The sequence below is a fragment of the Lagopus leucura genome, unplaced genomic scaffold (genome assembly GCF_019238085.1).
Source record: "Lagopus leucura isolate 7727_CA_CO unplaced genomic scaffold, USGS_WTPT01 Super-Scaffold_774, whole genome shotgun sequence".
NCBI lineage: Eukaryota > Metazoa > Chordata > Aves > Galliformes > Phasianidae > Lagopus > Lagopus leucura.
The window spans coordinates 34,319-282,565 of NW_024962258.1; the positions used below are offsets into that span (position 1 = coordinate 34,319).

At 39.8% G+C, this 248,247-nt stretch overlaps 2 protein-coding genes across 3 annotated transcripts; one reads left to right on the forward strand and one right to left on the reverse strand.

Moving 5' to 3' along the window:
* Positions 1–45,209: 45,209 nt before the first annotated feature.
* On the forward strand, positions 45,210–56,297 carry STARD4 (StAR related lipid transfer domain containing 4). Of its 2 annotated transcripts, none has more exons than XM_042864914.1 (6): positions 45,210–45,307; positions 45,499–45,614; positions 46,502–46,551; positions 48,123–48,249; positions 48,802–48,916; positions 51,852–56,297. In XM_042864914.1, exons 2-6 carry the CDS (start codon positions 45,510–45,512, stop codon positions 52,076–52,078), a joined length of 624 nt encoding a protein of 207 aa, XP_042720848.1. In that variant the 5' UTR covers positions 45,210–45,307; positions 45,499–45,509; the 3' UTR covers positions 52,079–56,297. The 2 variants fall into 2 exon arrangements, with proteins under 2 accessions (XP_042720848.1, XP_042720847.1); XM_042864913.1 differs by having other exon boundaries at positions 45,228–45,332.
* An 11,189-nt stretch (positions 56,298–67,486) lies between these two features.
* CAMK4 (calcium/calmodulin dependent protein kinase IV) lies at positions 67,487–225,513 on the reverse strand. Its single transcript, XM_042864925.1, has 11 exons — positions 225,283–225,513; positions 153,167–153,245; positions 137,802–137,864; positions 137,054–137,136; positions 124,348–124,420; positions 87,875–87,965; positions 85,491–85,565; positions 81,999–82,074; positions 76,318–76,444; positions 74,315–74,467; positions 67,487–69,107 (listed from the first exon to the last, which is right to left on the reverse strand). The coding sequence occupies exons 1-11, from the start codon at positions 225,396–225,398 to the stop codon at positions 68,943–68,945; spliced, it is 1,101 nt and encodes a 366-aa protein (XP_042720859.1). The 5' UTR covers positions 225,399–225,513; the 3' UTR covers positions 67,487–68,942.
* Positions 225,514–248,247: the final 22,734 nt, after the last annotated feature.

Below are 248,247 nucleotides of genomic sequence, written 5' to 3' on the forward strand. Positions count from 1 at the left end.
ATAACGGAAACGTGGTGGGATTGCTCCCACGATTGGAGTGCTGCAATGGATGGCTATAAACTCTTCAGGAAAGATAGGCAAGGAGGGCGGGGTGGCGGTGTAGCTCTCTACGTTAGGGAATGCTTCTACGCTACTGAGATTATGACTGGGGACGATAACGTTGAATCCCTATGGGTAAAGATCAGAGGAAGGGCTGACAAGACAGGCACCCTGGTGGACGTCTGTTACAGACCCCCAAATCAAGATGAAGAAACAGATGAGGTATTCTATAAGCAGCTGGCACAAGCTGCACAGTCGCCTGCCCTTGTCCTCATGGGGGACTTTAACTTCCCTGACATATGCTGGGAGTACAGCACAGCACAGAGGAAGCAGTCTAGGAGGTTTCTGGAATGCGTAGAGGACAACTTCCTGATACAGCCGGTCAGAGAGCCCACGAGAGGAACTGCCCCACTAGACCTGCTGTTCACAAACAGGGAAGGTTTGGTGGGAGATGTGGAGGTTGGAGGCTGTCTTGGACAGAGTGATCATGAAATGATAGACTTCGTGATTCATGGTGGAGCCTGGAGGGGGAATAGTAATACTGCTACCTTGGACTTCAGGAGGGCGGACTTTGAATTGTTCAGGGGACTAATAGGGGGAGTCCCCTGGCATTCAGTCTTAGCGAGCAAAGGGGTCCAAGAGAGCTGGTTGCTCTTCAAGAAGGAAGTCTTAAGGGCGCAGGAGCAGGCAGTCCCCCTGAGCTGCAAAATGAGCCGGCGGGGAAGAAGACCGGCGTGGATGAATAGGGAGCTATTCCTGAGGCTCCGGGAGAAAAAGAGAATCTACCGCCTGTGGAAAGAGGGACAGGCCACTCAAAATGAATACAGGGAAGTTGTTAGGATGTGTAGAGGTGAAATCAGAAAGGCAAAAGCCCAGCTTGAATTTAACCTAGCCGCTGGTGTGAAAAGGAATAAGAAACTCTTTTATAAATACATTAACAGTAAGAGAAGGACAAAGGAGAGTATCCACTCTTTGCTGGATGAGGCTGGGAATGTGACCACTGAGGATAAGGAAAAGGCGGAGGTTCTGAATGCCTTCTTTACGTCTGTCTTTAAAAGTCAGACCAGTTATCCTCAGGATACCCCTCTCTCTGACCTGGTAATCTCGGTTGGGGAGCACACCAACCCCCCTGTGATTCTGAAAGAAACAGTCAGAGACCTACTGCTCCAGCTGGACTGTCACAAGTCGATGGGGCCAGATGAGATCCACCCGAGAGTGCTGAGGGAACTGGCGGAGGTAATAGCCGAGCCGCTTTCCATCATCTGTCAGCGCTCCTTGTTGACTGGTGAGGTCCCAGAAGACTGGAGGCTTGCCAATGTGACTCCCATTTATAAGAAAGGTCGTAAGGAGGATCCGGGGAACTACAGGCCTGTCAGCCTGACCTCGGTGCCGGGGAAGGTTATGGAGCAGATCGTCTTGAGGGAGATCATGCGGCATGTGCAGGGTGACCGGGGGATCAGGCCTAGCCAGCATGGGTTCATGAAGGGCAGGTCCTGTTTGACCAACCTGATCTCCTTCTATGATCCAGTGACCCATCTGGTGGATGAAGGAAAGGCTGTTGATGTGGTCTACCTAGACTTCAGCAAAGCCTTTGACACTGTCTCCCACAGCATTCTCCTGCAGAAGCTGGCAGCCAGAGGCTTGGATGGGTACACTCCTGGCTGGGTAAGGAGCTGGCTGGAGGGCCGGGCACAGAGAGTGGTGGTGAATGGAGTCAAATCCAGCTGGCGACCAGTCGTGAGTGGTGTTCCCCAGGGGTCGGTGCTGGGGCCTGTCCTCTTCAATATCTTTATTGATGACCTGGATGAGGGCATCGAGTGCACCCTCAGTAAATTCGCAGATGACACCAAATTGGCTGGAAGTGTGGATCTGCCTGGGGGTAGCGGGGCCCTACAGAGGGATCTGGACAGGCTGGAGAGCTGGGCTGGAGCCAATGGGATGAGTTTCAACAAGGCCAAATGCCGGGTCCTGCACTTCGGCCACAACAACCCCAGGCGACGCTACAGGCTTGGGGCGGTGTGGCTGGAGGACTGCGTAGAGGAAATGGACCTGGGGGTATTGATTGATGCTCGGCTGAACATGAGCCGACAGTGTGCCCAGGTGGCCAAGAAGGCCAATGGCATCCTGGCTTGCATCAGAAACAGTGTTGCAAGCAGGAGCAGAGAAGTGATTGTTCCCCTATATTCAGCACTAGTGAGGCCGCACCTCGAGTACTGTGTCCAGTTTTGGGCCCCTCACTGCAAGAAAGATATTGAGGCCCTGGAACGTGTTCAAAGGAGGACAACAAAGCTGGTGAGGGGTCTGGAACACAGGCCATATGAGGAGAGGCTGAAGGAGCTGGGAATGTTCAGCCTGGAGAGGAGGAGGCTCAGGGGAGACCTCATTGCTCTCTATAACTTCCTGAAGGGAGGCTGTAGTGAGCTGGGGGTCGGCCTCTTCTCTCGTGTCATTAGTGATAGGACCAGGGGGAATGGTTTCAAGCTACGGCAGGGGAGATTCAGGCTGGACATGAGGAAGTATTACTTTTCAGAAAGGGTGGTCAGGCACTGGAATGGACTGCCCAGGGAGGTGGTGGAATCACCGACCCTGGGGGTGTTCAAGGAAAGGCTGGATGTTGTGTTGAGGGACATGGTTTAGTAGGAGCTATTGGGAATAGGTGAACGGTTGGACTGGATGATCTTTTAGGTCTTTTCCAACCTTGGTGATTCTATGATTCTATGATTCTATGATACCTGTCTGGCCTTGGCCCTGTTCTGCCCTTTGCGTCTTCCGTGTGTCCAGTGGGTCCGTTTCCAGAACTCACCCACACATGATAGGGCTGACAGCAGAGAGGCTGAGTGTGGAGAAGGTGCTGCAGTGGGGCTGGGGGCATAGGAGGGGTGAGGATGATCCATGGGCTTTGGACACCTGTTGGATTTGGGGAACAGGAGTGACTAAGTTACCCTCCAGCCCAGCACAGTTCCTGGTGCACTAGTTGTCAGTCTTGGGTCTTGCTCTGGCACAGTGCCCTGGTCAGCCTCACCTTCCTTGCAGCTATAGTAAATGCAGGTCCTAAGGGAGAGTCACTAAATAAATTCAGATGATCTGAGGTTTGGTGGTTCAGTGGAGAATGGAAATCTTCACATGTCTCCCAAACACATGTCCTCGTTGCCTCACACTCCCATGGAACCCCAAAATGTCACTTACCTCCACTGGCTGAGTGCCCCACACAACCACAGCACAGCTGAGTTTTGCTACACTAAGTGCAGTAGCAAAAGAAGCAATATTGTTCTCAATCTTGGGGCAGCAACCTTTAACTATGACACAAAATAGTTTGAGCTGGGTCTGAGAATTAACAGCAAAAAGGCTGATCCAGAAAGGAGGTGACAAGGCAAGTGGGGCAAATAGAACAGCATGATATTCCTTATGCGGTCAAAGAGGCTATCTGGAGCTGGAAAACTGATTAAAACTATTGAAAAATGACAGGAGCAAATATATCTGACAGCTAGTTGATGCAGTACAGCAAGGCAAGCCACTTATTTAACCCCCTGCGTATATAACTATCTGCACAGCAGAAAGGGTAGTAAGTGTTTTTTAAAGCATTATGGCTAAGTAGATCAGGAAACTCTGATTCTAAAGCTCAAGCTGTGTAATAACATGCCATGGGAGATCTAACAAACTGACACCTGTGCCTCAGCAGATCAAGCAGGAAACAACTCAGTGATGAAATCTGGAAAGTAGAAATAACAAAGGGTACTTGTTTTCCACAAAACATTTCAAACTATGTATATAAAAAACTACTGGTTAGGAATAAGCATCACATTTCAAATGAAAAGTAGTGCAGAATTACATGTGTTTTCAGTTAAATTTCAGTAGTAAAAAGTGCATTGTTAATTACCAAATAAAGAAAATACTAGCCCTTACATGTTGGAGCTTATTAGGTTAAAAAAGAAACAATTTATATTCACTATTTTATTCAGTGGAAGACACAAAAGTTCTGCCTGCATGGATACAAAATCTATGCAAAATAGGAGCAGCTCATTTATATCAGTATTACTTCAGTGTCAGACTCCAACTTCCAATACAAAGCTGTTTCACCATACCAAAAAAAAAAATAAAATCAATATGCCAGATAAGAAATTCAAACTCAAGAAGCAAATTTAAAAAGAATTAAAATGAGCCCAGATCTTTCTCAACAGCACTGTGTTCCTGTTGAAGAAATAAATAAATAAATAAAAAATAATTAAAAAAAGAAAGTAAACATGATGCTGGAGTAATCTGGATTGTAGCCAGCAAACCAAGTGAAGTAATAATAGCTTAGTGCTGCTCAGCATTGGCAAGGCTACAGCTGGAGCAAGACATTCTTCTTGGGCATCCCAGTTCAGAGAAGATACGCACCTGGTGGCAAGAGTCCAGGGGTATGCAGTGCATGTGGAGCATATGGCTGCAGGAACCGTGTGGTGAGGAACAAAGGGAAGACACAGGCACGATCAGCACAAAGTGATGCCAACAGAGTGTTCTTTGTGGGGTGCAGAGAGACAGAGTAGACTTCAGTGTCACAAAAAAGGTGTAGGAAATAGCTAGAAACATGTCAGAGGTAGAAGGATAGGAATGTGCTGGACAGGACTGCTGAGAAGGGGCAGTGGGGTATCTCCAGAACTTTCAGACCAGGCCCATAAATGCCTCTGATTATTTGTGTTGCCTCTTATTCCAAGCCAGATGATCCTATAATACAGGAATGGGTAGACAAGAACCAAGAATTTCTGTCTTTTTATGGCTTCCTAGAAACTTTTTTTTTTTTTTTTTTTTTTGCTGTAGACTGAATCTGAGTGGGCTGTGAGAACTGTGTGCTGAAGCACCGGAGTGCTCCTTGCAGTCCTGCATGTCTCTGTTTTCTAAGACTCATCTGCACTCTGGTGAGATATTCTCAGGCATGCTATTTAAACCAGCTTGAACACAATGGTCAACACATAACATTAGTTACTTTTCAAAGCAGCCTATTCTCACTCTGAAGGCAAAAATCTAGTGTTTAAACCTGCGGGTTTAAAGACTTCACCCTGTATGGCACTTGGTGCGTACTGCTTCTTAAAGCACTCAGCTCCTTGTGACTCATCTAATATTTTCCAGCTGCTGAATCCAGAGGAAGAAATGTGACCCCACAGCTGATATTTTATACAAAGAAACAGTATCCTGTTTGCACAGCACTGTTTCAGATTTGTACTGCACGTGTCCAGAGTTAAACACATGAATCTGTCCAGACAGATGATTGTATTGTTGGGAAATTTAATTTAGACCAAATCCTGAATGCCTGAAGAAGTTGCAGCAGTAGGCACTTCTTTCTTTCCAGACACATGCTCAGGATGGAAGTACCATTCGGGATTTTTATGCATTTTTTAATGTGTTTTCTTGAAGATTCAAGTCTTCAGTTCATCTCAATAAATTCCTATCAATTTATATTAACAACCTAAAAAACTCTCCACTCCATGATTTCTCCTCTGAACACTTAATCATCCCCAAATTAGCATTTTTATCTGGAGGTATCAGCTACTAATTAAAATTCGCTCTAACCAGCCACTAAGAACTTACTACTGATTGTCCAATTTTCTACAGCATAGCTACAAAACAAGATTCAGATACTGCTGAGTTAGGGCAAGATTGCCATAGGTTTACTGCTCTATCTAGATTTATTTTCCCACTGCTTATGCAATCAGCCTCATTGCTGACTGTACTGACAGCTGCACAATTGTTGCTCAAGTTGAGCAAGGTTGCAGGCTGCCAAGGCTCACTCATCTCTGGAGGTTTCACTTCCCTGTGAATCACTGTGGCTCGATCACTTTTTCCTCACTGCTGTCTTCTGGGGGGTAGGTTTCTGCCCATTAGTCACTAGTTTGACTGTGGAACCCGTCTGGTGTGGTCTCTGGAGAGGATCCAGAGACATCAAGTTACCAGCACAGACATCAGTTGGCCATTCAAAACCACCTGTAGCCTCTCAGAAATTCACAGTCCATTTGCTTTCTTTTCAAGTCCAGCCAGTTTTCAATGTTTCCTTGGTAGCCCATGTGAGCTGGCAGTGCTGTTCACAGGAAGGTCAAGTGAGGACGGGGCTGTGTGGGGCAAAAACAGCCTCAAAAAAAAAAGAAAGGGGGAGGTATAGGAGGATACCTGAACATTGTGTTTGCAAACAAACAGCAGTAAGTTATCAGTAAGTTAACTGTAGCAGCAGGAAATGTCTCTGTCAGATGCTGGAAAGCTAACTGTTGGCAGGAAACGGTTATGTAAAGTACAGAATTGCTTCTATTTCAGTGTGTACTTTGATCAACATAGTGAGAAGAGATGTATTTCATGCTTTTTTTCTCTGAAATACAGAAGTTCTGTGAATTTCTTTCCAGGAGAGAGCCCCAAGTTTGCAGACTTGCAGTTTGCTACCACTGGTGATGCTCATAGCAGATCAGTTCAAGCACATGAACAGAGGGAAAGCTGATGTACCCCTTCTCTTCTCCCATTGTTGCCTGCTTGCACTTGTTTGGTCAGGAAGGTGAAGCTGTGCTGCGGCTGTGGGTGTGGAGCTGCATCCCTTCATTTCCCCACATCCTTCTGCCCAAAGGTCACAGGCAAGCATGGTTTAGCCACATCATCTCCTGTCTACCAGTTGTGTGAGCTAGCTATTAGATAAAAGTATGTATTAAAGTCATTTCCAGGTGTGTTTGTTCAAATGAAAATGGGACACACAATGTCCTGGATCTGGGGAGAATTGTATTAAAGGAGAGGAGTGTGGTCACCCAGTCTCCCCACAGCAAGAGTGTCACTGATCTGGAACATGAGGAATGACTCCCTGTGGTAGAAAAGAGGAACCTTAATCAAATGCTTTTACATGGCTAGTGTTATCTATCCTAAATTCCAAGAAATTAAGTGGACAGTGAATCCAAGAACACTGTGTCTAAACCACATGGCAAAACACCAGGGATGTTGAAAGAGTAAGCCATCAACTTGATCTCACACAAATGTAAATCCTGAGCTATTCCACTGGAGTTACTAGGCTGAATAAACAAGGTCAGAACTCGATTCATTGGGCTGATCCAAATCTTTCCGTGTACTTGTAATGCAGATAGTTCAGCTGGGCAGGAAATTGGAGCTGTGTAGCTTACTCTCAGTGCCTGGACAGTCACTGAGCATGTTCCAGGGGAGTGCAGGTCTCGAGCAGGGGTAATAGCTGAGCCCAGTCAGTGGTCTCTCCATACATTTCAACCCTTCTTTGGCATCTGAAACCTGAGATTTTCTCTCCTGCACAGGGCAATTGACTTCAATTTTCTCATGCATTTTAAATGTGGTTACCATCCTGGTTGTCAGTGGGTTTCCCTTCTGATCAAGATGGCTGTGCTGCAGTGAGCTCTGCCAGCCTTCCCAGCTCTGCTTTTCATAGACACGAGTCACAGCTGCATTTGTGCTGGGACAGCTTGGGATTTGTTTCTCTTTATAGCCTAGAAAACCAAGTCTAAATCACACTTAATCAGATACCAGGTAATTTTTGGTCAGGAAATAATTTTGTACTGATTTAAGGATCAAGGCCCAGGGAAAGGAGTTATAGCACAAATGCCATGAATATTCACTTTCCCTCAGCTGCTTTAATAGTTCTTGCACTGCTCTAGTTTGCTCAAGAGAGGAAGATGACCCAAGATCAGGGCCAAGAATAGGTCTTTGTTCTGCTGGGCCACCATGAAGGCACAAGAGGGAAGCAACTCCTTGCTCCTGCTGTTCCTGTCTGCACTCTGCTGCCAGGCCAATATCCTTTTATCTGACACTCCCCCAGTCGTGTTTGGAAATGTTAATCCCATGTATGTGAATAGATGAAGTTATACACCAGCATGGAAACAGAGAGCATCTTGTTTGTGCATAGACAGTAACATTTTGTCCAGTGTTAAATCAAGTTTGTTTCTATTTCCAAAAACCCTTTTGTCTTGCTTATTATTATGTACTAACCTATTTAAGAAAGCCCGGATTTCCTTATATCTTTTTGAACTATGCTTGAAGCACTAGGCCTGTTCCTGTGTACACCAGGCCAACATAAATGTTCTCTCTGTGTGATATAACTGTGTTGAATAACTGGATTTTCAATGACTGGTAGAATAGCACTTATTACTGGTGCATTTGCTTTTCTTTGGAAAATAACATACCATTTGCTGGTAGGCTTTTAAGCCTCAATCTCCAGAAATGACTAACAAATGCATCAGGGAAGAAATATCACAGAAAAGCAAGAATACGTTTCCCTAGATTCCTGCAGGAATAGCAAACTCTACAGGCAGATGTGTTCAATTTTGAACATATAATTTCCATATTCCAAATTAACTAAAACAGTTAATAGCAATTTTTAATACTACGATGAACATACCTAGGTATGCTTAAAGTGGTAGCTGCAGTGGAGACAAAATAAGTGTTTAAAGTAGATCAAGACAGTGCATTTCATGCAAATGATCTTTAGCAGTAATATTCTTAAAGCAGAGTACCAGAAGTGGTATGGTGAGCAGCACATTGCCCTGCACATTGGAAAACCCCTTCCGTCACAATGAAGACAGCAAGCCAGAGTGTTCCTGGATTATAAATAACTAGATTTGGCCTGGCTGCTACATCGATTATGCAAGTTCTGTGTGAACAAGCAAAGAAGATTAAGGGCCTCATGCTGCCTATCTGTGAGCCAGCACTTTGCTCTTACGACACCAACACAATGCAAAGGAGTAAGACTGAAGTGTCTGCTGTTCTGGTGATGGTGGCAAGTGGTTTCTGTGGCAGAAACATGAGACCACAGGCAACTACAATGTCCTACATGCTAGGAGCAATTCCTGTGCTACGCAAAAGACACTTCTGGATATTGTGAGATTTTAAAGGATGCTAACTAGAAAGCTATGCCCTCAGTATGTCAGTTCAAAATACCTCAGCACCACAGCAAGTGCCTGTTACACGCACTTGAGAGAGGTGTGACTATTGAAATGATTGTGGGTAGCACAGAGTATTTGTGGCTAATTGGAACTGTGCAGCTCACTTGTGAACGGGCAGATCTCAGCTTGTACACCTCCATTCAAGTATCCCAAAGTATACGATTTCTACCCTATGCATGTGCCAGAAGCTGGTTTCCTGATTTCATTCACATTTCCTGAATGATGTGGAAGTTGCTTAAAAGTAAGAGAAAAAAAAGCAATGGATCAGAGGAACTATTTTACCTAGTGCACTCAAAATTCCTATCTTCTACTGCTTGCTAGAAGAATCTTTCTTCTATGAAACAATATGGCAGCATCTTGGACCAAGGCATTTGCAGGGGTACGCACCTCACATTGCCAATCTGAACAGCCATGTATGTTCACTCTTATGTTATTTTCTTGATTTATTGCTACATAAGGCCTATCCTTGGCCCTCATAAGGAATAGTAGAAAGAAAACAAAATACTGAATGAACAAGACATCCTGGTTTGATATCCTACCAACATGGTACTCCGAGTATTCAGAAAAATTACTGTCTGTAATAAAAGCAAAGAGTTTTAAAAACAGAGGTAAAGTCTCCGAGGGAGGATGTTAATGACTGCAGCACTAATACATCTGCATCATTTGCAGTGGGACAGCCTGGAGGACCCATTGTTGCCGCTACTGATGCCAAAGAGGCCATCTTTCTCCAGATGAAGGATCAGAGCCACTGGCCCCAGCACATCAGGAGGCATGGGCAGGTGGCCATGGGGTTTGGCGAGGCACTAAGGAGCATCCTTGTGTGCCCACTGCACTGCCTCCATTGACTCTGTGGCAAATTTTGCAAGGAAGGATGTGGCAACATTTGGCTCCTGAAGGTGTGAACGTGGACAGTAGAACTGCATTTGAGGTACATTTGCAGAATTTGTTAATTTGTAGCCCCTCTCAGTGGTGTTTGGGGATTGAGCTGTTTTCCTTTCTCACTGAGATCATTTTGCATTTGGTAACAACAAGAGATTCTGTAAGAGGTGAACAGGCTGAAGGCCTTCAAGATTGCAGGTCCTGATACATCAGCTGAAAAGTTCTTTTTGAAAATGTAGCTTTAACTTTGTGGCCCTCTTTTTTTCCAGATGTAAGAAAAGATAATAACATTTACTAGGTTTTGTAACGTGTGAGGTTGTAGTGTTCTTTGAGGGCAAATTAAAAATCTCCATTAAAAACAGCCTATTAACTCCCAAAAGGCCATGATTCTAAAAAATACGAGAAACTGTTTGAGTCCTTTGACTTCCTAAGCAAACTATGGCAAATCTGTCAGCATCTTTTTTTTTTTTTTTTTTTTAAATACAAAAAGTTAACCAGCTGCAGATTCAGTGCTGTAATCTGTTTGCTGATGTTACAGGAACACAATTTCTATCTCATGTTGTCTCCCCCACTCCGCAGCCCCTTTTTGACTGTAACTCCTCTCTAAACATTTGGGACTGTGAAACAGCAAAAGCGTGCTAAACTTCTTCACACAGGTATGAAAGATTTGTACAGCAGATGCCATTATCCTTTTATATATGCTATCACTACAATGATCCATAAAACTGATACTGATTTTTTTTTTTTTGCTCTGTACAATTATGAAATATCTACTATAGCTACCACTACTTGTCTCATCTCAGACGAATTACATTCCTTTATTCAAGGAGTAACAGTTCTAGGATCATCAGTGGTTCTTTCTTCTTCCTGTATATTCATCTCTGGCTTACTTAACAGAAGGATCTACACATACCTTTCCATGCCTTTCATGTTCTCCCCTAGGCAAGCTGCCTGCTAATAGACAGAGGGCCCCAAACTTCCTTTGAAGTTTGACACTTACCCTGTACCTGTTAATCTACTCCTTGAGATCATTCAGATATGTTGATCTTTTGTGCTGAGCAGTGCTTTGCAATATAACATTTTAAATTCTGCTCCATCCTGAAGGATGCAGTTGTGCAAGGTTTGTTAAGCTGATATTACCACAGATAAGATAATTTTGTCTTAGCCAATTAAATGAAGTGACTGAATAAAGTTTTAAGAAAATAAAATGAAAATTCTAATCCAAACAAAATGATCTACTGATATTAAAGCAAACAATTTTTTAATGGTCAGAAAAGATGCATCAAGAAGAAAATCACGTCCAACCAATTTCATTTCTTCCACAATAATGTCAAAGACCTGTGAATAAATAATGGAAGCCATAAATCTTACCTTTCATTATGCTTTTGACATTGGCTAGTGTGATCTTTACACAAGAAAACTAGGCATACCAGGTCAGGATGAAATACAGTCGGGTGAAAGCAGAAGTGGAACCAGAAGTGTTTGGTCATTTGCTACAAAAACACAGCAGTAGATTAAGTCCTGCCTTTTTTTTTTGCTTTTTTTTTTTTGTGTGTGTGGGGGGGTTTTTTGTTGTTGTTTTTGTTTTTTGTTTTTCTATTTTCTTTTTTTTGTTTTTGTTTGTGGTTTTTTTTTTTTCAAATCAACGTTTTCAGAACAAAGGTATCAAAGTAGGGAACAACCCTATTAAATTTTAGGCACCAAGATAGTGACACAGGCAGTGATGCTGGTGTTATTAAAACATAATGTTTGCTTGACAATCTGGAGAAATGACCTTTCTTCCTTCCACGTAGGCACAGCTCAAAAAGAATATGCCACATGCAGCCATTACTCAGTGATTACACAGAAACCAACTTTTTTGGGCAGTACTTCTGCAGATCTGAGAGCCACAGTGGTTCTGAAGCCAGCAGGGGTTAATCTGCTGCTATTGCTAGAAAAGTAAACACAGCATTGGGATATATAAACAGAGGCATTACCTACAGGTTTTGTACAGTATTTGTTCCACTCTAGTCAGCATGTGTAAAATCCCAGCCAAACTGCTGCGCTTCCTGCAAGGTGGGAGTAGCTGGAGGGATTCCAGAAGGGAGCAGTGAGAATTACCCAGAGGTCTAGAAAACACATTTGGTGAGGTGAGACTGGGAGAAATAGGACTTTTCAGTTTGAAGCGAGAAGAACATGGCAACATGCTTGAAAGCAGCTACAGAGGTGAAGGGGAAAGTTTTGTTTCCCAGCCCATGAAAATCAGGTCAGGATAAAAAGGGGCCTATGCTCCTCAGTATGAGGCTTTAAGATGAAAATTGGGAGGTGGGTGCTAATGGACAGGGCAGTGCTAGAGAACATCTTGGAAATTTTCAGATAAACACTAAGGAAATGTTACCAAAAAATGTCTCAGAGATATTGGAGCCATGCAGGTAGTTCATCCTGCTGCTGAAGGCTAAGAAGACCTTTCTGGATTGATAACTGTGATCAACTACATTCATTTCATTTGTATCAAACAAAAGAAAGGGAAACTGTAGGTGGAAGATTGGTGCGGTACTGGTAAATAATTTAGGGGGTAAATGAGGTTCTTCAGGCCTCTATTCTACTTTGCAGTAATTTAAGAAATACTTACAAAATAAACATATAATGGTTGAAGACTGTATGATGGAGATATCCTGGCTCCCCAGAAGTGCCATGTCCCTGATCCAGCTAGTGAGATGCTTTATTCCTGTTAACTCTTGCTCTCTGTCAGCTAAGAGCAGATCTTCCGCAGACCAGCTAGTGGCTACAGCAGCTGCAAGAAGCTGGACCAGAGAGATTGTGTGCTGTGCTGAATTTGTCCACCAGCAACTTCACCAGATCACTGGCAATGAGCACACAGAGAGGCCATGGCACTTCTCATCTTCTCTTACACACGTAGGCCTTAGTGTCAACTCATAGGCTTACACTTAAGATCACTGAAGATAGCCACTGAATAAGTTTAGCTGAATTTTCACACCATGTGGATGATTTAAATTACTTTTAGTAATATATGATAAAAGAAGGCTTGGTAGATTTTCTCCTTCATTGCAGTCTCCCTCTACATAGATGAAAAAGAAATAGGAATCATATCAAAGAATCAAAGGCTTCAATGATTTATGCTTCAGATATTTCCATCCTTTTCTACCTTCTTCACCTTCTTCAAATTTAAAACATTTCCTGTGCTTTTAAGTGCACTGCTGTCTACAGATATGAGCAGAGAAGCATTCAAATAATGGCTGCTTGCTTTTCACACTGTGGTAGGGCTATATTACAGAATGACAAAATCACAGAATTGTAGGGGTTGGAAGGGACCTCCAGAGATCATTGATCAAACCCCCCTGCCAAAGCAGGTTCCCTACAGCAGGTCACACAGGTAGGCGTCCAGGCGGCTCTTGAGCATCTCCAGAGGAGGAGACTCCACCACCTCCCTGGGCAGCCTGTTCCAGTGCTCCGTCGCCCTCACTGTAAAGACGGGTTATATTTATATGCAGCCTACCAAAGTCCGTAGGCAGAGCATCAGAAGAAAGTGGCAGTCTATGGCCACCTTGCTCAACAGTGTCCTGAAGGTGAGGTGCAGAGTGTAACAAGCATGAAAGGGAAGATGAGCAGCATGTGCAGTAAGATCAGCATGATACAGCATGCTACATTCAGTCTCTGCAGTCTACTCTATGTGGTTTCAGCAATGATTTAAATGTTTCCTTTTAGAACACTGTCTTAAGAACATTATGAATTAAATGTAAGGGATGGTTTTAAGACAGCCATCCAGACATTGAGCCGGATTTCCCCTCAGAGCATCCATCCGATGCACTGCCAGGAAGCACAAGAAATTCCTGCAGCAGTATGGTGGGGATCAATATGGACACAGTGCTGTTCACAGTGCCAGGCCCATCCTACTCCTGGGTGTTCAGAAGTGTGTGCAGCAAACCTATGCCTTACATGCTTTTCCTATTGCTTTGGTTACGTAAGGCCATGCAAGAGTTCACAAATTAACCTTACTTTCAAATTAACATTCATATCATCTCCTTCAGAATCTCTTTATTCTACCCATTAATATGCACATCCTTCACTTGAAATCATTATCAGGATGACTAGATCAATTCACATACATTGGAAATACTATAATTTATTATGAATTTCCCTGAGTATAGAGATATAGTTCTGTTTCTGGGCATCATTTTTCTTTAATTCTAAAGACTGGGCTCTTAGTGCTTTCAAGGAGTCAATGCTGAAGTATGGATAGATCTGAAGTTGTACGTTCAAACAAAACAACGTTTAAACATTCTTTATTCTGGTAAAGTGGAAGAAAAGCACCTTTTTTCAGACTTTCCACAGGGAAAACTTGTTAGGAAAGATTATTTGTGTTTCTTGTGTGATATGGAAGCAGACTTATGTCAATTACTTTGCTTTTCCTTGTGTTGTGAATATTAAAACCTTGGATTACTTTGTGTGGTTTTCCTCATTTTAAAGCCAAGGCAACTATTACTGAACTTCATTAAAAAGAGCTTTGTAAGCATTTTTCTTCAGAGGTAAAGTCAAGAATCTGGGAAATTTTGTAGAACTGGCTTTCATGCAGACAGGAGGACCACCATCAAACAGTATCTCTTTAACTTCCATTTATGATTTCTTATTTTTGCTATTGATGATAAAATGAAAGAGCTAATGTGGAGATAAACTTTCCTGCTACCAACCTGGTTTTGCACAGTTATCAAATGTATCTGAACCCTAGTCACCCTAAGAGACATTGCACGCAACTAATCAGGCTGCTGGCCTGACTTAGTACAACAATCCCTGTATATTAACATAAAAGAGATTTACCAGCTTCTACTACAGTATGAATGAGTTGCTAAGAAGTAATTTGTAATGATGAGGAGAATTCTCCAAGTTCTCAGGTAGATCATATCTAGGAATGCTCCTATCTAGTCAGAAATCCTGGAAAATAACGTTTGTAGCAGAACGCGAAGTATTACCTTTGAAATATACGATGATCACTGTATTGCTATATAACACATTTCTCTGAGCTAAATCTGTACTGGCTAGACCTGAATCAGTGACTGACTGGTTTCCTCCTCATGCAGCTCTCAGAGGTTTCTAAAATGATGCAGTCAATAGCAAACACTGCAGACTGCTTAGGATCCCTGAACTCCACATTATCCCTGCATTTATCCCTAAATCACAGGAAGAAGCAAAACAAGCTGTATTTCCACGTCTATAGAAAAGAGCTAATGTGCTCTCCCTTTTTTGCATGCTGTTGTTGGAAGAGAGGACAGTGTAAGCACTAAGAGAGTCTGCCACACAGAAATCTAAGTGTGCAAAGCATGGAGGAAGCAGATTCGTCCTAAATTCTAGCAGGATTTTCTTTAACTTTGGTATGCTGCTCTTTATAGGAATTATTACAGGAATTACAGGAATTATTATAACTAACCCAGTGTTTTCTAGGTATTTCAGATTAAATACACAGTAGTACTGCTAGATGTGAAAGATACAGCACAGTCACAACGAATCTTATCAGCTGCAGCTTGGTGCCTGGTATTGAATCGCATCTGTGGAAATAGCATAAATCATTCTTTCTCTGGAAATCCTTTCTGAAACCGTATTGATTTTGGGGCTGCATGCATGACAGCTGTAACATGAAAACAAGAGATAGAAGTAACTTTTACTCCTGCCTTTTTCCTCTTTGATATCATTCATACAGAATATCTGTACTGAAATCAGTAACCAGTGAACGTGAGCATCCCTGAGCAAGCATTGTGAAAGTGGAAACTAAGCACAGCTTTTAGAAGGGGCTATACTGCTGATCTAGCTTCATGGGAACACTGCTGTGTTTCATGTTTATCTCACACAAAGAAAAACCAGCATCCTGAAGGTCACTATTACACAGAGAGCGTCTCAGTGGCAATCCCTCAGGTTTTGATACAGCATATTTTCAGCATCTGTCTGCTAGAAAGATACCAAGAACAAGATCGGAGCATTCTGAATGAAGAAAAAAAAATCTAAAATCTGGTGATTTCTGGTGATTGCCTCAGAGGTATTTTTTCTCTTTCAAGTTCAGACAGGAAATTGTGTTTCACTGAAAGACTTTCCCCTCTCTATTTTTAGCTACTTGGCCCTTTTTTTCCTAGTAGTTGTGCATTTGTAAGCAAATATATAATTTCTAACTAAAACACCAATGCTGTTTAAAAACACAAAATAAAATTTCTCTTAAAAAGGCCATTAAAACCAAGAAGTATACAAATTAAGAACCTGAGTGTTTATGTTTCCCAGCAATGGTGTGAGGGTTTCTGGTCTTGTTTGCTTATTAATGTAAATACACTGCTAAACCGGGTCCTCCTGAGCGCCCAGGAGGAGTTAGAAAGAGGGAAGCTTGATCAGTTCTATGTGATCTCTGTCTCAAACTTTGCCATGGGGGAGCTGAAAAGGCACTGAGGCATGCTGTGTGTGATAGCTTACAAGATTTTGTCATTTGCAGGGCCTGGCCTACACACTTCACAAAACAGTCACTTTCCCAGAAGACAGTTTGCCCAAAAATCTTTGTTTTTCAGTCAGTATCTGTGTTACGCAGTGCCTTCATATTCATGCTCATTCACCTCTCACCTCCTCTGTCAGCAAAGCCACTGAGGGAAGGGAGGATCATTTCCAGAGAGCGGTGTGAACGTGGTGAAACTTACATGATGGACTGGAAGCAAGTGTTTGTGCTCAGCTAATGACACAATTTGGACTTAATGCAACAACTTGGGCTTTTGTCCATGAATTTTAGGCAATTTATTGCCTGTCTATCCAGGCACTGCTCAGTGAAAGGCTGCTTTGAACTTCCGCAGTGAGTAAATGTTCTGTGAAATTACTGGGACAACTTCAGAGCTGATGTACTACAGCCCTGCAGCACAACCATAGCGAAGGAGAGAGCATTGAGTATGCGATCACAGAATACCTTTCAAAAGCCATAAAATGAACAACATCAAAAAGTTAATTTCTTCCAGAATACTCAAAAGTACAAGTCAGTTCTTTTCTGATCATTATCTTTCAATATTCAATCCAAGTAATAGCATTTCTAGAGAAAAATAATTCCTTTAATTTTGAGATGTTGCCAAAACCCAGGAACACCATAGAATATGTATATGATTGTATGGACTGTTTCTCCTCCACCCACAATTTTCTAGTTCTATGACTTACAGAAACAGCGTTAGACAAACCTTAAAGGAGAAAATAAAACGGAAATACCACACACACCCTCGTACTTTTCTTCCTTGTGTTAACTGTTCCATTTTCTCCACAGCAGACCCATTAATCCCCAAACCAGACTTTTTTTTTTTTTTTTCAATTCTGTTAATTGTGATTTATGGGGTGGAACGCCATTCCTCTGAGCAATGTGCAAACACTGGGGCAGGCAGTAGCAAGCAAGCAAGCCATAAATTGAAAAAACACAAATCAGAAAAGACAAGTGGAAAAGTGCAGAGAGAGATATTTGTCCAGATGTGCCTCTGAGAAAGCAAGCAGCACTTTGACCCTTAGCTTTGCTGGAACTGCTTGTGTGCATAAATGCATACCTGGTCAAATCACTTGATGGGATAAGAAGTAAGAGCAGAACAAAGAAACTGAGAGGAGGTGTTGAAATTCTCAAGTTCATTCAAGGGAGCTGCTATACTCATTTATTTTGACTCAGTACTGTGGCATCAGTCACTGTACTGCATGAACAGCTTGGAGCAGAAAACACAGATTTGCAAAGACTCTCGTGCTCACATGTAGAGCAACACGCACAACCAAACTTCCAGAGCTCTGGTGATTCCATATTTAACCCAGTGGTGTGGTAAAACTACTTTGCACACAGAAAAACATGCTGGGCAGAAAAATAAAAGCAGCACTTGTCATCTACCAAAGCTGAGGATGATCTGCTGTGGCTACCAAGTGGCAGTGTCCTTAGCTGAGGAGGACAATAGTAGAGCCACTCCACTCTTTCTGCTTTTACTTTGTTCTTTTCCTGCTAGGAGTGTGTATTTATGTATTTATTTATTTATGTATGTATTTATTTATTTATTACCATACATGGGATTTTTATATGTGGGACACATGCAATTCTTGTTCTCTTTTTTATGCCCTACACTCAGACTCAGCAGCTTGGGGTGAGGACACACAATTAGTGACAAGTGGATGGCCATATGTGATTGGTGCCGCCATCCGTGGTCTCCTTTACCACCTGTGCCTATATTTTAAGGACTAGCATCTTCCATTTGATGATTTGATATTTGATGATTTCTTCTGCCATCCTTTGGTTATGTTTTTGAGGTCCCATGCTAAAGAGCAGGATAATCTCAAAGCTATATAATTGGAGATCCTATCTCAAGCCCTTGTTAGAATCAAAATTCCTTCAGTTTGAATATAATTGAAGGGTTTTAAAGATTGTTCTTGAGTACATTTTCAGAATATAAATATAGATGTCAAGCATGCACTGGGGTCTGCATATAATGCTGCTTCTGTCTCCAGCAGGGTTCCTTTTGTGTCAGCAAGCGCACGTCCTTCACATCAGTAGTCTTTAGCCAGACCTCAGTGAGAAGTAGGACATAACCTTCTTATGCAATTATAAATACTGTAAAACTCAGAACAAACTCTGCCTGACCTTCAGCCACTTTCCAAGAAATAATATAAGTATTTTCCAAAAAGGCAACAGTTATGTAGGAAGTTTTCCAGGTTGGCAAGTTTATGAGAAAGAAATGCCAAAAATCCAATCTCACTTACTAGCCTCAGGAGTGTAATGTGTACCTGCAAGTCTCCATTTGGTAAATCAGAGTTAAACATTGGGCACTTTTCTTACATTGTGAGAACAATGTATCTGCATAAACACAGAGCAAACTTTCTAGTTCACCACACTTGTTTTGGTTGCTATGTTAAACCATAAGCTTTAAACCATCTTACTCAAGTACAAATGTTTTGATCTAACTTGCAATTCTATTTTAAATGGATAAAATTCCTCCACCAGCACTCATTCACGTAAACTGAGCTATAAACAAAAGTCAGATGTTTTGAGTAATGGATCAGGAAAAATTATTCCAGCTTTTGTCTTGTATCTAACAAGTTTGCTCAGACAAAGTAAGGAATATAAATATTTTGCCCTATGTCACTTTTTAAAACTTTCCTAGAAAAGTAGGTGTCTACAAAACTCTTTATTTTGAGAGCTATCAAACTCACATGATCTCTTCATTCTCCAAAGCAAGTATACACGACTGAATTCTAAGATTTATTTGTTCTCAGGCCTTCTTACCGTCGGAGTCATGCAATCAGATTTAAAGGTGGTTACATTCCAAGCACTCTGCAAGCAGAGAACCCCAATACTTTAAAGTTTCCTGGTTGACAATATTTTTCCAATGCCATAATACCACAAACAGTTATGCAGTCATATATATTTTGTCCAAATATAGGGCAACAAGTTTACTGACAGGAAAAAAGAGAATTTTTTTCCCATCTCTGAAAATAAACAGGTCACAATATGTCTAGTATGACCAAATGCAGTCTGAGGCATGTGGAAATTATTTGTTTTAAATAGTCCTGTGGAAACTAGGCCAGTTTCCACAAGTAGCCCTTAATCAACCCTTGAAAAACTCTCTTGAAAATGTCAGGCAATTACTAGTTATTTTTTATGGAGTAATTCAACCATATTAACTTGATGCACACTGGCACACTTTGAACTTGAAAAATAACAAAGCAAAGAAAGGAAGGGCTGAGCTCTGAAGTGATCCACACATCCTGGCTGTGGTCCAGCAAAGCACTTACTCATGTTCTCCATTTAAAGTAACCAGTTCCCCCGTGGGCTGCTCACATGCAGAACATCAGGTAGCACAGCTGTGCTGCATTTTCAAGAGAAAGTTCCCATATACAAGAAAAGATGCTTGACACAGTTTTTCTGTACAGAGACCGCAGGTCAAAGAGAAAATATTTTTAAAAGAAGATATGAAATTATATTACTTTAAGCTTTGTTACCAACCTAAGTAGCTAGTAAACAGAAAAGTGTATTTAAGTACACTGCAGTTGAATTCCTTTACATGTATGCTTTTTCCTTGGAAATTATGTCTAGATGCAGTAGTGGATTTTGATTTTCTAGTCGGGAAATCAGACAGCCTGGGTGGAGCATAAGATGCAGATGCCCAGAAAACTTGTATAAATATCTTGCATGTACAAACAGATCGAAACAGAACATCAGAATCTGCTGTACTTGTATTGAATGGACATTGCCCAAGCTGCCATTCAAGTAGGCTATGTTGTAGAAAACCTGCCCCATTTGGATGTGCTGAGTTGTTGAACAGCAGATGCAAGCAAACTTCTGCTGGGAAATAATGGACCTAAAGTCACTGTGAATATGTAGAGAGGGTATGTTGCTGGCTGTATTGTAATTATATGGTTTCTACTCTCATATACAGAGCTGAGTATTGTACAGCTGCTAGCACACAAGCTGTAGTGATAAAGTAGTAGATGAGGAAAATCCACTAACACAAGTAATCATGGACATTTTTTTAGAAGATAATTTTCTGTAGAGTACTCATTGTTGCGACTTGCTTTATCTGCTCTGTCATCCTAAATTCAGCTCCTATGTCCAATGTAACAGTTCCAGCAGGATAATATCAATAAACAAACAAACAAAAAAAGAATAAGCAAACAGGTAAACGAACAACAACAACATCATTAAAAAGGTTTCTGTATTTAACAAGGATAGCACACAGAGTATAGAAAGTTGCACCTCACTCTGCTGCACAGCTCATGCACACGCTTCAGGAGGAAAAGCAAAGAAAGTTAATGTGCAATGAATTTTCCAGTCCATGCAGGCAGTCTGGTAAACAAGCCACAAAATAAGAATAAACCTGCGTGCTCCTCATCTTGCTGACTCCCCTTATGTTGCAGGTTTCACTGGTCCAAAGGGCTGCTGCATAAATCTTTCATACTGTCCTGTGTGTTCCGGTGTAAGCAAGACAGAAGCCAGAAATGTTAAGCTAGAGCCATTAACGTATTTGCAGCCCGTATATTAAGATTGCTGGTGTGAAAGTTTACCAGCCAGAAAGCAGCATTATTCAGTGTTATTAAAATATATTTCTATATGCTTGTGGGAAATCAGATGTTTATATAGTACTGCAGATGAGAAGGTGGTGAAATCCACATACCACTTTAGTCACCTATTTTTTTTTAAAAGACTTTTGAAAAGACAGTTTATGTTTGTAGTGGAAATGCTAAGTCACAGCCTGAAACAGTGATTGAGTATCTGATGGGAAGGCAGGGCCAACCCGGGGAAGCTTAGGTGTATGCAATATTTCTGCAGCTGTTGTATTTAGGCTTGTTCTCATTTGCTGTAGCCACTTTGCTACCTCATTATTATTGCAATACTTTCCATTCCATTATAGCATTACAATGTTGGTATTGTAACAATTCTATTGGTAAGCAAACAATACTATCACAGCAAGAAACTGCTGCAATTTGCCAATCTCTTATAAATATCAGATTGATTTCAGAGATAAAGGACATGTCCTTATGTGTGGTACACAGTATGAAGAAGGGTGAAGGAACTGCATGAAAATAGGGCTTCTGGGAGACACAACTCAAAACTCTAACCCAAGAGCCTTCAAGGACAGAAACTAAACTGCTAAAATACAAATAAAATAAACTAAAGTAAGCAAGTAAAACTTCTTTTTTTTTTTTTTTTTTTTTTTTTTTTTTTGTCAGTTCTTTATGATCCAAGTTATACTGATGAAGAATTCAATATTATTCTTAAGTTATTGTAGGAAACATAATGCACTACCAGGTTGTAGTTATGCAAAAAACAAAGAAACAAACAACAACAACAAAAAACCCCAAACCCAAAACAAAAAACCCCATACGCATAGAAAATAACAAAAAAAACAAAGCACAAAAGACAACCAGCAACCCCAAAGTCTGTTTCACATGTCAATGCAGAATTGCACCATGGTAAATGTTATCAGAGCAGTATCTGGTTAGAATGTTAGGACTAGGGGGAATGGCTTCAAGCTGTGTCAGGGGAGATTCAGGCTGGACATTAGGAAATACTACTTTTCTGAAAGAGTGGTCAGGCAGTGGAATGGGCTGCACAGGGAGGTGGTGGAGTCACCGACCCCGGCGGTGTTCAAGGAACGGTTGGATTTTGTGTTGAGGAATATGGTTTAGTGAGAACTACTGGTGATAGGTGGGTGGTTGGACTGGGTGATCTTGTAGGTATTTTCCAACTTTGGTGTTTCTGTGATTCTGTGAATGTGCTAGAAAGTGATGAGAATGTTCCTGTTTACTTACAAGGTAACGTTTGAATTGATTATCCTGTATTTACTGCTGATGACCCTGGATCAAATATAGGCTTATTTATTCCTTATGTAACACTAAGAGATATCCTCTGGATTTAAACATGAAACATTCCATAAATCTAACCAAAATATGGGCAGTCTTACTGTATTTTCTATAAATCCACATTAAAAAAAAAAAAAATTGCTTTTTATGTGAATGATGAGACCTCTAAATGTTAATAAACAATAGAGTTCTGTCAGGCATGTCCCAAAATGGCATAAACAGGGTGATTTAAGGGACTTCGTCATGCTTCCTGCATGTCAGTGGGGAGAGCGTGGAAGGAAATGTAGAAAGCTAAACTTTCTGGCAAGTACAAGAACCGTCTAATTAGAAAAACTAGAGTTCGAGCTGCCTGAATTGATACTGGAGGTGTTTAAAGATCAGACAGCAGCTTCCATTCCTGAAAGCACCTAAAAAATTAATTTGCTCTGGTTCCATAAATACCTAAAATGTGTCTCTTGCACATTGCTCTGACATCCTCTAGCCAGCAGACAAGCACGTAAAGCACCCAGGTCAGGGTCAATTAAAGGGTAAGATGTTGCCCAAAGCTGGAAGGTTTGAGTTCTGTTTGGAGGTCCTCATTCCTTAGCAAGGACACCCATATTTACACGAGACATGTTGGGTAAGACTATTCTCTCGTATCTTGTTAAGCTCTCCTATCTTCCTCCACTGTAGGCTACTACTTATATGGAAAGGGCAAGTTAAAAGATGAGTAGCTTAGTGGTGAATGTGTTTTAACAGCGTAGAGAAGATCTTGGATCCTCCTAGGAGTTTTATACATTTATATTTATACATTTATACATCTTGCATTGTACTGATATGTGGCAGAAGTGGTCTTAAGAGCAGCCTGAACACAGCCTGAGAAAGTGAGCCATCTCCAAGCGCAGTGAAGTTTGTGCAGCATTCACAACACTGTGGCAGAGGGCTGGATTCTCGTTACTGAGTGCCTGAGAAACAGCTTTTTGCCAAGCAGTGTGAGCAGAACAATATTCTATGTTTGATGCTCTCCCTCTTCATTCTGTGAGGCTCACAAAGTACGTTTCTCAGCTGCCTCCTCCTACAAAGGCTGGGCCAGTAGAGGCAGGTGCCTGATTCCTTTCATTAACAGGGCTATGAAGTTCACTTGCCAGGGGAACTGTGGAAAGGTTGTACTGCTTGTGAGCTTTTTCCTGTGAGGGTTTGTGCCAAGAGTCTTTGTGGGATCACTTCTAAAGGCTGTCTGACAAAGCCAGGGAAGTCAGGAGCAGAGCAGCTGCTAGAAGAGCCTGGTGGGATAACTGCAATAGCTGAGGACACTTGTATACAGTATGGATAGATCTGGCCCCTCCTGAATAGCAGCTTTGAGATCTGAGGTGTGCATTTGGATGGGGTGTCTGGATTGACACTCAGGAATGAACAGCTATATAACTGCCATCTTCAGAGCCAAGCAGAAATACAAGTTAAACTGAGCAACAAACAAAATAGACAAATAGAAACAAGGACTCAGAGTGCAATTGCAAATAATAGTTTTTGAATTATTCCTGTATGTGAAAGGTTACTATTTGGAAGCAGTGTAAGTCACTGTAATGGTGAAGATCAAAAGCAGGTACAACCATGTAAGACACTCCTGAATTGCAAATAAAATAGAAGGTTGAATCTGAGAGTGAATGATGCCACACCTAATACCATTATCCTTCAGAGCAGGGCTCCTCAGCTCAGGATCAGAGCAAGCCTGACAGGGTTATGTCCTTACTGGGCAGAATCACTTGGCTGCGGCTAAGGCTCTTCATAATTCTTTCTCATCTGGGCACATCCTAGCTCAAAAATGATGGAGCATGTTGAAACATCCCTACAATGATCAGTGTTAGGAAGCTTGCTAGGCGTCAGCCACTAGGTTGGCAAGACAATGAATGTAGGAACTTCAACTGAAGATAGAGAAATAATCAATTTAAAATCAGAAAAAGGAATTCTATTTTGAACCAAATAATTAGGGAGTGGCCAGTGGGGACAGGGAGGTGATTGTCCCCCTCTACTCTGCTCTTGTGAGGCCCTATCTGGAGTACTGTGTCCAAGTGTGGAGTCCCCAGTACAAAAAAGACAGGGAGCTGTTGGAGAGGGTCCAGAGGAGGGCCACAAAGATGATCAGGGGACTGGAGCACCTCCCCTACGAAGACAGGCTGAGGGAGCTGGGCTTGTTCAGCATGGAGAAGAGAAGGCTGCAGGGTGACCTCATTGCAGCCTATCAATACCCAAAGGGAGCCTACAGACAGGAGGGGAATCAACTCTTTGAAAGGGTAGATAACAGCAGGACAAGGGGAAATGGCTTTAAGTTGAGGGAGGGAAGTTGAGTGGGATGTCAGGGGGAAGTTCTTTACAAAGAGAGTGGTGAGGTGCTGGAACAGGCTGCCCAGAGAGGTTTTGCATGCCCTGTCCCTGGAAGTATTGAAGTCCAGGTTGGATGGGGCCCTGGGCAGCCTGGTCCGGTATTAAATGTGGAGGTTGGTGGCCCTGCCTGTGGCAGGGGAGTTGGAGATTCATGATCCTTGAAGTCACTTCCAACCCTGGCCATTCTGTGATTGGCAGTCAGAGTATTTTCCACCCCACCCTAGCAGAGAAAGAAAGAGTTAAGTCAGGTGAAAAATATTTTTTAAAATCTGACACAGCTGTTATTTGCTGTTACCCTAAAAAGAACTTTAGAATTAACATGGAATAGATCCATGGTTTATGTCAGAATTAGTAACTGTGAGATTTACATTGTGAGCAAACTCTTCTTACTGGCATGTTAAACAGTATAAATGGATTTATGGAGGTCCTACATGTGTTTATGAAGCTCCAAATCTATCAAAGTCAAAGACATCACTGGCATTACAGTGTTTGAGCTTCTTCATAGCCACCAAGTTTAGTGACAGCATTAAAGTTGAGGATAGAAATAAGGAATGCTGCAGATCTGTATAAACTGTTATTTTGTTTTATTGGGTTTTGGAAATCACATCCTTAGAGGTGTTTAAGACCAGACTGGATAGAACCCTAGGCAATCTAATATAGCATTTGATCTAGCAGCTGGCAAGCCTGCCCATGGCAGGGGGTTTGGGACTTTATGATCCTTGAGGTCCCTTCCAGCTCCAGCCATTCTATGCTTCTATGATTCTATTCTGTGAATACAAGAAAATAATCCTTTTCATGATTTGTGAATGGTCAAACACGTTCCTAGAGAACCTCTGCTCTACTTAAACTTTGCCAGACCTTGCTACAGTGCCTGAGTTCTTTATCTGCTCTGTCCCAAGGTTTGGATCTCTCCATCAGAGCACATTCCATATGCATTTTCTCACCACTTAGCAAAGTCCTTAATGACTGAGAATCATGCAGGAACAAATTATAAAATATCAAAAAAGTTACTTTTTTTCAATGCATGCACTTGAAAACTATTTTATACCTTTATGCAGTCAGGAAGGTGTAGGCAAGAACTCTGTTTTCTTATGATCCCTCCATCCACAAATGTTGAGTATTTGCAGTCTGATTTAGAGCACTGACCAGAGTCAGTGTTCTTTGTGGAGAAGGATCCATACCTATCTCAATACAGTCTGAGATTTCATCGCTATCATCCTGTTTTTCAAGATATAATATTATGTTCCAGCTTGAACATTAAAGAAATGACTCTTTCTGATGGAAGTAGACCTTGAGAATAGGATTCAGTAGAAATGGGGCATTTTTCACTCAACCAGATTTGATTTTAGTCTGGGACTACAATATTAGATGTGTTTTCCCATGACAAGAAAGTCTTCTGACAATATGCTTAGTTGGTGTAAATTAGTGTATCACTTCTACCTCCAGAACAATCACAAAGCATCAAAAAATGATTAATATCTGGTACCAAATTTTGGAATGTTTTGTTTTGTAGTGTATTGCATTGCTGTTTTTTGTTTGATGCTTAAAAAAAAAAAAAAATCAGGAGCACATAAAATTGCTGGTAAACTGTCATTTTATTGATAAAACTCAGGACTCTGTAGGAACGCAACTTTCTTTAGAAGTAGGTGAGAATTCCAGCAGTTCTGTGTTCCCTGGCAGGTTCCCTGGCAATTTATGAATATTTTCTAGAAAAATAGTTTCATTCGTATGCCACTAGAGCTGAATTCTTGCTACTACGTAGTAAAGAAGTGATGTATAATGCAAGATTTAAACTTCTGCCGGCGACATCATTTAAGCCTGTGTGTTGACATGCTGTAATTCCTCTGTGTTTCATTTTAATAACCAGTAACGCAGTAGCCCAAAGGACTACTACAAGTATAAATATAACTTTACCTATGTAAATTTTAATCTGAAGAGGATGCACTATAAGCAGCTTACTGAAAAATATAATGGGTTGAGGAGGAAGAGCAGAAAAGCATGCATTTCAAGGAAAGCAAATGTTTCAAGAAATGTTTAGGTACTATACTGAGGGACATGGTTTAGCAGGAAATGGTGGTAGGAAAGCAGTTGGACTGGACGATCTTAGTGGTCTTTTCCAACCATGGCAAGCCTATGATTCAAAAATGACACTGGATAATTCTTTTGCAAAGTGACTATGTTAGAGAGAATAGTGACATGCCCTTTGTCTTTAAATTCAGGAAGACATTTTGACTAATATTCACATTTTTACCACACACTGCCTATTTTTTTTTACCACTTTGATTATCCTGCTATATAATCCTTGTGCTAACTTTAGGCAAATGCAAGTCAAAGGCCACTCAAAGGAAAAATCAGTGCTAAGCTCTGTCCCTGGGAGTAGGTCCTACACCTGTTGTGACCTTTGTGAAGTCATTTAAACACATTAAAGTCATTACAACAATTATACCACCTGCAGTTATACAGGAGCAGGAAAGGCAGCTGTGGTTCTACCATGATTATAGTGTTACTTATGACCTCAGTGTTTGTAGTGTAATTCCATTCTTGCTAATAGTGGCAGAAATGCTTAATTTTCTGTGGCACAACCATTCCAGTACACCTACTGAGGAAATTAAGAAAAATATTTCATGTAGGAAGTAATTAAACCAAATTACAGTGAGCCAGGACAAAGTGTTGTTCACATACAATGTCCCAGAAGAATTATTTCGTTCATTGTCTATATAGTATCCTCATTTAGAAGAGTTAGAATGGCAGAGAGAAAATACGTAGTTAACACTGAGGTTTCTATCTTCTTCAGTGCCATTGCTGGATGTGGTTCCTGAGGGTAAGATGTGTGAACTAATTATAATGGCAGCTAATTTAATATCTGCATTTCATTGTGACTCAAATTCCTTCTACATTCGTCACACTGCAACACTATGTAAAAAAATAAGCCCTCAGTAAAAAATAGGCTGAAAAGACTAAAAATACATCAGTAACAACATCCTGAACTAGTATTCAAAGGTAATTTTCGTCATCTGCTACTAGTCTTTTTATTACACACACACACCAAAAAAAAAAAAAAAAAAAAAAAAAAAAAGGTTCAAAACAAGCAATTTACGTATCTCTTGATCTACTACTGTAGCAGACTACTAGTCTAGCCTGAGAAGAACAAAACGGTACAGTGTCTCCAGGCTCGGAGGACTGGCCACAGTCCACATTTTTTTTTTTTCCTCCCGCCAGTGCATTTTTGAAGTAGAAGCTGTCATAAGTGTGAAGTCCTACACCTGGGAAGGAACTGCGCCAGTCATCAGTCAAGTGCCAGCAAGTGGACGAAACTGATCGTTTTTCTCTAGTCAGCACTGGTAAAGCTACATATGGGGTACTGGGTCTAGTTCAAGACACCCCAGTACAAGAAAGACATGGTCATACTGGAAAGAGTCCAACAAAGAGACACAGCGGTAACTTAGAGACTGAAGCATCTGTTCTTCCCATAAAGGGAGAGAGGGGTGACCAAATTCACACATCTCCCTGGTTAGATTAAGGTGAAACAATACTTACAGTTCAAACATAATCATTAATTTTAATGAGAACCTCTATACTACAATTACATTAAAGGTGTTGGCATTCTTATAATTATATCTATCTAAGATGTGTGGCTAAACTATGCAACTTCATGAGAAATCAAAATAAACATTGCAGTACTTAACAATTTTATGACTGAAAAGGAAAGAAAGGGTGCAGGGAAGGGGAGAGTGGGAGAGAGAGGCAGAGAAGGAGTTCACTACTTGGAGTACCCACATTTGTCCAGTCAAACGCAGAACATGAAGGTGTCCTTGGTCTGTGAGACTGCTCATCAAGGAATTCTGAAGTACCAAAGTCTCAAATGCTTACTAGGTTTACAGGTGTCATCAGCAAGTGAGTTTGCAGCAAACCAGAAATATTGAGGAATGTTTAAGATAGAGCAAGATCATCCTGTTGTTCATGGCAGTCTCTTCTTCACCAGCTCTTCAGCCTTCCATTTGTCACAGTCTTATCTTGCAGTTGTTTGAGACAATTCTAGGCACACCCTGAAGTATTTTTTGTTGGTCTGCTATAGCACCTCTCTTATAAGTCTGAGTGAGATGGGACTATTCTGGCTAGAGAAGAGGAAGCTTAGGGAGGATTTCATAAACATATACAAATACCTTAAGGGATAGTGCAGAAGTGTGAAGCCAGGCACTTTTCAGTGATGACCAGTGCCAGGACAAGAAACAGTGGGCAGACCGGAGCGCAGAAGGGTCCTTCTGAACCTCAGGAAATACTCAGTACTGTGCAAGTGAGGGACCACAGGCACAGGCTGCCCAGGGAGGCTGTGAAACCTCCTTGCTGATAGTTCAAAGTCACTTGGATGTGTTTCTGGGCACCCTTGCTCTGGGTACCTCTGCATGAGGAGTGTCAGCTGATCTCCAGAGACACCTGCTAACCTCAACTATTCTGATGTTCTATGATAGCACTAAGGCCCAAAAGGAGCCAAAGAGGACAGCAAAGCAGTTGACACCATTACTGTCCAAAGGTCATTCCAGAAAAAAGAAAATAATAAAAAAATCCTTCTCTAAACAGGACTGATGAACAATGGTGTCAATTATTGCATAGCTTGTTCTAACCAACAATTTTTGCTGCTTTACTTTTTTGAGTAGGTTCCAAATATTGGTTGGTACAGACAGAAATGACCTTCCAGATTCAGCTCTCAGCAAAGAGAATGAAGGCTTTTATTTTCATTTGTTTATTTATTTATTGACTAGAAAAAGAAAGCAGTCTATGGAACAGACAGAAAAAATACCAGATTTGCTCCTCCTCATATTTATACTCAGTGAAACGTCATAATCAGAAAAGAAGAACAAATTTTTTTATCAGTCTCTCTCTCTTTTTTATTTTTCCTAACTTTTGCATTTTGTTTTCAGAGGAGCCAAACTTGGAAGGCAGAAAATGCTCTTACAAAAGATATGTGTGGCCTGGAAATTTGGTCAGTATTCTGGTGGAGGTACTATGATCACCATCTAAGTTATTTTGGATCCTGAACAGTTTTTTCTGGCTCTCTGAAGCCTCGGTAGAAAGAACACACTGAAGTGGGAGGCATTGCTTTGTTCTGAAGTCCTAGTTCCTAGTTAGTTGGACTTGATGATCTTGAAGGTCTTTTCCAACCTGAGCAAGTCTATGATTCGATGATTCCCTGGCAAAACAAAAAACAAAACCGGAATATAAGGCATGTCCAGCATTAAGTGGATTAGATACTCACTGTCACTGTACTGCAGGGTTCCAGTGCATCTGGTGTTTCTTGTACCTAAGTTGCCCAGAGCAATATTTCCTTGGATATCTTTACTTCAGGAGGAAAAAACATCTAAAAAAAATCATCTGAAGACATACTGCAGAAGACTAGAATCCAAAATGCTCAGAAACCCAGCTAGCATTTTTGATTCTCCAGTTATCACAACATTATTTCTGAAAACAGAAGGTGGAGTTCTCGGAAGTGACACCAGGGGTCACACTGTTTGCACACACACAATGCACTGTGTATGACCACAGTCTAATCAGAAATGTGCTTCCTACCAAGAGTAGGAAAAGCTTTATTAGCACTAATCTACTTGAAGCTGTTATCAGCATTAATGTCAACATCAAAGACTTCTGCATGGGCCACCTAATGTGCTCTATCCAATCCCCATGAATGAAAGCCTATGACTTCAAATGCAAGCCATTCTATGATTGTATGAGTCTTTGACTGCCAAATCTTTTGTCCTGTTGGCATTAACAAATCTATATTGCTGTCATCTTTAGTACAGCTATAAATGCTGCAGAGACACTCAAATGCCATGAAGACCTACTGTAGGCATGTAAAAGCCTATATATACTAGGTTTGGATACTGTCGCCACATCATGTTAGTTCTACTTGCTGCTTTCCAGTAATTTATTATTAATTTTTCAATTATGGTGGAAAATCATGGCCAAATGTAAGTAAATTAGAAAAACAACTAGGCAAGAAATTGTAATAATAACATAATGTAGAAGAAGTAAGTAATTCAGACATCAAAAAATAAGACAAGTTGACAAAAAGTACATAACTGCCCCCACTGACACCCTTCTCCACAAGCTTCCCTGAAGGTCTTCCCATCAAAAATGAAAATTACGTATCAACTAGTGATTAGCATACTGATATTTATTCTTTCAATACAGTAAGACTTATTTATTTATTTATTTATTTATTTATTTATTTAAGATAAGGATACATCCATGAGATTCGCAATTTTAATTTGGAGCAACTTTGTAAAAGTTCAAATATTTGTTAAGACCTACATAACTCACTCTCACTGAGTTCAAGCTGGCAGATATATATGCAGATCACAATACTCTACAAAGAAAGACAAAGAAAAATATAATTTGCCTTTCCTTTAAACGTGAATAAACTTAAACATTTGGAAAGGAGGCTTTTCCAAAGTCTCTTTTCCAAAACACCCAAAGTGTCTGAAAGAGACAAAAATAGCATGGTCTTTTCAAAATATGAAGGTGCATACATGTGCACAGATACACAAACACACAAAACTGACTAAAGATGAAAACTAGAAATTCAACACTGCCCTCCTGAGGAGCATGTTTTAATGGTGCATTTAGAACTCACTCAGTTCAGCAGATCAATCTTTACTAACATTATCTCATATGGAGAAACCTAAATGTTCAAGTCTTATTTCTGGTTGAACCAGTTATGCAAACACTGTAGTGAAGTGGGCTCAGATCATCAGTGCTAGAAAATGAGGAGATGAAAATGCTACCCAATGATTGTAAGTGCTTTTGAAACCCATTAGGCAGAACCAGAATGAGCTAAGTGCTCTCCAGACCTACAATGAGGGCCTCTTCACATTCAAGGAGTTCAATTTATGAAACAGTAAATGCTTAGGTTACAAAGAAACATTAAGTATATAGCAACTTAACAACCAATTCTGCCTATCATACTCACAATAAAATGGAAAAAAATTAAAAGCAATTTAAACACAAATAAATTCAAGGTAGAAGTATATCAGTAAAATTTCTAGTGGCTCTTAACACATTTCTCAGAAAGAAGCAGATTTCATAAAAAATTTCCCATTCTTAGCAAGTGAAATGCTTGACAACCTTATAAGCAAGCAAATTGCTTATTATCTGGAAAACACTGTGGCATACACACACACAAAGGTGTAGAATGAGTGGAAGAGAACTGTTTGAAGATCAAGTATTTACCACCCTTAAATGGATCAGAATATGCATTTCCCGTGCCATTGGGATTCTAAAAGCACTTAACTACTGACATGCTCTTTATGAAAGCCTGTTTAAAAAGAGATGATAGATGTACTGGAATAAAGAACCTTTTCACAAGATAAATACATTATATAAATAAGAAGATTACTTAGTTAATCTCCTCCTCCTGTCATCCTGTGTTCTGTAATTATATTCTTGAAAACACTGGAATCTTAGAGTTAGTGTTAATCACAAACTCTTATTTGTAGTTCTCAGAAAGGAGCCTTGAGGAATTTAATGACTATTGTTGAAAGAAAGCAAAGTTCTGTCTATGGACTCAGAAGTTTTGAACTACCATAAAGCAGTGGCCGCTTAACCACATTTAGACAGAAGCAAGGACTGTCTACACTGACTCTCTATATGTTTGGCTGTACCAGACACAGTAATGGTGATGTTTTTGTAACAGCCATTCATTCAGTGTCAGCCTAAGTAATAATAATTCATGAATCAGAACTTTCTACTGCGATCTACAGGCCGGTGTTACAACATGAAGCAAAAGCATCTCCCAAAACCCAAGACAAGTGAATCTTCGAGTCATACAAAAGTCTTATTGAAGGCATTAATGCCATATATGAAGACCTTATGTTTTGCAATCACAGTAAATTTGCATCTATGGAAGCAAAAAGCAGTTACTTATTGTATTTAAAGCGTATATGGGTATTCTGATTTGTGCAAATTCAGCAACAATTATTTGTAAACCCCAGTGCTTGCAAGGACTAACTTGTTCATATCCTTATCTTCCACCTGAGGTGAAGGGTGATATGTCAGGGTATTTGCAACTCTGGAAAAAGTGCAGTTTTTTGGTAAAACATGGAAAGTCTTCTAGAATTAATTTGAAAGACAGAAAAGAATGTCCTGAATGATCAAAAAGACCTGTTTCAAAGCATCACCTATTATTTAGTGTCAAACCATGTATGAAGTGATAACAAAATGTTCAATAAAAACAAAGGCTGAGTAGTCATTGACGAAAGAAAAATGTTTCAAACTGAAGAATAAATAACGTTTCTAAGATCAGTAATACTGTGCCATTAAACATACTGTGGCGTTAAAACATAAATTCCTTATGAGAACATAGTAAAGTATTAGTAAGTTCAAGAATGATGAGTTAAAACACATGGACTACATAAAATGAAAGGAGTCTCTCTCCTAAATTAGGAATCGCGTTCCCAAAGATTTCAAAGTCTTCTTGAACTCCAGCCTTTTTCTCTCTGTTCTTCTTCAAAACTACGTAAAATCTTTGAGAAGTAAGGAAATACCATTTACTCTATGCCAGTACAAACAACTCCTCCACGCTAGGCAAAGAGAACACCATCTGTCAAGTTTTCAAGTTATAGAACAGAAAACTGAATAAAACATTTAGGGGCATAATTACTAGTGGAGATTCATCATGGTCTATGAGTAATTATGTAGTGAGAAAACATTCGTCAGGAAAGGAAAACAACAACAACATCAAAAACATCCTCAAACCACAGAGAATAATGTAAGGAACAAAGCCATTCAAACAACCTATGTCACAGAGGCAAAATCCCTGTTCCTGGAGATGTCTCAGAGATGATCCTGGCAGAATAGAATTGGCTGACAAGCAAATCCTAACTACTATCAATCAGTAACTGGTCTACCCAGATCCATTACTTTCAAATTCATGTTCATATTAGCTAGGTTTCACCTAAGGTACAAATGCTAAAACATTTGAAACAGCTGGCAAGGAATGTGATGCATTTATCTGGCAGATATTATCTTTAAATAATCTCTGGATACCCTTTCCAAAGGAGATAAACTTTTGTCCATATAGGAGCATATTTTACTGTAGATTAGATTAGACTGAAAGGGCAGAGGAGAACTAAAAAAAGTTAGGAGAAAGGGGAAAGAAAAAAAAAAAAAGAGAAAAAAGTGTAGAATTAGTTCTGAATAAGAAACTAAGTGAAGACTCTTCAGTGAAGATGTCTGAATGAGAACTCTTCAATTTGCAAAAATAAACAATGGAATAAGGTATATGACAAAGGTCATTACTATCCAAATGCCATGGAGGCAGTGAATAGGAATTGGCTGTTAATTGTGTGTTCCACTTCAAGAGCTAAAAAGGGCACCAAAGAAAACTGACAGAAAACAGATGCAAAACCAGTCCAAGGAGGTGGTTTCCACATAACATATGGCCATGTTTTGGACAGTAATATTTTACACGTTTGTAAGTTGACTAGGCAAAATCATAGAATAAAAATACATAACTTTTTTTTAGTTTGTAAAAGGCGTATCTGTCTTCAGACTGGTCAAAGGCTGGGAGAGTATATATGAGAAAATTCATATGTGGTCACCTTGCTGTTATATGTTTCTGCAGGCAGCAGTCTTTAGGCACTGCAAGAAGTATTCTTACGTACTTCACAGTACTTCATATTACGAAAATAATTTTGAATTTTTAAAGATTGTTATAAATGCTTTATAAAAGTATAATGCCTCAGTGTTTTAAGATACACTGTGCCATAAATGGCATACTTTCATGAGGTGTGAATAATCTGCATTATCTCTTTTCTAAAGAGAATTACTCATATGAATTTAAGCAGAAGGTGAGATCACATTTTACGTTTGATGTCTCCTGCTCTCCTCTCTTAGATTCTGTCAAAAAAAGCTGCAAATATTGTTCATAAGCTTATGTTCTTATGATTGTGACTAGCTGTAGGTAAAAGATGTATATAGATACAGAGCTTTACTGAGTTGAACTCAATCCTTCAAATATCCCGGATCCTGTCCTCCAGTAACTCCTATAAGCAGAAATTTGGAAGTATTGCATATGATCACTTGGTAATATAATCTCTTTTTCATCAGGAAGCAGCCAAGAAAAAATAAAACAAGAGAACAGAGCAAAATACAGAAACAAAAAATATGGATGAAAGACATAGCTGAAGATGTGGGTAATGGCAATACAGAAAAAAAAAAAAAAAAAGATTAAAAACCCACTTGCCATATTGACACATACTTTTACTCAATATGAATATAATCTATTAGTCTCTGTGGACTTTCTGTGGCTAGGTAGTGTGGGACAGAGGAACTGGATGGCTCTTAGTTCTACATCCCCTTCCATTTCTCTAAAAGGAACTTAAATTCTCATTGGCCATATTGCCAGCCACTGTCTGCTGGAATCAAGTGTTGCAAATTTCCCCTACTTGGAGACCGCTTGAGCTGTCTTTATGAGATGCAAATACCTAAAGCCATTAAAAACTCAACAGCTAAAACTCAAAGAAAAATACTACAATTTACAAGACCTGCTATGATTGCAGGAACAAACCCAAGAGGATCCATTCCATATGTTTGAAAATCATTTGAGGGATGTTGCAAGCTCAACCTGTTACATGCACTTTCAATAAAACAGAATTAAACACCAGTCAGAGGAAGGCTTCTAGGACAAAGATGACTACTGTATAAATACTATTATCTGAGTAGAATTATTTATAAATGCACTTCACTTACACTTCATAGAGACTGGCAGTAACCCGCAGAGAAAACATTTCTACTGCCTGAAAAAGGTAAATGTGTGTGTTGATGAAGGCATCAGTTTCACAATATAAACAGCTTTTTTTTTCATCAAGACAACCAACAATACTACTTTATTTTTGAGAAATATGTACGTTCACCACAAGAAATACCATCTTCAATCAGATACATTTCACATATCTTGTATCAATGTGGTATTAGTTAGCGAGGCTTGTATCTATACTATCTACTCTTCTATATGCAGGTGTAAAATCCCAGCAACAGAATAAACAGCAGTCAAACTGAAAACACATCATCGGGATTTCCTAATTTTCAAAAAGTCACTTTCATAGAAATGGATGTTAGGATTCTAGAAAATGGACAGGAAAATCCTTTGAGAACATAATTTTAGTTCAGAGATAACAAAAATTACAAAAAGCTTGTAGGATTTTTCTGTATAGTTGAGGAACACTGTTTATAAAAGTAATGTATCGTGTAGTTCTGTTCAAGCCCAAATAGCTAAATGTTTACACGTCATACACCTTACTCTATCCAATTCCATCTCCTAGAAGATTAAGGCAGATGGTTTCTTTCAAGGCATTAACTTTGAAGTTATTTGGGCAGTAGCTGTGTTAAGTATTCCAGACCCAGATTAAAAACACACACACACACAAAATCCCTGTAGTTTACCTGCATTTTTCACTTCTCACATTAACTTACCATTATTATAAATTGTTATCTTGCAGAAATCAAATAAAAGCACTATTGAAACATACTAACATTCCTAGACCTTTCAAGGAACACCCACAAAAATGTAACATTTGTTGGAATGGCTCTTTTGGTGATGTATTTCGAATTTGACTTCACACTGCAATTTCCAGTTAGTTTCTTTTCTTCCACTGTTTAACCACTTGATATTAGCAATGTCTACACCACTTTCAGCCTACTAAATAGATTGGTATGGTTGAGTAACAGGCTTAATCATAAGCAAATCTTTCAATTAAATGTGATGTGGAAGTTTAATCACTTCTGAAGTGAGCTGTTGGATATAGTTGCCTATGAAAGCAGAAGTCTAGAATTATGTGATATTTCTGGCCATTGCTGTAAGGCTGAATTCTTTGAGTACTGACAGCATGAAGCAGCTAGACTGCCTTGGTGAGACTGAATGGATTGCCTGGAGGATGCCTGAGGCCTTCTTGGCAATGTATTTCCAGAATCACATCAGGGAGAAGTGTTCATGTGCGCTAACAAATCCTGCTTCTCTGTTTCATGTCACATCCAGAGGCATTTTGAACCTCCTCAAGAGAGAACAAGGTAGATTAGTGCAGTGCAGCTCTGTGTGATAACTAAGGCAATTAGTGAAGAAGATCAGGCATTGCCAGAATCAGAGAATCACAGTCCAAGAGAGGCAAACCTGCCTGAGTTTTAGGCCAGCAGCAAGACTGAACAAATACTGCTAGCAGGCACTTAGATGCACAACATCTGTACACATACGCAGCCAACCACAGTGATGAACAGAGGCACAGAGCACTCACATCAACAGTCGACCAATACACAACCTCATCCTGCTTCCCCCTCAGTCTGAGCAGGACAGTTATCAACCATTGAGAATGTGGATTTCTGGTTCTCCAGCGAAGACACTCTGGAAGGGGCCTGGACAAGGCGTCCTCTCCTCTGAGTTCTCAGTTTGGGTTCTCACCTGCCTTTGGGTACCTGTGCTTCTCTGGGCATGTGGAGATGGGACCGATGGCTCCTCTTACAAGTCTGGTAGCAGCCAGAGCAGGGTATTACTGAATTCTTCCACCTGTCACTGACTCCTTTTGCTCCTTTGTGAGCGCAAGCAAAGGAGCACTTGTCACAAAGCCTAACAGCAACAGCCAGTGACCTAGGGTCTCTTTGAGTCCATATTATCTGGTTTTCAGAATATGAGCTGAGGTAATGTAAACACAGCTCTCCTATATATGTGGAAGGGCTAGCACTGTGAATGTTTGTCAAAGATACTTGACTGGCTCCCTCCATGACGTGTCAGTATATGTCAGATCCTAAACAGTTTGACAAGAACAAAAATCTGTTATGTGGCCAAAGTAAGGGAGAAGAGAAAAGAAGAGAGTGAAGAAACTGACAGCTATCCAAATCTCAGTGATGAGACTGAAGATATGTGCAAGTTGAGACAGAAGAGTATGAAGTTCTGAATAAAACTCTGATAAAATAAAGAGTGTAAAATCAGACAAAGAGCCATTAGTAGGATTTTCCAGAATTCAAAACCATATCTACAGAAAACAAAACAAGAATGCAGTCACACTTCAGCAGAGGCATTTGCCATGCTGTTGATTATTTTTAACCTGCCTGCTTACAGAAGTTAAAAATGCATGAAAATATCCTATCATTTGAAATGCCTTTCTAGGACTTCTAAAACTTCTAACACTAGTCTTTCAATTTAAGCAGGAAATATTTTTGCTGTTGATTTCTGAGAAAGACATTTTGTTTTCTTGCTTGTTTTACAACTCTGAGCTTTTCTACTACTCATATGTGCTCCTAATGTACTCATAAGATCATGAGGACTATGACAATCTACTTAGCAATCACTTCACAGCTCTAATCATAGATGATTTAAGACATGGATATTATTTTAAACTATTTTACACCACACAGAAGCTGTGTCAGATGTTAGTGAGTGCATAAAATGCCCAGTATTATTTCAAATATAGAAAGCAGAATATTCAAGGAAAGAACACGAGTAAGAGTACAAAGCACTTCAATGTATAAAATGTGTACACACTGAAACTTGAGTAGACCAGTTTTTAAATTCTTCATAAAGAAGAATATAAAGATGAAGCTGGTAAGGTATTTGTTACTGGACCACCTGGCCAATGGAAAGTTTTACTATTAAAATCTATGTACTAACATGTCACATGTGCAGTTTATTGCAAGTCAATGGATTCTCTTACTTCTTCTTGCTATAAGGAAAATCAGATTAGAATAAAACACAAAACACTGGTTCTCTCTGGGCTATAGATCCAACATTTTTCTGTCATAAAAACAGCAGAGGGATTAATTATGGAAAACTCCCATTAACACGGTTAACTTCACAGTTCTCTTTGGGAATTTGGCCTTCTAATGTATCTTGCATTTTACAATACTTTTCCTTTGAAGGGTATTGTTCTCTTGACAAAAATTCAGTCTCTTATTTATGAAGAACTGTATAAAATTATGTGTCATAGCATCCTTCAAATTTATTACAATTCCTTCAACTCTATGTAGAGCCTATTCAATCTATGCCTTGCTATGCACACAGGAAATCAATATGACTGAAGTCACTTAAGGTTTTATGACTACTGGGCTGCACACACACTCTTTCCAACCTCTATCATAATGCTTTTGTTTCTGTGGAATTGGATCTTTTTTAATCAGCTGAATCATACTCCCCAAATCTTGTTGCTTACATACATGGTTTCCTTGAGTAATAGGTTTGGGTTTGCTTCCATGTAAACTTGATTTACTTGCAGACTTTCTTCATTTATACTCTCTTGTATCTTAAAAGAATTCTGTAGTCAGTGAGTGATTTTTTCAGATTGCTTTTCTCCACCCTTGAAGTGATCTTTCACAATCTGAGAACTGAGATAGTCTTCCTCCTTTAAACAAATCATTTTCAAAAAATGTTCTACTAATCATTTTTATCGCAGTTGGGACTGCCTCAAAGACTCTCCTAGTACTTAGAAAAAAATAATTGTCTCCAATACGGTTCAGAATATATTCTGAATATCCTCCCCCGTGCTGTTGTTCTCCTCAAATATTGAGTCCCAAGATATATTTAAATAATAATAATCTGAAAAGAAAAGCCATACCTCCCCTGATTCAGAAGAGTCTACATCATTTGGACTCTTCCACAAGCTTGCTCCAAAGGTAAGAAGGCTTTCAAAATAATCAAGTTTAGTTTCCTGCTGTTATCTTATCTGAAAAACAGTTGGTTGTTTTGCTCTTATCAAGAATTCTAAAACAAAATGTTGCTCTATTAGTTTAGTTAATAGTCCCAATATTACATATGTAAATTAAAACTAGGATGAAGATAAAATCCATTATGTAAACTCCATTTTGAACTGACTGAGGAAACTGAGGCATTTATTATGTCCATATCATTAGCTGATTAAGACAAAACGTGTGTTAACACAATCACAACAAGTTCAATTCAATACCAGAAATGTTTATTTTCAACTGCTAATGACTTTCTCAAAGGAAGTAGCTTAGACATTCACAGATAAATATATCTTACTTAGATAAAGAGTTATCAAATGTGCTTTAAGATCTTAAAGCTGTATATACTTAGCTTGGTTGTACTATATTGCTGTTCCCATTGTTCAAATAAGATAAAATGGTGAGTTTTCAAAGGAAAAATAAGATGTAGGGAGTGTCTGTTTAAAGAAGAAAAATAAAAGACTGCATGAGACAAAGAGAGAAATTATGACTAAAAAGTCAAGGGAAAACATTCCAGCTACTATTCCATTTGTGGGAAGGAAAGGTAAGGCAGTTAAATATTTCAAAGCATTTACTGTACAGAAAGAAATTACTGAAAACAAGTATTTCTCTCTAGCTTGGAAATCACAAGGGTCACAAGAATTCATGTTTTTCTTGACAGAAACCATGACCGTAAATATATGTTTATACAAGCTTCATGATGATGTTAGTCCTGTATATATTTACAATGGTAACACATCTGTAAAATTAGCATATTCAAACTGACTTTTAAAAAATACAAACACTGTAGAAGTAAATGTAGCATGAACAAGGCTTTCAGTTCTGCTAACATCAGAGCAGAGGGTTTTCATGGCACGTCTGCTGGAAAAGAATGTGAAAGCCTGCAGTATTGCCAAGGGATGTAATAAATGAAATAATGAAAAGAGAAACAGAGAAAATGAATATGGTATTTACTTGTTACTGTTGGAAAATGACAGATAGTTGCAAGAAGCTTTCATCGTAACACATTTCCAGAGAAAGTACATCTGGAAACTTTCAGAATAACACATTTCTAGAAGAATTAGCCTTATACACAAGCAAGATTAACTGTTGCTATAAGTTCTGCTAGGCAAAATCTAATATCAAATCATCTTATTATTTCGGTGCAGAATCCTTGCTTTGGTTGAACATCTGCCCTTCAAAAAATGTCATCTCAACTTTCTATTTTTGTTTTCATATTTTTCTGAAATATGAGTTTCGCTCTTCTGAACCTGAATCGTATTTCCTGACTGCAATCTGACTAACATGCCTCTCTTTTCAAGGAAAACTTGCATTAGTGCTGAAGGATTTTCAGATTCACACACAGAATTTACTTCTGTTACTCACTAACAAGCTTCTATCTACACCAAATTAGGAATTCCTCAACATGACTAAGATAACACATTAGAAACAGGCACCCCTGTAGCCGTTATGCCTTGCTGATGGCACTCTCTTCCCAACAATCATGGACAATTCACAGAAAAGGCAATGAAGTGACTGCTTTAAATAAAGAGACTGCGTTAAGAGTATCAGCTGCTTTAGATAAAGCTTTTAACTTTACTGTTTACTTTAAAGCTTTTACATCTACTGTGAAGCAACATTTCAATAACAAAAAATCACAAACCAGTGTGCTGTAGCCCAAAACACGAGCTAAAAAATGTGATGATTATTTTTCCAGTTATGCTTTTTTTCTTTTGTTGACAGGGGAACTAAGTATGCAGAGATTGACCATGATGACTTAACTGGTCTGAAAACCCACAAACTACTATTAATTTCCTGTGTGCAAAAAAGTTCTTCAATATACTATCTGTGCTTTTGGTTCATGGCCAACACAAAGCTGTTGCACCTGCAGAACAGTGCACTTCTTGAAAGGCTCAATACAGAAATCTCTTTGCCACTGCCATATCATCAAAGTCATCTTCCCTAGTTATAAAATGTGTTTCTGATAGAAGGCAAACAGATGGCAGCAACAAATGAAAAGATTAGGAACAGAAAGGAGAGGCAATAAAATATGAGACAAAACTAAAGATAACACTTGACATTGTCACTAATGCCTGGCCAAAATATGTTCCACATGTTTTGGAAATAATAAATACTTCTTATATAGACTTTATAGGTGAAAGATCAGATTCAGAAATCTCGCTGACACTTCAGAGTATTTACAGATTAGAAGACCCACCATTACAACAAATGAGGTGTGAGATGGAGTGGTGAATGTATCAAAGACAAAAGAGATTAAAAACATGGATTTGGGTCTTTTACTCACATCGCTGCACTTGGAAGAATGTTCAAGAATTCCTGAACATTAATAACTCCTGTGCCATGTTCTGTTCTCTGGATTACAGTCAGCACTATGTAGTATTATGGAGGATTTGTGGAATAGGGCATATCCAAGCGATTGACTCCATCTATCCATGAGCTACATATGTGAATGAGAGCCAGCAGTGTGCCCAAGGTGGCTAAGAAGGCTAAGGGCTTTCTGGCTTGCATCAGAAATGCTGCAGTCAGCAGGACTAGAGAAATGACTGTTTGTCTGTGCACAGAATTGGTAAGACCACTCTTCAAGCACTGTATTCAGTTTCGGGCCCCCCTGTACAAGGCTATTGAGTTATTCGAGCGTGTGCAGAGAAAAGCAACAAAACTAGTGGAGGGACTGGAAAACAAGAGAATTGGGTGAAGAAATGGGGCTGTTTAGAGGATGCAGTGGGGAGATCTCATCACTCTCTACAACCACCTACAGGAGATTGCTGTGAGCAGGGTGTCGGTCTCTTTTCTCAGGTGACAAATGACAAAAACAACCTCAAAGAGTACAGGGAGAGCTTAGATTGGATATTAGGAAGAACTTCTTCCCTAAAAGGGTGGTCATATATTGGAAGAGGCTGCCAAGGGATGTGGTGGAGTCCTCATCTCTGGAGATAATCAAGAGATATGTGGACATAGTACTAAGGGACATGGTGATCTTGACAGTCTTTTTTCAGTTTAAATGATTCAAGATTCTATAAAACTATCACTGATGCTAAAGCTATACACTGTCACTGTATATCATTGCTACTAACATCATTCTGATGAGGTTTTGAAAATGAAGATGGGATAAATACCAATCTGTTTACATTGCACAGAAAGAACTAGAAAGGAACATAACCGATTCATTTGAAATCCACTTGTGGAAAAGACTATAGCAGTGTGTTAATATCAAATGATAAAGCAGATAAAGAAAAAAGATGATTTTAAAACACCATAGAATCACAGAATGACTTGGGTTGGAAAGATCTTCAAGATCAGCTACGACCAAACTCCGATGTGGGAAGGATTGCCAACAAGTAAATCCCAGGCACTAGATCAAGTTTCTCAGGGCCCCATCCAACTTCTATATTTTATTTTTCAAAGTGAGATGCCTTCTGAACCTCATCAGCATTTGATTAGTTTTGCAAAATCTAACTGCTTTTGCAGTCAACTTTGTGAATAATGTGAATGTTGATTTTTTTCTAAAAGCACAGATAGTACACACTAATAAAATATATAAACTGAGTATTAATTGTCATTCAGGAGAAATCATGGTTCTTCTTCCAGGTACAAAGAGACTTTATTCTGCATCTCACTTTCATGCACACCATATTCCAGTGGAATCCAAAAGGGAAACCATCAGGCCTAGCTTGTTTACTTGCTGTCTCTAGCAAAAGAACAAACAGCAGGTAAAGGAAAGGTACAATACTATGGTTTAGCAAAAGTCACAGTTAGACCATGCTAATTAAAGTAATGCCTAACATATCTCATAATTTATTAAGCCTTTAGCTACATTTTCATAAGAAAAATCAGTCAATTTCTCCATCGTATCTGTTTTCAGACAGTTTCCAAGTGCAGCTGCCTCAGCAAAAAAATATTTATTTTGCTTTTCTGCCATCTTGTGGTTTAACCACAAACACTCTTTTTTTTTTTTTTTTTTTTTTTTTTTTTTAAAGCTAGAATTTCTATTTTGTGAAGAGATTGGGTTGTTGTTTTGTTTTTTAAATATTATCCAGCCTAGACGAATAATGATCCTGACCAGCACCCACTGTCACTTCTCAAACTCATGGCATTGCAGTTTACAACTGCACGGACTTGAAATCCAATGACTTTTTCTTACAATTTGACCTAACAGAAATGCAACTTGTCTAACAACCATATAAATGATTAGCCATTCTGATTTCCACAAACTCCCCTTTGACTCACATCTAGCTTGACTCAGTGACATTCTTAACCAGTCATATTTCTTATATAACTATATCTGCTTTGAGTATGTGAGAAATGAGATGAATTGCAGACTCTCTACCTCATTAGAATAGAGCCAAATGCTATCAGGACTACATCAGTAAAATATGGAAATCATTTAGCTCTATTTTTGCCTACCTGGAAAGTTGCATCTGTATACGTATGAATGGTAAGAAGCCACTCTAAGCCTTTCGGGTTTTGCATTTACAAGGAATGGTCGAGACAGATAATTTAATACAGATTTTAAGCAAATAAAAATGAAATTTTATTGTTACTTTCATTACATGTGTGCCTGCATAAAAAAAAAAAAAAAAAAAAAAAAAAAAGAACATTTCCTTTCCATCACTGTCTAATAGCAGAGTAGCAGCACAATGTACATTTACCTGAATACACACAAAGAAGAATTCAAATAACTGTCTCAAGGTCAGACGTGAAGAATATTAGAGGTTTTCACAAAAGTATTTTGTTGAGGCTAATTGACAGCATTGCAGGAATTATGAGCTGTCTGGCTATGAGGAACAGCTCCAGTGGTTGACGTGCTTGTCTAACAGCAAAATTAAGTTTTGTTTTCTTCATGCTTCTGAACATTTCTGTGGAAAAAAACTTTTTCTCCGCTCTGGACTAAAAAGAGCCTCCTAATAGAGACTGCTGGTGAATTGGATTTAGTAGTCTGTGTGACATTTAGTGCTTGAATAGAATCTGTGCATGTTTTCAGCAAGAAACAAACTTTAAGGTGTTAAGGTTTCATTGGCTGATGTTCTGTGGTGAAGGGTCTGGATGGGAAGATGTATAAGGAGTGGCTAAGGTCCCTGGGTGCGTTCAGCCCAGAGCAGAGGAGCTGAGGGGAGGCCTGACGGCAGCTGCAGCTCCACACAAGGAGCAGAGGAGCAGCGCTGAGCTCCGCTCTGTGTGACAGCGACAGGGCCCGAGGGAACGGCATGGAGCCAAGGGAGGGCAGCTGGGGGTGCTAGGGAATGGGTTCTGCACCACAGGGTGGGGGGCATGGGATGGGCTGCACAGGGAGGTGGGCAAGACCCCTGTGCTGGAGTTCTAAGTTTGTTCAGACTAAACAGTCAGACATAGTGTCTGAATGTTGCATGGTGCCACATGGACTCACGGGCAGGATTTGATGATCATTGTGATCCCTTCCCACTTGTGATCTGTGATTCTGTGATCTAGCAGTGCCAATGGACCCAGTCCAACCAAACCACACAGCTGTGCCGAGCCCCTACAGGGAATGACTAATCCATGACAAGGTGACACACTTCCACTAATTTGGTTTTATTCAAAAATCGCCGTTTTCCAATAAAAACATGCCATTCCTTCACCCAAAAGTTGACTAAGCCAGGCGGGCACGCTCACACCGGCAATTCAAACCAAGCAGCAGCCCGCAAGGAAGCGGAGCCCTACCTACAATCCCGCGCGCAGCCGGCGGCTCCAAGGCACCACCCTCACAGCGCGCTGACTGGCAGGAGCCGGACGGAATACGTCTCTCCTCCGCCCAATCAAAGCACGTGCCTGCCCCGCGGCAGCCTACGGGGAGCCGCCCTGCAGCCTCCAGCTGGTGATGGCGCCCCGGCGGCACGTCGCGCGTTACGAGCTGATAGGCACGGTGGGCAGGGACTGAGCCGGTCACGCTCCCTCGTTCTCTTCCCTTCCCCACCCCGAACCGCATTCTCTGCCGAGGCGGGCAGCGTCGCCATTGGCCGCGCAGGAAACCTACTGCGTTCTCATTGGCTGCCGGCATCGGCCGATTGGGCCGCGGAACGGAGCCGCCGGGCCGCCCGCCGGAGCTGGGAGGGAGTGAGGTGCGGACCGTGGCGGTATCTGCGGGTGAGCGGAGCAGGGCTGGCGGCGGGACGGGGCGGCAGGGTCGGGGCTGGCACTGCGCTGAGTGCGGGCGACGGCTGGTGGGGGCAGGTAGAAGGCAGGCACAGAGCCTGCGGGTCTGGGCGGTGGGGTGCCCTGTGGCAATGTGTGGGGCCGTGTGTTTGCACAGGAAGAGCGCCGATGGACCTGCTGCCGGACCCCGCGCCCCTGGCTACCAGGCTGAAGAACACTCTGCTCCGCTACCACAGCATCGCCGACAGCGAGTGGCGGTTCGCCAGGAAAACTGTGAGTGGTGCAGCGGCCCCTCCCGTGTCTGCTAGCAGGTGTAGGTCATGTAGATGTGTAACAGTTGTGCTCTGGCATTCGGTTTAGCTGTTTGATAAGCTTATTGTCATCAACTTTTATCTTTTCCCTTTTATAACAAAACTTTTGGTTGTTCTTATATTTTATTTTCCCTTGTTAGCATTGGTAAGAGGTGAAGTGTTCCAAATATGACTTGATTATTTACTAAATTAACAAATTCAGTGTCTTCAAAAGGAGGAACAGAGCACCTAAGCCTCTCACAATCACAGAATGGTTTGGGTTGGAAGGGACCTTAAAAATCACCTAGTTCCCCACTGCCCAGAGCCTCATCCAGCCAGGCCTGAACACCTCCAGAGATAGAGCACCCACAACTTCTCTGGGTAGCCCATGCTAGCACCTCACCACCCTCTGAAGAAGGAATTTCCTCCTGGTATCTAATCTGAATCTCCCAGCTTTTAGTTTAAAGCCTTAATCTCTTGTCCTATTAATATGGTCTCTGACAGAGTCACTCCCCAGCCTTCCTCTCAGTCTCCTGTAAGTACTGGAAGTACTCCTTCCTCCAGGCTGAATAAGCCCACCTCCATCATCCTGTCTTCATAGAAGAGATGCTCAAGCTCTCCGATAGTCTTCAAGGCTCTCCTCTGGATCCGTTTTGGGCCAAGAGCTGGGTGCTGTACTCAACATGAGGCCTCATGAGGGCAGACCAGAGGAGGACAATCACCTTTCACCTTCCTGGTGCTGCTGGCCACCCCCTTTTTGAAGCAGCCCAGAATACAGTTGGCCTTCTGGATAAATTGAGGCATTTTTTGTGGACATCTTGGAAGGGTTTGTAAATTACTATTAACATAATATCTTTAATTTTCTTCCAGAAAGATGCAGTGGTGTGGCGTAAACCATCAGAAGAATTCAGCGGATACCTGTAAGTATGCTTGCCAAGATGTTGAATTTTTAAGATTCCCCAAATATACTTAGTATTTTAGAAATGATGGCTGTGAACAAATTACGCAGATTTTCTGCAGGAGGAGCTAAGTAAATTATCTGCTGTGCCTTGTTGTCTTGTAAAGACCTATGCTGTTTCTTTCTAGTGTGATATTTTGATGTTTCATGCTTGTTTGCTGTCTAGAATAACGAATAATCAAAACTATGGAGCACACCACAAAGCTCCCACTGGCTGATGTGCACATTGGGAAGTACCCAGGCATTTTAAAAAGACAGTCTGCAAACCATGCAATCACATACAGGTTTGGTAGGTCTGCAGCATTGTTGAGTGACAACACGGACAGTGTTTGTACACTCTTACTGGCTATGAAACTGATACAACAAAATATCAAGCTTGTAGCTGTGGGAGAGGTGTATGACACAGAGCCTTCCTGTGGCTTTATCAGTGGTTTTGTGGTTATTTGCAGGTAGAAGTATTTAGTAGAAAACAACAATCTGAAAGAACGGAAAGTGCTGTGAAAAGATAATGTTTGAAAAGAATGTCAAGGACTGATACACTCTAGGTACTCTGTTCTGGTAAATTTGTTAAGGGTTGATGGTACTAGGTACACAGTGTCTACTGACCCTGTGCAGAGCACCAGCACACTGTCAACACCAGGTTGTGTAACTTGAATGCCTGCCAACAGGGGAGTGGCTGCTATATGCCAGTGAGTGCAGGGTTGTGAATAAACCTGATTAAGAAAGAACACTTTGAAGAACTTTCCAAATGCAAAACTGGAAGGCAATGACCTTTTAATATGGTCCTCTGAAGAAAAAACAGCTGAGGTTGGCCTCATCCAGGTAACTGTGAGTGGAAAGGGGTGAACTGCGCATGTAAATAAATCAGTGAGTTGTGACACTAGTTACCTACAATTGAAAAGAGCTGCTCAATGGATAAGAGGTGTTTTGAAAATAATGACTGTGATCAATTCCATCCCCTCGGGAGCTTGAAACCCAGTAACTCTGGTAACCAAAACATCTGTTGTCTACTTAAAATACAACAAATAAACATTCTGCAGTGTCTTACACCAAATTATTTGGTACTGTGGTAGGCTACAAAGCAGAATGTAGTTTATCTTCATCTTGATTCTATTACCATTACTTCTACTTTATGAAAACTATTTTTCCCATTGTATTCTGCTCTCATTTTTGTTGTTGTTGTTAGTTTTACTTTTCCCTGGTGGACTCCCTTGTTCTCCTTCCAAGAGCAGCAGAAAAACATGTTACAGGAAACATGACAGTTCTTCTGATTTGCAATTTAAGAAATACAGATTATAGCGTAAGGGTATTATTCTCATAATAATATTTATTGCAAAAAAAAAAAAAAAAAAAAAAAACATAAAAAAAACCCAGATGCATTCTCAGATCTTTCCTGTACTACCTTTCTAATGCACTTATCCACTGACTATAAAGTTCCAGGTACCAAGGTATTCTAGTAAATATGCTGTTGCAGATTAATGGAATACTTGATAAAAATTGATCTCTTTTAAGTATAAACTTACATTTCTCTAGGTACAAAGCTCAAGGAGTGGTGGAAGATGTTACTAACAGAATAGTGGATCATATTCGTCCTGGACCTTACAGGCTTGACTGGGACAGCTTAATGACTACAATGGACATTGTGGAAATGTTTGAAGAGGTAAAGAGTTGTTTAGATTCTGAAGGGAAGTGCCTGTAGACTCATGTGAATCTAACATTCAGAAGAGCAGTTGTTTCAATAAGTACTGATGTTTTTCTTCCATGCTTATTTATCTGCATGGGTAGTGGATATACATGCTGTGGGTAACCTTGCATGAGGCTTTATGTCTGCTGAGAGTGGTCTCACAATTTGTTCATGGTCCTTTTGGACTTCCTAGGTAGTGGGAAAGCCATATAAAACATACATGGCTTTTAGTTTCCAGGTGTGACTGCAGTTCTGTAACTACGGTCAGTCAGGATTAAAGGTACCATATGTTCTCAGTCTCTGCAGCTGCAGATGGCAAGTCCTGGCGAACTTCAGTGTTTAGACTAAAAGCAGCACCTTCTTTATACCTCACTGAAGTTGTCTGGAGAGCATGTGATTGATAGAAGCTGCCATCTCTGTGGAAAAGGCTAGCTGCTGACAAGTTTGAATACAGTGTCATTTATTAAACTAAGATGCTTTTGTTTTGTTTCTCTCATTCTTTCACTCAACACTCTTTCACTCAACAAGAACTGCTGTGTGATGCGCTACACCACTGCTGGACAGCTCTGGAACATCATAGCACCAAGGGAGTTTGTTGATTTTTCTTACACCACAAGCTATGAAGATGGGCTTCTATCATGTGGTAAGGTACCACTCAACTCTGCTTAATTCTTAACAATGGCTGTTTGGCTTAAGATACAATTTGAATTAATAATGGTTCTGCAGTAAACATTCAAAAGTGCTATAAGATGATCTCCAACAAGTATTTCAGAAGATTTTAGAAGTTCTACAGACTTGAAGAAGTATATCAGTTACTGCATTAACCATCTCTGTGCCAAGAGTCATTTATGTTGACTGTGAGATGGTTCAGGCAAGTTGTGTGGCCTGTCTCAGCTCTACTCAAAATGAGTAGAGTAAGAAGCTTGTTAGTGGAAGGAGTGTCTTTTAATGTTGATTTCTGCTTGTCAAGCTCTGCTTGTCTGTGAATGAGTTTGGATGGACAGCAGACAGCTTTCAGGCATGAAAGTACCCAAAAATGTAGAAGTGTTTCTGGCAGTAGAGTCATGGAATCGTAGAATCACAAGGTTGGAAACGACCTATAAGATCATCTAGTCCAACCATCTCCTCATCACCATTGCCACCACAAGCACTAAACCATATCACGCAGCACGTCGTCCAGATGCTTCTCAAACACTGCCAGGGACGGCAACTCCACCAACTCCCTGGGCAGCCATTCCAGTGCCTGACCACTCTCTGAGAGAAATAGTTTTTCCTTATGTCTAATCTAAACCTCCTCTGGTCCAACTTGCGGCCATTTCCCTGTGTTGCCTGGGAGAAGAGGCCAAATCCGTCTTCACCACAACCTCCCTTCAGGTGCAATGAGGTCTCCCGTGAGCCTCCTCTTCTCCAGACTAAATAATTCCCACTCCCTCAGCCACTCCTCATAAGACTTGTACTCCAGACCCCTTACCAGTTTCGTTGCCCTTCTCTGGACACGCTCCAGGGCCTCAATGTCTTTCTTGTAGTGACAGGGAATACAGGGGATGATCACCTCCCTGCTCCTGCTGGCCACACTATTTCTAATGCAGGCCAGGATGCTGTTGGCCCTCTTGGCCACCTGGGCACACTGTCGGCTCATGTTCAGCCGAGCATCAACCAATACGCCCAGGTCCCTCTCTTCTTCATAGTCATCCAGCCACTCATCCCCAAGCCTACAGCACTGCATGAGGTTGTTGTGGCCAAAGTGCAGGACCTGGCACTTGGCCTTGTTGAATCTCATCCCATCCCCTTCAGCCCAGTGATCCAGCTTATCCAGATCCCTTTGAAGGGCCTCCCTACCCTTAGGCAGATCAGTACCACCTCCCAGCTTGGTGTCATCTGCAAACTTACTGAGGGTGCACTCAATCCCCTCATCTAAGTCATCAATAAAGATATCAATCAAGATGGGCCCCAGTACCCACCCCTGGGGGACACCAATTGAAATGGGTCGCCAGCTGGACTTAACTCCATTCACCATGACCCAATAGGCATGGCCCTCTAGCCAGTTCCTTACCCAAAGAAGTGTATATCTGTTCAGACCACGGGCAGCCAGTTTACCCAGAATCGTGTGAGAGACCGTGTCAAAGGCTTTGCTGAAGTCTAGGTAGAACTACATCAAGGTGTAGGAACCTGCTTTGGCAGGGGGGTTGGACTCGATGATCTCTGGAGGTTCCTTCCAGCCCCTACAATTCTGTGATTCTGTGAACAGCCCTTCCCTTATCTACCAGACTGGTCACCCAGTCATAGAAGGAGATGAGGTTGGTCAAGCACGACCTGCCTTTCATGAACCTGTGCTGCCGGGGCCTGATCCCCTGAACACCACGCACATGCTGTGCGATCTCGTCCAAGATGATTTGCTCCATACTTTCCCTAGTACCGAGGTCAGGCTAACAGGCCTACAGTTCCCCTGATCCTCCTTATGGCTCTTCTTGAAGATGGGAGTCACAGCAAGCCTCCAATCCTCCGGGACCTCTCCAGTTAACCAGGAGCGCTGATAGATGGCTGAGAGGGGCTTGGCAATCACCCCCGCCAGATCCCTCAGCACCCAAGGGTGCAGCCCATCCAGTCCCATGGACTTGTGACCGTCCAGACGGAGGAGAAGCTCTCTTACTGTCTCCACCTGAATTGCAGGAGGCATATTCTGTGCAGCGTCCCAGACTTCCAGATCAGGACATAAAAAGCCCAGAGGATGACTGATCTGGCTATTGAAGGCAGATGTAAAGAAGGCATTGAGGATCTCAGCCCTCTCCTTGTCCTCAGTGGCCACATTCCCTGCTGCATCAAGTATAGGATAAGAATTATCTTTGGTTCTTCTTTTGCCATTGATATGTTTATAAAAGGATTTTTTATTCTCTTTTACTGCAGAGGCCAACCTGAGTTCAGGTTGGGCTTTTGCCTTCCTAACTTTCTTCCTGCATACTTTGTAATCTCCCCAAGTAGTCTGTCCCTTCTGCCAGAGGACATAGACCCTCTTTTTCTCCCTGAGTCTTAACTCAGTTCTGAGTAGTTCCCAGCTCATCCACACCTGTCATCTTCCCCTACGGCTCGCCTTACGGTATTCAGGGACAGCCTGTTCTTGCGCCTTTAAGATTTCCGTTTTGAGAAGCATCCAGCTTCCTGGGCCCCCTTATCCTTGAGAAGTGACTCCCAAGGGACCCGTGCTACGAGCGCCCTGAACAGATCAAAGTCCGCTCTCTGAAAGTTCAAGAAAGTAGTTTTGCTGGCCACTCTTTTGACACCTCAAAGAATGGAGAATTCTACAATTCCATGGTTGCTCTGCCCAAGACGGTCCCCAGCCTTCACTTCTCCCACCAGTTCTTCTCTGTTAGCAAAGACCAGGTCCAGCAGGGCACCACCCCTGGTAGGCTCTCCTACCAGTTGCATAAGGAAGCTGTCTTCCACACAGTCTAGAAACCTCCTGGACTGCTTCCTCTGCAAAGTACTTCTAAATTCTCCAAGTAGAAAAAGGAGTTGCTATGAAATACACTGTATCTGTCTCGAATTCAAATTTTCTCTTTTTTGTTTGTTTTCCATGACAGGTATAAGCCTTAACTACGGAGAGGTGAGACCTAATTTTGTCCGTGGATTCAATCACCCGTGTGGCTGGTTCTGCGTCCCTCTTAAGGACTGTCCTAGCCACAGCCTTTTGACGGGCTATATTCAGACCGAACTGCGAGGGATGCTACCTCAGTCTGCAGTAGACACTGCCATGGCTAGTACCCTGGCCAATTTCTACTCTGACCTCAAAAAGGCACTGAAATCATAAACAAAAACTGACTTAGAAGCCTGTGTATTTCTTGCAATCAAATTATATTGATTAGTTTAACATAGGTTAACTACTGCACGCAAAGGTGAATAACGTTGTTCCTGAATGATTCCTGAACCTGTGTGTAGAGGGACCCAGACAACTTTGATGTCATACTTAGAATACATTCCTATTTCACAGCACAAGATCTTTTTTTCTGCTTAGCACACTGCAGCTGTGTGAGTACTCTGAACCTATACATCCCTTACTTCCTTAGGTGGAAAACAGAAAATGTGAATGTAAATTTGAAAAGTTGATCAGAAACTTGGCTCTCAACAGCAGTACAGAGAGTAGAGTGCTCAGGATTTTGTGTGTGCACATTGCTGTACAGACAGCAGCTCATAGGAGATGCAATATATATATATATATGTTTACAGATGAAGTTTTTAATTTATGTAGTTTGTACCTTTAATGCATCTTTAATTTCTATGTTAATTTGCTTTGCTTTATCATTGAGATGGTCCGAAGCCATACTGTTAAGCAGTACTATTCGTAAGAAAGCTATTTGCTCATGTTAGCAAATGAAGTATTTATTATCGGCATTTCTTTAATGTTGTAACTGCAGATTGTTAACTGTTGTGTATAACAGTCTCAGTGCTTAGATAAAGAAATGCCCTTACAGCTGATCCAAAGCTAGTGTAAGTCATGAGGTGTCTTTCCCTAGTTTTTAGTGGACTTTTAATCACACATGTAGTTGTTAAAATAGCAAAAAATAGCAAACCTGCAATGGTTCCTTTATAGTACTTGGCACTTCTAAATAGTTGTTTTTACTAAGTTTTGCGTGGAATTGTGTTTTCTAGCTTAAGTTTCGTCTTCCTTAGCTGAAAACCCTACAGATACTAAAACTACAGATAGTATCATTAAGTTGCTTAGGCATAGGCTTTGGAGCAGAGCAGCACAGACTACCAACGTCATGGAACAGTACAGTAGAGTTTTCTGTTGAAATTTCTAATAAGTGAACTAAGCATCTTAAAATATGGCTGACTGAATGTCAAAAATACAAGCTATAGGTAAGCTCAGAGCCACAGGGAGGTGGAGAGTCATGTTTTTAAGGATATTTAACCACCAAGCTATGCTGATAGGTGTGGGGACTTTGGAAAGCCTACTGTCTGTGCTGCTAGGTCCTTAGATCTGTTTAAAACCTGACACTGAGCATTCAGTGTTGGTATGCATCCATTTCTCAGCTGAGATTGTAATTTTCCCTGTACTTTACCAGTGCAAGTGTAGCTGTGTTGTAGTTTGGGAAGATACCTTGTAGCCTAGTGTTTTGGGGCCAGTAATACAATTAGTACAATTGGTAGTACAATACAGTTTTGGTAGTGGACTCTAAGGAAAATGCATTCACATGGTAGATGTTCCCCTGGAATATTGGCTCTTTGGGCATTAGCCACTGCAAAAAAAAAGAAAAAAGAAAAAAGACACCAAGTAGTAAGAGTTTTTCAAATCTGCTTTATGTGTTAAGGTATACAGCACTGTTTAAAATGCTTACAGATGATGACATGAAACAGCCTTTGTTGTCTTAACAAAGAATTCACTTCTCTGTAGGGTTTTGTGTGTTCTTCTGTTCCTTTTAAACTCCTTGGTTAGTCTTCCTGTCTTTCCTGTCTTCTTTGTTTCCTTCACAGTCTGGAAGTTCAGAGGGTGCTCTTTTACCACCAATCATACTGAGTAATCACTTTCCCTGGATGCTAGAGTGTGCTGCTTTCTAGTGGTACTGATAATTGAGTAAGAAAGCCCTAGCAATACTGCTCTGTGGCATGAGTGCTGACATGATTACAGAGGAAGCTGTGTGTACGGTGTACTGTATTTGTTTTTCCCAATTACATAGGCTACATAGATAGTCATTAATCTGCATATTCATTGTATTTTTTTAAGGCTTCAGGTACTAATTGAGGGGTTGTGATACAGATATATGTCAGTGTCTTCATAAAGAGCTCAGTTTAAACCTACAGAAGCACTTCACTGCTGGAGAAGCAAGTCAAAAGGAGCATGAGACACTTGTAGACATGAGGATGATGTTTGCAGAGCACTAGATGCTGTAGAAAAGATCACAAGGTCCCTATTCAGATACCCTGTTTAAGGACTTTTGCATCTCTATAGAGTTATCCAGCCTTATTTGTATGAGGTAAAATGGCCTTTTAAGCTTTCAGATGAAGATAGGCTGATGAAGCACAGAGCAGACAAAGAAAGAAGACTTGTAAGAAAATTCTTGGAATATTTTAATATTTGATGATGTCTTTTAATATACATATCTCCATGCATGTTTCTTTTTTTATCAGCAGAGTTGTTTTCAGTATGAGGCCAAGGAATGGAAAGATGTAGTGAAGGAGGACAAATATCTGAAAGCCAAGTGGGCCTTTTATTTTGCATTATGATGCATTATAATTTGTTGTGTAAAAACCAAGTAAACTGGCTTTGTGTGTTTCAATAGATGTAGTCTATTGTTTCTGACAATGAGTCTGAACGTTCAAGTGAATAACAACAGAGACTACAGGAGGCAGAGACCAGAGCCACATCTTTTTATGTCAGCATAATACAGTTCTACAGTTTTCAGATGAGGAAAATATGTGGAAGGTGCCAGCAAACCTTAAGGATTTATTTTGGATATTCTCTTGATTCTAAAAATTTTCTAGTTTAAGAGTGCAATGATGGACAATGTGCTGATGACTTCAGTAGTGATGCATTGCTGTTACCTCTTTGCTGATCATTTAAAGCAGTTGAGCTATAGAGTTACACAGAACTGTAAGAAAGGTGTCTGGTTTCACAGAGTATTGTATTTGAAGTCACGACTTATTTTCTTTTCATATAGCTAGGGATTGAAAGGTGTGAGGTATTGAGGCAGAGCTGTTCTTTAACTAGAGTACATTCAGAACCAGAAAAGCCAGTATCAAGAACCAATCAGATCAGAAGAATTTATTTCCCCTCCCATGGTATTGCTTTCCTCCTAAGTCAGAGAACAGTCTGGATTGAGCAAGACAGTAAAAAATAGGAAGGGATTTGAGGGGATGAAACGCAGGAGCACATACTGTGCTTGTTAGTAGATAGTGTAAGGCAAAGTAAATTACTTTGTATACTTTGCGGTCATCAGTACAGCAACAGAATTTATGCAACTTTGTGAGATTTGCCAGTGTTTCCATTGTTGGGAAGAGGCACATGCTGCCTTCAGTACTAGAACTCAGTGTTTCAGCAAGACTGTGTCACTTGAAATCAGGTTCTGAATGAGGTAACCAAGAATAAATGGCAGATAGGTGTCAGTTTTTGCTAGGGAAAAAGCATGTATATAGACACATCAACAATATTTTTATATAGCTAGTAATTTAAAAAACAAAAGAAAAACAAAAAACTATTCAGGGGTTTAAGCAATATATTTGTTTATTTTAAGTCTGTCATTTTAACTATGTCCTGTATGTGTGGATGGGAAAGATGGCTAAAGATAAGACAATCATTATGTTCAGCTTTTATTTGTCATCTAAAGCCTCCAGCATTGAACTTTCTTTGTAGCTGTGCCACTTATTTTGTTTGTGCAGTAAACAGATGTTGAGCTAAGTGCACTGCTGATGCAGCCCGAGGTGCTCCACCACACTGGTGAGAGGTGGAGCAGTACCTCAGCCAGACACTATGGGAACAGCACAAGCCCTAATCTCAAATTTGATTATCTTGCTATGATTTTAGTGGATCAGAATGTAAAAACAGTGTATTCCTCCAATGATCCAACAGTGTATTCCTCCAAACAACTAGAACTGTTTTGATAGCGTGAGCGAGTTATTCGGCTTACAGGTCCACTGCTGGAAAAGTAGCAACAGTTCTATTGAACCCAATCAAGTTAGGCCTTTATTTAGAAAATGAAAGTCAGTCTGGCTAAACAGTGGTTTGAAAGACTGTGTTAAGTGCTTAAGGTATTTATGTTTCTATTCTGAATGCAATTACAGAATAAATTAAGACATGAATGCTAACAGACTCACGGCATGGCTTTTTCAATACCTGTGCAGGTAGTGTAGTATTCAGCTACTTTGAGGGAGTGATGTCTAATGATGTATGTCATTTTCATCTGTCTCTAATGTATCAATCTCCATATATTTAAAAGCAAAAACATATATCTTTACTTAGAGTCATGATTCAGCCTGGGAAGATGCGCAAATCAGACTTGAATTTCTGCTATATTAAAATCTCTTGGAAAATACCCTGATAGTATTCTCTCACAGCTTATATTCTAAACATTTTTAGTGACTCCATTTGCTGTGGAAGAACTTTTTTTTCTTGATTTTGGTGGTTAATAAAGCTATTTCTTAAACCTTTTAAAAGGTAACTAACATTAAATTCAACCTAAACACAGGTGCATTTAACATCTTGCAGAAGGCATGTAGATGGGCAATATAGAGTTATGTGCTAGAACATTTATTTTGACATGTGTTCAACTAGAACTTAAACAAATGAAGAAATGCCTGTACCTTTTGGCTTGCCTGTGCTGCATTGAGTGAAGACTCATTGTTTAGGACTGCATCTACGAAAGTTCATCTGAAAGTAATGCCTCTTACTTATTAAAGTGGAAACTATGACCAATACAGAGAGCACAATAGCATTAGTAGAGCAAATTTCCATCTACACTCTTTTTCAACACAGTCACTATTAGCTATGCATTTTTGCCAGACATGAACAATAAGAGTCTGCATGCAGCATACATAATAGTCTGCACCAGGGGAGGTGACCCACTGTCATTTCTGCTGCATGCAACAGAACTTAATTTAATGTGGTTTTGTTTTATTAAAACATTAAAAAAGAGGGCAACAAAAACATAAAAACAGTTGAATATGTGACCTTGCTTTTGTAGAACTGATAGATCATTGTAGTTCAGTGGCAGAGGCTGCAATCCTTAGTGAGCTCTCAAGTTGCTCATCAGAGATTTTTGATGAAATTTTACTCTTCCTGTACTTCGTCTTTGATTGTAGTTGCTTACAAATGTGCGAACTGCCAAAAGTGATGACATGAATCAGGTGTGATGGTGGAGTGAGGGGTATTTCTCTGTGGTAAGAAAGGTCTTAGGAAGTCTGATAAAGAGACCTGATCACGTTTTGGATCGCACCTCCATACACTCCATTAAAAAATTTGCAGGTGACGTGTTTATGTTAACTGAAAATAGGGTTGCAAATAAAAAAAAATGATGATTTTTTTGGCTATTTTGAAACTTAGTTTCAAATTCCTTTACCAAAAGAGAAAGCACAGCTGCATATTTTCACTGCTCACAGGACTGTGTTTAGCCCAGATAGCACAATGCATACAAATATTTGCCGCAGATTGAGATGTCACTGCACTGTGCCCTCCTTGTGTGCCAGTTTCAGCCCAGATGGAGCTAATTGTGCACCAGTGTTCAGTTGGTGCTCAGTGTTGGTTGTGCCTGGGACTGGGCCAGGCCATGCAGTGCGAAGAGCCACCACCGTGATGGAGCAAAGCAAGGATGGCTGCATTATGAGCTTCAGATACCCTGGCCTATCAGAAGATCTGTCTGTTGTGGGGTTGCTGTAAGTGGAAGAGCAACAGGTACCAATTGTCACAAAAATGGAGCTCAGACAGCAGTACTGCACCAGCAGGGATTGCTTGCTCCCCACTCATAATTTGATTCATCAGCTAGAAAGTCAGAGTGATCACTGAAACTCACCTTTTAACAGCCCCATATGGCCAGTGTGTAAAGCCAATGGAAAACAGAGGCTGATAGTACACTACCGTGGCCTGAATGAAGTCACACCTCCATTGAGTGCTGCTGTGCCAGACATGTTAGAACTCCAATATGAACTGCAGTCAAAAGCAGCCAAGTGGTATGCCACCATTGACATTGCTCATGCCTTTCCATTCCTTTGGCCACAGAATGTAGGCTACAGTTTATTTTCACCTGGAGGTACCATTTGCCCCACAGGTGGAAACACAACCCAACCATTTGTCACAGGTTGATCCAAACTGCACTGGAACAGGGCTGTGCTCTTGAGCATCTGCAGCACGTTGATGATATTGCTGTGGGGAGTGACAGAGCAGAAGTTTTCAAGAAAAGAGAATGAATAATCCAAATTCTTCTGCATGCTGGTTTTGCTAATAAGTGAAGCAAAGTGAAAGGACCAGCCCACAAAATTCAGTTCCTAGGTATAAAGTGGCAAGATGGATGTGGTCACATTCCAACAGGAATGCGTTTTATGACTTTTGTAATTGATGTTCCACATCATAACATCATGTAGTGCACTGAGAGTTAGTGTTGATACTCCAGTTCCAGGCACCTGATCCAGATTAAAAGAAGTATATGCACCAGAGGTCTTTGTGTTGATAGAGGAGATAAAACACCTGGCAAAGTCATAAGACCTGGCTCTCTCCCCTTCTTCTCACCCTGACTGCACATTTTGCCTCAGCATTAGGGTAAGACCTTCTGTTTTTAGACACTCTCTCTCATTTAAATGGATTTATTAGCTTCAATTGTAGTTATATTGTATTATGTTGTATTAGAGTGTGTTACCTTGCATTCCAATATCATATTTAGTAAATTAGTTTGTTTCTCTTCAGATTGTTTTTGCTGTTTTCTCTTTCCAGGGCATGCGTCTGTGAGTTCCCCCACCGCACTAGTCGCAGAACTGGGCTGAACCACCCCATAAACAGTTGACACACCTTCTACAAAAAGTGGGATGGAAATAGGTACAGAAGCTACTTAAGATCACTGGACAATGGTTAAAGATACTAATTAGAATGATTAAGAAACATTGTAAAATTTAATCCTAATCTAAGCCCATTTTTTAATGGGAGACATAAGGATGGGTGAGATGAATAATGAAATCCAAGGTAAGGATGAAATGTTCTGTAGGAATGACCATATCCTGAAGTCCTAGACCAGCGGTTAAACTTCGAGATACATTCTGCCTCTTCCAGTCCCCACCAAGCTGTGCTGGTGACTCAGTGCTTCTGCACAGGTGGCCTTCCAACCCAGACACAGCATCTGGGCTGGTTGTGGGCCTGCAGAGCGGAATGGCAAAGTACAATCCTGAGTCAGATCTTCTAACTTGCTAAGGGTTACAATCCAAGTACTGCCTTGAATTTGGGTTCCAATCACACTGCATTGAGGCTAGGAAGTTACTTCACAGAACAGAGCAGAGAAACAAAATTTTTCTTCCAGAAGCTCATTCTTGCAAGGCCTACACTCAGGTACCACTTGCAGCTTGGCTTTTGACTATATAGACAGAGAGTAACCAATTAGAGGCAGAAAAATCCAAGAGCAAAGACATGGGACACACAACCTGTGGGGAAAGACTTGCTGAGAGAGCGCTTAACAAAACAGCATTTTAATAGCATTTGGATTCATAAGAAACAGTTGCAGAAAAAAAAGATCTCTGTGATGGGCAGACTGCTAACTGCGACAAAGTGACTCAGAACTTTTAAAAATACTTTCTGGAAATAAGAGTGGAAAAACAGTTCGGTGGACTGCACAAGGAAGCGGCAACACTTCACTGCTAGAGGTCTCTCAGAACAGACGGGTATCCATCTCACAAAGCCCTTCCTAAGGCACAGGAAGAGACCTTCCAAATGTCCTTCCAGTCCTCCTTTTCTGTATTCCACCTCTAATAACGGACTTATTTTTTTATCCAACTGCTAAGCTTTTGAGGAAGTTGAAATGTTACTGCAAGTTGGAATTAATTCACAGCTGTGCTAGGAGCAGACAACACACATAATTTCATCTTACTTTAATGATGGCTACTATCCTCTGCTTAGCTGGTCCCTAGCTGTCAGCAAATAAAAGATGTAGGCATTTCTAGATGAATTGTTTATTTAGCACCAGATCAGTCATGCAAGTCACTTATTAAGAACAGACTTCCCATCACATAAGCACATTCTTGTGTCATATTGGCATTTCCGTACAAGCACGAAAGCAGGTATATTGGTCCCAAATACAACACACTTATACAGTAAAATTGTCCAGGTTCTCTCTGGTTCATTTACAGAGTATCAGAAAGTTACTATACAAACAGGCTTAGTATGAAGTAAATGTGCACCATCAAACAAGCAATCCATGAATTTCTGTTTATTCACTTATGCTTTTGCTAGTACAAGCAGTATTGATAGTACAGGTGTTCTTAGACACAGAGTAGTAAAAGCAGGAGTCAGGTACACAGGACATGGAGGTAATTTGAGAAATTCAATTCCTAGATGACACTTTCCAATATTATTGTTAGGGATGCAGGCACCATTGCTCTGAAACCAATGAACTTCTGCAACAGGTTTATAAGGTACTCAGTGAGACAAGTCAGTAGCATTGCTAGCCTGTTTGTCTTAGCAGCACGTCCCCTACCTGTGCAGCCTGAATTAGCACAAGCTCGAAGCTTCCCACACCCAGCCTCACAAACAGGAGCCACCAGGAGCCAATCAGGCCAAGCCAGGCACTAGGCCTTCACATACTGCATCCCCTCAGGAAAAGAACAGCATAAGCTGATGAGTGACTGGACTCAGAGCTCCTCTGCAGGGGTCTGTAATAGACAACTACATTTGGTTTAGTGCCTCCTAAGCTTGCAAGGACATTCCAGCACAGCTCTGTGTGACTAATGCATTTCTTCCTCCTGGTGAGGAAGTCTCTTTCTTCCTTCTGCTCCTATCCCCACACCGACTCAGCCACACTTGCTATTCATAAAGACTGTCTTATTCATCTTAGTTCTAAGGACCAGAATTCATGACCTCCCCATTCCCACCTTTCTCCTAATCACTTCAGAGTTCACTTTCTCACTGGCATAGGTCTCGTAACACTGTTTCTTCTGCCAAAAGAAAAGAGAGAGGGGGAGAGAGAGAGAAGGAGTGAAAGAGGAAAGTCCGCAAGAGTCCCCTTTGGAACATTAAATGAAATTTCTGCTCTTTAATCAGCAGCACTAGTATGACTTCTTATGAGGGGCGTGTGGTGTGAATAAGGAAATGGTTCCTGTTGTGCGTAATGGCACCAAGCTGGGGTTTGCTTACAGCCACAAGCTCTTGTTAGGAATTACTCTCAGTAAAAGCTCTTATGGTTTGCAGCCACCATCCTCTTGCAGCCAGACTGGTGAAGACCTGAGCACAGTGATCGAGGTGCCCACCTCCGTAGCGAGGGCAGTATGGCGGCAGTGCCCACCTGAGACCTCCTGCAGTGCTCTTCAGCTACACTGGGCCTTGCTGTTCCCCAGGCCCTGTTGTTATCCAGGCCAGTTTCTGGGAGGACAGCACTACAGAGATACGTATTCTCTAAAAATGCATATTCATACTGTCCATTCTGCTTAGTTTCATGAATGTTTCTCAACCAAGTTGCTCACATGAAAAACTACTTGCTGGCTTTTGGAGTAACAACACAGCTCTGAGGACAACGTATCCATAGCAAGCCAAGGGAAGGACTGGGAGATGCATTAATAGTATAAACAGAACAGCTCTGGTTTCTAATAAAAGAACAGTGGGGTTAGTGGTGAGAATTTTCCACCTAAATGATTTATTTGCTCAACTTTCATGAGCATGGCTGATTGCAAGGGCTGAAAAAAGAAAGAGAAACAAGGGAACCTGAGACCCTGGAAAAAGGACTTAGAGACACTTCTCTATCTTTGTTGTTCAGAGAAAGCTGAAGAGGAGCTCTAGAGCTCTATTTGATGTACAATGTAGCAAAATCCTCTGGTGTTCCTGTTGCAGGAGTTTGGCAGGGCTTAGGGAATTGTGGTGGTTATAGTACTGGTGGTTATAGTACTAGTTTCTGTAAAGTTAGCATTTATAAGTAATAAAATAACATTACAAGTTTTGATTTTTATTTTTCCTAGATACTCTCATTCCAGCAGATGTGGGACTTAGAATTTCTTGCATTATTATAAGACTTCTTAAGTAAGATTGGGTGGGGCCCTGGGCAACCCGCTCTAGTATTAAATGTAGAGGTTGGTGGCCTTGCCTGTGATAGAGGGTTGGAGATTCATGATCCTTGAGGTCATGATCCTGGGCCATTATGTGATCCTGTGATTCTTTGAGATGATATTTGGACGGTTGTGTGGTTTATACACTCTGTATTAATCTGCTAAGACATCATCCCATGATTACCTTCACTGCTGTGATGAGGCCAATTGATTTAAATCATTTCAGTTACATCATGCAGAAGAGGGAGACAGACCTTAATAGCAATATCTCAGATAGATAGCACTTCAACAACCACAGACTTTCGCTCTTCATTCTTCATATACCCAGTTTTATTAGCTAAATATGGCTAAAACTGGGAAGTTGATCACTGGACACTTGCGAAATCTAGAGCTTCTCTGTCCTGCCCAGGAGGAAGAAAGAGAATTACTGTGCAGGATTATAACTGCATGGCCTTGTCACAGCTGATGTGCTCAGCACTGTTGCTTTGAAAGGGGATGAGAACAGCATTCCTAGGGGCTGAAGTGTCAAGAGATGTGGCTTGCACAATTAATTTACATTACTTAGATTAACACTGAAGCTTTATTATCAGCAGCATTAGCTCTAACAGGCATGAGAAAGATGATACTAAGGGGCTAGAGTGATAAAGCAGTACTCTATGCATGGTTCTGTGGACAAATGAGTATGACTTAGAGAATATTGTCTCTGGAGATCACATGCCATTTGTAGCTATAAACCACACCTGAGGGCTTGGCTTGCCTTTTGCATTACCAGAATAATTGTCTGAAGCCTAGTAGATGCTAATTTCATTTTGGAGAAGCATCTCAGACCTGCCCAGCAGAGGGATAAGGACTACAGTCATTTTTCTATTTGATCAACTTTCCCTATGTATAGATATGTAGGTGCAATGATTGATTCTGCAGTGTTGTATTGTAAAGCAGATAACTGTTCACAGCTCCAGACAACAGGGACCAAATATTATGAATAGACTTTGCTGCATCTTCTGCCAATGCTCTAAGTGGCAATGCTGCAAAAATAAGAGTCCTGTTATATCAGCTGGTATTAAGAAGATCTTTGATCATATATAGCACACATTACATCTTTTAGGGTTCCTGAGCCCTGTGTTTCTTTGGGGTGACTAGCCTAACATCTTCACAGACAGAAGAAGACACAGTTTGATGTAGCAGCCCCTGGTGCTGAGGAGCAGGACCTGCATGGTACTCTTCTCACCTCTCCACACTCTGAGCCTTTCATGCCCTACTCTGGCACAGCCCAAGCACTTGAGGCAGCCCAGGTGCCTTCCTTTTCTGTTTAAAACTAACAAAAGGCACTGAATTGTCTTCCGGTTCTGGCATTTGTTGCACAGCTTTGTGTTACTTTTGTCACCCAGCTATATGCTCTTCAGAAAGGAAAAGTGCCAGAAAAAGTGCTCATGATTCTAGGAAATGGGGAGGAAAGGAGATACCCCACCCACACCCAACTGGACACTAACTGGAGATAAGAGATCAGCCAACCGCTCTCCTACAGGCAATATGTTTATACTCAAGCACTACCCAGACTTTTGGAGCAAAACCAGTCTAAGAAGGAGGCGTGAGCTCCTCAATACCCCAAGGTGATGCAGGTCTGTCAGAGCACTAGGAGCCTGCCAGGTGTGGTATGTCTCCTCCCATCCAGCAAATAGCAGCCCTTCCTGGGCTGCAGCCAGGACACAGGATGGGGCATAAGGCAGGAGAAAAGCATGCCTCTGGCCTTGAGTGTGTGCTGACAGTTGTTCTTGGAGTTGGAGCTTCACACAGAAATGTACAGCTTCACTTTGTGTACTATCATATAATGCTACAGTGCAAACCAAAAAAAAGCAGCTACTACTTTCCATTATGGGAGTGCATCTACAGTATTTAATAGGAGCAAACACACGGCGTTTAAAGCTCCTTGGCCAACAGACATCTTCCTAGTGTACAGATAAAGGGCTGGACTCATCCCCTGCTCACACACACTGTGACAGCTCTCACCACCTCACAGTGCTGTGCTAGTGTTGTCAGCCTGCTCCAGCCATGTCCGCAGCACACTAAGGGAAGAAGGCACAGCAGTGTTCTTTTCCAGCTGTGTCTTGGTAGGAAGGAGCCAGAGCTGGGGAAAGCTGTTCCACTGTATCCATTAATTTTTCATACCTTGATGCCCTTGACATCCAGATGTGATCCATGTGTACAGGAATGTTAAACACTAAGGTTTCAGTTCCAGCTGAGTAATGCTGGCAAATGGGAGAAGACAGCTCAAAAAGTTATTGCAGCTGTTGTGGCTCTCAGAGACTTTCAGAATCTACCTCTCTCTTTCAATAAATTTAAATGTGTGTGTGTGTACTTTTATGTAATTACACACATATCTATAAAGTTAATTTTATTGATAAGTTCAGAATTGGGGAACTCTATTTTATAGTTCCTGCTTCTGTACTATGCCTACCTCCACAACATGCCTTCCAACAAAGTGTTTTTGTTTTGTGTTCCAACTTGGTGGGGATGAAGAGCATCCAATGTATTTTTTTGCTTCGGTTGCGTTTACTAAATTTATAATCATATATGTGCACATTGTCACATCCTTATGTTAAAGGATTCACAGTGTTTGTACTTACCCTCCAACAAATATTCACCGAATTACTCTGGCCAAAGTTTTAAATCCCAGACATAAGGCAAAATTTTGGTTATGTGAAGAATCATACAAATTTATACATGTCTTGAAATCAACATCCTTAAATTCCAGACTAGGTAATTATTTCATTCCCATCTCTCTCCTCCAAGCTCCTTATCACATTTTTCTTATTTTATTGCGTTCCAACACAGCTGATGATTTCTGTTCTACAAAATGCTGTATTATGCAGGGGCTTATCAGGGAAACCAAATTTCTTCACACAAAAGCAGAATTACCTTTTCCCACCATGGTTGTATGTTCCAACTACATTTATTCTGAAAAGGAGGGAAGGACATTTTCTGAGCTATTACTGTACTGTGAAGTAGCTTTAAGGAAGTTCTGAGCTGCCTCTTGGGTTACCTTTGGTATCTTTAGGACTTTGTTGTATCATTGCCACTGCTCTAGCTGCCACCGTTCACCCTGCCTGGTGTAGATATTTTTGTTACTTGAATACCATACTTACATAAGCTATATGCCATTAGCCTCAGCAGCTACAAGTCAACTACAGAGAACTGAGTTATTCACCAAGAAAAAACACAAAAGGCTGCACAAACCAGGAGCTGGAGCACTATGCTGAGACTTCTGTGTGCCTGCCAGATTGGAAACAGGCAATACGTGTGGCACTAACAAAGATCTGCAGAGCCCTGAACACCATACTTCCATGCACTTCTCTTAGAAAAACAAAACTTCACAGCACGAGTTTTACTAATAGCATGATATGGACATATGTGGAAGCTGAGAAATAGCTGCCACACATTCATAAATTGCTGCTTATTTTCCAGAGCCTTCATGTATTTGCTGCTTAGCAAATACTGCTATCTGCCTGCTGAGCTGTGCAGTGACAACTCTGAGCACCTTCATTTCTCTTCCTTAGGAATCATGGTGGCGTCCTTGTTTCCAAGGATGGATGCTTCACTGCTGCAAAATGGCAGGAGAGAGACCCGCACTGAGCAAGAGATGAGCTGCAGACCCCTCCAGTCTGGGACTGCTTTCTGCAGCCCAACACCCTTCCAGAACCATTTTGATTGCTGTATTCAGCTCATGCTAGTACCATACAGCTTTCTACAGCATTTCACTCTATTTACCCTGTGCTAGAACCACAAGGCTTTCTACAGCATTTCACTCTATCCACCAAGGCATGAATCTTTGCAAAGGAGATGCTCAGCAGTGTTTGTCAATCTCCTTTCACATACACTCACCATCAGGGACTAAAGCATGTTGTATCAAACTTCTGCTCTTAGGGTCTTTTGCATTCAGAAGTTTGACTGTGGTGAGCCTGCATTTTACAGCATGCTTGTAAAAAGCCACGGACAAATGCCAGTTAACAAGCAAGCACTGGGCTGATGCAGTGCAGTCTGTCATCAGCAGCCTCACAAGCAAAGTGTTCCAAATGATACAAAATCTATTACTGTTTCAGAGTGAATTTTTCTGAACTTGTAAAAAAACTGTCTTGTGTAAAGGCAGGAAATCACTGGCTGTTTAACAGAGGCTGGATTCACAGTCTAGCTTTCAAATTTTAGCCTTTAATTGCCTACAGAATTTACATCTAGAGGAAAAGTTTTGCTAAGTTCAAATACTTCAGAGCGATGGCAATGTTCCCTCTTTTGTACCAGAAGAACTCTGATGATATGCCAAATGTTTAAAAAATCTAAAGATTAGAATTTCAACATAGAAGAAATCAGTAATTTTCTGCCTAGTTTATAACTACAAACGTGGAACTGGCCTGCCTCCAGTCTCTTCTGGGTGTGTTCCTGTTATTTATCCAACGTAAGACACAAATGTTGCACTCCACTCTCTAGTCTGAATTATGGGGTGTGATTTTCTAGACAAAAACAACGCACATAATGTTCCTCTTCTCATGTAAGTGCATACACCCTAGTGCTGCTGTTCCTTCTGCACAGTACTGACAAACAAGGCATAATATTTTACTGAGCCACATACTGGTAATTCCTCCAGCACAGACATTGATTGTTTTACACTGAGGATAATGAAAGTCAACCAAGCAAAAACATTTTAAGCCTCAGAGCCTTTATGCAGAACGCTGAGCTGCACCCGACATCATGCTGTCACAGAGCAGTCTCTAGTTGCATGGTGTTGGTTCCTACTTATGATATGCTACGTTATAATTTAACAACAAACGGATTTAAGATTCAGCTAAGACTATACTACTTACAATCTCAGACACGTTTCAGAAGAATATATTTCCACTCAAGCAGTCACATATGTGCTGTGACTGTGCCACCGGTTCCATTTCCTCAGATCAGAAGCAAATATTACCACTGGAGGAGGAAATGTTACCAAAATCTCAACGAACTTGGATGCCTCCATCACTGTGACAGAGGAAACCTTTGGCTGAGAAATGCATTAATTCTAGTGCCCCTTCTTTCTAGTGCCTTCTTCTTTGTAGAAGACAAGACAGATAGTAAAAGGCAAGTCAAGTGAATGTGTCTATTGCCTTCTTCAAAGCGCTTATTCTTCTATGGGAAAACCTGTAAGTGGGTCTTGTTGGCCTGCTAACAGCCAGAACAATAAACTCAGGCAGAACCCTCAGCTCCGCTTTAACAGCCGCCTGCCCCACCAGCTCCTCCAGTTGACAGTGCCAAATCATCTCAAAGTGTATCACCCAGAAGAGGCAGACACACGTGCTTCAAATTTCAATCACACTTAGCACAAAGTCAGGGGGTTTAAGAAATGGGTAAATCATATCTAGAACAGTATGTTCATTAGCATTCATTTTACTGAGCAAGCGAAGTACTCCTTCTTATAGTAATCTAGATTACATTTTATGTAGCACATCTGCCAAGAGTTCTACTACCTTTTATTTTAACTTCTTCAGGAAATGTAGCTACTGAATGTTTTATCAGTGACTTTTGCAGCTGGTAAACCTTTTGAAGGCAAGTTGTGCAAGGCCTACCTTAAAACAAAAACAGAACAAAAGAGGAATCTTGAGTGTATAAGGGATGTAGGTCACTATTAGTACAGAAAGTTTAATAAACACAAATGACAATGTTGTACATCAGGTTCCTTTTGCCACTTCTGTAATATAGCAATAACATGAAATCCCCATGCTATCAAAGTGATATCAAAGAAATGTAAACAGTCATAAATACTTGATGCTTGATAGTTTCTCAATTTCTACTGGTCACATTCAAACAAAGATCAAGACAGCTGAAGAGACTGATACTAATTTTGCAAGCTGCTGCATGCACAGAGCTTGTAGCTTCAGACACAGGAGCTCTAAGTGGATGAACGATCTGTGCTTGTGGAGCATTTTGCATGAGAGGTCCTTTCTCAGGAAAATTTGGACTAGTTGCACTGACTAGTGGAAACTGGTTACTTGTGATGTTAAATTATCTAGGAAGCAGGCAGATAACACTAACTGTCTCCCAGAGTGGTTCCCCAGAGCAAAATCACTACATTGTGGAATAGCTTCCTTCAAGCATTTAAAATTTGTATAATTGCAGATTATTCTCAAAGGCCCTACAAAAATGTTTTCTAGCTGCACAGTTTAGAAAGTCACAAATAAATGCAACAGTATTCCAAAAATTTACTTTAATCCCCCATTTCTCTGTCATTTTGTTTGGCTAATGCTTTACTAGAGAATGAAATAGCAGGAAGCTGAGTAATTTTGGTTGTCATTAAAGTGTTGTATATAAACACGAAAATTCAGAGTAAGGCATTCTCAACAGAAGCTTGAGGAACATACATTTTCATGCCCAGCAGAACTAATATTCTAGTTTCTTCCCAGAAATAGTGGAATGTTTCTTGCATATAAATCCCCAAATACTTTTTAAATTTTACAGGTAAAAAGCATTATTTCATACAACATTTTTTAAAAGCACTGGTTTGGTATTTCCTTCCATTTTGCCTACTATAGGATTATGAATATGGAAGGAAGCAGTTCAAAGAAAATCATGACGTACAGAAGACACTTACTTCCATAAACTGAATTAAATAGTATTTGTTTCAAACAACATCTAGAAACACTGTAGAGATGTATATGAAATATACATATCATGGTAGGTAGTTATTCATCCCCATATTTTTGCCTGCCAGCATTACTGCAAATAACACGGTTTTCTTGACATGCCTTATGGAACAGTTTATTATTTTCATAAGTAGTCACATGCATTGAAGGTAGAATCACCAGCAGTGCATTTAGCACCCCAAATCAGAACCAGAGAGGTCAAGCTTACAAATCTGTCCTGCTGAATGACAAGTTAGCTGGTGTATGAAATGACAGATCTCAGCTGTAATAAGGGAGTGCGTTGACTTAAGACATTTCTTCTGGAGCTGCTTCTGCTTCCTGAGTTGATTTCTCTTCAGGCTTGCTGTCACGGATAGGAGATGCACTACAGCTGGGCTTGTTGCTGTCATGAGCGCTGTGACTGCTGGCGCTGCCAAGACGAGTTGATGCCACAACAGCTTTTACTGCAGCCTGAGAAAGACAGGATCATACAAGCATTCTTTAAAGGATATAATCTGCCAGCATTACAGCTATAGAATCACAGCTGTGGTAGCCACAGCACCACGGTGCTGAGAATACAGCGCTGCTTGTTCTTCAGCAAAACTTCATCTAGATATCTCCAGGACAAATTTAGAAGGCTATCTGATGTATGTGACTGCAGTTTAAAAGAGCTGCTTTTATAATGTTACAAAGTTGGCCTACATGAATATAAATTTTATTTCAGCTGCACACACAGCATTATTTTTGAAACTGTGTCAGACCTCTTGCTCTGAAGTTAGATGGCAAAAACAAAGCTTCTTTCAATCATAGTAATTATTATCATTGATGTATTACTTTATTATCATTGATTACATAAGGAAAACATGTATCTACATATACACATACATATATTCATACAGACATATATACAAGGGCCATTCTGAAAGTAATGCCTCCTATATAAGGGTGAAGGTGACAGCATCCTGGATTGTATCACTACTGGTGATGAGACATAGTGTCACCACTGGGCCAGAGTCAAAGCAGAAGTCTGTGGAACGGTGACATATGAATTCCCCATTAATGAAGAAATTCAAGATGTAGCCTTCAAGAGTAAAGTGATGTGTACTGTCTTTTGGGATAGGAAAGGAGTAATCCATCTGACTTTCCTGGAACATTCCTGGAACCACCAATTTTGACTGCCGCATCACAACACAGACTAAGCCAGGCATGACTAAGCAGTGGTCTGCAGGCTGCATGCATTCCAACACAGCTTGTAATGTGGCCCACCACTGGTGGTGACTTCTCCTTGTCAAGTGGCCAGGTGTGCATCCATTGCTCGCAGTGTGCAAACTGCAGTGTGCAATCTGCTCTGTTAGAGCTGATACAAGGGCACGAGGAGGGTGCAGTGCAGCACTAATTCAAATTATAGCAAACAACTGTATGCACTGTAATACATTGGCTGAACACTGTTTTGTGAATAGAAAAAACCATGCTGCCGTGCTTTCTGTTTTCATACAGCAATTTGAGAACAGGCTTCAAGACTGCAAAAAAATATTCATTTTATGTTTGCAACTCCATTTTCAGTTATGTGAATATATTACCTGCATGTTTAATAATGCAGTGCATGAAGTTGCAATTAGATACTCAACTCAAAAATGTGATGTCTTTTTAGCAGACTTTTGTAAGACATTTCTTACCAGATATAACTGTCCCTTGCTTCACAGTCATGCTTTATTCATATAATCACTTTTGGCAGTTTGGACATTAGTGAGCAACTATTGTCAAGGATGAAGTATAGAAAAAATAAAATTTCATCAATAATCTCTGACAAGCACCTTGAGAGTTCACTAAAAACTGCAGCCACTGCTACTGAGCCAGAGTGATGCACTAGTTCACAAAAACACAGTCACATATCCAACTGGTTTTATGTTTCTGTTGATATCTGTAGTATATATTTTACAAGGGCTAGTTTGAAAGTAATACCTCCTTTCTTTTTTTTATGTTGGACCACATCAGAGGTAGATGTTGTTGGTGTTAGAGGCTAAACCTTCCCACACATATTCTGTTCCATTTTGCTGCTGTGTGACAGATGGCAGCAGAGGGACAACCTGACAAAATGGTGTTTGATGTGGAATTGCAGATGAAAAAAAGGTGTATCATTGAACTTTTCCATTAAAAAAAAAAAATTGCACCCATTGACATTCACTGATGCTTGCTGAACACATACAGAGACCAAACAGTGGATGTCTTTTTACCAGACTTTTATAAGACATTTCTTACCAGAGATAATTGTCCCTTGATGGGACAGTTGTGTTGGCATGTTTCAGCAGTGGTGACACTGACAGTGGGTCACCTCCACTGGTGCAGGTTTTGAAGAGTGTGGCATGAAGACTCTTGTTCACTGCTGGTGAAAATGCTAATGGTGGTGAGTATGCTGAAAAATGTTTTGTTGCTGAGAATTTGCTCTATCAAACAGAATTACTGTATTCATTGTAGCTTTTGTAATTTCCAAGGAAATAAATAGGAGGCATTACTTTTGCAGCGAGCTACATATTTACACACACAGGCACACACACACACATAAAACAGTAAATGTGGGGAACAGGCTCTCATACCACATTAAATGTCAAAACATGAGGACACATATTAAGGCAGTTATCTTAGCCCTTGCTTTTATTGCCTGCAAAAAACCAGACATATGGAAGTAAGGAGAAGAAACACTGATCTATAAACAAACCCTAGCTATTGTTGGCCTGGCCAGCAATTTGCATAGGGACCACAGAAGAAGTAAGTATGCATGAAGGAATAACAAGGAATGTGCTTGTGATGGTTTGTGATGGTTTGGAGATGCAATCATACAAAAAGAAAAAAGAAAAAAAAAAGGAAAAAATCAATGTGCAAATGAAAAAGCAAACCATATAGAAGTTGGCATCAAGTCATCTAGTACAGAACATGAAGTCAAAATGCACCAATAAATGTGGCAGCAGTTGTGTCAATAATAAATGTGTCAATAAGTCAAGACTTCTTAAAGGGAAATCATATGGATCCACATTAGAAAGCATTTCAGAAAACAAGATCATTTTAATGTAATTTACTCTCATTAGGCATGAGGATATTTATGAAACAAATTCGACAGAATCTATAAAAAAGCAAATAATCACTGAAAACTTTAAAATTAAGTAATAATTTAAGTGCTAGATTCTGAATGTGGGATGGGACAATCCCAGCTGTACGTACAGGCTGTAGGACAACAGGTGGGAGTGCAGCCTATGAAAAGGGATCTGATCTGTGTGCTCTGGATAACAGCAAGTTGAACATGAGCCAGCAGTGTGCCCTGGCTGCCCAAAGGGCCAACCGTACCCTGGGGTGCACCAGGCCCAGCACTGCCACCGGGAGAGGGAGGGGTTGTCAGCTGTGCTGTGCTGTGCGGCCTCACCTCCAGCACTGGGTGCAGGCTGGGTGTCACAGTGTAAGAAGGACATAAAACTGTTAGTGTCCAACGGAGAAGATGGCAAAGGGCAGGGTGGACATTACATGTGAAGAGCCACCAAGGTCCCCTGGTTTGTTCAGCACAGAGCAAAGGAGCTGAGAGAGGCCTGATGGTAGCTGCAACTCCTTACATGGAGCAGAGGGCAGCGCTGAGCTCCGCTCTGTGTGACAGCGACAGGGCCCGAGGGAACAGCATGGAGCTGTGCCAGGGGAGGGCAGCTGGGGGTTAAGGACAGGGTCTGCACCAGAGGGTTTTGGGCATGGGATGGGCTGCCCAGGACAGTAAGCACAGCCTCAAGCTCTGGAGTTCTGGGAATGTTTGGATAGCACTCTCAGACATAGTGTTTTGAATGTTAGGTGGTGCTGCATGGAGCCAGCAGCTGGACTCCATGATCCTTGAGGGTCCCTTCCTGCTCAGAATATTCTGTGCTTCTATGATTCTACGAATTATTCTGTAACAATGTTCCTTTATGTAAAGAAAACCTGCTACTGGTCTTGTAATTGGTACAGAGAGGGTAATTTTGTATTATTCTTACATTATTAACACAATTAAACCTTATTAGCTGGTTTACTGCTTTGTTCTTACTTTTATGGGTAGGAATTAATTATCTAAATACTTAATGCTCATTTTATATAAATATGTTAGTATAAAACACCAACTCTGTAATAACTGTTAACTCTAGATAATTCTTATTAATATTAGAGATTTGGTTGTTTAATCTTTGAGCAAAAAGCAATGAAGAAATAACCTTACAAAAAGCAACATCTGCTAAGCACAGAGGTATAAAATTGTTGACTTTATCAGTCTGAATAAACTAGGCAGCTGGTGATCAAAAGTGCAAAACTATGTAGAGAATCAATTCCAAGTGTAGAGAGAGAGGATGTTCTTTTTGACCTTCTGGGCAGAGAATGTAACAGCTCACTCATAAATAATTAATTTTACGACTCTTTTCAGTGCTCTTGAATAATTTCAATATAACAAGATTGCATGACATCTTTGGTGAATACACAGCAATCCTGCTCTTAGACTACAGAAATCTTTTAGAAGGGAACAGTGTTAATACACATGTCACCAGTTCTGCACATGCAAAATATCACTGTGAATTATATCTTCCGTGTCCTAAATGACAAAATTTTTTCTTTGCTCTTTGTCACTGTACTATAATAAAACTTATAAAAAATGAATAAAATGAAAATTAAGGGTCATTTCTCTGTGCATTTAATTTTGCACGGGGTTATAAAATTCACAGACAAGATGCTTTTTACTCTTATTCCACAGGGCTACAAAGGTAGCCTCACTCTAGTCGCTGAGCTTAATGATCCCTGTGCTTAAGCCATCTTGGAAGTCTTCTCTAAGCAGATACAAATCTTGAACAACTGAAGAAAGGACAAGGGGAAAAGAAAGTTTCTTGATGTTTTGTCAGTTAGGTGCTCAATCACCTGTAATTTATTATTTACACATAATAAATCTTATCCTCCCTCCTCTCATGGTAGATAAGTAGATTAGATAGTAAAGGAGCAGTCTGATGACTCAAAATTCTCACTGCAGGTCTTACAAGCATTCTTGCTTTACAGAATCTAATCTTCAGATAAATAATTCCACAATTGCTTTCGCAGATACTTGTAAAGTTTTGGCCTGTTAATCACAGCTCAACACCTTGTATAAGGTGCTCAAAATGCTGGCTCTACTATAATGCCATGAGTTAAATTCCTGCTTTGCACTGACAGATGTAGAAAATGTAGGTGGCTTATATATCAAACGCTTATATGGTAGACTATGTACTTCCCGTATTTATGGATGAATATCTCATGAATACACCACTCAGCATTTTTTTCATTCTTGTCAGCACTCCAAACATACAGACAGCAGTACTAAACAAGACAGACCAACAGATGGAAGAATAGATGGATGGATGGAAAGATGCATGGAGGGAAGGGAGGTAAGAAAGAAGGAAATGATTTGGGGAAAGATGTTAATATTCTTGGCAGCTTTGTTTGTGTAGAGCTTTCAATCAAATCTCATTTTTATTTGCCAGCTGCAGATATTAACTAAATAATTTTTGACTTTTCCACCTACATCAGATATTTTATATAAAAAACTTTAATACGTCTATATGACATTACTCTGGAAAGTCTACAAGACCTCTGTAGTCTACTGATTTTATTGCAAACTTTCAAAGTCAAAATAGAGACTAAGTCCAGAGACTTGCCTTAAGTTTACGCCGGGCATTGAATTCTTGAAGCTTCTTTTGTGCGTTGTCCATGTGTGCAAAATTTGTTGCTTTTCCTGTGACCCATGGATGCTGCAAAGCCTGTAGAGTGGTGAGGCGTTTCTTGGGATCTAAAACAATTAACTTTTTAACCTGCATCACAAAGACAAAATAGAGTAGACTGTTAACCTTACTCCATGTACATACATGCACCCTGTAATCACTACCAGATATGTAAAAAATCAAATGCTTCATTTAGTCACTATATAACCATTTGTAAACATGAACTAGAAAGTACTGTGTAAGTATTTATTTTGTAGCCCTCTCTGAAGCTAATGCTATCTATGCTATTGCTTTTGCTGTCATTACCGGGAGGGCTGCACATCTACAAATGCAAGAGTAGGAAACTTCTGGGAGGGAAGTACTGTAGACATATCTCTAGAATGGAGATGGTGCAGACTGCTGGGTGCAAAGTCCAGACAAGCTGCACTTCATGGCGTTTTCTGCATGTTCTGGAAAGGTTATTTTATTTTATATATTTTTTAAGGATGCAGATGGAGTAAAGTAGCGTAAGGACAGTACTTAGCAGCAGTACATTGACGCAGATTTCCTTCCTATATAAATTCTGAGAATTGCAAGTGACAGCACAGTCCACTGCTGCTTCAAGACCAGGTGTGAAAGGTGGATTTACCTCAGGTTCTCTGAAATTTCCTCACAAAGAGCTTTTAAGCAGTGGCCTGACAGTGCCTGACATAGGAGCAAGGGAGTGGCCTCTGTGGCATGTATGTACTGTGAGTCCATTGAAAAGGTAAAGCTAGGCAAATCACAGAATCACAGAATCACGGAATGCCCAGGGTTGGAAGGGGCCTCAAGGATCATGAATCTCCAACCCTCCTGCCACATGCAGGGCCACCAACCTCCCCACTCAATGCTAAACCAGGCTGCCCAGGGCCCCATTCAATCTGGCCTTGAACACCTCCAGGGACAGGGCATCCACAACCTCTCTGGGCAGCCTGTTCCGGCACCTCACCACTCTCTCTGTAAAGAACTTCCCCCTGACATCCAACCTAAATCTCCCCTCCTTCAACTTAAAACCATTTCCCCTTATCCTACAGTTATCTACCCTTTCAAAGAGTTGATTCCCCTCCCCTCTGTAGGCTCCCTTTAGGTACTGAAAGGCTGCAATGAGGTCACCCCACAGCCTTCTTTTCTCCAGGCTGAACAAGCCCAGCTCCTTCAGCCTATCTTTGTAGGGGAGCTGCTCCAATCCCCTGATCATCTTTGTAGCTCTCCTCTGGATCCTCTCCAACAGCTCTCTGTCTTTTTTGTACTGGGGGCTCCAGACCTCCACACAGTACTCCAGATGGGGCCTCACAAGAGCAGAGTAGAGGGGGACAATTCCCTCCCTGTCCCTGCTGGCCACCCCTCTTCTGATGGAGCCCAGGATACCATTTGCCTTCTGAGCTGCAAGGGCACATTGCTGGCTCATGTTAAGTTTTTCATCTATCAAGACCCCCAGGTCCTTCTCTGCGGGGCTGCTCTCAAGGACTGCTCAAAGCATGAATTTTGAGAGCCATGGCTTCCATCCTTATCTGAAGCTTGTTACACAGTGTTCAAAAGTGAAACTGTGAGCTTTACTATAGCAAAATGGTAGAAACCAGTTTGGACCAAAGCTCTTTGTGTACACAAAACACATTGTTTTGCTGCAGGCTGCTGCTTGTCTGACTTCTGATGACAAAAAGACAGTAGATGGTGCTTTCTTTAGCTTACGAAATCTTCAAATCTAATTAAAAAATACTCTGAATTTCTACAATGGCTTTCACTTGAGACATCCTGAAATACTTAATAAACACACCAATGCAAGCATTTTTATGATACTGTTTGTACAAGTAGAATGGAATTGAGAATTTATATCTTCAGTGTCAGTGAAATAACTGAACTGAGGAAGTAACCAGATAGGTATAATGCAAAAGATTCTGCACTCTCATTTTTGTTTTACTTACTAAATCCTTGGCATTCAGAGACACATCATCCCACCAGGGGGACACAAAGTCATATTCACAGTTCAGGGTTCTCTTATATATGTACTGATCTCCCCTTTCATCATAAAATGGTTCAAAGCCACAAAGTCTGCAAAGACAAAAAAAGAGATAAGTTTATCAAACATTACTTGGTCTCATGTTGCTAGAAATAGCTCCTGATTGATCTTTCCCATCTTCATGACGTATGCCCCACACTGGGAAACCATGCCAGCATGCATACAACAGAGCAAACCAAAGTGATGCTGTAAGCATTCACAAGCACTGGCAAAGGCTGATCAAACTGAGTATCTTCCACCATCAGTTATCTGTGATTGGAACAATTAATATAGTGACTTAACGTAAAAGTAGCTATAAAATGTCATACCAAAACTTCTTTAAGCCTTTCAGCCTCTAACTATCTCAAGTCAGATGTCTAATGAGGAGTACAAAAACTGTGGCTCAGGATTCAACTTCCATGGATCTTTAGTCTCTTGAGATTTTCCAGTCATTTTTTGAGCTAGCTGAACACAAGCCAGAAGTGTGCCCAGGTGGCTAAGAAAGCCAATGCCACCCTGGTTTGTATCAGAAATACAGCAGTAAGAGGGAGGTGATCATCCCCCACTGGTGAGGGTGCATCTCAAATATTGTGTTTAGTTTTGGGCTCCTCACTACAAGACATCAAGGCCCTGAAGCATGTCCAAAGAAAGGCAATGGAGCTGTGAAGGCTCTGGGCACAAGTCTTTTGGGGAGCAGCTACATCAACGGGGATTGTTTAGTCTGCTAAACAATAGAGAAGGCTAAGGTGAGACCTTATTGCTCTACAACTGCCTGAAAGGAGGTTGCATTGAGGTGGGGGTTGGACTTTTTTCCCAGGTAACAGTGATAGGATGAGAGGCAATTGCCTCAAGTTGTGCCACCAGAGGTGCAGGCTGCATATCAGGAAAAATTCTTCTCAGAAAGAGTGCTGAAGTATTGGAATGGGCTGCCCAGGGAGGTGTTGGAGTCACCGTTACTGGAGGTGCTCAAGAAATGTGAAGATAGGGCACTAATGGACATGGTTAGTGGGTATGGCAGTAATGTTCTGATGACTGAACTTGATTATCTTGGAGGTTTTTTCCAAAGTTAATGATTCTGTGATTCTATCCTGTGGTCAAGCACATCAGAGCTATCTTCACTCCTTGGCTGAAATATCCCACTGAGCGTTTTCATTCACTGACCTCCACACTTGCTCCCGAGAAAAACTGCAAAAAGCTGATCTCCATTTACCTTCTATATGCCAGAAAGCACTTTCTTGCACCTATTCTTTCTGCAGATCTCTGGCTGAAAGCACTGAAATTATTTAGTTACCCCTTTGTCTGAAACCTTTGCTCTTTCCTGCCCTTTTTTTTGAGTCTTCTTCAGTGTTTTTTAAAGAATATGCAAATGCTGTTCAAAAAGCACACTCTCTTGAGTTTCATATTAGCATAAATATGCTTCCCATTTTGATTTCAATTTATTTCCTAGCAATTCTTGTCCTTGGGCCGGCTTGTCTGGATTGTTTACAAACAGAAAGCATGTTCAGACAGTAATTAGCAGAACCCCTGTATCTTCTCCCTGAGAGAAAAAAAAAAAAACAGCAGCAGTCCTTCATTTTGTCTGTGAAGTTAGAAGCTTTTATCTATCAAATTTGTATTGTTACCATTGTACATTCTTTCATTCTATCATTCAGGTATTCAGTAATGAAAAATCCTTTGGCAGTTTTTCATTATCAGCTCTCATCTTGTAACTTAAGCACTGTAAAGAAGTTTTGCAATGACACTAATGAGTGCATTTATGAAAATACTGAACAGTATAGATCCTGACAGATCCGCACTGTTAATCCCAGGGAAAGTAAACTGATAGAAACAGTTTCTACTGTATTATGTATATTACAGTCTATTATATAACAACATTTTTGTGCTTTTCAATCACGCCTCCACAAATAATCAGATGCTTCAAAGTGAATTACCTTTTCAACTAATAAGTTTTCTGAGCTAAACAAAAATTCCATCCACTACTCTGTCCCTGGAAAATGCAACAAGCAACAAGATGATTATAGGAAAATAACAGGAAACTGCAAAACAACAGATTGAAATCTAGGTAACTTTACATTTTAACTTGTTTTTATTTTTATTTTTAAAGTCAATCAGTGTGCTTACTGCCCTGAAAAAGGAGACAGATGTTCAAGGAACAAATGTGTTTTTTTGAGAGTGGTATTCAGCCTGAACAGCTGCATCACTGCACTGATGCAGAGGAAAAATTCTCTACCACAAGCACATTCTGGATGTGTTACTCAATTCCATGTTTGACAGAGATGGCTTATAGTATAAGGATTCAGTCTACAAATACAGGAGTTCAGTAGCTGGGAGCCAGTCATGGTCATCCTACCCCTTCCCTTCCATTTGCCTTTCTCAGAACTATATTTGAGCTTGTTTCATGTTAGCTCCTTTCCCTAAAGAGTATCTCCATGATTACAGCTGTTGGACCACTAATAGTTCAGTCAAAATCAGCTTCTGGTTACCAGGTAACTGATTACATATAGTGTAATAGTGTAATTACATATAGTGTAACTGTACTTAAAGCTTGCTCTGACTGTGTTGGAAGTCTTTAAAGTGAGTCTCTGTACATCTAAAAATATTTTCATCATAATTCACTACTATTGCCCACTGTAATCTAACTAAGAATTCCTACAGATACATTTCCACTTCTCAAAAAATCTCCATTTCATTAGGCAGATCATTCGCAATATGCCATATTATGTCAGTAAAACTAAATATTTGGTTTCAAAGTAGATAAATTAAGTCAGTTAAATCCAGCATGGCTGCTCTCGATTTCATTTATACCAGGATTATGCTGATTCATTTTAAATCATTTATCAATACAATAAAGAAAAGTCAGTGTAACAAGGCTCAAAATCAATTAGAATTTACCACAAATTTAACACAAAGCACCACAGAGCTTTGTGCTCTTTTCAGTCTGCTGGTAAAAAAAAAAAAGCACAAAATACCTTTATCCACGCAATCCATGCAATCCTGACTATAAACAAAGCCTACATACTTGTTGACTGCTATGTAGCAAATGCACAATGTTATCCCTCTTTGTTGTTAAAATTATAAATGTGACTTCCCTGGAATTCTGAAATCAGAGTCACTGTTCTATCAAGTATGGGTCAAAAGTTGTTTTAATCACCTGATACATAAAGTCTGTACTGGTGAGAAGACAGAGGTTTATACACACATCTTCTGTAGCAAGGTAGTTAACTCCATTTAGTTAAGGTAGCCTGCTCCATTTTAGGGGAACAGACAACCATATATTTTTGGACTGTGTGTATGCTCATTCCTCCTGCTAAAATATGAAACTGGGACATGCAAAATTGTCCTTTAGGCTGCAGGATTAATAAATTAGGTATTGTGAAGATGCCTTTCTGGTCTTAGCTTTCTAAACATTCAGAAATGTTGATCTACGAAGCTTTACACTAACTGGAAGAATACAACTGTGGAATGTAACAAAGATAAATAGAAGAGCCAATCAAGTGCAACACAATACTACCCTTTTTTGTTTGGCTACTCCTGTAGATCAAGTAGTATTTTGATGGGGAAGTAGGAGGAGAAGACCAGGATGAAAAGCAGGGGATTATCTGCTCTTGTTGTGTTGCACAGCAGGAGCTCATATGCTTGTTTGCACCAGTGCAGATACTTAATGAAGCCTGGAAGCATGTCCTGAACAGCTGGAAGAGGTAGAAAGGCTGTCCATAGCAAATAGCGCTCCACATAGTATAACAGAAATCTGGTATATGATTTCACTTGGAGCCTGACTACACCCAAAAGGAAGCTCTGCTTAAAGAAGGCTCTCAATTTCAAGCACAAAATCTACACTTCAATTATTCAGTAGTCAGGCAAGCCCATGCCTTAATTCATACATCTGTGGAGAGGAAAAACACTTCTCTCATCTCAGAGACAGTCATGCTTACATCTTACATCTCATATCTCTCTGTTAAGTATGGGCCATTAGAACTGATGAGAAATGGTCAATTGGATGAATAACCCACTCTTCCACCAAACTCAACCCTGAGCCTGAAATGTGGCCACTTTGTGGATGACAGCAGGGCCTGTGCCTAACCTCACAGCTCTAAGACACTTCAACTTTTACACAAATAAACGGTATGAGCTGAAATAAAAGTGGGAATTACAACTATGTTAGCACTATTAGGACACTGAGTATAAAGAAGAGGCAGAATTTGAGATGTAAAACAGACCTTGAGACAAAGATTCACATTTAGAAATTGAAGGTAACAAAACTGTAACAAAAAATGACAAGGACGGAAAGCATGGCCTCCAAAACTCATCATTAAGACACGTATGCATTTCCTGACATATTAGAGAAATACTATAGCTGATTTTTTATTGGACAAATGAGAGCCATTAATTATTTGAAGCTCATGGATAGAGGATGTTTTATATTATTTTCATCAGAGTTTTTATATACCCTTAAATGTAATTCTTGTATAAATCCCAGAAAATATAATTATTTCCAGAAGGTAGAAAGAAAATAATTGCATTATTATGCATTGTAATTGTGGGACACAGTTAGTGAGTCCTAGAAGGGGAAAGAAAATGGGCCTAAATATAGAAAACCTTCTGTATTTTTAATGTGTATGTGCAAAATCCCATTTTTCTCCTATAAAAGGCATCCTGCTAGCATCATATACAACTACATAAGCCAGCTTAGCATCTGTGTTGCCAAGGGAATAAATGAAGTTATTCATTCTCCCATGAAGACAAGTGCCAATACAAAAGACATAATTCTCCTTTCTCAAAGATCTTCGTTTGAAAGATTCCACTGATAGAATAACATAACTGCAATACTTAGCAATTGAATTGGGACTAGCTATATTAAAATGCAGCCATAAATGCTTACCTCTAGATGCAACTGTTGGAAAATGTTGGTCTACATTTGCAATTTCAGCTGTTTCTGCATGCTCACAGATAACAGCTGAATCTCTGGATATTTTGTAAGACAAGGAACACTTATTTTCAACACTTATCATTTAACCAATCAGACTGTTGCAAAGACATTGTTCAGGGCTGTCCGCTGCTTTCTGACTAAAATGGGGCTGAATCTATGTTTGCAGAGGCATGGCAGCATCAGTGGCTGACAGAGGAATGTGTCTTTGAGAATGTTCAGGGGTACTGTAAAGCTATTGCATGCACCTTAGCTTTTGTGTGCCCCATCTGTAATCGAAAAGCTACTTAAAATTATGGTACATTTTACAGTCTGTATGAATGAGAAAAAAATGTACACATTCTGACATTTCTATCCTTTTTTTCCTTCTGCTTTCAGCAGCTTGACTGCTTTTCATTCACATTAGTAGTACGATTCTGCACAGACCTTGCTGCTATTCAAGATGAAATGTTATATTCATCAAATATGTAATCTGAATATTTTGCCATGCTCCCTTAGCATCTGACTTCTTTATACTACTATAGAAATATCATAGCTCAAGTTTAGCATCTCTTCGTTTTCCAGCAGCACAGCTCGCATATACTGCTCATACACAGTGCATAGTACGTAGTGCATAAAGTCATACATGATTTTTTTAAAACAAAGGAGGCAGCTGCATACCACCTTATGACATCTGCACTTACAGAATGTAGGTGATGATCCCTAGAGACCACATGTCCACTTCGGGGCCATAGGCACATCCTCGTAGTATCTCTGGTGCTGCAGATGATAAAAGTCTTGTCAATAAGATGAAATTCGAATCCAGAAATTACTGTCACAAAAGTCACCAGTATAAACTCAGTGCATATCTGCAAGCATCTTTGAAACAAGGTCTACTCCTTTAAGTTCTTAGTTAGGCAGACGATTCCCTCCACTCAGCATAAAGAAATAAAAGACATGTGCAAGCAGTGACAGAATAAAGTGCAAAATGAATGGTGAACTTCAGAGACAAAGAGCTTTTTGGATTTAGGTTTGCAAATGTAAAAGGAATAGCTACACAACACTGCAGCTACAATGCGACAAAAGTAGGTAGCATTCTTACTTTGGTATTTTATTTATTTACTTGGTACTTTGAATTTTATTTCTGAAATTTCAATTGCATGAATATTTCTAAAGTTTATGAGAAACACTGTAAGTGTGCTTTATTCCACTTTACCATTTTCACCACATCCCAGTATTACTTAATTCCTTTTACAGCCTACCTCTTCCTTCCCTATTCCTTCATTTTGATTTTTCTCATCTGTGGTTCAGCTTTAGTCTACTCGAGTGCACTACAAGGAAGTTGAGCACTGTGTCCCTCTGTCAGGTGAGGGACAACAAGTATGGCCACCTCAGACATGGATCTTTCCTTATTTTCCTATAAGGGAGTTCAGCCCTAAAGAAAGCAAAGAGCAATTCAGGCAATTGCTCTTGCTGCATGTGTGCAGCAACATCCCTGCAAAGCACCACTTCCCAGAGCATGACCTTTAGTCTTCTGCCTCCCTGATAGCCTCTGGGCAGCTTGCTCAGATTTCTTCAACCAATCTAAAAGAACCAATCAAAAAGATCCACCATGCCAAAACATACCAAGCATTTTTTCAGATGATTAGTATAGAAGGCAAAGTGCATTAATCACCAGGTTTTGCTATATAGCTATACTTGGGAGCTGGGCAAATGCTTCCTACTGTATGCACTAGAAAAAGAGATATTACCTAATGTCCCCTCTGCCATATTTGCTAACTTCATGTGGGGCGCTTTGAGCTGTAATTCTGTGATTCTGAACAAGACAGGACAGTTTTTATGTTTATTGGCTGATACTATTCTTCTAGAGGAAACAATATTTCTAGTAATATCTTCTTGTTTAGGATAAGGAAGAAGACTTCCAGTCCTTTTCGTTTTCTGCTCCTTCCACCAATACTCTGTAAAATGACCACAAAACAGCCCAAAAACCTATATGCTGAGGTCTGCCTTGCTATCTGGACCATGATTACACAGTTAAATGATTCCCCTGTAAAGTTTGCTTGTGGAGAATGGACTGCACTGATTTATTGCTGTTATTTTAGATGTTGGCAGTAACAGACGCCCATGAATCACTGGTCTATGTTGTATGGTTTTCTGTGCTACTGTAAGCAATCCCCTCCTTCTGCAGTTCACTCAAAGGACAACGACTCAGCAAGTTAAATTCTTTGTGTCCATCTTCTTGTTTCCAGTTTTCTGCATTACTTCGCTTGTTGCAGGCACTGTGCGATGGTGAAGTCTTGATTCCAAAATATCCAGGCTCCAAGTGTATGTTTTCCTTGCTGTGCCCTTTCTGGAGAAACAGCTGATGGGAGAGTGGGCAGGATGTGGGAGCTGGCTGCCTGAGACTATCAATTATTCATAGTTTAATTTGGCATTCCAACAGTACTCCTTCTGGTTTTCTTCCACTTCTGGAAAGTAACGCTGGATTATCTTCCAAGCACCAGGAATTCTGCATGGTCAGTTAACTCAGATCATAAGGCAAGAATTGCAGATTCACGTCTGAAGGAACAAAGCTCCTTTCACACCTCAGCACAGACATTCCATCTCACCTCTCTTACCAAACCATCTCTACTCTGAGGGCTCTTTTGTGCATAAAAGCCTCATAATATTTTTAACAATACATAAAGATAGTCATTTAAAGGCCTAAATAATAACAAGAGTTTTATGACATTTGTAGTCTAACAGCAGTGAGAAAACAACAAGACTCAGAGTACAGTCTTATGACACTAAGTAGATAGGAATTCAGAGCTTCTCTAAAGCACACTTAGTATACTTGGCACCTATGTGTGCTTGGCAGACTAAGACATACAAGCCAATAGACATGTTACCTGAATGTCATTATCAGCTGGGCTACAAGCTCATTAATTTCATGGTCTTCTCCACTGTCTTCTATCCTTTGCTTCTACGCTTGAGAAGCCAAATATCAAGTCTTTAGTTTCCACCCAGCCTGGCTTAGCTCCATCCTAAACTACCTGATATGCTTACCTGCCAGTACACTCCTAGGAAGCTGAATTCAGGACTAAGAGTTCATTAAGAATGATGGAAATTAGCTTCTTCATAGGATGACATGGGTGCTAGAGATGAGTATCCACCATGGCAATCATAGCAAGTTTGCTGTAGGCTAACAAGATCACCACTATCCTTGGCTATCAGCTTGTTTCTTGACACAAAAGCAGCTAGCAGTGAAAGGTAAGTAGAAAAGGCAACTGCAATGCTCTTTTTCATGAGAGACTCTTTTTGCATGTTTTGGCTATGGAGGATCCACTTCTGGTGCACTTTCTGGCTGTATGAATTCAGGAGAGCTTCTCCTCCAGGCATCCACAAGGTGGTTATTACTTGCTCTGTCAGCAAATGTGTGCATGTGACAGCTGTACTGGCAGCCTGGCAGCATGCATGGTATGCCCCAGAGAAAGCTGCTGGACAGTCTGTGAGGCTCTTTTCAGCACTGATATTGCATTCATTATTATACTGTATTGCATTATTGCATAACATAACATAACATAACATAACATAACATAACATAACGCTATGCTACGCTACGTTACGTTACATTATGTTACATTAACAATTATATCAATTATATAGGTCCTGCTCTGGCACAATCTAAGCAAAACTGCATTTAAAACCATATATTATTAAATGGCTAAATAGTTTGGGATTAGGGGGTTAAATTATGAGCTGACTGTAAGGGATAATTTGATTTCCTCTGCATTAAAAATAAATTCCTCTGCATTTAAGATAAATTCACCATAATTAATATTCAAATATTTGTAACCTCCTCTATGTTTTTAGTGTTTTCCACTATGCCTTGCATTGTCCAAATTTCTGGAGATGTTTCTAAAGTACTGTATTGGTAGTGTCAGCATTTTTATGATGGTTTGGACTTATTTCCGTTCAAGTAATGAACTTGTACTGTAACAGATTTTGATTAAGCTTCAGTATTGGAGGGTGTATATTTAGAAAAATTGAATATGGTCCCAATTCTGAATTTCAGTTTTCTATTTATTTCTTTTTTAGATTCTTTTTTTAGATTGTTTTTGAATTTTGACTTTAGGAAGAAAAATTTCACCTCGGACAGAAAAAATGTAACATTCTCACATTAAGTACAGTAAACTGTAAATAATAAAACAACATACCGCAGTACCCTGGAGTTCCACAAACTGTCTTCATGGTCACCTGATCCTCCACAATCTTGGAAAGCCCAAAATCAGCTGTTAAGATTTTTTAGAAATATTAGTGTTTTTACTTCCTTATAAAATAATGATTGTTACATTGCACATGTAGTTAAATGAGCAACTATGCATTAAATGTACAGTACTGTCATTTTGAGAAATGATGGTCAGTTTAAGGAACCTGCCCAGACTGCAGTGCAGAAGCAAAAAACTGTCTGTACAAATGAGTATTCTTGGCTGACACAAATGTAACTTGTTTATCCCGAGGATTGCACATAGGCAATATAGTGAGATGCCTGGTTGTAAAACCAGTGATGCAGAAACTTGTGTTAGGCACATATCCAGCTTTCACTTTGTGAGTAATTCAATAAATATAATAATTCAATAAAGTAACAGAAGAGAACAGAATTTTTGTCCGAAAAATCATACTGCAGTGATTTCTTGAACAATTTTGGTAATGACAATCTGTCCTTAAAAATACAAAATAAATATATTTGTGTTTTGTTACAGTGAATATAAAAAATGTACATTTTGATCAGGATAAAAGCAATTCATATTTTATTCTATACATTTATTGTTAGTGTTCCCTTATCCCTAAAACGTTCAACATTATGCATTATAATTGATCTAAGCAGTAATATATTTTACAAATACTGCCATCCACAGATCTATCTTTCCGCAAGGCAATAAGCTTAATCAAAATATAAAGAACTACTCAATTTAAGAACAAAGTACAACATACTGTCTTTCCATCCCTCACTGCTGTAGGAGTTGCAAGATATACAGCACCTATACAATAAAGTGTGTGTAGTGCTGGGTTTGTCACACAGAGGGTGTAATTTTGAAAATAGCCCATCTTATTCCAAAGTAGCCTATTTTCTATTTTTCTTAAATTTTGTAGGTTTTTAATGTCAGTAAAGTATAGGTAGCAGCTATGTCTTCATATTTCACATAGAAATCTTGCTTAGGAGAAATAACTGTAGCATTACACCTAAGCCTAGCTGCTGTCTCAGGATGATGATTCCTGCCATCTCTTGAAACTGACTAAGCTGAGCTAGTTAAGTGGAGCTATCTTTTCAGCAGAGCAGCTGTACTTTCTTCTCACCTCAGTTCTATCTAATTTGTGATTCACTGATATGGCAGCACCTTTGGAACAGGCTGGCATCTGAGACAGAAAAGGGAAGGAGGGGCTGAGAATGGGGGTGAAGATGCTGCTCTTCTGAGGATGAATGCTCCAGAAGCCCATACTACTAGCCATAAAACCATAGCTGCTGGGTACTACATTAAACTATTACATATAACAGTGGTTCAGAGCCACGAGAAAATGTAAATGCAGATACTAGCATCCTGAGATGCAATGCTTTCCTAGAAATGTGTAAAAAAATTCTTAAAAATAGTTTGTGGAAAAACTAGCTTCTGAAACCTGTGATGAACACAAGTATAATGAATATGGAACTTTCACTGCTCACATGCTCACCTGCTCCCTGGCAAAGGAGCACAGAGTGGTACTTGCAAACAGACAGAGCAGTGAATATCTGGAATACAATTGCTGGAAAACAGCACATGACAGAATTCTTTAAGAAGGTGAGAGCAGGAGCCTCCAGGTTTTTGTTCTTTTAGTCTGTACAGATCAGTCCTTTTCCAGCTTGATAAATCTGGAATGCCACAACCCACATCCCACCAGGGGGCCCTGTACTGCTCTTTTTGTATGAACTAGGTCAGCAGCTGTCCATGGCTGAACACAACATGATGCCTGCTGGATTCCTCAGACCTCCACTTTGCTACAGGAAGAGTGGGACATGCTCAGCTTTTGGAAGTCAACTGACGTATAACATCCTCACTAGGGAGAGCCTGACCTCTTCCTCACCCCTCGCTGTTGCTGTTTCAGGGTGCAATTCCTGTGCCCTATAATGATGAGCATTTCTTCTCATCCCACAGGTCTGCCCTGAGGACATACTTGGTTTGTTTACTTTCTTTTTCTGCAAACTTGCACTTATTGTGTCTATGAATCTTCTCCCTTATAATACTATTTTAGCAAAAAAAAAGGACACAGAAGTGGTGCATACAACTCACTCCATGATCCTTCTTGTTATACCTGTGCTCTTATTGTCTACAGTTTTCTGCAGTATTTAAGCTGTAAATTAACCACAACAAGAATTCACTTCTGTGTTTTTAAAACACCATGCACCATCATGTTTCTGAAGTAGTAATTTACTGTTCATTTGAGTATAAGCATTAGCTTAGAACAAAGTGATGGTAAGAATTACATACTTCTAGCACATACTACTGGTAAGAAGTAGTACTACTTCCCTAAGAAATTAGGGAAACATCTATTTAGCGCTGTTTACCTATTTTCAGTGGTGCATCTGGGGCTGGTGTTGCATAGAGCAGATTTTCTGGCTTCAAATCACGATGCACAATCCCATTTGCATGCAGGTACTGTAAAGAGAAAAGTAAAAACATTTACCTGATCATAAGATAGTACAGTCAAGCATGAGTTAACACCTTCCTAGTAATCTATAGCAGCAGTCCACTGACTGCTACTTCTGTGACATGAAGTCACTTAACCAACTTCCAGCATCTTTTTATTGCAGACCTTCTCAGTATGGGATCCTTAGAAGCACACTAAGATCGGAATAGGAAACTACAAATTGGGAAAGCAAAGAAGACATGTTCATTTGAGAATAAAAGCTTCTCAGAAAACATTACTGACTTTTTAATACAGAGAAAACTACTAGGAAGTAATCTAACAAACGCGGAGATACAGAAATCTGGCTGTCATGGTTTTATGATTTTTGATTATCGGTACCTGGTCCAGGTCTATAAATATCTAAGGTGTGGGGGGCAGAATGGCGAGGCCGGACTCTTTTCAGTGGTGAGTGGAGACAGGACAAGGGGAAACGGCTGGAAACTGCAGCACAGGAAGTTCTGCACAAATGTGCGCAAGAACTTCTTTACAGTGAGGTGACGGAGCACTGGAACAGGCTGCCCAGGGAGGTGGTGGAGTCTCCTTCTCTGGAGATGTTCAAGACCTGCCTGGATGCCTACCTGTGCGACCTGGTGTAGGGAACCTGCTTTGGCAGGGGGGTTGGACTCGATGATCTCTGGAGGTCCCTTCCAACCCCTACAATTCTGTGATTCTGTGATTCTGTGGTACTCCAATCATATCATCATGTAGTGCACTGGGAGTTGAAGTGTTAATGCTCCAGTTCCGAGTACATGTCCCAGAAGAGAAGAACCACTATGTTCCCCACAAGACTGCTTGCTGTGTTGTCATCATTTCTGCTCAGGGGGAACAGATATGAGGCCTTGGTAGGTCATCTGACCTCTCTTTCTTCATCAGGCTCTCCTCCCTGCTCAAACAGACTGTGCATCTCACCTCAGTGTTACGGTGAGGCCTTTCCACCTTTCGGGCACTCTCTCATTACATTCAATTGATTATTCAATTGTAATTATATTATGTTATAGTGTGTTATCTTGCATTCCGATAGCATATTTAGTAAATTAGTTTGTTTCTTCTCAGATTGCTGCCACTGCATTTAGTTATTTTGGGTCCCCTGTTTCCCATTTCTGGAGGAGCAGATTTGTGAAATCCCTCCGCCCTGCTAGTCATGGAACCGGGCCGAACCAGCCCGCAGACCACTGGCACTGGCACTGGCACTGGCTCAGAGGAAGGCAGATTCTGTATATTAAAATATTATGAGAGATTAAAAAAAAATTTGTCATTCAATTAAACTGTTAGACTATAAAATAGACAACACAGATAAGAAAAGATGTAGCATGTGTCTTGTATAAACTATTAAAAACTTACAGTCTCTTTTGCAATCCTAGGTTTCAATTCAACACAGCTGTAGACTCTCAGGTTTCCAACTGTCTTGCTGAAACACATGCAGTACATGCACATTCACTCATCACTGGATTCATGTAAAAGCATTCCTGCCTTGCAGTAATGAAAGAAAACACTTCTGGGACATCCAGCCACCTTCCCCGTTGCAAGAGATGGACATTGACAGAAGGGGCAAAAATGGTGAAATAGAGAAGCAAATTCTGCATTTCTTGATAAAATCTTCAGCAGAAATCTCTAAAGAGATGAAGAATGATGTTTAAGGGTAGAATCTGAGCATCTTAATTGAAGATCTCCTTGTCTACCTTTAGTGGAATCTTCTCTCAGCCAAGTTTCCAGTGGTGGAAAAAATCAGAGTGTTCATTACTATGCAGAAAACAAGATTTTGAATATTTGTCTGGAAAGTACATTCATAGCGTTGAGTTAGACTCTGAGGTGAATTCTTGACTGTGTATCTCTTAGTTTGCAAACCATAGTTTGCCAGTTGCCAGTGATTACATAACATAAAGAACAGACAGCTCTTTCCTTGAGCATCATTTTAGTGAGTGCTTTTAAGTGTATGTTTTGTATAGTCTAATTTCTTGTCACAGCTGTGTTTTCTATAAATAGGTGGCTAAGTAGTTATCCAAGGTAAAAACAGACAACAATTTAAGGAGGCTTCATGGACAACATTCTGCTACATCATTTATTGTGGTCACATCTGCATGGCTGAAAAAAAACTGTGTCTAGCCTGGATAAAAGTACATCTTTATCTCACAGTGAAGAGAATCAGCAAGGATGCTCTTAGAGTTTATGCCACTGACATGTCTGACAAACAGAGGTAATCAAAGAGGAAGCACCCAAAAAATGCATCAAAAGCAATCACATCAAAGTGGAGAGGAAGGGGATTCTGAACTGATCTACATTCACATCTTGCAAATCGGTTCAGCTGACTGTTGAAATGAGAAGAGTAGATATTTCACAATCACTGACTGGAAAGCAGCAACTTCCAATTAATTTATATGAATTAGTTTAGACCACATTTGTGCAGAGAAATGTTCCAGTCAACTTTGCAGAAAGCCTTTTAGCAGATCATTTTTCATACACACGTAATCTTAAAAACTATGTGGTGTGAGGCTGAAAACATCAAAAATCTCTTAGTCCATTTTTATTGAAGGGAAATTTGGGAAGCTCTTTGGAAAAACTCTTCAACTTTTCCTCTGCTAAGTCCTGACAGTCTGACTCCCAGGGCTTCATTTCATGATTTGTAATGAATTTGCAGTGTGAGCTCTCTTTTTATTATATGCCTGTAAGAACACTTGTAAGAAAATCTCCTCCTCTGTTCAGCCTGCGATTAGCAAAAAACAGAAGATGCAGGTGGCCGACAGATGTGAATTCCCCAAAAAACGTAGTCCACACCTTTCAGAAACTGCCAATACAGCAACTCCTCCTCTGCGTTCTCTCCTCACAACATTCCAGCTCTTTCTATCCACTCTGCCACATCTCACCTTATTTCCCCAGCATCCAAGACAAGATTTCCTGCCCATCCCTAATAACATCCTTACCTCCTCTGACCTCTCCATGTGACCACATAGGTTCTTTCATGGTTGCTGAAATCTCTCTCAGTTGTCTCTGTTTTGTCTTCTTTCTCCCACAGACTCTTTGCTTAATTTTATACTGGTGGACAAGATCTGGTACTTGTCCAGCAAAGACCCACAGATATGCTGGCATGCCAGCCTGATGCTGTGTCTCCCCTACTGGCAGAAGTAATGTGTGTGGATTGGGCTGCCAAATCAGACATTTAACAGATGTCCTGTGTATCTGTGCAACTAGTATACCTGAAGCCTAGCCTGCTGTCAACTTATGATGAAGTTGACTGATAGGGTTACTAGTTGTGTTGTAAATCAGCAGACAAAAAGGACAAATCAAAAAACTCCTCAGTATTTGCACTAACGCAGACAGCCTGTTCTTCAACAACCAAGAAGAAACAATTAGCTTCATGTAACTGCAGACTTTCAACAGGAAAGATCTCTGACTGGAGTTCTCTATGATGTACCAACATCCAAAATTGAATGTCTCCAATACATGCAGAAACTCTACTTCCTTCTTTTCAGCCTAATTCATCTCTGTGCGAAGAAAAAACAACACAGCTGGGGAAGAGACTGGAATATAAGATTTAAAAGCAGTGGTTGGAGGAACTGGGATACTTTGAAGAAAAGGAGCCAAAGGAGAGAACTGATGACTCTCTTTGACAACCTGAAAGGAGGTTGCAGAGAGGAGGGAGTTCATCTCTTTTTTCAGGTCACAAGTGACAGGAGGCAAAGAAACGGTCTCAAGTTGCAACAGGAGATGTTTAGATTGCATAACAGGAAGGGTTTCTTCACAGAGAAGGGTGATCAAGCACTGTGATGGGCTACCTGGGGTAGCAGTAGAGTCTATATGTCTACAGGTATTTAGGACAGGGCACTAAGAAACATGGTTTAGCAATGGGACTTGATAGGCCAACTGGCTAGTTGAACCTTGGGCCTTGTTAGTTTGCACCAGTCCCAAAAACCAAGTGAAAAGCATCCAGAAGCCATCTACTCATTATGTCAACATAGTGGCTCCTAGAATTGAAGACTACTTGATAATTGTGTTGCATTTTATAAAGTGTGTTCACTTTATAAAATTGAATTTTATTGTGCTTTAGAAATTTTTACTGACTTTTTTAGGGTCCATCTAGAAACAGATTAATTAAATTACCATAACTCACACTCTTACAATTAATAGATATTTCAGTTTACATATGCTTTATTTCTCATATATTGATTTTAATGAATGGATTTTTCCTTTTTAGTGCCTCTGTGGCATAAATTCAAAGATAAAGATCTTGCTGTCTTCTAGTCTACAGTACAGCTTTGGGCATTACATGCTGTAACACTAGCAGAATAGTTAACCTGTGTTCTTCTACTTACATTCTATGTCTCTCAGTGGTTAAACAATACAATTAAATGCAACAATCAGGGACCAAGTGTCAAGTTAGAACAGGTACTGATTCACCTCATAATCTAGGCTTTGGTGAAATACATAATTTTTCCCATCTGTAAGTTACAGATGAGACTTGAAAAACATTTTAATTCTATCAATGATTGAAGAGTTTTTAGATGCACAATGCTGTATGAACATTTAATAGAGAATGCATGTAAAATGTGATTATAACATGAGGAGAGAGTCTTCCAGTAACTAAAAAACCTTGCTTTCACTTTCTTTTGATTTTCAAAAGGCAATATCAAACATTGAAAGAAAGTATGAGTATAGCATTTGTCTGACTGCAGCTTTGCTCATTTGTGTTAGTGAAATAAGGTGGACACAGGAAATTTAATTTTACATTATGATGCTGTATTTCCATGGCAACATTACATGGCTATACTTAGAACTAGTACGCCTTATAACATCTACGTACTAAAAGGTAAGACTTACTTACAGCAGCATTTCATCTGACTGATGAGATGTAGACAAAAGAGAGGACAGAGCATGGCCTATGGAAGAAGTCTTACAGAAGAAGCACTCTCAGTGTGAAATGGCTTCATCAGATAAAGCAGGCCCATGGCACAGGGAAGACCAATTACATCTTCACATGTACCTGTTTTTCTGACTTTTTGAAACAGTGAAGCAGGTGCTATAAAATGGGACAGTACTGATTTTAAAGAACATATGTCTATTCCATTTAGCAAAGATAAATGAATAAGAAGAAATAAAATGGAAACTATATAGGACGCTTTGAAAGTAATTACTCCTATTTGTTTCCATGGAAACTACAACAGATACAAATAGCACAATAACTATCTGACAGAGCAAATTCTCAAACAAAACACTCTTTTTCAACACAGTTACAACCATTAGCTGTGCATTTTCACCAGTGGTCAACAAGAACCTGCATGCCATGCTTGTTATTGTATAGCTTTAGCAAAAGCTTGTCTTTCACTTTGCACTTTTATTTTAGATGCCACTGTGTCAGGCTGCCCTTCTGCTGCCATCTGTCACACCAAAATGAAGCAAAATACTGGCAGGAAGGTTCAGCCTCTACTGTCATTCCACCAACATCTGCCTCCAGTGTCATGGGCCAGCATTACAAATAAATTATTTTTGGAGCAGCCCTCGAAGAAACAACAGAGAACTGCAGCATTTCGTATCAAAAGAATGAATATGAATGCAAAAGAAATAAAATAAACAGTGAAAAAAGATATACTTGCTAAGCACAGGGCCTTGCACATCCTGCAAACACACTTCTTTTTCAGTTGCTTGGGCCAATGAAAAGTATGTAGGCCAGGCAGGTGAATCAGCTATACTTCAGGCACACTGTAGAGTACTGCTTTTTCAGTCCATAGCATATCAGATAATCAGGGGCAAATATATTCTAGCAAAATTGATTACGACAGTCTTATTACTCTTTGATAAACTTTGAGGACAGACTCAGCACGACACTAACTTGGAATAATACACAGGACCTCTTCTGAAAGACAAACCAGCTGAAATACAGTCAGCCTTCATCTTAGCCTTTATTTGCATGGCACACAAAGCAGCTCATAACTCAATCATTGCCATGATTCCAATTGTGAGTGCAGAAGAAACATTTTTTTCTTTCATCTGCTTTTTAAATCTTCTTTCTAATTACTGCATAAGAGTTTCATTTTCTGTTTGTTTTATCCCTTAATAGCAATAGTTCCTACCCAATGATTTAATGATTTTATGACAGAAGGATGAATAAAGACTGCTTAAAACTATGCCTTTTTTTTTTTCTTAATTTTATTTATGGAACCTGCTGCAGAGAAATGTAGAAAAGAAAGGCAGAAATGAACCTGAATTATCTACCCCTGTGCTCCTTGGCAGCATCAATTACATCTACAACGGATGTTTGTCCAATTTATGCATAATGTTCTCCCATACTATAGTCTCTGCAACCGCCCTGTGCCATTTATTTCAAGGCTGTGTTACACTAACCACTCAAATGTTCTTCCCTGTTACTTACCTGGATCTTTACAGGGATAGATAAAACACTTAGTTTCTTATACACCATACATGCAGAAAGCAAAAAGTTCTGCAAACGTTTTTTGTGCACTCATTACCAAACATCAGATCAGACTTCCTCTTTACACTACAATACCATATTTCTAGCATGATTCCTTCTGTTGCCCTTCCACAGGCTGCATTGACTTGCATCAATGTATTCAAAATGCAAATATGCATTTCAGCTGTGGTCTGAGAAAATTTACAGGACATACTGATCAACATATATGTCTTTCTTCAGCCCATTCCACTCCTGTTTGCCTTTTTATTCAGTGTAACCTTCAGGTCCTTTCTGTTTTGTTCCTAATTCTAGATTTGTACTGTTAACTATATAGGTTCATACACAATTTTGTCCTTGACAATAAAGAACACTACATTTTGGCAAAGGTTTTTTGTTTGCTTTTTTTTTAATGCTAGTCTTCAACATTCTTGCAGTCTTTCTCATTTTATGTTGTCCAAAGTTTTCGTAAGTGTACTCTTTGCTCCATTATCCAGGATTACCAACAAAAGCAATGAAATGAGCAGACCCAAGAAGACTTTTGTTGCCCCTCTGCTCCTGCTGATTCTAGCTACACCAACAGCACTCTCTCTACAATCCGCCTGTACTCCATTCAGCTTAGAATCACAGCATTTTGATTAGATTTCTCCAATTTACTGTGAGGCTGTCAAATGAAACAAGTACCAAAGGCTTTATTCGTGTTAAGTATGTATGATATTTTTTGTTCCTCTTCTATAGCAATGCCTCTTACCCTGCTTGAGAAAAAAAACAGACCTATCTGGCACGACTTGATCTTGACAAAAAACTTTGCATTGATGGTAACCTCCATACTTCATCTCCAGGTGCCTAATATACTTTGCTTAATATTTCCTACTTGTTTATTTTCTGGGGAGTCAAACTAACTGGCCTATAATTCCTTCCTCTTGAAGTGTGTACTACATATAGGTGGTTCTCTGTCTTGCTGCTATGAGAAATGACTGTTAACAGTTAACTGATACAAATTCAAGAAGCTTGATCTCTAAAGAACATACTAAAGAGGGCACTCGGTGCAGCCAACCATTCTAAAGGATTTGAATAAGCTCTAGCCTAGCCTTTTCTTATTCTAGGCTTACATCTTACCACTTTGTAACTGTTAATTTTGGTGCTAATAGTAGTTAATTTGGCTAGACACCCAGGAACAGCTGAATTTTTAATAAAAATAAAGCAAAAAATACAAAGATGCTTCTCCTTCCAGAAAATTTCATCAGTGTTTCTTTATGTGAGGATGACTGATTTTGCTACCATTTTTATCTAATGCTAGATGCATCTCAATTTTTCCCCTGGCCTTTTTTGACTTTATTCTTTGCACTTCTGCAATTCTTCTAACTCCAGCTTGAACAACCTGACATATTTTCTACCTTCTGTACACTCAGGCAGTGTTTAACTCCAGGATGTACAGTCCCTGCTTGAGCACTGTCCCTTGTCTGAACGGACTGGTGAGAAATCTGACCTTTGACCACATCACTATGCTTATACCATCCTGCTCTCTCTCAGGCATAGAGCTGCAGCTGGCAGTGCTGCAGGTTCCCTTTTACCACTAAGTAAGGAAAAATTCTTAAGATGCCTTTGTTTCTTCTTGTGAGACTGACTGTTCTCTTCAAGTACCAGGAGAGTTATCCTATGAACTTCTGCCAGGCACACCTATAGCACGACTGCTACACTCATGAACATCAGACTCATTTCTCTTATCAAAGGGCAAACTTCTACTATTTTTATTAACATGTAAGTACATGAAATTGAATTGGTTAGGAAATCAACCTTGCAACTTCACAAAGGGGAAATAAAATCTGTAGGTATGAAGTTAGTATTGGACATCTAGAGCTATAAATACAGACACTAAGCCTATGAAAGGCTGAAAAAACATGTTTTTATTCTCCCTTTGCAGAAATGTCTAGACGTATAATTAAGCTATTTCTGTAGCCCTTAGAAAAGTGTGTCACTGTGTAATGAAAGCTACTGCATAGCAATTTAGTTTGATTACTGTTATATAATGTTTGATATGGCTACGGTTAATTGATAAAGTTTCTGAAGAGAAAGTTTAAATAAACTTTTAATAATCTAACAGAATAGAGAGGGATTACTCATGAAAGAAGAAAATACATAGTCCTGTTTCCTATTTCTAGGAAGGAGAGTGAACTCTCTTTTAATCACTTACATACAGAAGGTCAAAATCAGTCTCCATGTAATTGGTGTCTGTAATAATCACAAAGTACATACTCTACAGCGTACAGAGAGACAAATACTCATCATTCAAAATGTACACTCAGTCATACACTCTACACTGGTGTACTTTGCAAAACAAGCTACGTGTAGCTTTGATAACTAGACTTTGAGGGATCTAGAGAAATCTAAAATTTCAGTTAGTTGAGGGCTATATCCTGTTATTATCTTCTGTGTGAATCCAGAGATTTGCAATTCACACATATCGTAAGCACCCAAAAACTAAAGATTGGTAGAAGATATGTGACCTGGAGATATTACAGTGTTAGCAATGACACAAATCCTTCTGCAACATGGGTTCCATACCCTTAAAACTGTTGAGACACATACGTTGTTTACACTTGCCTAAGTGACAAGTGTAAAAGGGGAATAAGGCTACCTAACAATCTGTCATTGAAATTGTGTTATCTCTGCTGAAGTTGCTATAAAACTCTGCTGTTTCTGTGTTTTAGACTGTGTGTTAAAAAGAATAATACATCTACTGAGTGGCTTCTTTCTGTGCTTCCACTTATCTCTCAGGCAGCAAGTAACCTGGAATGCAAAACTGGATCTGAAGACCTGCATCACTGGACTATGGCATTTGGGTCAGTTGATATCTGCTGATTATGAAAAGTGGATTTAATTATTTGCTTTTTTACAGAATAAACAACCTATTTAAGACTATAATTGTGTATTTTGTTTATTTGTTTGTTTCAAAATGGAAAAAAAAATCAAAATATTTTGGAAATGCAGGAACTGCTTTGAGAAGTGCAGTAGAGTCTAAGAATTCTTGCTTAAAGGGCTTTAAAAAAAAGATATTGTCTTTTTTTTTTTAATGTCAGACCCCAGCTGCCCGGGGATCAATGAGTGTAATTTTTCCTCTTTCGCTTTTGCCTTACTTCTCTGACATTGACTTTGGGACCAAATGAACAGAGGACCATTTTATCATTTCAGAAAATAAAAAGGAATATTGATTTATTTTCAGAAAGTCTACAATTTCTTCATATGGGTAATAATAAAAAGGGATGTTAGAAAGGACTCAAATTCTAAAAGCCTACCGACAAGCTGATTCTTTGCATTCGTCTTGCTTTTACTGGTAAATACGGGAATATGAAAGAGAGCACTTTGTTCCTCAATACACTGATTTCCAAATATTTTCATAAAACTTTGATTACTTTAGCTAAAATAATTTAAAATAATATTATTTTAATGGAACAAAGCATATTTGGCTTTGCACTTTGTACAAACATGTATTAGCACATCTAATTTGATTTATGAATTCAGACTGCAAATCTGTGTCTTATTAAAATATATGCAGAAATGCATATATCCAATGCAGATGCATAGATCCAAATCATGCTTTTTTCTTTGCTAGACTTCATATCTAAAAGTATGACAAAATAACTCAGATAGGAACTTCTTAAATAAGCAGTTAGATTACACAGAACCCTAAATGTAAGCTTCAAATGTTTTACATTTGGAAATGTTTTTATGTATGCTAATGTTTCAGAAGACTAAAGCACCAGTAACGATGACGACATTTCACCGGTGTGATCACAGCAAGTCACATACAGCCATTTCTGTGCAGTCTAACATATGCAGCAGAGGATAATGCACACACCTTCCCACACAAATCCCAAACAAATGAGTTTGTGCGGGGAGCTAGCTGCCTTCAGTGGCATGAAGTTCTCTGAAACTGTAAGTAGGCCACAGCACCAGAGTAGGTAGAACAGCTTTGCTGCAGTCGCTTTGCCTCAGATCCATGCAAAAGAGCCACTCACTTGCAGAATCTCTGAATTCTCTGAAGAATTAACATACATTAATGCTGTTCCTCACGCAGCCGCTCTGTTCAGATGTTCTTTTTCTGTATGCCCAGGGTGAACTGGACAAGGATGCTGTTTCTTTTCCTGCAGCCAGGCAGGGAAGAAGGAAGCTTTCCTGCTGCAGCCTCCTCACCTACTGTGGACATGCACCACAGGCCTGCCTTCAGTCGGGTTGCTTAGCAAAATGGCAAAGAATTTATGTTGTTCTGGGAAAATTCAGTCATTTGTGATGAAATTCAAAAGATCTGCGTATAAGATGCAGCACAGTGTCAGAATTGTAGTGGGCAGAACCCAGTTAAGTTAAGACTTTGCGTGTCAGAGCTGCCAAGCTGCACTATGTTTCATTCTTCCACGAGGAGGAGTTGCAAAAACAGAAGCAAAAATAAAATGAAACACCACCCACCCCCCCAAAAAAACCCCTACACAAACAACAACAAAATCAAAATCAAAAAACAAAAACCAAAAGCACAGGAAAACTGTAAAAAACACCATTAACTCCTCATGCAAAATGCATACCAAAAAGTAACAATCCTGCTCCTAATACTGGCACCCATTCCTTCTGCAGTTTGCCATGACATCACAGCATTTCTCCATATGACCTACTTTACTCACACTACCACATAAAATCCTCCAAAATGTGCTAAGCTTCTACAGTGTTCTGTAAAATGGACTTTGTTCTGTTCATTCCCTGTCTTCAGCATTTTTTACTCTAATTACAATAGAGCTACAAACAAACAAACAAAAAAATAATTTGTAACAAGAATGAAATTTAATTATGAATAGCATTTAAAAGGTATTAGACATGCAATTATTTTAAGACTAAACTGAAAGAAAACTTGAAAGGTTCATAAATCAACTGCATATGCCTTAGTAAATTAATGCCATTATAGCAAAGGTTAAAGACCTCTTACAAAACAAAGTTCATAAGACTCATTTCCACTCTAGGTTATCAAGCCTGAATTTGTTTCCAAATTACGACATTTTTATCATACATGACAGGGTACCAGGAATGTTTGTGAAGGAATTACATACAAAAAAACCTGAAGCCTTAAAAATGACCTAGACATTCAAAAACAAAATGCATGTAATTAAGAAGTTCTCATCTGTTAAAAAAAAAAAAAAAAAAGGAGTAGGTGAGGATGATTAGTCTGCGGATATCTCTATTACGTAGGTGACTGTCTCCTTTGGAAAGCTCTCTCAAATTGTGCATGAATATAATTATGTGTTTTCTGGAAAGAAATATCACCTGACTTGTGCAGGTTCCTGAATGTGAAAGAACAATTCAGATTCTTCTTGGGAAATTCAAAAGTGCGTGTTGCACTTCTATTTTTTCTCACTGTCTAATGCTCAATTGGAATTCTGAAATATCACGTGTAACCTGGAGAAATACTGAACTGTAAACATGAATCTGCCATCAGCTCATACGTCTTCAAAAAGATCAGCAATAGATGAACACGAGATGTTTTGTTTATATGTAATGAAGAAATCTTTCTATGTGCTCAGTGCTCTGCACCAGAACTTTAAGCAACATCACTTTTTAAAGCTTGCCATGTTACTGGTGCCTAAAATGCACAAAGGTTACAAATACGCTCCTCAGTGAGATCCACTGGAAACAGAAAAAAATTAGTAGATTTTATCTAGAACTTGGTTTTGTCAGTCAAAAAGTATCAATTATGTTTTCACGCTTATTTTTCCTAGTTTCTACATATATTCATTCAATCCCAAAATCTTCTGTTATGGCAGAGAAGTAACAAGCCTAAAAAAAGTTTCTCAACTACTGTGCCATATTTTTCTCAGGGTTCAGAAAAATTTGGTAAAAAATATTTTAATGGAACAAAAATATGATGCCAGGTAACAAATTCTTCCAAGATTCACAGCTCTGTTAAATTCTTCCAAGATTCACAGGAACTGAAAAGAAAATCTTGGTATTTTGACTTTACTTTGTGGGCAGATGGTATTTCCAATGCAATATAAAGCAACATTTTCCAATCTGCAGACCCTAAGGCTAGTTTTGTAGAAAAGCAACAATAATTCATAACAAACTCCAATAATATGAGTGTTTTCTGCAGTATGTAGTGACAAAATACAGACATGAATATGTTGCCACCTCCAACCTTGCCTCACATTCTGCACATGGCAGAGGAAACTAGGATGGAAAATCAACTGAGATGTATTATCTTACAAGATCCTCTTGGAAGAGCTCTTAAAGCACATGTGAAGCAAAGTGGTGATGCAAGAAGCTAGCATAGGTTCACCGGCAGATCAGCCTGACCAATTCGGTTGTATTCTATGACTGAGTAATAGCATCAGTATAGAAAGAAAAATCAACTGATGTCACCTACCTGGACTTCTGCATGGCATTTGACAGGGTCCCGCAGCATATCTTTATCTTATTGGAGAAATATGGATTTGAAGAGGATAAAAAGTTGGTTGGACGGACCACAGCCAGAGGTTGTGGTCAATGGTTCTATGTTCAGATGAAGGCCAGTAATGAGTAGTGTCCCCCAGGGGTCTGTTTTGGTATCAGTGCTCTTCAACATCTTCATCAGTGACACAGATGATGGGATTGAGTACACTGTCGGCAAGTTTGTAGATGACATCAAGCTGAGTGGTGCACTTGATACAGCAGAAGGAAGGGACATCATCCAGACGGACCTGAACAGGCTTGAGGAGTGGGTCCACAAAAACTTAACGACATGGGCATGAGCCAGCCATGTTCTTGCAGCCCAAAAGGTCAACTGTATCATGGACTGCATCAAAAGAGGGGTGGCCAACAGGGCAAGAAAAGTGATTGTCCCCCCTCTGCTATGTCCCTGTGAAGCCCCTTCCAGAGTACTGTGTCCAGGTCTAAGCCTTCAGCAGAAGATGCAAAAATGTTGGAGTGGGTCCAGAGGAGGGCCATGAGGATGACCAGAAGGCTGGAGCACCTCTCTTACAAAGAAAGGCTGAAGGAACTGAGCTTGTTCAGCCCAGAGAAGAGAAGGCTCCAGGGAGATCTCATTGTGGCCTTCCAGTACTTAGGAGAGCTTATTAACAGGATGACTTTTCACACAGACAGACAGGAAAGAGGGGAATGGCTTTAAACCAAATGAGGGGAGATTTAGATTAGATGTTTGGGAGAAATTCTTCACTCAGAGGGTGGTGAGCACAGGCTGCCCGGAAAGGTTGTGAATGCCCCATCCCTAGCATTTGTATGGGGTCCTAGACAGCCTGATCTAGTGAGTGGCAACCCTATCCGTAGCAAGGGGTTGGGGACTGGGTGGGCTTTAGGGTCCCTTTCAATCTAAGCCATTCTATGATTCTACGACTACAGCTTACAGCTAGAGAAAACACTACCCACATGTGACAAACTGCAATTAACTCTATGAAATAAATAGAAATGTTTCTGTTATCCTCAATTAATTATGATGAATCACCATCATAATTCAAATATCTTGCTAGCTTTGACCAACCTCATGCCAACACTGCACCTCTCAAAGAGAGCTAAGGCCTTCAAAATGATGAAATTAAATGCAGTGACCATCAGTCAGTCACATTATTACTTTCCTTACTCCAAGGAATGAAAAACAGTTTAAAGTTAAAAACAACTAAATATGGTCACACATTTTTGCTTCTGGATTTCAATTTAGGACTGTTTTTGTAGTGTTTGCAAGAGGCTTGAATTTACCTCATGAGGTAAAATTTACCTCATACTAAAAACCAACTCTGATTCCTACTTATTCTGATACACAGTCTGGTCTTTGATAATTTACTCTGACTTCTATGAGATAAAAAGTGTATCTATTACAAATTGTGAAATTGAGGGAATTAGGATACTAAAATACTGTTCTTAAAAAAAAAAAAATTAGTCAAAATCTCAGTAAATAAAATTAAAATGTAATGAGACAGAAGCATGTCATATAGGGTGAAATTTTTTTATCAGATATCTCTGAACCTAAAATTAAATCAGTGTTAAGTGGAACACGCTACTTAGGCCTCAATCAAGGCATTGGCTACATTGAGTAGGACGAGAAAACAATCTGACTGAGGGACTATAAAGACTATGATAGAAAGTTATGTTCCCTCATTGCATCCTAATAAGTAATGACTCCATTTAAATGTGTTTCTAATCATAGAGACTTCTGGCTTACTAAGACTTCAGTTATGAGGGTGAAAAACAGCAAAGAAAGATTCAGATAAAAATTCAAAGCCCTTCACAGTGCTATGTGGTAAAAATAAGTGAAAGTAGCACAAGCCCTCTTTACTTAGCCTTTTCTGGTTATGGTTGAGCCAATTTGCTAGGCTAAAAAGTGCTAAAGGAAAATGAACCTGTGTTAATTTTAACATGTTTCAGAACATATTGTGCTACTCCTATCTCAGGGGATCATAACTACACTGGGCACAACAGCAGATGCAAATGTAAACTTTGAAGGAGAAAATAGCAGTCTTCCTTTGGATTATTCATGGAGAAAAATGTCATAATCTTTGGAGTTTCTGATCAACCAAACTTCATGCAACAATCACAGTTACCAATGTATCTGGATTTCAGTAAGGTATTTTATATTACTTTAGATCAATTACTGCTTTAGCAAATGTTTGAAGAAAATGGAGATGAGCAAGAGAAATGCAAAACAGATGGGAAAGCAGGCAAAGTGGAAAAGTGAAGCTAATAAAGGATGGGGGAACTATTTCCTCTAGCATTTTCACTTGTTTGGCATTTTATAAGTTCCAAAAACTTAAGAACACTCCTCTTTTATTGAACAAGAGAGCATTACCAGTACCTTTGGAAGGGTAAAAACAACAAAAAACCCAGAAACAATCTTAACAGTATTAATAAATGCAAAACCATCCATTCAGGTATTAATAGCAGGATTTATATTATGTTAGTGTCTTAGTTGGAACAAATGAGTAAAACTTAGCTCTAAGATCTGCTCATAGTTTATGTGCCACCAATCAGACATAGCTCTGAAAAAGTTAAACACAACTCAAGGACAAAGCAGGTAAAGTTAGGCAGTGGCAGAAGGCACTGGAAAGTACTTAACTGATGGCAGAAGGCTGTGGAGAAACCTCTTCTGGAGAACTGGGAATCAGAGGGGGAGCAGGGATGCTGCTGTGTGATGACACTAAACCTTTCTTGTTCATCAATGCAAAGCATAGGTTTGATGAAGGATTTGACCGCTGCCTGTAACTAAAACACCCAGCAGGGTGGAAGGATATGATTTAAGTAAAGGATTCTTGGAGCACACACACAGCCAGAAACTAGCTATGAATATCTTTAGGCTAGAAATAAGAAAAAGCCTCCTAACTGTGAAAGTTGCAAGTATTCAGGGCAACCTTCCAAGAAGTGTGGAGAGGTCAAAATATGAACTGCTGTTCAGTACACTTAAAAAAAGGGTTACAAGATATAAAGTCTGTGTGGACAGAGGCTGCAGTGAAGAGCGAAGGAAATACATAGCACAGCTTTCTATGTGACTGCAAAGGCTGGTTCTGGGCAGATGCCTCTGCTCCCCACCAGGGCTGCATCAATGCAGACAGGCAGCTGCCCTCAGTCCTTCTGGGGAATGGTAGGCAGCAACCTGCTGAGGCCCTCCTTCTCCTCTTCCTCCATCTCCTTCTCCTTGTCATGCTGCCTCTGCTTCCTAGACACCATTAACCACAGTGTATGTTGGACATCTCCTCCTCCTAATCCCCCCTCCTGTAAGGATCTGTTTCTGCTCAGCTTAGGCAGCAATATATGAAGTGCTATATGCAAGGAAGAGGAAACAGCTTTCCCATCTGCTCAGAGCAGTAATGGAGGCATTTCAGTCAAGGAATGTCTTCTGTCAGACAAGAATAGTCTGAGCTGCAAGGTTGCTAACAGCATGTCAGAAGGGAACGACATAAGGGGCTGCTAGCTCCAGTTCAAGGGGCAATGTAGAGCAGAGACATCTTGGAGCTCTGAGGAATTGATGAAAAGGGAAGTTGCTGCTGAAAATTACTTCTTTCAGTCTGTGAAGTTCAGAGAAAACACATGTTTTTCCTCAGATTTCTGTCAAGTACCAAAGATAGCACTGCAAGACTATGAGGCTGAGCTTCTGCACTGTCTCATCTAAGATAAGGTTTACATGCAATCTTTTGCTTGTATTTTTAAATTTGGGGAATTAACATTCTTATACTTATCTCTCATAAGTTTGTTAATCGATCGTTTATGATCCATCTTAGAGGCTAATGTTACATGTTGTAAACAGTTTCCAGGTATTACTTTCCCCCCCCTTCTCTCTTGCTTTTCATACCACAGGGCTAAACAGTCAAGACACTTGTATATTCTCTGTCCGTTGTCTCATCTTTCCTGTCACATTGACCACACTGATTCTCATGTTAGCCCATCTCCTCTCAGGCTTGTGCACTACCTTGCACTGCCTCTATTGCCCACGTGTTCTAACCATGACCTGTGATATTCACCAGCTCATGTTCACCTCTGTGTACCTCCCAGCATCCAGGCAGCACACCCTGTAACACTCACAGCTCCCTTTCCCTTGCACAGCATGGAGAAATGACTTCACACAACTGTCAGAGACGAACAGCACTCAGTAACGTGTACTGTAAAATACCAACACCTTTCAAGGGTAGCGATCATTTCTGTTGCTGGACATCTGTATAATGTTGACAAGTACCTAGATGTGGGGTCATCAGCTAGAAACTGCAAAGAATGAGAAAGACAGAAAGATCTGTATACCACAAGATAGTTATGAACTCCTAGTGTGGCACTTCTTATGAATGAGATAAATTCAGTTCTTGAAGGTATTCCTATGGAGAGAGCTCCAGCTGCACAGGGCAACTCGTTAGGCCAGAAGCCAAAACAAGCTGACGGCTGTGCTACCATGTGCCACAACTTACATTGTGAAACTTCTTTGAACTGGAGAGCATGCAGGTATTTTTGGAGAACACAAAAATGGTCAGGAAAAAGACCACTGGGATGCAGTATTAAATCTATAATGTTGCCTATAATAAATCTGCTATATGTGGAAATAAGATCTAGCAGAATTGTCAGGAATATTTATTTTATTTTAATATTTTTTCCTTGAATATGTATGCCTGCAATGGTATCTTGTAAAGGTCTCCCTCAAAAACCGAAGTCAAGCTCAGATTGCCCGGTAAGAAATACATTAATCAAATGCCAAGGTCATTATGAGCAGAAATTAAACATATAATTTTATTTAGGTCCAGCAAAAAGTGGAGGATTGGTAGGGAAGCAACTGCTGTTTCTAAAGACACCAGGTAAACAGCTGGAACAGAGAAAATGAAAAGAATGGAAATTCACAGATGTTCCCTAATCTCTGGGATGAGAACAGCTTCCCAATAGGAATTTGGGAGCAAAAAACTGACTGGTCTTATGTTTGAGGCTCACTGCATTGTGAGAAAGTACAACTCTGATAGTGGAACAAGGCTTGATGATCCCAGAGGACCTGCACAATCCTGCATTTCTAATGAAAAATAAGTTTGCCATGTAAAACTGCCTAAACTAGAGCCAAGGAGAAGCCTGAAACAAAAGGCTGAATTTCAGATTTGACTATCCACAGTCTTCAGCAGAGCCCTATGAAGTCAGGATGCTGTTATACAACCTGTGACATCCACAAGCCAAACTTTCAGTTGCTATGTTTTCTCCACTGGCTTCAGTGCAGTATTGATGACCCACACGGACGGAGGATCAAATCAGTGTAAAAACTGTTCTTTTACATAATGCATACCTATGTTTCAATATAGGCATGTTTTGTTTCTTTTTTTTCCCTGCTAAATCAGTGCACAGAAAGTCTGGGCTTGAGCTGATAGCTATGAGCAGTCAGCATTCAGTATCTGTAAGCTTGCAGAGATGAGAGTAACTGTATTTAGACACATATGACTAAACAAAGGCAGAACAGTTTCAAATAAACCAATGCTGTTTCCAAACAGGGAAATAGGCATTATCAGTCACACTGTCAAACACAAGATGAGAATTATAAGTGATTAAAAATGCCAGCATGTTTGATCATTAAAATGACATTTACTGCAGTTAATCTCTAGATTAACTTAATTATCTTAAGTACCACTGTGTTTCAGCTATCTTAGCCCAGGCTTTGGAAGCTTTTATCACTGAATTGTAACAGCATGCATACAAACTGTGTGTAAAAGCCAATTTTCCATATGCAAAAAAATACTACTGAGCAGACAGTGTTAGTTTCCAAACTATTAAGTTACACAGTAGAGTGCATGCATATAATTACATACTAGCCAACACTACACAAAGTTAAAAGAGATGCACTGCTCTTAAAGCAAGGCATTCAGGTATGTAAGCTGGTAAATGTTGGTGCAAAATTCAGAGTTGTGCAGCACACTGGCATTGCTCCAGGTGGAGCAGTGCACTTATACCCGGTGCTGCCCCTCAGTCTCTGCTGTAGCCAAGCAAGGCCACTGTCCACAAGTGCTCTGACACCTCTGCCTGACAAGCTGTGCTGACATGCTCTGGGACACCAACTAGCAGCCAGCCCATGTGGCATTATGAAAAAAGGAGAGAGGTCATAAAATGATAGCTACTGGTTCCATCAGGAGAGTACCAAGCAGTTGCTGTAGCTGCTCTCTGCTGGCATACTTTCCCTGCACATTTTCTTTGAAACATTCCTGAAAAATGAATGTAGAAAGATTTCAACTGGGGCATTATTTTTTTTTTGCTGGCTGGCAAGAAGCTGTGTAAGTTTCTATTTCTTTAGTCACTTCACAATATTTTCCTTTACTCTGCATAACCTTCAGGAAATTAAGACAGGTTGATTCTAAAGGTATGATTACCTGGCATGAACTAAATATGCCAAACTGAGTTAATACAATCCCTAGAAACAAGTGCAGTTTTAGGAAAACATTTGCCAAAACCAAATCATTTTGAAAATTAAGATCAGACTTAAAATCAGTAGTCCAAAGGTGTTCAGTTTTTGAGACAGTTCTACTGGTTTCAGTCCATCAGGATGTAACACCTGAGGCCATATATATTACATCTCGAAGACTGAATACTCTTCCCTGCATACTGCACATTAGAGTATGTCACTATGCAGAGTCACAGCCTTCTTCCTCAACATAAACGGTATCTTTTCAGGAAAAAAGCCAGAAGCAAAAAAGTAAAAAAAAAAAAAAAAATCAAATACTAAAAAGAAGCTTTAATTGCAGCAGCTAAGAACTGTTGTTTTGTAAATAGCTGCAGGCCATTTGCATTCATTTTTTCTTGCTGTATCTCAAGACTTTTTTTTCTTTTTCTTTTTTTCTGCTTTAAGAACACAAGCTTTCAAGGCAAATTCCATGAAAAGACTGCCACTGCAAGGGTAGTTGCAAGCAAAAATCCATAATGATTCACACTAAAACTCTCTCTCATTGTGCTGCTATCTATTACACGGACTCTTAAAATATCCTTTCTTCTGGTCCTCACTGTGTGGACAAGAGACAAAAACTCACACATCTTGTAGTCAACAAATGCCTTTAGTTCTAACAGTTAAGGCCAAAACATGAGTTACACCCCCTAACAATGCAGAGGGAGCTACCAATCTTGCAAACCTTTATTGTTGCTGTTATTGTTTTTGTGTCCCTCTTTACTTTAGATCTGGTAAGATGGAAGTCTGAAGGTTTCTTTTCTTCCTTTCCCCCAACCAGCAGGGCTCCAAGGAACTCTCAATGACCTGGGGCATGATGGAGTGCAAGGCTGCTGCCCCCAGCACTTGGACCCTCTTTGTGGAGAGATCAAATCCACCCATCATTGCTGATATGGCTTAAGTGCCACAGCCAGCAGCAGGATGCTGCAGAGTAGCATATACCCTGATCTCACAAGAAGGTGTCCAGCTCACGAACTTTGCAGAGGGCTGGGGCTTTACAGTCCAACAAGGGGTAACTCAGTGTGATTTCAGGTCTCAGCTTTTTTGCCCATTTTTTTGATGCTGGGTTTGTTCCAGTCTCACCCAGGTCACATTTCGGAGCACACCTGCTTTCCACACAGTCTTTTCCTTTTTATGTTGAAATGGGATAAGAAAGTGGATTCAAATGGAAAACAATATGATGTAATATAATGTAACGTAACGTAACGTAACGTAACATAACGTAACGTAATAACATAATACAATACAATATAATATAAGAACAGGATGTGACTTTGACCAAACTGGTCCAGAGGGACCTGTTCCTGCCTATAGCAGAGTGGTTGGAACTTCCAACCCAAACCATTCTATGATTCTACAAATGATGTTCTAAACAAATTGTTTCTAACTTTGGGTTTCAAGAGGCTGTACTTATTTAGCATGCAGAATGCTATACTGAGAAGTTAATTTGTTTGAAATAACAAATTGAGCCATATTACTAAATCACTTTATACAATTTTCTAAGTTGATTAAAATCTAGATTCTGTATACTAGTAGTCAGCAGTCTAAGAAGCACACTAGTGTTATCAATGAAACCTACAATGAAAGTCATCTTTAACACATTACTTACTGGAAGAAACACTGGCATACTGGCTGTCCAAAGAGGTTGTGGATGCCCTGTACCTGAAGGTGTTCAAGGCCAAATTGGATGGGGCCCCGGGCAGCGTGGTCTAGTATTAAATGGGGAGGTTGGTGGCCTTGCCTGTGGCAATGGGGGTTGCAGACTCATGATCCTTAAGTCCCTTCCAACCCTGGCCATTCTCTGATTCTGTGATTTTGTGATTCTGTGAAAATGCTTTTGAGTTGTCCTACAAATGTCTTCACTGCTCAGACCTTTGCTGCAAGGTCAGAGACATTCCTGCATAGAAGGGGAGTAGTGCAAAGAAACCCCTTGCCTAAATACCATATCTTACTTACCACTTTCTAATGGAAACAATTTACTCAAAACCTCAGTTGTTTCAATATGTTACTTAAATGATCATTGATAGTGAGGAGACTCTGCTTGAGGCTGAATAATAGCCAAGGGCAGGGGTGAGTTTCAATGTATGCAACACTTGAATCATTGAAGCTTCTTTTCTGTTCACTGCAACATATACACCAGGCCTCAAGTCACAGCAAATATTACTAGAGCCAGAAGGGAACTATGTACTGGATTTCCCAACAACAGATACAAAATGCACAAAGCAGTAAAGAAAGTCATAATGTCTTCTAGTTTCAAAAACATTACCTTCCCCACAATTTGCAAATGCCATGAGTGGCATTTTACTGGGAAATGTATGAGGAAACACAGAGAAGATTTCAGAGCCATCTCATCATACATTACTCTCTGGACCTTGCACATTAGTAAACTCCCATTTAGTGAAATCACACAGCTAAAAGCAGCCAGTCATTTAAGCAATAATGTCACATATATCCATGTTGTTATAGAAACAGCAGTCTCTGAACCTAATTATCATTAAGTATTAAATATAATTGCTGACATTGTCATGTATCACCGAGTGTAACAACAGCTTTTTATGAGTACTAACATTGCGTAAACACTTTAGTCTCACATACTTGTTACTTCAAAATAAATTTGAGACTTTTATTTATAAAATTAAGAGAAAATAAGAACAGCAACTGAAAAGTACTACAGTATGCAACATGATGCAACTTGCTGTTACATGTTATATGGGCACTACCATTGCATATCTAAGTAGCTTTATGGGCCTATTCCTGGAGCAGAAGAAAGGGACAAAAGCCCAAAAAGCAGAATTGATTTTGCTTCAGTAGAAAAGATAAAATTCTGAGAGAGGTTCAGAGCAGTGTCTCTGACCTCCCAATCCTTGAGATGTATACTTTGTTGCATTTCTCTGCTCAAGTGTTGGACCGCATGACTGAGGGGTCCTGAGTTTTAGGAAATAGCCGGCATTTTTGACTCACCATACTGTGTTTGTATTCACTGATCACCAATAAGCATCAATGCAGCAGTCCATAGCTAAGGATTACAAGAGGAACTACAGAGAAGGCCCTCATAGTATTTGATACCCCAAATACATTGTTAAAGGACTGGCAAATAACCTCCTTCCTTCCCCAAACTAATTTCAGAGCTCAGAATGTTCATAAAATGCAATATTTTTCTACTATCCTCTGAGTGTTGAAAGGCTCACAGAACAGCTATAAGCTAAAACAGAATAATAAGTCAGTCAGGAACATCAGTGACTAAAATGCCTGCAGATGCTTCTGGAAGGCACACTTCTATATATACAGTGCTTCTCAAAGAAGCACAGATTCATAGAATCCTTAAGGTTGGAAAAGGTGTCTAATATCTAGTCCAACTGTCCACCTACCACCAATACTGCCCAGTAAACGAGGTTCCTTAGTACCACATCTACACAGTTCTCAAACATTTCCAGGGATGCTGACTTCACTACCTCCGTGGGCAGCCAATCCAGCGCATGACCACTCTTTTAGAGAAAAAAAATTCCTAATATTCAATCTGAACATCCCCTGTGCAACTGGATTTCCTCTAGTCCTACAGCTAGTCGTGTGGGAGAATAGGTTGACTCTCATCTCACCACAACATCCCTTCAACTAGCAGTAGGGACAATAAGGTCTTCCCTGGGCCTCCTCTTCTTCAGACTGAACAATCCCAGCTCCCTCAGCTGCTCCCGATAAGACTTGTGCTCCAGACCCCTCATCTTCACTGCCCTTCTCTAAATATGCTCCAGGGTCTCGACTGTCTTCCTTGCAGTGAGGAGCCCAGAACTGAAGACTACTCACAGAGTGGTCTCACCAGAACTGAATACAGGGGGATAATCACCTCCCTTGGTCCACTGGCTACACTTTTACTCACACAAACTAGGATGGCACTGGCTCTTTTGGCTGCTTGGGAATGCTGCCGGCTGATGTTCAGCCAAGTATTGACCAACACTCTCAGGTCTTTTCCTCTGCGCAGTCTTCCCACTGCCCCAAGCCTGTAGCATTGTCTGGGGTTGTTGTGGCCAAAGTGCAGGACACAGCACTTAATTCTGTTGAACTTCATCCCATTGGCCTCAGCCCAGCAATCCAGTCTCTCCAGATCTTTTTGAAGGGCCCTTCTACCCCCAGGCAGATCAACACTTCCTCCCAACTTGGTGTCATCTGCAAACTTACTGAGGGTGCACTCAACCCACTTATCCAGATCATCCATAAAGATATGAAACAGGACAGGATCCAATACAGATCTCCGGGAACAATACCTGTGACCAGTTTTCAGCTGGATTAAATCCATTCACCACCGCTCTCTGGGCCTGGCCATCCAGCTAGTTCTTTACTTAGAAAGTCATGGGCCTGTTCAGATCACAGGCTGCCAGCTTCCCCAGGAGAATACTGTGGGAGGCAGTGTGAAAGGCTTTGCTGAAGTTTGGGTAGACTACTTCAAGAGCCTTTCCCTCCTTCACCAAACTGGTCATCTGGTCATAGAAGGAGATGAGTCTGGTCAAGCAGGACCTGTCTTTCACGAACTTGTGCTGGCTGGGCCTGCACATACTGTGTAATCTCACTCAAGACGATCTGTTTCATAATCTTCCTTGGCACCAAGGTCAAGCTGACAGGTCTGTAGTTCCCTGGATCCTTACAACCCTTTTCATACATAGAAGTCACAGCAGCAAGCCCCCAGTCCTCTGGGACCTCTCCAGCTGACCAAGAACATTGATAGATATTGGAAAGCAGCTTGGCAATCATCTTCTTCACCCGGTTTCTCAGCATCCTCAGGTAGATCTCATTTGACCCCATGGACTTGTAACAGTCCAGGTGGAATAGTAGGTCTCTGACTCTTTCCACCTGAATTCTGCTCCCCATCCCAGACTTCCAGAGAGTACCCCAAGGATAACTGGTCTGACCTTTAAAGACAGATCAGATGTAAAGAAGACTTTGAGAACCTTAGACTTTTAATTTTTTATTTTTATTTTTTCTTCTGACCTCTCTCCTAACTTCATCAAGAATTGAGAACTCTACCATTTTTTGGACAATGCCCAAGACAGCTCCCAGCCTCTATATCTCCTACCAGTCCTTCTCTTCTGTGAACAGCAGGTCTAGCGGGGCACTTCCCCTGGTAGGATCTCTTACCAGATGTATCAGAAAGCTAGGAATTCTCATATCATGCCTCTTGAATAGGCTTCTGTGGGCATTTTGGGGCAGAAGGATCTTGCATCTGAAGGACTGTCAGGGTACCTCTGGCTGCAAGACACTTTCGGAAAGGGCTGTGTCAGGATGATTTTAGTTGACTGCTGGGGAAGGGCAATAAAGAAGGCTTTTGTTCCCATGATCTCGTGTGGGTGTGCCAGCAGAGAAGCATAAACAACTACCTTGTTTGCTTGGCTTAGTTTCTTTCTATACTTCCAAAGCTGCATGGAAAGATTTCAGCCAAAGAGCCTTGCCAAGCACACAGCCCACTGGACAGAGCCCTGAAATAAATCTCAACTCTCTAAAGAAGACTGTGTTTGTAAACAACAGTTCAGTGAATTATTCCTTATTTTCCCTCAGCTGTGTTATACCACTTTAAAAAAAAAAATTGGATTTTCCTCGCCTAAATCAAACATATCAACTCTAAGATTTTAAACATATTTCATTAAACTGAAAACCAACAATACATTATGAACCAGCACCCAACTGCTTCCTGATTAGGTACATTAGGTTGTATTTCATTCTGAAAAGTTACTCTAAGAAATAATAAAAACAAAAGGTCGTAACAGAAGAAAAATCCAGGAAGAATAGTAAGAGGTAACACCATAATTTACTTTTACAAAGCCACATGACCATCCTGCATAGCAGTTTAACTACACCATATCAAGTAACTCCAGCTTGAATCTCATGAATCATTTCTCTCACATTTTGAGGTCACTGAATCTATACATTCCATTAACAGACCAAATGATGGAAAACTGGTCCCCTGTGACTGACTTGCCCTACTGCAGATAGGTCACTAGCAGTGGATAGAACAGGAGCCCCTTTTCTTTCTCTTGCAGGAGCGCTGCTGTGATGGATTACTGCATTTGAATGGCATAGACACAACATTCATTACACACATCCTGAAAGTAGCCCACTGTGCTGCATGCTGCAACACATGAGATGATTAATCACGACAGAGGGTATGAACTGCTTGTGTGAGATGCAGCAGCTGGTCCTGCCTATCCCTCCCCTCTGCAAAATGCCAAAGATGGATATAGAGCGTGTGGCATCACTGCACTGCATGGTTGGAAGAGCAGTGTACGGGGACAATGTCTGCACTGGTGAATTTGTGATGCAAAAGAAGTCAGCGAGGGCCTTTCAGAAGCAAGATAAAGGACTGAGAAAAAAGGAAGAGGGGTGGAAAACCTTTTTCCACAGTTCCGCTCCTCAGGACCTTAGCAACACAGTTATATATTCTAACCCTTGTACTTTTTAAGGAAAAATGCCCATTCAATAATTTTAACTACATGTTGCAGGCAGCTTATTCCTTTGAGACTTGAGCATTCATCTCTCTCTTTAGGTTGAAAAAAAAAGAAGAAAGAAAGAAAGAAAGTAGTCAGCAAGAAAAAAGAGATCTTTTTAATCCTGCCACCAAGGGAAAAACTACAATACAAGACAGACCATCAATATACATCTGAATGCTCATGTGGTGCTCTAATTACAAGCACAGCAATGAAGCACACTTAGAGGAAAACAGCATTCTTATTATTGAGAGATGGGGAGTGTTAAGTTTCTAGTTTGTGAGTTAGTTCAATTATTCATCCTTTCAGTGACACTCTTTCAGTAACTCAATGGGAGCTATAAGAAAGAACAGGACAGACTGCCTAGCAGTGTCTGTTGTGACAAGACATACGGAAATGATTTCAATCTAAAAGAGGGGAGACTGAGAGTGGATATATAAGGAAGAAGTTATTTACTATATGGGTGGTGAGGCACCAGGACAGGTTGTCCTGAGATGTGGTGGATGCCCCATCCCTGGAAACAAGTAAGGTCAGGCTGAACGGGGCTCTGAGCAACCTGATCTATTTGTAGGTGTCCCAGTTCATTGCAGGGGAGTTGGACCAGATGATCACTGTGGGTCTCTTTCAACTCAATTCTGTGATTCTATCAGCAAAGGTAATCTATGCTGTTGTATCTGCACAGAAAACTAGAAAAAAACTAACATTTTTTTGTTAGCAACAAACTTCTGCAACATATCTCACTACATTATAACCGTGTTTTAGATTAAATTTTGATTATTCAGTGAAAAACATAATTTTCATGCTCCAACATAGAGAGATTTTTTTATCGCATGCCATTCAAGGTTTGTTATAGCAACATTAAAATTCACATCAACGGGTCACACAAAAGGATACAAGAACACCAGTGATGTAGGCACAGTTAGACAAGAGAAGAAGGACATACTTGCAGCTATGATAGTTCATGGTACCTAGTTCTACAGTCAATGAAATGTGCTCACAGAATCACAGAATCACAGAATGGCCAGGGTTGGAAGGGACCTCAAGGATCATGAATCTCCAACCCCCCTGCCACATGCAGGGCCACCAACCTCCACGTTTAATGCTAAACCAGGCTGCCCAGGGCCCCATCCAACCTGGCCTTGAACACCTCCAGGGACGGGGCATCCACAACTTCACTGGGCAGCCTGTTCCAGTACCTCACCACTCATGAAAATAAAATCTAGTATTACCATATTTTTTACCAGGAAGTACAGTAATACTTCATAGGTACCACAGTAGGACAATGAATTAGTTTTAAAATGGAAGCAAAAAAAAAGATGGATGTGTTTGCTTGATAACTGACAACATATTGGTTTCTTGCAATTAGTGCTTATAATATGGACTCATGTAAGATATTATTCTTTTACATCATTGTCTCAAAGCTTGCTGGGGACACAGATGAACAAGTCCAAGCAAGTCCTGGGCAAGGGTTGTGAAATCCTTTGTCTGAGGGACACTGATGGACAAGGCCAGGGGCAATGAGAGAGAGAGAAGCTGCAGCTTACTGGCCACGAAGCAGTCTTTTGTGCAGACTAATCTCAAGGAAGATGGCCATCTCAGAGGGTGCTGCACATGACTCTTATCCAAGCATCCAGGAATGCCACGTTGGCAGAAGAAGGATAAAAAAGGGGACCTACAACTATGAGGAGAGGTTTTTCTGGCAACAGATTCCTCATGAAGAAGAGGTTTCTGCCATGTGAAGCCTCACGACCTGCCTCTCTCCCTCCTGTACTTGCTCTGCGCTCGACAATGCTGAAGAAGAACAAAGGTGTCTGCCATCAGATTCCTCACTATGGAAACTCACTATGGAATTCCTGCATGCTGATGGACTCTCCTGGTCCTGCTACCTGAGTCCTGCTTCTTCCTCCCAGATTGGCTCTGCAACTTCTTCCTGCTACCTGCTTGCTGCCCAAGGCCGGCCATGCTGCTGCTGTCCCCCCCCTGCTGCTTCTGCCTCGGACCTTTGAAACGCCGTGCAATGAGAACCCTGCTGGATCCTGCTGGTGACCATCCCTGCTTTATGCGATTCTTGCTTCTTTCCTATCTTTTCTATCACCCTCCTTCCCTTCCCCGTCTCCCTGATAAGGATTTATAATAAACTGCTTGGACCAACATTTGGACTGTTGTTTCTTAATCTCATGCCGGGTATACAGATATTAAAAGAACCTCCTCTCTCTCCTATAGATTGGAGCAAGACAATTCAACGGAGCGCAGTAATGAGGGAAACACATTCCAGTAATGAAATATAATGTTTGCTTTCACTCCAGCTTCTGTCCATCATCATTAATGTTTGTGTCAGAAAATCACCGAACTCCCCACATCCTACGCTACTCATCAGAAAATCAAATTTCTTAGTGCCTGGAAAAATAACCATTCCTTGCTTTATTATATAATCATGTACCGTCAGATACATTCAGAAGGCCTACGTACCTGTGGAAGCCCCCAGCTTGAACCTGCAACGTGAATCAAAGAGATACCTAGACCTTATATGTATGGTTCAACGAATGTTGAGCAATTGCTTTCCAAATGTTTCTCATTACACAGGTTCACATGCATTTTTCTTCTAAAAAATCAATGTATTTTTCTCCTAATTGATCATGGAGGCAGGAGCAAGACAGAGAGAGACAAGCCTGTCTCACATTCATCCACAGGCACAGCAACCCTTTGAATAGTGAGAACTGAAAAACAGGGCCTCCATAGGCTTCAAAAGATCTTTTGAGCAATAAAGCACTGACTCCTGCAGAAGTGCTGTTACTCAACACCTGCTCATCGAGGTTGCACAGTTTGTTGAATTACTACTGACACTCCTGAGGTACTTGTTAGCATTTCTCCACTACCTACTTATGCCTAGCTGGGTTGTTTTTCTAGTTTGGTATTTCCCCTAGGGCAACTTCTGAGGCAAGATCTCCACAGTCTGCAGCAGGATCTGGCCTTTTATACTTTGTGCTGTGTTTTGAGTTTAAGGCACTTTCCCTTACTCCAAATATTTTTTTCAGAAATAATGTTGTAATTACTTGCTTTCAAAATGACAGGATACCTTGCTTAAATGAAACTGTAATTTAAGATGTAAACCACCTAGCAAATATGACACTGACTTTTTGCTGCTCTGGACATTAACTGTAATACAGTAGGTCTGCAACGTGACCATTAGTGCTTGTTCCATTTCCTCTATTAGAGATAATAGCAAATACAATACCCTCATTTCCTTATTGCTGATGACAGCACTGCCAGACTCTTTTGACTGTAAATCTTTTCCTTCCTGTATGCTGCCAAAGGAGTTTTGCACACAGCTCAAAACAGGTATCTGAAAATGCTTTTTGACAAAATAACTCTGAGTCAAAGTACTGATAAAGTAGATTGGTGCGACAACAAAACCCATTGTATTCCTTTGCCAACCTTTCAATATTTAAATACATTATTAACATGAAAAAATTAGTTGTAAATCTTACAACAAACGAATGAAACAAACGTAAGCCAGAAAAATGATCAACATGCCTGCACTCTGCAAAAAGATTATGTATGGAGCCATTTGTTGTTTAACCTTGCAGCAGAAACAATATACTGAGGACATAAATGCTTCCTCTCCCAGGAAGCGGCAGTTCTTCAAAAGGTTTTTTACACAGATAGTCAGTTCACCTATTTGCTTATTTGTTCTTGACAGGAATGCATAGAAAGATCTTCACAGGATGCTCATGAGACCCTTGTTAAGATGTCGTCATCACTGAAGGGAAAAAAAGCAGAGACGATCTATCAGCCCCTTGGGGTCATCTCTGTGTAGAATATGTTAAATCAAAGCAAAACAAGCAAATTTTGAAAAAATAAATTTTGCCTGCAATAAATCAAATGGTATTTAAAAAAGAAACAAACACACAAACCAGGATGTTGCTCCGTCTCCACTACAGGTCACCATGCTGTCTGCCACATACGTGGTGACACTCTCACTTTTGACACAAGGGAAGAACTTGTATATTTGTCCCACAGAACAGCTTGATACTAATACAATACCACTGGTTCAGCCTGCCTTTGCTGACTGTGACTGTAAGAGGGTACAGGCAAGGAAACAAAGCTTCTCCTCTCTGTCAGACATCCTGCCTTGACAGGTAGGGTCTATGATGTATCAGAGGCAGGTTCTTTTACAGAACTCTTTTTTAAAAATAGTGTTAGAGCCTCTTTATTCTGCATTCTCCTACAATGATCATTGAAGTGAGTGTTTATGTTATTCCAAGAGGCTGAAAACAGATCAAAACTCATAGCCAGTAATACTTCTTCCTATTTTGTCTTGTGCTGTGATTTGCCTACAATGCTCAACATTTTTCCCTTACCATGACATCAGGTGCACTGCAAGCTATGCATACATCAGAATACCATTTAGTTACTGTCTCATACGTTAGCTCAGGACACACTTGACATGGAATTGAGAATACTTGACAATTACGCAAGCTTTGCTAAATCAGAACAATCATCAGATCTGCTGTGACATTCCTTACATTAATTTGCATAACAAAGAAACGTCCCTTTGAAATCTTTTAAGAGTCTCATCACCGACATATCCACCTTCAGATCAGGTATTTCACTGTAATCAACAACTTAAAGCTGCTGGAAACACAGTCAGCAATTGTTACCACTACCGTCGCTTTAAGGTTATATCTACAATTACACGATCTTGTAGCATCCTCAAAATGAAAGAGACAAAACCATCATTTGGTAGACTTACATATTGGAATATATTCTATGGGACATGTGTTTCATCTATGATCAGTTACATACAAGTTACAGCTGCCCTGAGTATTAGATAATCTGCTTCGAATCTAATACAAACCAAGCACAGAAGAAAACATTAATTAATTAATTAATTAATTAATTAATTTAGACTGAATGGGATAGTTGGACAAGAGTGAAGTTATCTCTCATGTTGTTGATATGTATGGGTGCAGGAGGAAGAAGACAATTTAGCTTGTTGCACATGAGACAGAAAACAGTAAGTAGTCCCTTGGAGAAACCAATTTTGTGTGTGGCCCTCACGGGAAGCAGAGACAATGCATGGGATGCAGCACTGGACAGCAAGACTGATGTTGGACCTGCCTGCTTTCCTTTTCCTCTTCATTCAACAGGCTTTAGAAACAATCAGGACTGCACAAATAGCATGAATGATTTGTGTTTTCATGTATTTTGCCCCCTGAATGTAATTAAGCAACTATGAAGCTATGGCCCTGAATATAGAGAAAACACTTGCACAAAGTGAAGGCAGTTACATATTACTTCCTGGCTCAGACTGATGGGGAAAGATTTGAACTCTACATTTACTTTTATTTTTTGAAAACAACATATCTTTCAATTAAGCAGGAAAAAAAAAAAAAAAAAAAAAATTATTTCAGCGCTTTTATAGATGACAGGTCTCAATTTGTAATTAGGGCTTTACAGTATTTTAGTAAATGTACTTGAATAAAAAGCAAATGTTCTCACTGCAATGTTCAAATTCCTCTTAGATTCATGTACGGTATACTTGTGCATCATGTGCTTAAGCAAATCACTTATCCACTTAGACATAACTCTTAGGCATTTAACTGGGCATGCATCTGATTTGTGCAAGTGCTACTGCCACAAACCATGCAGATATTCTCAATATGAAATTTTCCACATTAGCTATTTGTAAACAAAGCCAAATTTTTTTTACAAATGCTCTTTTAAGCACAATGCAGATCACGACTGAAGAGATTTGCCACAGGAAGTAATGAATTATGATGGATGAGTGCACAGAATTATTGCACAAGTGATAGTTCAGTTATTCACTTAAAAAAATATTTGGTAATTCTCACTATTAAAAATTCAGTAATCTCCTGCTTTCCAGGGTCAATGAGAGTCTCCTCACTATCAACGATCATTTAAGTAACATATTGAAACAACTGAGGTTTTGAGTAAATTGTTTCCATTAGAAAGTGGTAAGTAAGATATGGTATTTAGGCAAGGGGTTTCTTTGCACTACTCCCCTTCTATGCAGGAATGTCTCTGACCTTGCAGCAAGGGTCTGAGCAATGAAGGTGTTTGTAGGACAACTCAACAGCATTTTCACAGAATCACAAAATCACAGAATCAGAGAATGGCCAGGGTTGGAAGGGACTTAAGGATCATGAATCTCCAGCCCCCATTGCCACAGGCAAGGCCACCAACCTCCCCATTTAATACTAGACCAGGCTGCCCGGGGCCCATCCAATCTGGCCTTGAACACCTCCAGGGACAGGGCATCCACAACCTCTTTGGACAGCCTGTTCCAGCACCTCACCACTCTCTTTGTAAAGAACTTCCCCCTGACATCCAACCTAAATCTTCCCTCTGTCAACTTAAAACCATTTCCCCTTGTCCTGCTGTTATCTACCCTTTCAAAGAGTTGATTCCCCTCCTGTTTGTAGGCTCCCTTTAGGTACTGGAAGGCTGCAATGAGGTCACCCTGCAGCCTTCTTTTCTACAGGCTGAACAAGCCCAGCTCCCTCAGCCTGTCTTCATAGGGGAGGTGCTCCAGTCCCCTGATCATCTTTATAGCTCTGGACCTTCTCCAACAGCTCTCTGTCTTTCTTTTGAGGGCTGGGGGCTCCAGACCTGGACACAGTACTCCAGATGGGGCCTCATGAGAGCAGAGTAGAGGGGAATAATCACCTCCCTGTCCCTGCTGGCCACCCCTCTCCCCTCTTCTACCATTTGTTTTCTGAGCTGCAAGGGCACACGGCTGGCTCATGTTAAGCTTTTCATCCATCAGGACTCCCAGGTCCTTCTCTGCAGGGCTGCTCTCAAGGACTGCTCCTTCCAGTCTGTATGGATGCTTGGGATTCTTCCGGCCCAAGTGCAAAACCTTGCACTTTGCTGTGTTGAACTTCGTAAGGTTCACCCAGGCCCACCTATCAAGCCTGCTGAGGTCCCTCTGAATGGCATCCTTCCTTCCACCAAGTCTGTTGCACCACTCAGCTTGGTGTCATCACCAAACTTGCTGAGCGTGCACTCGATTCCGTCATCAATGTCATTGATAAAGATGTTAAAGAGCACGAGCCCCAAGACAGACCACCAGAGGATGCCGCTTGTTATTTTCCCAGTTGAGTAAAATGAATTACATCTAGCTAATAGCAATAAACTTTGTATGTATCAGTCATGTCATTCATTATGGATCACTAAAAATAAATACTTCATTTAGAAATCACCATTAATGTGACAGAAAAATAACATTTTTATAAAAGCATATAAGCAACATTTTAAAAAAACAGCAGTCCTTAAGTACACAGTAATACAAATTCTCTACATGAGTTTGCTAAAGTTTAATAAAGTCATTTACTCCTAAAACTCTGACATAGAACTAATGCCAAAATATTCCATATTCTATATGGGAATTCTTAAATTTAGGATTACATTAAGCCTACTGGATCCTATATAGTTGTGTTGTGTTAACCTCATGACAAGCCCACAACAACAACAACAAAATGCCAAATACTAACAATGCAGAAAGAAATTCAAAGCTTCTCACATACTCACATTACAATGCCTATGTTACAACTACCAAAAGATATCCTTGCAAGCTAGGCTGGGTATGTAGCTGGTCTTGGAGAATATATCCTCTCTGCTATTCTCAACAAGTAAAGAGAAAGTATCAGCCATATGCAGTAAGGGTGTTTTGTCTTACTCTTCAGGATGACAGAACACCAAAGGAGAATGGCTCCACTTGGAAAACATTCTTCTCTTTTTCTTTTGGTCCAAGCCTGTGGACTCAAAGATTTCCATCTGCCAGTACTCTTCCTGAGAATAGCATAATGCAAAATACCAGCAGGTAGTACTAACAACTGCTATGAAGATCAGAAACATGCTTCCTGCACGTAATCTCCTGCTCTTCCTTCATGGGACACAGTTTCAGGAAACCAGAGAAGCTAGTCTGTTCTGTTCTGAGATGTCAGATAGCAACCAGACCTCCTCACCTCTTCCAAACAGCAAAGCAAAAGAACTACAAAAATCAACACTGGTTTGTACTAATTTTGGAAATGTTTGTTATCTTATGAGTGAAGCTATCTTTTGGCTTGAAGAACTAAGGAAGAATAAATGAAAAAGTGAAGTTTGGGCAGAGAGAAAGAAAATTTCTTCCCAAATGCAAGCATGGGCATAGAACCCTTGATTAGATATGTAACCATCAGTAAAAGGAAAAAAGAAAAACGCACTTCTTAGTTTCCAGACACTGCTGAAACACTATTTTTATTATTTCCTCTGTTCTTGAAAGCAGAGAGAACTGATATTTTTTATGCTCGTCTATGACCTGGAAGATTGGGGTTCATCTTCTGTGTGTCATTCTGAGCAACTGCACCTTTCTTGGGAACCCCAGAGATGTGCTATCAGGTTCCCACATAAAACAAGAAACAAATAAACCTAGAAGCTTTTTGTTTAATCTCTGTAATCAACAGTATAATCCCATTTTGGTTTAATTATTTCAAAACAGCTAAGCAAAAATGCTTAGGTGCTTTCCAAGTCCCCTTACATTTGACTGAATACCTACAAACTGTCTATGAAAACCCTTTGATAAATGAAGAGATTGCACTCCCTCATGTAAATAATATACTGTAAGGATGGATCCTGTATTACAGCAGTCCTTAGCAAGGAATTTATAAAAGCAGATTAGTTTGAGAGTTTGGCGAAAGGTGAATAATTCTCTTGCTAAGAGCAATTTTAAAAAAACCGCAGAAGTCAAAATGCTTAACCAGTGTCAGCAGGGTATTAGTTGGCATGGTCTGCTGAGGGGACTGTACAATTCTCAGTTTTTGAGAATGATCCATGGATATGTTTTCTTTCATTCTGGAAATATTACCCTTCTGCAGTAGTTTCTTCCATACAGTTTTTAATAATAACACAAGTTCTGCTCATAAAAGACATTCTGCCAAGTTTGGGAACTTCCACAGCTTTCACAGCTTTAGCATGAATGTTTAGTGTCAGGGCAAAAAGTCAGTGCAACCCTTCTAACTAGACGTTAAATACCATCTTCTGTAAAATCCAAAATTAAGCAACTGCATGCTCATGTGAAAGCCGGGGTTTGTTTTTTTTTTGCCTTTGTACATCTCTGTTCCACTAACCTCGATTAAGCCACAACAAATTATGCAAGCTCAAGATTTTATCTGGTTCCTGGCTTTTAAAACAGAGAGCTGAAACATATTCCAAACCATCTTTTAGCAAAACATAATCATAATTTTTGCAGAAGAATAATAAATTATGGAGAACTATCCTAATGGAAGAAAAAAAGTTATCTTAAAATATTAATTAAACATTTTAAGAACATAAATGCATTATGCTGTGCATTAAACTTACATATAATTTAGACTGTGCATTAATTTTTGCTCATTACTGGGTACTTTTGACAGAGGACAGTCCTTGTCCTGCTCCTGTCCTGTCTCAAGCTCCTTTTACTCAGTACCTACTCTGACAGTCCATATAGAAGCTACCTCACTACTACCATCTGCTCCACTACTAGTCCCTGAGGCTGACCTCTTCTTTGCATGCCACTGACAGCTTGTCATGGTTTTATGATGTTTGGTTATCAGTATTTCGCATCATAACATCATGTAGTGTATTGGGAGTTAAAGAGCTAATGCTCCAGGTCTGTGTACCTGTCCTGGAAGAGAAGAACTGCTACATTCCCCAGAGGACTGCTCGCTCTTCTGTTATCATTTCTGCTCAGGGGGAAAAGATAAAAAGGTCACCTGCCGGCCCTTTCAATCGTCTGGCTCGTCTCTTCACAGCATTAGAGTAAGGCCTTCGGCTTTCAGACACTCATTTTATTTGATTTATTAGTTTCAATTCTAATTATATTGTATTTTATTATAGTGTGCTATCTTGCATTCCAATATCTTATTTAGTAAAATTGTTTCTCCTCAGATTGCTGCTGCTGTTTTGTTTTTGGGCCCATCACTCTATTCTTTTCCCCTTTTTTCCCCTTTTTCCCTTCTGGGGCGTGGGTCTGTGGGTCCCTTTGCACTGCTAGTCACAGAACTGGGCCGAACCAGACCATAAGCCATTGACAAAGCTGTTTTTTTGTTTGTTTGTTTGAAGAGTCCCACACTAGGCAATACACCCGAAGTCACTCTCATCCCATCCCATCTGCTACTCACACAATGCTGAGCACATTTCTGTTCCAAGATCAGTTCTGCTAGTTGATCCCTTCAAGCCAAATACCTAATGTAGGCTACCTCATGGTGCCTGTAATTTCAGACTGCATACAGGGCTAAAATGACCAACACTGAACATTATAGGCTTTTGAGATTGGACAGAACATACACGCCACTGTTAATAGACAACTTAGAACATTAAGAACAGAAACTATATTACTGACTGCTATCTCATGTCACTTCTTGCGCCTCAAAGTGCCCCTACCTTAAAAAAAGTCAATACAAACATAATTACAAGAAGGAGGTTATGTGGATGGTCTCCAGTGAATTCCTGTGTTTCCTTCATGCTCAGGTATTTATTCAGCCATTAGGGGTGAAAGATTTGGTGCTGAGCACATAAGGCTAGATAATACTCACTGCAACCGCTTCCAGGATCTGTTTAACAGCATCAGCAGCATCTCGTTCACTGTAATAACCCTTTTCCACAATCCTATAAAAAAAAAGCAGTGAGAAAAATTGTGTTCAAGATTATGCATTAAGATAAATTAACTCTGCAGACAAAAGCTTCTTTGGAAAAATGAGTGAGAAAATAATCAAATTTAAATACTCTGAGGAGCGTGGAGTCCCCTCTAAAGTATAGGAAATAGTCCTTTGGCAATTCAGGTTATCACTGATTTCAGTTAATGAGAAGACAGAGTTAAGGTGTCAACTCAGTAAGGTGATAGGTAACGTAAGGGCTGCTCCAAAAGTAATGCCTCTTATTTTATTATGATGGCCCACCAATATTCTGTTTCACTTTGTTGCCGTGACACAGATGGCAGCAGAGGTGCAGAGTGACCAAATGTGTTTGACAACGAAGTGCATATGAAGCAAAAGTGTGTCAGTGAATTCCTCCATGCAGAAAAAGATGCAAGCATTGACATTCATTGACACTCATTGACATTTGCTGAATTTTTATGGAGTAGATGTGAACACAGAGAAATGGTAGGTGGTACATTTCAATAGTGGTGACAGTGACAAGTGGGTAATCTATGCTGGTGGAGATTTTTATGAGGGCAGCATACAGCTTTTCTTCATTAATGTTGAAAATGCATAGCTCATGGCAGTGACTATGTTGAAAAATAGAATTTGCTCTACCAAATAGTGTTCTTGTACTCTTTGTAACTCTTATTGTTTCCATGAAAATAAATAGCAGCCATTACTTTTGGAGGGATCTATAAACGTACACATTCAATTGAAAAGTTTTGCAGTTTTCTGAAATTGAAGAAATATGAAATGCTTTCATATAGATATAACCAGAAATCCTTTAGGAATGGCTGTTGGTTTTTTTTGTTGTTTGTTTGTTTGTTTTTCATTTATAGTTATGTTTTTGTACCCCATTTACGTAAATGGAGTAAAATGAGGTTTATGGCAAAAAAGCATTATGCCAATGCCAGTACAGATCTGGATTGCTTAGAAGAAATGTGTGGTGTGAAAACATTAATTTCAAATTATCCCTTCATCTCATGGGCTACAACAATCATTCTTCCCCCTTCAGCATGAAATCAGGGGCTCTGTCATTGAAAAAATATAGCTTCATTAAAAGTGAAACAATATATTTTTCTTTTTTTTAATGTAAACAGCCAATATATTTTTTAGTACAAATGACATACAAAACTAGGCTTGTAAATGTTCTTATTGGGCACAGCATTTGATGAGTTCCATTACACTTATGAGCTCTGAAGATCTAGAAAATCCTTTTTTGCCTCTTGGAAAAGGGACGCTTTTATATCAATTAAACTGTGCTTATATCATACCAACACAAAGGTAAAACAATGCAAAGTTTACTGTGTGACCAACCTGACTCAGATAACTGTATGTCAGTATTTGTAGGACAGTGTTTTCATTATTCACACTAAAATACTCAGTGGAAGAAGGGCACAGATCCTAAAGATGAAGCAGTTGTGAATTTATACTTTATAGTAAATGTGGGCCCATATTTTAGGACAGCAACACAAGACAACTGTAGAACTAGTGCTCAATGCACATGGCTCACCAGCTTAGGCTGCAAGTGAGTAGTATGCACTAGCAAGCCAATTATTCCTCGTGAGATGTGCAGCTAATTTCCTCTTTTTTCAGAATTCTAGAAAACAGACTTAATAAGAATAAAAACACAACTATTAATTAATGACAATATAGCAAGTAGAAAGACTAATCTTCTGTAACAGCAGTAAATGAAAAACTATTCATTCACACTTATTCATTCTATGTATTTTTAGGGGCAGCCTGGCTTAAAACTGAAAACCAGCTCCGAGGCAATAAAGATGAGTACCTAAAGAAGATTCCTGCAATTCAGGTCCTATAATAATGCTGGGGGATCATCTACATATCTATGCATATTTCTGCACCCTACTTGCAGTAGTTAACGTTAAAACGTTAAGTAGTTAAAGACAAATGGTAGGTGTGACACTGCTTTATTATCATAACACCTGAAGCCAATGAAGCTTCTTTACAAGGATTTTTCTATTTCAGCTTGCATTTTAGCAATGAATCATTGCCCTTTCTCTCCATAAAGGAAAAGATATCTGCAGGAATGTCTTATTCTGTTAATATGGAAATTAAAGAAAATATTTATGCTTAGCTTATAGAAGGATCTTTAAGAAACACTTGGATGAAGAAAAAGTAAACCTTCACTGAGAGAACAGAAAGACAAGAACATTAATGGTAAGGAGCTAATTAATTCCTGCCTTTGATATGTAAATGGAAAGTCAAGTAGATCAGAGCTTGAGGAAAAAAAGTGGGAGGAAGACAGAAGGCAACTGAGAAGAAAGTATAGGGGAATGCTATTTCAAGGTCTGAGAAAAAAGAGGTTGGAAGAATTATAAATTTGGTGGCACAAACATTCAGAAAATTTAAGATAGCCCTTCAAATTGATGATGACATTATAGAGAAAGCAAAAATATTATACCAATGATAGAAATAATCCATATTTTCACTGTGCAGAATCACATTTATGTATACACATTTAATGAAATACATTGATAATACACAGCCAGACACACCTAACAGATACACATCATGTTGCAGATCTCCTAAAAGGCCACATGCCTGAATGAATCTAAGACAAATCCTTTTTCTGCTGTAAGGAAAAGCACTTCTCAAAGGCCTCTACTCACTGCTTTTCTATGGGGCATCTGGGTATGCTGGTACCCAATTATAAAAACATAGGACTGAACAAAACCAGCTATAGTGGATACTGCCATGCAAACGCAAAGGCAGCCTGCAGAAAGGGTGCAGCCTTTTTCCTGTGATCTATTCCATGTAGCAGACAGCTGAAATTTCACAGCCTCCACCTGATCATCAAGACTATTCACAGAATCACACAATGGCCTGGGCTGGAAGGCACCTCAAAGATCGTAAGCTCCAACACCCCCCCCCACCCCTTCCCCAAAGAGGGCCACCAACATGTTCAACAACTTGCAGTGATGCTCACTAGCTCCCACCTAGTCTTTGTATCCTTTCTGTTCTGTATATTGTGAGGCTTCTGACTATATAGATACTGCAGTCTTGTGGGCACTCTTCAGTGTAGCTGTGAAGATCTCTAGTGCTGCCCTTCTATGAAAGAGAAGGTTCCTCTGCTGCTTATGCCCTTCATTATGCGCATCTTCACTGCAGCTATGGCATAAACTTCCATAGGTGTTTCCCACTAGTTTGCAGCCTGCAGATTAAGTTGGAAAGAACACAAGCTGTATTCTACTCCTGTTGGAATACTCTCTTTACAATCTGCGATTGAGCTTTAATTCATCACATCCTTATGAAGCCACTGAAATCGAGAGGGGATCACAATAAAGGCATGCAGAGAGTGTCCCCACTTACTCTGCTGAAACTTTGTTACTGATGGAAAAGAAATAAGAGTAGGAGCGTAGTCCACCTAAATGTAATACATTTGAGCTGAAAATCAATGAGGAAGGAGCTGAGGAATCCTGATAATATCATTTTAAAATCAATTTGCAGAGCAGCATTAAAATTACATTGATACACAATTGTGCAGTTGACTGTAGCACAGGTATCTGGAGACAAGCACGCTAGGTGACAAGATGAAGTAATCAACTTCCCACAGAGACAAAAAAATGAACATTTTATCATGAAAGGATAGCACGAGGCTGGCTGCTGGCCCTCCAGTGAGGTCCTGGCCAGACATAAGTTGGGGCTGGGTGTCCTTCCTCAGGCAGCACAGACTCAGGGAGATCACCAGCCTTTCACAGCAGCAGCTGCTGAAACTTGTGATTCTCAGCACTAGCAGGTGGGAGAAGCAAATACTGAGGAGGAACCAAACTGAACAAGGATTGGTTTCTGCACCACATGCCGGACCCCAAAACGGAAAGTCTTTTCCTGATTGTTTTTCTTAGGAAGATAAATCCATTGCAAAGTCTATCTCCACAATTTTGAACAGAAGCTGTTTTAGTGACCCTTTGTGACCATCTTAAAGTAGGTAAATCTTACCTACTTTAGCAAACTGACCTTTTCCTCCTCCACTCTCCATACTGACACATTCTCCTATTCTTAGCTTTAACTCCCCACTTCCTTCCTACACAGGCCAAACTTCCCAACCTCCAGCTCAGACTGAAATCTCAGCACAGAAAGTCTTGCTTCCTTCACCTCAGAACGATAAGTGCAGGTAATTTTTATGTAAATCAATCTTAACAGTTATTATAATATTTGCAAATTCTAGCCAATGCCTGATATTGTTATTAGAAATACCATTTCTCCAAGCTGTGGAGCTGCTTCTATAACAGTATTAAGAAATACATAATTTAGCTTTCAAATGCCTATAAATACATTCAGCTGTCCGGAAGAAAAAAAATAATAAATCACTTCTACCTTGTATTTCTTTACCAGCTTCCAACATTATTTCTCTTCATATGTTGATGCTAAGCTTATATTTGCTTTTTTGATCATTCGTTATAAATATCACAATATCAGAAAAAGGTATCACTCTTGTTAGGGCTATTTTCATTCTTTTTCTGGCTGGCTTTTATGTCACACTCCTGTACCATGTTACTGGTGGTCTGCATCCCATTACATCACATGCAGTACTACTGAGATACTTGCTTATACAAATACAAGATCTATTTGAATAGCACTGTGTGCTGATTTTTTCAATATTTGATTTTATATAATGAATGTTCATTTATCTAAAATTCTCTGGTTACCATGGAGATTTTCTCTGTACATATTCACTTAATTCTTACATAAAGATAATTTAAAAATAAAATTAACGTACTTCTACAAAGTAAAGTAAGCCTGAAAATTAGTCAGAAACAGGGAAATAAAATGATATCACTCTATTCAATAGCAAAAAAGTTTTCTACAAAGAACACCTTTCCAATGAGTGATTCATAAAATGGCCCATGCCTCTACTGAGAAGATTTTGATTCCTTATTGTTTTGATGCATTTGTTTAGTTAAAAAGTAAAGCTTCCTCTTTAACTATGGATGTATTTTTCTTAATAAAGCGTTGAAGAATAGTATACAATTGAAAAATAGTATACAAATACCATAGCTCAGATTCAATTTGCTAATTCCTCCTTATTTTATGACCATTTTCATAATTCGTTTCAGAATAGCTTTTACTGTTACTAACGACCAAAACTGTCTGCCCCTAATATGAAGAAGGATAAGGAGAAATACAGAAATGGCTTTCAATCTGACTCTGGGTCAACCAAGGAAGACATTTCCTGAATTTGAAATTAAATACAGCACTCTAGTTATTTAGAGAAGCTGTTTTCCTTCCTCATTATGATAATGAGAGGTAGTTTATGAAAAAGTGTGGCATACAGGAGAATGTGGGGGAAGATTCCATATTTATTATAACAGGTACTAGTGTTTGTTTTCCCAACTTCCTCATCAGCATTTCCACAGCATACACAGAACTAAAAATCCTCTGAGCTAAATAAAGAACTATACATTGAAAGCTTTGATAAGACTAAATAAATTGCCACATCTTCAAATATAGCCATAATACAGCCATCTGCAGTGAAGTTAGTAGGAGCAGTTCAGCACCCATAATTTTCAGAAGGACAGATTCATCTATCAGAGACTCCATTTCAGTCAGCATATTAATAGTTTTTAACGGCTAAATGTGACGAGCTTGTGTGAACTACCTGCTTGTCACAGCCCTCCCTGCCAAAGCCAGACAGCTGTGGCTGTCCTGACATTTTAAGCACACTGTGTTAGAGCTCACTCTGGCATGTTGCTTACTTCCCCAAAAGTCTGAAGCTTTTCATCACATTTTGAAACTGCATGTGGCATACTTAACATATATTGCGCTTATATCTCTGTCACAGTGCTTAAGAATACTTGTTGTTACACAGTTCCAGATTACTCTAGGTTCACTGCCTCCAGCCCGTCAGCGACTTAGGCACCTCTAACAGTGCCTGGATGTATCATACATTCCTTACTCCAGTTATGCTTCAACACTGACCAGAAAATCACGTTTTCTGAGAAAGATTTGCTTTTCAGGTTTTGATCGTAAGATCAATTTACTTGTAGTTTAGGACAAATACTTTGGTGCCATAAATACTCCAGATAACTTCACTTTCTAAAATGTTTTGGCTTCCCTTCGTACTTCAGTCATAATGTAAATAGAAGAAGCAACAAAAAACAAAATGTGCAAAGCACTCATATCTTGTTTTATAATTTCAGGAAAGGTTTTGAATCAAGGTACAGGAAACACAGTGAGCTCTTGGTCTGTCAGAGACTTTCTGTACATATACAGCTTCAGCTACAGAGGCCGCAGTCAAATATACATACATATCTGGTCACCTGCACGGAACTGTCAAAACCTCTGCATTTCAAATGAACTTAAATGCTAGATTTGGTAGTAATTGAGGGAATGTTCATTTTTAAATTAAGTGGCATCTCTCCTCATTTCCCCAGCATGCAGGTTGTGTCTATATTTCAGTGATGAGGCCGTGGCAGAAAGAGAACATATTTGCCAGTGATGCTGAAATCACAAGGAGTCTATAATGACACTACTTAACAAACTCAAGAGCTTTGCAGACACCAGTCTGCCCTCCCTCCATAAGGACTGTCCCCTTTTCCAAGTGTGTCAGTGAGACAGAAGGAAAATTTATGGCAACAATTCCAGCAAAGTTATCTTGAGTAAGAACAGTAAAAGACAAGAGGATATTTTAAATGAAAATACCTTAGCTGAAGAGGCTTCCACAGTGAAGTTAAGAGCCAGGCGTGCTCTAATATTGTATCAGTTCACATTTACAGAGTGGCATGAAGCCAACCAGTATTATAATTGCACCATCACCCTAGTGTGAATTGTTTATTCATCCCTAAAGCTGTAACTGAATATCCTCTGATGTTTTAGGTGTTTCACCTAATTCTAAGTGCATGCACTGACCACATTCTAAGCTGTATTTTATATTACAACCATTTCAAAAAATTACTTTTTTTTCTTGTCTTGAAGAGAATATTGTAGTCTGCTAGAGTCTGACGGACTTAAAAAGTAATTCTGACAGTGTCAGGTATAAAGGCATTATTGCAACTTTGAATGGGAAGGAAACAGTAAATTAGATTAGAAAGCCTACAAATGAGCAATAACACACACCTCTCTATTCTGTAAACTGTTATTTTAATTACTGCTGCGGCAGAAATCAAGAGACTTTAAATGAGCTATTATTACATCAATAAGCACTTTCACCACAGCCAATTTGTGTATTTTTCATTCTGCTTTTCACTGAATAGGGTGCATTTGGGTACGTCAAGACAGAAAGATTTCTTCTTCATTTTATTTTGCTACCCTTGAGGAGGGAATACTATCTTGTTCATGTGAAATAGCGTTCAGTGCATGGCTCTGATTCATGTTCAAAAGACAAATTAATACCAATTAAAGAGACCAGACATCAGAAACAAATGAAAGATAATACTCTGCCACAGATTTACAAAAGACACACGTTTTTGTGGCAGATGAAGTCTTTGGCAATTCCTATTTCCCTGTGCAGAAACAAGAAGCTTCAAGAAATTTTCTTCACAAGAGGTAATAATTTCAGCACCTATAAAAAAAAGACAAGTTCTTCAGGAAAAAAAACAAAAAATCATATTTTGTTAACTTACACTCCATACAAGACAGTATCAGCTGGAATTGAAATTTCAGAGCAAATAATATTAAATGTGAAATGAAAGCGAGTTGAGAGACCTTCATCCATAAACAGTATTTTTAGACACTGGTTGGTGTACTTAATAAAATGAAGGAAGAAATAAGAGATCCTGTAGTCAAGATGACAAAGTACAGACAAGGAGAACATAAGGACTGTCATAATCATATCAAACTGAAAAAAGAAAGAAGCTAATGAAAGCTATTGTTATCAATCTTCATATATTCTGAGGAAAATGAGATCAGTCTTTGGTTTAAATTTAGAATAGATTTTTTTTCTGAAATTAATATTTGGAAAAGTGATTCTGCTGAAAATCAATAAATATCAGTAAAATTTGAATGGAAAATATCAACTTCAAAAAGAGACAGCTCATAAAAGACAGATAACAGACTTCACTGTACTGCAAGACTGTCACGCTTAAGAGGTTAACTGACAGAAGCAAAACCAGATCAACAGAGGGACTGAGAATCTGATAAAAGGCAGCATGGAATAGAAGAAAAAGTCAATCTTGAAAGTATAAAGCAATTACATTATATTTAACCAAAGAATGCTGAAGGGACAGAGGGTAAAGTAAAGAAGCAAGAGAAAAATGTAACTGAATTAACCTTAGGAATAATTATCATTATTCCAAAAGGAAAGAACTGTAATGAAAATTGAAGAAATAATAATTAAAGGGTTTAACATAATAAAGAGGGAAGAGTGATTACATATGTAATCAAATCTTGAAACAATCTGAAGTTTATTTATTAGTAGTAGAAGTGTTTTAAAAAATTATCCTGATTAACAATTTGCTTATATAAGTAAGTCAAAGCTAATTTTGAACAGAAAATCTACATCAGTTTTTACAGTAAAGTCATTCTACATTCCCTGATGGTTGCTGAATTTAATCTTTGTTCTACTGAGATCCCTGACTCATATTAAAATGTTTTATTTAATTTATTTGAGCTCAAATTCAGTCCCTAAAAGTACTAAAAGTACTCAGAGAGTTGATTCCATCAATTCTTCCTTTAGTCTTCTTCTTTCATATTGAAAAAAGCTTTCTGATTATAAATCTGCCTTCTAAAAGTAACCACATAGAGTTTATTGCTTTATTTTGTATGCATAATATTATGCCATTCAAAAACCTAGTAAAACCAAATTATTTCTTTCCATAACACAAACTCCTCATTGTCCATTGTCTAAACTCTGTGATACTCTTCCTAAGAAGTTGATGTAAGAAGAAAATCGTGAGAAAGAGATGAAAAACAACCTTCTCCTGTCACTGTGCTTCATGTCCTGCAATTTTCTATCCACAAGTAGAGTGCAAACAAGATATTTTTAAGAGGGACCATTCTTGCAGATGGAGAAAGGAGGGGTGAATCTTGGCATGATCACTCTATCATACATTTGAACAGTTATGCTATTTCTGGGTTTCTGTTTCCTTCAGTAACATCCAGTCTTCAGTACAAAAAAGACAGGGATCTCTTGGAAAGAGTCCAGCAGAGGGCCACAAAGATGGTGAAGGACCTGGAGCATCTCTCCTATGAAGAAAGGCTGAGTGAACTGGGTCTGTTCAGCCTTGAGAAAAGGAGACTGAGAGGGGACCTGATCCAGGTCTATAAATATCTAAGGTGTGGGGGGCAGAATGGCGAGGCCGGACTCTTTTCAGTGGTGAGTGGAGACAGGACAAGGGGAAACGGCTGGAAACTGCAGCATAGGAAGTTCTGCACAAATGTGCGCAAGAACTTCTTTACAGTGAGGTGACGGAGCACTGGAACAGGCTGCCCAGGGAGGTGGTGGAGTCTCCTTCTCTGGAGATGTTCAAGACCTGCCTGGATGCCTACCTGTGCGACCTGCTGTAGGGAACCTGCTTTGGCAGGGGGGTTGGACTCGATGATCTCTGGAGGTCCCTTCCAACCCCTACAATTCTGTGATTCTGTGATCCTTTCCTGGCTGCAATGAGGACTACTGTCAGTAACAGGGCAATGTGAGAAACACAGACTTGCTATAGGACATACTGGACTGGAAGACTAAGCAGTATCAGAATACTCTTCCAAGGCTCTGTCACAGTGCCATAGTTTAAAATGTTCTTCAAGCATGCATAGTTGATTCAAACATATAGGGTGAAAGAGGAGGGGCAATTTTAAGAAGCCATATTTGCCAGAACTGGGCTGGAGACTAGAATATCACTTAATTTACACTTACTAGACCCATCCACCTTGACTTCAGCAAGGCTTTTGACATGTTTCCCAGAATAACCCCACTGATGAGCTTAGGAAGTCTGAGCTAGACAAGTAGACAGTGAGGTGGATTGAGAACTGGATGACTGGCAGAGTGCAAAGGGTTGTGATCAGATATGCAGAGTCCAGCTGGAGTACTGTAATTAGTGGTGTTCCCCAGAGCTTAGTACCGGGTCCAATCTTGTTTAACATCTTATGAGGCTCAACAAAGGCAAGTATGGAGATCTACATTTGGGGTTGCATTTGTACAGGTTAGGGGCTGATCTACTGGAAAGGAGTTCTGAAGAGCTCCTGGCGAACAACAGGTTGGCCATGAGGCAGCAGTATGTCCTTGTGGCCAAGAAGGCCAAAGGTATCCTGGGTTGTTTTGGACCTGCTTCAAGGTTGTTTTTTTTCTTCCTTTTCTCAAAAACAACTTCTGCTGTAATTCCTGACATTAACATATTGCAGGTAATAAGGAGCCTTCCTCTGTTCCAGTGTAGTCTGGATCAGCCCACGGCAAATGGCATGACTGAGTTTCCACCCCTGGGGCAGTCAATTCCAGGTGCCATGGACACCTCTCCAAGTAAAAGCAATCTCTGCCCGCATTCTGCTCCCAGAAGGATTGAGAAAAAAGTATTAGTTATGACCGTTGTGGCATACCACTTGGCTAGTTCATACTGACACTAGTTCACATTGAATTTCTAATATGTCTGGCACAGCAGTGCTTAGCAGTGGTGTGACTTCATTCAGGCCATGATAGTTCACTGTTAGCCTTCACTCTCCACTGGACTTTTGCATTGGACCTATAGGACTACTGAAAGGTGAGAGAGTCTTGTTGATTACTCCATGGTTGTCCAGTTGATGAATTAACTGATGAATGGGAACCAGGGAGTCCTGATTGGTGCACCACTGTAGTGGAGATCTGCATCCGCTGTTCATCTTCTCATAGCAGTCCCAAAACAGAAGGGTCCTCTGAGAGACCAGGCAAGATAGATAGCAACTTAATGTCCTCCATCTCAAAGACTGCTATACTGAAAGTTCATCGATACCTTTTTGGATCCTTGAAGTACCCTCTCCTGAGATCTCCTGAGAGTCTCTTGGCCAGTTAAAATGGGGTACATTTGCCGTTCATTTCAGTTACACTTCCTTTGGCCTCCAATACAGTTAACTCTTGGGATCCCCCTGGCACTGAAGAAATACAGATGGGTTTTTCCCCCTTATAACTTGATAGCACTGGAGTACACTGTGCAGCATGTCCACTAGAGCCTCTTATTTCTCTGGTTCTGATGTGCAAGGCCATCAAATCCACACAGATTGGATCATTTAACCTGTCTGAAGAACTACCCTCTGTAAATCAGAACTGCCTTTTTCCTGGAAGAACTCTCTCTTGTGGTAGTTTGCCCTTGCAGCTCATGTACCTATGCCTGTAGGGCTGAGATGGGTTTTTCACCCCATTTCCTCATTTCCTCTCCATCCTCAAAACCACAGGATGGCACTCACTATATCCTCTCTATCAAGAAGAGGAACATTTACTTCTAAACGATAGCATTCTCATTTGAACAGATGTAGGAGCCATTGAACCAGTTTCTTTTTCTTTGAGTGTCTGAACCAGTTTCTTTACAGGCCTGCAGGGAGGAAGAGAGACTATCTTCACATTGTCAAAGTAGGCTAGTCATTTTATCCACTGTTGGTGTTTTTTATCCTTCCAGTTTATTCCTGTCAGGGTGCTGGCACAACAAAATGGTGCACTCTGTACCGCTCTCCACCACACAGGTCACGCACATAACAGTGTCATCTGGATCTTGGGAGTTTGTATTATTGTTCAAGTTAATTCCATATATCATCATTACTGCATCTAGCTCCCTTAAGCACTGGTACTTTTCTCCATGGTGGTTCATTTCCCTGGATTACATGTGAGGTCTTCCTTGAAGGGATGTCTTTCCATCAGGGCGTCTTTCCTCAGACATGAGGCACTGCCACAGGATGAAAGGCTGTGACCCTTTTCGAGTTGTTTTGTCAATGCCACTTTCACAAGAAGGAGATCTGAACCTGCTTGGCTTCACTGCCTGCTAAGTCCAGGCTACTGCTTACACTGACTCAGCAGGGGTGACAGAGTGCATGTCTAGATGACAGCCATAATCTTTTCACAAAACTTGCACCTCACTAAACATTAGGAGTAATATGGTTTCTGTCTCTTTCTCCTTCTCCTGTTTTTGCAATGGCCCCAGACATTCTGAAGAAAAACAATTCTGTCTTAGTTGAAACTAAGACAAGAACTCAACAGATATCTTGCAGAAATGTTTTAACATGATGACTGGTTTTATAAATCCTACAAATTTCAAATAGTATTTCTTTCCTGTTTCTCCACTTATAAACTTATTATCTGACCTAGCACAGCCCTCCTGGCCAACTGGTTACGAACTACCATTTTTCATTATGAGATGCCTTCTGCCTGCCCCAGCACACCTGGGGGCACACACTGACACCACATACATGCTAAACACCTTCCTTGTACCGTATAGGCTCTCCATAATTCACTGTCAACTTCTTCCATTCTCAACTCATGTAATCCTTAAAAAAAAAACACCTTCCCAATACTTACATTTCCAAACACATTTTTAAAACTAGTTCCTGCAGATTAAGTCTCACGTGAAGAAATTGTATTTTGATGAAATAACTCCAGTAATTACTCAGACAAAGATTACGTGTATAGCTAAAAACAGGACCATATCATACCAGGTGGAAATACACAATGTGGTATGTAAAGACAGCTTACCTGTCAAATAGTTCTCCACCTGTGACCAATTCCAGAACAAGGCTGATATCTGTAGGGGTCTCAAATATCTCCTTCAGTTTTATCTGGTAAAAGACAACAAAAATAATAGAATCATAGGATTCATTCTTCATGTTTTTCTTCTTGTAGAGCATATCACAGTGCCAGCAGCAAGACACAGACCACAGCTAGTAATGTAGAGGATACCAGCTAAAGTTGGTGTCTCATTTACCTTGCAGTCAAGCAGATTACTGTAAACATTCTCCCAACCTTGCTGGTTTTTTATTTGCTTTGGATTTTTTTTCCTTTTATTTATTTATTTATTTATTGACTATTTTTATCCCTTTTGCATTCCTTTTCTTTTTACTGCAGTCCTCACACTTCCATAATCTCTGTGGAAAACAGCAGTTTTAGAACCTGCTTTCTTTAGTGTTCCTAACATCCCTCTGTCACTCTACAGTTGCTGAATTTCCACTGAAGATGGACAAAGCCAAATTCCTCTTATCCTTTACAGAATTACAGAACTCCTTTTGCACAGTTTCTCACTCAATTCCATGAGAACAACAATGTGAAGTATAATTCAATGGTCTTTCATAATGAATTGTTAATGAAGACATGAGGAGAAACCAAAGTTCTAACTAAGATTCCTGCAAGTCAACATAAATGAATAACACTAGTTAATGTGGAGCTCAGAAAAATTATTATTATTATTATTTTTTTAAGACATGGAGTGAAATGTGACTGAACTTACAATGTTGGGATGTGAGAGGCGAAGAAGAACTCCAATTTCCGTACGAACAATTTTCTTGTCTATCTAGTTAAAAGCAGGGGGAAAAATAGGTAAATAATTGATTATTTTGTTAAGCACAGGTAAGTTTATCATAGGAAACTAAGTATGAACAGCAATTCTAGTCTCTTGCGAGATAACAATGAGGTGACATATATAATTCAAGTATACTGTGTGGAAGAGTCTTCCTTCATCACAAGACAGATGGTGTAACAGTAAAAAAGATCAGCATCTAGCAAAATGATCAAAAACAAATCACGTAGAAGTAGACAACAGGGAAAGACATCCAAGTAAACTCCTAACATTTCTATTTTTATTAAGTCTCTGTTCTTGTCACCACTACTTAGGATGGCCACTCTGGTCACACACTTTTTGGCACACTCTGGTCACCAGTTGTACTTACAGTTTTCTGCAGGTAAGATGAGCGCACCAAAGCAGAGTAACAAGCTGCTTAGTACAAAAAAGCAACACAAAAGTTAAACAACCCTGAGCCACAGCAGTGCATAAGGTTTGGCTTCAGCTTGCTTCAGACACACCTGACAGACGAGTCTAGTTCTGCACAGACTCTCCCTGATTAAGCTATGAGAGCATTAGCTCTTCCCTTCTCAAATTGCTAGGTTTAACAATCCAGGCATGACCTACGCTCTCTTGGGGTAAATTGATCATTTCTCACAAAAAAGACAGACCTGGGCAGTATTTCATTCAGGAAAGACAACTGCCGCTCTTCCTGAACTTGATCACTTAAGCAAGCAAGAAAAACGCTTGTAAGAAACCATGCATGCTTTTTATGTTGCTAAGATAATCAATCAATACTCTTATAAAGAAACTACCATGGTTGCAGACATACTGACAAACACAAGATAAATTCTACACTGATGAAAACAAACATTTCTCTTCTACTCCACTCTTCATCTTGGGGGTTATGAGACTCAGCAAGTTAAGTCACCGGCATTTTCCAAATTGGTAAAATAAATAAAATGAAATAGAAAATTTTTCTTTCTTTTTAGTGGAGACATTCCATCAAACATTTCTAGGTTTTGTTGTAGGGTTGTTGGGGTTTTGTTTTGTTCTTTTTTTTTTTTGTAACATTAAATTGGAAATTATATGATACTATTTTAATCATTCAAAGTAGTATAAAATTACCTTCAAATTCTTAATGACAAAGTCACTTGCTTACAAAAAGATCTCTTTTTTTAACATCTGAAAAACACCAAAACCAGCTATTAGTGATGCTCTGAAGTACAGGGCAGGCAGCATTTGATTCTCCCTGAACACGTGCAAGTCAGGAATGATGCCAGATGCTGCAGTGGTGTGGCAGTGGTGTAAAAGAGTATAGAGCAAGAGCCTTCAGGATCTATTGAAAGTTGTTGACATTTATCTGCTTTTAGCAGCTCTGATAGGGAGCAAAATAAAAGACGCAAAAATCAACGTTCAATACGTTAAGAGCATCAGATAAGCAGCAGAAAACAAAAATTAAAGAGGAACATAACGCTCCATTCCCCTAATACCTAATGGGAGATAAGAGTGGTGCTTATATCTTTGCTGGGATCTAATAAAATGCTGTGGCTGCATATGCTGAGGAGTTCCTTCTTGGGCCCAGGATGCCTGTGGGTCAGCATGAATCCTCACCCCTGGATTACCCACACAGCACAAAGTCATACTGCCTCGCTCCAATTATAGGAGGGAGAGAAGGTTCATTAATCTATGTGTACCAGATGGCCAGATTAAGACAGAACAGGTCAAATATTAGTCCAATTTTAGTATCAATTCTAGTTGCTTAGGGAGATGGGGAAGGGAAGATGGGTGATAAAAAAGGGAGAGGAAATAAAAGCAAGAAGTCTTTGTAGAAAGCAAGAGAGAGATGATCTAGGTTCCTGCCATTCCCCGCAGTTCAGATGTTTATCTTCAGAAGTGAAGGGTTGTTGGAGGTTGTGTTGTTCAGTTGATCACTACTGACATTGACAGTACAAACTTATTTATAAGTCCGAACCAGTCAAGTCAGCTCTTTTTGGAATGACAGCATGAACTCCTTTGTTCCCATCTTCCAGGCCTTGCAAATTCAAGGAAGCATATAAGAGGGAGCAGGGAGGCACCAGCTTGCTTCTCCGTCTTCCCAGGATACAACAGTATCATGCCTCAGTCTCCCATACCAAGCTGGAGTTACTTGGTCAGAGGACAGGTCTTCAGCCAGTAAACGCCCCTGGTCATTTCCTTTTGAAGGCAAACATCTTCAAAGAAATGCTTTCAAATGTAAAACTGTCCACAAAGTGATGTCGATTGCCGTAAAGCGACACCCACCACTGAACTTCAAGATAAGTCTTGTGGTGAGAAATGCCTCAGAGAGTGAGATTTGAGCCAAGAAAAAAGAAGAGTTCAGACACACGGCCAGCAGCTCCGGTGATTCTGGCAGTAACACACACCTGGGATCTTTTCGTGGACTTCACACCCCAGATCAAATCAGAAAAGTTAACATGCATGACCACAGGCACAGCTGCTGCTTAGAATGAGCAATTCATCCACTCAAAAAGAGCCCATACAAGCTGAACAATCTGCAGTTTATTTTCTCCAGTTCTGAAAATGTTTGCTCATCATGAATGCCTGGCAGGAGGCATGTAAGAGCCTGTCCAAATCAGAAGGATGTTTCCTTTGGCACTAAGTAGGCAGTACTGACAAATGACAAAGGCTCCTTCTGAAGTTGTTGGCAGCAGTAAATTAAGTGAAGCGACTTGAGTCTCAGTTTCAGGTAGGGAAGTCCTCTACAATTCAGATCCCAATCTGACAAACATTTTTTTCTTTAAGCTTCTTCATATAGTAGTATGAGAAAAAGGTACCCCAAAATTTGAGATACTGAGTTGGAATAGTAAATAGGTCACATATAAATGCTTAGGAGTGCTAAACATTGAGAAGCATCCTAGAAAATGCCTAAAGGAATATATTTTACAACAGAAGGACACATGTGTAAATTATATGAATAGTTTCAGAGTAAAAACAGCAGCATATATAGCCACAACATTTTAGTAAGAAGAGACTGTTTTTTGACCGACAGCAGCAAAGATTTACCAACCTGAATTTGGGAGAAAGATGCAGTCCAAGAGCCCTGGGCACTACACTGAAATGCTTGTCTTCTCTATAGTCTGTGTTGTGTCTTTGCTGTGACACCTGAGATTCCCAGAAAAATGGTAGCATGTTGCATGCACTCAAAACTGAACTCTTAAGTCCAGTTTATTGAGAAACAGACAGAGGGCTAACAGTATTAACAGTTACAGTAACAGTATTATTTCACTCAAAGCAAAGATCCAGAGAGTTAGGACAATATCTGCCAGTGTGGGTCAGTGAAATTATCCCTTCAAACCCTTACTTTACACTGAACATTGACATTAAAAATATTCCCGGATTTGCTAGTATTTTCTCTCCATTCTTTCCCCCCACTTTTCTAGAACTAGGTATTTATGTGTTTTTACAATTATGTGTCTAAAAGCACTGGATCTTAAAAACTGGATCCTCATTACTGACTGAATAGAGCTAGGTCTGATTCTTAATGGTCTTACCCTAGTTCTCATCCTTAATCAAAGCTGAGATCCTTCCATGTTTCCATGACATGAGGTAGAGTGACACTACAAATCCCTGAGATACGAAAGTGTTGATTCTATCTGAATTAAATCAGACACAAGATAAAATGAACTGTCACTGTAAAGAGGTTAGTTTAGTTGCTGCCTTGCAGTAGAGTACTTTATCCTGAAAACACAGGTGGCCAGCAGTTGTAAAGGCCCCTTAGACTTAGTAGAGAGCAAGAAGCAGAGCATGTTCCTCATCCTACAAGCCTGTTCTTTGCTGTCCTCCTTCCCTAGGACCCTGAAGATATGGAGGTGTACATCTAGCCAGCTGTGGTCACCAGGGCACAGGGTGCTCATGCAAGTAACAAAACAGCAAATGCATATGGCTTTTCAGAAGCTTCACAGCACAGTCCACCTCATGGATGCTGTTTTCCTCAGCTCTGCACAGCTTCTTATTTAATATCTCTTTCATTGACTCATATTAACACCTCTAACTCATCAGTGGCAAATGACTGCTTTACTGAACCAACAGCTGAAGCTCTGAGCAGGTGTTTCCTTGCATTTACAAGGAGCATGCTGCAAATCGTGATTGGCTTGCCATTACACTCTGCTACATGCGTTTCTAAGAAACAATTTATATGTCCATCTCAGTTAAAAGAATTCCTATACTCAGGCTTTATGGTGTTAATTGATAACTACTCTTCTTAACTACATCATTGTTTTTTGTTTGTTTGTTTTTTTCATTTAAAAATGTACACAAATACAATTACTCACCAGCAGAGATGCACAGCCACTGGTAGTCTGAAAGTGTGTTTCCAACTGTGACAAGTATGCAAAGGGCTGCTAGGTTACTTTTGAAAGTATTTCAAACATAATGCATGAATGTTTCTTTCTCTTCTGGAGAAAAACTTTAAAATACACACTTCCTAGTCAGTTGTAGGCTTTATTTTTTAATTTCACCGTGTTCCAAATAATGGGAATTACAAGATGAACCTTTTGAACAAAAGGATACTAAGGATACTTCTTTGTTCTAATTAGAGTAGTTATTTAACACCTATTTTAAGCGATTTGATTCTTTGTGTAACTTTTTTTTGAATGAAAATAAGAGTTCTTGAAATAAAGAATTTGTCTTATGTTTTAGGGGCTGTTCTTGCCGGGTCATTGATTCTCAGCAGCTTCTTAGCAGCTCTCTCTTTGAAAGGGAGAAATGTTTGTACTTGGACCAATATTACACTTAAAAAAAAAAAAAGGATTGAAAATAATATTTTCTGTATTTTAAGCTTAGCAGTCTATTCTGGCTCTATCCCTACTGAAGCTGAACACAGGGTCCCTGAAGAACACATCAAACAATGCAATAAAGCACAGCAGTAATTGCACAGTGCTGCAGTATCTTCTATAAAGTCAGCAGGGAATTCTTACTTCATAGGTTGCTGACAAAGTTTTTGAACCTCCGTAAGTCCACTCATATTATTAATGCAAGGGAAACAGACTATTCCTTATTAAATCAAGTATTTTCTGCCTTTAGACACAAGTCCACACTTCCAATTTGTATCTACAATGCTTCAATGGATGTACATTCTTCAGACTGTACACACCTGCATGGAACTACTGCAAGTTATGTGCCTGGATTTGTCTTTTCAGGATGTTTTATTAGATGCTTAAAGGTCTGCTTGTATGCAAACATGCTGGTTGCAAATGCAGGTCATATGGGCTTGTACAAGCAAATGGCACAAGGCTTTCAAGAAAGAAGAAAAAATGTTATTTTTTCATATGATAATACTGTTAATGTTAAATGTAAATCTTTACCATCAATGGAGCAACACTTCTGTATGTCAAAGAGCAGAATGCATTTACAGACAAGCTATCAGATGGAAAGAGATAGTTTGTGGGACTGTACAGATTACAAACAATAAGTTACGTGCTGATTTATCTGATTAATAGATCCTCCATATTACAACATAATATTTTAAGGGTAAAGATGGCAAGAGGCAAACCATATTCTTCAAAACCACACAGATCCTGGTCAATGTATCTTCCTGCTTAACTTGATGGTGCCACATAAGGATGAATCACAAGGTTCTAATAGCTCTTATAGCTTACACAACACAGGTGATTTAAAATAATGTGTTTTCTGCATAGGTTCAGAGTAAGTTATATATTCATTAGAACAGTCTTACTGTACGTTATAGTCTAACTATCTGAACAATGTTGTTGTTATTTCCTTTTGTGGTTAATTTATACACAGATTTTTTATATAAATATGTTTGATAAATGTTGAACCACTTACAAAAACGAATTTCAGACTACCGAGCATTCATAAACTGCTTGTTTCAGTTATTCATTATTTATAGCGTCACTGCCATTACTGTTGCTCCCAAAGCTGCACAGAGGAAGACACTTATAAAATAGAACAACATGTACATCTAACCTAAGTGCATTTTTTTCCTGAGTTCAAAATAGTCACATCTAAAGGGTTATTTAGAAAATTGTACTTGCCATTTCCTTGCCCATTCTTCCAATTTCACTTTTACAGCTACAAACACAGTTAAAATTTATTAAGCTAGGTTTCAATCTAAATGATGTAATCAGTATTATGCATCTGGCATTTAGTAAGACTTCATGCTATCACCACATTTCCAAATAAATACACTGTATCACCACGTCATCATAGAATCATAGAATCACAGAATGGCCTGGGTTGAAAAGGACCACAATGACACACACTGTTTCAACCCCCTGTGATGTGCAGGGTCACCAACCACCAGACCAGGCTGCCCAGAGCCACATCCAGCCTGGCCTTGAATGCCTCTAGGGATGGGGCATCCACAGCCTCCTCTGTGTTCCAGCTTCTCACCACCCATTCTGAGTGGAAAACTTCCTCCTAATATCTAATCTAAATCTCCCCTGCCAAAGTTTACAACCATTCTCCTTTGTCCTATCACTATCAACTCATGTAAACTGTCATTCCCCCTTCTGTTATAAGCTCCCTTCAAGTACCGTAAGGCCACAATGAGGTCTCCCCAGAGCCTTCTCTTCTCCACACTAAACAATCCCAGCTCCCTCAACTTTTCCTCATAGGAGAGGTGCTCTAGCCCTCTGATCATCTTAGTAGACCCGCTCCAAGAGCTCTACCTCCTTCCTTTACTGGGGGCCCCAGGCCTGGATGCAGTGCTCCAGATGGGGCCTCACAAGAGCTGAGTAGAGGGGGACAACCACCTCCCTCTCCTTGCTGGCCACCCCTTTTTTAATGCAGCCCAGAACACAGTTGGCCTTCTGGGCTGCAGGCGCACTCTGCTGGCTCGTGTCCAGCTTCTTGTCCACCAGGACCCCCAAGTCCTTCTCCACAAGGCCTCTCTGAAGGGATTCTTCACCCAGTCTATATTAATACCTAGGATCGTCCTTTCCCAAATGCAATACCTTGCATTTGGCCTTGTGGAACCTCATCAGGTTTATGTGGACCCACTTCTCTATCGTGTCCAGGTCCCTCTGGATGGCTTCTCTTCCCTCCAATATATCAACTGTACAGATTGGTGTTGTCAATCATAGTCCTTTAGAAGCTGAAAGCTGTTAGATGATAGAATATCTCCTATCATCTACTATATCATTTTATCTCAAAGCTATTCTCTTTTTTTTACAAGACTTCAGCTGCATGAGAAAAATTGAGAATAAATATACTGTTCTTACTTACATTATTGGCAAAGTTTGATGCCTACAGCAATTCAATAAATTGCACAGAAATATAAAGCTAATGTTCACATAATTCTCTGCATTAACTCACACTCACAGGTCCATCTCAGCTTTCACTGCTACTCAATGAAGGTTTGACACACAAGGGCTACCATTACTATTGTAATACCCAACACAGATACTAGATTATTCCATGTGATGAAATACATACTCAACCACTCAATTTTGTAATGCCTGGCTGGGAGTCTGCTGATCAAATGAGAATATTTTCTTTATCAAACATCAGACAGGAATAAATATTGATAACTTCAGGTATGGATTAAGTCTTGCATGTAATCTCTGAAAAATTACCCAGAATCTTCAGACCTGCACCTGGACTTTAGCATCTCCTGATATTGAAAAGGTCTTCTGGTAGATCAGCCCCGGACACCAACAATGAGGGCTCCTGAAGTCACAAAGTCACTTCAGTGTTTGCTAGCTAATAGAATATGTAACTTTGCAACTACAACAACAAAATAAGAGTCCATGTCCTCAGAACTGCTTATAATTCACAGATTATACTCTTTTTAACCTGGGTAACATAGAAAGCCAGCAGATCCTCACAGAAGAAAAAAAAAAAATCCCACACAGAAACTTTGTAGGGAGAACGGAAAATGTTTGATACAACTGTGAGAGGACCCCAAGGAGCAAGTAGATACAGCAGATGATTGGGCAAGTAGATAGACACGTGAAAGTGTGGCCCTATAGCTAACTTAAAGAGCTCCATTCATAGATCAGAAACTGTGAGCTGAGATTCTTGTTAGTGTTCACTATCAATGAGTATTAGAATGTGCAGGAATGTTTCTGTCTCTAAGTCTCTCCAATCCCTATAGAGGATGTCCCAGCTACATTAATACCTCCTCTACCAGCATCTACTAGCCATGCAGGAAAAAAGAGAAGCAACCAAGCAGGCTGAGAGCATAGAGTGACTGCTCTGTCCAACAGATCAGACAGAAGATCAGTTTAGACTACATCCCAACCTGCGAATTCTGTGCAAAAGAGCCACAGGTTGCCTTCCATATTTAATTCTTAGTTCCCTGATGCTTTATACAATTTAGGACTAAGCAGAGGAGATGCTGAAAGTAGTCTGCTGTACATACTACGTGAGCTTGAACTAGAACCTGTGACCTTCTACCAATGTTATTTAAAGTCCTCATTACAATTACTATAGCCTGCATATGCTCTCATAAGCTCTGGGAAGAAAAAACTGTGTGCAACATTCAGCAGTTTCTCTTTGAACACATTCCATATAAAGAGAGAGAAGACCTGTTTTATAACACCAGTTGCAAGACAAATATGGCATCCATAAACGCTAAGGACATTTCTGCATTAACAACATAACATCAAGAAATAAAATCAAGAACTGGGAAGAACAAGGAACATTTATCAGTCACTTGTAAAGTTGTGCCTTCTTTTGTACTGAGTCAATGAACCTTCAGTGTTGTTTCTGCCTCCAAGCAAAATTTTAACAGGAAAGATAGAATACCAGTAGAAAAGCTCATAGATGATAAAGGCATTCTTCTGACATTGAGTTAGACCTCTCATATAGTGAAGGACACAAAACTAACTCCCACTCCTGTATGTATGGTTCACTAAGGAGCTGCAATTACATAAAAGCACTGGCATCACCATCCCCTAAATCTACATTCCAGCCTTGAAAGAACTGACCAAGAGATCTAAAAGGCTTTGAATGCCAATCTCAACAGAGTGCTCCTTTCACCAACCAGTTTTAGTAGAACTGAAACGTAACACTTTAGCCTCTCTCTTTAGAGCTTTTCATTCTGTTAGCTACTGTAAGGCAAGTAACAGACAAGCAGTTACCTAAAGCCTTGTACATATGTACCTTATCCCCACAGATTTTATCTGTGAAGAAATGTATGCCGCAGGTCATTATTGCTGCTTTATGCACTGTTGTGCTACTTGCCTGGTCACAGATTCATTCCACATCCAGCTGCTAGCCTCAGTGCCTTATGTTAGTTCCATCCACAAAACATGAAAGAACTATTCTTATTACTGTGATGCAGCTAGAGAACAATAATGACCCAACAAGAATATCTAAAATAAACTGTAATGGTAACATGTATCATTTTCCTAAATTTCTGTTGAATATAATTTAACTTCTCATTTGCAGGAATTGGGATTCTGATCTGCAGAAATTAGGACCTTTCCAACAAATACTTGAAAGCCATGCCACAGAGCACTTCTGATTGTGTCTTCTTTTAACTTTCTTTCAAATTCTAATATATTTGTAATATATATATTCAGTAATCTACAACTAATTATCGTGCTATTTCTTCTCATAGCTTTGTGTTCTATTTATTGCAAACAGTTCAAACTAATATAAATTTTATGTACCCCTACAACAAAATCTAAATTGCTGCAAGTTGATATCCCTAAGACTATTGCTTAGAAATCCACAGAAGTTGGATCTTTGCAATTCTAAAATATACTTAAAGACCATAAATCAAAGTGACTATAATATTACTAAATTAATAATTTAAAATATCATTTATGTAAATTCTTATTAATTATGGAAATGCTTCCAGAAGGTTTCAACAATACTACGTAATAGATGAACAGCTGAAGTTTCAAACATTGTCTCATTCAACATAACCAGAGTTGAATGGAATAATTATTAGAAAGAAATGGTAGTATTTGATGGCTACTTAAAAAGAAAGGGAGAGAGGGAGTATTATTGTTATTATTATTTTACAACTATGGGAAAATGTTTTATTACCCATAAATAATATAATCCTGGCAATAAACCCAGGATATGCAGTTTGAAGTCATAAACTGTTCCTGTCCTACTTCAACAACTGAACTACTTGCACTGAAGGCAGCATTATGGTTTCTCATCTTTGGCCTTTCCATACATGAAAGCAGATTTTACTTAATTCTTTGCTCAACAACATAGAACAAGAAAACTGAGTCCATCTCCTCCAAAATAAGTAGCTGCCACACCTGTGGTGATACCACCACTGCATACACCTGCATACACCTACAATGCAAGTAGGGAAAACTTTCAGAGACCCCCAGGGATCATCTATCTATGCCAAAGCCCTCACTTCTCTGAGGTACAGCTTCTCTTACTGGCTGTAAATAATGATGGGTTTCTAGAAAGAAGGGCTACAATCTGAGGGTAAACCAGTATTTACATCTGTCCATCAACTCATTACTTTTCAGCATTATGCCTTTCCTTCAAGCATTAAATATATACTCATGTATTAGCACACTTAACTTCTATTCCCCATCTTGCCTCTCTACACTTACATACAAACATTGCTCTAGAACTGTTTGAAGCCACGGAGAAAACAAATCACTGCAGGTGAAAAGGAAAAAAGATGCGCTTGGATGGGTTGGTGGAAAAAAATATGCAGCTTAGATAAATTCACAAAAGATTCTGTCAATTGTCTCTTTTTCACTGAATTTTTTTCTGAATCATCTAAGGGATATTATTTAGCTTCTTCGATACTAATTTAACAATGCAAAGTGTGCAGCAGGTTGAGCTTCCTCAAACTGTAAAATGAGCTGAGCTTTGTGTTTTCCTTTTTTAACTGATCGATCTCTGTATTTCTAAAAAGAAGAATGTTATAATGTTAGCTAATTGTGTGCAAATTAAATGCAGAAAGGAAGAGATACAATACACATACTCTCTCATTAAAATCTTACCCTGAGGGATGACTTACTCAGGAAGAACACAGCAATACAATCTAAACGGTGACACGCAAAAAAATATTACTCTACGTTAAATGATTTTTTACATGTCATCTGCACTGCAATGAGATATAGTACAATACATTGTAATGCAGATGGCAAGTTAAATAACTTTATGCATGTAGGACAGGTTCTTTCAATTCTAGAGTGATATCTTTTTCCTTCTCTGAAGGAAAGTAAAAAGTAACTCAAAAACTGTCTCTCACTTTTCCTGTGGACTAGCTTACTCAGCTATTCCTCTGCTCTTCCTAGACGCCAATCCAGCAAAAGTACTGATGGTTATTGCATCAAAGGACCGGTATATATGGTCTCATCAGAGATTCTACAGCAGCAGAGAAATACAGAAGCAGCAGGCATTCAAGCTAAAAATCCTGCAAGGCCTCATGGAAGCAGATGAAAATTTCTGTTTTATAGCACAAACACACCTTCTCCAAAAGTCACTGGAAATCCTACTTACTAAATTTGACAATTCCCAAGTATGACACACAGTCCCTACACTCTTTCTCCAGAATACACATCTATAGCACTTGCCTTCTCATTCAATTGGAAAGTTTCAACGAAAACAGCACTACTCCAGGATAACAGACTCAACTTTTGCACGTGTCATGTCTACAACTTATTATCACCAATTCACTGCAACTCAGAATAAAAAAGCCCCAATCTTTATATTCTTTGTACAAATGGGAATGTATGGAGCTTGTTATATATACATATATCACAGTACATTTAAATTTAGCCCTTGCTATCCAACCTCATTTATCCAGGTGGGAAAGCTGTTACCTTCCCATTTATTCATACTTCTCTCTGCTCCACAGACCGAGTATTAATTACTCTCAAATAGTCTGATTTATTAGAATTAATATTAGATTAATTAATTATCTAAAATAATCTAAAACTATTAATTAATTACAGTAAATATATTAGAATTAATCCCAGTACAACTATTGCCAGAAGGTGTAGCCTAAAAACTGTTGCTTTTTTTCTGACCCAAAGTATTAATAATAATGTTGCTTCATAAGAATGATCTTAAGTACCTAAGAAATATTATTTAAATACCACAAACCCTGTGAGAGGACACTCACATACTAAACAAAATGAAATTCTCCAAAACAGTCTTTGCACTTGGATGTCTCAGTATTGGGGCACAGAGGCTCCAACGCTTCATAATACTTAACTGCTCTTATGAGAAAATATGTATCAACTAAAACCTAGCAGTATTGACTAGGCTATCCTACAAAGCACTACTGTGAAGATAAATCAATAAACACTACCTCCTTGCTATGGCTGATGAAGCAGGAACAAAAAGAGCACATAACTTGGCCAGGAGCACAGATTGAACTGGCAGCAGAAGAGTACCAAAATCCAGATGACCTACCTCAAAATCCTACTCTGCCTTTCTCTGAGCATGTGGCTTTACTGCAGTGATAGCTCCCAGGTAGCTCTTCAATTAGAACTTGCCACCTTTAAAAAATAAGCAAGCCCTCAGTGTCTCAACTTGGAAGGCACAGAGGAGTGGTCATTTATTTTCTCCAGTGGTGATATTCTCCAATAGTGATACTCTCCAATATTTTTTAAGCAATTTGTCCAGACTCTGCAGGAAATTTAAGGCTGAGGTGGACCTTACTCCTTGGATGGTATTTACCTGCTCAAACAATGATATGGCTTTCATGCTGGCCTCAGTTCATAGGTTCATCCAGCTAGCCCTAATATACTAAAAAAATACTAATTTCAGAAGATTCTAAGAACTCTCATCTTTCCACAAATCTGTATTCTGAGAATTGGCTGATATGTCCTGTCCAAAGTTATATTTGCTTTTAAATGAAATGAAAAGCAAAATGAAAAATTAATTACTTCAATGAAAATAACATGGTCAGGTGTTTTATGTTTTTTGCAATCTGTTCCCAGCACACAACTTTAATCCAAAAGCATCATTTGTTTCTTATCTGAGCCTCTCCCATGAGAAAAAAAGCATTAATTTCTGAGAAGCTTGTAGCAAGCAACACACCACTGTTACCTCCAGTGCAAGCTGGATCACTTGCTTCCTGATTGCATTCTGTTCTCTTGGACACTCTTTCTCACCAGGTTACTCTTGTTCTGTGCTTTGCAGTGTTTAAAATCAGGCAGTTTGATTGGACATAGTTGAGAATTTGCTCTTTCAATATATTCCTCTGTATTCTAATCCCCTGTGCTCTTCAGAGCTCCCTTAAAGATATTTAAGAAAGAAAATTAAAGAAAGGCGACTATGTATCAAAAGCAGTCACAGGCTCTTCCTCTCTCTCCCTTCATTTCTCAGCTACTGAACTGCCATCTGTTTTGCTAGTTAAGGTTTGTTTGTTTGTTTGTTTTTTATAATTGTTTAAAAAAGCCAACTGAAAACTTAAGCCAATCAACATTTTAGTGTATAACTTGGCCCACACAGTTATTTTTACTGAGATAGGCTCTGAGCAAATATCAGGCCTCCTGCTGTGGAAATGCTACCACACAGTTAGTCCTGTCTCGGTGGTAATAATTATGTGTCCAATTTGGACAGCAACCAGAGGAACTCATGGCACACAGACACAAACCACAACATATTGTTACAGTATCTCCTTTAATGTTTTCAATTATACAATTAAGCCAGTCAAACAGCAATATCACTTGTTCTAATGGCACAATAAAGCATCCCAAAGTATATGACTACACCAGAACAGCTTAGCTAAATGAGTTGCTTAAACACACAGCTGATACTGTGAAAGCTGCATTAAGCTAAGCTATTGCTGTTCTGAAATACATAACCATATGCTTATGTTCCTCTTGCTTGCCATCTTTCCCTAACTATTATCATTTTAAAAACAAAATCTTTGTTACAATCAAAGTCAGTAAAAAATCAGAACCAAATACTGCATGGATCTAGTAGTAACGTGATCATCATCAATGTGAATTTATCTCTAAAACACCAAAAAAGGGGCAAATAAACTATGTAGAGTCATATCTTTCTTCAAAATGCACTGCAGAACATGAATTGTAAGAAAGTATATTCTTAAACTGTTACAGGAATCATAGGCATAGAAAACTGATTAAAATTTACAAATACAGTTCTCTGCATTTTGATTAACAGAGAAGGCTCCAGCAATGCAATGACTGTTTCTGCAATGCACCAGGTGCTAATTCAAATGCAGCAAACAAAACTAAATTTTTATGACAGCTTAAACTTTGGCTTACTTTCAGAGATGACAAATTAATACCAACCTTTTACTCATGTAGAACCTGCTTGTTATATGTTGCACAGAGACCACCAGTTAATTCAGGATTTAGACATGTTTATGCCCACCCATCTCTCATTATGTTGCTGCACACAAACACTACTGGACTAATGAATGTTTTAAAACTAGAATAAATTGAATCAAAACTACTCACAAATAGAAATCATACCCATATCTCACAGTTTGTTTTCTTCCCCTCAAATTTATCTTCCCTTCTTAGAAATATGAACTGCTCTTCCTTATCTCTCATTTGCCCACGATGCTGTGGATGCCCCATCCCTGGAGGCATTCAAGACCAGGCTGGATGTGGCTCTGGGCAGGCTAGTCTGGTGGTTGGCAACCCTGCACGTAGCAGGGGGGTTGAAACTACAGGATTACAGTCCTTTTCAGCCCAGGCCATTCTGTGATTCTATGATTTCTTTTGTGCTGATTGAAGTTTCTCAGTCCATTACTAAGCCTTCCTCTTTAGTCTCTCTTCATGCTTTCCACCATCTATTTTGTAACACATAACAATGGCCCTGGTCAAAGTGATATATATAGAGTTCTAAAAATAAGTGATGTTTCAGCTGGTCCTCCGGTAATTTTGTAGCGGAGAAAAGCCTCCATGAAATATTTAATCTTAAGTGAATGTGAATCCGTGTTTTAATCTGTTTTTGAAAAAAATAAATTATATGATGATATTTATATTTTGAGCAAGTCAATATACTAAAGCAATATGTAATCAAAGAAAATTTGAGTGACATAGAACCCATTTCTTTTACACAGTGGAAGAAATCTTTGTCTAAAATGCTTTCCCCAAATCCAGGTCCATACAGACAACACCAGATGAAGACAGAAGCAAGCTATGGGGACAAGAGATTCACAGCAGAATATTATTACCTCTAAAACTAGGAACAGAAGAATTCCAGTTAGAGAAAATAAAAAGTGAGGTCCTTAGTCTAATCCATTCCCTCCCACTAAGAAACCACATCTAAAAGAAAGAAGAACAGGAAACCCCAAACATATCCCAAAGGAAAAAAGAAAAACAAACAACTAAATGGCAACAACAACAACAAAAAACTGTAAAAACAAAAACAAAACAAAAAACACTTACTGTCTTCTTCAACTTTTTGATGGCGTAATGTTTCTGGGTCCCTTTCTGCCTGCATCTGTAGACAATGGATGTAGCCCCACTAAATCAAAAAAAAAGAAAAAGAAAAAAAAAAAAAAAAAAAAAAAAAAAAAGGAAGAATAGTTGTACATACATCTCTTTGAATACGTCAACAAACAGATTTCCCTAGCTAACATTTTCTACTTTTCCCACACCAGGTAAAAATACCTCATTTTCCCCCCATACATGGAACAAAAACAACAGTGAAATGTGCTCTCTATAAAATCAGTGCAGTTCAGTTATTATTCAGGCAATAGAAGTGCAAGTGCTCAAGGCGCCTCTTTGTTTTTGTTAAGGCCATTTGCAACAATTAAGGCAGATGTTTTGTTTTTTATCGTTGTCATTCTTTATTTATTTTTCACCACTACTGGCAGCAATGGCAGGGGAGACAGAAAAGAGGAAAAGTACTGTGGTACTTCCTGCCCAGTTGTCCAAATAGTGAAGTACAGCAGCAAATGAAGCACGCAGCACTCTGATTAATTCAGACGAAACTGAAGAGGTTTGTTCAAAGCAAAACCAAACAACTTGGGTGTAGAGCTTCAGTTCCTTTTCAAGACCCACCACAAGCTAAATAGGAGCACTCATAATATAAAGTTATGGCACTGGTATGTGGGAGACATTTAGCAGGGCAGGAAGTCAGACTACATTCTCCAGAGATCTAGAACAGGGTGTCTCAGCAGCTTTATTTGTTACTTACAAAGTACTACCTTTGTATTCTATGAACTAGCTAAACAGAGGAAAAACCTCTGGCTAAACCATACTGGTTATAAATGATTCAGATTATACTCTATAACTATATAACATTTGTGTTCAGACACCTCTGAATAACTCAGTGTCAGCCAGTAGTAAAATGGACGCACTGAAGTGCTACATCTCAGCACAGTATTTAAGGCCCTGCGAGACCCAACAATAGCGCTGACCGTATGGGCCAAAGCAATGAAGTCTGTCCTCAAGAGACATATCATGCTTTCTAAGATCCAATAATTAATTCCAAAAAGCTGGAGATTTTTAAGTGAGAGGGGACTGGCTCTTACCATATCAATTTCCTGAGTAACATACACTCATATAATACACACCATACAGCCAACTGTACTGCACATAGAATCACAGAATCACAGAATGGCCAGAGTTGGAAGGGACCTCAAGGATCATGAATCTCCAACCCCCCTGCCACATGCAGGGCCACCAACCTCCACATTTAATACTAAACCAGGCTGCCCAGGGCCCCATCCAACCTGGCCTTGAACACCTCCAGGGACAGGGCACCCACAACCTCTCTGGGCAGCCTGTTCCAGCACCTCACCACTCTCTCTGTAAAGAATTTCCCCCTGACATCCAACCTAAATCTTCCCTCCTTCAACTTAATACCATTTCCCCTTGTCCTGCTATTATCTACTCTTTCAAAGAGTAGAGTCCTCTCCTGTCTGTAGGCTCCCTTCAGGTCCTGGAAGGCTGCAATGAGGTCACTCCTAAGCCTTCTCTTCTCCAGACTGAACAAGCCCAGCTCCCTCAGCCTGTCTTCGTAGGGGAGGTGCTCCAGTCCCCTGATCATCTTTGTGGCTCTTCTCTGGATCTTCTCCAACAGCCTCCTGTGTTTCTTGTACTGGGGGCTCCAGACCTGGAGGCAGTACTCCAGACGGGGCCTCAGGCAGGCAGGGTAGAGAGAGGAAATAACCTCCCTGTCCATGCTGGCTACTCCTCTTCTGATGGAGCCCAGGATACCATTTGCTTTCCAAACTGCAAGCACACACTGCTGACTCATGTTCAGTTTTTCATCTACCAGGACCCCCAGAGGTCCTTCTCTGTAGGGCTACTCTTAAGGACCGCTCCTTCCAGTCTATATTGATGCCTGGGATTCCTCCAGCCCAAGTGCAAAACCTTGCAACTTGCTGTATTGAACTTCATTACACACATCTCTTTCAACAAGAAGAAACCCATGCCAGCACATCTATAAGAGATGGTCACGAGCAGTAGAATGACACAAACAGCTTGTCTCTGTAGCCTCAAGGTCATTACAGGAGGAGGCTAGGAAGCTTCCTGCTGAACCTTGGTAAGCCTTCTTCTGAATCAGCACATACAGCCTTTCAGAGACTGTATGCCTTGGAGGGTCACAGTGATTCAAGACATCATCACCAAAAGCATTAGGAAGCATTGGACCATGACTGCGAACAGTAGCACCCTCAAAAGCTTGAACGTTATTCATATCAATGAAACATTTCATGGACATATTTTGCCAGGAAATAAAAATGTAAAAAGCAAAAACCCTTGTGGCAACATGTGCATTATTCTCTGAAACATTCTCTACTACATCTGAATAATACATTTTAACAGTACTACAGAAGAGAGACCACCTATACTCAATGGCTTGGGCACTTCTATGATAAGCAACAGGTACCACAACTAGGGAATATTTAATCCTATGGCACGAATAGTTTCAGCAGAAGAAACTGAGAGGACGCTAAGCCCGAGCAATTGGTAATCACTTGCAGATCCATATATCAGAATGTGCTACATCCATTTCCAACTCAGAGTAGAAACATGAAATTAAATTCACTATACTCCATATGAGACTGACCATAAGAGTACTCACTATATGGTGTTGACATATTTCAAATTAATCCTACTGATTCTTCCCTCTTCATAGTTAGTAAATATATACATACATATACATGCATATATGTACATATCCAGTTGTGAAACTGAGAGAAAAGGCACAGTCACAATTCAAGTATGCAAAGTCAGAAATAGTGTGTACACAGATGGAATGCCCATGAGGGAGATTATGGAGACAGAACTGGTGAACAGAATTTGCACATAAAGGCAATAAATGATAAAGTATATTTTGCAGAACAAGGCTTGGACTCACGGTGGAGATTGGCAAAAAGAAAAGCCAAAGCAAAAAAACACTCAGAATTTGAACTGGGTGAGAAAACACATCTTTCTTGCCCAACTCAAGAAAAAGCCCTTCTACCTCTGAAACAAGAGCATCAAAATAAAATAGTTGCACATTTATTTGGTCACAGTCAGAAAAGGTAAATTCCTACAGCTGCAATCTTTGTAATGAAAGAAATGGCACTGAGAATATTTCCACTAGACACAGTAAAATGATATATATTTTTTTTTTTTAATAGGTCAGCAATGCCATACTGTGCCACCCTTGGTTATATTCTGCATTTTGAATCAACTCAGTACAAACACACTCCTGCATGTAATCTCCTCTAAATTTAATTTGGATTAAATTCCTTAAGTTCTGAATTGATTTTTTAAGAATAAATTAGTTTGTGCTTCATGCAGTCAAAGAACGATTACACGATCTAGTTTGTCCAATTAAATTATGTGACAGAAAGAACGTTCTATGGCTATGAAGCCACAGAAATCATTGCTTCCAGCACCACAGTAATACTGAAGTCGTGTCGGTTCCCATGGAGAATACTGAATTTTTATGTAGCCTGCAGAGGTATGAAGTCAAAATGCATGCATTTTCTTCTTACATACACACAGTAGGAGGATCAAATGATCAATGAAATTATTGACTTCAAAATTAAACTCCCTGTTCAAATATCAAGATTGCTCAGAATAAAAAAAAAAAAAATGATACAGAAAACTGACAATTTAACAAATGTCTTGGGAGTCTGGCAAGGTCCCTGCTGACTAGAAAGTAGCCACTCTCCTGATAATGTTTAACTGGGAAGTGTTTTAAACTCCCCAGAATGATGAGAGGCCTTCCAGAGACATCCAGACAGGTTGAAGCACAGGGCAATTAGAAACAGCAGGAAGTTCAGCAAAGGCCAATACTGGGTGCTGCATGTGGGACAGAGTAATGTCAGACAAAGGTACACACATGAGACAAGCAGCTGGAGAGCAGCTCAGCACCCAGAAGGGTGGGAGGAAGGGACCTCAAGGTGCTGCTAACAGCAGCTCAGCATAAGCATCAGTGTGCCCTGGAAGCGAGAACAGCAATACCACATTAAACATACCACAGCCAGCAAAGCAAAAGAGGAGATTCTCCCACTTTCTTAGTGATTGTGCCTTATAAGGAGCAGATGAGGGAGCTACAATTGCTTAGTCTGAAGAAGAGGAGGGTTAGGGGAGATCTTACTGCTCTCTCCAACTACCTGAAAGGAGGTGGTAGCAAGTTGGCAGTCATCCTCTTCTCCCAGTTAACAGTGATGAGAGGTAATGGTGTCAAGTTGCACCAGGGGAGATTCAGGTTAGATATTAGTGAAAAAAATTGTCTCTGAAAGGTGGCAATGCGTTGGAACATGCTACCCTCCATTCCTGGAGGTTTTCAAGAAAAGGGTGGATGGCACATTTAGTGACGTGGTCTTGAGCAGACACAGGCATGGGTTGATTGTTAGACTAAATGATCCCATTGGTCTTTGCAACTTCAATGATTCCACGATTCACCTTGAATATTATATGCTGTTCTTGGCTCCACAATATAAAAAGGATGGTGAGGTCCTTGCAAAGGCATATCCTAGTTAAGAGCAACTTCTAGATTTACATGTTCATTGCTAGGAAATACCACTGGTGCTGTGAGAGGTCACAGATTGGTTCATTAGCTACGTAATTTGTGGTTGGAAAAGATTTGAGCAGCTTCTCATTCCAGTGTCTCAACAAATGTGCTTAGTTTCCTGATGAAACTAGTCACTATTTGTTACCATCTACTCAACACAGTTTTTGAAATAATATTTACACTTCCCATATAGTGATTAACACAACTAGCTATTCCAGTTCCCCCATATTTTTTTCACCAAAAGTCTCTAAAATTTTGGTCCTAAAGAAGAAATACAGCTTCAGCACATTTTCTGTTATCAGAAAGGCCTAATGGTATTAATATTAAAAAAAAATCAAGAGTTAACCACTGTTTATATCTATTATTATCCTGAACAGAGTATGAAGATGTTAAATTGTTCCCCTAAGTTTCAAATCTATTCCTATCAATTGTAGTGGCAGAAAGTCAGAACTTCATATTTTGTTCATTAGAATGAATTTAATTTGCAAAGAGTTAACAGTAATTACCCATGAACAAAGATTTACGGGTGATTAGTCTGGATGCTTAGTGTGTTGAGGTATAGTTTGTTTGATAAATGAAAAACACCAGCTGTGATAAATTAAAGCCCATCCTCTCCCCTAAAGTAAAAATCATAGAATCATAGAATTACAAGGTTAGAAACGACCTACAAGACCATGTAGTCCAACTGTCTTCTCATTACCACTGCTACCACAAGCACTAAACCACATCTCGCAGCTCCTCATCCAGACGCCTCTCGAACGCTGCCGGTGATGGCAACTCCACCACCTCCCTGGGCAGCCATTCCAGTGCCTGACCACTCTCTGAGAGAAAAAGTTTGTCCTCATGTCTAACCTACACCTCCTCTGGTACAAAAGAAAGGAGGAAATCATTAATAAGAGAAATCTGTTTCTGAAATTTCAGTACTCCATGGTCAGAAAGAGGCATCCATCAGTCTGCATTCATGAGATGGCTTCCAAGGGGGGCAGATGCCCACAAGAAGCAATTCTTACCTGTACCCAGAAGAAGCAGCATACCAGCCACAGGCCTCAGGACACAGGCACAAGAGGGGATCCAAGGGGAGTACTGGAATTGCAGGGATTGCCTGCTCCACGGAGAGAGCTGCAGCTGCTACCAGCCCCCAGGGAAAGCCTTCTGGTGCTAATGGCATGTTACTGCTGCACAGACTACTCAGTGTGGTCAAGCAGTTCACTTACAGAAGATGCAAGAAAACAATTAGAAGAGCAAGCTTACAGCCTTTTTGTTAGCCACATGTTTTTGGGTTGCTCTGGGCTGCTCCTAAGAATTTGTGAAGTGTTGATTTGTCTGCAAAAACTTTGTAAGAGCTATTATTTACAAAAACAGGAAGTTATTTTTTTAGTCAACAGTACTGCAAATGGACAATACACAATTTGAAATTACTTGCATTTACTCAAATACTCCTGCAGTGCCACACATTACTACAGCCAAGCTGTTGTTTTGATTTCACTTCCGAAATTCATGAATGAGTCAAAAAAAAAAAAAAAAAAAAAAAAAAAAAGGAAAAATACTCCATGCTTATTTTTAGCAATGTTCATATGATTAAGTAAACATCATATTTTTACAGTTATTATAAGAGGAATCACGTTATTTTAGCCAGGACAGTCTCAGATGGCACACTTTGCAGGAAGAAGTAATATCACAGTCCAGTAGCAGTAGGACAAGGGGTAATGGTTTTAAACTAAAAGAGGGGAGATTATCTAAATCTAAATTAGATATTTTAAGGAAATTGTTCACTCTGAAGATAGAGTGAAGCTCTTCTCAGTTTGTAGAAGAAAAGGGTTCAAGGAAACCTCACTGTGGCCTTCCAGTACTTGAAGGAAGCTTAGAAGCAGGAGGTAGACTGACTTTTTATTACACAGGCAGATAGTAATAGGACAAGGGGGAAAGGCTTTAATTTGAAAGAGGGGAAATTTAGGTTAGATCTTAGAAATTCTTTACAGCAGGCCATGATCCTGAGGGCAGCAACCCAGTCCATGGCATGAGGTTAGAACTGGGTGGGCTTTAAGGTCCTTCCACCTAAACCATTCCATGATTCTGTGTTTTTACTAGGTGTACAGACACTGATGGTAAAACTAGGCCAACTTCTAGTTCTTTCTTCAGAGCAGTAAACATGATCTGTGCATGCTATGAAAATGTGTAGCCTTTCTTCATAAAGACTGAAACAGTGTTTCGCTTAGCACTGGAAAGAGCTTAGAATACACAGCCAGGGGCTGGATGGGTGATCCTTATAGGTCCCTTCCAACTAGGCATAGTCTGTGATTCTATACAGGGGCTCTCAAAACTTTATGTCTCATGAATACAAACAATCTTGCCGTATCTTGGCTTTATCTCCCCATTTGTGTAACAGTCTGCAATGCTAAGTGTTGAATACCTTGCCTCAACCACCAAGCTCTTGTCTGACTCAAGACAATTCACTTCTTTCCACCTGAATTTGCAAAAAACAGAAAGCAAAACTCATCTGATCAAATGTTATCATTTACTTCAGAGAAAACTACCTAAATTCCTTCTGTAGTTCAGAGAGAGAAATGGGCAATTCTGAAGCATGATTCACCTTGTTCTAAGGATGTCCAGAATATGTCAGGTAGAACATGTCCTGAAAGTGTTTATTTTTCTTTGTATGACCATGAAGGAAACTTTATATAGGCCACTAATAGCGACTCTTCACGGTTAGGAGAATTACACCCACAAGTGTTGCAAACAATACAGCAAAGCCTTAGTGAAAGACAGTCACAGTAGTCTCTTCTTAAGACTCTACATAGCAGTACAAACTTCACCATGACTACTCTTTCTTATGAACTTCAGGTTATGACATCTACACATCTCTGACGGGGAGCAATACTCCCTTGATGCAGCCAATACTGGGGAAGGGGGGGAAGGGAGGGGGGAAATCACATACCTATCTCCTTTCTCCTCCGTGTCCCATACTGACCATGAAAGCTAACGTGAACAATGAAACCACACTGAAAACGCACGCTGCCTTGTGTGGTGTGGTATGTACCACACAAATGTATCATCGCAATCCTGCATTCAAAGCACCAGAAGAAAGACCACAGGGAGGATCTTTGTAGAGAAATTGTCCCCGTGGTGAAATAGAAAAGAACATGTATGTACGGATCTGTACGTATCTGTCTATATATCCAGAGATGAGATGGGCAGAGATAACAAGATGCTGAGGAAAGAAAGCTGAGGAGAAAAGAATGGAAAAGACGGAACACAAGGTGGTGAGAGAAGCAAGCAGAAGGAGAGCACAGAGTGGGCCAGGAGACTTCCAAGCAAAGAGCCAGCTGCCAAGAAAGCAGAAAAGGACTTCAGAATGGAAAGAGCAGCAAATAGCAAACATATTGATAAGCTTACAGTTTCTGAGACTGAGAAAACAGAACATGCTACGGCAAAGTACAGCAGAGAAAACTGAAGTGTGACGGGTGTAGCTCCATTTCCTTCCAAGTTTTGAAAAGGAAGAAAAGCAAAGGAAAGGATAAATTGAAGCAAAGGTAGGTTTTTTTCTTCCTTTCTTTGTTCTTTTTTTCCATTTAGCTTTCTCCTATGCTGAAAAATATATAAAATATGCGTAACAGAGATAGGCCTTTATTTTTTCAGCTCAGTAAAGCATCAGAAGTGGCAAGTATAAAAGTCAGTGCTACAGACCTATTTCATTTAATGCCATCTCAGACCTTCCACATCCTACAACTGAAAAAAAATTTCCACAAGAAGTATATCCTCAGTGACACCTGCATCACCAAACCCCAGACCTGTACGTGAGTGTATTTTCACTAAAATGAGATTTAAACAGTGGACACAGTGGACACAGTGGACTGTGTCAGTTGTACACACATTTGTTGTGCAACCCAGTCACAGTAACGTGTAGCCTCAGACTGCCAACATAAACAAATTTAATTAAACCAGATATGCCTGAACGTCTTATCCTCACAAACAAGTAAACACTCTGTATAGGCTGAAAAAAATAGAACTTCTGAACAGAAATGTAAGAAGTAACAGTATCAATCTACCTTTGACAGGTTGCCTATACTCTTTCCCCAGAAGTCTATCATCTCTTGTACATGAACAGAAATTTCATTGCGTTCATAAGCATAAATTAAAAATAAAAAAAATTAGCTTCGTCTTCTACTACTACTAACAATAGATTCTGCAAGCAAATCATGCCCCCTTGCACCATCATTACTCACCTATCGGTCTTCCACAAGTGTCAGCTGTTTATGCCAACCATAGCATTTATTTTTGAGTGTGTTTGCAGTCCATCACTTAGCATTTAAATAAAAAGGGAGCTGCTTTTCCTATTGCTGTTGTTATTATTGACCAACTAAGCATTTCTGTCATGGCAACACAAGAGTAAATCTTTCAGTAGCTATCTGTCTCTCTGGCATGATTGGAAGATGAGAATGCAATGGTTCTGGATAAATCCCAGCTGCAAACAACAGAGGCTCTTCAGGCAACAGCTGAAGTAAAGCTGAGCATTCTTCACATCTTTTTGCTTTGAAGAAAAAAACAATCTGCATTCATTTTTACTGTGTAAGACTAAGGATAAAATGTCAAATTTTGAAAAATGACAATGGCATAACAGAATGGGATAAGCAAAGACAGGTCTTGGTTTTTATGGAGTGAATACAAAGAACTGGTTGGTTTACTCTAATTGAGTTCCACTGATATACAAAAAAGATGTTATAAAAGTTATCACTGAGCCAATTAACTGGTAGATACTTCTCAAAGCATTTCCATGCTACCCTATCCAGGCCAGCTGTAAATGTCATGGTTGACACACAAGGACAAGGAAGCCTTATGAGGATTCAGCTATTTGCTGCAGTAAAATGAACACTGCACAAAATAACAAAATTTAATGGTGCTAAGTACAGCTTTTCCAAAACTTGTTGACAGATGAGAACACTATTTTCATTCCTATCACCAGATTTGAAAAGAGATCTCTGAATCAGCTCTTTTACTCCTCATATCTTATTAAGCATAAAAAATGTGCCATGTCCTAACAAACATACTTGCTTCTTTAAAGGTTGTTGGCTCCAGAATTTAATTGCAGAAGGGAACAGTGGTACATCAAGAGCACTGTCGCTAGGTTCTAAACAGCCACTGCCCATACCAATTGGCTAGAGTGACCTAGTACAGGCATAAACCAAATGTACTTTTCAAAAGAAAAGAAAGAAAGAAAAACAAGGGAAAAAAGTTCCATAAAAGCAAGGTGACAAATACTTCAGGAGAAAAAAATAAAAATAAAAATAAAAGAAAGAAAGAAAAAGAAAGTAAAGAAGGAAAGAGAGTAACAGAATAGATGGGAAGTGATTTTGAAATAAAAGGATTTGAAAAACCAATTGAAAAACTACACAGTCAGGTATCACCACTACTATGTGAATACACAAGTACAAATTAACACTACAGTTTTCTTTCTGGTTGTTGTAGTCATGCAGCATGATAACATGTCTAATGTTTATAGTAAAAATTATCTCTATTTATGTTGTTTTCTCCTACCCGAGTGTTTTGAAAAATGAAAAAACAAGTTATAATAACCTTGCTAAAAAGCATCATATCTCTGCCATCAATAGTTATTTCATTAACAGATGATCTCACAGGAATATAATCAGCATCCAGTGCTCATGGTTTAAAAAAAAAGGGAGACCACAAATCCATAAACAGCCTTCATCACAGAACTGCAGCAACACAATTTGGTCCTTAAAACCCATTTGTGTTAATTGCTTTTTGACAGCAGATATTCAAAGATACCTGTGATTACAGCTAACTGGAAATACTGCAACTGCTGTAATATGCTAGATAACATCAAACTTATCAGCAAGTGATTTCAATAGATTCCTGACAATGTTTGCTCATTGCAGGTTAATCCAAAATACTAACAGGTTGATAAAAAGCATGCATCTAATTTTGAAAGCAGGACAAAAAAATGTTCCTTCTTAAGCAACAAACACAATAATTAGGTAAGTTTAATTTAGGGGAACAGATCTGCATGCATAAATTCAGTCTGCAGAGATAGCAACTTGTTGCACAGAAACCTTAAAATCCAGTCCAGTCTTTACTCACCATGTGCTATAATTCACAACATAAGGAAGAAGAGAATTTAAAGTGAATTTACAATATAAATTACAATGCATTTTCTTGTTATACTGTTTAAACTGCATAACCACTTCCTGGAAAAAGGGAACAATGTGATTTTTCCTGACAAATCATTCATTTTACTTTAACTATTTTGTAAATACTAGAAAACAAAGTTTGCTACCTCAGCAACACACAATTTTCCCCTTGCTCACCAAGGAGAAAAATACCAGAATTTACTTTTACCGATACACACATCATTTCAAAATCAACCTTCTAATAAATACCACCCACTAGTTTAATTTTCAAACTTTGCTAGCAGTTAAGACACAGGACTATTTTACCAATTTAATTATTTTCTGCAACTGAATTCAGACTTGAATCAGTCCCCATACAATACTTCAAGAGATAAACCATTTTATTTCTACCGACTTTCCCTTCTCCAAATCATTTTTTCCTAGCAAATACAAGACAAAACAAAACAACAACAACAACAAAAACTTTATTCTAACAACTTACTATACTAAACTGTTATTGGGAAAAAGCCACAGAAAAGAAATTGGCAGAGTGCATGCTTTTGCTGCTCAGTGAATTCATTATGATAAGCAAGATGCCAGCTTCTAAAGTAATCAATAAGCTAAGGAAAATTTTATTTCAATACCTATATTTTCTTTTCATACAGAAAAGCAGGGTTGTTTTTTTTTTATGTATTTCTTCTTTACATCTGTAATAGGCATCCTCTAAAAATTTCCTGTCTTTCCTAAATTTGACATCTACCAATTTGACTGCGTCTTTCTGTCCTTCAGAGGGTGGTGACAGACTGGAACAGGTTGCCCAAGGAGGTTGTGGATGCCCCATCCCTGGAGGCATTCAAGGCCAGGCTGCATGTGGCTCTGGGCAGCCTGGTCTGATGGGCTGACAAGCCTGCACATAGCAGGGGAGTTGAAACTAGATGATCGTTGTGGTCCTTTTCAATCCAGGCCATTCTATCATTCTATGATCCTATGATTTAATACATCATCAGAATTGAAGAGGTTAGCTTTTGACCTGTTTTTCTTGTTACTTCTGGGGCCATTTTAAAAAGAAAATAGTGTATTACATAGTAATCAACGATAGGTGTTTGTCTTACCCTTTCATTTCTCTTTACAACAGAAGAAGATATTTAATTTGAACTATATTTGCCATGGTTTCAGAGGGTCTCTCCTGCATTCCCATACTTGAGAGAAGTAAAACAAGTCAATAAAAAAAAATTCTGTTCACCATTAATTAAGAGACTGATTAGACACTGCAACCTTTTTTCTACTGAGTTCTATACTCTATGCATGTCTCAGGCAGACAGGGAGGGTTTTTGGTGAGAATTTCTGCAGGGACACAGACGTATGTGAATTGGCAGAACACTACAAATATTTGAAAAAATTAGTTCCTCAATCTCATACCAACTCTCTGCCTTGGAAAAGAATCTGCAAAACAATTGGAAACTTCATCTGACATGCTGAGCAACAAATGAATGAATTTAGGAACTATGGTGTGCGTTTTCCATTTTTCTCTCTACTATGTAGATTGAAAGAACCCAGAACTTGGCTCTACATTTCTAAATTAAATCCAAGCATGTGACTTTGATCATTCAGTCAGAATGATCCTAAGAATACAAGAGAAACACCGTTTATAGTCATGCAGAGTGAATAACAAAAATGACCAGCATTCCTATACATGTTGTTTACGTTCCACTTCAGCACAACTTTTTCCAAAACAATTGAGCTTCTTATCTTTCACTGAATTGAACTTATTGCAATTTCCTGTTGATACTGCCACCAGGCAGCCAAGAAATAAGAGTTAATCTTCTGATTCAGTGACATGTATTAACTACTAACTCTATTTGAAACATAACAAATTCATTAAAAAAGATTCCAGTTTTAACTCCTTGCACTTCTCATGAATGAGGGATAATTTTAACCGAGAGAGAACTCAATAGGTGAAACCTGAGGTCTACTGTGTTATTAGCCGAAGGACAAATGCTTCTGTTATTTATGTGTATGTTTCAATTCTGGAAATTTTTTGCAGTCAATAGTGAAGAAAATGAAATTTCTTGCCATTGGTAGACAGCAGACATTTATTTTCAGGATTTTTTCCTGCAAGCATTGCTACCTAACAAAGAATAAACAGATCAGAGTTGTTGCCTAAGGTACCAGGCTTGTAGTAACTGTTGTTCACCTGAAAGTCACACACTTTCTATCGTATTGGTCATTCAATTACACTGAGTCGTTTCACTGACAGTTTTTCTTTTTGCGCTAATTTTTGTAGTTTCATAGTGACTGTTCAGTATAGAAAACTAAATTTTGACTCTATTTCCTTGAGTATAAATACTACATTAAATGCAGATATGCTACCAAAATGAATTTAAAATTCATCCTTTAAAAAATGATGTTTCAAGAAATTCAGTTCATTGCCTAGATACATCTACTCTGTACATCTTAAAATATTTTTGAAGGTATAAGCATTTCTGCATGTACCTTGCATTTTCCAGCAGCCAAACAGAAGAAACTAAGATATGGCCTCTTCTTAGGCAAGCATATGTTTTCTTTTTTTTTTGCTTCTTGGATAACTTTTCAAAATTATGAACAAACAAAGCCCAACAACCACCATCAAAAAAAACCTTTCATCTTACAGGGTGAAACACTTGCCCAGGAACTATCTGGTAAGATACATTTTTTCAAAAGTAGGAGAAATCAATGCTGAAATACTGCCAAATGCAACTGCAGAAACATAATTGATTGTATCTAAATGTATTGCATAACTGACTGTAGTTTTATGACATTACTGCTACACAGACTACTGCAGGTCTATTTGGCATACAAAACTGTCCAGAAGTCAGTACACAGTACTAGCATATGATCAGTACTAGCAGGTGTGGGTCTGGAGAAGTAAGTTTTACTGAGTGATTACATAGGCTGAAAATAGCAACATGGGAAAAGTATTACACAAACACAGCAATGTATTACATTCTTAGCATAAGCCCTGCATTCTTCCAAACAGAAGAAGACACTGTGAAAAGCAGACTATGGGATAAAGTACAATCTAAATTTGTTAAAGATTAGTGCTTTTCTATTCTGAGATTCATCATTTCACAGATGTAAGACATACAGTAGATCTTTTATCTGTGAACTTCAATGGAGCACTAGAATTCAGAGAAAGCCACCAGTTAGGTGTGAAAGAGTAAGGACTAGCAGAATTACAGTTAGTCTCATCATCCAAAGGAGAACAAAAAATACAGAGCCCTGAGAAGTATCATGCCAGTGGGAAGTCATGAATTATTATTTTTTTCTAAAAACACTGTTATATTCTTTCTTATTTAAGGTGAAGAAACAAATCTGAGATAAAGCAGGAGTCTGGTACAAAACTCCAGGGGACTGAAATGACTATAACTACATCTGGACAGAAATTAAACACATTTAACAATATTAACAATTGTTTTAATGAAGTTTCTGACAGGAATGAGGCCAAATGATACAAACAGCTGACCCTATTTTTAAGACAAAGCACATCTTAGATAGGAAAAGGATTATAAAATGTTACTGCAAAAAATGGTAGTATATTGGACTGTGGCTCAGACTGAAGAATATAAATGGGTGGTTTCTTGTTTTAATACAATGTATTGCCTTACCAGCTTAAAATTGAATCTTGTAAGCAATTTTTAAAGAGTTTTCAAAATTGTCTTTGGCTGACATTGATGGCAGTTTATGTCTAGTAGGTGAAATCAACTTTCTGTTGACGAGAAGACTATGAACTAGAAAATTAACAATAGATGGGATCTGGAGAAATTTAGGGACATGCTGTGCAAAAGATGGCATTAAATGGAATAGACTGCTGGAAGCCAGAACTGGAATAAAAAAAAAATAGCTCAATGCACATTAAAGTTCATTTCCACAGGTTCGGACTATAAAAACAAAAGTCAGGTTATGAACACCCTAAGTAGAACACTAAGTATATCATATTCATACATACTCCTTCCACACCACCACAAACATTCATGAGGACAAGTGTTCTGACAACTACACTCTGACAAAGTTCACATACATGGCATCCTGGCTTGTATCAGGAATGATGTAGTGAGCAGGACTAAGGGAGTCATCCCGGCCCTGTACTCAGCACTGGTGAGGCCTCACCTTGATTACTGCGTTCAGTTTTGGGCACCTCAGTACAGAAAGGACATTGAGGAGCTGGAGCAAGTCCAAAGAAGGGCAACTAGGCTTGTGAAGGGCTTGGACAATATGGCCTACAAAGAGCAACTAGAGGAACTGGGGCTGTTTAGGCTGTGAAAGAGGAGGCTGAGGAAATACCTCATTGCCCTCTTCCAGTGTCTGAAAGGAGCTTACAGAAGAGCAGGGCTGGTCTCTTCTCACTGGTGACAGGTGACAGGACGAGCGGAAATGGCCTCAAGATGTGCTGGGGTAAGTTTAGGTTGGACAGCAGGAAAACTTACTGAAAGGGTTGTTAAGCACTGGAATAGGCTCCCCAGGGAGGTGGTTGAGTCACCATCCTTGGATGTGGTTTAAAAACCATTTGGATGTGGTGCTCAGGGAGGTGATTTAGTGGAGGGTTGTTAGAGTTAGCGTAGTATAGTCAGGTTGCAGTTGATGATCTTTAAGGTCTTTTCCAACTTAAGCAATTCTATAATTCTATGATTCTATAACTCTTGACACAAAAACGGTTCTGCAATATACTTCTAGAGTAATTCATGCACATTTGTTGTTAGCCATATAAGTCTAGTAACATCATCTAATTGGGAGAGCTTCAGTGAAAACATTAGACAAATTTAACCTAGTTTAACACCATGTAATCAGCCAAAATAAGCCTCCATATTACATGAGGACGAAAGTGTATTGAGTCTACTACCTCTGATACTTCACCATCTTCTCCTTCTGCAATCTAATGGTCAATGAAGTCACAGAATCACAGAACGACAAGATGGCATAGTACGGAAGATCATCTACTTCCAGTCCTCTGTCATGGGGAACGGTTGCTAACCATCAGATCAGGCTGCCCAGGGCGTCATCCAACCTGGCCTTGATTACTATGGGGGAACCCATAGCTTCTCTGGGCAGCCTGAGCCAGTGCCTCACCACCCTATAAATAAAGAATTTCTTCATAATATCTCATTTAAATTTCTTCTCATTTAGTTTAAAGCCATTCACTCTTGTCTTTGTGATAGTGATAGTGATATCAGATTGTGTAAAAAAGTCAGCTCTTCTTCTATTTATAAACTCACTTCAACTACCGGAGAGCCACAATGAGGTCACCCCAGAGTATTCTCTTCTTTGAGCTAAACAAACCCAGCTTCCTCTGCCTTTCTTCATAAGAGAGGTGCTTAAGACCTCTTAAGGACCTGTTCCAACAGCTCTGCATCCTTCTTACACTGGGGGCCCCAAGCCTGGATGTGGCACTTCAGATGGGGCCATAGAAGGACAGAGTAGAAGAGAGACAACCACTCCCCTTGCCCTACTGGCCACCTCTCTTTTGATGCAACCCAGGATACAGTTAGCCTATGGGCTGCAAGCACACACTGGCTCATGTCCAGCTTTTCATTCACCAGGATCCCCAAGTCTTTTTCCACAGGGCTGCTCCCAATGAGTTCTTCTTCTACTCTGTACTCATACCTGGGACTGCCCCTACCCAAGTGCAATGCTTTCTACTTTGCCTTATTGAATCTCATTAGGTACATGTGGGCCTATCTAAGTCCCTAAGTTCCTTCCTTCTATTGTATCAACTGCACCACTCAGCAAAATTGTGAACAGTAGTTGAGGGACAGCACTCTTGGAGGTGGTACCCCTAGGGACACCACTTATGATCAGTCTCCAAAGAGACACACAGTTGCTGACCAGAACCCTGTGGCTGTGACCATTCAACCAACTCTTACCCACTGAACAGTCCAGCCTTCAAATCCATTTTTCTCCAATTGGATACAGATGTGGTGCAGGATCATGTCAAAGACCTTGCAAAGTCAGATCCTCATAATATGCTACAACTAAGGGAAAACATAACAAAATTGAGCACAGGGAAGAGCTTTATGCTAAAAATAATTTTTATGCTATTGCACTCTTCCTTTCCTCAAACATATTTCATGAAGTACTTCCCTGCCTGCTGCCTTCCACCTCACAGAAGCAGCAAAACACATTATTTTCCAGTTCCCTGGTCTATTCTGTCCAAATTATGAAACACCAAAACAGAAAAAGAGCACTAACACAACACAGATGTAGGACCTGGATTATTGCTGATTAGTAGAAATGAAGAACCTCTGGAACTGATTACACAGTCCATAACTTACTTTTTTCCCCTGAAATGCATTATGGATATTCCAGCTACTTCATTCTATTCAGAGCTTACAGCCTGAAACATCCCACGCTTTGCTTGCTTGATGTATGTGCTTGTGGGTTCTACTTTTCCAGTAGACAAGGAGTTGCTCTAGGGCAGAGACTTTCTTCCTACGCATTCACTGCTTTTCACATGCACATATTTATTAATGTTCTTGCTTTTCTGTGATAACTAATAAAATTTTATGTCCAGTTTTTTAGGAGGCATTCTGTAGTTCTACTACACTGCATTAAACAATGGAAAGTCTTGGTGAAACGCCATGAACTGCTCTATGTAGGCAGTTAATTTCAGACAGTACATTGACTCTCAAAAGCACAGGGAATCTCTCTTACCAGAAGGAATCAGGGCATATGTTTCCACATGTAGGTAAGCTCTTTATAATCATTTTGGATGCTAACAGAGCTTGCAAACAAAATACAACACAGGCATATTTGGATACAAATTTTGATTTGATATTTATGTAAAACATAAATCTGTTCAGATATGCTGAATCCCACATATTATCATTTGAACTTACTCGCTACATTTCATATGCTGTACTACAATTGGACACCAGGAATAATCCTTCAGAAGTCTTTTCAACCGTTTCAACTCATGTAACTGAGACATGATTTTAAAAAAATTTACATCTTTGGAAAAGAAGCTGAAAGTGTCTGAGAATAGCATTAAATTCACTGTTATGAAATAGTAGTGCTATGTCACATTTCTGAGTCGGCTCTCTTAAAATCACATGTGTTTTCAAAGTAGGAAACATCCATGACAGGATTAAGAACACAGAAATGACACCTCGAAAGCAATGTTACTCTATTTCCTTTGCTAACACCAAGCACTGAATGATAAGACCTAAATTTAATACCTACTTGTCACCGTCTTAGAGTTTGGTCAAGAAGTTTCTCAGTTCTTTAATGTGTTTGCTCACTGTAGCATCAATCATCTATTGCATTCTTAGTTTATTTCAGATTAGTTTTCCACTCTAAAAGATCATTTTTACCAAGAGGTACATGTTTTGACAATACTAGAAAGCTTCTGTTTGGGCAAAACATTTTCTGGAATTTACAAAGGTGGTACATCCAGCTGAAACAAAGCAAGCAATAATGGTCATATGCTTTTGTCATAATCATAGAATCACTGGGGTTGGAAGGGATCTCAAGAATTGAGTTTGGCTCCCTGCTAAAGCAGGTACCCTACAATAGGTCACACAAGAAGGTATGCAGATGGGTCTTGAATAGCTCCACAACCTCTCTAGGTAATCTGTTCCAGTGCTTCACTGCTCTTACAGTAAACAAGTTCTTCTGTATGTTTTTACAGAACTTCTTGTGTTTAAGTTTTAGGCACTACTCCTTGTCCTATTGCTGCGCACCAGCAAGAATAATCCGATCTCAACCATTTGCCTCCCACCTCCAATAATGCACCCCTCAAATAAGTTACAACTTACTCCCTGAATCCGTAACGGTTAACACTTAAGGTTCTTTGACCTCACTCTTCTGTAGTAAAGATGGGTTATTGAGATTTGCTGCTTCAGTGTTTTTGTCCTTTTCCCAACTTCCAAGCTGACAGTACAGAATTCTAAAATTTTCTTAAGGAGCATACTAACAGGAATTGATTGGATCTGACAATCCATCATCTTTGCTCAAGAAAATTACAAACTGTAATACAAAACTAGACAGAGATGTTTTGGTTGAGTCAGGTGTTCAGAAGATGAATTAAACCTTGGAGAACTAAATCACAGAATCATACATCAGCTTAGGTTGGAAAGGATATCAAAAGATTGCCTGATTCAACCTGTTTTGGTAAAGGGGAGCCTTGATGAGATTGTCTAGCACCCTGATGAGTTTTACCTTGAAAACTTCCAGTCATGGTGACTCCATCACATTTCTCTGGAGGCTGTTCCAGTGACTGACTGTTCTCATTGTAAAAAAAAAAAAACAAAAACAAAACAACAAACAAACATGTGTGTACATATATATATATATATGCATATAAAGACAAAATCTCTCCTGGTCCCACTTCTGCATGGTCGTGTCCCCTCCTTTTACCTTCTTATAAGAAGAAAGTCTCCATCCTCTTTGTTGCCTCCATTTAAGTACTGAAATAAGGTCCCTACAAGCCCATTCTTCTCCAGGGCAAGAAGACCTAACTCCCTCAGTCTTTCCTCATAGGTCAGGTTCTCTATCCCTTTGATCATCTGATCATCTTTGTCTTGCTCCTTCAGACTCTCTTTAGTTTGTATCTTTTTTAAATTGCAGAGTACAGATCTGGACACAGTACTCCAGGTGTGGCCTGAGAAGCAATGGGTGAAGTGGGATGATTCCATCTCTATCTCTAGTATGTCCTCACTGATGTAGCAAAGGAGCAGATTGCCCTTGTTGCAGCATTAGAACACTGCTGAGTCTTCTTCAGCCTTCTGTCCTCTAGGACCCCCAGGTCCCTTTGAGCAAGCCTGTTTCTCAGTCACATAGACCTCCTTCAAATATGATCAAGAAATAATCATAATTAAAAAACAAAACAATACCGTCAAGGAAGAACCAAATCTTACTGAGGCTTTGCAAGTGAGTGTCTGTGACATAGGGACCTAGGTAATCTGGGCTTCATTGAAAAAAACATTGCTAGTGTGTCAAGGTAGGTGATCCTTCTCATCTGGATACAGTCCTGGGCTTCCCCCACAAGAAAGACATGGACATCCTGTTACAAGTCCAACAAAAGGCCATGAAGATGATCTAAAGTATCTGGCATACAAAACAAGGCTGGGAATGTTCAGCCTGGAGAAGAATCAGGGAAGATCTCATCTGTGTGTATAAATGCCTGACTGGGGTGAGGTTGGAGTACTAAAGAAAACAGAGCCAGACTCTTGTAAGTTTTATCCAATGTTTAGACAATAAGCAGTGGACAAAGTGTAAAAGATAGGAAGTATCATTTAAGCATAACAAAAACACATTTATCTGTGAAGGTGGTCACAAAGTAGGTGAGGCTGCCCAGAAACACTATGGAGTTTCCATCCTTGGAAATACTCAAACTAAACTGGAACGGATCTAAGCAACCCAATACAGTTGAAGCTACTTTTGAGGCAGTAGGACTAGACTACCTCCAGAAATCCTTGTCAGCTTCCATGCCACTCTGGAACTGCATGATCCAATTGTTAGTATATTCTTAACCTTCACAAAACATCTCATTTGTATAATTTTTCTCAGTATATCCACTAGGCTCTAGCTAGAAGGAGCAGATTATTTTTGGATGGAAGTAAAGACATGTAATTTAATTTTCCTTTCAGTTCCTCAGTATATATATATTTTAATCACTTTCTAGCTTGGAAAAATACTAAGGACTCCATATTGGTAATTCCTCTTAATGAACAACTCCTTAGCTTCTGTGAGATACTGTTACAGATCCTAATCTGGAGGGAGAAACTTATTTGGATTTTTGAAAGAAGGAGTATATTTTAAAACAGATTACAACCAGTTTCCAGTTAAGTCAAATCCATCTCACCATCATTATCAGAAATCATTTCCTGTCATGATTCTAGTCAGAACTTCTCAGCAGACTTGACAAAGTGCAAATCAAGTAGCAACTCAAACTAACATAGAATCCTTCTCCAAGTCAGTTCATAAAATCCAGGTATTTTAGCAATAGCTGTTTCTTTGTTAAATTTCTCATTTACATACACTCATGGTTTTGTGATTTTTGGTTTTTGGTATTCCCCATCACAACATCATGTAGCTCAGGGAAGAAAAAAATACCAGCAACAGCGATCTGTGGAGGAAAACTTATTTTACTAACTATGATATTGGAATGCAAGATAACACAATATAATACAATTTAATTGAGACTAATAAATCAAATAAAATAGGAGAGAAAGAGAGTTCCTGAGACCGAGTCAAACCTGAAAAGCTTGGAACGGCTCCAACACCCACTGCAAGGCAGTAAGAGAAAGCCCAGCTCGGAAGGGCCAGATTCTATGACTTCTGCAATGTACAGGGACAGGTACCCGGAACTGGAGCGTTAACACTTTAACTACCTGTGCACCACATAATGTTATGATGTGGAATACCAAAAACCAAAAATCACAAAACCATGACATTCCATCCTTTATTCTACATCACTACATCATGCTTAATATATATACATATATATACAGACAAACAATTATTAAAATGCATTACACACCCATGTGTATACACACATCTGTGTGTATATATACATAGAATTACTGACTGCACTCCCTCAACACCAAATTTCCTTCAATGTGCAGCACACATTGAACATCCCCATTTTTCTGCATCACCCACCAAGTGGACCCAGGTCCCTGGGCAAAAACTGTACCACGGAGAGCTTTGCCCTTTCCAGAAGCTGGAAGGACCCAAACTGCTTTTCCCAACAAGCTCTTTATATGTACTACACTGACTTTATCTCCCTCTACGGTATGTAGGAAGCTGGATTGGGTAGGACCATCACGATTGATAGATCCTCTGGTGTTGATCAACCAGGTGGCTTCAGCCAAATGCTTCTCCCAGTGCTTAAATGTTCCACCAGCCATTGCTTTCAACATAGTTTTTATCAACCCATCATATCATTCAATTTTACCAGAGACTGGTGCATGGTAAGGAATATAGCAAATCCACTCAATGCCATGACCTTTGGCCCAAGTATTTACAAAAGAATTTTTGAAATGAGTCCCGTTATCTGACTCAATTCTTTCTGGGGTGCCATGTCACCATAGGACTTGTTTCTCGAAATCCAATATGGTGTTTCGGGCGGTAGCATGGGGTACTGCATATGTTTCAAGCCACCCAGTGGTTGCTTCCACCATGGTAAGCACATAACACCACTGCAAAATCATGGCAAGGTGATATAATCAACCTGCCATGCCTCCTCATATTTATACTTTTGCCATCACCTTTCCCTCCAGAAAGTTTTCATCCTCTTGGCTTGTTTGATGATGCCACATGTTTCACAGTCATGAATAACCTGTGCAATGGCATCCATAGTTAACTCCATCCTTGGCCTCTAGTCCACTTATATGCTGCATCTCTTCCTTGATGACCTGAAGTCTCATGGGCCCACTGGGCTAGAAATAATTAATCCTTGTTCTGCCAGTCCAGGTCTATTTCAGCCACTTCAATTTTGGCAGCTTGATCTACCTGATGGTTATTTTGTTGTTTTTCAATAGCCCAATTCTTGGACACATGAGCATCTACATGGCACACCTTTACAACCATATCCTTTATTTGGGCAGCAATGTTTTTCCACAGTTCAGCAGCCCAAATAGGTTTACCCCTCTGCTGCCAGTTATTTTCCTTCCACTGCTGTAACCACCCCCATAACGCATTTGCCACCATCCATGAGTCAGTGTAAAGATAAAGCAATGGTCGCCTCTCTCATTCAGCAACATCTAAGGCCAGTTGGACAGCCCTTGCAACTACCTTGGCTCATTCTCCTTTCCCTTCAGTGGCCTCAGCAACTCATCATGTAGGGTGCCACACAGCTTTTCATCTGTGATGCTTCCCCAGAATATGACACGATCCATCTGTGAACAGGGCAAATTTCTTTTCATTTTCTGGTAGATCATTTTACGGTGGGGCCTCTTCAGCACGTGATACTTCTTCTCCTGGTGATGTTCCAAACTTTTTACCTTCAGGCCAGTCCATGATCACCTCTAGGATTCCTGGATGGCTGAGGTTCCCCATTTGTGCCCATTGTGTAATCAGCAAAGTCCACTTAACTCCAAGTGGCATCAGTAGCATGATGGGTGGAGGGAACCTTTCCCTTGAACATCCAGTTCAATACTGGCAGTCGAGGTGCCAGAAGGAGCTGTGTTTCAGTACCAATTACTTCAGAAGCAGCCCAAACCCCCTCATACGTGGTTAAGATCTCCTTTTCAGTTGGAGTGTAACACTCTTCACACCCCCTATATGTTTTCCTCCAGAATCCAAGGGGTCAGCCTCGGGTCTCTCCTGAGGCTCTTTGCCACAAACTCTAAGTGGGACCTTTCTCTCTAGCAGCAGCATAAAAGATGTTCTTTACATCCTGTCCCATCGGTACCAGTACTAGGGCCATGGCACGGGCTATCTCCTGTTTAATCTGTTCAAAAGCCTGCTGCTGCTCAGGGCCCCATGTAAAGTCATTCTTCTTCTGCATCACCTGACAAAGGGGGCTTACAATGAGGCTGTAGTTTGGAACATGCATTCTCCAAAAGCCCACTATGCCCAGAAAAAACTGTGACTCTCTCTTGCTAGAGGGTGGAGACATGGCAGTGGTTTTGTCAAACATCTGCTGGAATGTGACGACATCCGTCTTGCCACTTAATGCTTAGAAACTGAATCTCCTGGGGAGGTTGTTTCACTTTGCTTCGCTTAATAGCAAAACCAGCTTGCAGAAGAATTTGGATTATTCGCTCTCCTTTCGTGAATACTTCTGCTGTTATCACCCCATAGAACAATATCATCAATGTACTGCAGGTGCTCAGGAGCCCTGCCCTTTTCCAATACAGTTTGGATCAACCCATGGCAAATGGTTAGGCTGTGTTTCCACCCCTGGAGCAAATGGTTCCAGGTATACTGAACACTTCTCAATGTGAAAGCAAACTGTGGCCTGCATTCTGTGGCCAAATGAATAGAAAAGAAAGCATTAGCAATGTCAACGGTGACGTAGCATTTGGCTGCTTTTGACTGCAGTTCATATTGGAGTTCTAACATGTCTGGCACAGCAGCACTCAATGGAGGTGTGACTTCATTCAGATCACAGTTATCCACCATCAACCTCCATTCTCCACTGGCTTTACACACTGGCCATATGGTGCTGTTAAAAGGCGAGTGAGTTTTGCTGATCACTCCCTGGCTCTCTAGTTGAAAAATTAAATTATGAATGGGGAGCAAGGAATTCCTATTTGTGTAGTACTGTCATCTGTGCACTGTTTTTGTGGCAACTGGTGCCTCTGCACTTTTACTTGTAACAATCCCACAACAGACGGATCTTCTGACAGGCCAAGCAAAACAGACAGCTGCTTAATGTTGTCTGTGTCTACAGCAGCTATTCCAAAGGCCCATTGATACCCTTAGGATCCTTGAAATGCCCCTTTCTGAGGTAATCAATACCAAGCACACATGGAGCCCCTGGGCCAGTCACAATAGGATGTTTTTGCCAGTCCCTACCAGTGAGGCTTATCTTGGCCTCCAACAAAGTCAATTCTTGAGAGCTCCCAGTCAGTTCAGAAATATGGATTGATTCTGCCCCTTCATGACCCAAGGGCATCAGAATGCACTGTGCTCCAGTATCCACCAGATAAGCGTTTGCCTTTAATAGCTGAGATTTTTGATGGTGCATGTGAGAAGGAGGGTTCATCATCTTTAATTAGTTGGATGCTCACAAGTTTGATCAATTCCTTCATTAGACTCTTTTGATTATCCTGGTCTTCATCAAGCGTTTCTGATACTACCACAGGTTTGTCACAATTAACCAATAGAGACACGTGCTCTCGTATTTCAATCAGTTGGTCTGTTACTTGTGAGATGGTGGAAATGGAAGTGTGAGTTGGGGGTAACTGTTGTTCATAGTTTTGGAGTGTAAGAATCAATTCAACAACTAAGTCTTCTCTGTAAGTCCTGGTATCTGTCAAACACTGCTAGTGTACCGGCATATCTTTCTGGTGCTGTTGTTGTGAGTTTCTGCCATATATCAGGGGTCATCCTCACCCTTTCAGGGTTGTGGTCTTGGCATAGGTGGTTAGGAACAAAATTAGGATCATACAACATTTCCACCATGGCTATTTCCCTCAAATACTGGATATTCTTTTCAACTGTATCCCACTTTTTCATCAAAGGCATCAAGCTGTCTTTGAAGGGATACCTTTCCTTCATGGCTTCCAACACTCATTCCCAGAGGGTGGCAGCCCCATCCAAACATCTACTAATCCCTCTGTCAATAGCTGGATCTCTGGCAATGCCTCCTAGTTGGTGAGCTTCATTACCATCTAGAGACAAGCTACTGGCCCCGCTGTCCCAAAAGCAAAGCAACCAAGAAACAAGAGTTAGGGCACCATGTAAACTCCTTTCTTGAGCCTTGGATTTCAGTCATCTTCAGAGGTCAATGAGTAATAATAGAGACTTCCTCTTCAACACTCCCTTCTCTACATCTCTCAGTTTTTTCTTTTGCCTTCCCCGATGATGGTGGTTCTGAGGAGGGCCCTTTGCCTGGATCTCCCTCTACCTCCTCCTTCACTTCTTTTTTTCCATTCTAGACATGAGGACACTTGTTTCCATTTCTTGCCTTCCACAGGGGCAACTGACATTGTTACTGTTGTCTCCTGTGATTGATCAAATCTGACATGGAGATTTTCCCCTTTGGCTTGAACCTCAGCTCGGAAACTTTCTCCAGAATACTATTATATAGCATGTGGTAAGCACAAGCCAAGTCCCAAATAAGTTGTACCTCCTTAGATCTATGTAAGCAGCACCGTCCCTGACTCAAATACTGGCTTAGTTTCTCAGGATCCCACAGGTGCTCAAGAGTGAAATCCCATGACACTGCGGGTCCTCATGCTTCTAAGTTTTTTCCTAAACCTCTCCATATTCCCTGCCAGTCAGCATTCTCTGGTTTTGGAGGAGACTCCTTCCACATAACACAAATTGATAGGAATACATTCAGGGAGACTGATAACACGCACAGGAGTATGCCCACAAAAATGAGCATTAATTTGGCATTTGAAAATGTGTGACAAACTAAGAAGAAAGCCTGGAAACCAGTCTGAACATTGTGTTGTTTGTAAAATTAGCTATTCCACTTGGGATATAGTTGTTTGAAAAATTACCTATTCCATCTGTCTGGGATGTGTCAAAATTCAAATCATATCACATTGCATATAAGTACCATGCAGGTGTCTCCATCAGTGCCCTTATTTGATTATATATGAACACAATTCCACAACAAGAAATCATGACATTGATAATTGGTCAGTAAGTCGCGAGGAACATAATGGCTTTTAATCCCTTAGACAGCGCTCCCATGATAAAGAGCAGGTTCATATCTGGTAGCTGCCAAAAAAGGGTTAATGAATGGAGACTGATGAGAGGAGAAAAAGAAAAAAAAGAAAAAAGCACTGTCCAGACTAAATAGTGCTCAAAGTTTACAAATATACCAGAATACTGGCAGCCTGCCTGGGCTTTCAAGGTCAAGTTTTTCAGCACAGAAACCTGAACTGCTGATAACGTTCCCTAATGAAGCTCTCCGAGAGCAGAGAGAGATTTGTTCTAAAAGCTAAAAAGCAGCTATTGCCTGCATTCTTCACCAAAAAACTGTCACGCAGTTAACAAGATCAATCGATGCCCATGACGGGGGGCAGTACTTTTGTGGGCCCCCCCCAGACCCACAAAATGGGAAGGAAAAGGGAAAAAGTATAGAGAGATGTGAACTGGACTCAAGGAAGGAAAAAAAAAAAAAAGTGGCAACGATCTATGGAGGAAAACTTATTTTACTAACTATGATATCAGAATGCAAAATAACAATATAATACACTCTAATTGAAATTGAGACTAATAAATCAAATAAAATAGGACAGAGAAAGAGTTCCTGAGACCGAGTCAAACCTGAAAAGCTTGGCATAACTAGGAAAGCACCCTCCAGCACCAACTGCAAGGCAGTAAGAGAAAGCCCAACCAGGAAGGGCCAGATCCCATTATTTCCACAATGTATAGGGACAGGTACCCAGAATTTAACTCCCAGTGCACCACATGATGTGGAACACCGAAAACCAAAAATCACGAAACCATGACACATACATTGGCACAAGAAACACAAATTAAAAAAGAAAAAAAGCACAGTTAAACTGTATATGCCTTTCAGATTCTTTTTTAATAAGAGTTCATGAGAGTTTCCATCATATTTGAAATTCAGGTTGGATATCAGTAGACGCTTCTTTACGCTTTAGTGCTGTTAAACACTGGAATAGGCTCCCAAGGGAGGTGGTTGAGTCACTATCCCTGAATGTGTTTCAAAACCTTTTGGATGTGGTGCTCAGAGACATGATTTAGCAGAGGGTTGTTAGTTAGGGTTGTAACTACAGGCCAGTGAGCCCTGTCTCACAGAAGGTCATGGAGCAGATCCTCTTAGAAACTACATTAAGGCACATATGAGACAGTGAGACAGATCCAAGACAGACAGCATGGCTTCACCAAGGGCAAATCATGCCTGACCAACATAGTGGCCTTCTAAGATGGAGCGACAGCATGGGTGGACAAGGGAAGGGTGATGGATTTCATCTTCCTGGACTTCTGCAAAGTTTTTGACATGATCCCTCAACACAGTCTTATCTCTAAATTGGAGAGGTATGGATTTGAAAGGTGGACTGTTCATTGGATTAAGAATTGGCTGGCTGGGTGGAGCCAAAGGGTTGTGATCAACTGTTCTGTGTCACGGTGGAGGCTGGTCACAAGTGGTGTCTCTCAGGGGTCGTCTTGGGACAGGTGCTCTTCAGCATCTTCATCAGTGACACAGACGATGGCATCGAGTGTTCTCTTAGCGAGTTTATAGATGACACCAAGCTGAGCTGTGCAGTCAATACACTGGAGGGAAGGGAAGCCATTCAGAGGGACCTGGACAGGCTGGAAAATTGGGCCCATGAAAACCTAATGAGGTTCGATAAGGCCAAGTGCAATGTGCTGCACTTGGGCAAGGACAACCCCAGGTATTAATATAGAATGGGTAAAGAATCCCTTGAAAGCAGCACTGTGGAGAAGTGTATAATCAAGATGTTATAATTACAATATAATTGTATAATCAATAGATATCAAGATGTTATAATTACAATATAATCAAGAGAGTTAGGCAAAGTAAACAACGATCACAAAAGAGAATTAGTGGAAGAGCTTACCCTTCAACTGAGCTCACCAGAAGACACCAAGAGAGGTGATCTCCAGAAGAGATCCTTCCCCTCTGGTAGCCAGCTCTTAAATAGGTCTAGGAGGGGTGCAGCCTGGCTCCACCCCTTCCGGCAGCACAGGTGAATTGCCTTCACCTGTGCTCCTCTGGCTGACTCATGGCTCACCTCAGGTGATCAATCAGAGGTTCAGGCCGTGACTCAGCAGTTCCCATACAAGAAGGACTTGGGGGTACTGGTGGATGAGAAGTCAAATGTGAGCAAGCAGAGTGTGCCTGCGGCCAACAAGGCCAACTATATCGCAAGCTGCATTAAAAGAGGAATGGCCAGCAGGGAGAGGGAGGTGATTGTCCCCTCTACTTGGCTCTTGTGAGGCTCCATCTGGAGTACAGCATCTGGGCCTAGGGCCCCCAGCACAGGAGAGATGCCGAGCTCTTTGAATGGGTCCAGAGCAGGGCCACTAAGATGATCAGAGGGCTGGAGCACCTTTCCTAAGGAAAGGCTGAGGGAACTGGGTTTAGTTTAGCTTGGGAAAGAGAAGGCACTGGGGAGACCTCATTGTGGCCTTCCACTACTTGAAGGGAGCATATAAACAGGAAGGTGAACAGCTGTTTACAAAGGTTGATAGTAATAGGACAAGTGGGAATGGTTTTAAACTAAGACGGGAGGTTTAGGTTAGATAATAGGAAGAAGTTTTCACTCAGAGAGTGGTAAAGTGTTGGAATATGTTGACCAGAGAGGCTGTGGATGTCTTGTTTGTGTAGGCATTCAAGGCCAGCCTGGTCTAGTATTTGGCGACCCTGCCCATGGCAGGGGGGTTCAAACTACTTTCCCAAAAATGTATGTATAGCTTTTTATCATCAGCAGATTTAATTACAGAATTTCTGCTAATATCTTCTAACATACTGGCATGAAAGAAATGTATAGCACAGAACAAATACATACACATATGTTGGCAATAAGGCTGATCCTGCTTAATGATCACACGAGATGTAAGCAATTTGGCCCTGCCCAGAATTAAGACTGAATAATCTAATTGCACATTTAAGTTTGTGAAGTAGCAACCTACACTACATCAGATTATTCGACTCCACTGCAGTATTAAAAAATAAAAATAAAAAGAGGTAGAAAATGTGATAGTTTTATGCAACAGAAAAGCCGACAACACTAGGAACCTACGTTAATTACAATTCTGTAGTAACAAAAGCTTTAGCAAGGGATGTTTTGCAAGGATCTAAACTGCCATAGCAGTTGGCATTTAATTAAAAAAAAAAAAAATAGAGCTAACAGGGTAGAGTCCTTGAAACCAACAAGATGTGGATTAACTTGACTTTCCTTCAAGATTGTATTTATCTAGTGAGATTCTCTGAGGAAGAAGATGACATTTTATTGTTTTATTTCTGACTATTTTCTGATTCATCAATTATAAATATTATGATTATAAATATAATAATATATTATGAATATAAATATTATCATTATAAAATGCACAAATAGAGACAGTAATAAACAAAGACATGTAAAAACACTGAAGAAATAAATAAACTAGATATACTTTGGATTAAAACACAGTTCAATAATATGCCTTAAAATTTCTTCCGAGGTTATGTAAGCACCAATGCACTAGCATCGGAAATAGTCATGCCAACTTAGTAGCTGATTCCAAAGAAATGAAAAGAAACAATACATATTCTAGAATGGAAAGGATGAAAATTATATGAATGCGTGCATAGCTGGTAGCAATTAAGGAGCAGAGCAGTTGATACTGTAAGCAGCTAGTGTGCAAGAATTAAAGAAAAAAGAAAAAAAGCAATATAAGCTTTCCCAAATGCAAAATGTTTTTGAAAACAAGAAAGATCTCCTTAATTTCAGAGTTGCACACTAAATCCCACTAGGCTGTGGAACTGTTTTTCCCTACTTATTAGCAGAATAAACACAAACTGTGTTGCTAACAACAAAACTCATTTCCTCTATAAAGCCCTAGCTTCCCAAAAGTTTATACTCTGATCCCAATACACAGATATTCAGATCACAAAGATTTTGCCACATCATATGCTGTAAGTAACTGCTTTTAGAATGACAGGCAACTATGAAGATTACATTTCTCTGTCAACATTTCTTCACATTATCTTCGCATACATCTGCATATAAAAAAGCAAGGAACTTCAGGTGCATTTAGTGTTTATGCTATGGGTACATGAAGGATTGCACACCTGTGCATTCTCCCATTTTTACTGCTAGGAAAAGGCAAAATGTTTAAACTCATGTATAAAAACAGATTTTTGAAGGTGTTCTTAATTCAGCAGAGCCCAGTATATTGGATCTTAAAGCAGTAATTGAGTTTTATCCTGCCAGACTAAACTGAACATTTGGACATTGGCATGTTTGCAATCAAATAAGTGTTAGAGAAAGAATGCAGATGTTATTCCAGTGAGTGCTCTGAAAATGCTAGCTCTGGGTGAAAATGAGAAGAGGTAAGGAATTCCAGGGGACAAAGAAGAATTCCCCTTGTGTAGGAAAGCTTCACTATACTGTGCTGAAGTGATTAAGAAGAACATTTGAAAAATTTTCTCTGATCTCAAGCCCACTCCAACCAAACTTGGATTAGGATGCAAGATGGTGTGTGAAGTTAGAAGGAAGAATTGCACAGATGGGAAAACAATCTGGAACTTTCAATCAAAGTTGGCATGCTCTCCTTCATATCTCTTTACCCAAGTGCCCAGAAGCTGTAATTTTGCTATGAAGTTCAAGGGGGGAGGGGGGAGTTGTTTTGTCCTCTTTTTATCATCACTGACTACTTAAGAGTAGCATCCTGAGTAGAAAGAAGATAGGCAAAAATGTAAAAGAGACCAACGTTTTAATGTTCTTCTATCATAATTAAATGTTAGCTATAAAAGCAGAAGGAGTAAAAAAATCTGATCTTTGAATTGTCAACACCATAATGGTGACTGTGTTTGTAGATCATATTCGCCAAAAATAAACTCGAGAGAAAGGTAAAATTTATAAGACTTAGACTTATAAGTTCTTAGGGAACTCCTGTATAAAAACAGAGAGTAGATTTGTCTCACTCTGTGATAATCCACTGTGATGGACACAGTGAGATGAGGCAGCATTACCTATTATGCTCTTCATCATAAAAGAGTGAGTTTCTTTCATTACTGCTGGTTGCATGTTTTGGGTGAAATTTATAGGGTTACATTAACAGATTAATATATATCTATAGAATAGGGTACAACTATTACTTCACAAAGAAACTGTGCTATATTTTGCCTTCATTCCATGACAGAATCTAGAAAGACAGTATTCTAAATTAAAAGTAAAAATTCCATATAACTACTTTTACAACCAAAATTAATATTTTGCTTTCATGATAATAAAATAGCTGTTGCACCCAAAGGATACATGGATCTGGAGCTCCAGAGGTCAGTTTTTGTTAACTTTTTCAACACTCTCCCACCAGCCATGTAAACAGTCAGATTTATAAACATTAATCAGTTCTGTTCTTCTGTAATGTTTTTCAGTACAGCAGAGTATGTTGTTACAATCAAACTGTTAAGCTGATTAATTAGTAGGATTCAATATTTCTCAAAGTTTCTTGTGAGCTCACACTTTCCGGAAACTTTGTCTTCAGTTCACAAAAGTCCCTTAAACAGCATTTTCCTCTCTGTGCTTCCAAATGCTTTTTCCTATTCAAGTCTATCCCTTCATCTTCTTACTCTTACGACAACACTCCTGTGCTGATCAGAGCACCTAGGTATTTAACCAGCAAATTTTTCTCTTTGGCTAAAATCTGTTGTTGTAAGCAGAGGAAACCACACAGAAAGTCTTCTCTTTGCCTTCTTTGGACAATCTGTTTATTTTTCTGTAAGGCAAAGAGCAAGTAAACAAATTCTGGCTCACTGACCACCTGCCCATGTACTCAAGCATTGCTTCTTTTCTAAAAGCTCATCTGAACTTCTCCAACTCACAACATCAAAACAAAGACCCAGACACAAAGCCTTGAACCAGACTTGCTTTGTCAAGTTCAGAAACAAACATCAGATTAAGTCGTATTTTGGAAGTTGGAAATTTATTTCAAGGTATCAAAAGCAGAGAATATTATTAGGTCATTTTTGTACACTCAATGAACAAATGCCATTCTGTTACTGTCCATCTGACTGCATACACAAACCTGATAATTTCACTTGAAAGCTGACCATCCAAGGAATTTGATGTGCAAAGATGTATATCTGCTTATTCAGCAAATACTGTACTTTCTTGCTTTTTTTTTTTTTTTTTCACCCCTGCTGGGAGCCACTGGTGATTCACACACAGACCAGAAGTAACATTTTTGCTCCTGCACAAAGAACACTGTAACCAGATGGAAAATACGTTTCTAATCCATGCCAAATTTTTCAAACACTTAGCAATTATTTTCACGAAAAGCAAAACCACTCCATTTGTACATTTGCATGATCTACTGAAATTGCAAATGTGAAACTATTTTTGTCTGAAGTATGTGAGATTTTGAAAGTCTTTGCAATAGAGCACTGAATTGAGCTTTCATAAAAGTAGTACATTTAAATAATATCTTAAAAAGTAATACAGCTTTTCATTAAATTATAATAATTATAATTAAATTTTAAATCTGTAATGCTTTTGCTCATATTCACTAGTGCCCTACTCCACATATATTTAATGCTAGCAAGAATTCTTTTAAACAATGTACTGAAAGCGAGGTTGATAGGACCCGATACTACTAGATGATATTTTCCACTTTCAAATTCCTGTGAAACTGACCAGTTGCTGAGACCACACTCTGAAAAGTTGATTTGATTGACTGGGTTTTGCTAGTCCACTTAAAGCTACAGATAATCATACTGAAAGAAAACAAAACAAAACAAAACCAAAACAAAACAAAAACAAAACAAAACAAAAAAAACCCTAACTCAATAAAGGATTCAAAATCTGTGTACTTCCAAGACACTCAGTCAACTGGATTAGACAAGAAGTAATGTTAGATCACCTAAGGATCAGTTCAGACTAAATTTGATCTAAGAATAATAAAATTAAAGAGGGGCTAACAGAACAATAAGCTTGCGGCAGCTGATTTTGCTTCTGAAAGTATCAAGTTTTTCCGTTTCTACCCACACATTAGCCAAAGAAAATGAATAATTCATTGTTTTACTGAAATCAATTGTCTTCTAATTTCACACAGGAAAGTTTTGTTAATAACTGCATTATCAACAGTAAAAGAAAACAAGCAGAATGCCTTGATCGTCCAGATTTTTTAATACAGACAAAAAAAGCAACTTGTAGAAGCTTTGAAGGGGGAGGATTTCAACCACAGATGGCTGGCTGCAAAAATGGGTATCAAAAAATAATGTTGACTACTAATTAACTCATGCTGAAGAAATTAAGTGCAGGCTCGGCAAGTGCAAACACACTGATAAAGGAAGTTCTCATAAAATGTTCAGACTTCTCCATCTAGTACGTTCAGATGCAATGAGATGGGAATCTGTATGATACACAGCATACAAAAACTTAACTTTTAAAACTGTTTTTGGCAGGCTTATAGGGGGAAAAACACTGACAGAAAGCATTTATAAAATTGCTCATCACTGACATATTTCCTACTCAATGGTGCTTTCAAAGGGATAAAGAAAAGTTCCTGTGATAGGCACGAATATAGGTCAGTGTTCAAAAATTTCAGTATGGGGAAAGGCTCTCAGGTATGCCATTTTACACTTAACTTAGGCAAGCCATAGAAAAATTATTCTCTCATCTACAAGGAAGTACAAAAGTAGAAGTGTGTCACAAAGTGACTGGCTATAATTCACTGTTCTTCTCTCTCTCTTTTTTTTTTCTTGCTACAACCACCAACCTCTAACTTCCACCAAGTTATTCTCCCATAAGTAGACATGCAGCTCGTGGTTGAAATTATTACACCAGGAATTTTGTTACAATCCTCATCAAAAAAGGGCTTAAATTCAACTTAAATTATTTACCCCAAAAGTTTCATTTTTTCACTGTTCTCAAATTAAACATGCAGAAGGAAGATCTGACTGCTGCAAGTGAAGATCAGATTTAAGGTCATCTAAAGAAAAGTGAAGGTGCACGAGTCCATGGTACCTGATGAGATCCATCCACAGGCTCTGGGGGAATGGGCAGATGAAGTTGCCAAGCTGGTATGCATCAGATTTGAAAGATCATGGTAGCTGGAGAAGTTCCCACTGACTGGTGAAGGGGAAACATAACCCCCATTTTCAAGAAAGGAAAAAACCAAGATCCAGGGAGTTACAGGCCAGCCAGCCTCAACTCTATGCCTGGCTAGATCATGGAGCACATCCTCCTGAAGGCCCTACTAAGGCATGTCGAAAACAAAGATAAAGTGGTTAGTGCTAACCAACACGGCTTTACCAAGGGCAAATCATGCCTGACAAAGTTAAAATAAAAGGCATAAAATCATGCCTTTTATGATGGAGTTACAGCATCAGTGGATAAAGTCCAGAAGAGGGCCACAAAAATTATCAGAGGGCTGGAGAACCTCCCCTGTGAGGACTGAGGGAGCTGGGGCTTCATAGCCTAGAGAAGAGAAAGCTCCAGAAGGGACCTTATAGCAGCCTTTCAGTACCTGAAGGGGACCTACAGGAAAGCTAGAGAGGGACTTTTTATGTGGGTAGGTAGAAACAGGACAAAGAGAAATGGTTTTAAACTGGAAGAAGGTAGGTTTACACTAGAAATTTGGAAGAAATTCTTCACTGTGAGAGTAGTGAGACACTGGAATAAGTTGCCTAGCGAAGCTGTGAACACCCCTCCCCCGCCCTGGAAGCATTCAAGACCAGGATAGATGGGGCTTTGAGCAACCTGATCTAGAGGGAGGTGTCCCTGTCTATAGCAGGGGTTGCAACTAGGTGACCTTAAAGGCTCCTTCCAACTCAAATCATTCAATGATTTTACATTGCTCTGTAGAGCACTAGCATGCTTACTTAGAAAAATACAGAAACATTTGAAACCGTATGATAGTCTTTTTTCTTATATTCTCCGCCGGATTCACCTGCCTCTTCCCTCTTCCGCGAGCGACAGTTGTGGCTTTTCTTCTGCTTCGGCAGCAGGGCCGCGCGCTTCCCAGACCCGTCGCTGCCCGCCTCTGCGGCCCGGGGCTCAGTACCCTGGTCAGCGCCACGTCGCCCGCACCCTCGATCCCAGCTGGTAGAACAGCAATGTCGACACGGGTCCCCCACCAGATGTGTTATTTCAAAGAAGTTCTTGTTCCTGAATTACACTGCAGCACGCAGGAAGGAAAAAAAAAAAAAACAAAAAAAAACAAAAAAAAAACAAAAAAAAACCCACACAAAGTACAGTTTTTAAGCAGAAAGTACCTGGAAAAATGATGTTCTGGACAAGCAACTACTGACACGGGGCTGCTGAGCAGTAGTTACTCACAATCTCTGTTCCTCCATGTGATGCCCAAATTTCATTATGCTTAAAGCAATTCCCTTGATAAAACCATCTTGGAATTCCGAAACACATATTTTCCATTTCTGCTTCATAATGTAAATAAATTGCTATGTAAATGCATTATGTTGCAGAAATAACATATGTAACATATGCATACGTAACATATGCACTACCTAATAGTGATCACACCCTTTGGTTCTACTAAAACTCAGTTACATTGCTTCTAATTTCTAAAAATGCTAAATGCGATCTTGCATAACTTCAGTTAGAAAGCTTACTAACACATCTTACCCACGCTCCTTTTATTAAAAGAAAAACATAGGCAACCACAACAATTTATAACAAATTTGGTTAAGTTACAAGGTTTATGAATGACAGGTATTTAAATATATTTAAATGCTGATGTGTTTGAGCTCACACATTTTCTGGATCTTGAATGCTATTCAGCCTCCACTCCTCCTTCATGTAGCTTTCTAAAATAACTGCAAAACTGCAACTGTCATTTGCTGACAGACACATCTGCAGTTACTCTGACTTTTTAATTTTCTTGCCTATTTAAATATGTTGGATTTGAGTTCATAATTCACTGAAATTCTCTTTTCCTTTGGGAAAAAAAAAAAAAATGTACAGAAGCAAACAGTTAAATATCAAGTCAGCAAATCACAAGTTGTGGTGAAAAGTTCCAAGTGACATGTATTTAAAAAGTATCTATGCAAAGCTGCAGAGAAATTAAAAATAACTCTCAATCAAAATAAAGCATGCTTTTCATTATAAGAGAGCTTTTTTTCTATATAGCAGAGAACTTTAAACTACCAACTAGTCTGATCAGGAGACTATACTAGTGGCTACTTAAGTGGCACCATACTCTGAAAAGCATATTTGAATCATGAGATGCATCTACCCTCAACAAAATCCAAGCACCTATGCCAGATTATGCTGTTATAGAAAGACAAAAGTAATTAATTTCTTTTTATAATCATTATAACACCTTACAGGTTTAAATGAAATGTACAGCAGGTCTCTGTGGCATTTGAGAATCATTATACTTAGTGGGCCTGTTAAGTAAACGTGCTAACACTGGAAACTGTATTAGTTTTATGAACTCAAGAAAGCCTGGTTACAGTTTTACACATTGTCTCTGCAACACAAGAGAGACCAGTAGAGAAGAGAGCTCATTATTTCATCAAAACATCCTGTCTTGAACTGTGATAAGTGGTGATGCCCTTTTACAGATCTTATACCTAATATTAATTTTAAACATAACAACAATGCCACTGACTTCAGTTCACAAGTGCCTTCATTACTTGAGACTTCAGTTCAGACTGAAAAACATTATCATTGGTCAAGCCCTGTGATATGGAAGAGTAAAAATCCTTTAAAAAAAATTAGGAGATTTTATCTGGAAGTCAACAAAATACAAGAATGTTTATTTTCTCTGTAAAACCTCTGCAATGCTATTCACAGTATTACTTTTCAGGGTATACATGTTTTTGTTCTCTTTCTTTTCTAGTAGGTTTCTATTTTTATATTACCCTCCTTTCTGGAAAGCCTACCACTCTTCAAAAGAAGCTTGTTTTGTCATTTTAATACCCCAAATCTCCATAATTTCCTAAAGTAAATAGTACTGGTTCACAGCAAACCTATGATCAATCTGAAGGCTTATCCTTTTGCTGCAAATTTAGAACAGATAAGTGCATTTACATAAACTTCTAATAACTGAAATGGGATTTAGATGAAGGGTGAAAAAAAACATCAATTTTGAAGAAAAATACTTGAGTTTGCTCCAAAACTTAATGTAGGAAAAATTCCCTACAAGCTACACAATTAATGAGATAAAAGAAAAGAGGAGCATCCTCAGAGACTTAGAAAGATTTCTATCTTTCCTATCACACATCCTTCTTCAGGTTAAAAATCTGTTTGAAAGTAAACCGACAAATTTTTCTTTATGAGCATGAACAGGCTCTAACCATACCTGTAATCAGTCCCTTGAAATCTGGTTCCTACTCTGCTTTCAGGATTTTTAGGATTTCAATCAGCATTTCAAGACATTAGAAGGAAAATACAAGCTGAGAATCATAATATCATGGAAGGGCTTGGATTGCAAGGGACCCAAGGATCATCAAGTTCCAATCCCCATGCCACAGGCAGTGCCACCAACCTCCAGATCTGGTACTAGACCAGGCTGCCCACGGCCCCATCCAATCTTGTCTTGAATACCTTCAGAGCATCCACAGTCTTGCTGGGCAGCCTGCTCCAGCATTCCAGCACCTCACCACTCTCTCTGTAAAGAACTTCCCCCTGACATCCAATCTAAACCTTCCTTCCTTGAGCTTAAAGCCGTTCTTCCCTGTCCTATGACTGTCTACCCTTGTAAAAAGTTGATTCCACTCCTTTTTATAATCCCCTGAGGACACTGATGACCTTATTAAACTATATTCAGTACAACAGGTCAAAGAAAGAAATTTATTTTGAGAGCAGCCATTTGACATTCACTAACTCATTAACCTATTTGCTGTCTGTACTTTCTGAACTGTCTCTTTTTGCATTTTTCTGTATTCTTCTATTAAAAGACCGTGTCTTTCACACAGTAAAAACGTGACTCTTATTAAGTGGACAGTTAAAATTGCAGAGAATTTTGCAATTTTAAATAAATCCTATAAATCAAAACACTACTCAGTAGAAGCACTTATGCACTTAATAATATGTGTTCCTGATAACACTATTAAAGTAATCTTCGTGGTGCAACTGCCTGCTCTCCACATCAGCAGCTGAACGGACACACCCAGTGAATACTCTCAAGTTTCATCTATAATTTCAATGAGCTCTTTCATTTCCTTATGTCTTAATGAAATCTTGCTACATACAGAACAAATTACAGAACAGTAACAGAAAGTAAACAATAAAGTTGTTCTATGTGAACCAAAACATAAGAAAACTTAAGGTCATTGCTTGAGAGCAAATGCAGACAGACAGCCTCAGTTTCAACAACAAATCTAAAATTGAACACTGGTATTATAGACCATTTGAAGTTGTTTTTTATATCACCAACAGCCATATATTTCTCGAAGTAAAAGTTGACATAATTGAGGGTTTAGTAGTGCAGTGCAGGAAAAAAAAAAAAGTTACCTTACAATATGCATGCATATTGCAGTCACATTCACAGGACACAGGTTCATATTCTAAAAGTGATTACAAGCATTTCACTATGCTGGATTCATTTTTGTATGAATCTGAATGCCTAATACATGCCAAGTAATAAATTTAAACTGAATTTGTCAGTCAACATGTTAACCACACTTCCTCAGTATAGCAAGTTCAGTGAAAAATTGTACAGGTTATTAAAATTGTAAAACTTTATCCTTACTGTTTAGATGTTAATGACACTGTAGTATTTTAGTTCTAATATGTTCTAATGCAAGCACTGCATTAACAACAACTATTATGTTCTTCTGAACATAATAAACTTTGAAGCTTTGCATTCATACCTCCATTGCTGTAGCGTTATGGCACCATTGTAGGATCACCTGCCTATCTATTTTTCATGGCTTCCAGAAACATCTTTTCCCTTAAAAAACAACACATCTCTCGTCTTCTGGTTTCTTTGTTAATATTTTTTCCTCTCATTTTGTCTTTATTAAAAATAATAATAATAATAATAAAATACAGTCGTTTCCCTTTCTAATATTTAGAATAGTAAAAGTCTAGAACAGCCCATTTTTTTCTGAATTACAGATGGAAAAAAAAAAATGTTTCCATATTCAGAGAATCAGAATGACTCGGGAAAGATCGCAATTTCAAGAAATTGAAATCTCATATTCAGAGTGGGGAAATACAACCATAAATACAACTAAAACCTCCCACTATGATATCTCTTAAAAAATTAATTATATTTTGAAGAATTCAGCTTTTAAGGAGAGCAAGCTTTTCGATATCTCAATATCAATATTTTTCTTACTTCTAGAAATGCAAACAAAGTAAGAAAATTCTTGCCAAGAAGAATAGCATTTTTGTCAGCTTCTTAATATAATTTATATAATCTATGTTTGTTTGTTTGTTTGTTTGTTTTTCATGGAATCTAGTTCCCTGAGTTTATCTGGGAATGTTATCCAATGTAGGCATATGTCCAGTGCAAATGCTAGAAGACCATTCAGGAACAGAAGAAAATCTTTACATTTATGATCAATATATCCTTCCACTTCTGAACAATGTCCACAAATTGTCCACTTTTTAGTCTAAAAGCATTTGTAACAAGTGTATACTATTGTTCACCTAGACATTAAAATCAAAAGTATTTCCACTGACTAACTTAATTCAATATTGTATTTGTAGTTGACAGGTCTACACTACAAAGGATCACATTTGGAACTAAATCATCTTAAAGGTCTCCTCCAACTCCCCCAAACCATTCTATGATTCGATGACTTATGAAGCAATCAGTGTCTATTCAGTTTCAAACATAAGGTAGAGATTGGCACCTTACTAAATAAAAGTCTTTTCAACATTACATTTCCAGCAACAGCCAGATTTAAAACCTACTTCAGCTGCGCAATCTTCCACACTACTACTGAATCTATTGCTTAATGAGTAAATAATATTTTAATTAAAATAATTTAATTAAGTGAACTTTAATAAAATACATACAGTCCTCACAGCATGAATTTGTCACTTTTAATAGTCCTGAGCGTACAGAGGTGGAGCAGCAGGATCATATCAGGAATAAACAGAACAAGTGAGGAAGCCAAGGAACCATTCATGCCTGTATCACTGACCTTAACTGTCACATGATAATTATTTTATTTCTTATAGTCTTTAGCCAAAAAAAAAAAGAAAAAAAAAATCTTAGATCACCAACCATAAAAACTTTGAATAAGGCAGTGAAGAAGAAACTGAGCAGTTTGTCCATAACCTACGTTGAGCAGGATAAACAATGTACACACTTACTGAACATGAAGTGTTTTCACAAAATCAGCAGAAAATGGTTGCATACATGTGCAAGGTATAATAAATCACAAAGCGAACACTGGGTTCATTGTTTTTAAATCAACCTCTAAAAGTGAGAACTCAAGCAGGCAAATGTGCGGAAAAAGAGTGGAGACCTGTCAGAAAACACAGCTATACACAGCAATACAAACTATCCCAAGGCAGCATAGGAACAGGGAAGTATAACAAAACATCGACTGAATTGGACTCTTCCTTGACTACTGTGAATAAAATAAATAAATAAATAAATAAATAAATAAATAAATAAATAAATAAATTCAAAACATCAAGCATACCAGAAATTAAGCAAATCATATTAAAAAAAAAAAAAAAAAAAAAAAAAAGGCTTGTAAAGCAACAAATTGTAATGGCAAATTGTAACAGTCATATCAAAGGCAAAGAGAACTTACAAGATGAAGAGCAGACTTGGCATCTTACCTGGTACAGAAGGAAAGCGACCACGATAAAACCTCCACAAGACACAAGTTTAATGTCTAATGTTTAATGTCCTACACTCACAGTTTCACTGTCCGAATGAATAGAAGAGTTGCTATTTTAACAGCTTAACAAAAAGAGAAGAATATACCAGACAGTACCTGAATAAATTAGATGCTATCAAATTAATTAGTCTTTGTGAATTTTACCCTTACATATATTAATAGAAAGATCTCAAGAAATTTCAAAGCTATCACTGGCAGTATTTGATAACTCTGGAGAAAGCAGTGAGGGACTAGAAGACTAGGTGAAAGTTGTACTACTGTTGCCTTGAAAAGGAAAAAGAATACAACAGAAACTAGAGTCCAGGCACCATTACAGCCTGGAGAAATTGCAGAAGAAATGTTAGGCAAACTATCCGTCAACACCAGAGAATGAGAAGTAAACGTTGGGCAACCAACTTGCACTTTTGAAGAACAAATCATTATCAAGTTGAAACTTCCTTCTACATTGTAGCAGGCGCCATTCCTGATGGAGGCAGCACCAATAATGCTGCACATTTTCTCACTTGGTATTCTCAGAAATAACAGACAGTGTAGGACAAAATGCTAAAGGAACAGAGCAACACTGCATGAACACCATCACATACTAGTTCCAAACAGTCTGACAGTTAAAAATAGTTATAATTTGCTCCAATGGATAGATATATCATCCATCAGATGTCCTCTTCCATGCCTAATGCTGCTCAGTGTTTTCACTGATTTCCTAAATTAAAAAGATGATTAATAGAAGGCTTAGGATATTAGTGGAGGCTAGGAGTTGGAGGATAAAAACATGGTGGCACGTTTGTTGTTTTTTGTTTTCATTTTTAAACGTGGATACTACAACGCTGGGAACATACAAGAATTAAAAAACTCAGCAGGCTAGACTGATTGGGAAGATCTCTCCCCAAACAACTAGCGCTAAAAGGTACAGATACTTTCCTGAGCCAAAGTTAATCACTATTCTCCAGATGGAGCTAGCTAACACAGTCCCATGACAACCACATGCCCTCTTCAACGCAAAAGCATACCTGGAGACAGCTGAATATATTTCATTTTCAGTTATTTCATATTTAGAGAAGAAGAAAAAAAAAAAAAAGGTCCCAAAGCAACTATATTTATTTTTGTCTCAACAGTTTCTCACAAGGTACTGACAGTAAAAGTAGTTAGCCCAAACTTCTAAGTTTCAGTTACGTTTCATGGTGCTGTTTGGGTGTGCATGTTTAACTGCAGATCTACTACAAGAAAATAGTGGCTGTGAACCCTCTTGTAAAGTCAACCCAGCTAATGCATTAATATCTTCACATTTTGTAATTTCAGCTTCAACAGCTGCTCCTAAGAAACTCTGTCAGAAGTGTAATTGATTATAATATGTTTATATCTGGACACAAGCTCATGCTGAAGTTCTTTATTATAGCAGCTCTCCCACTTCCTCCCTTAGTAGAGAAAAAAGTTTTTTTTTAGCTAAAAAAAAAAAAAGAAAAAAAAAAAAAAGGATTAAACTAAAAATAATTAGGGAACAAAAAGTCACATTAAAAGCGAGTATAATACTCTTCTAGTAAAATTGATATAATGCCATTCTATAACATAATTTCATCTGTTCGGTAGCAAGACAGTCCACACAATCTTCATGCATAAGATTACATTATTCAATGATTTGATGCTACTGTTTTGTTTTCAATTCTGAGCCTTTTATCCTATTCAGCATGATTTAGTACATTACTCAATCTGCAAAGGTAAGACAGATGAATTGATCTGATTTACTTTACTAATATTTTTTGAAATGGATACACAAACTGCACTTATGTATCAACTCTAGTTAGGCAAACAGAACTTATCCAACAGTCAGCAATTTACGGGTTGGTTTGGCCCAGTTCCATGACTTGCGGGGGCAGAGGGATCTGCAAATCTACACCTCCAGAAAGGGGAAAAAGGTGATGCTGAATAATTAAAAACAGCAGCAATGATCTGAGGAGAAGCAAACCAATTTAATAAATATGGAATTGGAATGCAAGATAACACACTGTAATACAATATAATTAGAACTGAAGCAAATAAATCAAATACAATGAGAGGGAGTGTCCAAACAGTGGAAAGGCCTCACCATTGCACTGAGGTGAGATGCACACTCGTTGCAAGTAGCAGGGAGGAGAATTGAAGGAAAAAGGAACATCAGGTGACCTTGCCAGGGGTTATATCTTCTCTCTGAACACCAAGTGCTCTGGGGTATGTAGTTCTTCTCTTCTGGATAGATGCCCAAAACTGGAGCATTAACTCTTTAACTCCCAGTGCATTACATGATGCTATGATGTGGAATACCAATAACTAAAAATCAAAAAACCATGAAAAACAGGAAAGAGTTTACAATACAGCTCTTGGAAAGGTGCTGCACTACTTCTCTGAGCATACTACAGTCTAATTCATTTCTTACTGTGATCTGTGAAAATGCACTTGTTTTATTCCTATTGCCACGGCATCCTCTACTGTTAATGGAGGCACATTCACAAGGTGATGCACTTATTTGCAAGACAAATATTGAACATGAATAGGACAAATTATTTGCTTCTCCTCCCACTGACCACTGAAGTGATAAACATAGCCTGAGATGATATGATCTTTCTTAAGACACTAGATAAGTAGCTAAATAAGAGCTAGCGTTTTTTTTTTTTTTACTTTTATCCTACTGGAGCCTGAAGCCAACAGTAAATTAAGAAGTAAATTGATATGTTTTTTTAGGATCTTCACAAGCCATATTTTCCTTTAATTTGCTTTACTTTCAAAAGTTTCAACGAATGGTAAGTACTAAAGCTAAAGATCTGATATCAGTTAGCTCCACATAAATGACATAATATATTTAATTACTTCAAAATCATCAGTTACCATTAAAAAAACAAAAAGACTTTCCAATCATATTTCATGGACAATTTCTCTGAGCATATTATAGTCTAATTCATTTCTTAAAGTGATTTCTGAAAACGCATTTGTTTTATTCCTACTGCCAAGGCATCCTCTACTGTTAATGGAGGCACATTCAGAAGGTCCTCTCTGACCCTCCCTAAGACTTGGGATTCCTGGTGGAGAAGCTCTACATGAGCCAGCAGTGTGCATTTCTTAGTATTAGCTGGACTCATTCAGATGCATGCCTGCAAATAAAAGGGATCACATTGCCTTGCTGTCTTTTGCAATTTTTGTGACTGTTAAAAGATTTGGTTTTCTGTTTTCTACTGAAGGTAGGAATTCAAATTCCCTACTGCTTTAATTAGCTTAGCATTTCAGAGAATCTTCAGACAGTGTGCACTTGCAGCCCAGAAGGCCAACCATATCCTGGGCTGCATTAAAAAAGGGATGGCCAACAGGGAGAGGGAGGTGATTGTCCCCCTCTCCTCAGCTCTTGTGAGGCCCCTTATGTAGACATCTGTAGATATTAGGAGGCAGTTTTTCACCCAGAGGGTGGTGATGCACTGGAACAGGTTGCCAAGGAGGCTGTGGATGCCCCATCCCTGGAGGCATTCAAGGCCAGGCTGGATGTGGCTCTGGGCAGCCTGGTCTGGTGGTTGGCGACCCTGTACATAGCAGGGGGTTGGAACAAGATGATCATTGTGGTCCTTTTTAACCCAGGCCATTCTAGGATTCTATGATTCACACTATCAAAATAATAATAATAATAATAATAATTAAAAAAAAATCTAGTGTGACCTCACACTTGCATCTTTAATTAAGGATGAGAATGTAGCTATTGTATGGGCAAGTTAACACCAATGAACTTCAGAGAAAGGTAACATTCTTGTGGGCTGTTGAGGAACCTCAAGATAACAGCAACGCTGTGCCTTCTCTTTGGAAAAAGAGAAACAATGAGAGCTTCATTGCTTTTTATATGCATTTTTTCTTCCCTAAAATAATCACTGGCAGACTTGTATTACACACACACTTTCACTTGCAACTACTTTGCACTTCTAAATGCCATGTATGTGAAAAGTCTCACAATAGTGTTAGAATTCTATGTTTGGTCTTCCCAAATAACTTGAAGAGCCCTGTAACAGAAACAGTCGTCATTCCTACAGGAAATTTGGCCAGTAGGAGGAAGGGAACAACGGAACCAACTCATAGGAGGAACAGTCACATTTAAATAGGCAGAGCATGGAATAAAGTCCTTGCTGGCTGAAGAGGTGAGTAATGAATTTACTGCAGAGTATAAAGCAGAAAAGAAAAGTCTATTTTCTGAGAACTTGGAATCCATTTAAGTAACTGACTTTAATTACAGCAACAGTGCCAGCCCAGGCAATCATTTATATGAACTCAAGACAACTTTCAAGATAACATCTTATTTCATTGACTGATGGTGAGAGGGGAGAACATGCTGAAGTCAGTTTTTGAAGTTGAATTTACCACATTTTGAAAAGTTTAAGTTACATGAAAGTACGTTTTATTTTATTTTTGCTGTGAACTGAGCTGTGTATACTACTAGGGTCAATATTTTTTAAAAAACAAAACAAAAGATATTCTACTATAAAAGGTTCCATTTTTTTCCATTAAAATACAGTATTCTTCTTATGTTACATTTATGTTGGAGACAAAAATAAATCAGCTTTCTTCCATGATGTCTATAATAACAGTTACCCTCTCCCTAGGAATTGAAGAGCACTCTCCTTTCTACAACTTTCATGACTAAAGCTTCAGAAAATTACAACAGTTCTGGTGCAGATTCAGCTCGTACTTTGTGCAGAAATTAGAAGATCAATGAAAAGCAATTGTAATAACCATCCCAATGTTGCCAGACTTCAATCCAATGAATCCCAGTCACAAAAGTTTGCGATGTCAATTACGACTTTTCATATTTCATGTAAGTCTTCAAGCTTAGACTAAGCAGTTCTGGAAGACTGTCTGACACACAAGAATCATCTTAAAAAGAGGAGTGTTTAAAACATGTATTTTGCACTGAAGTGTGAATTCCAATCATTGCCATAATGACATACTACTGACTCACTTTAGTTACATGGCAGGGTAAGTCCCAACATGAGTGCTTGCTCAAGGTAAAGTCCTCCATGAACTTCAGCACTACACAATAAATAAAAAGTTTATGAATTACATAATGCTTGTTTTGCTTACCAATCTCCTACTCAGATTTTTAAGAACAGATGATCTTACAACAGTAATTTTCCTTTTGGAGTGAATGAAAATATTAATCTCTAAATGAACATGAAATCAGATTAAAACATATTGATTCCCAGTAGCAAGCAAAATTCAAGGTTGCAGAAAAGGCAACATCAGGGATAAGAGGCTTCTGGAAGGTTCACTGAAATACTTAAAGACGGAAAAAAATATTCCCACAGTGGCTTTTATCTGCACCGCTCACAGAATCATAATAGGGCAGCTAGGATGCAATGAAAGCGCAGTCACATTGTTTACATTCAATAACTCTATAGGCATCTGTGATGTGGAATATATAGTTCACACATAAACAAATATAATTGTCATGGTATTGTGGATTGTCATCAGTATTCCATTATTACATATATTAACATTATACAGGGTACTGGGAGTTAAAGAGTTAATGTTGCAGCTTCAGTCTCAGAAAAGAAGAATAAACGACGATTCCCAGGAGACTTTGCTTTTTTCATTTCTGACCTCCAGGGAGAAGGAAAGACAAAATTGGCTGGAAGTCATGAGACAATCTCTTTGCTCCCTAGCAGATCAGACTAAGAACTTCAGTTTTCAGAAATTCCCTCTCTTGTTTATTTGATTTATTAGTTTCAATCCTAATTAATTTGTATTTTGCAACTAAAATTTATAAATTAAGTTTGTTTTCCTCCTCAGATCATTGCTGCTGGCTTTTTTTTTTTTTTTTTTTTTTTTTTTCCCTTCATTTCTTTTCCTTTCTTTCCCTTTTTGGGCCAAGTGGCATGTGGGCCTGCTGTCCCCTGCCTTGGACACAGATCTAGAAATAAAAACTGTGACAATAATTATCTCTGTTCTGTATACGCACACTTAAAAACTGAAGATCAGAGGATGATACTGTCTGTGGCTAGCAGTCATGTCCACACTTTTGAATTGCATACAACTAATTTACACAAGTAAGTCTTCTTTTGCGTTATCCACCCATATTTCTTGAGAGGAAATGAACTCCTTGCTGTTTTAATATGCTTTGAAATATTTCATAGACAGTAAGAAAACAAGATTTTCTTATAAATTACATTATTCAAATGAAGACCTTAAGAGGACACACAGAAAATGAGAGTTTGACTGAAGTCAAGCTGTAGCTTCTACTAGATTTTACTAGTAATTGCAGACTACAACTATGAAGATAAATTTGACAATCTAAAAGGAGATATGGAATCAGCAAAATGCAGACATGAAAGGAGTCACATAGATCTGAAGCATCTCCTCTGACTCCTTTGTACTGGGTAGGAAAGGAAGTACTGAGGACAGCACCAGCTGGGATGCTGACAGCACCTCAGAAGTTTCCATGCCTGCAGAACCCCTGGAAGGAGGGGAGGAGCACAGACAGTCCCTGATGGAGTTAAACATGCCTTCAGAATCTGATATCTGGCCGGGCACAAGGGAAAGTAATGGAGCTCCTGGGCCCACTGCTTAGGGCGAAAACAGCTTGCACCAGATGAGTCATCTAGGTAAAACTTAAAATGCTCTGTCTACCATATCTAAAAGATCTCAAGAGCAGTTTTGACCTGCAGCTTCGAACACTCTTCAGAGAGAGGTTTTATCTGAAATCAGAATGCTATATCATCCATCACTGATACAAGCTAGTACTAACACTTCCAAAGAAAAATAAATCTTACATTAGGCTTCAAAATGTGTCCATCCATTTCATTTTCACTTCTGCAGTCTCTCTGGAAGTTCCCTTTCATCTACCAATATAAGGCACCATAAAAGTAATTACACTTGAATAATTTTTAAGTTACCTTCTCATCCATATGAGAGGTGTCTGAATGTGTGTGCATGCTCATGCATTCACATGAATTGCAGCAAGTTCACAACAGCAACTCTTGAATTATCATCATAGAATCATTGTGGAATCATAGAATCTTTAGAGTTAAAAGGAATCTTTAAAGGTGATCTAGTCCAACTCCCCTGTAACGAACAAGCTATTGTCACAGGTCAGGGCTTGTTCAGGTTCCCCAGGGCCTGATCCATCCTCACCTTGAATGTCTCCAGCGACAGGGCATCCATCAGATCTCTAGGCAACTTGTTCCAGTGCCTTTTTTCTTACTGCCAACCTAAATCTGCCTTCTTTGAGCTTGAAGTCATTTCTCCTTCATCCACCAACACAGACCGTGCTGAAAAGTCTGTATCCTTCTTTCCTGTAACTTCCCTTTAGATATTGAAAGGCTGTTATCAGATCACCTATTTATGATAATTCTAAGCAATTTTACACCATTAGTTTCAGTCAATACTTACACTTATTTATTTTACTTCCAGGCAGTTAAACAACATTGATTTTTTTTCTACAGCAGAACTGATACTGTAATGTACAGCCACAGGTGAATGTTAACACAAGGAAAGAACGAACTAATAAGTTAAAGAATCAGCAGCCAAAATTACTGACTAGCAAGACTCTCCTAATGAGCAAAGCTAGAAAAAAGAAATTTATACGTGAATTTCACAGGCTAATGATACTATTTTTCCAGCCACTCAGTCACACATGCTTTTCTTAAAAGCAACACAAATTGTTACTTGAATCATTTCCAGCACCACTAGAAAAAGCCTTGCATTGATGTACGACTTCTAATTTTTACTCACAATCTCTATACCAGAAACAATATGTAAGTATTATTAGCTAAGAGTTTAACTCTTTGCTTCCTAAAGTGTTCTATCCCTTCATCAAAAAGACAGATGAACTGATTAGTCACAACATGTGGATACAGAACAATTTCACAAACCCTTGTTCATCTTTCGCCATATAGGTTTCTTCTTGGAAGACCTTACAATCACTAACACCATGTGAATGTATGTGAAAGACAGTAAAACTATGCAAAGACCTTCACAATGCTCAAACTGTATAGAAGACACCAGAAAGAAGGCATATGATAAAAAGTGACAAAGATGAAGGGCAGTTATCTGCTACTGCCTCATTCCTCCCTTAGACCTTCTATTGACAGGCACTTGCCACAGAAGAGAGGCAGGAGGGCAACCTCTTGCCTGTTATTCACTGAATGAAAAATATTGCTTTGAAGACAACCTCTACAGCATTTTACACAATATCAGCATAACACACTGAAAAGCATAACACATTGAAACACATGTAAAAGGAGAACTGCCTTCAACGGACAAAGAGAAGGCTGAGGTTCTGAATGAGTTCTTTACTTCAGTCTTCACTGGCAGCCAGGATTCTAGTATTTGTCATGTCCTTAAACCTCTAGATGGGACCGGGGCAGTAAATCCCCCTGCACCGTAAGGGTGAGCAAGACCCTCCCCAAGAGATCACCTCATGAGACTGAATGTGTACGAGTCTATAGGGCCGGATGGCGTGCATCCCAGGGTTCTGAAGGAGCTGGCTGAGGTGGTTGCCGAGCCACTCTCCATCATCTTTGAAAAGTCGTGGCTGTCAGGTGAGGTCCCAGATGACTGGAGGAAGGGTCACGTCACTTCCATTTACAAGAAAGGGAGCAAGGAGGACTGGGAGAACTACAGGCTGGTGAGTCTCACCTCTGTGCCTGGGAAGATTATGGAGCAGATCTTCCATGGAGCAAGATGACATGCTTGATGACATGAGGAATGAGCATGTGATCTGAGACAGCCAGCACGACTTCACCAGAAGGTCATGCTTAACCAATCTGGTGGTCTTCTATGATGGAGTGACAGCATCAGTGGACAAGGGAAAGGCAACCGATGTCATTTAGCTGGACTTGAGCAAGGCCTTTGACATGGTCATCCACCACATCCTTATCTCCAAATTGAAGGGATGTGGATTTGATGGGTGGACACTCGATGGATAAGAAACTGGTCGAAAGGCCGCAGACAGAGGGTGGTGATCAATGGCTCTATGTCCAGGTGGAGGCTGGTAACGAGCAGCGCCCCCCAGGGGTCTGTCTTGGGACCGGTGCTCTTTAACATCTTTATCAATGACGGAATAGACTGCACCCTCAGCAAGTTTGCTGATGACACCAAGCTGAGTGGTGCAGCTGACACAGTAGAAGGAAGGGATGCCATTCAGAGGGACCTCAAGGCTAGAAAGCTGGGACCGGGTGAACCTGATGAGGCTCAACACGGCAAAGTGCAAGGTTTTACACTTGGGCAGGAGGAATCCCAGGCATCCATACAGACTGGAAGGAGCAGTCCTTGAGAGCAGCCCTGCAGAGAAGGACCTGGGAGTCTTGATAGATGAAAAGCTTAATGTGAGCCAGCAATGTGCTCTTGCAGCTCAGAAAGCAAATGGTATCCTGGGCTCCATCAGAAGAGGGGTGGCCAGCAGGGACAGGGAGGTGATCATCCTCCTCTACTCTGCTCTCGTGAGGCCCCATCTGGAGTACTGTGTCCAGGTCTGAAGCCCCCAGTACAAGAAAGACAGAGAACTGTTGGACAGGATCCAGAGGAGAGCCACAAAGATGATCAGGGGACTGGAGCACCTCCCCTACGAAGACAGGCTGAGGGAGCTGGGCTTGTTCAGTCTGGAGAAAAGGCTGCGGGGTGACCTCAGTGCAGCCTTCCAGTACCTAACGGGAGCCTACAAACAGGAGGGGAATCAACTCTTTGAAAGGGTAGATACCTGCTGGACAGGGGGAAAATGGTTTTAAGTTGAGGGAGGGAAGATTTGAGTCGAATGTAAGGGGAAGTTCTTTACAGAGAGAGTGATGAGGTACTGGAACAGGCTTTCCAGAGAGGTTGTGGATGCCCTGTCCCTGAAGGTGTTCAAGGCCAGGTTGCGTGGGGCCTGGGCAGCCTGGTTTAGTATTAAATGTGGAGGTTGGTGGCCCTGCATGTGGCAAGGAGGCTGGAGATTCATGATCCTTGATGTCTCTTCCAACTCTGGCCATTCTGTGATTCTGTGAAAAGCAGATGCACTGTGATTTTAAAATTTTAATTCTTTAAGAAAGGAACTGTGATAGAGCTGATGGGGACAAAGTGAAGTTTTACCTATAATAGAACAGAAGATAAATGGCAAATATTTTTCAAACCAAAGATTCTTCAAACTGAAGACAGAGAAAAGAAACAGAACAGGTCATGAAATCAACAGATAAAATGAACAACTGTATGTCATCAGCACCAGCTGGGACTCACTCAGCACTTTAACTGAAACTCACGAATGAAGAAGCTCAAAAAGAGTTCTGCAACATCTTATACAACAACTTAGCATCTTAGCCCTCTTACCTATGAAAGAAACAAATGTGACAAACATTCTTAAGAAGGCTTCTGAAAGACACCTGGAGAACTGGAGGACTATGCACTTACTTCATGTTGGCCAAGTCATTCCAAGCTTTAGGCACAGGATCAGAGGATTTATGGGTATATATCAGTATAATACTGGACTAATATTCTTACATGCTTGCCCTTTTTTATATAACTTTATATGTTGTTTCTTGCTACAGCCGCAAGCAGGCTATTGACCTTGACTCACCTCCAATTCAATCCAGTGCAGCTGTTGTTACACTGTTAAAGTTCATCAAATCTAGAACTACCAGATCATTTTACACTTATATGAGAAATATATGAGGTTTGCTCTAAAAGTATTGTCTTCTATTTTAGTATGTTGGCCCACAATGTCAGAACCAGACATTGGTGGTGCGGCAGTAGAGGCTGAGCCTTCTCACCACTGTTCCCTTATATTTTGTGGCTGTGTGACAGATGGCAGCAGAGGGGCATCCTGACAAAACAGTGCCTGACGTGGAAGTGCACATGAAGCAAAGGCACATTACTGAAATGCAGAAAAAAAAAAATGCATTTATTGACATTCTTTGACACCTGCTGAACATTTATGGAGTCCAAACAGTGGATTTAAGCACAGTGAAGAGCAGTTGGTTTGTTTCAACAGTGGCAATGGTAAGACTGGGTCACCTCCACTGGTTCAGATTTTTACAGCATACCACACAGACTCTTCATCACCAGTGAAAATACAGAACTAATAGTAGTAACTATGTTGAAAAAAAATGGTGTAGCTGAGATTTTGCTCTGTCTGACAGTGTTTGTGTGCTATTTGTATCTGTCATAGTTTCCATGGAATCATTACTTTCAGAGTAGCCTACATATATCCACACACTACTCAATCTACAGAAGATGGGATTTCTAGGTGAGACTTCGAGATTTTGAAATTACTCTGAAAATAAAGCTCACTGTTTCTAGATAAGATGTTTCCAGAAATATTAGCATGAAGCGGAAAAAGCTTATCCATCCTATCACTCAAGTTACTTTTTATAGAAAGCCAAATGTAAGCTTTCCTTAAATACCACAAAAGCATATACAGTGTGCTACATACTCATCTCTGAAAGCAACGGCCTCAATTTGTATACATTTTCCATTAGTCAGACATTAACAATGTAGAGGAGCACAACATCAGCTACCAAAGAGATTCTGATTTCAATTTGAGGTAAGAACGTGACCAGGAGAACTTGGCTGATCCCTTATTGATGTCAAGAGATCAATACTGAACTTTCGTATTCATCAACAAAAGGACGCCAAAACATCAAAATGATCCCTGGTATCACGGACAGCTATGTCATAAAGCCTCCTCCAGAGAATGATTATATCATATCTACAAATTTTGCACACACTTCCTGTGTCATCTATCTGTATTGAAAAGGCTGTTACAGAACTGCAGATAGCTAGACATTTTCTCCTAGATTACATTTGTTATTGTAACCACAGTCAAGTTACTTCCCTTCCCCTCTCCCTGCAGGAACAGTCCTTTAATTTAAGTGAAATATTCTACCTCACAGGTGTGATTCTCTGCTGGAGAACTTTCATCACCTTTCCCCAGCACCATCTGCTCCCAGCCCAACTCCTCCACAGTACGTTTACAAATGATAAAGTTTACTGATAAGTTTAAACCAGATTTTTCATAATACATATGAAGGGTAGCATTTTATATCACTGTTGCCATCACACTCAGTTTTTACATCTGTGATTATTATGCTGGATGAAAATCAAGGACAAATCAGGATCTCAAATAAGTAAGTTTCAAGTGCCATTTAAAAACACACTATTTTTCATTTTTGTTTGACAGAGTTACTGAATCTGAGTCCTTCTACATTCAGGAATGATGAATTTGATCTACATTCCTAAAATGGGAAGAGGAAAATGGGAAATCTATCCAAGTAATGAAATTTAATCACTTATTTCTCTGAAACATCACGATTTTATCAAACTTTCTGACTAGCATATGGATTATATCCTACTTGCACTTAGTTCAGGAAGATAGGTGCAGAATGACCAATTTCTCAGCTTCTGAAAGTGCACCAATGAAATACAGTGGACAATATTTCTTCCTCTCTGCATAAAGTAGACTGAGACTGTCTTCTAAATGAAACTGTTAGGTGCTTAGGGAAAGGTGAAAATAGTCCAAGACTCTCCTAACTAAAAGGAACGAGGAGTTACTAAAATAAAGTGAAACAGGTTCAACATTGGTATGGGAAATATAGTAAGAATTCTGATCATTGCACTATTGCAGTTTAGTTGAAATAATGGGGAACATTTTTATAACAGTTTTATGCTGGTTGGGATTTCTCTTCCTTGCAAGAAAATTTGCCTATGCAATCTAGCATTCCACAAAATCTTGTCAGCTCTTCATTACTTCAGTGTCATTTTGTTCCAACATATACATTTGAACAATATTATTTTGGTTTGCTAGATAATCCACTTAGTAATTTCATTAGCAATTTTGGCTGAAACTTAGAAGTACACTAAGCTCAACTTGATGATGAAGGTGGGAGGCACTGACAATGCAAGGGAAGGCTATGTTGTAAGAAAGGAAGAACTATACTACCTGGGGATTGGTAGCAAAAGGAATGGGGAAAAGATTTACAGTGTTAAATGCAAGTTCAGACACTGCAGACAAATAACAGGAATTTTGCTGTAAGACAGAAGTTTTGTCAGCCACAAACAGGAAATGAAAATGGAACACCCAAAGTTTGGGCAGCAAACAACTAGATGACTATAAACAACCACGACAACAGCTGTGAGAAGGGCAAATTTGATGTTATCCAGTTCACCAATGTTTATTGTTCTTATTAAAAAAGTATGAGAATTTTATGACTGTAGTCAGTAGAGAAATGCAGCTTCTGCAACATCCCTCCTGTTCCAACAGGAGGTCATATTGTATGAATGTGTCATGGTTTTGTTGTTCCTTATTGATATTTCACGTCATAAGATTATACAGTGCACTGGGAGTCAAAGAGTTAATGCTGCAGCTACAGTCTCAGAGAAGAATAAACCACAATTCCCAGCAGACTCCACTTTTTCATTTCCATCTTCCAGGGAGAGTGAAAAATAGAACTGACTGGAAGTCACGAGACAATCTCTTTGCTCCCTGGCAGATCAGACTAAGAACTTCAGTTTTTGGAACTTCAATTTTTGGAACTTCAGTTTTTGGAACTTCCTTTCCCTTCCCTTCAATTTCCTTTCCTTTCCATTTCCTTCTCCTTTTACAGCCAGTGGGCTTGTGGGACCACTGTCCCCCAGTCACAGACAGATATAGAGATAAAAGCACGAAGAATGCTGCTGCATTTTTGGTATAACACACACAATCCAGTGCAAAGACCAAATACAAGATGAAAGCAGGAAAAACAAACACCTGTATTAATACTCTCATATGACACTACTGTACAACTGATCCTAAATCTGGAGGATTTGATTGCGTATCATTAATAACCACTGAATGCAAAAATGGGAAAATGTTCATAAATTTCACTCAAAATTGTTGAAAAGTTCTATGCTGTGAAACAGCACATTATTCCTACCCTACTGATGTTTTAAAATAAGATAAAGTAACTGAAAATAAAAACAACTGCTAATATACTGAAATTCATTGTGGTATGGAAAACCTGTAGTTTCTCAGTTCTGCCTGTTCACTCTTATAAGCATTTGAATACTTAGATAAAACAAGCTGTAATAGGTATGACCCTCCAGCATAAAATGTGGTCTTCCAGCAGCTATATGCCATTGTGTATATCACCCTTCTGCTCACTATTGTTCTGTTTGCAAATTCACGTGGGTTGTGAGTAGCAAAGAACACAATAAAATGGTCTCATTATGTATTCAGCACAGTTAGAAGGCATGGTTTATAAGCAGCACTATGTCAAATTATTTTAACAGGCTATATGGTAAACATTAATTGTATTCATTGACAAACATAACCAGTTCACAAAATATAGACTGACAATAGAAAAACTCTATTTTAAAAATAAGTTTCATTGGCTTTAAATTATATGGTCATCTGCAAATTCAATTCTAATATGATTATTTCCATCATAAAATATGTTTCATCTTATTTCAAGTCATGTAGAAATAGACTGTGAGGTGGTCCTGATTTCTTTCCTTTTTAATACACAAATGTTGCAAGAATAATAAAAATAGATGAAGCCAGCTGAAATGACTTTAAGGTAACTTGGGCTATTGCTTTATCTAGATCAGCCAAAGATTCAAATGGTCAAAAAAATCACTGTTCTGCTGAAGAAAAGAAGGCAGAGGAGGAGACTCAGGTTGTTTTGTCATTTGAAGTGGATGATTCTCTAGAAATAGAAGGGTATTCTTTCACTGCTACTGCCAATCAAATAAACTCTATGAGCAAGTTCTTATAATAATAAATATGTTTTTCACTCAGTTTTATTCATGTTCCTCCTTCTTTTTAGCACCTAAGATATGAATTATGCATGGAAATGGATGTGAATTTAAATTAAAAAAATAATTTACCTGCATATTTATTATGATGGAGATGGGTTTAATCTCCATGAGAGTGAGATTGAAAAACATGCCAGTGAATTTCAGGGTACCTCTTTCAACGAAAATTTTCCACTACATATTGACCCAATTTGGCAATTGATCAGTGATCCTACTCATACACAGACTTAATTTTATCGACAAGTTCAAATTCTGTTCTTGTTGTATTTAAGATAACCTTGATTTAAACTTATCAATTTCTCCTCTTCCTGCAGGAAACAAAATCAATACATCACTGGTTTTCTAGCATCAAATGTACTGCTCCAGAAGTAGCAGCTATTTAGTGTTACAAGAATACTTTATCTTTACTTTATTTAAGACTAGCCTCAGCTTTGTCTTCTAATTTAAATCAATTTCCCACTAAGTAAAGAAGACCAAAACATAGTGAGTAAACTCTGCACTCCCTAAACACTTGCAACACCTGCATTTCATGTCTGGTTGCAAAGAACAAATCAGAATGGGGGGAACAAGACTGTTTGTCATCTTTTTTCATCCGGACACCCAAAACCTGAAGTCACTGAAAAAATATATTTTCTAAATGGTCATCACCATAGAAGTGTTTCACCTTGAGTACTGTGTGCAGCATAGGGGATCAAACTATAAGAAGGGCAGGAAATGATTCGAGAACATTCAAAGGAGAGCTATAAAGATGGGGAAGGGTCTGAATGGGAAGACCAGGGGCAGGTCCTCTGGTTTGTTCAGCCCGAGCAGACGCTGAGGAGAGGCCTGATGGCGGCTGCAGATCCTCACAGGGAGCGGAGGGGCAGCGCTGAGCTCCGCTCTGTGTGACAGCGACAGGGCCCGAGGGAACGGCATGGAGCTGCGCCAGGGGAGGGCAGCTGGGGGTCAGGTCTGCAGCACAGGGCGGTGGGCATGGGATGGGCTGCACAGGACAGTGGGCATGGCCCCAAGTGTCCAAGTCCAAGAAAAACTTTGGATAATGCTAACAGATACACGGTTTGAATTTTAAGTGGTCCCATATAGAGCCTGCAGTTAGACTCCATGATCCTCGTGGGCCCCTTCCCACTCACAGTATTCTGTGCTTCTGAAAAGTGTTACAAAAATCAACTTTTCAACCCTTTTCATTTTAATTTTAGTAAGCTGATCAGCCAGAAACGCATGAAGGCTTGAAGGGAATTTAGACAGATAGATTGCTTGCTGTCCACACAGCCAAAAGAACTGGGCGAGACGAATGCAGCAAAGCTAGAAGGTAAAAACATCCATGCACACCTATCTTGCATGTCTCTAAATTAAGATTATGGCAAAGATGGTACGGAAAACTGACAAGCAAACATCTCCCACCAGGAAAACAAAAAACTGTAAGGTACTGTATTCATAAGCCATAGCACAACTCAGATATTTGATCTAGAAAACAAGTGAATAGCATTAAAAAATATATATTAAATCAATATTCATTCATGATAGACTTTAACTTGAGGAATCATAAGACCTATTAAGTGATCCATTTTCCCTGCAAAACTATACTGTAAAACACCTCTATTTAAAAAAACAAACAAACAAACAAACAAATAAACAAAAAAAAAAAAAAAAACCACCATTTTATGTCAAAGGAATTGAAATAAATTTTTGGCCAAAGTATGTTCTTAAAATACTCATTGGTCCAAAATATTAGACTGGTGCAGGACACCTAATAAATCAAATAGCAAACACTATTTTGCACATTTAATAAATCTGAAATTCATGCTTTCTTTTGTTTGAATAAAATTCAAATTTAGTTTCCAAAGAGTATAAGCAGGTAGGAGGACTCATTATCATCTGAAAATTGTGCAATTTATGATTAGTCTTCCACAGAAGGGGCATGAAAAACCACACTTTTCAGGACAGTATTTATTTGTTTTTATTTTTACTGTCAAGCACAAAAGAAAATCCCATAGCATAGCTGTCTTTTGTACTGGCAGCATGCTTCTGTTAACTGGATTATTCAGACAAATAATTAAGAATATTATTTCAAAAGTACATTAAAATAATGCCAGACTTCTTATTCAATGGTATTTATTAACATCTCATATGCTTTTTTATTTCCCTTCAAAGCTACTGAACGCTATTTAGATTAAAATGAAAAATCCTGGATTTTATTCTGAGCTACCATCAACTTAGTTACCTGCATTTGATACCTACTAGTGTCAGTGGTTTTGTTTGCAGGCTTTTTGCTTTTGTTTGCATAGCTGAGGAGATGACATCAGTTCTGAGGTCAAGCTGCATTTCTGGCATCTTATCCACGGCATATGGATACTCACCATGAGCTATGCATCTAAGCAGAGACTATGCATTTGTTCAAAGGTTTAGATTCGGCTGTTGATGTCTTTGAGGAATCTTGCGCTTGTTTTGTCACTGCTTTATCCATCCCAAAAGCCAACGTAAACAGATGGATGATGATAAATAGAGAGTAGCCTTAATAAACGGTAAAGATAATTAGATAGATTGGTTCTTATTACTCATCTTTTGATTTACATGTTATGGTTCTTGAATTCTAACAGGAATAGCTGCATATGTGAAAAAGACAACTAAGTTTTTCAGATGATAACTTCAGTCATGTTGCAATTCATGTGCAATTCTGACCATGGAGTATGGTAGTTCATGCCAAGTAATTTCTCTCTGGTTATCCCCTGCAGATCAAATTCAAGAACACAGGTTTTGCTTGCTACAGACTGAACAGTCTCATCCAAGGTCACTGTTGTACAGTCTCACATCTTTATAATTATTTTACAAGGAAAGCAATCTTTACGAATCTGTTCTCAGATCAACAGGTGCAAATATTGATAGCTTCTGACAGTCACTGTGTTAGTGGCAGTAATCAATGACAGTTAACCACACAATTTTTGCTTTCATTCTTTTTCTACTTATAAGGAAGCAAAATGGCTTCTGATAGGTTCTTGGCAATAACAGGCAAAGTATTTGCAAGTAGGCCAATGGTTATATACAGAAAGAAGAACGGGATTCACCCAACTGGTGAAGGGGATTTCTAGCTGTGCAATGCTCATTTGCAGGTAGCAGCCTCGGTTCAAGAGACACCCTCCCTTTAGTGGCTGGCCCTAAACATGTGCCCAAGATGGCTCCACCCTATGTCTGCCCCTGCTGGTGGCATGGAGAGCACATGTGCAAACATTTGCCTGTGCACCTGGGTCAGCCACACCCATTCGTCAGGTGCTCAATCAGCAGTTTGAGCCATGGCCTAACAGTTCCCCTACAATTGGATAACAAAAAGGTACATTTGCAACATATATTGGTATACAGTCTTATCAACACTACTTCATCTTTCTGTTTTAAACAACGTATAGTCTAATAAATTGAGCACACGCAGTGCATATGTTTCTCAAGCATGCAACACTGAAAAATGTTCCAGGATATTTCATTCCCTGTGATCCTTTCTATGGCACCATGCTGACAGATCCTAAAAAACACACCTTATATACACAGTAACAACAAACTCTCACTGCCCAGTAGCCTCAAGGGAAATGTCATACCGCCCTAAAGACACATAATCCCCAGCAGTTCCAGTACACCTGAGCTGCTGCAAGCTATGCTGCCAAATAGATCATTCTGACCTGAACCTTCCCTGCTAAATCTAATTATAACAAAATGTAAGTTTTATTTTGCAGGTTAGAAACAGCTGGCTAAGAGTAACAGCTAATGATCTAGGGCCTTGGAGAGGAGAAAGGAAGATGTGCAGTTCTTTTGCCTTGTTAGGTAGAATTTTCACGAGTTTAAAAACACAGGTAGGCTGGGAAAACACATTCTGTGCACTTTTCTTTCTGAAGATCTTCTGTAACACTAAGATAGAAAAAGTAAGACAAAAACAAGAAAACAACATGCTTCTAGAACATAAAAATTCCTGAATTCAGTTCTTTATGACTAGCTATCTGACATATCACAGAGCTGCTGGCTCAGACACCAAAAACAAAGATGTAAAGTAACTTAGGAATAAGTTCAGTTTTTGAGAACAGGAAGCAGTAATTTAAAACCTATTTTCTGGTGATTCACCGAAGACAACAGCAATGCAAGTAAGGGCAAATAAAGCATAACTAACAACAAATGGAAAAGTACTTCCAAGGTATCAATGACTGTCATTCCAATCTATTTTTTCAAGTGGAGCAGAAAGGGAAAAAACATAAATAACAAAAGTTGTAAAGACATTATACAAACAAAAGACCAAAAATCAGCATCACTATTTGAAAACACACAGCACGTTCGCCTACTGCTTCTCAAAAAAGCATCATCTCACTGTAAAAAGATTATCCCTTGTGAAATTAATGACTATTCAGACAATCAAGGTCTGCCTATTGTGAAGAAGAGGGGGAGCAGGTAATAGCAAACATGCAAGTTTGTCAATCTAAATTCTGCTTCACTGTGAAAGCACAGAATATTACATTTGTTTTCTTTTTATGCAAAGAGAACTCCTACCCTGGATTCATAGTTACTGTACATATGTACATGAAATAAGTATTCAAATCTTTGTACTTAAATCCTGACAGAACATTTCTCAGAGCTAGGCCAGCCTTTTGGCTAGCATACTACCACAGAAAAGCCATTTGTCACTACTACTATAAAGCCAGCTCAGTTACTTGGACAGTTACTAATAACAAGTGACAAGGCCAGGGACTGTAATGCTTTTTCAAATGACATATTCTTTGTTAACACAAACAATGCCATTTGTACGTGTAAAAAAATGGTTTGGTATTCTTCAGAGCACTTACCTCAAGAGCTACTCATTTTCTCGATTAAAAATGCAATTTTTTTTTTAATTAAAAAGAAGATAACCAAAATCACTGACAAAAACAAACAAACAAACAACAACAACAAAAAACAATGCAGGGACTAAAAGAATAAATAGCTTCAAAATAAAGAAGTAACAGTTCTGTGATATAGTATTTTTCATTATTAATAGCTCTTTAAATACACGAAAGCTGTGAAAGCTATACAGAATGATGATCTACTTGTTCAAACTATTCCACGCTGCTCCAGTAGTCATTTTTTAGAAACACATCAACAGTTCAATTTATTGGAAGAACAATGCACTCGGTGTACAGACTAATAAGCATACAGAGATAATGTAATACTCTCTATGGTCTAACTACTCTTTCACTGCCCACTTTATGCACTAAATTCTCATTTCCATAATATATATTCTCCTTGGCTTATAAGTTAATTAAAATTCGAGCAGAAAGACACTGACATGAGCATTACGTTGAACATGTGGTATCATAAGCACCCTATTATCATGCTGCAGAGTAACTACAGTTAGGCTCAATCACAGTATCACCATGGCACTATTTAGCAGCACACTGCAATGGAGCGTAACAGTGGAGCATGGTGTCAACGCATTAATATAAACAAAGAAACTTCCCACAGCTTCTGCTGCAGACAAGATCCAATCTGGTCCTGTGAACTGAACATTACAAGAGGTCTGAATGGTTTATATGCTCTTGAACTATATCGTCTGGTTCAGTTACATTCAGTTTACTCTGTACTGCCAAGGATGTCCCCTCATGCAGACAGAAGCACAGTGGGAGGGAATAACTCAGGCATTTGTTTCCAGTGCTTCACTCATGATCCAAATTAAAACTTCAATGTAGATGCACCCACAAATTACCCTTTAAAAAAGAACAGTGCTATAAAATATTACAAATAAAATCTCAGCGCGCCTGTGAATGAAAACAATACATGCCCTCATTAATAGTCCATTTTGGTTCATATTTAAAAGATAACTTCAATTATAGTATTTTTAATATAATGCAGTTAGGACTTCAATAAAACATTATAGACAACTTTGTTCACACAGTCAGCCAGGAAGTAATCAATTCCTGAAAGGCAGTGGGCTATGGCAGTATTTAGTCTTTCTGATGTGACTAGCCACAAGCACCTACAGCTAAACATTTCACCCACACAAGGTTTTTTGATTGTCTATCTTCCATCATACGATGATGGAAGCAGTGCCTCAATCACAGTATTAACAGGGTTCAAATATACACATAAGCCATCACAGAAAAAGAATACTTCCTCATTTGTTTTTTAAGCTTCTGTGAAGCAGATGCAGAGTTTGTAGTTCAACACAAAATTCCTAGCTGCAAGAGAATAACAGTTTTGCCACAGATTCCAACTGTAGAAGATTTAAGCAATAGTCTCTATCATTCAGATAGAGTTACTTTTTAGATACGTAAATAAATAACACTAAAGCAGGCATTTTGACAACAGATTAACAGAAAACTTTCATGGAATGGTTCAAAAAGCTAGACTTTTTTCTCCAAAATACCTGTCCATTTTTCTCCTGATTAGAGCCCTCAGGTGAAATGGCATGTCTATTCTCAAATTGCTTTTATTTACAGAATAGTACAGGAAACTCTTCTCTTACCTCCTCAATTCATTTTTTGTTTTTGTTGTTGTTCTGAATTGATCGAACAGTTGAACTGATTAAGATACAATGAAGAAAATATCCTCCCCTGAGCTTATAAAAGTTTCAGTTGTTGAAACCTGGACAATCACATGGTCAAGCTCTGGTTCCTGCTACCCAAGCTAGGCATTTCACCAAGAACACTGAGCTGAGAAGGTACAGAGCTTCTACACAGCACATTCGGTGCTTTGTGTCAACTTATATTTATGACTCTGCAGGTAAACATGTATTTTAAGAGGGACTGACTTCTCCCACCTCTTAGAGACGTATCTTAACAGAAATCTCTCTAATAGAACATTATGGCCAACTTTATATATATATAAATATATATATATGTATATATAAGCTTTATATATACATATATATATATTTATATATTTATATTTATATATATATATCTTTATGGCCAACTTAATACTGAACTGTCTTCTCCACAAGAGAATAACTTCAACAGAAAGAGTAAAGCGCATGTTCACCGTGAAAGAACCTAATCTCATACATTAAAGACATTTTTCAAGGAGGATGATGAGAAAAGCAGAAAAGAACACTGAAGTCTTTAACTAGACCTATGATGCCAGTGCAATGTGTGAAAAAGACAATTCTCAATGACCGCCTACCTTGTGAATGCCTTGGCCACACAAGGATATCATGTCTTCTCTTATTCCTTCTCCTTCAACCAGGGCTCCAGTATAACACAGCATCATTAAGGGAAGCCTCAAAATCCCATCTTCAACAGCCTCCCCTATTTACTGACCAGCTGCCTTCACAGAACCTCTTGCTACTTTTCTGCAGATGAGAGCTGACAGGGTAAGAAGTAAGTTGCAACTAATGGAACAGGGACAAGCAAATCTATACTTGCAGTTTTTGCTCAATTATATTTCTGCAAGAGGAATTCTCACCCCAGTACAACAAAGCAACCTCCACAGATTTGGACAGCTAGCACTACATACTGTCAACAGCACACATCTCCCAGAAAACAATCAAATCCAGTACTGAAAGCTGCAAATCACTTAGCAGAAGTACTGCTGAAGGAGTAAACTACCCCAATGAAAAACAAGTATTTTTCAGAGTAAACCCAGTTAACAGCCTGTATAATAAATGACTATTTCAGTAGTCAGAAAAACATCCCACTTTTTTTTTTTTTTTTTTAAATAAAATCACAGAACACATCAGTTAGTAGGGACCCACAAGAATCACCAAGTACAACTCGATTCCACACGGTATCACCCAAAAATCAAGCCATGTCTGTGAGCATTATCCAAACATTTCTTGGACTCTGGCACGTGGGGCTGTGCCCACCACCGCACTCTAGTGAAGAATCTTTCCCTGACACAGCTCCACATCGTTCCCTCGGGCCCTGTCACTATCACACAGAGCAGAGCTCAGTGCTGCCCCTCCACTCCCCTTGTGAGGGGCTGAAGCCGCCATGAGGCCTTCCCTCAGCTCCTCTGCTCTGGGCTGAAGAAACCCACAGTTCTCAGCTACTCCTTAAAAACCTTGCTTCCCAGACCCTCCCCCATCTTTGCAGTCCTCCTCTGGGCACTCTCCAATGGTTTTTGTCCTTCTTATGTTATGACACCCAGCCTGCACCCAGTGCTGGAGGTGAGGCCGCACAGCACAGCACAGCTGACAACCCCTCCCTCTCCCGGTGGCAGTGCTGGGCCTGGTGCATTCCAGGGTACAGTTGGTTCTTTGGGCAGCCAGGGCACACTGCTGGCTCATGTTCAACTTCCTGCTGACCGAGCCTTTTCAGTAGGGCTGCTCTTTGTTTATTTTAATGGAGGAATGGATGGGAAACTTTCAAAGCAAAAAAACTCCTTGAACCTCAAAGCATCAAACACAAAAGCAACTCATTCCTATAAAATTATAGATACTGAAGGGAGTTGCCTTATTTCACCTACTACTGCTATTACAGAAGCAGATGCTGTTATGTCAGCATTCATGAATATGACAGACAGAGTGAGATATGTAATTCTGCAGAAAGAATTCAACATAAGTAGAAGGCATTACTTTCAGAGCAACCTATTTCCATGAAAGCCACAACAGGTACAAAGAGCAAAATAGCACTATTTGATAGAAAAAATTCTCAGCTATAATTTTCAACAATAGTCACCACTACCAGCTATGATGTCAAGCTCTTGTTGAAAATGCATATCTCGTCACTAGTAATGATGTGATCCAGGAGACCATCACCTTCAGCCTCATATTGGTTCAGTAGGTCCTGACAAATATTGTGTTCATTCTGTTATTTTGTGAGCATCTGTGGGACCCATATGGTGCAGTGGTTTGCAATGTCCAACATTGCCACCATTGTTCCAAATGCCAACATTCTGCTTCGTACAGAGTTTCGTGTTTGTAACCCACTGATTCCCAGGAATGAGCTGATCAAGACTCTTTACATTCTGTAGTATGACAGCTATGCATGGCTGTCTGGAATATGGCTTGTCTTTTCTGTCTGAAATCACCCACTGCCTCACTGTGCTCACATCCACTGTTCAGTCCCCATAAGAATTCAGAAAGTATCAACTGAAGCCATTTTTCCCACATGGAGGAATTCAGTGACACATCTTTAAATCCTACACATTTTCATGTCAGATTCCATTTTGTCAGACTGCTCCTCTGTTGCCATCTGTCACATGGCAACAAAGCATAATGGAATTATGGGGGGGAAGGTTCAACCTGTGCTGCCATATCACCAACACCATCTCTGATGTTGTGGGCCAACACAGTAGAATCATAGAATCACAACGTTGGAAAGAACCTACAAGATCATCTAGTCAAACCATTCTCCTATTACCATTGCTACCACAAGCACTAAACCATATCTTGCAGCTCCTCATCCAGATGCCTCTTGAACGCTGCCGGTGATGGCAACTCCACCACCTCCCTTGGCAGCCATTCCAGTGCCTGACCACTCTCTGAGACAAAAAGATTTTCCTTACGTCTAATCTAAATCTCCCCTGGTGCAACTTGTGGCCATTTCCTCAGGTCCTGTTTGTTGCCTGGGAGAAGAGGCCAAACCCATCCCCACAGCCTCCCTTCAGGAAGTTGTAGAGTGCAATGAGGTCCCCCCTGAGCCTCCTCTTCTCCAGACTGAACAAGCCCAGCTCCCTCAGCCACTCCTCATAAGACCTGTGCTCCAGACCCTTCACCAGTTTCGTTGCCCTTCTCTGGACACACTCTAGGGCCTCAATGTTCAAGGGACAATTCAATTCAAGGGACGTGAAAAACAATAAGAAAACCTTCTACAGGTACATTGCCCAGAAGAGACAGGCCAAAACGGGCGTACCTACTTTGGTAAATTTGAAAGGAGAACTGGCTTCAACAGATGAAGAGAAAGCTGAGGTGCTGAATGAGTTCTTCACCTCGGTCTTCACTGGTGGCCAGGATTCCAGTCTTTTTCACGTCCCTGAACCCTGCATCCCCAAACCTCTATGTGGGGACCAAGGAGGTAAATCCCTCCCCACTGTAAGGGCAGAGCAAGTCCGAGAGTGCCTCCTTAGACTGAATGAATACAAGTCTATGGGGCCGGATGGCGTGCATCCCAGGGTCCTGAAGGAGCTGGCTGAGGTGGTTGCCGAGCCGCTCTCCATCATATTTGAGAAGTCGTGGCTGTCAGGTGAGGTCCCGAACGACTGGAGGAAGGGTCATGTCACTCCCATATACAAGAAGGGGAGCAGGGAGGACCCGGGGAACTACAGGCCGGTGAGTCTCACCTCCGTGCCTGGGAAGATCATGGAACAGATCCTCCTGGACAACATGCTCGGTCACATAAAGAATGAGCATGTGATCCGAGACAGCCAGCACGGCTTCACCAAAGGAAGGTCATGCCTAACTAATCTTGTGGCCTTCTATGATGGAGTGACGGCATTGGTGGACGAAGGGAAGGCGACCGATGTCATTTACCTGGACCTGAGCAAGGCCTTTGACATGGTCCCCCACCACATCCTCATCTCCAAATTGGAGGGAAGTGGATTTGATGGGTGGACGACCCGATGGATAAGCAATTGGTTGAAAGGCCGCAGACAGAGGGTGGTGGTCAATGGCTCTATGTCCAGGTGGAGGCCGGTAACAAGTGGTGTCCCCCAAGGGTCTGTCTTGGGACCGGTGCTCTTTAACATCTTTATTAATGACATCGATGAGGGAATTGAGTGCACCCTCAGCAAGTTTGCTGACGACACCAAGCTGAGTGGTGCGGTTGATACGGTGGAAGGAAGGGATGCCATTCAGAGGGACCTCGACAGGCTGGAGGGCTGGGCTCGGGTGAACCTGATGAGGTTCAACACGGCAAAGTGCAAGGTTTTGCATTTGGGCCGGAGGAACCCCAGGCACCTGTACAGGCTGGGAGGAGTGGGCCTGGAGAGCAGCTCGGCAGAGAAGGACCTGGGGGTCCTGATGGACGAGAGACTGAATATGAGCCAGCAGTGCGCTCTGGCAGCTCGAAAGGCAAATGGGATCCTGGGCTCCATCAGGAGAGGGGTGGCCAGCAGGGACAGGGAGGTGATTGTCCCTCTCTACTCGGCTCTTGTGAGGCCCCATCTGGAGTCCTGTGTCCAGGTGTGGAGCCCTCAGTACAAGAAAGACATTGAGATTTTGGAAAGGGTCCAGAGGAGGGCAACTAAGATGATCAGGGGGCTGGAGCACCTCCCCTATGAGGACAGGCTGAGGGAGTTGGGCTTGTTCAGCCTGGAGAAGAGAAGGCTGCGGGGTGACCTCATTGCAGCCTATCAATACCTGAAGGGAACCTACACCCAGGAGGGGAGTAAACTCTTCAAAAGGGCTGATAACAGCAGAACTAGGGGAAATGGTTTTAAGTTGAAGGAGGGAAGATTTAGGTTGGATGTTAGGGGGAAGTTCTTTACTAGGAGAGTGGTTAGGCCCTGGAACGGGCTGCCCAGGGAGGTTGTGGATGCCCCGTCCTTGGACGTGTTTAAGGCCAGGTTGGACGGGGTCCTGGGCAACCTGATCTGAATGTGTATGTTTGGTGGCCCTGCTAGGCAGGGGGGTTGGAACTACATGATCCTTGGGGTCCCTTCCAACCCGGGTGATTCTGTGATTCTGTGATTCTGTGAATGTCTTTCTTGTAGTGAGGGGCCCAAAACTGAACACAATACTTGAGGTGCAGCCTCACCAGTGCTGAGTACAGGGGATGATCACCTCCCTGCTCCTGCTGGCCACACTATTTCTAATGCAGGCCAGGATGCCGTTGGCCCTCTTGGCCACCTGGGCACACTGTTGGCTCACATTCAGCCGAGCATCAACCAACATCCCCAGGTTCCTTTCCTCTTCACAGTCATCCAGCCACTCAGCCCCAAGCCTGTAGCATTGCATGGGGTTATTGTGGCCAAAGTGCAGGACAGAATCACAGAATTGTAGGGGTTGGAAGGGACCTCCAGAGATCATCGAGTCCAACCCCCCTGCCAAAGCAGGTTCCCTACACCAGGTTGCACAGGTAGGCATCCAGGCAGGTCTTGAACATCTCCAGAGAAGGAGATTCCACCACCTCCCTGGGCAGCCTGTTCCAGTGCTCCGTCACCCTCACAATAAAGAAGTTCCTTCGCACATTTGTGCAGAACTTCCTATGCTGCAGTTTCCGGCCATTTCCCCTTGTCCTGTCTCCACTCACCACTGAAAAGAGTCCATCCTCACCACTATGGCCACTACACTTCAGATATTTATAAACCTGGATTAGATCCCCTCTCAGTCGTCTTTTCTCAAGGCTGAACAGACCCAGTTCACTCAGCCTTTCTTCGTAGGAGAGATGCTCCAGGCCCTTCACCATCTTTGTGGCCCTCCGCTGGACTCTTTCCAAGAGTTTCCTGTTTTTTCTGTACTGGGGAGCCCAGAACTGCACGCAGTACTCCAGATGAGGCCTTACCAGGGCAGAGTAGAGGGGGAGGATCACCTCCCTCGACCTGCTGGACACACTCTTTTTAATGCACCCCAGGATGCCATTGGCCCTCTTAGCCAAGAGGGCACACTGCTGGCTCATGGCCAACCTGTCATCCACCAGGACACTTAGGTCCCTCTCTGCAGAGCTCCTCTCCAGCAGCTCATCCCCCAGCCTGTACTGGTGCATGCAATTCTTCCACCTCAGGTGTAAGACTCTACATTTGCTTGGACCTGGCACTTGGCCTTGCTGAACCTCATCCCATTCACCTCAGCCCAGTGATACAGCTGGATCGTTCTCAAGGGCCTCCCTACCCTCAGGCAGACCAATACCACCTCCCACCTTGGTGTCATCTGCAAACTTTCTGAGGGTTCACTCGATCCCTTCATCTAGGTCATCATTAAACAAGATGGGCCCCAGTACTGAGCCCTGAGGGACACCACTTGTAACGGGTCACCAGCTGGACTACTACCCCTTGGGCATAGCCCTCTAGACAGTTCTTTACCCAGTAAAATGGAAGGCATTACTTCCACAGCAGTCGTCAAGCATTTAATCCACTCTTTGGACTTAAATTCTCTGCTCTCAGAATTCCTCAAGGCCCCATGATTCAGCTACCACTATCAATTCAAGGTAAACTACAAGTACCAAGCATCTTTAGGTTTTCAGCAAGGATCACAAAACTGAAGGTGGTTTTGGATGACTTTATGTATCCTTCTTACACAAAGAAAAATTCCCGTAACATTTCTATTTTTTTTTTAATTTTTTTTTACATTTGTTTGCAAAACTAAAAGCGCTAAGCATTTTGTAGAAAATACTTCCAAACTCTGTTGACCATTTAATACATCTGCAATACACCTGCAGTAATAACATTTGGCAGTTTCAAATCAAACGATAGTGGAGTTTGACACAATTAGGCAAGAAAGTGCATAGTAAGTAAAATATTAATAAAAATTTCAACAAAGAGAAATTCTTTGAAATATTTCTGAGTATTGAAATATTTGTTACTGAATTACTTCTTCCCTCACATAGCACTGTTATACCATTCCTAATTTCAGAAACACTGTACCAAATGATACTGCATGAGATAAATGGCTAACAAAATATTTTAGTCTTTATGGAATGTACAAGCTTAGAACCCAAAATTATTAATAATAAAGTAGCCAAGCATTAAGTAGGATGTAAAAATAGGTGTCCTGGTTCAGAATAATAGTCTCCCTCAGAATACTGTCTCTAACAGTCACCAAACATAGATGCCTCAAGACGAACATGAATAGAGCAAACTCACATTAATGTTGTCAAAGAATATAGTTTTAACACCGAAGAACTTGTAGTTCAATAATTAGCAGTTTTATATTTAATTAGTTTCAATGGGTTTCTCTAAAGTAAACTTGCCATGCTGCCTCTTATAAATTTACAGCATCCACAATAACCAGTGGATACGAGATCCAACGCCTAACTAGACACTGTTCTACATCCAACTTAATGGTTTCTCTCCCATTTCCATCTGCTTTTACTGATTTAAACTAAATTTCATTTGTCATTTAAACATCCTATCAGTCCAGTAATGTCTTCCTGTGATTCTCCACAGGCAGCGTTGTCTTTAAAAACTCTTCATAACTTATGATCAGCAAATATCACTCTTTATCTCCTTTACTTATGAGTCTGTGATGAGCTACAGAACCCTATGAATCTACAGCTGAGATTCCCAATCTCTTTCCATCACTCCTTCATTCACCATATATGAATCACAGAATCATAGAATGCTTTGGGTTGGAAGAGACCTTTAATATCATCAATTTCCAACCTCCCGCTACAGGCAGGGACACCTTCCTCTAGACCAGGGTGCTCAAAGCCCCATCCAGCCTGGCCTTGAATGCTTCCAGGGAGGGGATATCCACAACCTCACGGCTAGCACGGGTTTTTAGGTTCACCCTGGGACCTGAGGATCAAGATCTTTCTGCTAAACCATAGGTGCAATTTCTCCTTGGAATTCTCTGTCCCACCAGTACCCCATGATCTTTGTTTCAGATGGTTATATTTTCCCATTTGCATTCTGCTTTTACTTCAGATCTCATTGCCTACCTCTATCCAACAGTACAGCAGATTTAGTGGCTCACATATCTCACCTAGTTGCGTGTGGATGCTTCTCACTCAAACCTCCTGTTACGGTTTCAGCATCTACTGTGTCACCTTGTATGATGGTGCTCTCTTTGCCCCCCACTTTGCCTGGTCATTATGTCCAAGGCCTAGTGCATACAATGAGGTGCAAAGGGCCTTATCCTTGGGACTAATAACAATCAAAGTTTCACCACTGGCACTCAGACACCTAGTAACAGAAACCTAGCTCAACAGAACCAATTCTAAGTTGCATAACTACAAGTCAGTCATCTTACTCTATAAATAGCAAGCAGGCAAAGAATCCCCTGAAAAGTGTTCTTGCAAGCAGCGGGCTGCACACCAGAATCTCCCCTTGAGCAGGGATGCTCCTCAAGGTGCAGAGATGCATTCAGAACATGGTTACGCCTTGCTAACAGATCCTTGGCAAACAATTTACTGTTTTTAAGTTATACTAGCTTTGCTAAGATTTGATCTTAGATTCATTATGCACCCCCCTACCCTCTATGTAGGAAATAATAAAGGCTATTTAGCTATTTTGAATCTTGTTAAGTTGCTGTTATAATTGCTCAAATTACCACCTTAGTTATATCAATAAATATCTTTCTGCCTTTTGAGAGGAGCGTGCAGTGCTTTGGTCTCCTTCGACAATACCTTGCAAGGTAGAAAACCCCATTATATTGCAGCGTATAAGGAGTTGACTTCCTCGAAGTCAACATTTTTAATCCTCTTCTCAGGATAGAAGACGAACACATGTCATATCACCACTATGGATTCTCCAAAACCTAAGCTCACAATCTCTAGCAGGTATGCTGAAAGGACTCCAGGCAAACCACACAGAGCAGCACTTATTCAGGTGATAGAGTTGCTATCAACTGCTGTTGCTCAGCAATGCACACTACTGTGTCCATTCTGGAAACAAAACCGACTTGACTACTTCCTCCTCCATTTTCACTTTCCTGCACAGATGTGTGATATAGTACAAACTTGTGAAAGGGTATAAAATCCTGTTTAAATCCAAGTCACAATAGTGGCAAAAAGGTAGCAGCAAATGCTTGAGATTTAGCCAGCAAGCCAAGAAAAATGTTTCACTGTGTTCCTACAGCTTCTCCTGCCCTTTTTAGCTACATTAGGCAAATACAGGTGTGTTCATAGCAATACTTTTCATTGTCCTCTCAGAAAAGAAATGTGCCAAGGAATCACAGTATCACCTGCAAATTTCCCATTGTCATCTGCGATTTTAATAATGATTGTTGTTAGAATTCATGATTGCTATTATTCACTGATTTGCTGACTTAAGTCATCCGGTGCAAGATTCTTTCTAATGCTTTAATGCTTTCCTTTTCCACTATTTTTTAAAAAAAGTGTTATTTATCTGTGAATTCAACATAAACCAACAATCGTATTTTGAGGTGGGGAAACCTGAATCTTACATGGGGCTTCGATCTAAAAGAAAATGAAAAAAAAAAAAAAAAAGGGGGGGGGGGGGGGGGAAAAAAAAAAAAAAAAAAAAAAAAAAAAAAGAAGGAAGCCCTCAAACTGAGGGCTTGGGACCCTTAAGCCGCCACGCAGGAGCACCAGGGCAGGATTCACTGCAGTCCGCGGCTGACGGTGGCCTGCTCACGGCCACTTCGTGGGCTGTGAGCTGACACCCAGGTTGAGGGGCTCTGAGGGGTGGGACAGGGACTGCAGGTCTGCACGGAGAGAGGGAGGGACAGGCAGCACCTCGGGGCGCCTTACCCTCCCACGGAGGGGACGCAACAGGGCACTGCAGCCCGCCGCTACACGGCACCTGACTAACAAGAACGCGCACCGCGGCTCACCCCGGGGCTGCCAGGCTGCCACCTCCCAGCGCCCACCCCCGTTCTCGGAGCTCGACCCGCGGCGGCGTTCCTTCGCCCGCAGCCACTCCTCCCCGCGGCTTCGCGCACGCCAAAGTTTCGCCGCTCCCGACCCAGCGATGCGGGGTCCCTCCCAGGACCCGCCGCCCTCCGGGCCTCCCCCCTCACCGTCCCAGCTCGGACTCCAGATCGAAGTAGTGTGTCAGGGTGTCCTTGTTAGAGCCGTCGATCCAGTAGTCGGGCGCGGGGCGGCCGGCCGAGCCCGAGGCAGAGGTGGAGGGCATGGTGACTTTCAGCGGGCCGGGACGGACACCGGGCAGTCCCCCACTCTGCTCCGCACCGGCTGTAAGCTGGAAGCGACGGGGCTGCTAGAACAGCGGCTGCAGCGGCTTCCCAACGGCACCCCCAGCTCGGGGGGCGGGCCCGGGGCGGGGCGCGGGGCCGAGGGCGGGAGCTCGGCTGCTGCCGGTGGTGGGCGTGGGGCCGGGGCTGGGCGGTGGGCGGTGGCGCTGGGACGCGGCCCGGCAGGAGGCGAGCAATGCGGCTTCCCGGCGCAGAGCTGGAAGGCGGGTAAGGAGATGAAATTGCCGTGCTGCAATGGCACTCCGAGCAGGTTATGAAATCTGCAGCTAATGCGATACGTGCAGATGTAACATATTATATCGCTGGGTATAGCGATCCCAGCAAGGAGTGTCGGTGCGAAGGCAGCTTCTGTTGGTATGCTGGTGAGATCCAGCAGCAGCAGCAGCTGTGCGTTCCTCGCATGCACCGCACCAGCCGCTCCACGGCCTTGCCGTGCCACGCACTCACCGCCGCCCCCGTGCACACGGGCCATGTGCAGGCCGCGCCGCAGCTCCGACATCGTGTCCTGTCCTCCCGTCACACGCCTGCTTCTGAACGCTGAATTCCCTACGTAGAGCATAGCGTCCTTTTCAGTGCTGGGTGTATAGCCGTGTTTCTCAACCTGGCTTGTTTTCCCCCTACAAACAAGTCTGACTCCTGCTATTCCTCTTCTTCCTTCCCTAACTCGGGGGCAAATGATCTCCAATTTTAATTTCTTAATTCATCAAAGGGCTACATGTATATAAATAAAGATAATAAAGAAGAAAAGCTCTTCTTTGTTCAGTCAGATAGTAGAAAAACATGTTAGTCTGCCCTTTTCAAATGGAAGGATAAAAAATAGAAATACAAGACAAAAGAGAGGTAATGCCCTTTCCCATCAAGTTAACTTATTGCTGTTTTAAAATTAAAATACAGATCCCCATCGTGATTTGAGATTGCATCATTTCCAAACTAATCTTGGGAAGAGTGAAAAAAAAGTAATCCTGAGCCGTGCTTTGAGATCCAGAATCCCCTCAGACCCACAGTATGCAGAGCCTGACCAGGCTGGGGCTGGCAGTGGGTACACAGCATTTCACTGTTGATCGTGCCTGCACCTAGCTCTCTGCTGACCCTCTCTCTCCTGGCCAGCATGGAACTTTTCTTCATAGAGCTTTGGTTGCTAGGTGATATTTCCTTCTTTCTTCTTATGGCATTTTCTGACACATCTCCTGAGAAAAGGAACGGTCACTGCTTGTGAAAACCCCATACGCTCACAGAATGGCCAATCAGCGCACTATAAGGCAACTGTGTTCTGTACTGTTTTTGTTCAGTCACATATCTAACATATTCCGTAACCCATAGGGTACATATGTGTTGAGGATTTTTTTGAACAGTTTTAGTGGATTTTTTTTTTTATCAGATTCATATCTCAGGTGTTCTAGATATGCTTCTTATGGGACTTTCTTTGTTAATGGCATAGCAGCAGCAGATCTTTTTATGTACTGGGCCACGTAGGTAGAATTAGATCATCTGTAAAGGTCCCTTCCAACCCAAACCATGTGAAAGGCACTGACTTCCCTTAAAATCCTGTCTCAAAGTGAGCTGGGTCACACCATATTGACAACCAAGTACTTTAAGACTGACTGGCCTTGTTCTCCAGAAACTCCATAGAATCACAGAATCATTATGGTTGGAAAAGACCTCTTAAGATCACCAAGTCCAATCATCAGCCCATACCCACCATGTCCAAAACTATGTAACTCAGTACCACGTCTGCATGTTACTCAAATACTTTCAGGGATTTCCTCCACCTCCCTGGGTAGCCCAAACCAGTGCATCACCAATCTGTCTGAGAAGAAATGTTTCTTAATATGCACCTGAACCTTCCTGGAAATGAAGAAAAAGAAGCTTAAGAAGAAAAAAAAAAAGATAATATAGCAATATGTAAATACAATCATATGCACTTAAAGTCTTCAGGTTGCATACTGTGTGTGACCAGCACATGAAAGCCCCTTTCAGCCTCCAGAGAACCAAGGCAGCATTTCAAACATGAGGTGCTCTGGTTGTGTCAGAGATTTGTTCACAATGCACTGATTTGCATTGTCATTGCTGGACAAAAGATTAAACTGCTAAGGAAAACTCATTTATGTATTTATGGCATGCTGTGTGTGAAATTTTATTTTGGAGACACAAATACTATAGTTTTCCTGACAACAAACCTAGGTTACAAATTCAGAGGAAAAATGCAGGTTCAGGAGGCGTGCAATTTTTGCAAAGGAAGCAGTTTTTATAAACACAAAAATAAAGACAGAAACTGTCAAACCTCCTACCCCTATTCTACCACTTACAAATTAATCTTAAAGCAGAATGTTTATCTGGTGTGTTGGTGGATATGGGATCAGTAATCTTTCTGCCCTCCTCTGGCTGTGATTCTGCCTTGTGAAATAATATTACCCTTTTGTACAGTCATTACTATACTGGATATAAGCAGTTCACAGTTCACAGAATTTCCTTCAAAAATAAACACAGGACAAGAACTTTTTAAACTTTGCTTCTAATCTTTCATACAATTCTAGCAGCTAGATCTTGGGAAGAAAACATAAGAACAAGCAAATTCTGTCCAGAGTTTTGAACAGCTTGTTCGTAAGTTGTGTACATGTATTGAAAGAGCAGTATGTTAGCCTTGCCATCTTAGGCCGGTATTCTTCAACAAACTGCCTTCAACCAGCATATATATTCAGGATATTAAAATAAAAAGGATTTGTCCCATAGGCATATACAGAAAGTGTTGCTTATTGAAGGTACAAAGTGTCCGTATGCAAAATAGAAAACATAGTTATATGTAATAAGCACTCTGTCAGAGATTGTGAATTGTGATTGTGTCATAGAATCATAGAATCTTAGAATCTTAGAATCATAAAATGGCTTGGGTTGCAAAGGACCACAATGATCATTTCATTCCAACCCCCTGCTATGTGCAGGGTCGCCAACCAGCAGACCAGGCTGCCCAGAGCCACATCCAGCCTGGCCTTGAATGCATCCTCAGGGATGGGGCATCCACAGCCTCCTTGGGCAACCTGTCACCACCCTCTGGGACAAAAAACTTCCTCCTCATATCCAACCTAAACCTCCCCTGCCTCAGTTTAAAACCATTCCCCCTTGTCCTGTCACTATCCACCCTCGTAAACAGCCGTTCTCCCTCCTGTTTATACACTTCCTTCAAGTACTGTAAAGCCGCAATGAGGTCTCCTTGGAGCCTTCTCTTCTCCAAGCTAAACAAGCCCAGTTCCCTCAACCTTTCCTTAGGAGAGGTGCTCCAGCCCTCTGATCATCTTAGTGGCCTCCTCTGGACCTGTTCCAAGAGCTCCACGTCCTTCCTGTACTGGGGGCCCCAGGCCTGGACACAGTGCTGCAGATGGGGCCTCACAAGAGCCGAGTAGAGGGGGACAATCACCTCCCTCTCCCTGCTGGCCACCCCTTTTTTAATGCAGCCCAGAACACAGTTGGCCTTCTGGGCTGCAGGTGCACACTGCTGGCTCATGTCCAGCTTCTTGTCCACCAGGACCCCAAGTCCTTCTCTTCAGGGCTGCTGTCAAGGAGATCTTCTCCCAGTCTGTGTAAATACCTGGGATTGCCCTGACCAAGTGCAGCACATTGCACTTGGCCTTGTTGAACCTCATTAGGTTTTCTCCACTTCTCCAGCCTGTCCAGGTCCCTCTGGATGGCTTCCCTTCCTTCCAGTGTATTGATTGCACCACTCAGCTTGGTGTCATCTGCAAACTTGCTGAGGGTGCACTCGATGCCATCAACTGTGTCACTGATGAAGATGTTGAAGAACACCGGTCCACTGAGGGACACCACTTGTGACTGGCCTCCACCCTGACACAGAACCACTGATCACAACCCTTTGGCTGCATCCAGCCAGCCAATTCTTAATCCCTCCAACAGTCCATCCTTCAAATCCACACTGCTCCAATTTAGAGAGCAGGATGTGGTGAGGGACCATGTCAAAAGCTTTGCAGAAGTCCAGGTAGATGACATCCACCATCCTTCCCCCATCCACCGAAGCCATCATTCCATCATCGAAGGCCACCAGATTGGTCAGGCACAATCTGCCCTTGGTGAAGCCATGCTGGCAGTCTCAAATCACCTCTTTGTCTCATATGTGCCTTAACATACCTTCTCTCCAAACAGTTTGCAGGCAGTAGGTCTTTCTTCCTGATGCAGATGATCCAGTATTGTAAACAACTTTTACATTCATTTTCTTGATCTAATGCCTGTGGTATTATATGCCATGCATATAATGCAGACTAGGTCTTTTAAAAAAAAAACCTCTGGATCCAAGCCTCTGTAGTATATGCCCATCAGCTAGGAATGCCAAAACCCTCTGTATTGTCTCTGTTGGAAAATAGGCCTTACGACTTCTATTGGACAAGTTTCTCATAGTCTCATATGTCATCATATTTAATGCTGTCTTACATGTAAATCTGAGCCTACTTATTGATTTTTAGAACTGCTGGATAAAGACAGATTCTTTTATCAGCTGTTTATGTGAGTAGATTAAATCTGGTAAGAATGAGCACAGAGTGCAATGGTAGGCCATCAGAAGAGTAATGGTTGGGATTATGTGTTCTTATGCCGTAAGAGGGAGAACAAGCTGTCATGAAATCCTTCACAGAGTGGCAATAGAGTGGAAAGAAGGGGGGTAGCAACAAGCTCAGATGTTTTGAAGTCTAGACCACTCTTTTACCAGTATCTGGTGAAAGGAAATGCGTAAACAAAGATAAAAAGGCGACTGCCTGAGGAAGGACAATTAGAAAGCAGTGTGATTTAGCCATTCCTGAACCACACTCTTTGTGCCCCAGTTATCAGTAGGATCATTTTATAATCATTGTAGGAGGATACATGGAACTGCTACCTTTCCAAGATAGTCATGGCTCTCATCTTTTGTGTCCCTTTTTTAAATGATTCAATCAATCCTTTGATTTCTAGAGTGTAGAAGGGTTCTTGAAGCTCATTTTCAGGATCAAAACATACTTTTACTCGCTAAAGAAAATAATGCTGACCCACATGATTTCGCAAGTCATTAAAAGCAAATAAACCAATCTATTGATGGCAGGCTTCACAAATCAAAATCACTGGTAGGACCATAGAAGTTACACACTGCTCTTCCTGAGTAGAACCCAGGGAGCTGCCTCTGCTTCTCTGCGTGGATGAGCTCCAGCTGAAGGTTCCCTGCCATCATAAGCAGCTCAAGAACTTCTCTAGGACAAAATGGATGCTTGCTTTTTTTTTCTTATGCAAAATACTGTGGTCTTTTGTTATTTATTTTCCCCCCAGTATGCAATTTTGCCGCTTAAACACACCAGATCAATATGATGGAAAACAAACAAACAAACAAAAAAACCGCCATGCCAAACCAGATGAAACTGATGACAACAAAGGAAGAAAAAAAAAAAAGAAAAAGGAAAAATAAGAAAAAAAAATTGTGACACGAGTTTTAATATGCATGTGTAAGAGTACAAAATTTCTATCAGGACTTAAGGTGATACAGAAAATATTATTGAAAGAGACACAAAGGTTTTTGATCACCACTGAACAGTCTTAAAATTTAAAAAAACAGTGTTGACAGTGTTTAATATTGTTTCTTTACAGATGGAAAAATAAACTTCATTGCTATTCTGGTATTTGGAAAAATAAATCTAGATACAAGAAATTACATAAAAACTGGAAGAAAAAAATAAAGTTGGCAGACAGAAACAGTCATTTCAGTGAGGCAAACTCACTTAAGCAGGATAGGGATGAAGTCCCACCTTAGTTCAGTTGTAAACCAGTAATTTTGGAGAAAGGCAAAAAGTAGATTTAGGCATGAGAGCATAAGTACCTTAGGTAGGTATACAGTGAACTGAGAAACTAGGAAAACATTCTTTAAGAATTTTTTTTTTTCTTTTTAATTCCTACGATTTATGTTTTGGCTACCTTCAAAGCAAATAGTATGGAGAAGTACAAAGGTAAACAGCTGCTGCAGACCTCATTTTAAAATGCTCAACACTTATTGCCACCTCCTCTGCTGACCTGTGAATAAAGTCAGCATAAGTTCAGCAAGGTGTTACACTGCCAAGCAAAGAGAGTGAGTCTAAAATCTATTTGTTCAGTTTGACTGGCTAACTCCAGATTCAGCAGTGCAAGTTTACTTACTATGTATGTAAAGGGAACCCAAGACTCATCACTGCCAGATCTCAGAACCCAATCCAGTGTGTTCAATAGCTGGTCCACTAGCAGGGAAGTTAATGGCCATGGCTATAGTCATTGAGCTAGAATTCAAGGATGATTCCTATTGATATTTCATGTAGCTGCCCAAGTAGTTCCAGGTAATCATTTTTGCTTTTCTAGTTGTAGCACTTAACAACAGCCTTTCTTCTCAAAGGAAATAAATAAAACTGCCTGGTGCCATAGAAGAAAAAAAAAGTCAGTTATGACCATTAGTTCTGACTGTTGCTGTGCAGTGTAGAGCAGATCTTCGTTTCACTCATTTCATTCACTCAATCATACAAGATTGAGAGGGCTCTAGTTGCAGTGTACTCGTGCTTGGGTCACTCATCACATCAGTATCGGTGAAAACTGTGAGAAGACTATATTAGCTTTACTCAGGACACGGCACATCACAAGAAGAGTAGCTATCATCATATGTTTCAATGGTTTCTGATTAGGTAGATGAAAGTTCTGCATATTTTAGAAACCTGCAGCTTTTATGAGCAAGGAAATGACTGCTGTTGTTTCGTACACCTTTCTGATTAAGCGTCCAGATATGGCCTTGCTTAGTTGCAATCTAATTTCTTTGAGTGCCCTGTCAGATATTGATGATAACAGATTCGTTATGTGCTAGCATATAAGGTTCCTAGGAAAGATCAAATTCTTGAGAAAACCAAAACATATTAAAAATAAACATACACACACACAAAAAAACAGAAAATAAAACACAATCCAATTTAAAAAATAGGGGCTAGCTAATTAGCTATATATTAGGATCAAGGATTAAATTGTACCTTTGATATTCGTGGAGATAATTATTTCAAGTGACACACCTAATACTTGTATTCATGGCTCTCACAAAGAAGAATGAAATAGCAGTGATGAAAAAAAAAATTGCAGAAAATCTAAAGGAGACAAAATACTTGCAATGGAGTATTTCTGCCTGCACCTACTAGAGAATTCCTCCATTTACTCCTTGTTAGATTGAATGTCAATGTCCTTTCGTTCTTCGCAGGTCCCTTGACTCCTTGTATCAATTGGCACTAGTCAAAGATTCATGGAACAGTTTGGGTTGGAGGGGATCCCTTTCCCATGGTTAAGAATGAATCCTTCCACTGGATCAGGCTGCTAAGGTCCCCATACAGCTTGGCCTTGAACGCCTTCAGTAGGGGGGCATCCACAGCCTCTCTGGGCAACCTGTTCACATCATCACCCTCATAGTAAAGAATTTCTTCCTAATATCTAATCTGAACCTCCCCTCTTTTAGTTTAAATCCATTACCTGTCTCCTGTCACTACAGTTCCTGATAAAAGAGTTTCTCTCTCCTGGTGAGGTACTGGAAGGCTACTATAAGATCTACACTGAGTCTTCTCGTAGCTAAACAAGCACAGCTCCCTCAGCCTCTCTTCACAGAGGTGCTCCAGCCCTCTGATCATAATTTGGCCCTCCTCTGGACCTGCTCTTACATATCCATGTAATGTTGGAGGCCCCAGTGCTGAATACAGTGCTCCAAGTACTTCAGGAAGTGATCACTACTGATTTCTGTCTGACAGTGTTTGACCAGAGATACACAGCAGATAAGCATCCTTATGCCAGGAAGTACTATTTATCAGCAGACAAGTGACAAGGAAAGGATTAGGAAAACACAATCTTGAGCCTGTATTTTCTGACCTGAACATGACACTAGCTTCCAGTTAATAGAAAGGCTTGCTTGAGATTACCTCCACTTTTTCTCCTCAGATACCTAACTCTTACTTAAATCTTTATCTCTTAACAGTTCTCATATAAAGTCTCATATAAAATCTTTTGAGATTAAACTTTCCTTGCTGTGATCATCCTTTTCTATCTCCTCTCTGGATTAATCTCCAACTATTCACTTTTGATTCCTGCAAATTTTCTGTGACTTATTTAACTCTTAGTAACAAGAAAAGGTTGCCATTAGGCAAAAGGAAGACTTACCACCAATTAATCTGTTCTCTGATATCCATATGAAGGCTTTATTTATTACATTTCAAGATTAATTCCTATAATTCAAGTGTGTACATAAGGATGGCTTACACTAAGTTGCTGATGAAATGCAATGTCTTAGCATTATTCAGCAACTCAGCGCTATTAAACCCACTCACATCTCATCATAGATGATGGTATCGTAGAGATGTAGGTCTATACAGCTATAGCATAGATAGACAATTTATTCAGCTTTCATAGAAATTAGCAGACTTTATGACTTCGCAAATTCAGTGTGACGTTTGATCGTAAGAAATAATGCTTTCATAGAAAAAATCTGAATAGCTCCAAGGCAAAAAAGAGCAAAATAATTCCAAGTTTCAGCACTGCAATTTCTTCTTCAGAGGACATACATGCATATTCTATCCAATTACACCAATAAAACTGTGCATTTCCAAGTAAGTGTAATTAAGATTTTTTTTCCATTTTGTGAAAATCAGCTGAAGTTTATTTCATATACCTAAATCTTTCTCATTTGTTTAGTTACAGTAGCATTAGTTAATAATAGAACATTAATGGATTGAACAAATATACTATTATTATTATACTTGCCCCATCAACAACACTTTTTTTTTTTCCTGAAAAAATAAAATAGGGGTTAAATGAAGAATTATAAAGAAACCTGGCAGAATTTAAATCAGACTTTGGTGGATATCATGTATAAGGATTGTATTTCAGAAACTACCTTCATGCCCCAGGATAACCACCGTACGTCAAAAGCAAGAAGCAGAAGAATTTCATTGTTCACATTAGCAGCTTTTCTTGTATTTTCTTACTCACTATGTTTGCTTCTCTACATGCCTTTATCATTGCTTAGACCCTTGATTTATGTAACATTTCTAAGAGCTTTGATAACATCTAAGTCAGACAAATCACTTTATAAGGAACTACAAATTCCTTTTGCTTCCATTAAAAATTTTAGCAATAAAATTAGGGGCATAGCTCCAAGTATTGCTTCTTATTTTGTTTTTGCTTTTTATTTATTTATTCATTTTATTTTTTTATTCATTTCTTCACTAAATCAAAATGCTGCAATATTGTTCAAATTAATATTTTCTCTTAGATATTCATTGATGTTCAAAGTTAAACAAATAAATAAAGCTGAGTTGTGCAAGTCTTTGAAGTAAAGCTGAGTTTAACCTTAGACCAAAAATGATTTTTCAGCACTTGTAAGAATAAATGGAAATATGCACATGTAAATCATATAGACCTCAAGGATCCTGAAGCTCCAAACCCCCTGTGTATGGGAACTGCTGAGTCACGGCCTGAACCTCTGATTGATCACCTGAGGTGAGCCATGAGTCAGCCAGAGGAGCACAGCTGAAGGCAATTCACCTGTGCTGCCGGAAGGGCTGGAGCCAGGCTGCACCCCTCCTGGACCTATTTAAGAGCTGGCTACCAGAGGGGAAGGATCTCTTCTGGAGATCACCTCTCTTGGTGTCTTCTGGTGAGCTCAGCTGCAGGGTAAGCTCTTCCACCTATTCTCTTTTGTGATTGTTGTCTATTTTGCCTAACTCTCTTAATTATATTGTGGTTATAACATCTTGATATCTATTGATTATACAATTATATTGTGATTATAACATCTTGGTATCTATTGATTATACACCCTGATGCAGGCAGGGCTGCCAACCTCCACATTTAATGCTAGACTAGGCTGCCCGGGGCCCCATCCAACCTGGCCTCGAACACCTCCAGGGATGGGGCTTCCACAGCCTCTCTGGGCAGCCTGTTCCAGCACCTCACCACTCTCATAGTAAAGAACTTCTCCCTGATGTCCGACCTAAATTAAATCTTCTCTTCTTCAACTTAAAACCATTTTCCCTTGTCCTGTTATTATCTACACTTTCAAAGAGTTGGTAAAAAATCTTGCATAATTTAAATGTTGATCTGCACACACTTACTGTTGCTGTATGCAAAGCCTTTGTGCTTACAAAACAGTTCTTGCTTCCACAGAACTGATGTGCAGAAAGGCACAGCATATATGTGTGCCTATCATACATACTTATTAAAATAATAAAGCACTGTGTGAAAACAAGCAAACTCAAATACTAGTCACTCTCCTGCTGATCTTGGTGCACATTTCTCAGTGTTTCTCTCTAAGATGTGGCTTTCAATAGCAGATATATTTTTGAATCTTATTAGTATGAAAAAATTATTTGTATGTTTTAGTAATAGATCAGAAACTGGTGCTGTTGTTTCCAACTGTTCAATGCCAATGAACTCTGCGCATCCTGAACAGATTGTCAACAGTTTTCTTTCAGAGTCAGTAGTTGTGAAACTGATGTGTTTTCTCAATACCAGACGAGAACTGCACAGATAATGATCTATCTATCTAACTGGTAACCAGCTAATCTTGCCTTGACTTATGCAAAGTTTCCACTAAACGAGCACTCTAACAACAGAAGTCGGCTTTGATTTTACCTGCTACTTCCATGTTTCCCTAGGAGCTGTAGAATTCTTTTATATGAAACATCAGCAGTTATGCAGATAAGCACCTTCACTCACAGGGGGAAGGAAGTATGAGTTATCTAAACTGAGTTGAAGAATCATAGAGTTCATTATGCTTTTCTGACTGCATTTGTGAAATTGCTTTCAATAAGAAATGAAATAAAATAACAAAGAGAGGCTCTTCAGCCTTGACTAGAGTGAAAGCGGTGTGTGTGCTTTCTCTTTTGTCTGAGTCTTCTTGGTTAGTTGTCTGAATCCCACACGGAATTTCACAAGGAAACCTGAAATTGCTATTTTGGGATTTTACAGTAAAATGCAAATTGCTTATTTCAAGTATTCAAATACTTAATTTGACTCAGTTTATCTTTTTCAACATAATTTTTGTAACAACAGAAGTAATTTTAGAAGCAAAATGTTTAGCTTAAAAAGTATTTACACAAAATATTTTATTATTTCCATCATTTTTTTTATATAACATGATTCACTGAGTTTAGTTCAAGGAGTGTGTTTGATTTGTATGAAAGCTGTTTAAGAAGATGTTAAAAAATTCCCAGCCTCAGTGACAGACAAACAGCAGCACAGAAAACAAAGAAACTCTGTTGTCAGAAAAGTAGATAAAAGACAGAAGTAAAAAAAAGGAAGTATATTAAAAGACAGAAAAATGGATAGGTATCTGTTTGGTACTCTTATCTTGGCTACGGCACTTCATATTTATCATAGTAATGCAGTTTAGCATGGAGGAACATGACATGCTTTTGGGCAGTGCTTGCTGTCATGTTCTTGGGTAGTTCTCCCCTACTGGGATGTCAGTGGGATGTTCAGCAGATCACAAGACGAGAGACCAAAATAGCCTGTATCAGTGACTGCAACATATTTGAGTACATAGAATTAATAAAAAGAGACATGAAGGTAACTGATGTCACGTAAATATTTTTCTTTAGACTTTAAGCACAATGCAGATAGGTTAATGTCTAGTGATGAGTAAAACTGAGTGAAGTGAAAAAAGCATCACCATAAATAGTTCAACTCAGATATATATATATATTTTTTCCAACAGATATACAATTGTAAGCTGGCACTTTACTGCTTATTGTGTTGCTTATTGCACAAGACAAAAGTTCTTGGACATGACCAAATCTTAATTATTATGTTCAGGTACAATAAAGAAGAGAGTATAACTGCTAGTATAACTACTCACCATGCCTTCTGCCTATATCCTCTGTGTATTCTACTTGCAGCATTGTCATAAAAATTGTTTCTGTATGTATCTGGTCTGCATTTTAATGACAGAAGTAAGAGATCTAGAAAACTAAGATTACGTTTAATTGGAGGCCATATTAACTACTCTATTAATAGAAGGAGAAAGCCAGGCAAAAAAGATACTGAAAATCAAAGTATTCCTCAGTTTACATCAATCCATTTAATACTATATGTAATGTTTTTCTCTATGTTCTCCAAATTTAAATCTGGGCTTCTTTCTACATTATTAAAACAGAACATTTCTGCAAATGCTGAAGAAATATGTCATTGTTAGGCCTTGACAAAACCCAACATTTTCAGTCCAAACATTGTTCTCATTTAAATAATATAAAAATAAAAGTGACCAAGGTCAATTCTTGGTTTAAGACAAGTTATTTCTTCTAGAATTCCAGTCAGCAATCCATATTTTTTTGAACATGGGTTATAGCATCATGCTCAACTATTTATAGATTTTCGGAGTAAATAGCATTTACCTTTCTCTAGCTCTCCAAGTATCTCTCCTTCAACAACAACAACAATATACATTTACATATATATTCTACTTAAAGAAATTCAGGAGGAAAAAAAAAAAAGGGGGAGTAGGGGGTGGGGAGGACGGAATGAAGTTGTGATAGCCAGACTAGCAGTAGAGAACAAAATGAAGATAAAGAATATTTTGTACTTGATGTGACAAATTACAGAGATGGATGTGTAGATATGATCTTGAATGCCTGGTGCTACTCATATCAGTGGAAATTGTTGCCATGGACTTGCACTAAAATTACATATGTAGATGATATTCACATGAACATTGCATCATTTCTTAAATAAATGTGATGTGACCAGCTCTTGCAAACAAGGTTATCTGGTTTCCGTTTAATTAGGGAGCGCAAAAGGCTGCACTAATCTTCTGAAATCACTTCAATTTATTTCAGCTGAGTTTGGATCATGACCCAATATGTAGGATTCTGAGCATGCTTTGCACTACCACATCCTTTCCAGTAAATTCAGGTGATGACATGATCCAGTCTCCCCAGAAATGCTTCTTTAAAGTTCTTAATGCAGGAACATGGAGTCAGACGCTTTACTTTCTTCTGACTATATACCCCTAATAAGCATGTGCAACACCAACAGTAGAACAGGTTCCTTTGTTTAAGTTCTGGTTTACATCCACTACATACTCATCCTTGGAAATGGCCTGTTTCTGAGATCTAGTATCTTTGTTTAGGAAGAAGAAAAATGGGATTCAACTCATGCCACTGGTTTTAGTGGAACTTAAGCGTGTGCATATGTCCTGCTGAACAAAATCACAGACTGGTTGGTAAATCTCTGGATTAGGGAAAACAAACCAAAGTGCCAACCCTTAGTGCAGCTGATAGTGAAGTTCTGATCTTAAAAGAAGAGAGTTTGCTTCTTGCTACTGGATTATTTATTCTCACTCATCAAAAACCTAAAAAACACATATTCTTGAGAACAGAAACTGCACAAACTGCAAACTTCTGTAACCAGCTACAGAAGGTGTTACCATAGCCAGCAGTCTTCACATTTTCTTAGATAGAAAAGTTGGCAAAGGATTAAATATGCATATACTACAAACAAACAAACAGAAGCCAAGTCCCTCTACCTAAGTCATGCGTACTTGCTAAAATGCTCAACACAAATCATGTCTATGTACTTAATTCTTAAAAAGTTGATTTTAAAATGGAAGAACTGTCAACCTCTAAATAGCACAGTGGTGGGAGGAGCACATATAAATTTGAGTGAGGACACCAGGGATGGGCTCTCCAACTTATTAGAAATTTTCTAGATGGATGTTCTCCATGACAAGATTTAATTACTTTTCAGCAGTTTAATAAATCAGAATACATCTATGAGCAATCATGCATAGTTCACATGCCTGAAGTTCAGGCAGGTTTGATTTTTTTCAGGGAAAAGAAAAACTCTCTGGCAAATAGAAAACTGCTTCAGAAGCTGAGTCACTTTTGTCATTATTGAAAAAGAGAAGTCCTGGGCAATGGTGCCAAATTTAATACATGCATTGATACAAAACGATTGTTTTTCTTTTTTTTCCTTTCAGGAAGATAGAGCTGTAATGTGGTGTACTGTGTGGGTCATTCTGGCTGCATTTTAATTTAGAAGACTATGGCCTCAGTGGTGGCAAATTGAAAATAACCTGAAGAAGCAGGAGGAACAGATCACTGCAAATGATGGAAAACACTTCTAGTCCTCATCCTTGCTCCTCCCACATCAGAAAGAGGATAAACATCTCAGACAGGCAGATGTGGCCTAACCGTCCCTGCTGCAGTGCACATCATACTGGAGAGGCCAACCATCGTGCCTGCCTGGGCATAGGCATCCCTACATCTCAGAGAAGAGAGAATAAAAGATGCCAGCTGGGAAGGGAGTCCTCCCAGGCAGTGGAAGTGCAGATGGTGGAAAGGATGGCCTCCTCTGTGGAGAACATCTGGAGCTGGGCTGTCAGCTTCAAAGGGCAGGGCCAGGGAGATTGATTCACCAGGGTCTTCATCCAGGACCAAAACAGCAATTGCTGCAGAACAGAGCTATAATCCTGCTGCTCTCTTTCTAGGCCTCTCTTTGGGCAGTCTCCAGAAGCTGACACTAAGGTTCCCATCTCCCTCCCCCCGTTTCTCTTTTACCACTTGCATACATCAAAAATTTTATAATCTGAATGCAAACTAACAGATGAAGACAGAATACTATAGAGTATTAGTTAGTTACAAAATTATCTTCAGGCAATATCATTAAATTTCAGGTCAAACATATCTGTTGACTGCTGGCAGTATAAGGAGAGTACCATCAGTGAGCTGCTACCAGTATTTTCTTTTTTCCCATTTCTGGATCTTCCTGACCAACGTATCAACATGAAGATTAGCATTAAAATTCAGCAGTGTTGCACGTATGTACATATTTGTGTCTCGGATCCACTCAGCTCTAGGAAGAACTTCAACACTTGCCCTATGCACTGCATCATTGCTATAACAGAAGCAGCACACTTCCCTTTGTTACACGCATGAAGGTTTATTCCCAGCATGGGTTAAAATAATGGAGCAGGCAAAATTACCGACAATTATTTAAGAACTTCAAGTGGCAGCATTGCTGAAAACATTTTCTGGCTTGAAAAAGGAAAAGGAATAAAACAGTGTGAGTTAATATGGCTATGAAGCTCTGCTGCCTTGCAGTTGGTTATGTTCACTTTGTTAGAAGACTCAAATATTTTAAATGTATGCAGCTCTCCTCTAAATTAAGAAAAAATGCTAGACACATTTTATCTAAGTAAATATAACAAGAGCCAGCTAACAGCATAGACAACATAGGGAGCATTATTAAAAAGTCTCACCCCTTTCTGGCTGGTTACACAAACATGTCATTACCAGCTTGACTGACTCTTGTGATACTTTGTCTTTTCCTGACATCCTCAGAAGCTGCCACCTGTCTGAATCAGAATTCAACATCAATATTCAAAAGTAAAGAAAGAAATCTTTCTGATTAAAAATTATGTTCAGGGAAGAAAAAATTAAAAAGGTGCAATTTTGAAAGCAAGAATGGAGAAAAAGAAAAATAGAAAAGAATTCATCAGTAGCTTTACCAATCTTAAGTCTTTTATATATCTCAAGAGTGTTCACTAGGGACAAGTACCCAGTGGCTCTCCTCCCTTTGTCACCTTCAGTGAAAATGAACAGAATCTTCCTATTGACTGATAGGTCTTGAGTTTGGTGTCCAAAGAGGATCTAAGCTGTTAAGAAGACCGTATTTTCTTTTTCAGGTGTGAGATTTCCTTCTGCTATTATTACAAATACGTCACTTTTTACCACCAGCTTCATGAGTGAGTAGTTTTTTGTATTCAGTATCACACATGGTGCCCAACTCCCATTCCGCTATGCCACATCAGACTTTCCTTTTCCTATGCAGACAGTAGCTCAGCAACAGTGAAGTCATTAGCTTTTTCAGGATAATCCAAACCCTTAACATAGCTGTTGAGGGCCATTAAAATAATCAGTCTTTAAGCATACTTACAACTGTGCCAGAACATCTGGACTCTTTTTAAAACTAAGAACTCGGTCCTGAACAGACTGGCCACACCTCCACGAAGTGATTCACTTTGGTCCCTGAGGCTCTCTTGGACTGACTGTACTAAGGTGGGGAACCAACACAATGAATCAGTGCTGTGGGCAAATGTACAAGAACTTGTCATAATGAACTGAAGTTCTAGATATAAAGGGGAAATGGCTACAGCAAGCTGTAAGGCAGAGGGACTTCAGAGAAGGTAGGGCTGCCGGAGAACTTGTCTGCCAAGAGGAATGAATGGAGCTTGAGGAAGTCACTTTGGCAGCTGGCTTAGGATCTCTGTATAACTTTTAAAATATGATCTCTACTGACTAAAGTATTTTCAGCCCAGACCTAATTGCACCTACCTGCTATCTGGATCTCATCTATGACTCTGATGTCCCTGGCCATGAAAGAGGCTGTTGTCTAAGTCTTGCAGTCTCTTCCCAGACAGTATTTTTGAATATTCTTTATCCTACATATTCATGAGCCAAAGACACCCATAGCTCAGTTAGTTCAAGTTCTGTTTCTGAGCTTGAATGAATGCAGTTTTGCCATACACAGAATGATGCTGATAGAGCAACCTGTGTTCCGGACTAGTGTTTTTTTAATGTAACTCCTCTAGTTCAAGTCATCAAACAAAAGATTGTTTGTGCCTCTGAGTCCCTTCGTAGCCCTTTCCCACAACCCTCACTCTTTCATCATGAACACAGCAATTCTCCCATTCCCTTGTTACATCTGTGCAAAATTTCAATATTCCTTCATGTTCTGCCTACACACTCAGGATGGTTGTACTGCAACCACCCTCTGTGACTATCATACCAAGAGAAAATTTCACTGCCCAGAATGAAAAAGGCTGAACTTTAAAATTCTTCAGGAATCTTACTACGCCAAAATTTGACACTTATAATCAAAAGCTGCCAATATAAAATTATAGCAAACCATATGCTTCTCTGATTTGAGTCAGGTCCAGTGATATTTCTACCAGTTCCTGTAACAAAAATTCCTGGCAAATGTTTTTCTCCACAACACACTCAGTCTGAAATGATCTAGGTTATTGGGAAAGGAGCCTTGGAAAGCAACCAAATTACTCAGTCATTCTGATGGGTATGGGAGACCAGCTACTGAAAAGATTTTATGAAAGCTAAATTCAACTGTTCTAACAAGATATGCAGAAGCAGAATATGATACTCTGGCACAGAGCAGACCACATCCACACGGTGCCAAAGGATTTCTTGAATATTGAGCAGGATGTTCCCTTCTAGACTGTCACTTTGTTTTGCTCATTTATTTAAAAATTCCCTTGAATTCCTGGTAACAGTAACACACTGAGCATTGCTCACTGATGAATGAACTAATGAACATATCACTGATTTATTTATAATCACCGAAGACTGTGAGAGACCTGAGAGCAGAACTTCAAACTTTCATTTCTAGTTTGGCATGTGCATGACTAGAAATGCTGGTTTTCCACAACCTCGGTTAACTGCAAGTTTTCATCTTTCAGCTCTGCTCCTTTCTGTGACCCTGCCTAGCACACTGCAGAGCAATTAGGCAGCTTAAACACCAGAACAAGCAAAAAGATCAGACAAGAGCAGTCTGAAGTGCTACTGAGAAGATGCACTCTTAATAGGAACAAATACATGCCATACTCTGTAATTTCCATTAACTCTGGGTCAGTACAGAATCTAGGATAATAAATGTCATATTTAATTTATCAATAACCAGCATTTACTTCACAGAACTTGAACATTTAGATTCAATTTGCTTTTTATATATTTTTAGTGAAGTTACTGTGTTCTCAAGTGAGGTAAGAGATACCATTAAAATAAAAAAGCATTTAAATGTCTATGCAAAAGAGAGAAGACAATTAACTACACATTTTCTCTGAATTCTTCTCCCTTTTCAGGTGTTAAACATTGGGTCACTTAGTAATACAGGCACTCTTTTTGCTTTGATGCTATAAATAGGCCTGAATCCTCCCTATTTTGCTGCTGCTGCTGCTTCCCTTCACTACATGTGAGCACCCCCCCTTGGCAGATCCAGTGCTGAATTCCCTACTGGTCATGTATCTGCTCCCTTTTATTTCTCTTTCTTTTTTTCTTCTCTTTCTCTGAAAGTTGTTAAGTAACACAAGGCTTACTTGGATTTCCCATAAAACCACACATCTTAGGTAGATACGGAAGGCTGATGCCTATAGGATAAAATAACTGTTTTGTAGAAATTTCCAGTTGAAGTTATCATTTTTTTTTTTTTTCATGCAGGTTTTCTCTTAATCTAAGTGGGCAGATTTGCAAATCTGCTCGTCACACCTTTCCACCACAGATGGGATGTAACACTAACCCAGAAACTTAGAGAAAATGGTAGGCCGCTTTAATAAGGTGTTGCACCAATAGCTCCACATTTAATGAATATCCTGAAAATCAAGTATACTGAGTCAGACATAGAAGGAAAACCCTTTGTCTTTCTTTGGACTTTCATTACTTCTGCAAGCATATTTACAACCCTTCATTATATGAACTTCAGGACTTGTATTATCTGAAGCAGAAGTTAGGTCAATTTAATGTATTATTACCATGAAGTCCTACAGTGCAGGAAAAGAAGTTAATGCATCCCTACATTTCACAATTAGTACATTGCCCTCATATTGCCCTCATTGTTTAATTTCATCACATTAAAAAAAAAAAAATAGAAAAAGAAAAAAAGAGAAAAAAAAAAAAAAAAAGAAAAAAAGAAAAAAAAAAGGAGTGTAACGGTTGAGGAAAAAGGACATTTTCTTTGCTGTCATCTTGACTATCCAGACAGTGGTCCTCCTAGGGGAAATGGAAAAAGGGATTCTAGGGATTCTACCCACCTATGAATATGAACTCTGTTACATAAGTTATTCTCACTGGGAACCAGATTTGATCATTTAACATTCTTTTATTCTTGCTAGAAACAAACTGGCTAAAGTACAGTGAGGCTGTAAGTTCTTGGCAGGGTGAGTAACTTGCTTTGCATAGCGATGATATATTACTTTATTGTCCATGTAAACCTAGAAGTGTCATTTGGAGTCAATACAGGTGTGCAGTGAAGGTTTTTTGCCAGAGATGGAGAAGATAGGCAGAATTATTAGAACTCATAGGCAAAATGCCTGAGCATTGATCTCTATGAAAACAGATAGACAGATCTCAAAACCATAGATCTCAACATAGGAACTAAAAGCTGGGGTTTGCTCAGTTCCAACTTAACATGAATGTATAAAACTTGATCTTTATACCTTCTCCTCCACTGCTGACCTTTGTAAGATAGAAGTAAACTCACAGGTAGGACAAGGAATCTAGAGCTGGAATTCCTCTGTGGTTTTCTAGTCATTTCTGGTGACTTATTAATGGATTTAGCAAGGATCAATGGATCAAGACTGCATGATGAGGAAAGCAAAATGCAGCACCAAACTGCTTAGATACGGCAGCTTTAAGTGGGAACCCAATGCAGTTGTACAGCACTCCTACACAACAACATACAGATGCTTTTCAGTGGAGCCATGACACACCATCTATTTTTCTAACTGTAACACCCTTCTCATAAAACTTACCTACATTCATGGATCACTGTCAAACTAAATATATCCAAACAAACTGGTCTAAAGCTTAGGATGAAAAGACCTCCCTTTAAGCAATAGGAAAATAGTACCAACTTTATGAAATGAGTATGAGCTGCTTAGACCGAGAATTAGCTCTTTGTAACTTGGTTGCTAACAAAGTAACAATGGAAAAAAAGCAACTGCCTTTCATGTTGGTCTCTAACAGGAACAGAAGCAGACTGTAAATAACGAAGGATAATTGTTACAGTTTGAATGCTACAGTGGAAATTAAAAAAATTATTGGAACAAACAGGATTTTTCCTTTATTTTTGTACAATCTGAGGAACAATCCTGCCATTTTAGACAGACATCCTCCCTGTCAGTAAGAGCAGAAAAGTGTAACTAGCAATGTAAAGAGAGAACCTTGTTTAGAAATACCAAACGTAATTAGAAAATGCTGAATTCAACAGACATGTCCACATGTTATATTAAGGTCTTAAAATTGCTGTGGATGGTATATGGAAGCAGTAGTATGAATAACATAAGAAAAAATTCACCAAAAAATAAAAGACAATTGGAAGTAATTAATTAATATTAGCACTTCAGTTATTTAAATTTATTAGTATTAATTAATGATTAATACCAGGAAACCTCTGCTTTTCTGGTCTGGGGAGGATGGCAGCAAAGCTAAGAAGATCTTGACAATGTATTTTGGGGAAGAGCAAAAACCAACTAGATGAGAAAAGAAGGAATATTAGACAATTATATTAGGCATCAAGTTTTACATTTTATTAGATTTAAAATCTGTTTTAATTCATCTTTTGCTATTCTTGCTTATTTCTGATAGTTGAGTGAATAATTTTGGAAGACAAAAAATCTTATGGCCATCTTGACTCATTTCAACAGAACAGTAGAGGCTGGAGCATCACTTAAAATTGTGTTGTTTACCTTTTCTTTTTAGGTAATTGGTTATTTCATTTAATTACTCCAGTGCACATAAAATAATTAATTGGCTCTTCTGAATGCAATTCTCAATCTTGATTAACTAAAGATCAAGGACTTATTTGGCAGTCTTTTCCTCGCAAGCTTAACAAAAATCTTTCTTATAGCACTTTCCCCCTGCCCCTTTCCAAATAACATAGTATTTTATTACAGAAAGAGAGTAGAAAATTAATATAAAAAAGTGTTCTTTCCCATTTTTATAGCAGACATACGCATCATAGAGGCCTTTTTCTTGTCAGCAGCTAAAGATTCACTCTGTGTATCTCTCTAAAGCAGAGGAATCTGTCATCTCAGTTGACAGTTCATTTAGGGCTGTCAGTTATTAAATTCACAGAGCTAACACAGCTTAATAGTCGGATAGATCACAGCACTTCTTTTAGGAATGTACCGAGTATTTCAAACAGCATTTAAGGCAGATGAACAATAAATATGGACTAGTGCATAAACCTGTACTTTAGAGAGGCTATTGCAACCACTTTCTTTCTGATGGAACTTAGAATATTCTAACAGCACAGACTGCGTTTGTTTCCATCTCTACTATCAGCATTCAGCTTAAAATGACATTTCATTTGAAAATACCAGCCCAAAGGTCTTGGTAGACTAATTTAAATGAGGGTAGATTAATCTTATCTGAGCTGTTTTCATCTGAAGGACTATGTCACTTCATCATGTGAAATCAGAAGATATTACAAATAATTTTTTTTTTTTTTTTCATTTGGCTGAGTTGGAGTATCCAGGAGATTGTGACCCATGGTAAATCTATGCATCAACCAACCAACCCAGGTTCTCTTAACTCTAGAACTTCATCCATGGGTCTCTTAGCCTGGAGGCTTAAGTAGAGTTGGTACTGATAAATTAGACTATCTCAAAATTACTGATAACATCTGTAATAACTTGGGGCTCAGCATTTTCTCCTTCAGCATATCGAGTTGGTAAAACTGCTGAGAGAATATGTATCTGGACTGTGATTGCTATGGTTCTGCTTGAAAACTACTTTCAACACAGAAGCAAATGACGTGATAGAAGAACAGCACCTTCCCAATCACAATAGAATAGTCTCTCTTATATGTATGTGATATAACTGAAGTTTGTTCTCAAGGTACTGAGCACTGGGGTCAGCTAAGAAACATTCTCTTATACACAGAACAGAGAATCTAACACGGTAAAATTTCATTAGCTTGTAATACTGACAGTATCTTTATCCCTTACATTTAAAGATTACTTCATTGTATTGCTTTTAATATTTCATTGACTTTTCATACTGACTCTTCAGTATTTTATTCCTTTGTAATGTAATCAAATATTTATAAAGTAGGTTATCAAATTTTTCTGGCTCATAGGAATGGATATTATAATGAGAAAATACAGTTGGTGTCTTACCTTTACCTTACATTTTGTAGAGATGTAATCTATTCAGGTCTTGACAACCCCTTGAAATATTCAATACATCTCAGCAGTAGATTTCTGTTGAGAAAAAAATAGCACATTTTGAAAAATTTTCACATCATTATTATGAAGTAGTTGCTTCAAAAATGTTCGTATTTTCCCACCTCATCATTTTGTTCTGTTATGTTGCCCTTTAAGACCTTGACACTGGCAATTGCAAAACACAGATGCAAATCCCATTGTATATTAAATCTGCTACAGTTTCCTTAGAAGCTGAGTTTCAGTGCTGGCTATCCTCATCATCAGGAAATCACCCCAGTCTAGTCCCTCGAGGACGGTGAAGATGCATTATACAATTTGCATGTAGCGAAAGAATGATGTCATGCTGACGACATCCTCAGTGTTTAGCAGTAACCACCTGAGCCGCTTTGGGATACTGCAGCCCTGTCCAGGCAGACTTGCCATAGGAACTGCGTAAGGCCTGAAGACCAAACCCAGCCATATGCTGGCTGTGAGGAAAGGATGCTGTAGTGCTTCCACTGCTAGGCGGGAAACAGGAAGAAGTGTGGATGCCTATATTTATCCACTACATGATTTCAGCAAACAAATCCCTTCTTCCCAACAGGATCACTGCTATTCACTTCAAACCTCTTTTTCTCCAATGTAGAAAGAACAAAGTCTCTGTGTTCTTTTCCTTTGAGCAGTTTTTTCTCATAACTCTTTCTGATGTGGTATCCAGGTATCTGCTCTGCTGTTTTCGTTTATGACTGTGGAAGATGCTCTACAGGGGATAGAATTACTGATGAAGAGGACATCTCCTTTCTCACTTCAGTCTGCACAGGTTCTTT

Coding starts and splice junctions, on each gene's coding strand:
- STARD4 (XM_042864914.1), top strand. CDS start 45,510: ATGGACCTGCTGCCGGACCCCGCGCCCCTGGCTACCAGGCTGAAGAAC. Junction 46,552..48,122: donor GAAGAATTCAGCGGATACCT/GTAAGTATGCTT, acceptor ACATTTCTCTAG/GTACAAAGCTCAAGGAGTGG. Junction 48,917..51,851: donor AGATGGGCTTCTATCATGTG/GTAAGGTACCAC, acceptor TTTCCATGACAG/GTATAAGCCTTAACTACGGA.
- CAMK4 (XM_042864925.1), bottom strand. CDS start 225,398: ATGCCCTCCACCTCTGCCTCGGGCTCGGCCGGCCGCCCCGCGCCCGAC. Junction 137,865..153,166: donor TCAAAAAGTTGAAGAAGACA/GTAAGTGTTTTT, acceptor GCTTTTAACTAG/ATAGACAAGAAAATTGTTCG. Junction 76,445..81,998: donor GGGATCATCACCTACATTCT/GTAAGTGCAGAT, acceptor TTGTCTTTGCAG/ACTTTGTGGCTTTGAACCAT.